At 40.7% G+C, this 288,358-nt stretch overlaps 2 long non-coding RNA genes and 1 pseudogene across 5 annotated transcripts; 1 reads left to right on the top strand and 2 right to left on the bottom strand.

Annotated features, from left to right (window-relative positions):
• The first annotated feature begins 1,976 nt into the window (after positions 1 to 1,976).
• On the top strand, positions 1,977 to 47,076 carry LOC108586943. The gene is made up of 2 exons (XR_002523462.2): positions 1,977 to 2,539; positions 46,825 to 47,076. It is a non-coding gene; the product is annotated as an uncharacterized LOC108586943 (long non-coding RNA).
• LOC110743818 lies at positions 18,796 to 121,719 on the bottom strand. Of its 3 annotated transcripts, none has more exons than XR_002523461.2 (4): positions 121,640 to 121,719; positions 96,390 to 96,517; positions 89,418 to 89,490; positions 18,796 to 19,053 (listed from the first exon to the last, which is right to left on the bottom strand). It is a non-coding gene; the product is annotated as an uncharacterized LOC110743818 (long non-coding RNA). The 3 variants fall into 3 exon arrangements; XR_002523458.2 differs by lacking the exon at positions 18,796 to 19,053 and adding an exon at positions 80,344 to 80,628; XR_004184825.1 differs by lacking the exon at positions 18,796 to 19,053 and adding an exon at positions 80,777 to 80,856.
• Positions 21,674 to 22,472, bottom strand: LOC116275696 (annotated as a pseudogene). The gene has a single exon (XR_004184824.1). The product of XR_004184824.1 is annotated as a ubiquitin-conjugating enzyme E2 variant 1 pseudogene (transcript).
• Positions 121,720 to 288,358: the final 166,639 nt, after the last annotated feature.

Here is a 288,358-nt window from a genome sequence, read left to right on the forward strand (position 1 = left end):
ATCAGATGGTTGTAGATGTGTGGTGCTATTTCTGAGGTCTCTGTTCTGTTCCATTGGTCTATATATCTGTTTTGGTACCAGTACCATGCTGTTTTGGTTACCGTAGCCTTGTAGTATAATTTGATGTCAGCTAGCCTGATGCTTCCAGCTTTGTTCTTTTTGCTTAGGATTTTCTTGGCTATACGGGGTCTTCTTTGATTTCAGACTAAATTTAAAGTAGTTTTTTCTAATTCTGTGAAAAGTGTCAATGGTAGTTTGGTGGGAATAGCATTGAATGTATAAATTACTTTGGGCAGTATGAGCATTTCACGATATTGAGTCTTCCTGTCCATGAGGATGGAATGTTTTTCCATTTGTTTGTGTCCTCTCTTATTTCCTCGAGCAGTGGTTTGTAGTTCTCCTTGAAGAGATCCTTCTCATCCCTTGTTAGCTGTATTCCTAGGTATTTTATTCTCTGTGTAGCAATTGTGAATGAGAGTTCATTCATGATTTGGCTCTCTGCCTGTCTGTTGTTGGTGTAAAGGAATGCTTGTGATTTTTGCACATTGATTTTGTATCCTGAGACTTTGCTAAAGTTGCTTATCAGCTTAAGGAGTTTTTGGGCTGAGATGATGGGTTTTCTAAATTTAGAATCATGTTATCTGCAAACAGAGACAATTAGACGTCCTCTCCTCCTATCTGAATACCCTTTATTTCTTTCTCTTGCATGATTGCCCTGGCCAGAACTTCTGATACTATGTTGAATGGGAGTGTTGAGAGAGGGTATCCTTGCCTTGGTGTCGGTTTTCAAAGGGAATGCTTCCAGCTTTTTCCCATTCAATATGATATTGGCTGTGAGTTTGTCATAAATAGCTATTCTTATTTTGAGATATGTTCCAGCAATACCTAGTTTATTGAGAGTTTTTAACATGAAGGGATGTTGAATTTTATGAAAGCCCCTTTCTGCATCTATTATCATGTGGTTTTTGTCTTTGGTTCTGTTTATGTGAGGATTATGTTTATCGATTTGCATATGTTGAACCAGCCTCGCATCCCAGGGATGAAGCCGACTTTATCGTGGTGGATAAGTTTTTTGATGTGCTGCTGGTTTCGGTTTGCCAGTATTTTATTGATGATTTTCCTGTTGATGTTCATCAGGGATATTGGCCTGAAGTTTTCTTTTTTTGTTGTGTCTCTTCCCAGTTTTTGGTATCAGGATGACGCATCATACAGTGAGTTAGGGAGGAGTCTCTCCTTTTCAATTATTTGGAATAGTTTCAGAAGGAATGATACCAGCTCCTCTTTGTACCTCTGGTAGAATTTGACTGTGAATCCATCTGGTCCTGGGCTTTTTTTGTTGGTAGGCTATTAATTAGTGCCTCAATTTCAAAACTTGTTATTGGTCTATTCAGGGATTCGACTTCCTCCTAGTTTAGTGTTGGGAGGGTATATGTGTCCAGAAATTTATCCATTTCTTCTAGATTTTCTAGTTTATTTGCCTAGAAGTGTTTATAGTATTCTGTGATGGTAGTTTGTATTTCTATGGGGTCAGTGGTGATATCCCTTTATCATTTTTTATTGTGTCTGTTTGATTCTTCCCTCTTTTCTTCTTTATTAGTCTAGCTAGTGGTCTATGTATTTTGTTAATTTTTTCAAAAAACTAGCTCCTTGATTTATTGATTTTTTGGAGGGCTTTTCGTGTATCTTCTTAAATTCTTCTCTGATCTTAGTTATTTCTTGTCTTCTGCTAGTTTTTGGATTAGTTTGCTCGTTTCTCTGGCTCCTTTAATTGTGATGTTAGGTTGTCAGTTTGAGATCTTTCTCACTTTCTGATGTGGGCATTTAGTGGTATAAATTTCCCTCTTAATACTGCTTTAGCTGTGTCCCAGAGATTCTGGTATGTTCTCTTTGTTCTCATTGGTTTCAAAGAACTTCTTGATTTCTGCCTTAATTACATTATTTACTTAGGAGTCATTCAGGAACAGGTTGTTCAATTTCCATGTAATTGTGTGGTTTTGAGTGAGTTTCTTAATCCTGAGTTCTAATTTGATTGGACTATGGTCTGAGAGACTGTTACGATTTCAGTTATTTGGCATTTGCTGAGGAGCAGTTACACCTTTTCATGTATTAAGTCTATAATTTCTCTCAGCAGTTTCTGTAGTTTTCAGCATACAGATCTTGAAGATGTTTTTTATTAAATGTATCCTTAAATATTTTATGTCTTTGATGCTATTGTAAATGGTGTTTATTATTTGTTACTCATACATAGAAACACAGCTGGTTTTTTGCATATTGACCTGCAGTCCTGCTCCCTTGCTAAATTCACTTATTAGTTTAGCTTTTTTTGGGTAAATTCTTTAGAATTTTCTACATATATAATTATGTAATCTGTGAATATAGACAATTCTGCTTTTTCCTTTTCAATATTTCTGCTGTATTTCTGATGCTTTTGTTGCCTTATTGCACTGACCAGGACTTCAAGTACAATGTTGAGAAGTGGTAAGAGCAGATGTATCAGCCTTGTTCCTCATCTTAGGAAGCGTCTCTTTCACCATTAAGTGTGAGTACTGAATTTGTTAAATGCTTTTTCTCTACATCTAACGAGATAGTTATACTGTCTTTCTTCTTTATTCTGTTAATGTGATATATCACATGGTTTGATTTTCAAATATTAAAGCAACTTTGCATTCGTGAGATATGTCATGACCAAGTGGAGTTTATTACCCTGTTTATGTACTGGTGAATTTAATCTGTCAACATTTGGCTAAAAGTGTTTGTGTCTGTGTTCCTGTGGAATATTGATCTAGTTTTATTTTCTCCTAATGTCTTTATCTGGTTTGGTGGCAGGGTGATACCTCATAAATTCAGTTTGGAAATGCTGCCTCCTTCTTTATTCTCTGAAAGTTTGTGAGGTTCTTAAACCTTAGAATTCATCAGTTATGTCAGTCAGGGTCTGATCAGGAGACAGAAACCATGCCAGGACCAATCTAATGTTAAGAATTATTAATTAGTAATGAGATTAGCCACTAAGGGGTAGAGAGAACTCCAAAGAATACAGGAAGAGCAGATGTAGAGACCAGCCACTTCCTAGGCTGGGGCAGGGTACTTTCAGGGCAACAAACTCGGAAGAGATCCTCCTTACATGACTGAGGCTCAGATCTCACTGCAGATGATATAGTGTTGATATAGTGTGACCCTGGAATGGCCTAGAGTTTGCTGAGATGCTGTGTGCTGGGGCTGGCAGTGGGAAACTGTCTTCTGGGGTATGTGTCAGACTCATTGGGAAGCTCCTCCTGGAGTGCTGCTGAAACTCACTAGGAAGCCACCCTTTGTGGTGCTGGTGAAACTTTCAGGAAACTACGTGCAGGGTTGTTGGTGAAAATCCCTGCAGAGTAAGTGCCACTGGTTGTTCCAGCTCCTACTGGAAGAGGTGCTTCACGGAGTGTCCCAAATGCTGCTTGCTAGTAGCCACATGCCACAGAAGCAAAAAGGAAAAAGCACACCGGGACAGAGAAGAGAAGCTCCTTCCTCCTGCAGTGTCCCTTTAGTAACCTCTGTTGATAAAACTTAAGTATGCCGCCTGACACAGGAGAAATGTTGAGAAGACCCAGCTCCACTATCATAAAGCAGGTCAAATGAGTGGGTTTGAGGCTGAGAAGCTTTAACAGATACAAGGCTGTTCCAATTTTTCTATTTTTTTTTTTTTTTTGAGATGGAATCTCACTCCGTCACCAGGCTGGATTGCAATGGCACAATTTCAGCTCACTGCAACCTCTGCCTCCCGGGTTCAAATGATTCTCCTGCCTCAGCCTCCCAAGTAACTGGGATTACAGGCGCACACCACCATGCCCAGCTAATTTTTGTATTTTTAGTAGAGTCGGGGTTTCACCATGTTGGCCAGGGTGGTCTTGATTTCCTGACCTCGTGATCCACCCACCTTGGGCTCCCAAAGAGCTGGGATTACAGGCGTGAGCCACTGCACCTGGCCAATTTTTCTATTTCTTATGTCCGTTTTGACAATTTGTCTTTTAAGGAATTTGTCAACTTCATCTAAATTGTCTAATTTATTGGCATAACATTGTTTAAAATATTCCCTTATTTTAATGTCTATAAGACATTCCTGATATGGCCAATTTGTGCTTTCTTTTTATCTTACTTGGTCTAATTAGAATTTTGTCAATTTTATTTATCTTTCAAAGAACCAGTTCTAAATTTCTTAGACTTTTTTCTGTTTCACTGATTGCTGCTTGTACCTTTATTATTTAGTCTACTTTTGGATTAAATTTACTCTTATTCTAGCTTCTTCAGATGCAAGCTTAGATCTTCAATTTTAGATCATCTTTTTAAAAATATGTTAGCATTTAACACTAAAATTTAAACATTTATTTAGTTACATCTCACATATTTTAATATCCACGTTCTAATTTTCATTCAGTTCAGAATATTTTCTAAATTATCTTGTACTTTTTTGAACTTTGTGCTAATTATTGTAGAAGTTCAGTGTTTAATTTCTAAGTATTTGAAGATTTTCCAGATAACTTTTTGCCATTGATATTTAAACTTAATTCTGTTGTGATTAGAAAATATGTTGTGTTTCCTTTCAGCTATCTTAAATGTATTTAGACTTGTTTTATGACCCAATTTATCTTAGTCAGTGTACCCTTAAAAATAATTTGCCTTCTGCAGTGATTGGCTGTAATGTTTTACAAATATTAATTAGGTCATGTTAGCTGATGGTGTTGATGTCTGTGACTTACTGATTTTCTCTCTACGTTTACTGTTAATTACTGAGTGAGAAGAGTTAAGATCTCCAAATACAGAAAATGTGTGTTTTCTATTTCCCTGTTCAGGTTCAGTCTGAGAGGTTGATTTTCCTGGGGCATTCTAGCTCTAGTCCAGCCCTGTTCTTAAGGCATGGAATTCCCTGGGAGCTGAATGAGTTCTCTGCACTATATTTGTTCACATCTTAAATATCTTCTAGCCCTGTGATAATTTTGATAGTTGTTCAGCTAACACTTTCCTGATTATTCTTTGGCCCAAGGGCTTTCACACTGTGAATGCTTAGTTTAGAGCTAAAGACACAAATAGACCCCCTCTGAGATTTCTGAACCTCTTTTTCTACATAGCACCCTTCTCTCAGATACTCTGCACTGCAAATTTCAGGTGCTGCAGCCTCTTTGAACTCTGATCTTTATCTCCACAGCTCCACAAGACCCATATACTCCGCATTTCCTCTCCCTGCACTGAAATCTGGTAAATGGCTCTAGACAGAAATGGGGGATCACAAAATTCACCTCATTGATTTCTCCGTTTTTCTCTGATCACAGTACTGGGCTTCCTGCTGTCTACTCTCTGAAACTGTTGTTTACAGTGGGCTGATCCAGTTGTAGTTTTTGTTCTCTCAAGGCTGGAAATGGAACTCTTCATTTACTTGAATACCTGGCCATCCTGAGCCTTTTTTGATTTTTTTTTTTTTTTTTTTGAGACAGAGTCTCACTCTGTCACCTAGGCTGGAGTGGAATGGGACCATCATAGCTCACTGCAGCCTCGAACCCCTTGGCTCAAGCAGTTATCCTGCCTCAGCCTCCTGAGTAGCTAGGAATTACATGCGTGTGCCACCACACCTGGCTAATTTTTGATATATATATATATATTTTTTTTTTTTTTTTGTAGAGATGGTGTCCTTTTCTGAAATATTTTGACACTAAGACAGTCCCCAACTTGTGATGGTTCAACTTAATGATTTTTCTGTTTCTTTTTCCTTTTTTTTTTTTTTTTCTCTTTTTTGAGATGGAGTCTCGCTCGTCCCCCAGGCTGGAGTGCAGTAGTGCGATCTCGGCTCACTGCAAGCTCCGCCTCCCGGGTTCATGCTATTCTCCTGCCTCAGCCTCACGAGTAGCTGGGACTACAAGTGCCCGCCACCATGCCTGGATATTTTTTTTTGTAATTTTAGTAGTGACGAGGTTTCGCCGTGTTAGCCAGGATGGTCTCAATCTCCTGACATCGTGATCCGCCCGCCTCGGCCTCCCAAAGTGCTGGGATTATAGGTGTGAGCCACCGCGCCCAGCCAACTTTCCAACTTCATGATGCTGCAAAAATGATACACATTCAGTAGAAACCGTACTTCAAATTTTGACCTTTTCCTGGGCTAGTGATATACGGTACAATACTTTCCTGACACTGGGCAGTGGCAGCAAGCAGTATCTCCTATCAGCCATGTCATCCTGAGGGTAAACAACAGATATTCTATAGTGTACTGTGTTGCCTGCGTTTTTTGAAATAATTTTGCCCAACTACAGGCTAATGTAACTATTCTTAGCACATTTAAGGTAGGCTAGGCTAAGCTATGATGTTCATTCAGTAGGTTAGGTGTATTAAATGCATTTCAACTTGATATTTCAACTTATAATGCATTTTTCTGGATATAGCCCCATGGTATGTCGAGGAGCATCTGTGATTTGCACCACATATTCATCATCATGATTTAGACACTGTTTCAGCTGGTAGCTTTATTTCAAGTAGCTTTGAAGTATTTGGATATAAAGCATGTCTTATGCTTCTACATTCCTTGTGTTGCTGCCCACATATTAATAGGTGGTCATCAAGGACTTGATTTTTGATCAGGTTTGATTAGATAGGCTGTACTGGTAGATGGCTACCAGTAACCATGAATTGTATTAATTAAGTAGACTCATCAGAGCCTCTAAGTAAAACCACTTTGTAAGTGGCCAAAGTTACTTTACACACTAACAACAACATCTGGAAAAGCACCATGGTAAAATTACTGAAGTTGAGTCCTAAAATCTGGGTTGAATGCCAGACCTGCTGCTTATTTATCTGACTTTGGTTGAATCACTGAAACTACTCTTTCTGTAAAACAAAGAAATTAGGCTGGATAGTCACTGAGACACCTTCCAGCTCTTACTCTGTAATGCTGATTTAAACATGTGTATTTTTAAAATTTAATTCAAATATTTAACTAGGCTCAAGTTGCTTACCAGAAGAGGTTTTTTTTTCTTAGTAAGATTTGCCATGTATTGTTTCCCACACTGAAAGATGACCAGACAGTGCCTTGTATGTTTAAACTTGGCCAAATGGCTTCATCAAATGAAATTATTTTGCAAATGGATTTAACTTCATTAAATATATATATATTTAATATATATGTAATATATATGTATATATATTTAATGAAGTTAAATATATATACACACACACACAGACACATAAGCTTTATAGCAGATTCCATTCTCTAAACATGTGACCTGCTTAAAAAGGACCATCTTTTATTATCCTCACAGGTCTACTGGTAGTATTTTAAACTATGGGGGCTGGGGGGTCCAAGCATTGTGATGTGATTTATACCACTCCAAATCATGAAAGCAGGATTTAAAAATCATAGTGTTCTACAGCCTTTGCTCATAGGTAGATTTCGTCCTTACACTTGATTTTTCTTCTGCTTTGTTAGTGCTTTACATTCACTTGAAAGAAAGCCTGGCTTTCTTTGTTTGGAATATTATAGTTGGATCATATTATACTGAAAATAGCACCTCTATTTAAGTCCACAGATAATTTGAAATTGTTCTGAAGTGTTTCCTCCCACTCTTTCTCCCACTCCTCCTCCTCTGTCTCCTCCTCCGTCTCCTTCCTTCTCCAATAAAACTGAACTTGATGCTCCATGGAATTGGTAATTGCTATTCAACTAGGAAAAATGCAAACACTTTGAGGGATTGTGATTGATTGTTGAACAAGATACTTGAAGTGATTTTTTTCCACCAGGTTATTTATAGTTTTCACATTCACTGGGGGAGAGAAATATAGAATTAAGTGATTTGAAAATTATATTGAAGAGACAGTTTATTACTTTCTGCATCTGTTTAACAGAATATACTAAGTATTGTTTTTGCATTGTATGATATATATTTAACAGGATGTGGGTAGTAGTTAAGACCATGTTAATGATTTTATATGTGAGGTGATCCCTTGTCTTTTGGAAATCAGCGTAGGCTTTGGCATCTCTGAGTTCATTACAATCCATTTACTACTCTATTTGATAAACAGGCTGTCTGCCACTCAATTAGAGACCCTACTAGACACAGGGAGAGGATACAAGTTCCTTAAATGTAGGTAAATAATAACTTACCAGTATATAGATGGCACTTCAATGTGGGGATCCCAGTGGCATCCCCCTAAGCAGCATCGCACAATATCTGGCCCTGAGGCTCACAGGGTTCTTAGCTACCTATGATACTATCTGGTGGCGGTGGGAATATGGTCAGGAACTTTGCAAATGGAAGGTCTCAAGGTGTCTCTCCTCACTTGCCTGTTTCTAATGACTCTGGAGACTAGCTATATGCTTGACTACTCCTTAGGTGGAACTAGTAACAATCCCAGAATAATTTGAAAATTTACTGCAAGACTGAGTGAGTTGAAGGTCACTTTCTCAGGTGAAGCCCCTGCTATAGTTTTGGGTATGGTTTATTTGTCCTCACCAAAGCTCATGTTGAAATTTGACCACCAGTGTGGCGGTGTTGGGAGGTGAGGCCTAGTGGGGAGGTATTTGGGTCATGAGTGGGGGACCCATCAGGAATGGCTTGGTGCTGTTCTTGCAGTAGTGAGTGAGTTATTGCTCATATGAGACTGGATTGGTTCCCAAGAAATGGATTCATTTGGGTTTTTATAAAGTCAGGATGCCCCTCAGGTTTGGTCTCTCTTCACATGTACCCACTTCCCCTTAGACCTTCTCCACCATCTTTTCACACATCATGAAAATCCTTACTAGAAGCAGAGTGGATGACCATGCCATGATTCTTGTACAGCCTGCAGAACCATGGGCCAAATCTCTTTTCTTTCTAAATTATCCAGCCTCACATATTCCTTTATAGTAACACAAAACTGACTGAGAGTCTTCTTTCCCTCTTGTAGGTTCAGGCCACAGACCCTCCAGAAGTGTCTTTCCTCTTATATAGCTTGTGATTATCTTTGCAAATAATTAAGGTTTGCAAATAAAACTAAGATGATGTGATGGTTAATCTTGTGTGTCAACTTGCCTAAGCCACAGTACTCAGATACTTGGACAAATACCATTTTGGATGTTTCTGTGAAGGTGTTTTTTTAAGATGAATATTTAAATCAGTAGACTTTGGGTAAAGGAGATTACCCTTCATATTGTGGATGGACCTCCTCCAATCAGTTGGAAGCTTTAATAGAAAAAGACTGACCTCTCTATGGAGGAATTCTACAAGCAGATGGTTTTTGGACTTGGACTGCAATTTGGTGTCCAGCCTGCTGGCCTACCCTGTAGATTTTGGATTTGCTACATGCATTAGTCTGTTTTCACACTGCTAATAAAGACATACCCGAGACCAGGTAATTTGTAAAGGAAAGGGGTTTAATTGACTCACAGTTCCACGTGGCTGGAGAGGCCTTACAATTATGGCAGAACGCAAAGGTGAAGCAAAGTCACATCTTACATGGCGGCAGGCCAGAGAGCGTATGCAGGGGAACTCCTATTTATAAAACCATCAGATCTCAAGAGACTTACTCACTATTATGAGAACAGCATGGGAAACACCCACCCCCATGATTCTATTACCTTCCACCGGGCCCCTCCCACGATGTGGGAATTATGGGAGCTACAGTTCAAGATGAGATTTGGGTGGGGACACAGCCAAACCATATCACTACACCTCTACAATTCCACGAGCCAATTTCTTAAAGTAAATCTCTCTTTCTCTCTACACACACGCACACAGACACACACAGACACACACACACACACACACATACACACACCCCCTGTTGGTTCTGTTTTCTCTGGCGAACCCTGACTACTACAGATGCTTTTCTCCTAGAACTCTACTACAGATGCATCTTGAAATTATTAAATGAAAGGTAAAATCTATTTGGAGCACTGCATTACATTTTATGATAAAAATATAACTATCTTAGAGCACAGGAATTTTTGGCTGTTTTTGTAGAGGGTAGAAGAATGCCTGGGAAATATTCAAATCATAAATACTTGTTGAATGAATGTTGAATAAAAAACTCGCGATTAGTTTAACTGTGATGACATTTTATCCCCAGCAGTGTAAAAGGTGTAAAGAGCCATTAATTTAGTTGTCTAAAGAAGATGCTTATGGCTTGCTGGGTTATAGTGATATTTAACTAAAATTTTAAAACAAATAGTGACTTTTGAAAATTTCTCTTTTTCATGTTTCAATAGCATTTTACCTTCAACATATTTCTTTTTAAAATTGCTGCTCATTAGGGGGAAAGGACTTGACCCTTCCCATTTAAGGAGACTTGCTGGGAAAGACCAATGTATATGTCATTGATCAGAACTTAGTAGAATTCTAGCCAGAAATTCACACGAGAGGCTGAGACATATGGCTTTTCAGCTGGGCACATCAACACTTCGAATAAAACTTGGGCTCAGTTACTAAGGAGGGAGTGGAAAATGGATGTCGGGGTTTTTTGTTAATGTTATTTAAAATCTCAATCAGTGGACAAGCATTTTACCTAGTTGTTGTCAGTATTAATATACTAAAGCTGGCAGACCTGAATCACCATTGTTTTTAGGGAACAAACAAAAACCACACAGTTTAAATTATTGAGAAGTGTGAGAGCTGGCAGAGATCTTAGAACACATTGGGCACAGCTACTTCATTTTGCAGAGGAGAAACTAAAGCCCAGAGAGGTAAAGTGACTGAAGGGGTAATGAAATGCCCTGGGAAGACTTCCTGAGAGCAGAAAGATAGTCTTCTGAGGCTGTCTCTACACACTTGTAGGCCCTGTTATTTCAAGTTTAATCAAAGAAAGTTATCCAGCCCTTCAGTGCTGTGTGGTTTCTGCCCGTGAAACGTCACTGTACTAATACCTGCCATTTGGGAATCAGCATGCTCAAGTAAAAGTTCATGAATTCTTGCTGTACCACTTAAACTATGTATTTTTAGCAGTGAATGGATTGTTCCCATTCTTAGCATCTGGAAATAATAACAGCGGGAATTTATTGAGAATTGGGTTTATAAGCTCCATGAATGCAGGGATCAAGTTTGATTTCACGCGCCACTGTATCTGTAGTGCCTAACACAGCCCTTGATGCGTAATGCATAATCCAACAAATAAATAGCTGTTGGTTGGGTAGATGTAGTGTTTATGAGGTGGCAGACATGGTGTTAAGCACTCTTCATGAGTCATCTCATTTCATCCTTGTAACAGCCCTCTGAGGTAGATAATATTTGAAACTAAAATTTGAAAACATGCCCATGGATAAAAACATAGTGAGTGTTGGGACTTGGGCTAGTCTGTCTGACTCCATCTTAAATTACTAGGGAAGCTGGAGGTTTTGGGGTTGAATATCATATGAAACAAATAAAACTTCTCTTAGATTAATTATGAAGAATTTAAAAAGCCTGACTAGTTGATGTGTTATCTAGCACCGAAGATAATTAGCTTAACAAAAAAATGGAAGAAAAAAATAGGAAAAGGCTGACCTGTTAGGTTAGTGAAAGATTCTTGGGTGTTTTGGGGAGGAGTGGGATAGGGTTGAGTGGAGAAGTGTTATTCAATAAAGTTTTCACCCTCTCTTGTTTGAGAGACTTTCTTTTGAGCCATGCATTAAATTTGAAAATGCTGTCCTGAAGTGTTACCAAATCTAGATCATGGATGAGAGACATTGAGTCTTACTCCCAGGATCCCAGGATCCCAGGATTTATTTCCATGGTTCTAAGTGTCTTTTTTTTTTTTAAAGGAAATGGTGACTCTGTGTAGAATAGAGGAGAGCAGTGAGCTGCAGGGATTTCCTTTCTGTGGTTTCTGGGCCCTGACCTTGCTTTTCTATGTCTACTGGGAGAGAGCTTGTCTATTTCTGTGTACATGTTTTAGTTATTTGCTGCTGTTGTTCCTAAGGTATTTCTAATGTCATAAGCCTGTCTTAGGAGGTGATGACGGTGTGACCCTGCATCTTAGACCCCTACAGAGAGATCCAAGTCCTTGTATCTGGGATAGAATCCCCAAAGCAGGCCTGTGGGTCAGGCATAGCTTAGGACCCTTGTCTGTGAATGGTGGATGTGGGCTGGAGACCATGTGGCCATATTCCTCTGAAGGCTGTTTTTCCCCCTCCTGTTGTATTTCCAGAACCTAGTTGTTCTAAACTCTGGATGTATGTTAGAATAATCTGAGGAGGCTTAAAATATGGATTCCTGGGTTCTACCAAAGAGTCTGAGTTGATTAGTTTGGTGAAGGGTCAAGGCATTCGTATTTAATTTTAGAAGAACCCCAGGTGAATTTAATTGTATAGTCAGAGTTGGGAGCCATTCTTGTAGCCTAACAAGCCCCCTGTCCCAAAACCATGATTTTTATTTGCCTTTTTCTCCTGTTCCGTATCTTGTGTCATCTAGCATTAGGGCTTCTGCTTCTGCTGGATGGCATTTCTAATGACCATTAAAGGCTGTGCATTAGATTGAAGTCAGGAGGACAGGTAAGGTAAAGTTTCTATGACGAGCACAGAGTGAGATGTATATAATAATGATTTGTCTTTTTAATTAAAAATCAATGAATAAACAAGGAAAGAAATAATAAAAATGAAACAATTATGAGCTAGAAAAGGTTTATAGATTTTCTGTAACCAGTAGATCCAAATACAGATAATCTGTCAAGAAATAGAGAAATTAGGATAAATGAATGCTTTTCCTTTAAAAGGCTTTAATAAAAAAAAAAAAGGTCTCAAAAAGAACTGAAAAAAATGAATCTGACCAATTGTTACAGAAGAAATTGAGCCAGTTATCATAAAAAATCAGGTACAAACAGTTTCCAGTTGGAGAATTTCAAATTTTTAAGGATCAGATGGCTCTTAGGCAGTTTGAAAGTGTTTCGGAACAGAGAAAGTGAACCTTCTGAATTATCTTTATGAAGCAAGCATAACATTAGTATAAAAAATGAGTGAGAATGGCACTTAAAAACAATTAGCTATGCAATGTAATCTTTTATGAGAATATTGATGTGAAAATCCCAAATAAAGTATAAGCAGAAACAACCTAGCAATGAATAGAAGGATAGCACCACAGCCAAGTGAGGTTCATTTTAACAAATCAGAGATGGATCAATTGTGGAAATCTGCTTGTGGAATTCTCTAGGTTGATGGGTAAAGGAGGGAAGAAAGTGCCACAACAGATGTGGCAAAGGCGTTTTATAAAAGTCAATACATATACTAGATAAGCAGTAAAATAGTAACACATCATATTTGGGTAATTTCTATGAATTATTTCCATTGTACCTAATGGTGAAGCACTAGAACCATTTTTTAGTGTTAGAGAAGAGGATACTCACAGCAATAACCACTATTATCTACCATATGTAACAAGAGATTTAGAGCACCAAGTGAACAGTGCTTTCCATGTGCCGTGCAAATCATTTAATCCTCCCCAAACCCTGCAAGAGAGATACTATTATTCCCATTTACTGATGAGAAAAATAATAGCACAGAGAAGTAACTTGCCCAAACTCACACTACTCAGAAGTGACAGAGCTCGGATTTGAGTCCACCTACACTGCCCCTCTAGGAAGAAAATTAATGATGATAGGATATTTGAATAAATGAAGATTTGATGATAATTTTGAAAGGATGGTATTTTTTTCTAAATTTATTTATGGATTACATTATATTGCAATTATAATTCCAATAAGATTTTCTTAACTTAAAAATAATTTTAAAGTTCCTCTAGATGAATAGACATTAAAGGATAGCCAGAAAAATTCTATAAAGAAGTATAATAAGAAAGGACTTAAAGTTGTGGCAATGCAGTGAGCATGGAAATGGCCCAGGAATAAACCAAAAATGGAGGATATAGAACAGATGTCAACAGACTAAGGTTAGCAGAGGCGAAACTAAGGCCCGCAGAGGTACAGCCCCAGTCAACATTTACATATGATCTACGGCTACTTTCACACTACAACAGCAGAGTTAAGTAGTGACAGGGATCATATGGCTGTCAAAACCAAAAATATTTACACTCTGGTCCTTCACACAAAAGGTTTGCCAATCCCTAGCATAGAATAAAGTCCCAACTTAAGTGGATTTAGAAGGCACTTAAAAATCAATCAGCGGGCTCTTGGGGCAAGATGGCTGGCTAGATGCAGCCAGGTGGAACAGCTGCCACCGAGGAAACTGGAAGACTGGTGCACTCCTACCATCTTCAGAGGGAAGGCACTGAGCGTGGATCCAGAGAAGACACAGAAACCAGCTGAAGTGGGAGGGAGCTGGGAACCCTGCATGGGTCTACTGCACAAGGGGAGGGACTGGTTCCTGGCGCTAGATGACTCAGGGAGAACGGGGTGGGTGAGTTGAACTGGTAAGGAGCAAGTTACTCTTGCCACAGGCCTCTGGAATCCCTGCATGAGGAGACCTCTCGATAGCCACGGACACTTGAGCTGGCAAGGAGAGCTACTGGGAGAAATGGTAGGGGCAGCACTCCAGCCAGTGAAGCGCCCAAAGGGTTTGGTGTGGAAGCGTCTGTAGTGGAGCGCGGCTGATGCCCATCCCCTAGGCTTCACTTGCTCCCATAGTTGACTTTAGCTCCAGGGGAACTGTCGGACCTGAACTCTGCAGGGCAGTGCTGCCCATCAGGTGTGGCTGCTCCAACCTAAGCAACCCTCGGTCTGCTGGCCGCTCCCAGGGCCCCAGCCTGGCTGCGTCTGCTGGCAGTGCAGCCTCAGGTGCCTTGAGGGCCTGCATCCTGGCTCCTGTACTGGCAGACAGCGCCTGACGAGACCTCCAGCAGGGCGGCCCCCAGCAGGGCGGCCCCGTGGACCCGCATCAGCCCGCCTGCTCCTTCCTTCACTGCAGCTCACCCGGCCCACGACCACCCGCCACACCGCTTTGCTGGTGCTGTGTGCCCCGGCGGATCTTACCTTCCCTCCCTACCCCACCAGTGCGCATGTGCGACTGCACCCTGCCCTGCCACTGCTGCCACAGTGAATGCCTCCGCTCCCCCATCGCCCCCGCCTCCGGTCTCCCGCTGTACCTCCACTGCAGTCTGAGCCTTGGCAGGCACACAACCCTCCAGCCCCGCCTCTACCAGCGTCTCATTCCTGCACCAACACTGCCCTCAGAGTGAAACTAAGGATGGAGAACAGCAGACCCTCTCCTGCCCTGTGCGGCTGCCTTCGCCTGCGTGAACACGCCCTGCGCCCAAGCCCCGTGCTACTACCATCGCCAGTGCAGCTGTGTGCACAGTCACCCGCAGAGACCCCATCCCCGGAGTCGTGCTGTCTCCATCGCTGCTGTGAATGCCCGCATAGAGGCTGGCACCCTGGCACCTGCTAGCACTCTATTGCAGTCCATGAGTGTGTGCTCTGCCGGGCTGCTGCTGCCTGCTACTGGCACATGCAAACGAGGACGGGATGGCTGCTACCGTCCTAGGAAAAGCTTTGGCTGGCACCATCCATCAGAGTGCTGGGACCAGCAGCCAGGGAGCCCTTCAGCAACTCCCTCTACCCCCCAACACACACCAGTGCAGTGGAGTCCTAACCTCCAGGAACCAGAGAACAAAGTTGAAGCCCTGTTTTGGTTTCCCAGAGTTAGAGCGTGCAGTACAGGAGTTGTGAACTGAGCCTTGGCTCCCTAAAATACTCCAGAAATGAAGCCAGTCAACTGAACACACCTATACCACAATCAAACCCTCAAGATCATCAAATAGGATAAAAGAAAAAAGAAACCCATTGAAAGGACAGCAGCTTCAAAAATGGAAGGAACATCAGCCCACAACGATGAGAAAGAACCAGTGCAAGGACTCTGACAATTCAAAAAGCTAGAGTGTCTTTTTTCCTCCAAAAGACTGCACTAGTTCTCCAGCAAGGGTTCTGAACTGAGCTGAGATGGCTGAAATGACAGAAATAGAATTCAGAATATGGATAAGACTGAAAAGCATCAAGATGCAGTACACTGAAACCCAATCCACCAAAGCTAAGAATCACAACAAAATGATACAGCAGCTGACAGACAAAATAGTCAATATAGTAAAGAACAAAGATACAGCATACCAGAATCTCTGGAACACAGCCAAGGCAGTGGTAAGAGGGACATTTACAGCACTAAATGCCTACATCAAAAACTTAGCAAAATCTCAATTTAATAACCTAACATCACAACTAAAAGAACTAGAGAACCAAGAGTAAACCAAGCCCAAAGCTAGCAGAACACAAGAAATAACCAAAACCAGAGCTGAACTGAAGGAGACTGAGACAAGAAAAATCATTTGAAAGGTCAACAATTCAAGGAGTTGGTTTTTTAAAAAAAATTAATAAAATACACCACTAACTAGACTAATAAGGAAGAAAAGAGAGAAGATCCAAATAAACACAATTAGAAACAACACAGGGGATATTACCACTGACCCCAAAGAAATACAAATAACCATCGGAATATTATGAAAACCTCTATGCACATAAACCAGAAGATCTAGAAGAAATGGATAAATTTCTGCATGCATACATCCTCACAAGACTGAACTAGGAAGAAATTGAATCCCTGAACAGACCAGTAGCAAGCTCTGAAATTGAATCAGTAATAAACAGCCTACCAACCAAAAACAGCCAAGTACCAGATAGATTCAAAGTCAAATTCTACCAGATGTACAGAGAGGAGCTGGTACCATTCCTATTGAAACTATTCCAAAAAATTAAGGAGCAGGGACTCCTCCCAAATTCATTCTGTGAGGCCAGCATCATCTTGATACAAAAACCTGGAAGAGACACAACAAAGAAAACTTCAGGCCAATATTTTTGATAAACATTGATGCAAAAATCTTCAACAAAATACTGGCAAACCAAATTCAGCAGCACATCACAAAAAGCTTATCCACCACCATCAAGTAAGCTTTAGCCTTAGGATGCAAGGTTGGTTCAACATATGCAAATCAATAAATGTGACTCATCACATAAATAGAACTAAAGACAAAAGCCACATGATTATCTTAGTAGATGCAGAAAAGGCTTTAGATAAAATTCAACACCCTTCATGTTAAAAACTTTCAATAAACTAAGTATTGAAGAAACAGTCCTGAAAATAATAAGAGCCATCTATTAAAAACCCACAGCCAACATTACAATAAATAGGCAAAAGCTGGAAGCATCCCCCTTGAAAACTGGCACAAGACAAGGATGCCCTTTCTCACCACTCCTATTCAATATAGTATTGGAAGTCCTGGCCAGAGAAATCAGGCAAGAGAAAGAAATAAAGGGCATCCAAATAGAAGGAGAGGAAGTCAAATTATTACTATTTGCAGATGACATGATTCTATCTAGAAAACCCCATAGTCCTGGCCCAAAACTCCTTAACCTGATAAACAATTTCAGCAAAGTCTCACAATACAAAATCAACATAAAAAATTGCTAGCATTTTTATACATCAACAACAGCCAAGGTGAGAGCAAAATCAGGAATGCAATCTCATTCAGAATTGCCACGAAAAGAATAAAATACCTAGGAATACAGCTAACCAGGGAGGTGAAAGATGTGTATGATGAGAATTACAGAACACTGCTCAAAGAAATCAGAAATGACACAAACAAATGGAAAAACATTCCAGACTCATGGATAGGAAGAATCAACATCATTAAAATGCCCAAAGCAATTTATTGATTCAATGCTACTCCTATCAAACCACCACTGACATTCTTCACAGGACTAGAAAAAGTATTTTAGAATTCATATGGAACCAAAAAAGAGCCTGAATAGACAAGGCGATCCTAAGAAAAAGAACAAATCATGCTACCCAACTTCAAACTGTACTACAGAGCTACAGTAACCAAAATAGCATGGTACTGGTACAAAAACAGACACATAGACCAATGGAACAGAATAGAAAGACCAGAAATAAGGCTGCACACCTACAACCATCTGATCATCAACAAACTTGACCAAAAAAAACGATGAGGAAAGGACTCCCTATTCAATAAATGGTGCTGGGATAACTGGCTAGCCATATACAGAAGATTGAAACTGGACCCCTCCCTTACACCATATACAAAAATCAGCTCAAGATGGATTAAAGACTAAAATGTAAAACCCAAAACTATAAAAACCCTGGAAGACAAACTCTGGAAGGCAATAACATTCTGGAATAGGAATAGGCAAATATTTTATGATGAAGATGCCACAGGCAATTGCAACAAAAGCAAAAATTGACAGTTGGGATCTAATAAAACTAAACAGCTTCTGCACTTTAGCAAAAGAAACTGTCAACATGGTAAACAGACAATCTGCCAGATGGAAGAAAATTTTTGCAAACTATGCATCTGACAAAGGTCTAACATCTAGCATTTTTATAAGGAGCTTAAGCAAATTTACAAGAAAAAACAACCCCATTAAAAAGTGGGTGAGGGACATGAACAGATACTTTTCAAAAGAAGACACACATGCAGCCAGGAAGTGTATGAAAAAATGCTCAAGATCACTGATCATTAGAGAAATGCAAATCAAAACCACAAAGAGCTACCATCTCACACCAGTCAGAATGGCTATTATTAAAAAGTCAAAAAATAACAGATGCTGGAGAGGTTGTAGTGAAACAGGAACACTTATACACTGTTGGTGGGAGTATAAATTGGTTCAGCCACTGTGGATGCCACAGCAGTGTGGCAATCCCTCACAGAGCTAAAAACAGAACTACTATTTGATCTAGCAATCCCATTCCTGGGTACATACCCAAAGGAATATAAATCATTCTATCATAAAGACACATGCACACGTATGTTTATTGCAGCACATGATTCCATGTCTTTGCTATTCACAAAGCGATATTCACAATAGCAAAGACATGGAATTAACCTAAATGCCCATCAATGGTAGACTGGATTAAAAATTGTGGTACATACACACCACAGAATACTATGCAGCCATAAAAAGAACAGTATCCATACCTGCTCGGGATCGACGTGCAGTGGAGGACATGCCTGGTTTTCTATCTGGCTGTGCTGGGAGAGAAGAGGAAGGCACATTTGGAAGGCGGATATTTGTCATCTTCTTATTTAATTCCTCCTGTTCCAATTCTTCAAGTTCTGCCATCAACTCATCCTGAACACAGGAGAAAGGAAGAATTACGAAGTTAACGTTTCAAGACGTGGGTTTCCTCAAACACAATAACAAGAACATCTGCTACCCAATTGATATGTGAGAACCCAGTGAAATGGAATATTTATTTTAAAACTAAGTCTTTTTTGCAACACTGAGCAATGATTAAAAAATGAATATTTAAAAAAAAAAAAGAACAGTATCATGATCTTTGCAGGAACATGAATGGAGCTGGAGACCATTATCCTTAGCAATCTAATGCAGGGACAGAAAACCAAATACCACATGTTTTCACTTATAAGTGGGAGGTAAATGATGAGAACACAGGGACATCTAGTGGAGAACAATAAACACTGGGGCCTACCTGAGGGTAGAGGGAGGGAGGAGGAAGTGGATCAGGAAAAGTAACTAATGGATACTAGGTTTAATACCTGGGTGATGAAACAAACCCCCATGACGCGAGTTTACCTATATAACAAACCTGCACATGTAACACTAAACTTAAAAGTTTAAATAAATAAATAAAAAATAAGCAGGACTGTTGATTATGGCAGTTGTCTTATTCTCCAACTCATGCAGATTGCAATTAGTAAGTAATAGTAATAAGAGAAAACATTGCTTTTGTAAACTTGGGAATTACAAGTGTTTTCAGGAATGCTATAAACCAGGAATCACAAAGAAAGAATTTCAAAATATTACTACAAACATTATTTAAATGGCAGAGAAGCAGTGAAAACAGTATTGATAGACAAATGACAAACCTGGAAAGTATTCATAAGATATGTTTAGCATGGTTTAACATTTAGTGTTCAGTGTTCAGTTATGGATTATGGAACCCACTCTGGTTCTTTATGTAGGAAATAATTTAATGTACAGAATTAGGTGATTATTAAATAATTGTAAGGGCCAAAGGAGAAAATTTTCGAACTAGCCTGCCAAGCCAACTGCTGCTCTGGTTCACCTAGGAGGCTGCTGCGGAGGCTGTGATCTCTTCTGCTGGTCATTGTCACAGGGCCACAGCTGTAAGCCACAGATCAGGAAGCTGTGGCCAGAACTGTTGGATCATGGGCCACACCAAGCCCTTTGACTCCACAGCAGCAAAAGTGAGTAACATATGTGCCTCATGGACTGACTTTCTCTCTCAAGGCTCCTGCCATTATGTCCAAGTGGTGGAATAACATCACATTTGAAGTGTTAGCTGCAAGGGAGTCTGGAAAATGTGGGTTTTACCTCTTCTGGAATGGGAGGTTAGGACAGGTGCTGAAGGAGCTAATTTTCTCTACTTCCCATAATTATGCACACTAGCATGTACATAGAGCTGTGAAAAGTGAATCAGGAAAATATGAACACCCTTATATAAAAAGCAGGCAAAGGAAAAGACAGGTAACTCAAAGAAAATCAAGATGTCAATAGAAAGGAAAGGCTGTGCAACCTTATTATGGCAAGAACTGCAACTGAAATCGGCAATGACAAATCTGGTATTGTCCAAGATGCGGCAGATGAGGCACTTTTATACCACTGTAAACAACCTTTGTAAACCTTTGTAAAGGGCAGAGAAAATCATCTGATTGAATAATCCCACTACAAGGAGTGTCTGCTAAGGAAGGAGGTAACCCAGGAGGTTGAGAGGTGGTATATGCAAGCATGTCTATGAGAGTATTGATTGTAGTTGCAAAGTTTTGCAAACAATCTAATTGCTCATCAAAAAGGGACTGAGTAAATAAATTATAGCACATGTACACCACAAAATATTATACTGCCTTTGAAGAAGAGTAGCATTGCTCAGAGATGGTATCACGGGTCAACTAAGTACATAAACTTTGGAAGCAGAGTGCAGTTGATTCTACCACTTAGTAGCTGTGTGATCTTGGGAATTAATCTTTTAATGCATCACTTTTGCTACTTGTAAACCAGAGATAGTAACGGTAAAATAGGCATAATCATAACAGATAGTAACTTACTTGGCTGGAGTATTATGATAATTAAATGAAGTTATACAATATTTTCTTTTTCATTTTCAATGAATATTAATTTTTGTTATGTTTATTGCTAAAGATTAATGACCATAGCAATTTTGAGTAATGTGGTTTCAGAAGATCAAATACAGTATGATCCCATTTGATATAGAAAGCAGTGTTGTATGAGCACGCACACGTAAATAAGTGTGTTCAAAATCCTAACAGAGGTCCTCTTTGAATGGAATTTCAGGTGATTTTACATTATTTGCACTGTCCTGTATTTGTGTATGTATAAGTACATGTGTTTACGATGTGTCATGTAGCATTTCTAAAAAGCTATTTTAAAAGTTATTTAAAAGACAAAAGGCCGGGGTTGGAATTCTCTCCTTTTATTATTTGGACTAAAGTAAGACACAGCCTCCACTGGCAGACAGGGCTCCCAGGTCCCTGAAGAGAAGCGGAGAGTGTCAGCCAAGCCTGGAAACTCACTGCACTGCAGCAGGGAGCCTGGGCTCTCCTAGCAGGAGTCAGGCACCAGCTCAGATCACCATGGCAACCATATGGAAAGTTAAGAAGTTTTGAAGAAAGAAAATGCCTCTCTTTATCATTAATCACATAAAAATAAGCTTTTAATTTTAATTTTTTTTTTTTTTTTTTTTTTTTTGTTATAGCACAACTTATATATTTCAAATGGACAAAAAATTAGTATCATTTACAGTATCTTAAGATAAATTTCCTTTGAATGGGAGCTTCCTTTCCAGTACTTTGAGGTCTACAAGACGTATCTAGAAAATTTACTACTGTGGAAAATGAAGACTGCTTAAATCGAATGGGGGGGGGGGGAAGGGGAAGGGCCTGTGGTTTTTCTTTTTGATTAATTGCTGTAACACTGTCCTTCGGGCGGCTGAGGGAGTTTCATATTTTCTTTAGACATCATTAGGCGCCGAAGCTCTTGCAGGACAACTTTGATGCTATATGAATTCTGCCATTTTGCTAGCACTGATATGGCTCTTGGGTCCACCACTCCATTAGAACTATTTACTCCATTCATATTAATTTTTGTTACAAATCTTACAAAGGGGGGTGCTTCTGGGTATTTAGGTCCACATTCTATTTTAAGGCTGTATATTCGGTTTTCATAAATTGTTCTTGGAGGCCCAATTATCATCCCTGTCCATCTTGTAAGTGTCATGTCTTCGTCATCTTCTAGACCCCAGCTAACTGTGCCATCTCCTACTCCTTTCTGGCCTTCTTCGAGTTCTTCCAACAGTCGGAAATTGCGAGGGACTTTTACTCAAGCATACTTGAACTGTTTGTTTGGAAAACACTGGCATTTTCATCTGCACAGCAGCCAACTGGATTATTCAGCTACCCGGGACTGAGTCTTCTCTAGCAAACATAAAACCGAGCCCGTGGTGGCTGCCATCTTGCGTCGCTGTTGCTTGAAGGCCGGCCCCTTCTTCACCCCCCCTAATTTTAATTTTATATTTTTTGACAGCAACCCTCTTAACTCCATCCCCAGAGTCCCAGAGCAAGAATTCCAATCCTTTGACCATAGGTCCAAACAACAAATGGATGATTTGGCATATGAGATCCTTTTATAAACAGTCCTCTTTGGCAGGCTTTTCTTGTTGTGATGACCTGTGGGCTCTACAGAGATTATTGTTTAATAAGCACGTTGGAAATGAGCAATCCATATGAGTGGTCCCTTCTTCAAAACAGAATTAGGAAACCTTTGAGTAATTTGAAAGTTGACTTGGAGGCTGGATGAAGGGAACCCGTGCTTCTGCATCTCTCATGGGTGATGATTTAGCTCCTGTCTGACTGCTGTCCTGATAGGTGTCTGTCCTCATCCAGAAGATGAAGGAGGCATCCTTCAGACAGAAGCTAAAGAGAGATAACAAATGCTTCCTAATGATTATAACTATATAGAAAGCAGGCTATATAGCTACAATCATTAGGAAGTGTTTGTTTTGAGCCCAAAATATGCTTTTCTAAAACTTTCATCAACTAATTCTGATTCCAGATCAGAATCAACTCTGAGAAGGTCTAATTTTTATCCCACTCCAAAGTCCTTTGAATAGATAAAGGCCACTTCTCAGGACTGTTTGGGAAGAAGTATGTATTCTCTCTGACAGGGGATTTTAGGAGTTCTTTGGTACTAGTGGTGTAAAAATAAATCGGACACTTCCATTTATAGTCTTGTTTGAAGAACTAATGTAGTCTCTCCTCACCTCTCCCCTAACATTGTCCTTTTGATCTAATTTGTCTTCGAAAGTCAGGACAAATGTCATGCCTATGTGTTTCCGGTTCTCTGAAGAGAGCTGCTTGCTCTGTTGCTGCTCATTCCCCCTGTGGTGTGAGGATTTGTTTCCAAATCCACCTCCTTCCTTAAACCAACAGTCACTCAAGGGGGGATGGGCACAGCATCCACCTCAGATTCTCCAGTGCCTGGCCTTCTCTGGGATGTCAAATGTACAGTGCTACTGGTACAAAAGGCAGGGAGACAAGACCCTCATATCTGGCACCTCTGCCAGTGCAGCCCAAGATGACATTCGTTTCCTGATCTGCTAGTGTCTTAGTCTGTTTTGGCTGCTATAACAAAATGCCATACACAGGTGGCTTAAACCAGAGACATTTACTTCTTACAGCACTGGAGACCGGAAAGTCCTCTATTGAGGCACGGGCAGCTCCTGTGTCTGATGTGGGCTGTCTTGCCGGCTTGTAGACAGCTGCCTTCTCACTGCATCCTCACCAGCTGAACAGAGAGCAAGCTCTCTGGTGTCTCTTCTTATAAGGGCACTAGTCCCACCATGAGGTCCTACCCACATGGCCTCAGCTAGTCCTAATCGCCTCTTAAAGGCCCTGCTTCCAAATACCATCACACTGGGGGTTAGGGCTTCAGCATAAGAATTGGGGGAGGGGGCTGGGTGTGGTGGCTCATGCCTGTAATCCCAGCACTTTGGGAGCCTGAGGCAGGTGGATCATGAGGTTAAGAGATCGAGACCATCCTGGCCAACATGGTGAAACCCCGTTTCTACTAAAAATACAAAAATTAACCAGGCATGGTGGCGGGCGCCTGTAGTCCCAGCTACTTGGGAGGCTGAGGCAGGAGAATCGCTTGAACCCAAGAGGCAGAAGTTGCAGTGAGCCAAGATTGTGCCACTGCACTCCAGCCTGGCAACAGAGTAAGACTACATCTGAAAAAAAAAAAAAAAAAAAGAATTGGAGGAGGGGGCACTTTCATTTTATCACAGTGAGAATGTGGTTCAGCTACTGACAGACCTGAGTTGTCCTCTATTATTAACCAGTGAAATGTCATGGACTTTTGAGAGCTCCAACCAGAGACACACAGGGGCCTCCTGTTGGCTTTACCCAGATTTTCAGTGCAATGTTTTTGAATTTTAATACTCCTATCCGGTTTGGTCTTAAGCTGTTAAGAACAGTGTAACAAAGCCAGGCACGGTGGCTTACGCCTGTAATCCCAACACTTTGGGAGGCCAAGGAGGGCAGATCACCTGAGGTCAGGAGTTTGAGACTTGCCTGGCCAGCATGGTGAAACCCTGTCTCTACTAAAATACAAAAATTAGCCAGGCGTGGTGGCATGCACCTGTAATCCCAGCTACTTGGGAGGCTGAGGCAGGAGAATTGTTTGAACCCGGGAGGCAGAGGTTTCAGTAAGCAGAGATCATGCCATTGCACTCCAGCCTGGAAAACTCCTTCTAAACAACAACAAAAAAAGAATAGTGTAACAGGCTGGGGTAACGTGTGAAGTGGGGCTATTTGCCCCTAGAATTGCCTGCAAAGCCCCACAGCTGAGACCCAAAGGTGCTAAGCACCCCATGTCCTGAGTTCAAAGAAGTGTCAGCAGTTGGACCTGTCCCATTTAGGCGTGTTTTTATGAGAGACACCAGTTAGAGAACTGGCCCTATCCCTGTTGCCCCAATTCTCTCCAGGTGAAAGATGGCTGATCTCCCTCATGGAGAGAAAAGTAGCCTCTAATGGGGAAGGTATTGTTGATTGTTGAATAGAGTGACTATTACTTTTCTCTCCTCCTCAAAATAAGGGTGGGAGGCTCCAAATCCACAGAGGGTGCCTGAACTATTCTCAGCTACCCTCGCTTGAGAACTAGTGGTCAACTGTTGTCTCCTCTCCCAAGCATCGAAGCTTCTGGAGTGTAGAGGCAGGGACTGGAGAGAGAAGATGGAGCCCAGACATGGCCCTGGAGAAGCTGCTCACATTGCACGCAGGCGTGGTTGGGACCTGTGAGCATCCTGTGGTTCTAGTGGATGCCCAGGAGGTAGAGCTCTCTGTCTTATAGGTCTCCCCAAAAAAAGAGTTGCCTCCTGGGAGAGGGGTCCCTGAGGTCTCTGGGGGTGCTGAGGAGGTAGGGAAAGCACAAACCCAGCAGGGTTTATGTCAGGGGTGCTCTGCAGCAAGGAGGCTCTGCAGACCCTCCTCCCTCTGAGAATCCACAAATGTGTTCCCAAGGGCCCCTTACACATAAAGTGGACTGGTGTCCAGGCAGGGGTAAACAAACAAATAGAGGCAACCAACGAAATGGAGCTGGCAGACTGACCAGAGGCAGCTCAGGAGTTGGCATCCAGGCCAACTCTCTCTATCCTTCTGCCCCAGCACCACAGCAGTGGGAACCAGAAAGAGAAAGAGAGAGAGAGAGTGAGCCAAGTCCCTCTGTCCCAAGTCTCGTCTGCCTGTGGGGAGGGATTTGAATCAAACATGAGTTTGCAAAGCTACAATGAAGACAAGTCTTTAAGAACTGGAATTACACTGTTTTAATAATTGAAAGTGACCAAGAAGTGATGGAACTGGGTTGAGATATTACTAAAATCCCCTTTCTTCCAGTAGGGAGGTGTTTGCAGAGCAGACTCTTTGCTGCAGGAAAGTTACTGGGGAAAGTAAGACCATTTTATTTTTATAACAATGAGTGAAACCACTGGAGAATCAGCCTCTTTGGGTATTGTATTATGCCATTCTTATGCTGCTATAAAGAAATACCTGAGGTTGGGTAATTTATACAGAAAAAAAGGTTTAGTTGACTCACAGTTCTGCAGGACTTATAGAAAGTATTGTGCTGGCATTTGTTCCTGGTGAGACCTCAGGAAGCTCTTAATCATAGTCAAAGGTGATGGGGGAGCCAGCATGTCACATGGCGAGAGGTAGAGCAAGAGGGGGTGGGGAGAGGTGCCAGGGTCTTTTAAATAACATGTTTCACATGAACTCAGAGCAAGAACTCACTCATTACCATCAGGGTGGCACCAAGCCATGACCCTAATACCTCCCACTAGGCCCACCTCCAACACTGGGGATCACAGTTCAACATGAGATTTGGAGGTAGCAAACATCCAAACCGTATCAGGTATGTCTATAAACAATCCAGGAGCCCACAGAACGGTGCCCTCATGGAAGGCTGCCGGGAGGCTGGTCACCTCCCCATTTTTAGAAAGTTACCTGGGAGTCATCAGTCTGGTGAATGAGGCTGAGAAGTGACAGCTCCCTCCTTACTGCAGGTATGAGGAATAGTGATGGTGTGGAAGAGGCAAGATCTGACTAAGGGAAGGAGATTCATCAAGAGTGTACGATGGAGTTACCCAGCCAAGCAGCTAGGATGAGACATATCCCTGAAACAATAACCATTTGGAAGAACTTAGGATTATAGGAAAGTTGGAAACCCTTTTCATTCATCCATCCATCCACCCATGTGCCTCCCACCCTGTGTTTCTCTTTTGCAGCATTTATCACACACGCATAAATATTTGTGTAACTCTGGTTTACTGTCTGCCTCCTGCATTAGACGATATGCTCCCAAGAACACAGCCATGTCTCTTGGGCTCCACACTAGATCTCCATCCCCAGCCCAATAATGGGTGTGTGGCAGGCACTCAATCAATATTTATTAATTGAATGGATAAATGAACACTTAATCGTGGTCATTAAAATAATGTTCTTTAAATTGCCAGCTTTATTGTAAGCTAAATGTCATAGTCTCAGTAGGCTATGATCCAAAATAAGATCACGTTTCTAAGTATCCATATTGTAAGCTCTACATTGTCTTGACTGTAGAATTCCAGTCCCCAGAGTAATTCTAAGAGTTGTCTGAAGGGCTGTCTCTCAACTGTGCTCAAGACTGGTTCTCTCCATTGTTCTCCAGCCTGCCTGTGACATGCCCACACTGCTGCCCCACTTCCTGGTGGGCCTTAGGGGGTGCCTCTCCAGGAGCAAGGCTGCCCTGTGCTCATGTCCCTCTCCAGTACCCCCATTCTGGCTTTGGGGTGAGCATGAGCTTCTTTCTCCCCTTTGCCCTTTCATCTCTAGCTTGGACCAAGTTTGTCCTCTAATTCCTGGTAGCACTTTACAGACCCCAAAACCACAGAGAACAACTTAAAGCCTCCACTAGTCACTATATACAAACTCCCAAGCTTAGGACTATCTCATACAGTCTCTCTTAGGTCCACTTCCCTGACTACCTCTAGATGAGACACCACAAGTGAAGGACAGCTCCTCCTCCAGCACTGGGAAGACCCCAGGCACCTTCCTTCCTTAGGCTCAGAACACATTTCCCTTAGCACTCAGAGAGAAGCGAGAGTTTGTGGGTGGTTTTGTTCTTATTTTTTTCCTTTCCTTAACTTAGAGCCCATCGCTCTGCTGAAAGAAACCCCCGATGTGCATTATTTACTGAAACAGTCTGGAACGTCAGCATTCCAGTTCCTCCACACAGCTCTTCCCCAGTGGTAACATGTGGAAACTGCTTATGTGGGGTAGTTTTCCTAAACCAAAATATGGTCTTCCCTGCAAATAAATTCAAACCTCCTCCCTTCGAAGGCAGAAATCATTTGCAGCATCAAAAGTGTTTAATCCATTTTCAACGAAAACCATCCTATTACCTTATTATTATTACAATCCTTGTCTTTTGCAAGACATTCACTTGGATGTCAAATTCTAACACTTCTGTAAGAAATCCAGTCACTGTTTTGTACTTTTATCTCATATTCATTTATTGTTTAACAAACATTTATTGAACATTTTCGAAGCCCCTGTTTTCAAGGAATTTACATTTGAGAACAGAGATCAATTGGCCAACTTTTTCTGTAAATACCGGACAGTAAATATTTTAGACTTTACTGGCCATACAATGTGTTGCAACTACTCAACTCTGCCATTATAGCCCTAATGTAGCCAGAGACAATCTGCAATGAGTGGTGCAAGAGAAAAATCTTGCAAGGCATGCTTGTTAAAAATGGCAAGACAGATTTTATTCAAGCTACTGTAGTAAGTAAGAGGGACTTCAGTATAGAATTGCTCAGTTCCAAACATAGCACAATGAGGGGGTTAGGGGATGGAAAATTGCTAAGAGAAACTTGATTAGATATCAGGGGAAGAAGGATTCTTGCCAAACGAACCTAACAACAGAATTCTTAGGACTTAGATATAGAGGGTGAAGGGTGAGGAATTTGATCAGGTATCAAGGATGGGAGGATTTTTGGTAAACTGACTTAGCAGGATTCTTACTAAAACTGGGCTCTGGGGGCTGAGGGCAGGAAGGCAGGCTAAGATCAAGCCCTGGTTGAGAAGTGGGCTCAGAAGAAACTGAAGTTTGGCCAGGGAGACAGTCTTTGTGAAGGGGCATGCATGCCTTCCAATAGAATTTTGTTTATAACACAGGTGGTGAGCCTAGGGGCTGCAGTGTGCTGACTCCTGTTCTGGACTATACAACAGATATATAATATGGCAGGTATGACTAAGTGCTAAGAATTAAAAAAAAAAAAAAAGAAAATGATAAATGGCAAGGGCCAGATCGTATAGCAATTTATGCTGAGTAAGATAAGAAATCCTTGGAAGGTTTGAACAGGGAAATGGCTTGATTTGACTCACAGAAGATGTGGCTATTGTGTGCAGCACACTGCAGAAGGTATGGACACTTGGAGGCCAGCTGGGAGGTGACTGCAATGATCCAGTTGCCAAGACATGGTGGTTGGTACCGAAATGGTAGTGATGAATGAGGTGGTAAAAAGTGGTTGGATTCTAGACACAATTTAGATGGTAGAACCAGCAGGCTTTGCTGATGGTCCAGATATAAGGTATATGAGAAAGAGCTAAGTTCAAGGATGACTCTAAGATTTTAGCCTGAGCAGTTGGAAAAATGGCTTTTCCATCTACTGAGATGAACAAGAGCAAGGAGGAGCATGCTTTGGGCAGAGACCAAGGGTTCTGTTTGGGACATGTGAAGTCTAAGATGCCTATCAGACATCCAAATAATATGCTGAGTAGGCAGTTGGATATCCTAATTTGAGATTAAGGTGAGGGGTCTGTTTGGTGTTACAAATTTGAGTGCTATCAGCCTATGGATGGTTCTTGGAAGTATGAATGAGATTTGATGTAGAAGAGAGCCCCAAGGATTGAGCCCTGGGATGTTCTGGTGTTTAGAGGTCAGGGAGAGGAGACAGATGGTAGGAGAGAGACAAGGGAGAAGGAATCGAGGGGAAGAGCTTCTTGGGGCATCTAATGCTGCCCATGAGGTGACCAGGATGAGGGCTGAGAATGTCTACTTCTCAGACCTTGCACCAGGCTTTCTATGAGTGGATGCTAGAGCAGCAGGAGAGCTCTGAAGATTTCCTCCAGGAATGTGCATTTCATTTCCCTCTGCAGTTTCCAGCCACTGCTTTTAGAGATCTCCCAAGCCATCACTCTTTGCAAACGCCTTGTCACTAGACAAGTTGAATTTCCTTCGTGACTTGGCAACTTGGCAGGGAAATGATACCTCCCAAATTGCTCATAATCCTTGGCTAAGCTTCTCCCTTTGTACTGAAAAAGGAAGCCGTCAGAGTCACAGAATGATTTTCAGAATGAACAGGAACATTTACTGAGAAAAACGTGGGCACATCATAAACCCGCACACCCCTTTACCCTATTCCCTGGGCAGGAGGGATGAAATCTTGAAGTCTCTGCCAATATGGCATTTTTCCTCTCACAGGGTAAAAGCACAACTACACCTGAGAGGTGTAGGAAGCCTCCTGGCTTTCATATGGAGGTAAAAGTTACAGGACTGGTCTTCCATGAGTGTGTGAGTGTGTGTCTTTATGGGCAAATGTGGGGTGACAGGAGAGTGGGCAGAGGCGAGAGAGAATGACCTGGTCAAGGAAAGCAAGGAAAGACCAAAGCAGAAGATGCTGGTGACGGAGGCAGCAGGCTTTTTTTGTGCATCACCTTGAGTGTTTTTGACCCAGAATTGGCCCCATGTTTAATATTATGGATCCAGGAAATCCATCCCCTCCTTCCTCTCTTCTCTTTTTGCAACAGCAAAGATGACATTTAACTCTTTGGGTTTGCATCTGCTGATGCCTTTGTTCTATTTTTTTCCTGCCCTATTCAATTTGGGTATTGGTGTGAGAGATGAAGGTTTGAAAGTGACACTCCAGCCGTTCCCTCCATGCCACTTCTGCTGAATTATCTTGCAGTCCCCACCACTTGGCATGGCTTTCTCCAGTTCCCGCCAAGGACAGTCTTCGGCAGGCCCCTGTTTTGACACGGACTCATGCTCTTGGCACCTCCTGTCAACAGTCTTCTTGGATTATTGAACCTCTGTCTGTCTTCTAGGCTTCAAATCTTGTGGTTGGTGGATCATCGGCTGTCCCTGAGTACAGCTGAGAGCCACAGAATTGATGGGGCCTCTAGATGGTTTGGGTTCCAAACCAAACAATATACAGGTATGCCCTGTGTGTGTTCAACACAGCTCAGGCCAGCAAAGTATTTAGATTAGGGAGATGCTCATAAAGATGGATTGTTTTTTGAATTATTTAATGATTATTTTTGTTACTGAGCTTTATCAAATCAGAGTATAGCATTTGTTGATTGTCCTGGCTACTAGATATCTAGTCGCAAAAAAGTAGGTAGGGAAGAAAGAGTTTTGTAGGTGGTAGAATAATGTATTATTTTCACATCTGCTACCAGAATTATTCTCAAGATGGAAACTATTTTAGGAAAGTATCTTGACAAGTCATTTGGGGATGTGATAGGGAGCACTGAGGGGTTGCAGGAGTTAAGACAACCAAAGGAATTTCAAAATTGTTGTGCATTAGATATTGAGGCTTAGGAACAAGGAGAAAAGAGAGAGGAGCTAGTGTGGTGGACAGAGGCCAGTGAAGTGCTCCTGTTAGTGGAAAGGAGGGCTCAGGAATGTGCCCGGAGATGATAAATGGTCAGTTTGAAGGGGCTGCATTTTAGTCATGTCACTCTTCTACCTCTTGCAGTTTTCTGAAATTCTCAGTCAAGTACATTGCTCACCCAAATGCACAGCTTCTGTAAGTGATGTGCATGTGTATGTGTGCCCATATGTGTGCATGGGTGTGTGTGAATTTAAGCATGTGTGTGTACATGTGGTGGATATGTATATGTGCGTGTGAGAGAGGGAGACACACAGAGACAGAGACAGAAACAGAGAGACAGAGAATGGTTTGTGTAGATGGAGAGACCTGAGCTGCTCCTTAGGAGGGTCGCTGCCATGCAGAACAGGGAATGGATGAGGAGATAATACAGAAATAGAGTGAATTTCACAGAAGCAGGATTCTAAATCAGAGGTGGCAGAAAGGCATGAATACACAGATATCTTGTGGTGGGGGGTTGAGATGAAATGGGAGTTAGAGCCAATCTTATCTAGATCATAAAGGGCGTGGTGATGCCGGTTACACATTCTGCAAGCTCCATTAACTCTTGGTAAAACACACATGCCTGAGGCTAATAGATTTATATCCAACCATAGCTGTCCTCCACTCTCAACAAAGCAAATAATCCAGATTGTTCCTTTGCCTTTATTCCTCTCCAGTTGCCATTTTATGGCAACTTTTCATCTCTTCCTTTATCAGAGACACTTTAATCTCATTTTAGCAGACAAAATGTTAAGAGGTAAGTGTGTGATTTTATGCAATGGCTTGGGATATCTAACCCTTTCAATAGGATTATCATTTAGGGCATTGAAAGTGTAATTTAATAAAGCAACTTGGTTTACATAGAAGTACTAGGACACTAGTTGTATACAACATACTCTATTTTCATGTAAGTTTCTGAAATGCCAAACAACAAAACACTAGTACAGTGTTTTCCTGAGTCTTAAAAGGCTCTGTAGAAGTGAATTAATCTTATCACACCCCACATTCTCTTTGGAGGGGATCGACACTATCCTTTCCCTAGTCCACTATAGTATATATCATCATTAGTATGTATCAGCTGCAGAGACTGAGCCATGAAATACAAATCAGGTAAGAAATATATTAGGGAGGAATCATATAAATTGTATTTCCAGAGTAAAAAGAAATGCAGTGCAAATTTAAAATTCACAGTGAAGCTATCACAGCTATTTAGAATGCACTAAAAGTACATTTTAATAAGTATCACAGTTTACCTGTGGCCTATTAAATGCATTTTAGAGATAGGCAAAGTGAAAAGTGTAATCTGGTTTTAAGCACTTTCCACTAATATAAATTACCCAGATGAAGTATTCGGGCATGCCTGCACTGCAAAACAAGGAAGAAAACTTTACCAAACTTTTGTGTTACTGATATTCCTTACGGGCTTGGCCGTGTTAGAAATGAGTCATGTAATATAAGGGAAAATTCCTCCATGGGCTTTGAAGGCTGAACAGGCCCTCGGCTCTGTTTCTTGTTAGCTCTCTGATCTTGGGTAAATTACTTCTCTGGGCTGCAGATTGCCTGTGTGTAAAAGTAGATAGGTTAATTAATCCTATGAGTATTATTGTTTGGGTTAAATGAGATAATGCATACAAAGTGCTTAGCTCAAGTCTGGTATCTAGTACGTTCTCAAAAAATGATAGCTATTTTGTAAGCTTGTAGTCTTCTGGTCTCACCTGGCCATCCATGACCTGTGGGAGCAGGACTTTGCATGTACAGAGGAGCTGGAAGGGCCTAGGTTCAGGTTCAGGTTTCAAGTTACCAATGTTGGCTTAATCTCACAAAATCTCCACATGGTTGTAAAATGACCATCTTGTAAGACTATAGTGAAGAGTTAATGATATGATGTACATAGAAGTGGTAGCAAGGAGTCCTGGTTATACAGAGCACATCATAGCCTATATCCAGCTATTGATCTTTCCTGGTTTATGTGTTTGCCTGTCAAATCAAGGACTTGGAATAGATGATCTCTAAATTCCCTTTTCTCTTTAAAATATATATGGCACTTAAAAAGCCTTTAGCAAGGAGAATTTAATATTCCCTTTAGTTTCTATTTTTCCTCCTTTAGCAAAAAGAAAAAAAAAAAAAGAATTATTGGAGCACATGCAGATAGATTAAGAAACCAAGTAACAGTGTTTGAAATTTACCAGTGGGAGCAAAAGGGTTAAAGGAAGCCAGAAGTGGGTCATATGAGGATGAGCAACGTGGTGCAGCTGCCTTGCTCTCCTGCTCTTCCCTGGAAAGGTTTATTTCACTATCCAATGCCTCTGGGTTTTATTTTCTCTAGACCAGTGGGCCTCAAGCTTTACTGCAAATTGCAGTCACTTGGAGAGCTTTCAGGCTACTTCAAAGTCCCAGAAGCACCTCCTACCAATTAAATCTGGGTGGATCCCAAATGTCAGTATTGTAAAAGCTCTCTAGGTGATTCCAATGTGCACCCCAAAATTAAGATCCATGCCCTCCAGTAAATGAAGGGCTCAGAATTATGAATCCCATGTGTCAGCTCCCCACTGAGTAGACAGAGGCAACCCTTCTCTCCAAGACTTTTCAGATAGCACTGAGGACCTGATACCAACAGAGGAGGGTAAAATGAGGGAAATCTTGCAATTGTATTTTGTTTGCAATCCAGGCACAGTACTTGCTTTGTTCATAGGGTGATTAGCTCACATGCAATATATCTTAATGTGCTTTTGGGCAAGGAGGTGCTTTAAGGATTGCCTAATGCCACTATTCATTGAGCAGAGGGAGAAACCGAGGTCAGAGAGAAGAAATGACTCATTCAGGCTTCACAGCTGAGAAAGAAGCCAGATTCTTTGCTTTGTCCTTCATTTCCTCTGTCGCAATTGCTGGTGAAGGAGTAAAGTAAAATGTCCCTGTCCAAATAGGAGTGTGTTTGTCACATAGCAGTGTTCATAATTGTCTCAGGAAAACAACAAAAAGAAAAAAATAAAAGTAAGTGACCTGTCAGTGTGTTTGTTTGAGGCCTCGTCCCTCAAAGATAAACACCATGGATCTAAAAAAAGGAGGCAGGTTGTTGCTCGTCTGATGGCACTTCTTTCCAGGGGGACACATTTTCTCTTGTCACACTCTTCTCATTTTTAGACAAAAGCAGAAAAACAAATTCTCTTCCAGCTCACTGAGTGTGACTGACACATTTGAAAATATCTTTCTACTAAGACGGGAGGGATAGCGTGAAAAATACTCTGATCTAAGCTAAGATAAATCTATAGAGGTATTCAAAAAATTAGTCTCTTACAGAAAAATAAATGTCAGACATGAACCTTCAAACTTCGAATTCTTTCCTGACAATTTCCAGAAGACAGAAGACCCTCAGGTCTAAGAGATGTCCACTAGATGGCAGCATGACTACGGTTAAAGTATCCGGCATTCTCTGGCACAGAAAAGAGGATTTATTATACTGAATGGAGATTGGAACTCAAAAGATTTTATGGATACAAATCTATTATTAAAGAATTCTAAACTATAGAATATATATCTCTCTCTATATAGCTGTATATAAAACTAATATAGAATTCCGAATACTATTGTGTACAGTATCATACTGTCATTCTTACTATAATTCTTACTGTCACTACTTAAATCGTATGTGATTTAAACAGGTTTGACATATAGCTAAAAGTCCTTTGTTGCCTACCATAACCTTTTCTTGGCCTATCTCAGCTTTTGCCTGGCTAAACTAAAACTACATTCTTCAAAGGGCAGGGAATGTTTACTTATTAAATGGCTCTAGTCTAAATCATCAGCCACACAGCTGTGTTCCTACTAATTCTTCTTCTATCATGATTTTCACTCAGTTATAGGCAGTGGGCAGTTTCTTCTTCTATAATTTAATATTAATGACAACTCCCAATTTTTGATATTTCATGGGTGCAATATGTTACATAATTACGTTTTTACAGAGTGCAGGTCATGTGTGAGTTGTTGGGAAGGCAGAACAAGACTTTCACGGAGGTTGCACTCTAGTGGAATATATCATGACTCATATATGAAGTGCACACCTTAGAAAAAAGTAAATTCTTTCTTCACCACTCCTTTTAAGTTGAGATATCTATCCTATTGATTATGGAAAATTCTTTTGAAAATAGCTGGGTGATCTACAAACAGCCAAAAAGTTTGGACTGGAAAGGAAGTGTTGACTTTCCAAGTTTAAGGATTATTCAAAGAAGACTGAAGCCAGCCATGTTCACAGGGGAACCAGGTCCCCACCGCAGCTGTCTACTGTTGTCACCATCTGTCATGTTTAGGACACATCCACATAGCCAAGACAGAGTAAATTAGAAATTGTAGACAGTCAATCTGGTTAATTTATTAGTTAGATAACTGAATATACACACAGACTGGTCAACCAGCAGCACAAGTTACCCTCCTAGATTTGGCAAGGTAATTCTTTCCTTTTTAAAGTACTTGGTTAATAAAGCATGTTCAGATATATCACATGTGAATTTCACAACCCTATTTTCAAAAAAGAGGCAATCTGCCCCAGCTTACATAGCTAGTCAGTAAAAAGAGAATCCAGAGGTAGAGTGGTAAAGCATATATCAAGTGCACATCAGAGGTCCAGTAAATTGCCATTTTACTGTGGCTACTGTTTACTAGAAGCCTGATTTGGTACCCAGACAGTAGTCTCGTATCATGCTGTTTCCAGTTCAGTCATTTATGACTCGAGGTTTTCAGATGCTTCTATAAGCTCCTGCTTGGACTGTTTGTGCTTGATCTTCAAATTCTGCTCCCGGAGCCTTTGTACACCGAGTATCTTCTCAACTTGTGTTTTAGCGAGTTGAGGAAGGAGGGGGCATGCCTTGTCAATCTGTGGTTGGCAAGATCATAATCGAAACCACCATTGTTAGTGCACAGAGTGTAAATTAAGCAACAGGTGTGTCCAAGGATAAAATGTGAGAAGACTATGCCTCATGCTATTTGCCTGGAAAAGGCCTTTCTTGCTGCCATGAGTGGGTTTGGAGTGTGATGCTTGTTTATAACCTGGACAACGGGTGCTCTCACTGGTGCAGTGACTGTGAAAGAACACTGAAATGTTAAAGGGAATAGCTGTTGTCCACAACCTTATAAAATGGGCTTTCTGTTTCCAACAACAACAGAAATAGACAAAGAACAACAAAAAACCGTAAAGAGTAAACACAGCACAATGATGGAAAAGTGTGAGCCAACGTGGAGGAAAGGTGCCAGGGTTTCTAGGGCCTGAATTTTCCACCAAGAAGCAAATATATTTAGAAAGACGCAGCACCTTTTGACATTTGCTAAGTGACTTTGATTATTGCCTTTTCAACTGAGTTTCTGTAGTGAGCAAAAGAGGGGTGTGAAGAAAAAGCAATTTTCCCAATGGGAGTATAAAATCCTTCAGACTAATGAAATGCTTTTTCTGGTTTAGAGATAACAACCCACTTTTGGGTTTTATGCCTAATATTGATTCTTTGTGTATTTTTTATAGAAGCCTTCATGAAATTCAGTTAATTGTATTTTATTAGACTGAGAGATTGTCTTTTTTAATATTCTCCAAACCTCCTCACTCATCGCTCCCCATCCCTTCTCCATTCTCCCTATCAATATTTTAACATTGATGGATGGTTTGTGGTCGTTTTTTTAAAAAAACAAAACTTGCTCTGCCTTTTCAATCTCCTCCTAGTTCGAATGATTGCAAAAATGCTGAAAAAGCCAAGTTCCTTTAAGGAATAAGACACTGAAATATGGTCATTAAATCCTGATGGGTTTTTTGTTCTGCATCTCATAATTTTAAGGAGAACCACTTTCCGAGATGGTTGGATAAATGCAACAAATATAATGAGGCGGAAGTGAGGTCCCAAGGCAGCTTTGCAATCTACAGGGCACTCAGTTTATTTAGTTGCAAACAGTGTAAGCTATTAGGGTCTGTCTCACTAAGCAAAGATAACCCAGGAACAAAACACAGTAGACTTGGGGGAGTCAGCAGTTTGGTGGCTGCTGGTGGGGGCTGCTGTGTCTTCTATCTTTAAATGTCCTTAGTGTTTTATTTAGGGAAAGCATTATCTTGACAGAACTGCTTTGCTGTTAGGCAGTAAGATGAGTTACTTCTTGGGATAAAAGTTCTCATAAAAGAATTTGGACAAGAAGACTTTGTGGTTTATAGAAACTGTAATCTTTACTGAATGACTGGGGTGGGCATGGCAAGAGGAATTACATTTATGATTGCTTAAAGGACAAAAAGGTTCAGTTTGATTTAAACCCAGAACACGAAAGAATCATGATCATGAAAGGAAAGGGAGAGACAAGATATTATAGTGAAGAGTGCTGTCCTGGGATTTAGAAGACTTGGGTTTTAGTCCTGGTTGTGCTTAGTAGTCGTATGTCCTTGGGCAAATCACTTAACTTCTCTGAACTTCAGTTTTTCTATCTATAAAATAGGGTCTTCTGCAGGCATACAATAGATGAGGCTAAGCACTTCACACGTGCTACCAATTTTTGTTTCTTTTTTTTGGGACAGAGTCTCGCTCTGTCACCCAGGCTGGAGTGCGTTGGCTCGATCTTGGCTCACTGCAATCTCCGCCTCCTCGGTTCAAGTGATTCTCCTGCCTCAGCCTCCCAAGTAGCTGGGATTACAGGTGTGCTTCACTACGCCTGGCGAATTTTTGTATTTTTAGTAGAGACGGGGTTTCACCATGTTGGTCAGGCTGGTCTCGAACTTCTGACCTCGTGATCCGCCCGCCTCGGCCTCCTGAAGTGCTGGGATTACAGGCATGAACCACCATACCTAGCCAATGCTATCTAATGTAACTCTCTCAATTATTAGGTAGATTAAATTATGAGGTAGGTACTATTATTATTATTACTCTTATTACACAGATGAAGAAACTGAAGAATGTAGAAGGTTGGTAACTTTCCTGAGTCACTGATGGGGGCAGAATTTGGACCTAGACAGTCTAAGACTGGTGTGTGAAACCACTATATATATATCACAGGACTACCATACCACAGGACCACTCTAGAGAGATGATCCTTGGCTTGTTTACCTGATTGTGGTATGAATAAGATAAGTTAATATTTGGGAAAAGTGTTCTATAAAATAAAAACTCACATGGATGTAAGAGAATATAATTTTTAATTTATTACTAAAAGCCTCCTGTTATGGTTTGAATGATGGCATCTCTTTCTAAACTCATATTGAAAATTAACACCCATTGTGGTGGTATTAAGCTTTTGGGATGTGATTAAATCAAATCCCTCATGAATGATTTGGTGCCTTATAAAAGGGCTGGAGGGAAGTAGCACAGGCCCTTTTTGCCCTTCCATCTGTTTGCCATGTGAGGACACAGTGTTCAAGGTGCCATCTTGGAGGCAGAGACCAGGCCCTCAACAGACACTAAATTTGCAACTTCTTGATCTTGGACTTCCCAGCCTCGAGGACTGTGAGAAATACATTTCTATTACTTATAAATTACTCAGTCTCAGGTATTTTGTTACAGTAGCAAAACGAACTAAGACATCTTAACGTTAGATGTGGAGAGTGTCCATCCAATATTGTAGACTCAAGCAGCTATAAGGCTACTTCACCGGATGGGTATATTAGTTTGCTAGGGCTTTTGCAACAAACCACCACCAACTGGGTAACTTAAAACAACTGAATTTTATTGTGTCTGTTCTGGAGGCCAGAAATTTGAAATCAAGGAGTTGGCGGGGCCGTGCTCCCTCTGAAGGCTGAGGATATAATCAGACATCTTTCCTAACTTTCTGGGAGCCTCAGGCATTCCCTGGCTGTAGATGGCCACCTTCTCCCTGTGTCTCATCACAGTGTCTTCTCGTTGTGCCAGTCTGTGTCCAAATTTCCCCCTTTTATAATGGCACCAATCACGTTGGATTAGGATGTACCTCATCTTATCTTGATAATCTGTGAAGACTCTATTTCCAAATAAGATCACATTTACAGATATTGGGGATTAAGGGGTCAATACTTAATGGTGGCACAATTCAACCCAAAACTCTGGTAAACACGGGATGCAATTTGGAGTCAGACACACCAGTGTTCAAATCCAACCTCCACCATTTACTAATGCAAAGTGACTGTTAGTTTCCTATTGCAACTGTAACAAATTATACACATATAGTGACTTAAAACATCAAGAAATTTAGTGTCTTATAGTTCTAGGTGTTCTACTGGGCTGAAATCAAGGTGTCAGAAGAGATGTATTCCTTATGGAGGTTCTAACGGAGAATCTTGTTTCCTTGCCTTTTCCAGTTTTTTGAGGCCACCTGCATTTCTTGGCTCATGGTCCCTTTCTCTATCTTCAGAGCCAGCAGTGTAATGCCTTCAAGTCTCTCTCTGAATTTGACTCTGACCTTCTTCCATCTTTTGTCTCTCGTCCTCCCTCTTCTATCTTTTAAGGATCCTTATGATTAACATTGGGCCTACCTGTATAATACAGTATAATATTCCCATGTCAAGAGGCTAAATATAATCACATCTGCAAAGTCTTTTTGCCATGTAAGAGACATATTTATAGGTTCCAGGGATTAGGACTTGGACATCTTTGGGGGGAATTATTCTTCCTACCACAGTGACTGTTCTAAGCCCCCTCTGTAAATCAGAAAACTTAGTGTTGTTATTTCAAAGTGTTGTTGAGAGGCCGGGTGCAGTGGCTTGTGCCTGTAATCCCAGCATTTTGGGAGGCCTAGGAAGGCGGATCACTTGAGGTCAGGAGTTCGAGACTAGCCTGGTCAACATGGTGAAACCCTGTCTCTCCTGAAGATACAAAAATTAGCCAGGCATGGTGGCATGTGCCTATAGTCCCAGCTATTGGGAAGGCTGAGACAGGCAAATTGCTTGAACCTGGGAGATGAAGTCTGCAGTGAGCCCAGATAGTGCCACTGCACTCCAATCTGGGCGACAGAGTCAGACTCTGTCTCAAAAAAAAAAAAAAAAAGTTGTTAAAATAAGTTATTATAGGCCGGGCGTGGTGGCTCACACTTGTAATCCCAGCACTTTGGGAGGCCAAGGTGGGTGGATCACCTGAGGTCAGGAGTTTCAGACCAGCCTGACCAACAAGGTGAAACCCTGTCTCTACTAAAAATACAAAAATTAGCTGGGCATGGTGGCAGGCAACTGTAGTCCCAGCTACTCAGGAGGTTGAGACAAGTGAATTGCTTGAACCTGGGAGGCGGAGGTTGCAGTGAGCTGAGATCGTGCCACTGCACTCCAGCCTGGGCAACGGAGTGAGACTCCATCTCAAAACAGTAAATAAATAAAATAAAATAAGTCATTCTTGTGGAGTACTCAACCCAGTGTCTGGCACAGAGTAACATTTCATTACATGTTACTTGTTAATAATATGACTGGTTTCATCCATGTTATGTTCTTATGGAAAAGTTTCTTTTTAAATCCTTGTAAGTGGTGGGGAAACGTATGCAAAAATTCCTGATGTTTGTATGACTCTAAAGCAAAACATGGATGTTCTGTTTTCTGAGCAATTGGTAAAGCTACTTGTACCTAATGAGGGTGGTGGCGGGTAGCGGGAGGGCTTGAACATCATTGCGTTGTCTACAATTCTGTCCGTTTGGTTCCCTATTCAATCAAGCAGCAATTACTAGGGATCACGCTTGGGAAAACAGCCAATTTAATTTGGTGATCTTAATACAGTTAAATATTCCATTTTTAGGTACCTTAATGTTTAAAACATTTTAATGACTACTGTAACACTTACTCTGTCACCTCCCCATCCCCAGCCTCAATTTAAATCTTTTTAGCGTGTTTAATGTATCTTATATAAGCAGCCTAAAGCCATATCAATAGAATGGAATAATAAAAATCATTGTTTTTTTTATAACTACAATAACAATATAAATAATTGAAGAATACTTTATAGTTTTACAAAAGGCTTTTTCATAGCCTATCAAATAAATGACTGATTTGATGGTTGCACAAGCATTCTGGCGTGTGGACAGAGATTCTGACACTGGCCCTAGAATCAGACTGACCTACTTTCTAATCCTACTATTGCCCCTTGTGAAGTCTGTGACCGAAGCCTAGTCAAGACCTTCCCTGAGCCTCAGTTTCCTCCTGTGTTAAATGCAAACATCAGAGTTTCCTCACAGGATTGCAGTGAGGATTCAATAAGAAAATGCCCATAAACCACTCAGTACAGTGCCCGATGCGTCTCAATGACAAACACTCGCTGCCACTATTATCATGGCTACTATTATGGTAAAGAGATATTAACGCGAAGCTCTTCCAGTTCCCTAAAGTATGTTTAGGGGACTTTGTGTGAGGGAGATGTCTTTCTGTTGTGCTATCTTTCCTAGGAAAGGGCATTAGTCATTTATTATTTTATAATTTCACAGTTTCAGCTGTGCACTCAAGTTAACAGAGCCTACAGTCCAAAGTGAGGTGCACAACCACAAATGAGACTTGCAAAAAGAGCTGAGCCCAAACTGGATATTGCCCCACACGCGAGCACTGACCTCCAGCCTCTAATGGGTTAGAAAGATGGACAAAAGGGTGGGACTTGTATGGCAAATCTCTCCAGTAAGTTGAAGGGTGAGTTCTTTCACCTCAGGTCCATGTTGAGGGGTGTGAGGAAACTACCCAGAGAACCTAGCATGTGTGTCTGGCTGTGTGGTGGGCTCCACAGACCAGCCCTTGACTCAGCTCCAGAAATCCAGAGTGAAAGAGGCTGTGTGGTTGCTAAGAGAATGGCGTGAAGAAGAGATGTTGCTGCCTTGGGATGGGCTACACTCCCAGCGTTTCTCCAGGCAAAGCAAGTGGGTCCCATGGAGAAGATGGAGGCCATGTCTGAGCCAGTGCTGGACATCTTAGATCCTGAGCAAGATGGCAGCCTCCTTGGAGGGGGCGGGGTTCCAGGTTTACAGAGGTGAAGAAGGATCCCAAAGTATCAGGCAGAAGAGAAATATTTGCCCAAGTCAGTGAAACTACAGGAAAAAAAAAAAAGGCCCAGCGACGGGGCGAGGGAGCACGTCTCAGAGACTCAAGAAGCCAGGGAGAGAACCTGAGGGCGCATGCCTCATCATCCTGAGCGGAGACCGCTTTTCTTCTCTCGTCTCCGTACTTTCTGATCCTGAAGGGTAAGAAGCCACGATTAACAAGTTTGAGGAGAAAGGACGAATGTGCAAGGTGGAGAAAGAGAGGTCAAACACCACTTTCTCCTGGGCAGGCAGCCAGCCTGCTTGGGCCAGCGGTGAACATGGAGAGGTTGTGAGTGAGAACGGAAAAACGAAAAGTTTTATTTATTCCATTGGATAGAAGATAGGAATTTCCGAATCAAGCCTTCTTTGATTACTTGAAAGTATCCAGAAGAGTTATAAAACTTGCTCTAATCGGATCCAGGGACAAGACAAAGCCAGCCCTGTGGAATGAACTGGAAGGGCCCGTGGGGGAGAGAGAGCGGAAGCAGCTCCTTGGTCCTGTTTCACAAGTTATGCTGTGCGTCCTAGTGGTTACCTCATTATTCTCACAACAGCCCCAGGAGGTAACTATTATCCTGAGGAATAATAATAATCCTTCCACAGATGAGGTCATCAAAGCTCAGAAGGGTAAAGAGTTTGTGCCAAATCCCAGACTGAAAATAAGCAGAGGCTCACTCTGAACCCTGCTTTCTTGACTCTACTTGCTCCACCGGAGCACAGAGCGCCTTCATGTGGTCGGAAGGGGTAAGTGCACCAAAATCCACCAGGAACCCAAGGCATATTCTCAGAAGTCCTGAATTTCTCGTCAAGACCCTTGTGACTGACTTGAAGAGTGTTACTCTTCATCCTAGGCCCAGATGTGTTTAACTAGGCTATTTTGCGGTAAAATACAGAGCCATAGAATGGCCTTTTCTCCCTTTTCTTTTAGTACAAATATGTTTTACGGGACTTTGTTTGAGGGGGATGACTTTCTCTTGTGCTATCTTTCCTAGGAAAGGGTGTGCCATTAGTCATTTATTGTTTTATAATAAATATATTGACTTTATTGCTTTTGTGATCAGGCCATTCTAAGTGGAATTAACTAGAGGAGAACCAAGATGGTGAAGACAGAAATGGCTACAGTGGGTCATAGATCAGATTCCTTTGGGAGGCCTGAAGGCCCTACTGAGGCTCAATAAAAATGAATGATCTTTCTTTTTTCATGGGAACAGATTGTTTAACTGAGTATGACCATTGTCTGTGTGCTTAGGGGACTCATGATGAGGTTTGTGTGCCTTTTCCTGCAGGAAGGTTATGGCAGTCCCATGCTAAGTAGCACTTGTTTGCCTGGGTACTGTGCTTGCTGGCTTCTGTGGAATTTGTGAAGATCTGCCCCTTAACCCTTTATGCCTGAAGTTGCAATTTTTTGAATTTTTGCAATCAGACCTCGGCCATGACCTTGAGCATTAGGATATAAATAACTCCCACATACTTAGCATTCGGAACACTAGACATAAATGTTAATGACTTAAATGACGTAGAAACGTTTCTGCCCCAGCGGAGGAAATAAAAGGTACTCTTCCTTACATTGAATCTGTTTCCTGGTCATGCCCACTAAATTGGCTGTGGGGTGTGACACCCCTCTGTGTCATCCCCTATGTGTAAGTGATCAGTGTCAGTTTAGGAGGCCATGACTCCCCTTCAATCCTTTGGCCAAGGGCTGGAAGCAGGGGCTGGGAGAGCTAAATATTACATTGCACTATCTTGAATAGTATAACTAAAGGAAAAATAAAGCCAAAAACAAGATCTCTGACCTGTCTCCTTCTCACTCTCTCCATGTCCTGAGGCTTTCGTCTTGCCGAGATGACACAACTAAAATCAGTTGGGGAGACATCTCTGATTTTGGCATATCCTAAAACAAACCTTGTCACATCAAGGGCAACTGAAGAACAGGAATATGTTTAGCTCAGAAACAAACATAAACTTGGGAAGACATAAAAGGCCTGTTGGATGAAAGAAGAGTACACTTGTTCTCTGTGACCCCAGAGGACAGATCCAAGGAAGGGAGTTGAGGTCACATGTAAACACACTTGGGTTCAATACAATTGGACAACATTTTATCCCAGGGTATCTCATATCTAGAAGATACCGTGTTCTTTGCACAACACCACAAAATTTAATCAAATGGTTCTCTCCTTTTGCCTCTTTATGGAGAGCCTTTCTCCATGCTCTCCATAAAATAGGTTATGTTACTTCAAAAGGGGTCATAAAGGTTGTGCATGGATGGAATGGAATATTCTGCATGATGCTTTGGTGGGGGTCGGGGGTTAAAGTTTGGGCATCCTCCTTTCAGTGGGGTGCAGAAAAGCATAGTTTTTGAAATCGGGCTGCCGTTAGTTCCAGCCCTGTCTCTGATGTTCATAAACTGGGTGACCTTAAGCAAATTATTTAAAACATTTTAAGCCTTAATTTTTTTATTTGTAAAATGCAAAAATAAAAATTACCAGTATCACAGGATAGTTGTGAAAATTAAATGCTTATCATGGCCTGGCATCTGATAATAACAGACACATATATAAGAGGCAACCTCAAAAGACACTCTATATTTAATTCTTTCAAGTTTACTACCCTTAGAAATATGAATATAACTAAATGGTATGTTCTACAAAACAATGTAACATCAGAATTACAAATCCAAATCCTGAGTGTTTTTAAAGAAGGGGTTTGATCGTAGGCATTGACAATTTTGAATTTTTCTGATAATATTGTTTGTTCTTTCTCATTCATTTCTATGGCTACTAGCCTATGCTGGCAAACAAATGATAGTAGACCCTTCCAAATATAAGAAAAACCACTGGGAGAAAACTCAAATTTTATATATTTTTATATGTTAAATTCAGTGCCATTATTTTTGGACTCAAATTGGGACTGAACCCCCGTTTGGCTACTTAGTTAGCTTTATGACTTTGGGCAAATTATTCAGCCTCTTTAAACCTGTCTGCTCAACTATCATAAGAGAATTGTTGTGAGGATTAAATTTAATGAAACAATACATGGAAAAGCATAGTGGTAATATGTTCTCAAAAACTGATAGCTACTATATTTTTTTCCTACAATAACTTTATTCATGATTCAAATTTAGCTATTGAATATCTAGGTTTTGAGGCATAAGCATTTCTAAGGTGCAAAGTTGGAGGACCACTGTGTCAACAGTAATCACAACGGAGTTTTGGTGTGTATGAATTTCCTCTTGCTGCAGTAATGCATTACCACAAACTTAGTGATTAGGTGCAGATTTATTCTCCTGAAGTCCTGGAGGCTAGAAGTTTAAAATTGGTCTCACTGTACTAAATTCAAGACGTCGATAGGGATCATTCCTTCTGGAGGCTCTAGTTTCCTTGCCCTTGCTAACTTCTGGAGCCTGCACTCCTTGGCTTGTGACCCCATTCTCTCATCACACCAGCTTGTTGCTTCCATCATCATGTCTCTTATTTCTGTAGTTAAATCTCCCTCTCCCTCCCTGTTGTGAGAACACTTGTCTATATGCTTTGGCTGTGTCCCCACCCAAATCTCATCTTGAACTGTAGTTCCCATAATCTCCACGTGTCATGGGAGGGACTAGGTGGAGATAATTGAATCATTGAGATGGTTTCCCCCATCCTGTTCTCATGATAGTGAGTTCTCATGCGATCTGATGGTTTTATAAGGAGCTTCCTCTTTCACTGGGCACTCATTTCTCTCTCTTGCCACCATGTGAAGAAGGATATGTTTGCTTCCCTTTCCATCATGATTGTTTCCTGAGTCCTCCCCAGCCCTGTGGAACTGTGAGTTAATTAAACTTCTTTCCTTTATAAATTACCCAGTCTCGGGTATGTCCTTATATCAGCGTGAAACAGACTAATACACTTGTAATTCCATTTAGGCTCACATGTGTAATCCAGGCTATTCTCTGTCTCTAAAATTCTTAATTTAATTGCATTTACAAAGTGCCTTTTGCCATATGAGCAGCATTCACAGGTTCTGGAGATTAGGACATGAACTTTAGCAGGGCCCATTATTCACCCTACCACATAGCCCGGTTGTTCAAGCAAAGGCTGGGACCTTGTGTCAGCCGTGGTAGAGCGTAATTCCTGTATCAGCTATATGCTTAATAGCAATAACCTATGGACACTTAGAATCCATGATTGTAAATGGAAGACAATAGGAATATTGTACCACCTCAAAATGAAAATGCTGTACTTCCCTTTCTCTGTGACCTGCACTGTGATGTTTCATTTCAACTAGGCAAATATTTTTATCTATAAATGCATTTTTTTTTCACAGCGTCTCACTGTGTCACCTAGGCTGGAGTGCAGTTGTGCAATCTCGGCTCACTGCAACCCCTGCCTCCCAGGTTCAAGCAATTCTCCTGCCTCAGCCTCCTGAGTAGCTGGGACTACACCATGCCTGGCTATAAATGCATTTTCTTAGGATTATGTTTCATACACTTTGTACTAGTCCAGAGGTTAATTGAACCCCTCTCTCAGTACAATTATTTTGACACCCCCTCTTCTGGCATCCCCTTTTTTGCAATCTCTTGCCCCAACCTGGCAGAGCCATCACATTTATATAATATTTTTATGCCAGCACTGTTCTAAACAGTATATATGTGTATATATTTATACTCATTTAATATTCAAATATTCTAGTATGAATGTATCTTTATTTTGCAGATGAGGAAGCCGAGGCACTGAGAGGAGAAGTAACAAGCTCAAGGTCTCAAGTGAGTGTTCAAAGTATGTCTGTCTCCAGAGCACATAGTTTTAACCACTACACTATACTGTATCTCTTCAAGAAGTCCTTAATAAGTGCTATTTATTATTATTTTTATAAAGCTCAGAAATAAATGTTTTGGAGCCCACCTCCTGCAGTTCTGCCCCTGTCTCCCCTTCATGTTTCTTAAAAAAAAAAAAAAAAAAAAAAAAGAAAAGAAAAAGAAAAATATAAGAAGAGGAAAGAAAGGACAAAGAAAGCAAGAGAAGTTCATGTCGACTTGGTACAGAAGTCATATCCCATGGGTGAGCAACACATGTGTGAATGATTCCACAAGTAAGCAATTAGCAGATTTTGTAGTCTAGCATTTAAGCCAGTGCCAAGCAGATGTTGATAGAGATATTTCAGAGAAACATCATAAAATGATGATTAAGCTAAAAGGAATTTGAATGGTAAAAATTTAGAGTCTTAAATTTATAGATTTATGACTACTCTGTGCATTTATGTAAAAATTCAGTCTTAAATCTGTAGCTTTGCAGCAAATTTGTAAAGGCAGGGAGAGGGTAGAGTGGTAAGAGGTGATTATGCCTGGGTAATTAGAGACAGTGGGCTTTCCACTGGCAGAACCTCTGCTCTGCTCAGAGAGTGTTGGAAATACAAGATGGTAGGCTACCTGGTGGTTATGAGTCCAGGTTCTGAGGCAAGACAGTCTGTGTTCAAATTCTGATGCCACAACTTACTGACTATATGACCTTGGCCTAGTTTACTTAACCTTTTTTGTGCCTTAGTTTTCTCAGGAGAAAATGGGCATAATAATATTTTCTTGGTAGGGCTGTGTTAAATGGGATCATTATGCCTCTCATGTAAGTACTCAGTATATGTTAATAGTTATAATTATCATCTTATCATATCTAATATGCTTCGGAGATTACTACATACTTGAGAAGGAGCTTTTCTTCAGATAGATATTATAGAGATGCACTCATTGTTTGAGGGAGAAAAAGAGACAGATAATGATCTGCTTACGCCAGCTCAGGCTGTTATAATAAAATACCAAAGACTGGGTGGCTTAAAAACCAGACATTTATTTCTCAAAATTCTGGAGCCTGGGAATTCCATCAAGGCACCAGCAGATTTAGCTCCTGGTGAGGTCTCTTTTTCAGGCTTGTAGATTGTAGACAGCTACCTGCTTGCTATGGTCTCACATGGCAGGTGGAGAGAGAGAAAGCTCTCACCTTTCTTCCTCTACTCTTTATAAGGACACTAATCCCATTATAAGGGCCCCACCATCATGAGCTCATAGAACCTTAATTACCTCCCAAAGGCTGTACCTCAGAATACCATCATACTGGTGGTTAGGGCTTCAACATATGAATTTGAAGGAGACATAACCATTCAGTCCATAACATTAGCAAACAGAAAAATTGAGAAAGTGTTTCAGATTGTGATACATGCTATGAAGAGAATGTTTCATAAGAATGAGGTTGTGTGTACCTGGGATTGGGGTGAGGCATCAAAATATATTCCAGTTGGGTGGTCAGGTTGGACCTCTCTGGGCTGGGATCTAAGTGAGAGCAGAGATCAGGGAGGAGTGTTTAAGCGAGTGGGAGCAGGGAGGGCAAAGACGCGGAGATGGGAAAGAGCTTGAGGTGTTGGAGAAATAACAGTATAAAAAGCCCAATGATGTTAAAGGAAATACAGGAAAAAGTGAGTGGTAGGAGAAGTGGGCAGGGGCCAGGGTGAGAATGAAGGGGAGGAGATTTTCATTCTAAGTGCAGTGGGAAGCCATTGGAGGACTTTAAGCAAGGAGAAGACATGCCCTGATTAGTGTTTAAAACTTGACATTATTATGCTTTCTTTTTTTTTTTTGAGACAGAGTCTCGCTCTGTCGCCCAGGCGCACTGCAAGCTCCGCCTCCCAGGTTCACGCCATTCTCCTGCTTCAGCCTCCCAAGTAGCTGGGACTACAGGCGCCCACCTCCACGCCCGGCTAATGTTTTGCATTTTTAGTAGAGACAGGGTTTCACCGTGTTAGCCAGGATGGTCTTGATCTCCTGACCTCGTGATCCGCCTGCCTTGGCCTCCCAAAGTGTTGGGATTACAGGCGTGAGCCACCGTGCCTGGCCTGACATTATTATGCTTTCTATGTACTGTCAGTTAGTATTGGCATTATTACTCTGGATTTATTAATACTATTTAAAAATAGTCTTTTTAAACTAAGTACTCATGGATTTACTAATATTATTTTAATAATATTTATAACTCTGGGATTTATTAGAAGCTTACTGTATGCCAGACATGTGCTAATTACTCTGTGCACATGTGATAGGAGGTAAACTGAAAATTTCAACAGCAGTACCAGAATACTGTAGATATGAAATCCTAAAGGAGATCCCAGAACAAATGGAAGATTTTCAAAGGAACAGGGGTTACAAGGCATGAAAAGCCACAAAGAGGATATAAAATAATAGAAAGAATGGATTTGTGAAAAGGATTTCTTTGTGAAGAGCCACTGCCAAATTCCTTCCCCTCCTCTCCTCCAATGAGGGACATCAGTGACACTACTTGGAGGGTGCTGTGTGCTGGCATTTTGAGGGCACATTAAGATTGGGCCTGAAAAGGAAGAGTGGGAAGGAGAGTAGTGAGGGAGGAGGAAGTGGGGAAACAGGTCAGAGTGTATTAACGTTGAGTTAGAAGTGTGTATTGTGGCTGGAATGTTGTGTCTGGGGTCATTTTGAAAGGGCTCTGCCCAAGAGGATCTTCTAGAAAAATCAGATTCCCTATGGAATGGATCCTGGCTTGGGGAAGGGAGAAGATTTGAAGTCAAGTCATATGTGATTATTTGCTGGAACTGGTCCTTTACATTTCTGAGTTGAGGCTGCATTTGAGGTGTGACTGGAGGACTTTTTATTATCTGAGGCCCTTAAGTTGTGAGCCATACAGCCATACAGCCAGACAGGACTTCTACCAAGTGCAAAGTAAAAATTTCTCCCACTGAATCGATTTTAAAGTGAAGCATTGAATTTTGGTTATAAATCCTGAGTCACTCTTGTTCCAACATTGCCACTTATATATAGTATTTTATTTAATCCTCTATGAAGTGGGTACTATTCTTAACCTCATTGTAAGGATGAAGAAGCTAAGGCTTAGAGAGTTGACACTAATCAGCATGAGGTCACAAGGCTTGTAGGGAATAGAAGTGGGTTTGGACCCAGAACTTCTCCTAGCCACTGTGTTATGCTGCTAAAGAAGCAGTGAAGGACCCCACCATTGGTCAGGCTGATGGTGGAAATAGCTCGTGGATGGTAGACTTTGATTTTTGTAAAAAAGAAGGATGTCACTCAATGTATCAAGCCCAATTCCTAATTTCTCAATATAGAACAAGTTGAAAATATCCCCAGAATGAAGTTGAACTTCAGCTTTGTGGTTCATAGCATTGTCTCTGGCATATTTCAGGAGTGGAGATCTGGGTCTTCATGGAGACAGGGCACCCATAGATGCTGATCTCTTCCTCCCTTCCTGTGACCTTCTTTCCCCCACTGGTGGAGGTAGCTTCAGAGAGGACCCAGAATCGTCAGTTCAGTTCAGTCCTGTGGGCTGTGATTTTTCTCCAAGGCCTTCATCTTATGTCCAATTTGCTGAGCTTTGTAGGGCTGGGGCAGTTCTTAAGGCTGCGGAGCTATGCTGGAGAGGTGAGGAATTATATTTTCAGAGGGCCTCTCAGGTACCCCTGAAACACAGCCTCTCAATCTCTCCTGCCTCCTGCTGTGTTACCTTTCTTGGGGAGCATCCTGAAACCAGTTTCATTTGTGTGTGCCACCATCTCAGTCTAAAGCCATTGTTAAACACCCATTGTTAGGATCACGACTATTAGATAAATAAAATACTCCTGTATATTCAAGCATGGCCTTTACAGCATTATATTAAAACAATAAATCAAGTATCACAGACTCAGCGTTTGAGCCAGCTTTTATTGCGTTATTCCATTCTCTCCATGATCCAGCTTTAAAACCCCTCCTCCTGCATTTATGATTTTGAAACATTACATCAGTTACGTCCCCACAGCACTTTAATCTAATTCAACACTTTAAGGGGTAGGTAAGTGTTTAGGACACTGGGCCAGGCTCTGATCATTTTATGAAACCGTTGTTTTATAGAAGAACATTACCTTTATTACCAGATTCTATGGTGTGTTTGGTGGGGGACAATCTGGTTACAATTACAAATACTGTTTTTTAAGAGCTGCAGTAGAAAGCTCAGTCATTTGAAGATGAGGTACGGCTTCCTCAATTGGTCGTAGCATATTGGTACAAGATGTCAAGAGGAAGCACATCTATGCCTCGGCCTGGTGCTTCCCCTTCAGAATTTTATGTTGACTATTGGTGCAGGTGGTTCCAATGGAAAAACTTGATGTGTGCTCTGAAGTGATGTTACTCATCCATTGCATAACCATCACCTATATCAAAGGAGAGCCTTTACGTACTGGCTAATACAGTGTGTTAAATTCACCCCAAACGAACTGGATGCCATTAAACCTTTAGAGCAATGGGACCGTTCTTACAAGATGGAAGGTCAGACTTCTGGAAGAGCAGTTCCCTTCTGCAGTGCTGCTTCTCTGTCTCACAAGGAAGAAATGCGTATTTGTCTCCATCAATCCTCAAGCACTTGCCAAAATCCAGGTGTGTAGTTCCTCCATATCCATTTCTTTTATTTGACTTGCATTGGGGGGATAGGACATGGCTAAAACTATTTTTAAGCAATAACTCAAACTATGTCAATAGGATACTGTTTCAAATTCAGGTGGCCTGCCTTTCATATACTGTAAGCCTCTGGGAAGCCAATACCATGTCAAAGAAGTATAAAATTATTTACTGGGTCCATCGTGCATTTTTGAGGAAGTCTGTGGCATTTGCTCATTGCATTCTTTGAAGGCATCACACAAGTAGGTGCCATAAATATATCAAACAAATTTCTGCACAATCAACCATCCAGCATTTGAGAGTGTGCAGGAAACTTCCCTCTTGGGAGGTCCTTTGCCAGATGATTATTTTGGTTATGATGTCAGAAATAGGTGGGCAGGCGTGTCTTCCCGGTAATCAGCAGAGGCTCAAGTATACATGGTCGTTAACGTTCTTAGCTCTCTTGCTGGAAGTCTTTTAGTGTTACATGGTACTGAGTTGCTAGGGCTCTTTAGCAATCCCCTGTGGAGTGAAGGAGCATCAGTTAAAGTAGAGAGGTGGGTGCCAAGAAAGAAAATTGTGAAGAACTGAGCCTTGGCTGCCAGCATTAACAGGGATCTCCAAGATCCCTCTGTCCTCTGCCTGGGAGAACATATGCATCTTTCTCCCTGCTCCTTGTGCAGAAAGCCCCCTGAGGTGCTCTGGCCTTTCTGAGTCATCATGGCTGGGGCTAAGCTAAGCAGAGCTGAATCCATGGGCATGTAGTCTAAATAGTCATTTTTCTCCTCTCTGTTAAAACTGGAAGTGCATGTGTTAAATTTCTTATGATAAAGCTGTGTCTATATGGGAAATAAATTATTTATTTTCTTTTTGATATCTAGACCTATAGTCATTGTTTCAAACTATCTCAACTCTATAGCCAACCTACTTTCTTTTTCTCATATTTAGAAGCCAGCGTTTACAGAGTGCCTACTATGTGGTGGCCACTGTGCTCAGTGACTTGTTTATATTACTTCTAGTTATGTGTTCGAGGCATGTGGAATTAGTTATCCCTATTTTACAAGTGAGGAAACTGAGGCTCCAGTTTGCTTAAGAAACCTTGTCTGGGCTGGGCATGGTAGCTCATGTCTGTAATCCCAGCATTTTGGGAGGCTGAGGTGGGTGGATCACCTGAGGTCAGGAGTTCAAGACCAGCCTGGCCAACATGGCAAAACCCCGTCTCTACTTAAAAAAAAAATTAGCCAGGTGTGGTGGCAGGCACCTGTAATCCCAGCTACTTGGGAGGCTGAGGCAGGAGAATTGCTTGAACCTGGGAGGCGGAGGTTTCAGTGAGCAGAGATCACGCCACTGCACTCCAGCCTGGGCAACAGAGCGAGACTTCATCTCAGAAAAGAAAGAAAGAAAGAAACCTGTAGTGCTAAGCGCCAAAGCAAGTGCTGGAAACCAAGCTTTCCTGGCCTCCAAACCCACTTATTAAGGCTTATTAAGGCTTCTGCTCCTCACCTCAGAGGGACCCAGGAAATACTTGCTCCTGAATTTTGGGACCTTTCTGAACACATATAAATGTCTGGTCCCTGTGTTCAAAGGTGTTCAGCTTTGATCCCTATCCAGAGGTGGAATCACCACAGAGCGTCTCAAGCCACACCCTCCGTTTTTCCACATCCTTCTCTTAGCAACTGGAATCCCAGGTTCTCGGCCAACACAAGTTATGGGGAGGATGTAAGGTGAATCATCAAATAATGTGGCTACAGGCAAAAAGGATGAAGAATGGGTACGCTGAAATTGAGATGCGCTTAATCACCTACAGAGATTATGTTACATTCTATTTATTTGGAGGTTTATTTATTTATTTATTTATTTTCGAGACAGAGTTTCATTCTGTCACCCAGACTGGAGTGCAGTGGTGTGACCTTGACTCACTGCAACCTTGACTTCCAGGGCTAAAGTGATCCTCCCACCTCAGCTTCCTGAATAGCTGAGACTACAGGCATGTGCCACCATGCCCAGCTAATTTTTGCATTTTTTGTAGACACCGGTTTCACCATGTTGCCCACCATGTCCTGGGCTGGAGTGGTCCACTCGCTTTGGCCTCCCAAAGTGCTGGGATTACAGGTGTGAGCCACCGTGCCCGGCTAATTTGAAGCTTTTTAAGAAACAGAATCTTAAGTGGAAGATGAGTGGCCGTCAAAGAGAAGCAGTAAGCATGGTGACATGTCAAAGAGAAGCAGCAGTAAGACTGGGCAGATCCCCTATGTAAAATGCACTAGAAGATTTCAAAAATTTTTTATTTGACTATCTCTCTGATGATAAAAAAGGGAGACCTCAAAACTACACATGAACAAAGTCATGTTTGTGGAAGAACTTTGGAATTTTAGTAACGAATTAGAAGGAGACTCCATCAATCTAGTTTTATTGTTGGAATAGCTCTTCACTCCCCAGTTGATAAACCTACCTAAGGTGTCCTGTCTCTCTGGGGCCCATCAGGAAACAGGACTGCACTTGAATCGACCTGCAAATTGTTCCTCAGCTTGGCCTTGTATGAGACTCAGAGTCTGATCCGGCAGGCATTTATTCAGGGCCTGTGCTAGGCATTCGCTTATGTGTTCTTCTGAAATATTCCTCCTTTCCAGGCTTCTATTGACCACACTAAAAGCAGCATCTCTCACTGTGGAAGACAAGGGACATTTTCTAACCTCTTCTCTGGAATTACATTAATGGAAAGTATTGTGTCTTAAAAAGTAAAACAAAAACAAAACCCAAAGCCTTGTGAAATTGTTAGACAAACACTGCTGTTTTGAATAACTACTTAGAAGAACCATAATAATTTGGCCATCATTAATGTAGAATCTACTCCAAGCCAGACTTGGGCTTGATAAATTACATTCATTAATAACAAACGCTAGACTGCGTGAGCCAGGCTTGACCTCCCCCAAGAACACATTATTTAAAAATTCATTTGGCGTCTATTTCCATATCAATAATCAATGTGCTATTTACTGATCATTTAAATCTGATTATTAAAGCAGATTCAGAAAGAAGGGCATTGGCTTGCTAATTGGCAGTGATTCTGTTTTAGCTAAAACATGTAACAGTACTTAAAAATCTAGTATATCTTTGAATATCTAACAATTCAGGATTCTAAAAAAATGACTGATCTTGGGCAGAAGTAATTTAGCTAATGAGATTTTTCTGTATTTTACTGTTGACAGCTTTCTTTTCAAACGCTTGAATTTTACATTTGGGAATTTTATTCTGAGAAATAAAAACAGATTAAATAGGGGCTTTTGAAAATATTAACAAATGGCTACTCTATGAGAGTTTAGTAAGGAGAGGTGAAGTTGCTTTGAGGTTCATTTCTTCACCTTGGCTGGTATCACAGGTGTGATGATTAATTTTACGTGTCCAACTTGGGTGGGCCACGGTGCCCAGCTATCTGGTTTAACATTATTCTGGGTGTTCCTATGAAGGTGTTATTGTGGGTGAGATTAACGTTTAAATTGGTGGACTTTGAGTAAAGCAGATTACCCTCCATCATGTGAGTGGACCTCATCATCCCATCAATTGAGGGGCTTGATAGAACGAATACTGAAGACTTGGCTCCGCTGTGCAGGAAGGAATTCTGCCAGTAGGCTGCTTTTGGACTCAAACTGCAACGCTTCCTGGGTCTCCAGTCTGCTAGCCTACCCTGCAGATTTTGAACTTGTACCCCTACAATTGTGTGGGTCAATTCCTTAAAACAAATTTCTCTCTCCTTCCATATATCCTGTTGGTTCTACTTGTCTGGAGAACCCTGACTAATACAACAGGCTTCTCAGAATATTAACTGTTTGAGGAAGTACCTAGCACTGTGCTTGGCACATTTTAGAAAACGATTGTTTAAAGCTTTGGAAGTGCAGTGAGTTGGCCAGCTTTCAGGTCTGATGCAGAATGATATTTAATGTAGTTTATTCATCTTTATTATCAGTTTGATGTTTCATAGAATTTAGCACTATGGTAATGGTTACTAAACATATGCAAAAATTTTGTAGAATACCTGGACAAGAGAGGGCAAAACAGACCAATGGCATAAAATCAGACAGAAAATAAACTTCTATTTTTTGGCAGGCTTCCATTCACAGAAACGGTTTTAAGCGGTTTCTAAATGTTAGGCTTAAACTAGCACATATGAAAAGTGGAAGAGAATAACCTATTGAATTTAAATAGGAGAAAATGTTAATTTCTTATGTGTTTAAAGGAACTTTGAAGTGTTTAAACAAGCACAATTGGCCCCTGCTGTATAGTTCAGATAATAAGGGAAGTGCTGGTTTCTGCAAAAAAAACTGATAAAATGTGTGATATTCATTCTATGAAATAATATTTTTTCCTGCAAAAAAGTGATGTATATATGGGAAAAGACAGACAATTTGAAGAGATCAAGAATCACTTTTAAAAGATGATTATTTTCAACTTTTGAAGTATTTTCTTTCAGTGTTTTATTCTGTGCCTTTTCTTAGCATTTGGTTTTTACATAATTGTATTACGTTGTAATACACAAAGTAATTTGTAATAATTCTTTTTTCCTCTTTATGTAAAGTGAGGATTTATTTAAAATGTATGAAATGTGACCAAATTGTCAAAGGAGAGGAGCTAACTTTCTTGGAAATCAGGGGAAAATGCTGTAAAAACTTAAAAAGAAAATCTGTTATTACTGCTAAAACATTCTTTCCTTCCTGATTGGATGCTTGTGTCTCTGTGAATGTGTCTGGATTGTGAAATCATCACAGTGTTTCAAAGGTGAGCCTTCTAGGCTAATGGTCACGTTCTGGAGCCAGACAGCCTGGTTCAAATCCCGGCTCTGCTTTCTGCTCACCCATGGAGTAAACTTGGGCAAGTTCCCTTATCTGTAAAGAGGGATTGATAAGCCTTCTTCTCTCTTAGGACTATTGTAAGGATAACCCAGAAAATGGAAAAAAAAAAAAACCACTTAGAACAGTGCTTAGCACATCATAAGCCCTCAATCAATGATAGCAATTTCTGGAGGACATGAGACTGCTTCTAAAATCACATCATTAATATAACTTGTAATGACAATAATAAGCCCCTAGTTAGTGAGTGCTATGTATTAAGTGCTTTATATACAATTTTATGAATACATTTTTCTTGCAAGAGTTCCGTGCTACTTCCACCCCCATTTTGTAGATGAGAAAAATGGGGCTTGGGAAAGTTACATAGTTTCCCGAAGTCTCCCAGTGGGTAAGTGGGAAGATAAGTTCCTAGTTGTTCAGGACCTTCTTGTGTCCTTTAAACCAAGTACAAACCATGTGCCTCCTGTCTCAGCCATGTAGGTTGTGGGAGCAGCTGCAACTGGAGAAGGATGTGGATACGAGGAGGAAAGGGGGGATTTTAAAGAAGTTTGCCGTGGTCTACAGGGGGTCTGGAAATGCACACAAAGAACAGGACTTATTCTGAAATATCTTTTAGTGGCTACACTTATTCTTTAGCCGCCCTACACTGAAACGACACTGTGAGCTACAGATTTTTGATCATTGTGTTCAACATCTTTATCGTTAAAAATAAAAAAAAAAAAAAAACAAAAAGGAGAATGTGTGTTCTCCATGAGGAATTGCAGTAAAGGATGACACATATTTTCCCTCTTCAATTTTCTCCAGGAAATAAGTCATTGTATCTGAGAATGGTAGCCCGAGAATACAAGTCTATTTTTATGTATGATTATGTCATCTGCAAACAGCTTTTGAAAGAAACACCCAGGGTAATTTATCAAGGAAACAGCTTTTGACTCTATCCTTTTCCCTGGGGTTTATGAAACTTCAGCAGGTGGCATTTTGGTATTTAGCATGACAAGCTTGTGAAATTGCAACAGCTAGCAAATGGAGGAGCAAGTTGATTTTGCTTCTTCATAGATGAAAGAAGTTATTTCTTAGGGTTTTTGAATGTCCTAGGTCCTGGGGTAGGTGCTTTCACTTACATCCAGTTTCACACACGTGTAATTTAATTGTCACAGCATTCATTTATTCATGTATTCATTCAGCTAATATTTATCACATGCCTACCAATAAGCAGACAGTAGGTAAAGTGCTGGGTTTTCAAGGTGAGCACACAGAGCTGGTGAGGAAAACAGGCACATGGGTATCTACTTAAATGTGTCATCCTGTAAATGTATTGGGTGTTTGACAACAAATAGGAGCACCTCACCTTATAGTAATGACCGCTCCCTTAAGATATTATAGTTGAAAAAATTGGGGCTTAGTGTCATTAAAATGATTGTGCTAACTAGTAATGAGTAGTGAGGGCGGGATCCACTGCCATTGGTGTGATTTCACATCATCTCTCAGAGGGTCCCCAAGGAGTCATTGAAAATGCTGTGTTTTCTAACTCTCTTCCTTGTGCTCACAAACATCGTGCCTCTTCTCCCCCTGTTTCTGAAGTGTGATCACGTCTCTTTTATCTTGTGCGTTCTCCTCTCTAGTTCTGCGATCCTACTTCTCTCTTCTCCTAATTTCATCTTTGGGTCTGAAGATACAATAATGATAATCGAAGTAGCATAAAAAACCCTAAACACAGAACAAAGAGAGAGGAACCCCTTTTGATTGATCTTCAGCTACTCTTACCTGCCTGTAAACTCCAGCAGTGGAAAAACTTGGCTTCTAAACCTCCTTCCATTAGGTTTTATGGCAGAAGCCATAGTGGTTCACTGTTAACAATATTCCCTACTCATTTAGGTGGTGTGATAAGGGGATACAGAGCAGGGGGTCTTCAGATTTTTCTGTAATGAGCCAGTAACAAATATATTAGGCTTTATGGATCTTATGGCCTCTGTCATAACTATTCTATTCTGAGGTTGCATCCCAAAAGCCACCAGAGACAATTCCTGAACAGAGGGGTGTGGCTATGTACCAATAAAACTTTATTTATGAATGTTAAAATTGGAATCTTATATAATTTTCACAAGTCATGAAATATTGTTTTGGCTTTTTTTTTTTTTTTTGGCTTTTTCAACCATTGTTCAAATAGAAAAGCCATTCTTAGCTCATGGGCCATACAAACCCAGTTGGTGGGCTGAATCTGGTCTGTGGACCATAGTTTCCCAACTGATACGGTTTGGCTCTGTCCCCACCAAATCTTATCTTTAATTGTAGCTCCCATAATTCCCACATGTCATGGGAGGGTCCTGGTGGGAGGTAATTGAATCATGCGGGCAGGTGTTTCCTGTGCTATTCTCGTGATAGTGAATAAGTCTCACGAGATCCAATGGTTTTATAAATGGGAGTTCCCCTGCACAGGCTCTCTTGCCTGCCACCAAGCAAGACGTGCCTTAACTTTTTCTTTGCTTTCTGCCATGACTGTGAGGCCTCCCCATGTGAAACTGTGTGTCCATTAAACCACTTTCCCTTATAAATTACCCAGTCTCTGGTATGTCTTTATTAACAGCATGAGGACAGACTAATATACAAACCCATCCTAAGGAGCTCTGTGAGTATTACCCCCGGGTCAGGACCTATCCCACAAATATCCCTGTATTTGAATGCAGGACCTAAACCTGCATTCACATCCCAGTTTTACAAGTTACTGGCTGAATAACCCTGGGTAACTTCTTCAGCTCCTCTGAGGCTGAGTTTTATGTTGGTCCTGGTTTGTGAGTGTGCCTGGCCCTTTCCTGCTGTAGGTCTTCACACGTGTCCTTGTGATAGCTTCTGTTTGAAATACACTTTCCTCAGGACTTTGTGTTACAGTATCTTTTCATGAATCAAATCTCTCTCTGCCTAAAGTGGCCATCCTCTACCTCAGTCACTCACTATCCTATTGCCTTCTTCTATTCCCCTCTTAGCATTAATTAACTCTGAGACTGTCTTATTCATTTACTTGTTTATTCATTTATTGTCTGGCTCTCCTGCTAGAATAATCTTCATGGAAGTGAAAAGGTTGTTTAAAAACCTTATGTACTGTTGTATCCCTAGGGCATAGAACAGTATCCAGCACATAGTAAATGCTCAATAAATTTTGTGAACAAATGAGTTAAAGTGTAAGAATGAATGGTTTCTCTATTATGGGATTTATTCATTACAGGATTTTGGTGACTATTAAATGAAATGATACATATGCTAGGTACAAAGATAAAAACTTAAGAAAGGTGATTTTTGTTACAAATACACATTAGGAAAGGTGGATGCATAAATAATAAAATAATAAATAGGATATATTAAGTTATGCCATCATGAGAATAGCAGAGTCTTAGTGATCTTAGAATTGGAAAAATATGGAGAGGTGAGTTATTAAGATAGATTCTTTTGCTTTGGTTCATACTCACTTTTTGCATATAAAAAATCTAGGGGCTGGGCACGGCAGCTCACGCCTGTAATCCCAACACTTTGGGAGGCTGAGGTGGGTGAACTGCTGGAGGCCAGGGGTTCCAGACCAGCCTGGTCAACATGGCAAAACCCCATCTCTACTAAAAATACAAAAAATAGCCAGGCTTGATGGTGCATGCCTGTTGTTCCAGCTACTTGGGAAGCTGAGGAATAAGAATCACTTGAACCCAAGAGGCAGAGATTGCGGTGAGCCAAGATTGTGCCATTTCACTCGAGCCTGGGCAACAGAGCAAGACTGTGTCTGAAAGAAGAAGAAGAAAGAAGGAAGAAGGAAGAAAGAAAAAGGAAGAAGGAAGAAGAAGAGGAGGAAGAAGAAGAAAAACAGAAGGAGAAGAAACTAGGTTCTAAGACAGGTTGAGCTATTTATTTGAGGACACAAACTTTTAAGAGCATTGTCACATGCTCAATCTCTCTCTCTCTCTATCTATTCATCCATCCTACATAACTAATTGATGTGTTTTGGGGAGGAAGGAAGAAGGAGTGTATTAATTTTCCATTCCTCTATAACAAACTACCATAAACATACTGCCCTAAAACAATACCAATTTATTGTCCCATAGTTTCTTATTAGAAGTTCAGTGTGGTTTCACTGGCTTCTCTGCCCAGGGTCTCACACTCAAGGTGACTCAAAGTGGTTGCAATCTCCCCTGAGGCTCTGGGGAAGAATCTGTATCTAAGCTCACTCAGGTTGTTGACAGAATTCAGTTTTTTTGTGGCATAGAACTGAAGTCCCAATTTTTTGGGCTGCCTGCTGGAGGCTGTTCTCAGCTAGTGGAGGCTGCTCGCAGTTCCTTGCCATGGACCTTGTCACAAGACTGCTCACATCATTGCAGTGGATGAATCTCCTTCACACCTTGAATTACTCTCTCTTCTGCTACAGACTAAGACAATTCTCTGGCCCACCTAGATAATGATTAGGTTAGGCCCACTCAGATATCTCCCTTTCAATTAACCCGGAGTCTACTGGTAACCTTAATTGCATCTGCAAGAATGCCTTTTGCCATATAATGCAACTTAGTCACAAGGAGTGATATCATATTCACAGGTTCCACCTACACTCAGGGGGAGAAGATTACACAAGAATGAGTCATCTTAGAACTCTGCCTACCGCAAAGGGTAGATGTTTTTAGCAGTCCCTTTAATGAGAACCAGTATCTTCTTTGCCTGGTTTTAGTTCTGGTTGTCCCCTGGTTTTCTGCTTGATCCTGGAACTTTTCTGTATTTTCTATTAAATCTCCATAGCAGATAGGTTTGGTGACCATCCATGATGTACTATTCAGAGTCGCTGCTGCAGAGAAACTCAATGACTAAAGCCTTCTCTCTGAATCCACCACCAGCTTCATACAGAGCCTCACTTTCCACGGACTGCTCCAGCCAATGACTGACCTCAGACAGTGATAATGATGGGTTACTTTGGCTTGAGACTCCCTGTTGGCCTGGTTGAAGCTTTTCAGAGCTGCACTGCAGTCTGATCTGAGACTTCCCTCTTAAATCCCCTTCTTTCCCTCTCTCCTTCACAGGGCAGATCAGACCTGCCCTTCAGTCTGATAACCTTCCCTGCCTTTTTTGCCTGCCCCCACCACCCCTATTTTCCTCATAGTCATTTTTCCCAATAAATCTCTTGGACATTTAATCCTGTCTTGATATCTGCTTGTTGGCAAATCTGAACTGACACAAGTGGCACCAGGAGTGATCTCAAGAAACAGGTAGTAAGATGGGGTTCTGGGACTGTCTCCCTGCCTGACGAGCAAATGGGATGTCATTCTGAGTGGATTGTAGGGCACGGCTAGTCCCTGGCACAAGAAGGTGGCCCAGTTGCTAAAAGTTTCACTAAAGTGATCTGAGAAGACCACCTGTGGGAGACAAATTCCCTTGCATGTGTGATGGCTCAGGGAGTTGAAAGACATAGGGGATAATGCCTACAAAGACAGAAGTGTTAGCTGCTGAGTTGCATTGATGCCCTGCAAGGGGATGAGAAATTGAAGGCCATTAACAGGGAGTTAAACATTAAGTGTGAGTGCTAGAATGCTTCCTTGATACTTTACAAAATAGTTCTTTATCTCCTGTGTGGTAGGAGTGGACACAGCTGAGCATCAGACTGAAGCTCTGAAAGACTCAGACATGCAGTGCTCCAGAGGTGTTTGAATGCTCAATCGAGGTAGGTCTTTTCTTGCTAAGGTCAGATCCTTGATGGGAAAACCTGAGACCCTGAAATGTGGGATGAGACCATCTCAATGGGTGCTCTTGAAAATGTTGGCTCTGCAGATATCCCTCCTGAACTCTCAGAAGTTGCAGAGGTGATCCATTCTCTGTGCTGACAGTGCCTGCTGAGGCCCTTCCTTCACAAGGCAACCAGCCTCCCCCTCCCAAAAGCTGCCTCCACACTTTTGACTGTCAGACTAAGAACTAAGGCTAAGTCTAATCATAATCTGGCTTGGGACATGCTGAGCCTAATGAGAGAGCAAAAACATTATATCCCAAAAAAGTGGCAAGAATTAGCTAGAAGTTACTATCAGCAGCCAGAGAAATATTCCTGGGGTTGAGCTTTGAAGATATTTAATCAAGGGGTCAGAATATAAGACTAGCTGAGTAGAAATTCATTGACTTTCTTGGGGCACAGGCAAGACTGGTTAGAACCGCAGGAACAAATTCATGGCTAGTATACCTAGTATAGCTCATAGAATCCTACAGAAAATAACTATCAGTGTTGAGCAAAGTCAAATGTCTGAGCTGTCCTGGTAGTAGGTTGGGGAAGAAATAAAGAGGCTGAAGGAGGTGGGTTTGCTGGAATGTGTATAGGTCTAAGTTATGTAAGGGCAGACAACATACGAAATGACTTGTTCCTTGGGAGGATAAAAAGGTCACACCTTTCACCAAAGTCATCAACAAAATGCTGGCAAGATGAGGCCAACATCACTAAGAAGTTGGGTAGTGGTTCCTATGCAGGCTGAGAATGATGGCAAGAGAGATGGCCACAGAGATGGGCTTACTAATCTCCATGGTCTTGATGGAACCCTGAAGTTCAGAGTACAGTGCTTAATCCCTGGAAGCCAGCAAGCCACAGTGACCATGGCAAGGTCCGAGGGGCAGCCACAGGGGGAGCTGGTAAATAACTTGGCATTTCTAGGGCAAAATACATGAGCAACCAGCAAGGATGCTATACCTAAGACCATCACCGTCAACAAGAACAACATGGCAGAAATGCAGAAGAAGGAGGCTAAATGTGTTCACCTGAGAAAAAGTCCCAGTCTTTTTCGAAGTTTCCAGATCTGAGTCAATTTTCAGATCTAGAACCATTTGACCATGGTAAGTATCCACCATGATGATTTATCTTGATCTTTCTGAAAGGATTCTGGGGCCATTTGCTTGAATGATTGTCGAGTGGGGAAAGTGGTAGATCTAGACATTTTGAGGACAATTAGACATATGGTCTGAGTTGACAATGCTACCCAGAGATCCTGGCCCCTTGTTAGGGAGAGGGCCTAAGGGAGCCAGTTAATAAATCATGTCCTAGATAAACTCTGGCTCACTGTGGCCCATAGGCGCCGTAGACTGCCTTAGTTGTCATTTCTCCATGCTTTCTCTGGGTTGTTCTCAGCCAATAGTCAAGCACAACGGGGACACAGATACAGTCCTATTTCTGCAAGATGTAGAACTCTTCTGGTGGGCAACTTTGGCTCAGGGATTTCCTAACAGCCTGATGGAAACTTCCGTAGACTGCAAGGCAGTTGAGGACATTTCACCTAAATTTTCTTCCTTCAGATGTATCAGACCTGCATTGTGTTATGACAGCTTTCTCAGCCTTCACCTGCTTCCTTTCCATTTTCCCTCATGGACATTTTTTCCAGTAAATCTCTTTCATGTCCAGTCCCATTCTGGCATCTACTTCTTGAAGAGCCCAAACTAACACAACAGGAGGTATATGCAGAGCCTTGTTTATGCCCATGACTGAACATGCTGTTTTGTTGGAGTCTTGCTTTAATAGCAATAGATCAAATCATTTGTTCCTTCTGTTAATATAAAGCAGCAGAGTGAAATGTGTTCATTGGCTAAGAGGGTTGTGGTCATGCCAGGAGGTGATAAAATGCCACATTTGCTTTATATCCTCTCAAATAGTTGCTTGATGGCAGCTTGCTCAAGCATTCAGGCTTGCTCGTCAGCTGTGTGAGTTCTGCCTAAGAAGGCCTTTCAATACCCAGGGATAACAACTCTTCACGTGGGCATTTCTTTTTGTGAAGATGCAGCAAATCAAATACCATTCCCAGGGACTCAGCATTGATCTGTTTCCTTCTGAAGCAATTTGAAGTCCTTCTCTCTCCTCCTGACAATGTAACACCAGGTGTGGAGTTCATAAACCAGTTTATAAAGAGACCAGTTGCATCCCTTGCCCCAAATTATTTCTCCAATGTCAGAACACAGAGCTGTTATTACTTGGGCCACTAGCTTGGCTCTTACCACCAACTACTCTGTCTTGTGGCAGCTATTGCACTGGTTTTTGGAGGTTTTCTTTTCAGTATTTAAAAGATTCACAAGGAAAGAACTGGAAGAGGACTTTTAGTTAGAGCAGCATTCTGTTATTTTGAAAAGACACAGTGATACTTGTTCAGTATTGACTAACCATATACCTTCTTGTGAGTTCTGTCATGTCTACGGGTCTTAGCTTTCTCATCTGGAAAAGGGAATGATAACGTTGCACATTCGGGGAAAATAATTTTTGTACACACTCCATTTATGAAGGAACACTGAAGTGTTAGAGCTTAGGAGCAGGACTTAACCATTTGAAACCAGGAGACCACAATGATCATGATGGCTGGCAAGGCCCAGTGGGGAGTCAAGCTTGACACACAGGGTGTCAGTAACAGTTGCTAAATATTAGCTTCTACTAAAAAAATAAAAAAGTAAAAACTAGTAAGAGCTAATGTTTAAGCTCTGCATGAGTACTGTGAGTCATCCATTTAGGATTATATTACGAACTTCTAAAGTGCAGGGCATTTCAGACCCACTATGCCAAGGCCAGGCCTTGCGTCTTGTAAGTGCTCAGTCCAACTGAAGCAGATAATCAATAGCAAGGAGGTGGAGATGAAATCTACCTAGTGACTCTGGAAGAGTTAGAGGCTACCAGTGCAAAAAGATAGCTCAGCCATTCTCCCTCTCCCTCAGAGAGAAAACGTGGCCTGAGAGGAAACCATGTCGATGCTCAATTACTCATTTGTTTGGCAAACATTTATTGAGCATCATCTAAGCACAAGCCTCTAGGCTTGGTGGACAGATGTGAAAGTGGACAAAGGCCCAATCCATGACTCCAAGGAGCTGCCAGTCTGGTAATGCAAAGAGCTTATGAAGGTCACTGGCGAGCCCTCCCCAGAGTCAGGGAGGGGCTGGTACAGAAGTGTCCTGAGAGGAAATGCCACTTGGATGTATTCTGTGAATTAGTGAGAAGACAGGTCTAAATAGGGATGATACTCCCTGTTTCACTACCTGTCTTCTCACTAATTCACAGGCTAATTCCCTATCAAAGGCTGGTGGTTGCAGAAGAGTGTTGAGGAGATCAGGGAATTATAAGTTAGGCATTGGCAAAAGTACGAAAGTAAAGAAAGGTACAGAAAGCAAGGTGTCCCCCAAACGAAGGAGAGAAACGTTGGAGGGAATGTGGCTTGAGCATGAGTATCCTTATGTTTACCAACAAAGACTTAGGTAGTGCTTAGCTTGGGGATATGTCACGTAGAGTAGGAGTTTGTACACCCATCTGCCCAAAGCAATAATGAGCCCTTGGCAGAGGGGAAGCAATGTGTTTGAGGTGACTTTCAGGGACATGGTTTATCTCTAAAGAATTTCTTCCAGATTAGTAGAAATACGTGGATGCACATGCAAAAGAAAAGCAAGCAGGCCGGGCGCGGTGGCTCAAGCCTGTAATCCCAGCACTTTGGGAGGCCGAGACGGGCGGATCACGAGGTCAGGAGATTGAGACCATCCTGGCTAACACGGTGAAACCCCGTCTCTACTAAAAAATACAAAAAACTAGCCGGGCGAGGTGGCGGGCGCCTGTAGTCCCAGCTACTCGGGAGGCTGAGGCAGGAGAATGGCGTGAACCCAGGAGGCGGAGCTTGCAGTGAGCTGAGATCCGGCCACTGCACTCCAGCCTGGGCAACAGAGCGAGACTCCGTCTCTCAAAAAAAAAAAAAAAAAAAAAGAAAAGCAAGCCCTCAGTGCTCCAAGCCATTGACAGGTAGCTGGGCTCCAGGGGGCTATTTCTCCACCTGGTTGTGGGTCACATTCCCCAGTTCCATAGCAGGCAAATAGCCTTTTAGCTTCTCAAGGTGGTCAGCCTCATATGTTTTTCTAACCCTCCGTAGATTCTGTCTTGTAAAGGCATTCATCTATTCCTGTGCTGGGCCATGCCAGGACTCTTCATTTCTGCATTTCCTGACAATGTGTGCATGAGTGGGCTCTATTTTTTTTCCTGCCTTGCCTGCCATTGTATTAAGAAAACCACTAGTGAGTTTTCACATTGTATTCAGAGCCAGCATATCCCGTCTCCTTCCTTGTCAGCTGCCTGCCCTTTCTCCACCTCCTTCTGTGTACTCTCTTGGGTTGAAACATCTTTCTTTCTTAATACATCCTCATCCCCACTTCCCTGAGTCGTTTTTATTTACCCTATAATCATTTTCTCCAGAGTTAATAAACTGTTTATTTCTTTCCCTATGCAGCAGGTAATGTGGTTTCAATGTGCTTCCTGTCATCCACCTGAAAGCTGTTATTAAGTTGTGTACTAACAGTGCCACTTTTCTGAGGGTGCTTCTTCATCCCGCTGAGAATGCTCCGACCAGGTAAAGGGCCTTGCCATTATCTGCTCAGGCCCTAGTTGTTCACACAGAATAAGTGGAGCAATTCAAGCTCTCTTAAAGTCAGACAAATACAAGCCTCCCCTTGTTGCCTTCATGCATGAATGGATCTGCCGTGTGTCTCCTGTTCTCATCTCTCTCTGATTCATCAGCAATAACTTGAGGACAGTCAAGACTGCTGAGCTCACATGGCTGCAAACTTTATTTTCCAGGCCATCTTCAGTAAGCCTTGGATAAAATGGCCAAGCCAACTGAATGATAATCAAAATATATATATATTTTTTCTGCTGCACTTTTTGCTTGGGGTTGTGCTTGAATGACAGTCATACATCAACCTGTGGCCCCCCAGGATCATATGGCGAGTCCATTGCTGTGGCTCTTAGAGTTGTTTCATCTATTATTTTCCCTGTAGAGTTTGATTTTTTGACATTTTTTAAATATCCAAAGCAATATATGTGAATCATATGCAAATTTAAAAATGCAGAAAATTAGAAAATAAAATGCACCCCTAATCCCACCATCCAGACATAACTACTCTGGTGATTTATTATGTCTACAATTAGAGATAGAAACACAAGGACATATAGTAGTGAGGTGTGTGAGGGGTGTGTGTTTGTGTTTTAAACACTTTTTTATTACAAAATTAGAATCACATCATACATGAAATTTTGTAATATGCTTAATATGTCACGAACATCTTTTCTTTTCGTTTTTTTTTTTTGAGACAGAGTCTCGCTCAGTTGCCCAGCCTGGAGCTCAATGGAATGATCTCAGCTCACTGCAACCTCCGCCTCCCAGATTCAAGTGATTCCCCTGCCTCAGTCTCCCGAGTAGCTGGGATTACAGGTATGAGTCACCACAGCCGGCTAATTTTTGTATTTTTTTAGAGACGGGGTTTCACCATGTTGGCCAGGCTGGTCTCGAACTCCTGACTTCAGGTGATCTGCCTGCCTTGGCCTCCCAAATTGCTGGGATTACAGGCGTGAGCCACTGCCTGGCTGTCATGAACATCTTTTCATGCCAATGAACATTTGCCTGTTTCAGTTTTAATAGCTAAATGGTACTTTATTATATCAATGTAGCAGAATTTTCTTTAACTGGTTTCCAGTTCTTGGGTGTTTTGGTCGCTTCCAACTTTTCATTTTATATTCAAAAATAAAGCTATATCGTCATGTACAGCCTTATATTTTCCCCAACATAAATTCTTCCGAGTAGCATATGGAGTTGAAAAAGACACATTTTTGAGGTTTTAGAAACATCCTGCCCAATGACCAACTCTCCTGCCCTCACTGCCTCCTGTAATTTTCCCAGTTCACACATTCCCTATTTGCTGGACTGTGCCCATTTCTACTCATCCTGAGATTTTTGAATCGGTAGGAATTTTGTGGTCCAGAGAAAAATCTGGACAGGTTCTTGGGCAGACAAATAGCAAGTGTCTCGGATCTGGAAATCTAAGACTAACTCTGTGTGACAGTAGATAGATAGATCTACGAATCTACAGCACAGTGTTCAGGAGCCCTCAAATAGTGCCTGGAATCCCACCAGCAGAACACTACCCATTCTTCTGAGCCTGCCCAGACTTTGCCTGGCTCATGCATGATGCTTTCCCTGTTCCCCTCCTTCTTTCCTGACCATCTTTGTTTTTATGGCACATAGGCCTTGTGTGATGTTCCAGCATTGGATTGTTTGCCCATCTCTTTCAATCTCTGTATTTATGTGTGTAGATGCTGCTTCTCCACCCTTACCTAACTTCTATAGGAAGAAAAATGTTTCAGGTTCTTCTGTAAATCCAACCTTCCCTGGCACCCGTCAATGCATACTGCAGGTGACAGATACTTGCTTACCCGACTAACTTTCAGACTAGACCACAGCCTTTTCCTTTAGGTATTGCTTAGTGGGCATTTCCAGGAAGTTACGTAAGTTCGAGTAAAATGGCATGGATGGGAAGGGTGTCTCCTTCATAATTTTTAGAACATAGAGCTGAGTGTTGTGCTCAGGAAGCCTTTTTCGAAGCCTTCAGAGAAATGCATTGCATTGTTTATTATCCCCTCGAGGAGTCATATAGCTTGCTATTTTCAAGCTGTGTTACATGGAAAATCAAAGCTTATATCAAGTTTGCTTCTTCTTTTTGCTTAGTTCCAGTCTCTTGATTTTATTTCCTGAGTTGGAATTAGAAGGTGGAAGGGAGCATGCATAAACTGAGTGAAGACAATAGGATAGACTGTTTACCAGGGTAACTGATGCCCAAGGAGGGCTTGACTTCTTTTCAGACACCTCCTCCCATCAACTTATTCTTCCCACAGCTCTCGGGCAAGCTACAGCAGAGACAGTTTCCCCTAACTTGAATGCTAATCCCCAGGTTGCTTGGAATTATGTTCAAACAGTTTCCTTAACCTTCTCTAATGCTGCATTCCTTTCAGTTTCCTTGAGTCTTGACATTATTTGGTTGGGTTAAGAGGAGAGAGTTGTGGGTGACATTAAAAGGTATTGTTAAGGTGGGGTGGTGGCTACAATTTGATAGTAATTTGATGTAGTAATAGTACTGTGGGCCATAGATGTGTGTGGATATAGAAATAGATGAGGATATTGAAGTGGGAGCTCATCCCCACCCATACTTCTCTACGGTGACAATTGTCTGAGAGGCCTAGGACTGTGCAGAAGTGGGGGGGGAGACTGGAAAAAGGGAGGAGTGCAGCTATCTCCCAGGTCAGGCTTTGGGATCAACTGATTGATTAAGGTTTGTGATTTATTAGTTGGAAACAGCCACACTCAAGCGCTTAGCAATGATGGATATTTTTTTCATTACATTTCAAACATAGAAAATGGTCCTTTCTGAATGAGGAATCTGGGGGCATTTTAGTCATTAGTCATGTGAAACTTTCTTTTTCTCCCGGTGTTACAGAGAGAAAAAGTGACAAGAACTACAATGCATTCCTTGCTCTGAATTGCTTGTATATGGAACAAAATGAAATACTCAAATTCGGTAACTTTATCGGCCTTAGGGTTTGCTTCTTTTTCTATTTTCTATTTCTATTTTAGTAGCCTTGTTGTATTCAAATCTTTAATTTTGTGGGAACTAAGGATAATTGAGTGGATGATGTGCTGGGTACGTATGTGAACACGTTACTCTCCAGTGGGTCCCTGTGGTACCTATAATAAAACTTAATTCCCTATCATGGTTCAAAGAAGGTGCTCAATTAATGTTTGATTATTGAACTGAATGGGATAAGGCAATAAAAGCTCAACTCCACATGAATGGAGGCAGATATTCCCAAAACTGAGGAATTTCAAAGCATCGATTTCTCTTTAGATATGCTGGGGTAAGACAGATACACTTAAGATTCATTCTGCTATGTGACCTGGTTGCAACCGTGGCCCAATCTGAGGCTACTCTCAGAAGCCATGTACCTACAGCTGGGTGATTTGAAGAGTCATTGTCCTCCTGCTCTGATAGGGTACATTGGATTACAGATCTCTCATGAATTTCCAGTTGATTTCCAGTTGACCTGTACAATTTCCAGTGGCACTGACTGTCAGAGAGTTGGCTGCTCCTGCAAATGAGCTCAAGCTTAAAGTTCTCAGGGCTAATTTAGTTGAACGTTTTATAAGGTTACTTGTGGATTCTGTTATGACAGTTCTAGTATTGGAGGTAGTGGTAGTAGTCATGGTAACCGTGATAGTTTGTGAAAGTGGTAGGTGCAGCAAGAGCGTCTACAGATTGCCGTTTATACAAGCTTTGCCCTGCATTATCTCATTTAGTCTTCTAAAAACCACAGGGGGTAGGAGTTATTTTTTTTCACTTCAGATAAGGCACTTGAGACACAGAGAGGTTAGGGAACATATCTAAGTCTACTTAGGACAGTATATTGTAAAGTTTGAACTTGATGTTGGAATTTTGGCCTTGCTATGGTTCGGATGATTGTCTCCTCCAAATTTCATGTTGAAATGTGATCTTCAGTGTTGGAGGTGGGGCCTAGTGGGAGGTGGTTGGGTCCTAAGGGTAGATCCCTCATGAAGGGCTTGGTGCCACCCCCACAGTAATGAGGAAGCTCTTGCTCTATTAGTTCACATGAGAGCTGGGTGTTTAAAAGAACCTGGCATTTCTCTTGCTTCCTCTTTTGTCAGCCATGTGACATGCCTGCTCCCCCTTAGCCTTCCAACATGAGTAAAAGCTTTCTGAGACCTCACCAGAAGCCAGGCAGATGCTGGTGTTATGCGCATATAGCCTGCAAAACTGTGAGCCAAATAAGCCTCTTTTCTTTATAGATTAGCCAGTCTCAGGTACTCCTTTATAGCAATTCAAAATGGACTAACACGGGCCTCATATACTCTTTATTCTGGGACAACATAGGAAGTTGGCAAATGGCATCCTTCAGGGAGCAGGTCTATTTACCAAGAGCTGGTGGGCAAATGCAGTGGTTTTTCAAGAGATGTATGTCTGTGGGTTGAATTACAGCTTGTCTGAGGTACAAACTGCTCCCTGCAAAAGGGACTTGGAATCATTCATATCTCAGAGAATACATATGAAAAATAAAATGCCTTCAAAATATAGAGGCATATGCACGTGCACACACACAAACAGACCTACCTCATCAACTTTTAAAGGCACAACACACTTATTTAAGCATCAAAGCTTATTTTAAACATTTTAAAATTATACTTTAAGCTCTGGGGTACATGTGCACAACATGCAGGTTTGTTACATAGGTATACATGTGCCATGTTGGGTTTGCTGCACCTGTCATCTCGTCATTTACATTAGGTATTTATCCTAATGCTATCCTTCCCCCAGCCCCCGACCCGCTGACAGGTCCCAGTGTGTGAAGTTCCTGTCCCTGTGTCCATGTGTTCTCATTGTTCACCTCCCATTTATGAGTGAGAATATGTGCTGTTTGGTTTTCTCTTCTTGTGTTACTTTGCTGAGAATGAAGGTTTCCAGTTTCATCCATGTCCCTGCAAAGGACATGAACTCATCCTTTTTTATGGCTGCATAGTATTCTAAGGTGTATATGTGCCACATTTTCTTTATTCAGTCTAACATTGATGGGCGTTTGGGTTGGTTCTAAGACTTTGCTATTGTAAACAGTGCTGCAATAAACATACTTGTCTATGTGTCTTTATAGTAGAATGATTTATAATCGTTTGGGCATATACACAGTAATGGGATTTCTGGGTCAAATTGTATTTCTAGTTCCAGATCTTTGAGGAGTTGCCACACTGTCTCCCACAATGGTTGAACTAATTTACACTTCTACCAACAGTGTAAAAGTGTTATTTCTCCACATCCTCTCCAGCATATGTTGTTTCCTGACTTTTTAATGATCTCCATTCTAACTGCCGTGAGATGGTATCTCATTGTGGTTTTGATTTGCATTACTTTAATGATCAGTGATGATGAGCTTTTTTTGTATGTTTGTTGGCTGCATAAATGTCTTCTTTTGAGAAGTATCTGTGCATATCCTTCACCCACTTGTTGATGGGGTTGTTTTTTTCTTTTACATTTAAGTTCTTTGTAGATTCTGGATATTAGCCCTTTGTCAGATGGATAGATTCCAAAGTTTTTCTCCCATTCTATAGGTTGCTTGTTCACTCTGCTGATAGTTTCTTTTGCTGTGCAGAAGCTCTTTGGTTTAATTAGATCCCATTTGTCAATTTTGGCTTTTGTTGTCATTGCTTTTGGTGTTTTAGTCATGAAGTCCTTGCCCATGCCTATGTCCTGACTGGTATTGCCTAGGTTTTCTTCTAGGGTTTTTATGGTTTTAGGTCTAACATTTAAGTCTTTAATCCACCTTGAGTTAAATTTTGTATAAGGTGTAAGGAAGGGATCCAGTTTCAGCTTTCTGCATATTGCTAGCCAGTTTTCCCAGCACCATTTATTAAATAGGGACTCTTTTTTCCCCATTGCTTGTTTTTATCAGGTTTGTCAAAGATCAGATGGTTGTAGATGTGTGGTGTTATTTCTGAGGCCTCTGTTCTGTTCTATTAGTCTATATATCTGTTTTTGTACCAATACCATGCTGTTTTGGTTACTGTAGCCTTGTAATATAGTTTGAAGTCAGGTAGCATGATGCCTCCAGCTTTGTTCTTTTTGCTTAGGATTGCCTTGGCAATGCAGGTTCTTTTTTGGTTCCATATGAAATTTAAAGTAGTTTTTCCTAATTCTGTGAAGAAAGTCAGTGGCAGCTTGATGGGGATAGCATTGAATCTATAAATTACTTTGGGCAGTATGGCCACTTTCATGATATTGGTTCTTCCTATCCATGAGCATGGAATGTTCTTCCATTTGTTTGTGTCCTCTTTTATTTCATTGAGCAGTGGTTTGTAGTTCTTGAAGAGGTCCTTCACATCCCTTGTAAGTTGGATTCCTAGGTATTTTATTCTCTTTGCAGCAATTGCAAATGGGAATTCACTCATGATTTGGCTCTCTGTTTGTCTGTTATTGATGTATAGGAATGCTTGTGATTTTTGCACATTGATTTTGTATCCTGAGACTTTGCTGAAGTTGCTTATCAGCTTAAGGAGATCTTGGGCTGAGACAATGGGGTTTTATAAATATACATTCATGTCATCTACAAACAATTTAACTCAAGATGGATTAAAGACTTAAATGTATGACCTAAAACCATAAAAACCCTAGAAGAAAACCTGTTTTCCTAATTGAATACCCTTTCTTTCTTTCTCTTGCCTGATTGTCCTGGCCAGAACTTCCAATACTATGTTGAATAGTAATAGCAATGTTTCAAAAATGAGTTGGAACTTATCCTGCTTTCTGAAACAGAATGTATTAAACTAGTCTTCAATTTTGTGAGGGCAGGAATAGTGTCTGTTTTATTCCTATTATATCTTCAGTACCTAGCTTTGTGTCTATTACACAGTATGTGTTCTATAAACATTTATTGAATAAATCTATGAATAAACTGAAAATCACATCTAAATAGAACATAATGAAGTGTAAAGCAGTCATTGTGTTTTTGGTGACCTCATATCAAGTCAGTGGAGAGCCTGAAGTGTTTGTGGTCCATCTCCCTCTTCACTTTGTCTTTTTTTGAAACTCATCACTCTTCCCTGGATCTTCGTGGAAGCACTTATTTAGCCATAAATCCACAGTTGCTAAGCTCAGCCAAATCCAAGTTAAGATCCATCTAAACCCCATCTGATTTGTGTGGCCTCCTGCACTTTGGATTATTTTTCTAAGTAAAAGGAAACCATTGGCTTGGTGACAATCCACTGATTTAAATATACCTTCAGGTATGGATTTCCCATAAACTCAGTAACCAGCCCAGCCTATTTGTTTGGCTTTTAATTTTGAAATTTATTAGCTCTTTCGAGCCATTCGCAGATATAAGCTTATTCTTAATTGTTTCATTTTTATGCTTACCCCAAACATAGTAAATCTTAATGGCTGTGCTTCCAACAATAAGAGGGAAGGTGGTAGCTGAAGGAAACGTATTCAAAACACATTAAATTAGCAACAATATAATAACATTTCCAAGCTGTTCATAAGAATTTTTTATTGACTTTCAAAGAGTAATTGTACTAAGACATTTATTGAAGGGACCATCCAGATGGATACATTCTCCCCACCTTAAGTTATTGTCGTAACATGTTTTCTTCGTCCATCTCTCTGAATCATTCAGAACTGTGAAAATTCTGTTTTACCACTTTAATTACAGAACTGGTTGAGAATGTATTCTTTTGTTTGGCAGTATTACCAACGCACTCTATTTGTTTACGGCTCTTTGAGAAAGCCATTTTAATAAGGTCAGATTTGCAATTTAAATGAACTTTAATATTTCTTGCAAAGTCTAGGGCTGGTTATTTATGCAAGGGGTGAACATGGTGGAAATTTATGGTTTAAAAATACATTCTCCTGTTTTCTTTTCCAAATGGTGCATCTCAGGTGATAAACGCTTTCAACTATATTTATAATTTTTTTTTCTCCAGGAAAGGGCAGAAAATCCTAATCAGGGAAATAAATCATGACTCTAAATGGGGTTTTTAATACTGTATTTTTCTGCTTCTCCCATTAAAATCTCTTCCCCGAGCCCCTATTGTATTCATGAATAAATATCAGTCAGTCACTATCAAATGGGGTGAACTCTTTGTTCTGCTTCTCTCCTTATAACACACAAACAAGCAAAACCAAAATGAAGATAATTCCCTGAACTTTAATGAGTGACCGTCTGTTGAATTTAGCTAATCACACTTGATAGAAAGCTTTAGGCAAAAAATCAAGCCCTGTACATTTACCCATCGAAAGAATCTATAACTGACAGTGTCAGGCAGGCCACTTTATATTTGAATCCCTTCAACACAGTTTTCTGTAGGAGGGGTGGATGTTAGATAAATTCTTTTGTTAATTTGCTGAGATGTTGTTTTTTGGTTGGAGTGCTATCATTTCCCTGGCTTGAACTCTGCTGTCCGCTTAGTAAGAGCTCTAAAGATGCTTGTTGGAAACACACTGAAGAATAAAACAAGAGTTAGAAGATTGGAAGGAAACTAAGTAGCGAGGTTTTCAGCCACCCACGTTGCAATATTTGACAACCTTGGAATAGGATGACTTTCTTTCTTTTTTTTTGAGACAGAGTCTAGCGCTGTTTCCCATGCTGGAGTGCAGTGGTGCAATCTCGGCTCACTGCAAGCTCCACCTCCCAGGTTCACACCATTCTCCTGCCTCAGTCTCCTGAGTAGCTGAGATTACAGGCTCCCACCACCATGCCTGGCTAAATTTTTGTATTTTTTTAAGTAGAGATGTGGTTTCACCATGTTAGCCAGGATGGTCTCAATCTCCTGACCTTGTAATCCACCTGCCTCAGCCTCCTAAAGTGCTGGGATTACAGATGTGAGCCACTGCACCTGGCCAACTTTCATGTATTTTTTAAAGCAAGGTAAGACTAAGATGAGTTATATAATTTTTCTATTGTCTTAAAAGATACAAATTTATCTGCAGAGACATAAGTCTACCAGGAGTTAAATCTCAATGAAATGATAATGACTTCCTTCCTTCCTTCCTTCCTTCTTTCCTTCCTTCCTTCCTTCCTTCCCTTCTTTTTTCTTTATCTTTTCTTTCTTTCTTTCTTTCTTTCTTTCTTTCTTTCTTTCTTTCTTTCTTTCTTCTTTTTCCTTCCTTCCTTCCCTTCCTTTTTTTTCTCTCTCTTTCCTTCTTTCTTTTTCTTTGTTTCTTTCTTTTCTTTCTTTCTCCTTCCTTCCTTCCTCTCTTTCTCCTTCCTTCCTTCTCTCTCCTTCCTTCCTTCCTTTTTTCTTTCTTTCTTTCCTTCCTTCCTTCCTTCCTTTCTTTTTCTTTCTTTCTTTCTTTCCTCTCTCCTTCCCTCCCTCCTTTCCTTTCAACAAATTACTGTATTCAGTTCTACCTATATAAAAGACTCCTTGTTCTTTAGAGCTAGGTAACCCTCAGGCTACCATCTTGTCTCTCTCCTTCCTGCACAGCCATGTCTCATAAAAGAATAGCCTCAATTTCCATTTATATTTCCTCACCTCACACTTATCCTTCAATCCAAACAACCCCCATGTCCACTTAGGATATTTTGCTGAAAGTCTTCCTGCCAAGTTTGGCCAGACTCTCACAGTTGAAAATCCAATGGACACACTCTCTTCTTGATTTGTGTAACTTCTCTTGACAATAGGCCTTGTTTTCCCCTTCCCCCTTGCTTACACTTGTTCTCCCCACCTATTATGGCTTTAGTCTTACTCATTAATCTGGCTATTTCTTCATAATTTCTTTCAAGAAGAAAGAAACATTAAATTTTGAGACCTTAAATGTTGATGTTTCCCAAGGTGCTCCAGTATCCTCTGCCCCTCTCACCCATATACTTTCCTTGGTGATCTCATTCGTGCTCAGGGCTTTCGCTTACATGCTGCAGGAGAAGTAGTACCATGTAGAATCTGAGCTGTGGTGAGACAGGATTCCCAATGGTTCCCATGGTTGCCACCTTTATGAAAGACTCACAAATCCATTTACCCAAATCAGAAACCTGAGTTCTAATCCCTTTCCCTCACTTACCCCATATCCAGTTAATAAGTCACCACTTTCTGGCTCCTCACAACGTTTCAAATACACACCCCCTTTCCCCATTCCTCCTGTGCTTGCCTTAGTCCTGATTATTTATTCTCACCTCGATTCCTCCCTACTTCCAATGAGGTCTCTAGTGCAGAGCTATCCTCCACCTATCTCTAGTGACAACTTTTGAAAACATGAAATGTGGACACTCTCCTGCTCCAAACTTCTAAGGTTCCCTACCCCCAAAGAAAACACTTTTGATATAAAGTACAAATTCCTTTCACTCTCTCTCTCTCTTTCTGTTTTTTTTTGAGACGGAGTCTTGCTCTGTTGCTCAGGCTGGAGTGCAGTGGTGTGATCTCGGCTCACTGCAACCTCTGCCACCCAGGTTCAAGAGATTCTCCTGCCTCGGCCTCCTGAGTAGCTGGGATTACAGTTGCCCACCACCCTGCTTGGCTAATTTTTGTATTTTAATAGAGATAGGTTTTCATTATGTTGGCCAGGTTGGTCTTGAACTCCTGACCTCAAGTAATCCGCCCACCTCGGCCTCCCAGAGTGCTGGGATTACAGGCATGAGCCACCACGCCCAGCCTAACTCTCTTTTTTATTGCTGTCTTGTTAAATATAATTGTCAAAAAAATGCAAAGAACTTGGTCTTTATAATACTGAGTCTATGGAATTTGTTGAGATCCCATTTTGTAAAAATTGTACTTTGACAATTTTTAAAATTAGATCAATGTATGCTTGAAAAGGATAATTTCCTGTAATTGTTTTTATTGATAAAGATTCGAAGTCACTTTAATTTTTCAATCTGGGAACTTAAACTTCTTCAATCCTAGGAAATTCATTGTTGCCTTTCCCCTGTCTTTATGTTCTCCTGTAAATTAGAGTTCTTAGATATAAATTAGATGGTTTCATTCAATTCACTACATTTTTGACCCTCTTGTTTATATTGTCCATCTCTTTATATGCCTGTGCACATCCTGCATGGTTACTTAGCAATGCCTTCTAGTTAATTAATCTGTTGTTTAATTTGCCCTCGGCATCTTTCATTTCATTGCCTGTGTTTTGCATTTTTGCAGTCTTATTAGATTCTATTAGAAATCCATTTTTTTAAAAAACCTAATGTTCTATTCTAAAGTTTGTGATTTATTTTTTCTTTTGTTCTCCTTAATGATTTTAAGCATACCAAATTATAGTTATTTAGGTATTATAGGCACTTACAGTTCTTGGAGTGCCAGTTCTACTGTTTATTGCAACTGCTGATCCTGCTTAGGATGGTATATGTCTTGGGATTTTAAAGTTTTGATTATGAACTTATTTCCAGTGGCAGTTGTTTTTCTGTGGAAGTCCTATGTATTTTATTGTGATGATCACCTCCATTTTTTCCTAGAGGACCCAGAAGTTTCACTGTTCCATGAAGAGTTTGATGTTAATTTCTCAGTTTGATATTTCTGAACCATGTACATAAAGTGAATTTGGATTCCACACTTGTCACAGTACAAGCTGGATGGTATGATTTTTCTCATAGAAGACATTATCCCCCACCCACAACTAGTGTGGCAGTAACAAGGAGGCAGAAATCCAAACTACTTAGCCTAGTGAACAAGACACTTCCTCACCTGGCTACTGTCCCCTCTGTAGTCCCAGCCTTTGTTTCTCCTACGCCCAAGCCCTTCTCTACTTCCACATCAGATTTCAAGGACATTGCTTCATCACACCACTGGGCCAACTTATACTGCTCCCAATGTCTGGAATGCCATTTTCCCTCTTCCTTCTCTACCAGGTGGCTACACTTTCTTTATAGTGCAGATTGGATGTTATCCCTCTTGGAAATCTTCAGTTGACTCTCTAGAAAACTGATGTTGACACACTCAGATTGGGATGGAGAGAAAGTATGGACTCTACAGATGTTTGAATAGTAGTATCAGTAGTATACGGGGTTAAGGGAGAAGTAGGATTCAGAAAATTTTCCATATCTTTAGTGTGAACACTGTAGTATGCAGTGATATTGTTAATTAAGATAGGGAATCATGCAGAGAACAGGGTCAGGCAGGGGTAGATTTTGGAAGGGGATGAAAATGACCTTGGCTTTGAACATATTGCTTTTGAAGTGTATATTGGTGCATGTAGTTAGGAGTCATTGGAAAATGTCAGTCGGAGGTCAGAGGAGAGGTTGATGCCAGACAGTAGTTATTGCCATGTAAGTGGTGGTTGAAGCTGTGGAAATAGAAGAGCTTCTTCAAAGGGACCATGAAGTGTAAAAGGAGAGGGAGCAAGGGTCAAGTTCTGGAGTGGACTAAGGTATAAAGGCAGGCAGAGGGACAAAAAAGGAGGAAGGAGACAGAGAAAGGTATTCAAGGACACCAGAGGAGAGCCAGAGGAGGGCCCAGGGAGAGTGTCCTGCTAGAAGGCAAGGGAGAGGGGGTTGTCAGTAAGTGAAACAGGTTCAACTGGGTTAAATTCTACATGTGCTGATCCCAGCCCTCATTGGCCGACCCTGAGTAAGGCTGAGGCAGAATGTATATGATTTGTCTTTGTATAGGCTCCCTCATGCCACCTTTCACTTAGTAAAGTGCTATAAAATTATGCATTCATGAATGAATTCATAAAGGGCATAAAGAGCAAAATTTTACACAGGATTTGGAAACATTGTTCAATAGGTCAATTCTAAAGACAGACTAAATTACACTCCTCCTCAAAGCCATTTATGCCTCTTGAATGAAACTCAAGCCCAGCCTGACCTTTGAGACCTTTCAGATCCTGGCCCCACTCATTCCCTGTAATGGCACTCATTCAAGTTCAGGCCACTTCATCCGCCTGCTCACTGTTCTCTGAGTGGATCCAGAGTTGACATGGACCAACACCCCTCTAGCTGCAAAACTTTCCTCCCCATCTCAACTTCCAGATTGTTCCTTTAAAATCTACCTCCGTCATGAAGCCTAGAAGGATTTTCCAAAACCAGTTGTGATCTCTTCATCCTCTCAATTCTCACAATCTCGTGTCTGCAATACCCATTGCATCGTATTTGGCTGTGTGTGTGTGCGTGTGTGTGTGTGTGCGCGTGTTTTATGTGTATTTGTGTCGTATGAGGTTTCCCACCTTCACTCTCACTCCTGGAGGGCAGACACAAAAACATGTTCATCTTTGGGAGCACCAAAGTGTCTAGTACCATGACTTGCATGTTGATGTTTGATACACAGCTGAAAAATAAATGAATGGGCGAATGTGAAGCTGAAGTACTTTGATCACATTATAGGATCTGGGATCAAAGCATGTGTGGAGTGTGCCAAGGTGGCCCTAGAGAGTCCAGCGGCTCAAGAAGTGGCCCCAGACCACAGACATCACCATGGGGACAACCACAGTGAGGTCAGGGGCTTGTGCCCTGGCAAGAATTAGGCTTGAAGATTTGATTTCAAGTGAAAACCATAAACTTCATGTACCAGAATGAGAGAGGCTCATGTGAGATTTTCTATGGTTCAGCCCTGGCAAAAGTTCAGTCACCATGAACACAGTCAGAGTGCATTGTAGGTAGCTAGAGGTCAAGAATACATTAACACACTCACACACATGCATAAAGATGTACCCATAATTTTTTAAAAAACATATTTGACTCATCTCAGAGTCTCCTAAGGATAGGTTGAGGCCCCACAGCTCTTCGTTATGCAGTAGAGGAAGACCAATGTGAGAGTTCATTTTATGTGTCAATTTGACTGGGTCATGGGGTATGCAGATTAAACATTATTTCCGGGTGTGCCTGTGAAGGCATTTCCAGATGAGATCAGCATTTGAATCAGTAGATTCCATAAAGTACATGGCTCTCCCCAGTGTGGGCGGGCATCATCTAATCCATTAAGGGCCTGAATGGAACAAAAAGAAGAGGGAGGGAGGATTTGTCCCCTTCCTACCTTACTTGTTGAGCCAGGACAATGTTCTCCTGCTCTGGGACTGGGACTTCCACTGTCAGCTTCTCTGGTTCTCAGGCCTTCAGACTCAACTGAAACTATACCATTGACTCTCCTGGACCTCCAGCTACCAGATGGCAGATTGTCAGACTTCTCAGCCTCCATAATTATATGATCCATTTTCTCATAACAAATCAAGAGAGCAAAATCAGAGAGAGAGAGAGAGAGAGAGAGAGAGAGAACCAGAGAAATAGAGCCAACTGGATTATATCAGTTTGTTCTCATGGTGCTAATAAAGACATAGCAGAGATTGGGTAATTTATAAAGGAAAACAGATTAATGGACTCACAGTTCCACGTGGCTGGGGATGCCTCACAATCATGGTGGAAGGCAAAGGAGAAGCAAAGGCATGTCTTACATGGTGGCAGGCAAGAGAGTGTTTGCAGGGGATCTCCCATGTATAAAACCAGCAGATCTCATGAGACTTACTCACTACCATGAGAACAATATGGGGAAACCACCCTATTATTCAATTATCTCCACCTGGCCCCACCCTTGACACTTGGGGATTATTACAATTCAAGGTGAGATTTTGGTGGGGACACAGCCAAACCATATGAAGGATATTGGAACCCTGAATAATATACCAAGTTTACTCAAAAAAGCATTTAGGGCAGCTCTTAACAAATGCCTGCTGCAGTTTGATTTCTGCAGGTGTATATGGGAAAACCTATATCTGTGTCCACCAGGCAGCCAAATGCTTGTGTAAAGTACCTGGGAGATGTAACTTGGATCATTTCAGAGTGTTTTTTTGGAAATCATTGAAGCCCTACCAAAACAAACTGAGTTTTGGTGTAATTCACAATAAGCTGTTCCTTCTCACAAGAGTGTCCAACCAATGGCTGCTTCCTTTTCTCTCTCTTCATTTGCTTTTCCCACTCTTATTTTCTCCTTTTTTGTTTTGATAAATATCAAAAGGGACATTTGGATAGAAATTGTTGATGTTCGTACTTAGATCTTATTCTCCGTCAAATGCCCTGTCAATGGCAGTGAAGGTAAGGAGTCACAGGCAGGGACAAATGAGCAAGAAGTGCAAAAACACATTATGCTAGTCAGGCATGGTGGCTCATGCCTGTAATCCCAGCACTCTGGGAGGCTGAGGCAGGTGGATCATGAGGTCAGAAGTTCAAGACCACGAGGTCAGAAGTTCAAGCCTGGCCAACATGGTGAAACCCCGTCTCTACTAAAAATACAAAAAATTAGCCAGGCATGGTGGCGGCACCTGTAATCCCAGCTACTCGGGAGGCTGTGGCAGGAGAATCGCTTGAACCTAGGAGGCGGATGTTGCAGTAAGCTGAGATTGCACCATTGCACTGCAGCCCAGGCACCAGTGTGAGACTCTGTCTCAAAACAAAAAACAATAACAACAACAACAACAAAAACCATGATGCTATATGGGCTCAGGTTCTGGATACATTATGATTTTTAAACAGCAGATTTCTAGACCTAATCACCTGCATTTGGATTCATTTATGTCCCTAAAGCAGCATTTAGAGTCACTAGCTGGCAGTGAGGTGCATTGGCTGGGGTATTTCACAGTGTACGCTATCTGCACCCAGGGATGAATTAATGAGGAAATTCCAAGATAGAGGGTGTAGATGGGCCAGAAGGAGCACCCTAAAACATGATGTTTTATCCATAAGCAGCAAGGTTGGTGGAGGCACCTACCTATCTCATAAATGCTGCCAGTCAAGGAGAAAAGGAATTGCTTTTTAAAATTACTTCATATATTTGTAGGGACCACAGAAGTCCATGCTAACAACAAATGCATTCGCCTATTTTTTCAAAAGAGGAATGATCCCTGGGATACCTCTAGTAGGTTTAAGTGTATGGAGGAAAATAGCCTGGAACATCTGAGAAGTAATGGAATCATGAGTGAAGAAGCCGCTTGGTGTTGCCACAAATAAATCATCCAGGAGCAACCTGAAAGCTATTTAAAATTCATAGTGAAGGGGAAGAAGGTCCCTGCAATACATCTTGATTTTGGTAATGCATTTGATACCACGTCACAAAATTTTACTTATGAAATTAATTGACACTGGCTTGGATGTGAACACTGTCATAGGAATTGATAATTTTCAGGGGGTCTGTAAACAAGGCATGGTGATAAATAGTGTGACATCCTGCAAGGGGTAGTTGATTAGTAGGGGTGCCAAAGAGATTGGTGTTAAGCCTGATCATATGCAACAATGCTATTAATGGTTTCCAGGAGAAAGCAAAGAGAATGTTAATGAAATTTGCAAATTATACAAACTGGGGTGGTGCTGGAATAAATCCAATAAGAATGATGGATAGAATTTATTCCAAGAGATATAGACAGGCTCAATATATGGTAATAAACAGCAAAATGAGATTCATTTTCAAAAAATGCAAACTAGGAGAGATCAGGCGACAAAATAAAAGAAAAAAGTGATTCCTATAAGGGCACTAACAACTCACTTAATTTGTAAGATGCTCCAGGGTCCTTTTTAGTTGGTACCAATGTAGCTCTATACCTCTTTTTTTCCATCATCCTTTCCTCTTTGTTGCCATCCACCTCACATCCTTTTCTGTGACCTCCTTTACTGGTCCATGCCCTTTCTCAACTCTACTTTTGCAAATACTGTTCCTTTTCCTTTTATTTCCACGTGTAAAACCTAGTGCATTCTTGAACACCCCGCACATTGTTCATCTTCCTTGTTATATGGTTCTCTCCTCCCCTGGAAAGCCACTTTCTCCACTGTAAAGCTATCTTGCTTGGTAAATGCTTTTATTGGGATTCTTTAATTGCGTTACGACCCTGGAGAGGAAGTAAGGGCAGTGGCTATGTACATGGTCTTCAGGGTCAAACAGAGTCAGGAACCAGGATAAGTCTCACATCCACTTACAGGCTGCATGACCTGAGGTGAGTTTTTAGATCCTGCCAAGCCTCAGTTGTTCTGACTATAATATGGGTACCGTTTCAGGGATTCAATGACATACTGTAAAAAGCTTGGCCCGTTGATGAGCCAGTTTTCACTGCCAATCATTGCTCTCAGTAGTAGCCTTTGCTTAAGACTTTTCATTTTTTTAATCCATGAACTCTTCAAGGGCAGAGAATTTGGTGATTTTAAAAAATATTCCTCCTAGTGCCAGGCACAGTGTCTGATGCATAGTAGGGTTTTCAGGGAGCCAGGGGGTACTACATTAGCATGGGATTTTTTTCTGAAGCTATTAGAGCAATTTCTTTTGCTGTATGGATTTGGGTTCAGTGGAAACATGGAGAAGATAGATAATTTACATATATTTTCAGTTTTACAGGTGTTTCCGAGGGAAAGCATGCGGCATTTCATCTGAGTTATGTATTGTTTCAAACATTCAGTGGAGGGTTTCTGGTATCTCTCTTGAACTCTGGTGAGCTCATGTCTGAAGCAGTATAGTGAAGTGTGAGCCAGCTGTAGCCAGATGGGTTGGGAGCTACAGAGGGGCAGGCAAAAGTGATGTGAAGAATGCTCAAAGGGCCAGCCAGTCTGATTCATAAAGAGAAGCACTGAGGGTGTAAAGGCATGTATACAAATACCTGCAGTTATCCAACACATGGGGACGCTGAGGAGGAAGCAGGATCTTGGCACTTTATAACACTTGGGATTAACAATTTGAACAACAAATAAAGAGAAAAACATGAATCCGATACTTCTGATGCCAGTGAAATCTCCTTGGCTCTGGAATAGTCATTTTCGGCGAAGTGCAGCTCTCTCACATGCACAAACTTGCAGAAAACGAAGCGATGAAGCACCAGGAAGCTTACAGCCAGTCATTTTCTGACACAATGGTATGTGTCGTCTGATATGCTGGAAATCACCCCAGCCTGCCTATATTTGTTCACTAGCCCCAGGCTCTGTCTCCCACACATTTGCCAGAAACTTAGTATTAGTCAGTTTTTGCTGAGAAACAAACATCTCAGCTGATGCTGTGTGACAAACATGGGCTAGCATGTCAGCCGCAGTTTGGCTGATCTAGGCTGAATATGGCAGGGCAGGGCCAAGTTGGACTCCAGTTGGGTTCAGGTTGACTTATGGATCCTTGGGACATGCTGTCCTCATGGGAGATCATAGGACCGTAGGCCATCAAGCCAAATCACACAAACCCATTTAAAGCCTCTGCTTGTATCACATCTGCTAATAGTCCACTGGCCAAAGCAAATCACATGGCCAAGCTCAACAACAAAGTGGCAGGGAGGTATAGTCAGCCTACATTATATTTCTTGGGAGACAATGTAAATGGTAATGCTTAAGATACCCCTTGTTCTCTCCAATATGGTGACTTCAAGGAAAGGTGATTTTCAAGCTTCATCTTGATTTTCAAGCATGGCAGTGCTTAAAATACTCCTCCTTCTCTCCAATATGGCAATGCCTGGCAATGTTTAAGACACGTGGCAATGCTTAAGACAGCCCTCCTTCTCTCCCATATAGTGATTTCAAGGAACTGTGATAGTCAAGCTTTATCTTGGCATTAGCACTGGGCATAGGCTGCAGAAGAATCAGTATCTCAGACAAATGGAATGGTATATGGAAACACACAGAAGTTTCAGGAGGTTTCTTAGGTTTTAACTGACATTAAATACATCTGTTTAGCCTACACCAGTCGAGAGGAGGAGTCAAACAACAGGGGCCAGCACTCAGTTGGTGGGAAGAAAAATGTCCCTGTTTGATTTAGGACCTGGGTAGATCGATGGTCCCTGAGAACATCTCCAAACTCATTTTGCTCTTCCACAGCCTCACCCCTGTGCTCCTGCCCTGCTGACCTCCTTTCTGTCTCTTGCCACACCGAACTCTTTTTCCTCAGCACCTTTGCACATGCAGTCACCACTGTCTCAGATGCTCTTCCCTGCCTTCTCTCGGTTGACTCCTTCCCCAGGGTCTGTCCTTCACTTACAGGTCTGCTTCCCAGAAGAACCTTTCTTGACTGCCTGTGTTGGATATTTTCTAAATGCACTTGAAATCCACTTTTCACGCTGTACTGTGTTCAGAGAGGCACTGACAGTTCTTCAGGACACCAGCTTCTTCTTAGGGGCAGAAAATCAGAGTTTGGAGAGAAGTCAGGGTGTTTATCCCCTGGGCTCCCTCTCTGAAGAGTCATGTTGGTAGCCTCTGTACCTCTACTGAAAGCTTCTGTCAAGAGGATGCTCTCTGCCACCCCAGCTTCCTCCTCTCATCCTTTGAGGTTGGAAAAGACTCTTAGCAATTGCTAGCTTTTCTTTTGCTCCCCTCCAGGGACCCTCGCTATTTCTTCCTGGTTTCCCTCAATCCTCTACACACTTTTTCACTGAACAGTCTTTCTCTAAGTTACAACGTTTGAGTCTGCCATCTCTTCCTGCAGGGTCCTAATTAACACACGACCCTATCTAAATATGTCTCTCCACTACTCTCCTTCACTGACCCTTATTTTTTTCTTCATGCACTTAGAGTTATATAATTGTAAACTTTATTTATTTACTTGTTTTCTGCATGTATATCTTGGTGATTTTGAGTACCATGAAGATAGCGACAAGGCTTGTTTTATTTACTGCTACATGCTCTTCACATGGTACTTGTATGTGACTCAAAAATATTTGTTAGGCCGGGCGCGGTGGCTCAAGCCTGTAATCCCAGCACTTTGGGAGGCCGAGACGGGCAGATCGTGACGTCAGGAGATCAAGACCATCCTGGCTAACACAGTGAAACCCCGTCTCTACTAAAAAATACAAAAAACTAGCCGGGCGAGGTGGCGGGTGCCTGTAGTCCCAGCTACTCGGGAGGCTGAGGCAGGAGAAGGGCATGAACCCAGGAGGCGGAGCTTGCAGTGAGCTGAGATGCGGCCACCGCACCCCAGCCTGGGCGACAGAGCAAGACTCCGTCTCAAAAAAAAAAAAAAAATTTGTTATATGAGCATAAAAACAAATGAATGGATAACAAGATACCAATCAGGTTCCCAGAGAAGAAATGTCTTTAGTTGAGCAATTGCTATTTTTCAGGTATTATGTCCATGCATTACTTCATTTACAATACCCTAGAGGTAGATATAATTAATGTCTCTGTGATATAAACAGACTTTGAGGAGACTGAAACTTTGAGAGCTTAAATAGCTTTCTAGAAGACATACAGCTAGCAGGTAGTTGCTCAAGGATTTAAACCAAGTTCTGTCTGACTCCAGTTGCCCTGCGTTTAATCACTGCACTGACCTAAATGGCTGGGCATCGGAAGGTAATATAGGGCCTGGTAGCCATTCCCAATCTCTCATTTGTCTGCAATGGAGAATGTAACTAATAGTTGGATCAAGACTCCTGGTCCCTCCAGGACTACCAGGTGGATGGATCAATCCGATTCAGACTGTGCAGCTAATAGAATACTCCCATCATTTATTTTTCTGTTATTAATGAATGATGGAGTTTAAGACTGAGGCAGGGTAGTTCTTACCTAGTGAATTCTGCCTCTTTGTTGTCTGTGTGGACCAAGGATCTATTTAATGATTTGCTCTTATGTATGTATACAATGTAAAAAGAGGTTAATTCCGTGCCAAGCAGAACGCCTGTCAAAAAATTAGGGTCTTAGTCTTACAAATCCCCAGCCTCCCTTTGATTACTGCTGTAACTCGCGCAGACAGAAGATAATCTTTAAATTATACAGAACTTCATGATGAAAATATTTTGCCCCTTTTTATAGTTTGGGAAGAAAGAAGATGTGGCTTTAGAGGCTTGGTGTCAAATTAAGCGATACCAGAGTCATAGAGGAACATAGCAAATATGCATAAAGGGGCTAAAAAAGCATTTCTAATAGGTCTATACCATAGGAATTTGCTATGTGTGAAACTGAAAGACTTCCTAGGGAAAAACCTTGGCCCATTTGCTTTTAAATTCACTTTTTATGCTCTTATGTTAAAAAAAATATTTTAAGCTCCATTATCCCCTTGCAAAGGAATCTGATCGAAGGAATAATCTCAGAGCTCTGGAGCTCCCAAAATGCTGGCCTGGAGAATACCTTTGCTGAGGACAGGTGCCTTCTGAACCCCCTGCCAGCCCAGGGTTAGGGCGGGAAGCAGCCTTGTTCTGATATTTTTCTCCAAAGACTAAGGCTATAGCTGCCCCTAGACATAATCAATCAATGAAAAGAACTCAGAAATATTTATTAAGACTATCTAGGCTAGGCTTAGCAGGTGAGAGAATGAAAGCAACAGGTCTGAGAAAGCTTATGAGTCAGCTGGGGAGATTGGGCACACCTGTGCTGTAATGGGCAGTACTGCAGATTGGTTCAAAGTGTAAAATCTGGGGAGTTCTGAACACACGAGTAGATTGCACATGGGGGTGACTTTTAGGGTACATGGGGATTACATCCAGTTGTAATCTGGGATCCAGAGCGGCAGAAAGGAAGTCAAAGGCTCTTCAAGTGGAAGAATGTCACTAGCAGAGGTTTGGAATTTGGTAAGCAGCAACTAAAGCTTCTAGCTGGAGTGAAGGCAGTAGAGAGGCTAGAAAGTGTTCTCAGAGTAGATTTAAATTCTGTCTTTGCTGCTTATGAGACTCATGACCTTGGTTTTTCCTTCAACTCTCAATTTTCATCTTCTCAAAATACTAAGAGGAGGAAGGAATGTTTGGAAGAAACGATGGAGAATGAAAAACAAACCTTTTATTTTTCATAACAGTCTGTCTAAATCTGTGCAAGAAAGCTTGCAAATCTGCATATGGTTCAACCTCTTTGCCCAAGATTTATAAGAATAGTGGAACTACTCCCTTGGAGAAACAAAGCTTCCATAATTTTTCTGCATATTGTATAGGTATTTTGGTAACTTCGTGTCATTTCATTAGCTTTAAAAACTTAGAAGGTGTTGTGCATTTATTTAATGTTTTTTCCATCTTAATCCAAACATTAAAGTTTTGGGAAAGTGCTTTAGATTATTCAGATAGCTCCAAAAAGTACATATAGACACTAAGAAGGGAAAAATAGACACTGGGGCCTACTTGACAGGAGAAGGAGGGAGGAAGGTGAGGACAGGAAAACTACCCATCAGATACTATGCTTATTACCTGGGTGGCGAAAAAATCTTACACCAAAACCCTATGAGATGCAATTTACCTATGAAACAAATCTTCACATATTCACCTGAACCTAAAATAAAAGTTAAGAAGATTTTCAAAAAGACATTTAAAGGGTCATTTGAGTTTTGTTGAAGTCTGAGAATTTGAGTGATGTAAAGGACAACTCAACTCAGTAAACAGACTTGACTCTCAAGATAAATACCTCTTCATTTTGTTTGAGATCTTTCATGAAGCAGGTTGATTTTTGGCTCTTGTAAATCAGATCACATTTATATAGCAACAAAGAAAACAAATGAGCTAATATAACCCCTATATTTTTCATCTCATAGACCATGAGCTGAATTTTTACCGCTAATATGTTGCTGAAGGTTGCCTATTTTATTTTTTTCTAGAGGCAAGGCAGTGAGAAAATAATGATTTATTGAGCTCCCTCTCCATGCTCTGTGCTAGGGGCTTTACAAGTGTTTTCTCATTTAGTTCTCAGTATGACAATCAAGGCAGATATCGCTTTCATCATCTACAAAATGGGATAATAATAATGCCTCTGTCTCTGAGATGCTATTAGGATACAACAAGATAATGTGTATATAGTACTTAATGTCTTTCTCATAGCTATAACCATTATCATTATTATGACCATTTTAATTCTACTTACCTCACTAAGGTTATTCCATCAGTAGCAGCTAGGATTAAAGCATTCTTATACAAAGGCCCCAAATGATGCATGTCTGTAAATAAGATGGGAAATTAGTTGACCTATTTATTACCACTTATGTGTAAGAAATAAGCATATATTCAAACACTCCATAAAAATTTGGTGGGATTTGGATAAATCGGAATTTATTTGGAGCATACCTACTGCCTAAATCTTCGTTTCTAGTACTATTCTCCAATAAAAGGAACCAGAGCTCTTTGGATAAATGGCTTATTCTAGGGCTGGAGATACAGAGAATGAACATGGATCACCTTATAGCATTAGAAAGCAAAGGAGTGATTAGAAAACAAAGTAAAAGAAAAAACCCACACCATTATGATGAGAATGTGTCAAAGGGACACAGCCAACTGCAAGAACTCCCAATGGCCAAAGCTGGAACAATATGAACAAAAATAACTAAAGTATTATTGGATCATAATGCAAAGCTTAAAATAAATATTTATGGGCCCATACTGACATAAATAAATGATGGAATAATTAAATAAATGGGTAAGAAGAGACAAATTGTCCACAGAGAAGAAATCAAAATAATTTATATAGATTCTCTGTCCTGAAGGAGGTAGATGGAATATATAGCTTCTCGTTCCCTCAGTGTGGGCCATGCATGGTGACTTCCTTCCAAAGAGAACAGTATGGAAACAGGGTGAAAAGGGAGATTTTACGTGGAGAAACTTGACAAACATTACTCCAGCCAGGTGATCAAGGCCAACATCAACAGTCATAAGTCATGCTAACAGCAATGATGTGAGATAAATGGCCCTTGACTTTTGTGGTCTTCCTTCAAAAACCTGTAACACCAGTCTAACCATCAGCCAAACATCAAACAAATTCCAGTTGAGTGACATTCTACAAAATACCTGGCCAGGACTCCACAGAATCATTAAGGTCATACAAAACAAGGGGAGTCTGAAAATTTATCACAGCCAAGAGGAACTTAAGGAGACATGGAGCAGGGTGGTGTCCCAGATGGGATCCCAAAACAGAAAAAGCACAGTAGATAAGAACTAAGGGAATCTGAATAAAGTATGGGTCTTAGTTAGTCATAGTTTACCAATATTGTCCCTTAATTTTAACAAATGCACCACATAAGATGTTAGTTTTCAAGGAAACTCGGTGTGAAGTATATGGAAACTCCATATCATTTTCATAATTTTCCTGTAAATCTAAAATTGTTCTAAAAATATGAATTATTTGCACATAAACTTTCTGTAGTCCATTGTGAGTTTTTCTGAATTCTACTTTGAAGGCGAAGCAGCAAGAGAAAAACGTGGCATGGAAGCAATAGTAATTATTTTTAGGTCATGCTTTTGTAAATAAAGAGTATCATATATAGTTAAAGCTAAGTAATTGTAAAAGAAAAGTTTATTATTCCCCCCACATTGTTGATGGGGGCTATGCTGAGAAGAACAAGAGACTTTGTAAGGCCTGGGTTTGAGGCCCTGCTTGAATTCCTTATCCTCTTAGGGCTGTTATTTGAGTGAATGAGGTCATGGCTGTGAGAGTGATTTGCAGGCTGCCCCTCGCTTAACCCAAGTCATAGTACTCCTGTATTCAAGACAGGAGTTTAGGAATTCCAGAGAGGAGCTGGGCCAGATTGTTATAGCTCTCAGCTCCCTGAGTAAGAACCCTGAACTTTGTTTCATGGACGATGGAATTTGTGGTTGGGTTTTTTGAGCAGGTGGATGTCATGGTCAAGAAATGCTTCAGTACAAGTTTGCTTGGGAATGGGAAGAGGGCAGAGGCAGTGGAGGAAGGGGAGCTCTAGGCCAGTGATATAGTTTGGGTATTTTTCCCCTCCAAATCTCATGTAAAAATGCAATCCCATGTTGGAGGTGGGATCTGGTGGGAGGTATTTGGGTAACGGGGATGGATCACTCAGGAATGACTTGGTGCCATCCCCACACTAATGAGTGAGTTCTCACTCTATTAGTTACTGTGAGGTCTGATTGTTACAAACAGCTTGGCACCTCCTCTTCCCTCTCTTGCTCCCTCTGACACCATGAGACATGCCTGCTCCCATTTTGCCTTCTGCTATGAGTAGATGCTGATGCCATGCTTCTTGTACATCCTATAGAACTGTAAGCCAAATAAACCTCTTTTCTTTATGAACGACCTAGCTGCAGGCATTCTTTTATAGTAATGCGAAACAGACTAATACAGCCAGTGTGCTAGCCTTGAAGAGAGAGAAAGGAAGGATACCTGTGTGGGAAACCTCACTAAAGAATAGTTGTAAGGGGTTAGCTGGGGACCATAGAAAAAAGAGGAGGAAAAATCATAGATAACCTTAAGGAGGGTAAATGGAAACACATTAAAAAGAGAGGAGAGTGTATTGTGGGAGAGAGTGAGTTCAGTTGTAGGCAACTTGAAAATTAAGGTGCTGTTGGGACATTCAAGTAGGAAAGTCCTGTGGACATTTGGCTGCGGGGCTGTAACTGGGGAGGGAGACTGGAAATGTGGCTAAGGGGCGGTGATTCAGAGAGATGTGCAGAAGTAATGACTCTGGTTGTATAAATAGGGAGTGCTCCCAGAAAGAGAGAGAGGACAGCAAAAGTCAAGGCAGTACCCACTGAGGGACCCTTACACTGGGAAGACAGAGGAAGTGGAGCTTCATGAAACAGTTTGTTTCATGGCTCTATAGCTCTCTCCATTTCAGAAACCTAACAGGATCACCACACATTTCTTGACGCTGCCTTACTGAGACTGTTTGGTTAAATTTGGCCCATGAATAGCTGGAAAGTATAGCCATCAGGGGGTCTTGTCTGAAGTGAGTCCCCAGTTCCCATCAGGATGGTCATTGTTTTGCTTCAGAGCCTAATTTCCACAAGGGTTCCATTAGAGGATGACAAATCATAGGGCCACCATATATTTTATCCAAAGCAGGACACCTTGAGAGTGAAATGCAACTCTATTTCATCCAAATCAGGAAACCTTGAGAGTAAAATGCAGCTCTATTAAGAATTACAAAGGGAGCACACGAGTAAACCAGGGCTGTCCAGACAACCCAGTATGCAGACACCATCTACATATCAAGACCTTCATAGGGCCAAGGAAAGTTTTGCCCAAACCACCTCATTTCTTTCAGGATCTTTTGGATGAGCTAATGGCCTGTTCAACCATCCTTTCTCTTTTTTATACCTTGATCCCTGCCTATATTTGCCTGACAATTATTTTTAATAATGTTGCATTTACCCAGGTATCTCAGTGTTGAATATACTTGTGTTGAATCTGAAAACAAAATGGGCATCTCTAACAACTGATTATTTTTCTATTTCATAAAGAAGTTTCAAAGCGTAAGTACTTGGAGGATGAAGAAAGTAGTTCAATGTGTGGGGATGGAAAACGTACATCTAGAATAGTTAATGGGAAGAAGGTAATGAGCACAGGAAAGGATGTTGGTTTTCTCTTTTCCCATTTTGTCAAAAGTCTCAGACACTTTCAACTTGTAAAGCACGGGTATAATTACTTTCTGATAATTCACAAAGTTCCTACCCAAAGCTTCCTTTATGCAGCCCCTTATATTACACTCAGCCGTGTTTCATGGACTGCAGTTGGTATAGCCATTACCATGACACATGCCAACCCTGAAGGGAGCTGACTGCCAAAAATACGTGGAATAAGCAGAGCTGACAGCGTGCTGACCAACCACAGGGACATGTGGAATGGATAACAGCTTTGCGGATTGCCCTCTTCTGCAGTGAGGCATACTTCCAGTTGCTGAATGATGACTTTAATGTAGAGTCTCCTTTCATTCCTCATAAATTGCACTATATTAGAGGAAAGAGAGTGAAGCAGGACCTTAAAAAGTGAAGTGCCTCCAAGCACTGCCCTTGCATGAGAGCTTGCCCTGCAGGTTGGGTACCTTTGATGCATCCTGATGGGGTCAGAATCAGAAATTTACAGTTACTGGCAAGCAGGATGGTTGCACTTGGAACTTTGTGTAATTTGGTAGCATAATCTATGGATCTTTCCAGGATCAGGGGTGACTCTATTTCCTATGCCGCATTTATGCATGTAGAGAGCCTGGATGGAACTTAGTTTCGATAATTTGGGCTATTAGTTGGTTAATACTCTCATTTTGTAAGATGGTGTGATGGTCAATTTTATGCATCAACTTGACTGAGCCACAGGGTGTCCAGACATTTAGTCAAACGTTATTCCAGTGTGTCTGTGAAGGTGCATCTGGATAACATTTGAATGTATGGTAAAGCAGATTACCCTACCTAATGTGGGTGGGCCTCACTCAATCAGATGAAGGCCTGCACAGAACCCAAAGCATAAGAGGAAGCCCCTCTTGCCTGTCTTTCAGCTGGGACATGGGGTTTGTTTCTGCCTTTGAACTCTAAGTGAATCATCGACTCTTCCTCTGGGTCTTAAACTTGTTGACTACAGCTCATCTTATTATATCAGTTTTTCTGGAGAACCCTGATTAACACAGATGGTATTAGTTTGCTAGGGCTGCCAGAAAAAAGCTTAAATGACAGGAACTTATTTTTTTCACAATTCTGGTGGCTAGAAGTTCAAGATCAAGATGTTGGCAGGACTGGTTCTTCCAGGCTTCTCTCCTTCGCTTACAGATGACCACTTTCTCCCTGCGTCCCCAAATCGTATTCACTTCTGTACATGTCTATGTCCTAATTTTCTCTTCTTATAAGGATACCAGTCATACTGGATTAGGGCCCGCCCCAGTGACCTCATTTTAACTTAATTATACCTCTTTAAAAGTATCTGCTATTTCCCCCAATGGAAACAGTTAAAAGGATGAGGGTGGTTGAATGGCTCTAGGGATACATAGAATGTGAGGAGGGGTTATAAAAAGATTGCCTTTAGATTCCTAAATTGTAAGAGGGAAATGGCAGCAGATTGCTCAAGGGCATCTCAACTATAAAGTAAAGGCTTTTAACTATGTAGTTTTTCTGTGAACTTCCTGTCATAAGATCCTTCTTAAATGGGACACATACATTAACCTCTTGTAATAGGACTCCTTGATCAAAGGTGACAGAAAGCAAAATCTTTCTACTTAAGGACAAAGGGGAAATTTATAGGCAGGAATCTGGGTGTTTTGTGGCAGACATGAATGGTCAAGTGACAGGAAAGACAGGGAGGCAGCTAGGCTCAGAAATGACAAGCAGCAGGAATTCAAAGGTCACCAGGGCTTTCTCTTCATCTCCAGTCTTTGCTTCTTGCTGCCTCTGGCTTCATTCTTTACTGTTTCCCTCTCCTTTTCTCTCCTTCCCTTCTCTGTCTTTCTTCATTAGCTCAGAACACAACCACCAACAATTCCAAAGCTTTATACCTTAGAGCTTTCAGTTACCCAGAGAATCAAGGACTCTCTTTGAGACTCAATCAGTAAATTTTTGGGCAGGACTTTAGTTTGCTCTGCTTGGCCCAGGCTGTATCAAGCATCTGCCTCTAGACCAATCAGTTGCGGCCATTGGACAGGCCTCCATTTAACAAAATGGCTGCTTTCACAGTAGGAGTCAGCGGGAGGAGACTGTTATAAAAGAGGGAAGAGGCAGACAAGCCTATTGGTGTCCTCTAAACCTTGTATTAGCAGTTTCTATATCTTTTAGAAAAATGACTAAATTATCTATGGCTAGAGATATGACTAGATTACATAATTAGCTTCATTTGGGGCTGATAGACTTTTAGATAAAGAGTTCAAACAACAAACAATTTGATTTCCATAAATTAGAGAATGTTCTGGGATAGTTTTGATGGGTAATCAAGACACCTGGAAAGTTCCACATTTAAAAAAAGAAAACAAACAAACACAAATCAGCTGCAGTAGAATTATCACGGGCATGTAACTTTATCACCTAGTACTCGGCATTGAGATGGACAGATGCAGATGGAGAATGAGTTGCCCTTCACACCATACAGACGGCAAAGATCTTTTTAGTAAAAAAGACTGAGGGGTTTTCTACTTTCTTCTCTATGTGTTCAGAATCACAAGTATAATCCAACATGATTTCAGAAAGCAAAACTGCATTAAATGCTTTCAGAAATAAACATCTGATATCTGTTACGGTGACATAGCAGTAGGGTGACCATATGTTTTATTACCCCATCCAGGATAGGTTTGGAAGTGAAAGGCGATAGTATTAACTATTTATGGAGATCAGTTGACCATGTATAGTCACAGTGCAGTTTTGGATATTCACATGGCCAAGAGAAACTTTTTGCCCAAACCATCCCATTTCATTCAGCTTTTAGTGAGGAACGATTCTGCAATAGGACTTTTGGGGTTACCCCAGTATGAAGACCCCAGTTTGAACATCCAAGGCAACTAGGAGGCCTGGCATAACTTGGAGAAAACACACCAGTCTCATTTGGAGAATCATAGGACATTTTATTGTTGCTTGTCATATCATAGAAGCAAGTATGTGGATGTCTCTAGGCTTGACTGCAGGGCATATACATAGAATAAGGCTCCCGATCCCTTTCACTGCACTTTGCCAAGTTTTGTCCCTTGTTCTCCAATCACCCTAAAAGCTTATGGTTCCTGATAAACTTGACACTGGCCAGAAGTGATGGAGGAATGACCTTCTCCTTCCAAATTTGGCCTTGTAAGTCCCATTGTATCATCTTTCCATGAGCCCTAATCAATTTGTGTTCTACCCATAAACACTGAAATGTGCAGGCTGTATTTGCTATCATGAGACAGCTTTTGACTTTCTCATGTCCAACATCAAATCAGACAAATATCAAAATGATGTGTTTTACATCTTGGGAAAGATGATGATGAATGAAAAAAAAAAAAGGCCACAGAGAAGTAGTCTATTACAGCATTTAATAGATAAACTGGTACAGAATCATAAAGACTTGTTTTAGTTCTGAATGCCAGAGAATAAAAGACTATGATGATCAGCCAGTCTGGCTTTGGTTTCATATCACTATCACTAAAGTACTTACAGCCTTTCTGTTCCATTCCTGCTCCTTCCACTGGATTGACCTCATGAGGTTCACTCCACATTATCTGCAAGCCCCTCACTGCTTTTGGTGAACTATCTTCCAGGATAGCCAGCTGGGTCAGACACTACCTGGAACCGACATATGGGAATCTACATGTACACGGCAGGGGTGCATTTTTGTTAATGTAAAAAGTTGAAAGAAAAAATATTTTCATAAGAGTTAATACTAATTATCTAGATTGGATTCTACCATCTAAACATTCTCTACTCATTAACACTTCAAAATACCTTAAACAATATTGAAATAACATTGTATAAGCCATAAAGAAATAATGATGGACTTGTGGAATCATGCTCCCTTTAAAAATGTCAAGTCTAGGCTTGGTAGAAAAATGAAGGGGACACAATAGGGCTGAAAGTCAGCCTTAATGGGGAGGGAGTTGGGGATAGGGTTGGCTGTGTGTAGAGGTGTCATGGCCATCTAACTCCACCACCTGGTACCCAGCATTGATGGGAACACATATTGATGGAGGGTGAGGAGTTGCACCTTACATCATATAAAAGGCAAAACTGAAAAAAGACTAAGGAGTTCTCTACTTTCTGCTGTGTCTAAGTGTCTAGAATCATGTGATTATTTTCTTGGTGCTTACTTTGTAAACCATTGTTTTGTAAACTATTGCTGACATAAGTGGGAGATACAGTTTATAGAAAAGTGCTACCTGTTCAAATTAAGTGGGAAACAGCGTGTAAAGGGTTGGTGTGTCCTATGAAACCCCTGTGTCTGCATTATATGACGTCAGTCACTCACAGAAGCCCCATTGCTGAGTTATGTCAGTGTCATAGCCTCATGCCTTTTGAAGAGGCAGCTGGGTCTAGGAACTGACAGCACAGTCTTTGAAGATTGAAAGATGCAGTTTCAAATATTACCTTAGCAATATACGAGACCTGTGGTCTTGGCAACTTAAGAGTTTCTGGCTGTCTCTTTCCTCAGTTACACAATAGAGAGATGTGATTTTTATCCATGTAGGGTGTATGGCATGATGCCTGGCACATACCAAATGTTCAAAAAATGGTAATCATCACTACTATTGTTGCTATTATTATCTTTCCTGTTGCTTATTTCCATTCACCTTAAGTCTGACATGATAAATTGCTTTTATTAATTTTTTTTAAGTTTTAATTTTTGAGACAGGGTCTCACTTTGTCACCCAGACTCACTGCAACCTCCACCTTCTGGGTTCAAGCATTTCTCCTGCCTCAGACTCCCAGGTAACTGGGATTACAGCCTCCAAGTACCTGCCACCATGCCTGGCTAATTTCTGTATTTTTTAGTAGAGATGGGATTTCACAATGTTGGCCAGGCCTCCTGGCCTCCTGACCTCAAGTGATCCGCCTGCTTCGACCTTCCAAAGTGCTGGGATTACAGGTGTGAGCCACCACATCAGAAATTACTTTTAAAACTCAGTTTTACAAAATGCGTTGTCCCCTACTTAGAACTAGTCTACAGAATTATGTAACTAGTTTGGTCTCCTATTTTCCCTAGCATCTAAGAAATTAAGTTAAATTGGAAATTGAGGCCATTAGGCTGATCTACATGCCTCACTCATTGTGCTCTATGTTCTATGACTTCTACTTTATATTTTCCTGAGTAAAAAGTTACTACTTATAGATGATCATTTTTTTATTATATAAAGTTTGAAATTTCACCTTCTATGCTGTCTCCTGTTACCAATGATTTACATCTCTTACACTAAAAGATACAACAAAGCAAGTTGAAGTTCAAGAACAACAACATAGGAGGGAAGTGAGTAGCTACTCCTGTACAGTGTTTACTCATGTATCAGAAGGTTCTAGTCCCCTTTTTCTTCCAAAGACTTCCTTGGTAATCTAGTTGGCAAAAAGAGAGTTGCTGTATATTGACCTCTCACAGGTCCACCTCATGGCTTGTTCCTCTGCTCCTCCTAATTCTCAGCTGGCTCATTTTGCTTGGACTTTTATTCTGCTCATTCTGCTGCCACTCACTTCCCAGGACTCTAAGACCATCTATGTCTCTACAACCACACTGGTCTTGGAGAAAGGGACAATGTAAGAAACACCACAGTCTCCTGTTTGACCTGGACCAAAGTGTGGGCATTACCTTGTTATTTCCCAACAAAAAGTTGACACCAGGATGCAATGATGAAAGTTAAAAGACTGTTTACACAAATAGATTTGCATAAGGCAGAGGAACATTTTGTGAGCCACCTATTTCAACAACCTACTTTTTCATTCATCAATGTAAAGGTTGATAAATAAGGACAATCTAAGATTTAAGAAAAAGAAAGATCCCCTAAAAAGAAGACAGAAATGAACAAACAAAATAGCTGATTCAGAAGAAACAAAGTAATTTAGGAAACAGAAACCAGCTTTAAAAATGTTCTAAGATGTCGAATCCATAAAACATGAACAAGCTGTCTAAAAGAGGAACAATCAGAAAATAAAAGGATTTGTTGAAAATTAAAATTGTGAGTGCAAAATATAGAAGATCAGTCTGGAATTCCAACACTCAGTGAATAGAAAGGACTTATAGAAGGAGCAAATGGAGAAAATGAAGAGGAAGAGATGATGATGATGATTATGATGACAATGATGATGAAAATCATGTTAAAAATAGTAGCAGGAGTAATAGTAATAGTAATAGTAATAGCAGAAGATGATATTAATAATAGTAGCAGCAGCAGTAGTAGTAATAGTAATAGTAATTGCAGTAGTACAATAATAATGAATCAATATTTTCCTGAACTAAAGAAGAATGCATGTTTTCAGATTGCATGTTCTCAGCACTGAACAGGGTGCATGAACAAATGTTTACTAATACATACATACTATTAAAATTTTAAAGCTTCAAGAATGAGAAAAATGTGAAATTATCTATAAAGACTTAACACATTACCTACAAAAGAACACAATTTTGATTGACGTAAGATATCTACCTGCACCATTTGTGGCTAGAATAAAATGGAACACCACTTTTAAAATTCAATGGGAAAATTATTTTGAATCTAGAATTGTTACAACACCAAACACTTCATCCCATTCTCTTCTTGCTTGCATGGATTCTTATGAGAAGCCTGCTATTAATTTTTGTCCTTGTTTGTCTATAGTCAGCATGTTTTTTTAATCTGGTTTCTTTCAAGATTTTCCCTTTGTCTTTGGTTTTCTGCAGTTCGAATATGATACGTCTATCTGTAGATTTTGGGAGTTTTTATCTTGATTTATGTCTTCTGAGCTTCCCAGAAATGTGGTTTGATATCTGTTATTAATTTTAGAAAGTGACCAGCTATTATTTCTTCAAATATATCTTCTGCTCTTTTTTTCTCTTCTTCTGCTATTCAAGTTACATGTATATTATACTTTTTGGAATTTTCCTAGGTCCTTGGATGTTCTGTTCTTTTTTATTCTTTTTTTCCTCTCTGCATTTTAATTTGGGAACTTTCTATTGACCTTTCATTAAGCTTACTGGTTCTTTACTTGACTGCATACAGTCTACTGTTAAGTACGTAAAGGATATTATCCACTTATTTTACAATGTGTAGTGAGTTAAACAGTGTTCCTCCCACAATATGTGTCCAAGTTTTAACCACCAGTACCTATTTGGAAATACAGTTGGCCCTCCACATTATGGTTTCTGCACTGGTGGATTCAACCAACTGTGGATCAAAAATATTTGGAAAAAAACAATTTCACAAGGCTCTTGAAAGCAAAACTTGAATTTACTGCAGAGTACTCCATTGAATCCACATGAATGAAGAGATGTATAGGCATTGTATTAGGTATCATAAGTAATCCAGAGATAATTTAAATTGTACTGGAGGATGTGCACAGGTTATATGCAAATATTATGACATTTTATAGAAGATACTTGAGCATCTATGAATTTTAGTATCTATGGGAGTCCTGGAACCAATTCCCCATGGATAACCAGGAACACCTGTGGCAGATGTCTTCACAGATCTAATTAAATCTTAAGATAAATGCAGTGACTTATAGTTTTAGAGGAAGAGAAAATACAGAGAGACACAGAGGAGAACATCATATGAAGATGGAGGCAAAAACTGGAGAGACACATCTAAAGACAAGGATTATTGGCAACTACCAGAAGGAGGTAGGTAAGAAAGAGATTCTCAGAACCTCCAGAAAAACACAAACCTGAAAAGACCTTGATGTCAGACTTCTAGCCTCCGGATTGTGAGAGAATAAATTTCTGTTAATTCTACAAAATTTTTGATAATTTATTATGGTAGCCCTAGAAAATGAGTACACAATGATTTTGATTTCTAGTATTTAAAAAATTATTTCTTAGCATTTCCATCTCTTTGCTTGCATTACTCATTTCTTCTTGCGAGTTGTCTATTTTTTTCCATTACAGCTCTTAATATATTAATTGCAATGATTTAAAAAAATATGTGTTTGATAATTCCAACGCCCATGTCATATATGAATCTGGTTCTGATGTTTGCTTTGTCCCTTCAAACTGTGTTTCTTCTTGCCTTTTGGACTTGTAATTTTTTGTTGAAAACTCCACATGCTGGATAAAGGAAATGAGGTAAATAGGCCTTTCATGGGAAATTTTATGCTAATTTGGCAAGGAGTTGGATTGTGCTTAATGTTTACTGTAGCTGCAGGTGCCAGACTTTGAATTCCTTTAGCGACCTTGTTTTGTCTCCTCTGTTGGCTTTGGGCTTACCTAAGTACTCCTCCTCAGGAAGAGTCTACACTTTGCTGCTCTTTCAGATGTAATCCCTTCTTTGTACAGGAGTCCTTTTGTTCTGTTGGCAAAATGTGGGGGAGGGGAAGCATTCTCTAATCTTACAATTAAATCTCTTTCTTTTAATAGAATTGTGTCTCAGCCCTGTGACCTTCACAGGTGTTTCTTAGTTTTCCTAACCTCCCTGACTGAGGTGAGATAGGATAGCTAGAGGGGACTGGAGTGGGAAAAAATGCCCTTGCCCCAAGTGGAATAACACTCTGGTAAAATCCCCTGGCCTTTGTTATGAAGAATGCTGACAATGGTTCCCCTTTTACCTTGCCCTTGCCAAAATAACTAGAGGATTTTTCTTGGCTTTTCATCATGAAAACCTGGTCGAATTCCAGGAAGTAAAACTTAGGAATGTGGCCCTTAGAAGGCTCTCATTCTCCTGCTAGTATATTCAGCACTGAACGATTTGTCAAAATTACCATTTAAGTGTTCCTACCTGTTTATGACTCCAGTGACTTGTCTTGCAAGCAAACAGATATCTGTTGGGACTTGGATTTATTCACCTCTCCAGGTTTCAAGGTGATAATTTGCCCTGAGATCTCAGTTCTCTGGTGGGTCCAAGACAAGTCACTAATTTCAGTGTTTTTCAGCCTTTTCTTATTGTAAAGATGGGCGTGATAATTTCCAAGTTCTTTACACATTAAAGCTGAAACTAAAGGTGATTCCACTTCAAAGTCTTTTTATTCTTACGACAAAATATGTATCTAGTGAGGGCAAAGTAGAGACCTTTTTTGGACATGCAAGGATTCAGATATTTTACCTCTAAGAGCTACTGTCTGAAAATAATATATATGTACTCCAGAAAAATTAAAAAGAATTTCAGACTTCATTTCTCAGAAGATGGAGCAGCATACTTTTTCCTATTTCCTCCAGTAAGTACAACAAAAAACGTTGGCCATTATATATCAAACAAACATAAGAAGACTCTGGAAGCTGGAGAAAAGAAGGTAGACCAGCTAAGGACCTCAAGAATTTTTTTGTCTCATATATCTCAGTCTTGGAATTGAAGAAGCTGGCAACCCAGTAACATAAATGGAACAGACGAAAAAGGCCCTGACCAAAGCCTGCTCTGTCTAGCCAAAGGACTGGAAAGTCAGCCAAGTGAGAGAGGAAACTTTTAGACAATAACTGCTCTGCCTAAGCCAAACACCACAGGGAAAAAACCTGAGGCCCCACCTCCACCCATGCCAGCAAAGAGCATCATGGGGAGCCCAGATTTTCACCTTTGTTGAGCTATAATGAGGTAACCCAATACTCTACCATGATGGTGTCAAAGAAGGGTAAGTAGAGAGCAGGACTTTCACCACCATTCTATGGTAATAAGACTACCTTTGTTCCCTGCACCCTACCCGTGTGCTAAGGAAGCCATGTGGTCAACAGCAATAAGGCACTCCTATTCTTCCTGGACAGGACAATATCCATGGAAACCTAGCGGGGAGATGCAGTTCCCACTCAGCCCAGCAATAATGAGGCACGCCCTTTCTTGGGTGTCACTGGAAGCCACGTGAGAAATTTCGACTTTACCCCCACTGGGCAGTAATAACATTTGGTGCTCCCCCATCCCATGCCAGAGTGATGTTGGAAGAAGCCAACTAAAATGGAATGTTTAAAAAAGAACCAGACTCTTATAATATTATAACCAAAATATCCAAATTTTAAGTGAAAATCATCTATACCAAGAGCCAAGACATTTTCAAACTGAATGAAAAAAGACTACCAATAGATGCCAACAAAATGACACAGATACTGTGTTTTGAAAAATGTGTCCGGAATTGGTGGGTTCTTCATCTCACTGACTTCAAGAATGAAGCCGTGGACCCTCACAGTGAGTATTACAGCTCTTAAAGATGATGTGTCCGGAGTTTGTTCCTTCAGACATTCAGATGTGCCTGGAGCTTCTTTCTTCTGGGGGGTTTGTGGTCTCGCTGTGAGGAGTGAAGCTGCAGACCTTCGTGGTGAGTGTTACAGCTCTTACAGGAAGCGCATCTGGAGTTGTTCGTTCTTCCTAGTGGGTGCGTGGTCTCACTGGCTTCAGGAGTGAAGCTGCAGACCTTCCCGCTGAGTGTTACAGTTCTTAAAGATGGTGTGTCCGGAGTTTGTTCCTTCAGATGTTCAGATGTGTCTGGAGCTTCTTCTTTCTGGTGGGTTCATGGTCTCGCTGTCAGGAGTGAAACTGCAGACCTTTGCGGTGAGTGTTATAGCTCATAGATGCAGTAGGGACCCAAAGAGTGATCCGCAGCAAGACTTATTGCAAAGAACAAAAGAACAAACCCTCCACACTGTGGAGGTGGACCCTGTTGCCGCTGGCAGGCGGGCAGCCTGCTTTTATTCCTTTATCTGGCCTCACCCACATCCTGCTGATTGGTCCATTTTACAGAGAGCTGATTGGTCCACTTTACTGAAAGCTGATTGGTCCGTTTTGACAGAGTGCTGATTGGTGCGTTTACAATCCTTGAGCTAGACACACTGTCACAGAGTGCTAGTTAGCTAGATACAGAGTACCAATTGGTTTATTCACAAACCCTGAGTGAGACACAGAGTGCTGATTGGTATATTTACAAACCCTGAGCTAGACACAGAATGCTGATTGGTGCACATACGATCCTCCAGCTAGATATAAAAGTTCTCCAAGTCCCCACCTAGTTCAGCAGCCCAGCTGGCTTCACCCAGTGGATCCTGCCCCGGGGCTGCGGGCTGCGGGCTGCAGGCATAGCTGCTCGCCAGTCCCAACCGGCGCCTGCACTCCTCAGCCTTTGGGCTGTTGATGGGACTGGCGCCACGGTGCAGGGGGCGGTGCCAGTTGGGGAGCCTCAGGCTGGGCGGGAGCCCACTGCAGGGGGAGGAGTTCAGACATGGCGGGCTGCAGGTCCCCAGCCCTGCCCCAAGGGGAGGCAGCTAAGGCCCAGTGAGAATTTGAGTCCAGCGCCAGCAGGCCGGCACTGCTGGGGGACCCTGCGCAACCCCTGCAGCTGCTGGCCCAGGTGCTAAGCCCCTCACACTGCCCTGGGCTGGCGACGCCAGCTAGTCGCTCCATGTGCGGAGCCCGCCGAGCCTGCGCCGGCACCTGCCGGAACTCGCACTGGTCTGCGAGCGCCCTGCGCAGCCCTGGTTTCCCACCCGCGCCTCTCCCTCCGCACCTCCCCACAAGCAGAGGGAGGCAGCTTCGGCCTCAGCCAGCCCAGAGAGGAGCTCGTCAAGTGCCGCCAGAGTGGACGCTGAGGCCGAGGAGGCGCCGAGAGTGAGGGCTGCTAGCACATGGTCACATCTCAGTATCAGACTTACCTAAATTTGAAAGGGGCCACTATAAAAGTACTTCAGTGAGCATTAACAAACATGCTTAAAGCAAATGAAAAGATAGAAAGTCTCAGCAAAGAAATAGAACATGTAAAGAAGCCAAATGGATATTTTACAAGTAAAATATATAATAATCAAGATAAAAAGCTCAGTTGGCAGACTCAGTGGCAGAATAGAAGGGACAGGGAAAAATGAAAATATTTCTATCTCCTCTATAAAGTGGGTAATTTCTATTGTTAAGATAGGATGATAGGCCGGGTGTGGTGGCTCACACCTGTAATCCCAGCACTTTGGGAGGCCAAGGCAGGTGGATCACAAGTCCAGGAGATTGAGACCATCCTGGCTAACATGGGGATACCCCATCTGTACTAAAAATACAAGAACTAGCTGGGCATGGTGGTGTGCGCCTGTAATCCCAGCTATTCGGGAGGCTGAGGCAGGAGAATCACTTGAACCTGGCAGTCGGAGGTTGCAGTGAGCCGAGATCACACCACTGCACTCCAGCCTGGAGACAGAGTGGAAAAAAAAAAAAAAAAGGGATAGAAGTGACCTTGTCTAAAAAACAGAGAAAACAGACTAAAAATAAAAATGAATAAAACTTTAGGGACCTGTGAGACTCCAACAAAAGATCTAATTTTTTGTGTCATTGGCTATCTAAAAAGAGAAAAAAAGAGAGCAGGGCAGGGCTGAAAAAGTATTCAAAGAAATAATGGTTGAAATTTTTCCAAATTTAGCAGAAGACATAAATCTGCAGCTTCAAATAGCTAAGCAAACTCAAATAGAATAAACATAATGAAATCCACATAAAGAAGAATTAACATCACTAATACACAATCTCTTCCAGGAAATACAAGAAGAGTTCACACTTCTCAATTCGTTTTATGAAGCTATTTTTCAATGATACTATAATCAGATAAAGACAATACAAAAAAAAGAAAATTAAAGGCCAATATTTGTAATAAATATATATGCAGAAATTCTTAACAAATTATTAGCAATACATATAAAAATGACCACATAGGCTAAATTCCAGGGATGCAAGGATGATTCAATATTTAAAAGTCAATCAGTATCATCCATCATTATTATCAAGCTAATGAAGAAAAAAATTACAGTCATATCAATTGATACAGAAAAAGTACTTGATAAAATTCAACATGTCTTCATGATAAAACTTTCAGAAAAGGCTGGGTGCGGTGGCTCATGCCTATAATCCCAGCACTTTGGGAGGCTGAGGCGGGCGGATCATGAGGTCAGCAGATTGAGACCATCCTGGCCAGCTTGGTGAAACCCCATCTCTACTAAAAATACAAAAATTAACTGGGCATGGTGGTGTGTGCCTGTACTCCCAGCTACTCAGGAGGCTGAGGCAGGACAATGGCTTGAACCCGGGAGTCGGAAGTTGCAGTGAGCTGAGATAGTTAAGGGAACTTAACTGGATAAAGAGCATCTACACAGAACCTACAGCTAATGTTATAAATAATGAATAATGACACAAGACTGGTACATAGATACCATGAAACACTATTCACCAACAAAAATGATGAAACTGTGGATATATACAATTAATTGGGTAAACCTTAGAGAAGTATGCTGACTGTAAAAAAATCAAATTCCCAAAGGTTACATACTGTATAACTCCATGTGGATAACATGCTTAAAATGACAACATTATAGAAATGGAGAAGAGATTTCTGGTTGCCACGGGTTAAGGTGGGAGAGAAGAGTGTGACCATAAAAGGGCGACATGAAGGATCTTTGTGATGATGAGAAATGTTGTGAATCTTAACTATGTTAATGTCAATATGCTGGTTTTGATACTGCATTCTAGTTTTGTAACATATTACCATTGGGTTAAACTTGGTAAAAGATACCTGGGAAGCTCTCTGTATTATTTCTTATAACTGCATATACATCTATAATTATCTTAAAATCAAACATTCAATTAAAAAAAATCCAAGAAAATTGCAAACATGGATATAAGAAAAAGTGGACACAACCCAGGAATATGATAAAAAGAAATACCAGGATGAAAGAAATGCAGCAGGTATGGAAATAAGTTAGTCTACACTAAAACATGGAGTGGAAAGATCCCTGGAAAATACGTCCAAGAAAAAAATGATATCCTTCAACCAACAGAGGGTGGAAGACACTGAGTGATCTTAGTACTACAGTGAAAGTATACGGTTTAATTATTATGTATATATATTTCAAATATGCTGCTCTATTTCTATTCCTCCAAGGTTTTGATAATTACTTTCTCCTTTGAGCAGAACATGTTTAGTGATTTAGTACTAGTGTTTTCTCTGCTGGTCCAATTACATACTTCATGGCTTGCAGTGAATAGTATATACATAATCATGTGTTGTTAAAGCTAGCTATTGGCTTTCAGTTTGGAATCAACTTATAAGCAAAGCATGCAGCCTTAGTATGCTTTTAACATTAATATAAATGTTATAAACCTTGACATTGACCATGTAAAGTTAATGACATGTTGGAATGAGGGGCAGATGGGAGGCAGGAGTTAGAAGACTATGAGGAGATGTTAAGTCAAATGTAGGGGCACTAATTTCCTTTTCCTAACATATTGTCTAAAGTTAAGGGGTCAAGACCTTGTGTAAAGTCAATGGTTTCAGGACTAAAAATTCATAATTTAGACATGTGAATGTAACTCACAGAATTTTAAAAAGTGGCTGGCAGAAACATAAAAGAGTATGAGAGGTGGTATAAATGAATTAATTCCTCATTTTTCAAAGTATGAAGTTAGTACCTAATGCTTCAAGTTATCAAATTAGAAGAATAAGGTATGCATACATTTTAATATTAAGGAGTAAGTCAGTAAGAGCTACACTAAAGAAGCATTTATGTGTGGTTACTTCTGAGTAGTGGGACTCTTGGTGGCAGAGGGGGAAAGAAGACTTATTGTTCATTTGGACCATTTAGTACACCCAGCTACTATATGCTACTATATGAATAATTCCTTTTTTTACACTTATAATTATTGTTATTAAAATACAAGTGAAAACATTTCCATAAAGATTTCCAAGATCTTGAAAAAAATTTATGTATAAGGGCCCAAAGTGAAAGTATTCGACAGGTAGATTTTTGGAAGAAAGTTTATCATAAGTTCATAGTTATTTTAGCCCTCAAACAATGGCAGTAGAATGGATATTCTGACTTCAGAGTTAACCTGAGGATTTGAAAATTCTTTCCTTCTTCACCGTGAAATACATCAGTATATGGAGAAGCTAATCAGATATTCATGTAGACCTCCAAATAAATCAATCCTTTGAAGATTCATACTTTAAAGCCAAAAAATCAAAATGAATTTGCTGCTAAAAATTGAGACAGGTAACAGGAAGATCTCTGTCAAGGCTCATTCCTAATTCCAAAGAAAGGAAAGGCCTGTCTTCTCTAGTGTGGTCAGCTTTAGAAGGCTAAAGTATTGCATAAGCATCATTGCATGAAGGGGAGAATCTATATACAGTCAACGTTCCAGCAGGCCCCAGGGAATGAGAGAGATGGTGAAGACTCCACCAAGTGGGCGTAAGTGATTGGTCCTAACCTGCTCAAGCAGATAAGTGACTCCTTCTCTATGGGGCAGGCTGAATAAAATGAGAGTAAAAAGGACAATCACTTTCTCCCAAGTTCTTTCAAGAGAAAAGACATTCCTGTTTTAAAAGCCTAGGCAGGAATCTAGGGAAAGAGATTGGTTCTCTCTTTGTATGCTGTGTCTTAAAGCTCACCCGGGCCGTTGTCCATAATCACTGTATATAAATCAGCCAAATTAATTGGCCAAAAACATTCATTTCTTTCCCCAGAAAAAAAAATCTTAATAAAGAAGAGCTGAATATTTTTTAAAAAATGAGAATAGCTCAGCTAGAATTGGAATTTAATATGCCATTTTAAAAAATCTTAGGCTTGAATCAACCAAACTTGAGTCAGTTAAAAAGAAGATACTCCCCCAACCTTTTTATTTTTGAGGTGGCTTTGACACCACCACCAAGAAAGAGATATAAACGTTTATTTTTATATTTTAATCTAGTAAAGGAAATGTAATTAGATAATAGTTATGTACTTAACACCACTAGATTTGGAAGGTCAACTCCCAAAATGTGTAATTCAAGACCATTACCTAAATGGAGAAGTGATGAAAAAAAGATATCTATTGGGTTGTGTATAATATTAAAGCCTTTTATATACTTTGAAATATTAATTACTTGGGTTGATATGATAAATATAAAATATGTTAACATTTAGGACGGGAAAACATTAATTTTCAAATAGGAATGGTAAATAAGTTTGTCTTACATGTCAACTTCAATCAAGTGTTAGCGTACTGGAACAGCGTGTTGAGAAGGATTCTGAGGCCACATCTGGGATTAATTACTTATGCCTACCAAGGCTGGGAATGGATAGCATAAATGTCATGTTATTTATCATCTATGCTTTGTGAGAACCACATGACATGATTGCATAAACTGTTTTCTGACATTAGATTCCAGATCAGTTTCTCATTTGTAAGATGAGAGTTAGACTAGATAAGGGGTTTTCAAAGTGTGGTATGAGGGGCTTCAGTGTGATGAGAGGGATTGGGGAAGCCCAGGGAGCAGGTTCTTGGCTTCCTATTCCTTCTGCAGCCAGAGAAGTTTCACTTTGTATGTTTTACCAACTGGCGTCCTTATCAGCTTTTGGTTGAATGAGTTTTTAGTTAAAAAGAGTTTGTAAGAAGTTGTTCTTTAAGATTCTATTAATTATTCTGTGGTCTCCTTTATTCACCCTGCCCTCCTGCAAGGTACTGGCTAAGCAGAAAAAGTTCTCAGAGGTGCAGCATTTAAGTTGGACCTTGAAGTATGAGTAGGAGTTCTCTGTGAGTGGGGTGTGTGTGTGTGTGTGTGTGTGTGTGTGTGTGTGTGGTTAATGCCGTGTATTAGTATTTCTAAATGACTTATAAACAAGAAACCAATCAAGATAAATTCAGAGAGACTTATTACTGGCTGCCCATCCACTGAGGATGGCCCTCAATGCATTACCACAGTTTGGTGGATTTGCAAAAGCCTACAGTTATTCTTAGAGAAAGACTGTTCTAACATCAGATTTATAAGCCAAAATCCAAGTTTATTCACTTGCAGAGAATATTATACCTACCAATTTCTGGATTATTTAAAACTCTTTCCCAAATCCATGAAGCTAAATTGGTAATCAGAAGACTATTTGGTGAGTATAGAATGGATGCTTTTGATAAAGCATTAGAAGGTCATTGGAAGTTATGTGAATCTCCCTGGACCAGGAGAGCATACACCTCTCTCATCTGCTAGGCACTGTCTCTCTGCCCTGACCAGTCCTGGCTAAACCATCACAATTTATCAGCTTGGACTCTCCTTCTAGATGCACAGAGCCTGTCTACTTTAGTGTCATCCTGTTTTTGGCAGTTGCCTAGATTTCAGCTTTCCTTAGGTGCATCTGAGGCCTGAGGAACCTCCCTGTTTCTCTGATTACTTTTGAGTGTTTCCAGAGCCCCTGCAGCTGGATCCTAGGCTTGGGTGGGGCTGCTGCTATCCATCCTGTGCTGATTTCACGCAGTCCCGTCTGAGAAGGTGGCTTCATCTTTGTGTTAAACAGGCACCTTTTTGTGTCTCTATATTTGACTCTCAATCTTTTATGTTGCCCTCTTCTCCTTTTCCTGTAAAAAATCAAAAGTCCGCTGTGATCAGCCAACATGTTCGCTTTCTTCTTTCAGAAACCCACACACACTTGGGCCCCATCTTCGGTTCCAGCTGAGCCGAGATTGAATATGACGGTGGCTGGAGGGCACCGCTGCCCTGATTGTTCTTGGAATTCCTGAACACTCGTCTCTCTCCCAGGAATAGAAAACCTACTCTAATCCGAGAGGTTAAGCCCATTTAAAATCAGAGATGCAAACTCTGCCTTATAAATTTTGATGGGTCTTCCTTCTTGTGGAGCTTTGTGTGCCATAGTTATAAGGTATAATTATACAAGTCTGGAGTTCAGGGTGAAAACATTGACTACAATTTAAAAGGGAATTAGAGGTGGCCTGTGTTTGGCAAAACTTTCCCCTGACTGGGAGACAGCAGATCTGGATGTCCACTCTGAATAAGGACTACTTCCATTTGGAATCATACTCGGCCCCCAGTTCCTGTGGGATGTTGACACGTGCATTCACTGAACATTAATGTATTAAATATTCATGGTATTTCAGGTATTGTGCTGGTGCTATGGATATACAGATGAACAAGATGGGATTTCTACCCTCCTGTTGTTCGAAGTCTAATGAAGAAGGTAATTAGAATAGAATAATAACAACAATTATAATCAGCACATTGAACTAACATACACCGCGGGATGTAATCAGAAAACAATTCTCTTCCTTCCCTCCAACACCCATTTATACCTACTGTGTAGGGCTAGATGAATCCAGGAAACAAATCTTGAATGAAATCCAGGAAAAAAAAGTCATATCTTTTGTGATCATGAAAAGACTTTCCAAGACCTTCCATATGTCAGTGTGACATCAGCATATACCTTGATTAGTCATTCCCTACCTGATTCTCCCTTGATGTGTGTGAATGTGTCTTGGTTCTAACTGGCCACTTATAGCTCCTTCCTCAGCCCTTAGGCATTTCCAACTTATTTTCTTGAGGTCTTTGTTGACAGTGACATTCATGGGTCCTCTTGCTGGCTCCTTCTTGCATTTAGCCTAGATGTGGCCAACAGGAAACACTCAGGCCTTTTTTTTAAATGCCAATAAACCCTTGGGACCCAGGTCAATGAGGTGCTGCATCCCCTCTCCACTAGCAGAGGGGAAGAGTCTGTGTTTTTAGTCAGACACCAGGCCCATCCAAGCAGTCCTTATGAAGCCCCTTTCCCCAGCTGGAGGTGCCCCTCACTCTTACCCTTAGGAGGGTAGACCAAAAGCACACCCACAGCCTCTTAAAACAAACCTTTTTCCCCAAGGAATGGTGTACTTATGATCCTTTTCTTCCCTCGGGATGAGTGAGGGCCAGGAGTTGCAAAGTGTCCATTTATACCTTGTTGGCCAGTCCTTCTTGGTGGCCTCCACGTTCACTTTGGCATGTGGAAATAGTTGTTCTTTTAATATTCTAGCATACAATAATAGCAAAACAAAAAAAAAATATTGGTCATCCTTACAGGATGCTTTTATATGACCCAAGCACTGTGGTAAGAACATCATAAGAATTATGTCAGTACAGCCTTACAGACAGGTACCAATATGATCTCGCTGCAGTTAGGGAAAAGAAGGCGTACAGAGGTTAAGTAATTTGCCAAAGGCCACGCAGTCAGTAAGTGATGAAGTCAGACCAGGGTGCAGAGAAATCACATAAAAGCTTCTCCCCTCATGGGTGGGAAATGCTTGTTCTTCCCCCTCACTTCCCCAATCCTCTCTGTCCTTCAAGGCCTCCTCCAAGTACATCCTTTTTAGAAACTTCCCTGATGACTCTGACCACTGCTGCATTTTCTCTTCTGAACTTCTGTCTCTACTTGTCATGGACAGTTTGCTAATTGCTTTATGCGGTTTAGTCGGCCTCCTGATGTAGAATCAAATTTAAGTAAGAATACAATAGTCCCCCCTCAGCCAGGGTTTCATTTTCTGTGGTTTTAGTTACCTGCCATCAACTGCAGTCTGAAAATATTGAATGGAAAATTCCAGAAATAAACAATTCTGGAGTTTAAAATGGCACATCATTCTGAGTAGGCTGATGAGATATCAAGCCTTCCCACGGGGAAGTGAATCCTTCCTTTGTCCAGTGCTGTTTACGCTCCCTGCCTGTTAGACACTTAGTCATCTCGGTGATCAGATCGACGGCTGCAGTATAGCAGTGTTTGTGTTCAAATCACCCTTGTTTTACTTAATAATGGCTCCAAAGTGCAAGAGTAGGAATGGTGCCAGCTTGAATATGCCAACAAGTGCTTCCTTTAAGTGAAGAGGTGAAAATTCTCTACTTAAGGAAATAAAAAAAGTCATATGCTGAAGTTGCTAAGATCTATGCTAAGAATGAATCTTCTATTTGTGAAATTTTGAAGAAGAAAATAGAAGTTCACACATAGTATATATAGGGTTTGGTAGTATCTAGGGTTTCCAGCATCCACTGGGGGTCTTGGAATGTATCCGCTGTGGATAAGGGGGACCATTGTACAGACATCTCCTGAAGAACAAGTGACAGCTCAGCCCCCATGACATCTGAATCCAAACAGACCAAACCGATGCCACAGACCCAGTGAGGCATTGTTCTGGCTCAAATGCATATATAAGTTTACATCACCAGGCAGAACACTTAGCAAGGCCTCTAAAATGTCTGTTCCAATTTGTGTGGCTTTATTTTTTTTTTAGTATTTTTATTATTTAAATTTATAGATACCATTGTATGATTTATCATGTACATAATATGATGCAGTATATGTGTGTGTGTATATATATATGCACACACATCTTGGAGAATATATAGTACATATATATACGTATATATACACACTGATATATACACATTGTGGAATAGTTACATATAGCTGATTAGCAAATGCATTACCTCACATAGTTATTTTGTGGCAGGAGCACGTAACATCCTCTCTCTTTACATTTTTCAAGAATAAAATATATGTGTATTAACTACAGTCACCTTGCTGTACAATAAATCCCTTGAAATATATTCCTCCTATCTAACTGTAATTATGTATCCTTTGACCAACAAGTCCCCATTTCTCCCTCTACAATGACTTTACAATTTTCCTCAAAAAAAAAAAAAAAAAAAAAGAAAAGAAAACCCTCATGGTTTTCTTGGAAGAGAGAAATGGTTTGCCTCAAAGAGGTAGTCAAATCTCCAAATCTGCTAAGGCAGACAATTGCCTGGAGATGGGAAATGAAGTCCTCTTGCCTGGACCTCTGTTCACTTCAAAGACCTCCTGTGATGCTGGTACAAATCCTTTCATACAAGCCAAGAGCACCTTGGGAAGGGATGAGGCCCAGAGATCTGTGCCAAGACTGGGTAATTTATAAAGAAAAAGAGGTTTAATAGACTTACAGTTCCACATGGTTGGGGAAGCCTCATAATCATGGCAGAAGGCAGAAAGCAAAAGGCAAAAGGCACGTCCTTACATGGCGGCAGACAAGAGAGAATGAGAGCCAAGTGAAAGCAGAAAACCCCTTATAAAACCATCAGATCTCGTGAAACTTATTCACTGCTACGAGAACAGTATGGGGGAAACCACTCCTGTGATTCAATTATCTTCCACCAGGTCCCTCCCACAATGCATGGGAATTATGGGAGCTACAATTCAAGAAGAGATTTGAATGGGGACACAGCCAAACCATATCTATCACCTGGTGTCTGCAGAACTAACTTCTTGCTGAAATCTTTCAGATCCCTTCTTTCACTCTCTACAAACCGCTGCCTCTTCTTCCTGCTGCGCCCTCACTCTCAGCGGGAAACAAAGCCATCAAAAGACACCTTCTTCCCATGCAACCCACTGCCTCCACCTCTCCCACCTCTGTTCCTGATACAACAGAGGAATGTCTCTCCTCTTGCCTTGGGCCGATGCCACCACCCGCAAACTGAATTCCATCCCCTCCTCCCTTCTCTCAGACCTGATGCCAATGATGATCCCCTTCCCTCTCATCTAATCAAACTGCTCCTGCAAATACATTCTCCCACTGGCTTATGAAAACAACTGTTTTGTTTGTTTGTTCATTTTTTTGGCATTAGAAATAAAAAACAAGCCAAAGCAACAACATAATCAGAAACAAACACACTCAACAATCTCTCCTCAACCCCACATCCTTGCAGCACCGCACTCTATCTTCCCTCCCCATGGAGCCCACTCCAATCTTGCTCCTGCCCTCGTTAACCACTTCCCCTGAGGAGCTCAGTCACAGCACCTTCAGGCCACTAAACCCGATGATGTCCAGACCCCAACTTCCTTGCCTTCTCAGCTCTGTTCACTCACCACATGCTTCCTGTCAACACACTTCTTTGGACTGTTCTGACCCCACATTCTCATGGTTGTCCTCTTGCTGCTGCTCCTTCTCTCCCTCCTTTGTAGTTAGATCCTTCTTTACCCAGCCAGATGATGCTTCTCTGGGCTTGGTTTGGGGCCCATCTCTTTTCTTCCACTGTCTTCTTTCCCTACATGGTTTCATCCACACCCAATACTTCAGTTACCACTTATTCAGTCCCAGATTGATGTCTTCATTTCAGAATCCTGTTGTCCAACCTCTCTCTTGACATATTCATTTGGATGCTTCAAGGTCATTGTGGATTCAGTAAGTCCTAGAAGAGACTGAAATTCATTAACCCTCCCCTCCCAATCCAAACAAATGGATTTTCTTCCAGAGTTCTCCATCCCAGTTAACACATCACTATTCATTGGTGCAACCCAAATGATCCAGTAGTTTTCTGTCTTAGTCAATTTGGGCTGATATAACAAATTACCACAGACTAGGTAGCGTTTAAACAACAAAAATTTGTTTCTCATAGTTCTTGAGGCTGGGAAGTCCAAGATCAGGGTGCTGGCAGGTCTGGTGTTTTGTGAGGGCCTGCTTACTGGTTCATAGACAAGTTTCTTCTTGCTATGTTCTTATGTGGTGGACGAGGCAAAGCAGTACACTAGGGCCTCTTTTATAAGGGCACCAGTCTTATTCCAGAGGGATGCATCCTCATGACCTAATGACCCCCACAAAGACCTCATTTTTTTTTTTTTTTTTTTTTTTTTTTTTTTTGAGACAGGGTCTCACTCTATCGCCCAGGCTGGAGTACAGTGGCACAATCACAGCTCATGGCAACCTCCATCTTTCAGGCTCAAGCGATCCTCCCACCTTAGTCTCTTGAGTAGCTGGGGCTACAGGCATGCATTATCCCACCAGGCTAATTTTTTTTTATTTATTTTTGGTAGAGACAGGGTTTTGTCATGTTGCCCAGGCTGGCCTCAAACTCCTGGGCTCAAACGATCCACCCACTTTGGCCTCCCAAAGTGCTGGAATTACAGGCATGTGCCACCATACTGTGCTGGCCCCACCTCTTAATACCATCATCCTAGGGGTTAGGATTTTCATGTATGAATTTGGGGAGACATAAATATACAGTCTCTAACATTATCCTTGACAACTCTTTCACCATTACTCCCCATGGCCAATCCTGCAACAAGTATGAGGATTTTACTCTTGATGTCTCTCCATCTCTGCAATTCTTTTCATTTATTTCCCACTGCTCCCACCACCCACCACGCCACAGTCACCTCTTTCCTGGTCTTCCCCAATAGCTTGCTACTTGCATCTTCTTACACACCCCTGCCTTGCCCCTGCTGATTTCCATAGTGCAGCCATAGTGCAGTGACCACACATCTGGTCATGTCATTACTCTTATCTGTGCTCCCCACACTGCCCAACACTCAGACTAACTTGCTGTTGTTCTTATAATAAAGGCTGACCATCTTCGTAGGGCTCAAGGGGTCCTGCATGGTTGGTTTGCCTTCCCAGTCTCATTTTATACCAAGGTCCTCCTCTCACTGTCTGTGCAGCAGCTAATTTGCCTTCTCTCAGTTCCTTGGACATATGATGTTGTTTCTCTCTATAGCACTTCTATCCTCTCAACCTGGAACATTCTTTTTTTTCTTTCTTTTTTTTTTTTTGAGACAGAGTTTCATTCTTTTTGCCCAGGCTGGAGTGCAATGGCGCGATCTCGGCTCACCGCAACCTCCGCCTCCCGGGTTCAAGCGATTCTCCTGCCTCAGCCTCACGAGTAGCTGGGATTACAGGCATGTGCCACCACCCCGGCTAATTTTGTATTTTTAGTAGAGACGGGGTTTCTCCATGTTGGTCAGGCTGGTCTTGAACTCCCGACCTCAAGTGATCCACCTGCCTCAGCCTCCCAAAGTGCTGGGATTACAAGCGTGAGCCACTGCGCCTGGCAATAGCTGTTATATTAGTTTGACTAATATATGTTGAGCCCCTATTACGTACCCTGTAAATTATTACTGCCATTGGATATACTAAGAAAGATGTGGTGGATCCAAGTTTTCAGGCCTGAAACATCTAGAATTTTGGGAGCCTCTTTAAGAAAAATAATAACAGATTATGGATATGAAATGCCTGTAGCCCCCTTGAGAGAGTCCCTGCTATTCAGGGCCCTGACGCTTAAGCTCATTAGCTTTATGACGCATATGCTTCTGCACAGAAATAAACTATTTTTGCAAGAGTAACTCTTGGCTGAGTTGGGCTGGGTTCAGCTGCTGAGAAAAGAGGGTTTGGCTTTAGAGCCAGAAAAGGTCTGGAGAAAGCAGAATCAGGGGACAAAATGCAGATCGGTTATTTCAAAGTTACTTTCCTTTTCAGGTGAAAACAGAGAGGACTTTTAAATTAAACTGACACTCAGGTTGACTGGGATCTCCTGGGTTTTTTGTTTTGTTTTGTTTTTTTGTTTTTGAAAGCTGACCCATTTCAAAGTTCAGTTTCATTATGTAGCACTTAGCACAAGTGACTCCATTCTCCTTGGGTCTGATGCTGGGGCCTCAGGCAGGTGGTTAATCCAAACTAATGGCCTCCCATAAAATTTGTTGAACACAGGTGTTTTTATGAGAGGCACTCAAAAGAGAGACACAGAGAGAAGATGAGAAGACTGAGGCAGAGATTGGAATGATGCAACCAGGAGCCAAGGAATGCCTGGACCCATGGGAAGCGGAAGAGGCAGGGTCCAGATTCCCCCCTAGGGCTTTCAGAAGGAGCTTGGCCCTGCCACACTTTGATTTTGAATACCTCACCTCCAGAATTGCAAGAAAATCAATTTCTGTTGTTTTAAGCTACCAAAGTGTGATAATTTGTTATGGTAGTCCTAAGAAACAAATACAGAAAGTATTGAAATCGGAGAGTTCCCTGATCCCCCTCGCAGGACGTGAGACAGGGGTGTAGCTCATATGGTTGGTTGCTGCTGCTGCTCAAACCTCTCAGAAGAGGGAGAGCGCAAAGATGGGACGGTGCAGGAGCCGGGGTGAGGGCACTGGGCTCCGGCCCCACAGTAGTGTCTAAGGATGGATGTCTGCTGCTCCAGTATTATAATGCTATTTTAGCTTTGCTGTCTGCAGATTGCTCAATGGACCCTCTTCCTTTTTGCAAGGGCAGGGGGTCAGTGTAACAGCTTTCTGTATTCTGAGCTCTTTCCTAGCATCCTGGAAGACTCAGTTCACACAGGGGCCTGAAGGATGAATGTGGAGGTGTCTATTGAGTGGTGGAGGTGACTCTCAGTGGGATGGATGAAGAGCCAGAAGGAAGGGTAGAGTGGGAAGACGATCTTCCCCTGGAGCCTGGCCGTCCAGTGGCTGAACCCCTCTCCAGCTGCCCCCAGCCAAACTCCTCTTGGTGTTCAGATGTTCCTCCTCTCTCTTTCTCTGCCGCGTTCTTCCGTTCTGTTCGTTTGTTTTTCTCCTCGTCTTCTCACCTGCCTGTCTGCTTCTGGAGGCTGGGGTTTGGAGTTTATATGGGTACAGGATAGCGGGGCATGGTGGGCCAAAAGGCAACTTCTTGGGTGCAAAACCAGAAATGCCTATTCCCACTTAGGCCCACGGGTCTCCAGACTTGAGCGTGGGGCCTTTGCTAGGGAACCGCCCTCTTCTACCCGGTATTTCCCTCTCCTGTCCGAATCAGGGTCTCAAACTCCAACTTACACATAATATTTTCGACTCCCTTTTTGGGTCATTATTTTTGCCAGCTTACAGAGTGAATGTGTGTGTGTATTAACTCATACAAAGAATAACAACATATACTTCATGATTTTCATTTGCATCAATCTCTACTCACAGAGTTCTTTTCTCAGCATTCCTGAATCTGAGGGAGAGACATCACAGCATGCTGAGTAGAAAGCAGACATTCCCAGAAACTGGGTGTTATGTTTGCTGAATCTCTACAACAAATATGCTGCTATTCAGGAAACACACGAATCCATATTAATAATTACTATTTGGTGACTGATAAATTTCATTCTTTTCATGTAGCGTACCTGGCAATTACTTACATAAACAGTAGTTTAATCATTATCTGATGCGTCTTGGGGAGGTTTTGGTTTAGCTGGACCAGGGATTATAGCTCTTATGATGTGAGATTGGAAGATACAAGCTGCTTTTTCTGGGGAATGTGTCTATCGAAGTCGGGATGTAAGATGGCAAACCCCTTCCTTTGCCTGTCACCATCCGCGTGGAAAGAGTAGTGATAAATCATTGTAATAACAGTGGCAGTGGACTGTCAGCTTGGTGAGGGAATCCAGATGAATTTCCCTTTTCAAGCCATCAGTTTTAAGCAAATGAGAGTCCTAAAGCAAAGAGTAAAAATAACTGCTGTAAACCAAGAGAATGACTCTAGATACAGGAGATATCAACTGACAGAATTTCCTTTTTTCTGCTTGCTCTTCAAGGATGACTGGACACTGTAAAACCTCATTAAATCAAAGGTTTTACATCTGCGATTTCTTTTCAGTTCCAACAAGGGCTACGCTTGAAGCTTCTGATTTACCTCTGCATCCCCAGTGCCTGGCACGTGGTGGTAATAACGATAATGACAACAATCATAAACATTTGTGGCCCATTTACCTTTTAGTCTGGCCGTATTCTAAGTGCATTGCATATAATTTATCCTTAGAACACCCTAAGAGGCAGGTGATCTTCTTATTTCCATTTGCACATTGAAGAAACAGGTGCAGAGGGGTAAAGTCGGTTGCCCAAACCACACTGTTAACGTGAGTGAAGGTGGCATTTGAACCTAGGTGGTCAAGCTCCAGAGCGCTTGACCTTTCTAGCTTAAGAAAGATCAGAAATACTCAGTGAATAACAACAATGAACTCACTCTTACTGAGCACTTACAACATGTCTGGCACTGTTCTGTCTTTTGCACGTGTCTACATATTTAATATCTATAAGTACTTATTTATAGGTACTCTTTTATATCTGATTTACATATAAGAAAACTGAGGCACAGGGCAGTTTAGAAAATTGTTCAGACTTTATATTAATAGCTATTATGTGGCAGTAGCAGGTTTCCAAGCCAGAATAGCTCACCTAGTCTCTATGCTCCTAATTACTAAGCACCACCACCTCTCCTGTGAACACATTATGAAATGCATCTTCATCATAGCTGTGGGGGAAAAAGCCCTCCTGAAAATAACAATTGCAGTATCGTAAAGGCGGTTCAGAGGCAACCAGAAAGTTTTTAGAAATGCAGACTCTTGGGCCCACTCAAGACTCATTGAGTCAGAATCTGCATTTTAACAAGTTCTCCAGCTGTTTTAGTTCAAACTGAAAGCTGAAAAGTGCGTCCTTAGACCAGAGCTCCCCAATTTTGGCGCGTATTAGAATCATGTGAGGAGCAGAGACGTTAATTTACTTGGCCTGGGGGTGTCGCCTGAAGACTGGGAGTTTAAAAGCCCTCCCAGGTGATGTTAATGCACAGCCAAGGTTGAGAACAACAGGTATAGAGACCACAGTTTTGGAGTCCTTTGTCCCTGTAATTATTCAACAAATAACACTCTTCAATATAGCACTCTTCAATAATACAGGCAGTGCTGTGAGTACTACGACTAGGTAACAGCAACCAGACACAGTCCCTGAACCTGGGGAGTGAGCTGGGCAAGTTGCTTAACTTCTCTGAGCCTCAGTTTCCTTATCTGTGAAATGCAACATACAGCTTTCTGCTGCACGATGACGTTTCTGTCAGTGACGGGCCGCGTATGTGAGAGTGGTCCCATGAGATCATAGCGGAGCTGAAACATTCCCATCCTCTAGTGATGCAGCCAAAGTGTTTGTAGTGATGCTGGTGTAAACAAACCTACTATATTGCCAGTTGTGTGAAAGCATAGCACGTACAATTATGTACAGTCCATAATACTTGATAATGATGATAAACTGTGTTACTGGTTTATGTACACAATTTTTAATAGTTATTTTAGAGTATATGCCTTCCACTTATTAAAATATTAACTGTAAAACGGCCTCAGGCAGGTCCTTCAGGAGGTATTCAGAGGAAGGCATTGTTATCATAGATGACATCTCCATGTGTGTTACTTTTCCTGAAGACCTTCCAGTGGAACCAGATGCGGTGACGGAAGACAGTGATACTGATCCTGAGCCCTTGTTGGCCTAGGCTAATGCGTGTGTTTGTGTCTTAGGTTTTCACAAAAATTTCAAAAAGTAAAAAACAAAACAAAAATTCTTAAAAAGAGAAAAAAACTTAATAGGGATATAAAGTAAGAAAATATTTTTGTACAGCTCTGCAATGTATTTTTTTTTTTTTTTTGAGACGGAGTTTTGCTCTTGACGCCCAGGCTGGAGTGCAGTGGTGCAATCTCGGCTCACTGCAACCTCTGCCTCCCAGGTTCAAGTGATGCTCCTGCCTCAGCCTCCCCAGTAGGTGGGATTATAGGCATGTGCCACCAAGCCCAGCTAATTTTGTATTTTTAGTAGAGATGGGGTTTCGCCATGTTGACCAGGCTGGTCTCGAACTCTTGACCTCGGGTGATCCGCCCACTTTGGCCTCCCAAAGTGCTGGGGTTTCAGGAGTGCGCCACCATGCCCAGCTGTGTTTGTGTTTTAAGTTGTATTGTGATAAGAGTTGAAAAGTTGTAAAACATTTAGAAGTTTACAACGTAAAAAAGTTATTGTAAGCTAAGATTAATTTATTATTGAAGAAAAAGGTTTTAAAAATTTTAGTGTAGCCTAAGTGTATGATGTTTAGTCTACAGTAGTATACAGCAATGTTCTAGGTCTTCACATTCAGTCACTGCTAGTCACTCACTGACTCACCCAGAGCAACTTCCAGTCCTGCAAGCTCTATTCATGGTAACTGCCTTATACAGGTGTACCCTTTTTAAATTTTTTATACTGTTACTATACCTTTTCTGTTTCAATATATTTATTTGCACAAAAATACCACTGTGTTACAATTGCCTATAGTGTTCACTACAGTAACATGCCATACAGTTTTGTAGCCCAGGAGCAATAGGCTATAACAATAGCCTAGGTGTGTTGAAGGCGATGCCATCTAGGCTTGTGTAAGTATACTCCATGATGTTTGAAAGATGACAAAATCACCTAATGACACATTGCACAGAATGTATCGCTGTCATTAAATGACACATAACTGTACTAACCATAGTTCAGAGGACCGTCTGTCCACATCACTTTCAGGATGAATTTCTGGCCCACACATCCTGCGGAGCAGGTAGCTGACTTCCAAATGCCACCTTCAGCAAGGCCACAGCCGATTGGATGAGGGGTGGACACCTGACTAAACCCACAGCTGATTGGATGAGGGGTGGACACTTAACTAAGGCCACAGCTGATTGGATGAGGGGTGGACACCTGACTAAGGCCACAGCTGATTGGATGAGGGGTGGACACTTGACTAAGTAGTAGTCAATCCGTGGACTACATTGCTATAACTTGTGTTATTAGCAAACTAATGATTTGTTGGCTGTGTTCTGCTGATAGGAGCATAGCCCTGGGAGGTGACAGAAACATGGAAAAACCTAAACAACAGCTAAAATAAGAACTAGGCAAATAAACTACAAGATAACAGAAAACTCAAAATAAGAAAAATGGCCAAAACGCCGGTCAGAGTGACATGTCCATGATTTTTCTAGGCAAAGCCAAATAATAAGAGAGATAAGAGAGAAATAAATAAGAGAGAAAGTTTGGGTTAGTAACCAGGGGTCCCTGAAATGCTCTCCTTTTCCAGGATATTTAATGATTATTTCACCCCCTAATTTAAGAAAACGCCTATAAAATAGGAATGCTGGGTCGTTACAGGAGAAGCAGGAAAATATCAAGCACCAATATCACCAACAGCAAGAAAGGAGGTGTTAAAATTAGCTACAAGGACAAAGATGAGCCTGGGCTGATAAGACTCTAGCTAACAGGATGGGGGCTAAGATGATTGAAACCAGCTAAGTCTGACACTGGATTTGACCCATGTCCTACCCCAGACCTATTTATACACTCATTATTCTCCTAAATCACTCACCCACCAGTGCCATGACAGATCCGATCATGCTCATATTTATCAGAAAAATGAGTGACACTCAAATTCTAAGAGATTTCCACCTTTTCCTAGAAGCCCTCATGGTTCCATCTTTTAATTAGAAGAGCTCATTAAATTAGAAACCCAAACTCCACTGTGTACGAGTCACTCTCCCAAGTTCACTCACGCTCCTACTCGAGTGGGTACTTTCACTTTGCAATAAGAGCTTCTTGCCTTTCACTTCATTCTGACTCATCTCTGAGTTCTTTCTTGTGATGATATCAAGAACCTGTAACACTGGCTGGACTGGGGTCTCACTGGCATCTGGAGACCCACCTAAGCACTCCAGCGATATTGTAACCGGTAAATACCGTTTCCTAGAACTGGGTTTATGACTGAGAAGATACTCATAGTTCGTGAGAGCTTGTTTGCTCCCGAGTGAGCTGACCTTTCTGAAGCTGACTTTCCCAGGATGCCTTGCAGAAAGATGTGTGCCTGCAATGTACAGCAACTGGCTGGACAGGTGCCTGGAGGACAGCGTTTTGGCTTTAATGGGCAGACAATGCACTATGGCTTACTTGTCTCATTCTTGAGGTTTTCACAGACCAATTCAGCAGCTATTTATATCAGAAAGATTATTGATGTTCACTCTAAAACAATATGGAGGTAAATACATATTGTCTACTCAGGGTCCCATATAGTATCAGGCACATTTAAATCCCTGTAATGTTTCAAGTGAAATGGCATTCCCCACAATTCCTCCTAATTCCCCTTGGAATCTGGTACCAAGGAGGCATCTGCTCAAGTTCACAGCATAAATCCAAGCCCGTCTGATTCCAGAATCTGTGCTCTTTTCACAACCATATGATATCTTTGTATGGCTCACACTGTGAATTCAGGTCTGTCTGATTCTGGAATCCATGCTCTTTTCACAACCATATGACACCTTCCATACTTTTCAGTTTGACTTCTTTAATTTATGCTTTTAACAGCTGATTACCATTTTGCTCTGGAGAATTTCCTAATGATTTTTTTTTTTCCCTGCTAAGATAAGTTTTCAGAAAAGTGAGAATGTACATCATTGTGATGACCCAGAAAGGTTGTCATCCTTTTTTCTCAGGGATGTATTTACCTATTGCTCTAAAAATTCTCCTAGAAATGGAAATTACCTTAACTTTAAGCCAAATTAGGATCAGTTCTCTGCTCTGTAGTGTTTTTTTTTTCCTCAGGTTTTTTATTTTTACCTTCACAATGATATCATCTGAAGGCATAGGAGGCTGTCTGTGTGATTCGAACAATGCTGGAGGCATTTGATGGATTGCCATACTTCTGGAAATTTTTATCAAGGCATTCTATATCCCTGTTAATGCCAATATATTGCATTGAAGGTGAATCTATTTCATTGTTGGATTAATTCAATGGACAGAGTACCTAATCATTCAAGAAACGGAAGACTAGATAGAGAAGTTACAATTAAGTAGACAGGTGCTGTCCAAAATGGTAGTCATGGTTACATATGGCAACTGAAGACTTGGCATGTGTCATAGTTTGAATTGAGATGTGCTGTATGTGGGTGTAAAACACACATTGGATTCTATAACAACAACCCAAAATATGTGACATATTTTATTAAATATTTTTATATTGATTAGATGTTGAAGTGATAAAATTTTGGACATAGTTATATAAACAGTATTTGCATAAGTCCGTTTCCACACTGCTAATAAAGACATACCCTAGACTGGGCAAATTACAAAAGAAAGAGGTTTAATGGACTTACAGTTCCACATGGCTGGGGAGGCCTCGTAATCATGGTGGAAGGTGAAAAGCATGTCTCACATGGTGGCAGACAAGAGAAGAGGGCTTGTGCAGGGAAACTCTCATTTTTAAAACCATCAGACCTCATGAAATCCATTCACTTTCATGAGAACAGCATGGGAAAGATCTGCCCGCTGATTCAATCATCTTCCACCAGGTCCCTCCCACAACTTGTGGGAATTATGGGAGCTACAAGATGAGATTTGGGTGGGGACACAGAGCCAAACCATATCAGTGTTCAAATGAATTATGTCTGTCGTTTTTAGTTTAATTTGGCTACTAGAAGATCTAAAATTCTATATTCTGCTTGTATGCATTATTTTTCTACTGGACTAGGCTAAACTAGAGCATGTAGGCAAAGCCTTTGCTCTCTCTCTCGCCACCATGGGAGCAAGCCTTTGTAGAGCTAATGCTGTGAAGGAGTTGGTGGTAGAGAACAGAAAGGATGAAGGGAAACAAAGAAATGGCAAATAAAAGTGTTAGAAATGTGTCCTATTTCATATTTTTGCTATTATATAACTTAGTTTGTCCAAAGGGCAAAAGCTCTTGTTGTAAATAAAATGTACTATTGAGAAATATACTTGTGTTTCTTTTTCCATTATTTCTGCTGCAACAGAACTCAGCTATCCCCAGAATGTAACCAATGCTCCAGCTGATGGTTTACTAGAGACCCCATGGCTCTCTGTTGGCTGCTATGGTGGGCTGGTGCTGAAATTAAAGACTATTGAGGACACAGTCCCTTCTGAGGTCCTAGGAAGAGTTTCTCAAGTAGGATGGGGTGGCTGTTCTGATGTGATTGGTGTGCTCTGACCTGAATCAAGCCCACTGGACACTGACACATCCAGGCCAGAGCTGGAGGTCAGGCTCAGCTCTGGGGAAGGCCCAGTCCTAACAGGCCTGCTTGAAATGGTTCTAAATATTGGCTCCAGTTTCTTGCATGTTCTCTAGAAGTCTTCAGAACTTCCTCCTACGGTTGATCTGGACTGAATCAGAGTACCCCACAGCAACCCTGGCGATAACCTAGGCTCGAGAGTTTGGGATGTGTGTGGGTGATTTCAGACAGCTTGCTAGGAGCATTTTTGGCTTGGCTTTATCACAGTGATGTACTATACATCTTCAGAGGTATAAAGTTAGGTTATTAATATAAGGATATACTCTTCCTGAGACATATAATGTACTGACATTTGCTCTTATGGTATAAAGATGAGGGCACGATTATTTGCATTAACCTGTGATGAATATTTTCATAATTTTAAATGATGATTGCAGTGTCCAACACTTTAGTTTTGAGTTAAGCAAGGCCTATCTTACCAGCTGTGATGGTAAATTTTATGTGTCAACTTGACTGGATCACAAGGTGCTCAGATAAAAATTATTTCTGGGTTTTTGAGAATGTTTCTAGAAGAGATTAGCATCTGACTTGGTGGACCCAGTAAAGCAGATTACCTTCCCCAAGGAGGGCTGGTGTCATCCAATCTGTTGAGACCCTGAATAGAACAAAAGGCAGAGGAAGGAGGAAACTGCCTCACTCCTTTTTTTTTCTGGTTTCATTTCTTGAGCTGGTGCATCTCATCGTATATCCTGCCCTTAGACTTGGATTTATACAATTGGCCCCCTGGTTCTCAGGCCTGTGGACACAGATGAATCACACCAACTTTCCTAAGTCTTCAGCTTAGACAGGGTAGATTGTGGGACTTCTGAGCCTCCATAGTCGGTGAGCCAATTCTTTACAATAAATCCCTTCACTATAAGTTTGTGTGTGTGTTTGTGTATATTCTATTAGTTTTGTTTCTCTGAAGATTCTTGAGTAATACACCAGCACGATGGAAATGATTAGGCTCTATGTCCCCACCCAAATCTCATCTCAAATTATAATCCCCAGGTATCACGGGAGGGACCTTGTGGGAGGTGATTGGATCATGGTGGCTCTTTCCCCCATGCTGTTCTCATGATAGTGAGTGAGTTCTCATGAGATCTAATAGTTTTATAAGTGTTTGGCAGTTCCTCCTTCACACTCTCTCTTGCCACTGTGGGGAGACATGTCTTGCTTACCCATTGCCTTCTGCCATGATTGTAAGTTTCCTGAGGCCTCCCCAGCCATCTGGAACTGTGAGACAATGAAACCTCTTTCATTCATAAATTACCCCGTCTCAGGTATTCTTTATAGCAGTGTAAAACCAGGCTAATACAATGATATAAAATTACTTGCTACTTGTTTCAGCTATCTATTGCTGTAGAATAATTTACCCCCAAAGAATAGTGGTCATAAACAATAGCCATTTTATTTCTCAGGATTCTGTGGACCAGGAATTTCATTAAGCCATAGCAAGGAGAGCTTGTTTCTCTCTGCTCCGTGATATCTAAATTCTCAGCTGAGATAGCTCAAAAGGGGGATGCTGGGATGGCTTGACTACAGCCATTTGATTGGCAACTTTGTTTTTGTTTTCAGGTGGGATTCATGGTTTTCTTTGGCATGATTTATCCATATAGCTAGTGTGAGCTTCTTCCTAGCATGGTGGTCTCAAAATAGTTGGACTTTTTACACTGTGGCTGGCTTATCCCAAATGAAATTGGAAGTTGTCAGGCCTCTTAAAATTTATGCTCTTACGAAAGCGAAACAATCTTGACATGGAATGCTGGCTGGGCAGTGTCAGCTAAACGGTGGTGTTACTTGGAGCTGTCCTTGTACTCACTACTAGACCATGTTTTTTCTAGTAAATGTAAACATTTCTACTGAAGAATGACATCAGACAAAGTTATTCTGTGACCAAGATGGAACAAAGATCACTCCATAATCATGTCCAAATACAGATAAAAATGAAAACATTATGACTAATGTGAATGACTACTGCCTCTTTACCAATTATAATGTGTCTCATTCCATTTTTTCTGCCTTCTAGATAAAAATTAAGATATCCAATCACAGAATTACCCCCACTGCCTGACAGCATCCATTCCAGAAAAAAAGAGACACTTCCTTGAGCTCTCCAAATCGCCTACCACAAGCCCAAACTCTGCAAGTCTAACACCCTCTCACCAAGACACTGCACAGCACCTCCTGGTGTGCATTCCCCCTCACTACAGCTAGTCAATAACCCAATGTTGTCTGACTACAGGTTTGCTCCTGGTAGTCTTTGTCTGGGGGTAGTATGCGCCCAAATTGCCACAATATTGCTTCCACTGCATTCTATTGGTCAAGACAAGTCACAAAGCCACTCAGGTTTAAGGGGAGAGGAAAAAGACTCTGCCTTCTGATCCATGGCGCAGTATGAGCTTACAGGGAGTGAAAGGATTGATGGTGGCCGTCTTTGTAAACAATGTACCACAGTACTGTAGAACAGTTACTTACATTTTCAGAAAGCAGTTGAATTATAAGTTAAAAATGTATGTGAAACACTGGTACTGGCCACCTAGTTAGGCCATAGTCTGTGGCTAGGTTTTATTCAGACAATAAAAGGATTTAGCTTCTCTTTACATCTTTACAATATGACTTTCCTTCTGTGTTTTTCTTTTCAAAAAACGGGGATGCTTTATCACATCTTTCCCTTCATCCAACATGCTGCACACGGCACCTCTGCTCTTTCCTGGCCACTGGTGGCTGCTTTCTGCTCTGCCGTGGGTCTCTTTGCTGGTCAGCTTTTGGAGCTCTGGGAAAAACACCTTTTCTAGTTGTGCTACTCTTACTACCATTGTTCCTTGGAGGAGAATTGGTGGAACCAAAGCTTTTCTCCTTTCATGGCTCCCCTTATTCCTCCAAGGCACCACTTACTGCAAGGCTGTTATATACAAGAGACTGTAACCATTGTGAGCTGTCACAGAGAGACTGCAGTGCAGAAAAGAAATCTGAAAAAGCAGAGCCTGATAGCTCAAGTCCTCTACATCCATCCAACCTAGGGAAAGGTACTTGTTCGTCTCTTTCTTGACATTTTCCCCTAATGGGAAAATGGCCACGTTGGATAGTACTCGTTAATGCCCCCTTTATCTTGATAAATACAGTACTCCTAAACACACACACACACGACTGCTGCCTCACTTCTTGAGCTGGTACATGTCATGTCATCTCCTGCTCTTAGACTTGGATTTACACCACTGGCTCCCTGGTGCTCAGGCATTTGGGCACAGATGAATTATACCACCAACTTTCCTAGGTCTCCAGCTTGGAGAGGGCAGATTGTGGGACTTCTCAGTCTTCATAATCCTATGAGCCAGTTCTTTATAATAACCCCCCCTGCTATAACTTTATGTGTGTGTATGTGTGCATGTGCATGTGTGTGTGTGTGTATCCTATTGGTTCAGTTCCTCAGTAGATTCTTGACTAAAACACCAACATAATAGAAACTTGCTTACTACTTGTTCCAGCTATCTATTGCTGTGGAGCAACTTACCCCAAAGCAGAGTGGCCATAAATTTAAACATGTATTTTATATATAAATCACCCCTAAGGTTAATCACGGATTCCTATGGATTCCCAACTTGTGTGTAAAATTGTTGGTGTTTTTTCCTTCATTCGCCTTATCTGCATTTAGTTTTCTACAGTAAACATGTATTGTTTCTGTAACATGACAAAAAAAGGTCTAATTTTTATTACAAACAAAAGATGGGACTTTAAACAGAGTATCCTCATGATTCAGGTTTTTTGAAAGCATTTTTCCCTGAATTTTAGATTTCGCATTACTTTCTCTTTAACCCTGACAGCAAATGTTTAGAATGTAGTATGGAAAAAGACAATGTGGTTTCCAATGTCAACGTCTTATGACTTTTTCAATACTTTTAAGACATGTGATCGAGAGCAGGTCCTAATAAAGACATGGGGTGGTGACCAAATTAGTAGAATCATCAATTTGGTTATTGAGCAACATGAAGGAGGAAAGAGCTGAATTTCTTGGCAGGCAGAAAATGCATAGATTATACTCTGGAGCCTCAGAAAACAGCATTGTAGGAGTTGTCTGTGGAAGCAAGATAAAGATGATGTCATCTTATAATAAGATCCTCAAGAGCTCTATAAAGGCCCAACAGTCACAGAATTCTACTTGAAGCAAGAGATGTCCTGATTCCAAGGTCAAATGCATTTTCCTAACACGAAGTTTTTAAACTTGGAGATGACAATAAAGGGGGCATCCTGGCTGTGTCCTCTCAAACACCTTGTTTTTTAAATTCACTTCATTACTCATTAGCTTTTTCACCTGTACGTTAAAAGGATGAATGAAGCATGTGAAGGCAAACAGCAAAGATTTCATAGTTTAGGAACATACATAGGCACTGTCTATATATCTCATACTGTACTATGCACTTTCTCACGTTAGAAAAGACTTATGGTAACGATAATGACATAACCACTGATTGAGTACCCCCGGTGTCCTAGATGTAGTGTTATGTCCACGTGTCAGTCAATCCTTAAAATAATAGGCCAATCCGATTGCCTTTTATTTTACAGATGAAGTAACTGACACTCAGAAAGGTTAAGTAGTTTGCCTAAGGCCACGTAGTGAATACAAAGCCATTCTAGGATATTGAACACAGTATTAAAGTCTTTTTTCCCTCAGTCCTGAGATATTGCCATTGACTTTATTGTGAAACCTCCTTGATGTTGATTATTAAATGTGTCTTTTGCTCTGAGCAAGTGATGTTTGCTGTTTTTCATTTTGATTTTATAGTTGAGAACCAATCTTGGTGCAAATGTGGTAAAAAGATTACACTGGAATCCACCTACAGTATTCTTGAGTTTTTCTTCATCTGACATTTATCTATTAAACATCTGGCTTAATGCAAACATATGTAGTGATTTCCACTTATAGTGTTTTACTACTTATTGAATTTTCTCTTCTTGACCTTTGGGGCAAAATTGTAAAAGATCATTTATGGCAATCCATTAATAAGAGCAAGGCCACTTGAAGATGTGAAGGATCAAGTGAGTCTTCAGTGTTGACCTGGCATGTTTTTCCCTAGAATTGTCTTCCGTGAGGGATGCAATTTGAAATATATTCCCCTATGGTAAGATACCCAGGGAAGCACAGTGGAAAGTGACAAAATGATGAAATATTTCAAAAACAAGACCCTTGAGGAAGAGGGAAGTGAATTTAACATGTTCAGTCTTGGGTTAATAGGACTTAGGGGATAAATAACTCTATAAATACGTGTGTGGATGTAGTGGACAAGGTAAAAGGCAATTATTCTCATTATAAAGGAAGTGACAGAAATAAAACAGGGGTTAAATTATAGTAAGGAAAATTTTAAATATGGTATTAATACATACCAAAGTACCTTACTAAAAATTCGATTTCTACCCATTATCCCTAAGGCAGCTGCCTGAGCAAAGTATTTACCCAATTTGAATCCCAATTTTCTTATTTTTAAAATGAGTAATAAAACTACCTTATTAACTGATTATAGTTTTAAAAAATGAGATGGTTACACAGGAATAGAAAACCAAACACTACATGTTCTCACTCATAAGTGGGAGTTGAACAATGAGAACACATGGACACAGGGAAGGGAACATCATACACAGAGGCCTGTTGGGGGTTGGGGGGCCAGGGTAGGGAAAGCAAGAAAAAAAAAGAATAAAATAAAACGATACAAAAAAATGAGATGATAAGTGGATTCCTTCCTATGAGCCAGACAGTGAGAACGCTCTGGCTACATTCTTCTTCACTTTACAAGAATGTTAAGAAGCTGGTTGTCTTACCACCTTGTTACAGAGGTGAGAACTGAAGCTCAAAATACTGAATGGCTTGTCACAGTTGTAATCGATGTGTGTGGTCTTCAGTAATTCAGTGCTGGTTCTTATTCATACATAGTCTCCTTCCTACTCCCGCCCATTGCTTTGGGGGAATCTTCTCCTACACTCATTTCCCTTTGTGAGTGAAGTCAAATCAGAAAACCTCTCTGAGCCTCCAATTTTTGTATCTTTAGGTTCAGGACGACGAAGATAATGGCTAAATCACTTGTTCCCGGGGAGGCAAAAATGTAAGTTGTTTGACTCCCACCCTAAGAATAATTTGAGAGGGGTTTGGCTGTTTGTTTGGGATGGTTGGTTATGGGTGTCAGTATTCCTAGAGGTGAGTAGATTATATTGAGAGTATCTTGATTCTAAGATACCCCTTCCTGCCTAGACACAGGTGAATAGAATGGGTGGCCGTTCAGAATGAGCATGTAGACTTGTCTGGAGGCCCTAAATTAAGGGAAACTAAGAGGAAAGCAAAAGCTAAATAACTTTCTAGGTAATATGAACAATATGAAGTGGTAATATGTGTTGGAAAAAAACATCTTAAAAGGGAGAAAATGGGTTTTATTCTTCTCAATGGACTGACTATAGCAGATGTCTTTGCAACACACACACACACACACATACACACATGATTTTAGAATTTTCACCTCTTTGAAAATTGATTGTATTTCTGGATTAATAACAATAGTAATAATAGTTTACATTTATTGAATATTTCTTAGTGCATTGTGGTAATAAGTGCCTTACATGCATTTGTTCATTTAATTCTCACAATAAATAATAATTATATTATATTATAATTATGAATAATAATTTTAATTAACATTGATTTATAAGTTAATTATAATATATTATAAAGTAATTATAATTATAATTAATTATATATTATAAATTAATTATTTTATATATTATAAATAATTATAATTATAATTATAATTAATTATAAATAATTATAAGTAATAATTATTTACTTTATTTTTAACAAATGATATCCTACTTAAATCCTGTAAGTAGGAATTATTTATTTTTATCCATTCCCTCACAGTGAGCTGGGCATTAGTTTCCTCATATTTGAAGTCTGTCTAATAGCCACAGTGAATCTGGGGATATTACAGATATTTAGCAAATAGAGGCCAGGGATGCTCTATGCCCTGCAATGCGTGAGGTAGTTTCCTAAAAGGTGAAGCTGGCCAGCTGGAAATGCCAATAGAATCCCTCCTGATAAACGTTTTAGCTCCAAATAAACCCTTAAGTTTCTGAGAGGCACCTCATCCACCTCCCATGTGACGTATTGTTTCCTATAAGATAGACCATTTGGATCCTTCCGACATGTGTTAGCTGCTGTAAATACAAATGTGTAACAGGATCCTTAATGATGGAAGTAACTAGAAGGTAATTTTAATGGAAGGTGATTATTGAAGCTAAGGTGGCCTGGGTTTTATCTATAGAGTCCAGTGGTTCTCAGACCTGACTGATCTTAAGAATCTCCTGGAAAGCTTTGAAAAAACAGATTCCTGGGCCCCAGCCCTGGAAATTCTGATTCAATAGGCCTGAGGTGGATATAGATGGCCCAGGAAACTTTGTTGTTATTCTATAAGTGATTCTGATGGTTAGCCAGAGTTGAAACCAATACTCACCACAATCTATACATTTACAAATGGAGAGTGTGAGTGCCAAGATGGTACCATTCTCTTCTTCTGCTTCTTCATTTCCCAACATGACACTGTGCTGCTCATTGCGAAAAGAAAGAGGAAGAGACAGAAAAAGGAAATGAAGAATATTCTGAATTTCTGAGATGAGTTAATGATCTCATGCCATTTTCCCCAGGGACCTTTGCTGGGCATTTGCTGTGCATTTAGAATACAGACTGTTAGGTTTTATGATGCTAATGCAGGCCCAGGACTGATCAGGGCACAGGTGGAGTTTGCAACCACCCAGATAATTAGGAAAGCTCAGTAAATAAAAGCTATAGCTTTAGTACTTGATTTCTAGGTGGGCTTGTGACTGTCCAGGAGTAAAAAGAGTTTATTCTTCTTTAAGGGGATGACTTGATGTTGGAAAAGAGGAGGAGTCAAAGGAACCACTTTCAGCTGGGGAGCCAAACCCGTCTCGTTGAGGGAGCCTAGAGCAAGTTGTTTTAATTTTACCCAGCATTTGTGGAGCTTCTGAGTCGCTGAAGAGAAAGCCCTGGTTGCACAGGTGACTGATTCATGCGTATTGTGTGTGTGTGTGCGCGAGTGGAGGTGTGTGACAACTTTAAAAACTTGGAGTTGGGAGAAAGTTTACCACATTTGAGAAATAAGAAAACAGATGCACAGCAAGAGATTAAGTAATTTGTTAAGGTCAAGAGCAGACCAGGGATTTAACCCATAGTTGTCTGATCTCGGAAGGGCAGCTCTAACCTCAGAAGGGCAGCTCCTTCTGTCCGCGCGAGGAAGGCTGGGTCAAGCTAGGGCAGCACAAAGAAAGAGCTCATTTAGGGTCAGCAGCCACATGTGAATCTGAAGATCATCTTTCCAGCCTCAGGCTCAGAACTCCGTATCTTGTTCCCATTTTTCTGGCTTACATGCTGGCCCAAGGGTCTGTGCTATTAGAGTCTGCCTCTGTCTCACCACCTTCCCCATCCCTCTGCCCCCAACTTAGCGTGGGATCTGGAGGCTGCCCCCAGCCTGCAGTGTGGGAAGCATAGCCTTATCTGTAGCTTCCAGTCTGGCTTCAGCCTTATTGTCAGAATTCCTGATTAGTCCCCATCCTATATTAACCTCCAGCTTTCCAGTCATTCTTTAGCTGCACAATTTCTGAAATGCCCCATCTTGTGGGGAAAACAAAATGAGGCCTAAGCCAGAGGAGACTCAATGGGAGGTTGTTTGGGGGCTGACTTGTGCCCTCGCCAGGACTGGTTGGAGCTGCTGGGGAGAGTTTCTACGCGGATCTCCGTGCAGACTTGCCCTGCATTTTCTTGTACTCTTGCAGGTGCAGGCCGCTCCCCTGCAAAGCATCACTCATGGCTCTGAAGAGAGTGACATGATAGAAGACATAATGAAGCAGTCAAATTTTTGGCTTCTGAGTCTCAAAGACCTTGGGCCTGAGGGAACTCAGGAGTAAAACAGAGATTACCAGCTTCACGGTACCAGAGTGCTGGGCCGAGGAGAAAAATGGAAGAGAAGGAAAAGACTTACACTGGGGCCTGAGCCTTGCAGTGGGGGAGTAGGCGGGGAGCTTTACATAAACCCCAATTAGGTTTGGAGGATCTGAGAATGGAGAAAAAGCCTGCAGTCTAATGCTTCAATCTTAGGTAGAGACTTGGGAGATTTTAGACCCCTGTAACAGAGATGGTCTCACCAATGTCCAGTAAGTGGTCCTGAGACAGCCTCACTCACCCAGCCTACCAAGCCCTTGCAGGGCTCAGCACCAGTAGAGTCATCCTTTTATTCCAGAGACTAGGTGTCAGAGGCAGTGGATCCTAGCCTCATCATTTCCCCCGCCCCCAGCATGATGTGAGAGCAGTGAGATGTCCCACTACTGGAGAGGAAGGCAGGGAAAATGAGAAAGAGCAGGACCCAAAGAGGAGTCTTGCTCTGTTACCCAGGTTGGAGTGGTGCAGTTCTGCGATCTTGGCTCACTGCAGCCTCTGCCTCCCAGGTTCAAGCGATTCTTCTGCCTCAGCCTCCCGAGTAGCTGGGGCTACAGGCGCATGCCACCATGCTTTTGTATTTTTACTAGAGATGGGCTTTCGCCATGTTGGCCAGGCTGTTCTCGAACTCTTGACCTCAAGTTACCTGCCTGCCTTGTCCTCCCAAAGTGTTGGGATTACACGGGGTGAGCCACTGAGCCCAGCCAAGATGATTTTTTTTTGAAAGTTACTTTATTTTCGTTTTTTGCAAACATAAAATTCCAAATGGAGAAGCCTTGTCCTCTTGCTGTTGCAGGACTTTCTTCACCACAGGTCTTACTCCCATGAGCCTTCCTCTGACTTCTGGCCCAGGGAAACAGACAGGTTCTCCTAGAGTCTGGATCCGCATCCAGCATCCTCCTTTCCTCCCACTTCTCCTCTGAGTGCTTCGGTAGTAGGTGGCTGCCTCTGACATCCGCAGCATCCTCCTTTTGTGAGCTGCTATGATTTAATCTCTGCAAGATTAGCCTTATTGTTATCGCTCTCGTTTATCTGGTGTGATCACAGCATGCGGCAGCTTGCTGAAAGGTACGGTCTATTAGGAGATGCTTGTTATAACAGTGGGAGGAGAGCAATAACACGTACAGCTGAGCAGCTTAGCATTTGACTGATAGGTACATAAACAAGAAAACACAGCGGCTGGATTCTCATGCTTCCGAGGAGACCAGTAACAAAAGGTGCTATGCTGTCAGTGTCACAGATTCAGTTAAATTAACTGATATCAATTAAATTAATTAATGTATTGTTTGAGACTTGTGGAGGACTCACGATGTGCTGGATTCTGGATCAGATGCAAGGGATACGGAAATGAACCCGACCATCCGTGCATGCTAGGTGCTCATGTTCTGATGGGAATATAGGCCAATAGGGCCAGAACAATTTAATTAACAATGGATTAAAAATTACTAAGTAGTTACTGTGTGCCAGGCTCTGTGATAAGTATGCAAAGAGAAAGCCTATATTTTCTGGACTTAAGAATCTCTCACTTTTTCATTCAAGGTGATAGGTGCTTTACTAGAAGAATTGACAAGGTTCACCTAATTCAGTTTGTTAAAGCAAACTAAATATGGTCTGGGAAGGACTCTGTACTTCTATATTTGAGTCCTTGTGGACGAACTGCAACCTAACTTAATAGATAGACAGGATTGAAAACCTAACTTAGGAGTATGCACCTGTAACAATAGCTGAGTCTTGGCCAATTTCAGAAGCTGTACTTCAACCACTCATACATTGCCGAGTGTTCAAGCAGTGTTCAAGTGAGGCAAACGCCAACCTGTAACCAATCCATCCATTCCTGTGTCTCACTTCTGATTTCTGTACATCACTTTACTTTTTTTTTTTTTTTTTGAGACGGAGTCTCGCTCTGTGGCCCAGGCTGGAGTGCAGTGACGGGATCTCCGCTCACTGCAAGCTCCGCCTCCCGGGTTCACGCCATTCTCCTGCCTCAGCCTCCCGAGTAGCTGGGACTACAGGCGCCCGCCACCTCGCCCGGCTAGTTTTTTGTATTTCTTAATAGAGACGGGGTTTCACCGTGTTAGCCAGGATGGTCTCGATCTCCTGACCTTGTGATCCGCCCGTCTCGGCCTCCCAAAGTGCCGGGATTACAGGCTTGAGCCACCGCGCCCGGCCACTTTACTTTTTTTGTCCATAAATTTGTTCTGACCACGAAGCACCCCTGGAACCTCTCTGACTCTGTTGTGCTTCTGGCTCTTCTATTTGCAAATCATTCATTGCTCAGTTAAATTCCTTTAAATTTAATTCAGCTGAAGTTTTTATTTTAGCAAATTCAACAATTATTCTAGGACACTATGTCTTGTCTTCTTCTTCCTCTTTTTTTTTTTTTTTTTTTTTTGTGTGTGTGTGTGACAGAGTCTCATTCTGTGAGACTCTGGAGTGCCCTGGTGCAATTATAGCTCATTGCAGTCTCAAACTCCTGGGCTCAGTTGATCCTCCCACCACAACCACCTGAGTAGCTGGGACTACAGGCATGCACCACCATGTTTGGCTAATTTTCTGTATTTTTTGTAGAGATGGGGTCTTGCCATGTTGCCCAGGCTGGTCTCAAAATGCAGGACTGAAGCTATCCACCTGCCTTGGCCTCCCAAAGTACTGGGATTGCAGGCGTGAGCCACTGAGCCTGGTCCTTATATTGTCTTAATGTGTGTGTATGTGTGTGTGTATATATATATGTCTGTGTGTGTGTGTATTTTATGTATATTGCTATTTGTTGGGGTCGGGGGAAAGGAAGGGGAGGGAGAAAGAGAGAGAGAGGAGAATCCATCAGTTTTCTGAAACAGCTCTCTAGTTTACTTCCATATTATTATTTTTGGATTCTGAGTGTTACCTGTTTCTCTCCAATTTAGCCATATACATCTGTAATAGAAGATCTAATAATGTTCTTCCCCTGGCGGCTTTCAATTTCTTCTTTCAAGGTATTAATAATTGTTATTGTTTATTAACACTTAATATGTGCCAGACTCTAGATGTGGCACTTTCCCTACACTGCTTTATATAAACCTCATGAAAAAATGATAAAGTAGAAATTATTAATTTAAGAATACAAAAAAAATGATTCTTGGAGAGGTTCCTTTGCCCAAGTTAACATAGCTGGGAAGTGACAGAGTCAGGATATGAAACGTGAACTACTTTGCTCCATGTACTCAGCTATTGTTAAACTTATTGATTTCTTTCTGTGTGTCAGGCCCTATTCCACGTTTAGTCCTCATCACAACACTTTGAGTAGGTAACTGTTTTGCAAATGGAGAAACTGAGGCTTAGAGACAGTGAGTAACTTGTCCAAGGAGGGCAAAGCAAGTAGCAGAATTTAAACCTTGGTCTTTCTGATTTCAAGAGTCCTCATGCCATACCTTCTACTGTACATTTAGCTAATTGTATCCAAGTGGGAAGAAAGAAACTAACATTTATTGAATATCTCATTAGCATCAGAACCTAATTTTTTCCCCCAGAAACAGCATTGTAAATTAGGCATTATTTCTCTTTACTATGAGAGTAGGCTCTCTGGGCAGATTAATTTTTTTCCCACTGTCATAGAGAAAGTTGAGTGTGAACTTGATATTTTAACTGGTGTATTTCTTCCCATGACTTCCCAACGAAATGAAAATTCATGTACAAAAAATTATTTTATGCATTAAATAGTTTTTAATTCCTGGAGCACTAGCAAGGAAAAACACTCATGACCAGTGTGCATTTAACCACTGATTCATCCTTCCCCTTGTGTTTCTAAGCATGTTTTAATTCACACAGATGAATGAGTTGTCATACTTCTAATCCTCATTGGGTTTATTTAAAATTAAAAAAGTGGTTTTTATGGTGTGAGGGAGGCATGGAGTGATCTCCTGTGTCCAAGACATAGCTGAATGCCCATGACTTGAAAATGTCATATATGAGTTGATCATGTGCCTACATAGAGGGTGAGAGTGACTTTACAACAGGAACATTGTTTTAACCTATCAAGAAAAAAAAAGAAGGGACTGCACCACATGAGTAAAAAAAAAAGTCATAGATAAAAGTGAAAGAGAATTCAGACAATGTGACGAGAAAGGATTGAAAGTGCTGAAAATGTGCGGTGGGACTGATAGGTATACGAAATAACACAGCGGTTGGCAACCCCAGAACCCACATGCATGAGTAGGGACAACAAGTTTCCGTGATCCTTCCACAGGCGTCGTTCCTCCAACTAAAATTTCCATTATTATAGTATTCAGGGTTACAATGCCTACTTAGAATGTAAGGACCATGAATAAACCCCCGAGACTTTAAGAGCCCAGAGAAAGTTGGGAAACGTACAACTGTTTTCTGAACCTTCCAAGAGCCTATTAAAAAAATGTCTGTGATTCAGAGAAATTAAAGCCTAATCAAAGTAGGCTGTTTTATTCATTTTCCTTTTTCTGTTGTTTTGAAGGAAAAGCCCGTATTTAGTGACTTTAGTCAAATGTATTCTATTTGCTGCTTCCTTTTATTGGATTCTGGAACAAGCTGATACAACCTGTGTGTGTGTGTGTGTGTGTGTGTGTGTGTGGGTGAGGAGACTATGATATTGCTACGATAAATATTACAGTGCAAAATCCTGCCAGACCATTTCCCCTAGTGATAGCTGTTTGAGAGTGTACTGAGGCTTGGTTACTGTGCATTCATGCCTTGTGTATGTTACTGTAAAACGAACATTGTGATAATCCATTGACTTAACGGGTCTGGAATTGGCAGTAAGTGAGAGAAGCAGGCTAAGTGAGGGGGCCAGGCACAGCAGTCATTGAGGGACTAAGAGCTGCAGCCAATTTGTCAGGAGGCCATCTTGAGTCTTCAGACTGTTCTTTGCCTGAGCCAAAGGCATCCCTGTCCTGGGTCTCTATGCTTCACAGGGTCCTTTTCTGCAACTTTTCCAGCTGTGTCAGAGCCCAAAGGGCAATGGGAGGTGTTCAGGCACAGTCCATTCCCATTTTTTTAAATAGGACATCCTCTAGCAACCTGGTAACTAGACTTCCTTGCAAAACTAGCCTGACCCCACTTCCAGGGTCTCTTGTTGGAGTCCATTCTTCTGAGGGGAAGTTACTCTGCAGGTGGGAATCCTCAGGCCCCTGAGGCAGCCGGGGGAAGGCTGTTAGTAGAGGTGTGGACAAAGCTTAGATGCTGGATGGAGTGGGCACACGTGAGCCTCCTTATGGTGCAACAGGGACCTGGGGATAGAAACAGAAGTGGGGTGGGCTCTAGGCTGAGGACCCAGCCCACTTTCTCTACACTGTCACCTTATTTCTGCATGAAATGCCAAAGAGTCTGAGACTGGTAAATTTGAACTGGCCTTACAGGTTAGTACGAAGGCATACTTGTCAAGGTAGAAAGATACAACATGTTTTACACAGAATTTGCTAGCTCAGTTGATAACATCAGTATATGGGTCTTCATTTGTATTCATGCCACAAGTCCTGTGAATATTAGATCTAAGACTGACAGGGACTGGCTGCAGTTTGGCGGTGGGGGGGATGTATGAGGCTTGTAGAGAGAATGTGGTCTACTGTTAGTTTTGAGATGTTGGATGTCACCAAAGATGACTTACCTGTTCTCTGAGAAGGACAGAATAATAGTAGTCCATGTGGGCAGAAGTGAAACAGAGTCCAGTTCATTTCTCTTTTTCTAAGGATGTGGGCTGTCTGTATTTCTTGGAGATATATTCTGTTTGGGCAGGAACTAGATGTAGTGGAAAGGGTATTTGGAGTCAGACTGATAAAGAAACTTTCAGTGGTACCAATTATTAACCTCAATTTCCGTATTTAAAATGGGGATAATAGTAGTGGCTCTTGGGATTGTTTTGAGGATAAGATGAATTAATGTAAATGACTTACTGATTCTTAAACTTCAATAAATTTTCAACCAGGAGCCCCTCTCTCCCCTTTCTGTTTTGATGAAAAAAACACACCTCTGTATTTCATTTCCTTGGATACTTGAAAAAAGTCTTGTTGGCTATTTAATGTAATTCTTGCTAATAATATGAACAGTCTCAGAAATCATTTTGAAATGTGAAAACAGTGTGCCTTAAGGCAATTAAACTACTTCAGGGTAGGAGGGTCCCTTTATTCCTACCCAGTGAGGGACCAACACCCATACCCAAAGGCTTAATTGTCTTGAGATGCTGGTCTCATTGCTCTAGTGTTGCCTTTGACAGATCAACACTGGCTTCATCTCAGTTATTGCATTTTGTTTTACTTCCAGAATTACCTGGACTGAGTTCAATGGCAGAGCAGTACTTGGAATGGTGGACTATCATATGGACTTCATTTTCTTGAAATGTCACAGGTTCTAATGTTCCAATTTTTCTGAGCAGACAATAGCATGATATTTAATTGTATGGGTCAACTTGGTTAGGTTCTAGTACTCACTTATTCAATTAAACACTCATATAAGTGTTGCTGTGAATATATTTTGCAAATGTGATTAACACCTACAATCAGGTGACATTCAATAACGGATAATATCCTTAATAATCTGGGTGGGCCTTATCCAATCAGTTAGAAGGATTTAAGAGCAAAACAGTTTTCTCTGGACCAAAAAAAAAAAGAAGAAATTATGCCTTTGGAGAGAAGCATCAGCTCCTGGCTGATAATTTCTAGCCTGATGGTCTGCTCTATGGATTTCAGACGTGCCAGCCCCTACAACAACAATCATATAACTGGTTTTACTTCTCTAGTAGAACTCTGAGTGAATTTGATACCAAGAGTGGTTCTAGAGACACTGAAGGGTATAAATTGGTTCTCCAATCTGATTAGATGTAAAGGCACTAATGACTCTATTTCCATTGTAAAAGTAGACACTGGTAGTCCGTGGAATGGTGTAGCAATAGAAATACGTATAATACTGTCATCAGATACTCCTGATCAAATGCAGATAAAAGGCAAAATCCTGGTTGATCACATATTTGATATCTTAGAATGTTTTAGTCAATGTAAGGAGTGTAATGAGATTGACTGGTTTGCTGCTAACTGCTGGGGAAAGAGGAAAAAGAAGAATGAACTAGGAGCTTGAAATTCCTAGTTCAAGCTTGAAATAAATGATCTAAATATGTTTATGTCTTCCCTAAAAGAAACTGTCTTAATTCATAGAGGCTGCTATTACAAAATTCCATAAACTGGTATTTTATAAGCAATAGAAATTTATTTCTCACAGTTATGGAGGCTGAGAAGCCAAGATCAAGGCAATAGCATATTTAGTGTCCAGGGAGGGCTCACTTGATTCGTAGATGGCCATCTTCTCCATATCCTCACATGGTGGAAAACGTGAGAGTGGTCTCTGGGGCTTCTTTTATAAGAGCACTAATCTCATTCAGGAGGGCTCTGACCATGACCTGTCACCTTCCAAAGAACCTACCTCCTAATACCTAATACCATCACCTTGAGGGTCAGCATTTAAACATATGCCTTTTGGGGGGTTACATAAACATTCATCTATAGCAGAAACTCTTACCTCCTACAGTCCCAGGGCTGAAATTTCGGAAAGCCAAACCCTGAATCTTATCCTGGGAATGGCTTTAATACAAGAACAATTGTGTTATCAACCTCACAAAGTTTCTTATGTTAAAGTGAGGGCATTGACTGGGGAGAAATGGAATTCAGAAAACTATAATGGAGATGTATAGAAAGATCCCAATAAACCTGAGAATACTGAACCCTTAAATTCACCAGGACTTCTTTGCCAATAAGAAAGTCCTGGTGAATGGAAGCAGCCCTTCCATCCCTGTCGAAGGAAGTTAACTCTGCTTTGTCTGAAGAATCTGTAAAGACCTCTCCTGATGTAGTTGCCTGGCAAGACACCACTGATTCTTCTTAGAACACATCCTCCACCCACTTTGCTTTTAAAAGTATAACTAGACATAAGTCTCAAAGGGTAAAGCACAAGGTGTGACCCAGAAGGAAGGGCACTACACACCAAACAACTACATAATTTAAAAATTTATACAGACAATAATCTGTGAGGGAATGGATATCAAAAGTGTGGGATAATATTTATTGACATGGGCCCACTAAGCAGAGATTCTAGATTCAATTTTTCAGCTTAAGAATTTAGAAAGGGCTCTTACAGTATGTTGTTAGCTGAAACGTGGACTGAAAAGTTGCCTAAATTAAATGCAGTCAGAACTGCTGGGTGTACTGCAGAGGAAGGTATCTCAAGGCGTAGGGAGATTGGAATGTTAGTGTAGACTTAACATGTAAGATCTGCCCATCCTCCCCGGGAGAGTTTAGAGGACTCTCCTTCCACCTTCTACCACAACGATGAAAAATACGTTTGTGAGGACAGCCCCGTGCCCTTGAAGAGCTCTGTGGTGTACTGACTCCTTTGGAGGCCAGCAATTACAGTGGGAACTGCAGCTACCAAAGCAATGATCAGAATACTCTGATTTGTAGTGGTCTCTAGTGTTGGCTAGTTGATCATGGTGTCTGTAGAAAAGAAATAGAAGGACTTTCTATCAAATTCTTACTTGATCTGTAAAAGTGGAGGAGCTCTAGGTCAAGGGAACTGAAGTCTACCTTGAATTACCAAAATAGAGTGTTATGGAGTAAATTGTGTCCTCCCAAAAATTTATATGTTGAAGCCTGATATGATTAGGCTTTGTGTCCCCACTCAAATCTCATCTTAAATTGTAATCCCTAGGTGTTGAGGGAGAGACATGGTGGGAGGTGACTGGATCATGGGGGAAGATCCCCCCATGCTGTTCTCGTGATAGTGAGTTCTAAGGTGATATGATGGTTTATAAGTGTTTAGTAGTTCCTCTCTTACTTTGTCTCTCTCCTGCCACCTGTGAAGAAGGTGCCTGCTTCCCCTCTCACCATGATTGTAAGTTTCCTGAGGCCTCTCCCAGCCATGTGGAACTGTGAGTCAATTAAATCTCCTTTTTAAACAAACTTCCCAGTCTCAGGTAGTATCTTTGTAGCAGTGTGAAAATGATTAATAAGAAGCCCTAGCCTCCCCACCATCCACATGACTGTATTTGGAGATGGGCCCCTTAATGAGGTAATTAAAGTTAAACAAGCCCTTACACATTGAGGCCTAATCCAATATGTCTGGTGTCCTTATAAGAAGAGGAAGAAACACCAGGGATGGGTGAGCACACAAAAAAGGCTGCGTGGAGACAAAGGGAAATGGCTGTCTACAAACCATGGAAAGAGGCCTTAGGAGAAACCAGACATCCCAACACTTTGATCTTGAACTTCCAGCCTTCAGAACTGTGAGAAAATAAATTTCTGTTGCTTAAGTGATCAGTCTGTAGTATTTTGTTATGGCAGCTCTGGTGAACTAAGATAGAGTCATGGGTCCTCAATTAATTCCCAGACTTAAACAAGTTTACAAGCCCAGAACCCCTAGAATGAAGGCGGGCGGGCAGGTGCCCTTGAAAAAGGATCCTGCTTTACTGCCAAAGATTTATATTATTAATCTTGATTCCAGCCTTCCTCAAAGGGACCTATGGCCTTTTACCATGGTGACTGTGCACTGAGGAACAGGAAGTAACTTTTTAAAGATTACTGTACAGTGGTTTTGGACTTCCACTAATTCTAGAAGACCCAAAACATCACTGTGGTCTACAAGTCAGAGCAGGGTGTTATGGAGGTCAGGTGATCAATGGAGTTTGAGCTCAGATTCATATCACCATTAATCCCACTGAACCCATCCTTTAGTTATTTCCTCAGTTCTGGTAGAATAGGCAAACTCAGTAAAGGGCAGAATCCATACATTGGTTCCTTGACCAGTGGAGTGAGGGTATTATGGTATGAAAATTTAAGTAGGAACTGCTAGAACTCCCTCTACCTAGGAAAATAGTGAACCCCAAACAACAATGCATTCTTAGAGGGATTTCAGAGATTAATGCCACCCTCCAGGACTCAAAAGAGGCAGGGGTGGTGATTCCCTTCATATCCCCATTTACCTCTCTTATTTGGCCATGCAAAAGACAGATGAATCTTGGAGAATGACAGTGGACTGTTGTAAACTTAACCATATGGTGACTCCAATTACAGCTGCTGTTCCAGATGTGCTTTCATTGCTTGAGTAAATCAACAAATCTCCTGGAACCTGTTATGCATCTATTGAACTGGTGAATACTTTTAAAAAGTGCTTGTTAGTAAAGACTCTCAGAAGACTTTTGATTTCAGCTGGTAGGGTCAGCAATACACTTTTACTCTCAAGAGTATATCAAATCTCATCCCTAAGTCATAATTTAGTCCACGGAGACCTTGATTGTCTTTTGCTTCCATAAGACATCACGTTGGTCCATTACATTGATAATATTATGCTGATTAGACAGTACAAATCCCTAGGACTTTGAAGCAAAATGCTGCCATCCTCTGTAAATAACCACTCTCCTTTCGATAAACAGCTTTTTTGGCTTGCTACTGGGCCTTAGTAGAGAAAACTGAACCAAAGGCCACCAATTTCCATGTGACCTGAGCTATGCATCATGAACTTGCTGTTGACTGACTCACCTAGCCAAGTTGGATGTGTACACTGTCATTCCATTATGAAATGGAAGTGGTATATGTAATATTGAATTTGAACAGGCCCTGTACATACAATAAGTTACTTGAGAAAGTGACCAAAATACACATGGTCCCTTCTCTTGCCATATTATTTTCTCTCTCCAAACCTATACCTCTGGCTTCATGGGGGAGTTTCCTATGACCAGTTGGGCTAAAGAAGAAAAAACTCAGTATTGGTTTACAGATGGCTCTACATGCTAAAGTGGACAGCTGCAGTGCTACAGTCATTTTCTGGGACACCCCAAAGGACAGTGGTAAAGGAAAATCCTCTCAGTGATTGCTCCTTTTGCTTGGAGAGAGGAATTGCCAGAGGTGTGAGTCTATACTGATTCATGGACTGTGGCCAATGGCTTGACTGAATGATGAGAGGCTTGGAAAGAACGTCATTGGAAAATTGGTAACAAGGAAGTCTGGGGAAGAGGTATGTGGATGAGCTCCAAATGGGCAAAATCATGAAGGTATTTGTGTCCTATGGGAGTGGTCACTAAGAGTAATCACAGCAGAGGGGGATATTAATAATTAAGTGAACAGATCTGTTCTGTGGATACCAGTACATTTCTTTCCCCAGGCACCCTGTCATTACCCAGTGGGCTCATGAACACAGTGGCCATAATTGCAGGGATGGAGGTTACGCATGGGCTCAGCAACATCGACTTTTACTCACCAAGGCTAACTTGGCTATGGCTACTGCTGAGTACCCAACATGCTAAGAGCTAACACTAAGTTCTGATGCAGCACTATTCCAAGTTGATAAGCCAACTACTTGGTGGCAGATTGATTACACTGGACCACTTTTGCCATGGAAGGGGCAGTGCTTTGTTATTAGTGGAACACACATTTCTTCCAGTTATGAATTTTCCTTCCCTGCATGCAATGTTTCTGCCAAAACTATCATCTGTGGACTTACAGGATGCCTATCTCCCATAAAAATATTCCACATAGCATTGCTTCTGATCAAGGGGCTCGCTTCATAATAGATAAACGTGGCAATGGGCCCATGCTCATGGAATTCATAAGCCTTACTATGTTCCCCATCATCCTGAAGCAGCTGGCTTGATGAAACATGCAATAGCCTTTTGAAGACTCACTTACAATGCCAGCCAGGGAGTAATAACTTGTAGTGCTGGAGTGAAGTCATTTAGCAGACTTTATATGCTTTAAATAAGCATTTAATATATGGTTCTGTTTCTTCCATAGCCAGGATTCATAAGCCCAACAAACAAGGAGTGGGAATGGACATGGTACTTTTAACTATTACCCCTAATGATTCATTAGCAAAAATGTTTACTTCCTGTCCCCAGTCCTTATTCTCTGTTGTTCTAGAAGTCTTAGTTCCAAAGGGAGAAATGCTACCACTAGGAGACACAGCAATGATTCCAGTAAACTGGAAGTAAATACTGCCTTGTAGTATTTACTTTGGGCTCTTCATACCTCTAAATCAATAGGCAAAGAAGGGAGTTACTGTGCTAGCTGGGATGGTTGATCATGATTACCAAGGAAATTTTGGGCTGCTACTACACAATGGAGGTAAGGAAGAATATTTCTGAAATATATGAGATTCCCTCATAGCATCTCTTAGTACTGCCATGACCTGTGGTTAAAGTCAGGAAGAACTACAATGAGCTAATTCAGGCAGGACTACTAATGGCCTAGACCCTTAAGGAATGAATGTTTGGGTTACTCCACCAGGCAAAACAAAACAAAACAAAAAAGACATGACTAAATGAAGTGCTTGCTGAGGGCAAAGAAAATATGGAATCGGTAGTGGAAGAAAGTAGTTATAAATATTCGCTATGACCACTTGAGCAGTTACAGAAATGACAGCTGTAATTGTTATTAGTATTTTTTCCTAATTTTTTATAAATTTGTGTATGATTATGTTTGTGTGTATATATAAAGTATTTTTGTTTTCTTCCCTTTCTTATTTGCTTATCATCTAACATCAGATATATTAATAATAGTTAAGTTGATATTACAGTATTTATGTTATGAGATATTAAGAAGGAGTGTGAATACCACCCAAGGACTTTACGTTTCCACGGAAAGAGTTAACACATTCTTGTTGGTACATGGGATAGTTGTATTCTGTGGTGTGGAAGTATTACTTTATTTGGAGATTAAGTATAGTTTAAGGAGATGTGTAGAAGTTCCAAGTTGACCTAGGGTGGACTGTGATGGATAATGTTATGTGTCAGCTTGCCTGGGCTGTGGTACCCAGTTATTCACTCAAACATGAATTTAGATGTTGTCGTGAAGATATTTTTCATTGTGGTTAACGTCTACAGTCAATTGACTCTAAATAAAGGAGACTGTCCTTAATAATATGGATGGGCTTAGCCAATCAGTTGAAAGGCCTTAAGAACAAAAGAACAACATTTAAGAAAAAAACTTAAGAACTAAATGGAGTTTTCCCTGAGGAAGAAAAAGAAACTCCACCTCTGGATGGAAATATCAGGTTCTGAGAGTTTCTAGTCTGCTGGCCTGTGCTAGGAGTTTCAGACTTGCAATTATGTAAGCCAAATCCTTGAAATATATATATCATATATGTATATATAAATATATACACACACACACTATGGATATATTGTGTATCTCATAAATATATATATACATACTATGGATATCATATATATGTGTGTGTGTGTATATAATATATGTATCCACTATGGATATCTCATATACATATTGTATATATCATATATATTATAAATATGTAGTGTGTGTGTATGTATATATATTTCAAGGATTTGGCTTACATAATTGTGGGGTAGCAAGTCTGAAACTCTTTGTACAGGCTAGCAGGTTGGAAACTTTCAGATAGAACCCCATGTTTCTATATGGAGGTGGAGTTTCTTCTTCTTCCTCAGGGAAAACTCTGTTTTGTTCTTAAATTTTGTCCTTAAATATTCTTTTGTTCTTAAGGCCTTTCACCCAATTGGCTACACCCACCCAGATTATTAAGGATAATGTCATTTAGTTAGAGTCAACTAATTGTAGATGTTGGTCACAATGAAAAATACCCTTTTATATATACACATACTACGGATATCTCATATATTATATATATATGTATATCAAATATGCATGTGTGTGTGTATGTGTTTGTGTATTTGCTAGAATGACTCACAGAACTCAGGAAAAATGCTATACTTTACTGTTGTTAGGTTTAGCCTAAAGCTGCTCCCTTACATATTTTAAATTTGGCCTAAAGGTTTCTCCATATATAGTGAACTGTAACCTAACTGGATGTGTAAACAGACTGTAACATACTCTTGTGCCAAGCACCTAGTTTCGGCCAGTCAAGAATGGCCAACTGTTCAGTGTTCAAATTAAACACCGAACTGTAACCAATCTGGCTGTTTCCATACCTCACTTTCATTTTCTGTACGTCACTTTCCTTTTTCTGTTCATAAATCTTCTTCGACCACACAGTAGTGCTAAAGTCTCTCTGAACCTTTTCTAGTTCAAGGCTGCTCGATTCTGCGTGAATCATTCTTTGTTCAGTGAAACTCTGTGAAGATTAATTTGTGTCAAGTTTCCTTTTTAACACTATTATAGTTTATTATAAAGGATACCAATGGATGGCCAGATGAAGAGGTACACGGGGTGGGGTCTGAAAGGGTCCTAAGCCCAGGAGCCTCTTTCCCTTGGAGTCGGGGTGTGCCACCCTTCTGTCATGTTTATGTGTTCACCAACTTGAAAGCCCTCCAAGCCTCCCATTCAAGAGTTTTTATAATCCAACCTCCAGCACTCCTCCCTTCCCTAGGGCTGGGCGGCGGGGTGGGACTGAGAGTGCCTCCCTCTAATCTTTTGTTTGGTCTTTCCAAGGACCAGTCCCAATTCTGAAGCTGTCTAGGAGCCCCACCAGGAGTCATATCATCAGCGTTAACATAGACTCAGGTGTGTTCCAAAGGGGTTCATTACGGACAACAAAGACACTCCTATTACTCAGGAAATCCCAAGGGTTTTAGGAACTCTGTGCCAGGAACCTGAGATCAGGACCAAGTATATATTTTTATTCTACCACTGAGAGCTGTTGCTGTGTTTTGTGCTGCTAGCCTTAGGTCCCTTTGTAGCTCCCTGGTTCCCTACTCACTCCCAAGCCTGATTCTTCGCCTTCTCCCTGATGGTTAACAGCAGCACCTTCCCTCCGACATCTTTCCAAAGATATCCTCCTTTGATTAAATCAGTTGGAGTTGAATTTTATTGCTTGCCATCAGGACCCTGGCTGACACGTGTGTCAAGAGCTGATGCGAAAGAACCAGTAGAATGGGGCGCATAGTATTGTTTGCATATTTCATTAGGTTTGGTGAGTTTGCAATAGTTGATGTGGGCGTAAATTTCCAATTTACTTCTCTAATGATCTCTTCAACAATGGACCTGCTCCATTTAGCTGTACATGATTATAGCTAAATGTTAGTTGTTACGAAAAGACCTTGTTTTGACCCCATATAAAAACAACATTCAAAATCAACCAGAGGAAAGCAGAACATGTGGCCTAAAGTCAGGAAGAAAAATCAGCGTGTAGGTTTTGGAGCTGGCTGCGTCCTTGCCATCATCTCTTTTCCACTGCCCTAACATTTCTCATACATTTGGCCACCGTTTAACATGATCAGACAAATATTATTTTAAAAGGACACGTTTTGAGTTAAAAATGACTCTCCTTCTTGGGTGTGTTTTGTGGTTTCTGCAGCTGGAGGTTACAATAGGCTATTTGATTAATGAGCTGTTTTATTGGGATGCAAATAATGCATAATGTCATAAGATCCATATGTTGTACATTACAGAGGCATAAAACTTACCTTGGCACAAAATGAAAAATTTAAAGCATCTCTCCTGAAAACATATATCATGCTGAACAAAACGCATGTGGGTATTTTGGTATTTATGAAGCTGATGAATGCGGTGCCAGATTTGTTTAGTTTTGATGCTACCTCTGATTGTGTGTGTGTTTGTGTGTGTGTGTTCCGTGTTCATCAGAAATACCTCTATGCTTCTATTCCTATTCAGTGTGTTCAGAACAGTCACAAACAGCCAAACAGCTGGTTCTGATAACACACAGTAGCTATAACCTGCATGATTTAAAACTAAAATGCTGGATACTGGAAAGAAAATGTGCTTATTATAAAAACAGTACTGGGAGATTAAACAGTGGTTGTTCATGTATCACTGGAGAGGAGGGGCATGAGAGTGCTCTATGTAAATACTGTTAATTGGACAAAAATCTCAGAGCAACATAGCCCTTTGGGGTATAGAGACAAACAATGCAGGGGGTGTGGGTTGTGATGGAGCACCAAAGATTTGGGCAGTGTGGGAGATTTTATATATCCAATGCAAACAGTCGTGAGGCCAAGCCAGGCTGATCAACCATCTTCCCACAACCTACACATGAGTAACTGCTCAAATATCAGCTCCTGCTCCTATTGTTTCTCGAAGAACTCTTCTCTTGTCCCCGCCTCCACCCCCAATGAGGTAATGTGAAAGAGAATAGTCACTCTCATTCACATTACCTCATTGTATTTTCTTTATGGAATTTTTCACCGCCTGAAATGATCTTGTTTACCTATTGGTTTACTTATTTAGTGTGTATTTCACATGACAAAACAGGCTTTATATCAGACTTGTAAACTGTAAACAGCTGTAAACTCAGATCCGCACCTGGAACACATTAAGAACTCAATAAATATATACTGAATGTTGAATTTGAAAAGTGGAGTTGATAGTAGTCCCTGCATCCTTCAAAGGAGTCTCTAAGGCTTAACTGAGCATCAGACTTGTAAGCTTGACATGAAAGCGGCTGGCACAGAGTAAGTATTTGGGAGCTCTTAGCTGGTATTATTTTTTATTTTTCATATTACTTATATCGGTAATGAAGATGATGATGATATTACATTTGCCACAAAGGAAGTATAATTGACGCCCATAGAAAGTGATTTGAATTGGCTACGTTAATCCATAACTTCATTTAAAAATGTTTGAAAATATAGTTTCTTGGACCTAGCTCAAGCGTTAGTTACACAGATTATTAAAATAGTCTGTTTGCTATGGAAGTAGTAACATGCACACTGTATGAAAATTATGACTCCATCAAGAACTGGGATGTCATAACCCAGACTTAGCAATAAAATTCTATGGGAAACAACATAGCCTTAGTTGAGCCAGAAACCTCCTGGGGATTATGGGGTGTCTCTTGGTCATCATCAGGCACATTATCTCTGAGCTTTATGTAAGAGCTTTCTCAGGCATTTCTGGCTCAACAGAATTGTGCATATCCTTGCTCATTTGACAGCATTTTACTCTGCATCTTTAATAAAGCTGGTCTTTAGGAAAAAGAGATAACACATTTCTTTTATTTACAAAGCACGTATGTAGGCTTTATTCTTAAGCTTCCTGCAGACAGTGATGAGATATACAGTCCTTCCTGATTTAAGTCCCACTCTCTACACAAAGTTGTGAATTTATAGCTATTTATTTTCTCCTTGATAGAATTGGGATGCAAATAATGCATACTTCTCTGAAAACAATGACCACTTTCCAACCAGGTCTGTCTCGTCTACTAAAAGGTTGGAGCATCAGGCAGTCCCAGCTGGTAATGGGTTATTACTGTCATGAAACATTCCCTCACTCGTTTACTGCATGTCAGAACTCCCGTTCACAGATATTGATTTTTGCACAGTAAAATTCTGATGACTTCCTCAAAAGGGCCACTTTTTTTCAGATTAACAGCTACTCTGTTAATGTCAGAAGACCTGTGTAGTTTTAAAAAGGTCTTCATTTATAGACGTCAAAAAGCATGTCTTGGCCGGGCGCGGTGGCTCATGCCTGTACTCCCAGCACTTTGGGAGGCCGAGGTGGGCAGATCACGTCAGGAGTTTGAGACCAGCCTGGCCAATATGGTGAAACCCCATCTCTACTAAAAATACAAAAATTAGCCAGGCGTGGTGCCACACGCCTGTAGTCCCAGCTCTTCAGGAGGCTGAGGCAGGAGAATTGCTTGAACCTGGAGGGCAGAGGTTACAGTGAGCCAAGATCATGCCATTGCACTCCAGCCTGGGTGACAGAAGGAGACTGCATCTCAAAAAAAAAAAAAAAAAAAAAAAAGCACGTCTCAAACAGGCCTCTCAAATTCAAAATAAAAGTAGTATAACAAAAGAAAAATTATATTTTAAATTAACTATCCAGTTTCACTATAGCACACTTTAGGTAATAAAACCCCAGGAATATGAAAACAGGTGATGTTCTTGTTATTGATGTGGTATGTTTATTTTGTGCCATTTTTACATGAGCAGTAAAAATCCAATGTTTAGTGTTCTTATAAGTTTTATTTATTTAATTTTGTTAGTGAACCAAGCTATGAGTTTTTTTCCATTGCAGTAACAAAGAGACAGGCACTGGTCATCATTTGCATATCATTAGGCTGTGTCCAGCAAGAGTCACGATGGAGAATGAATCTGAACAGAGCTAGATATCAGAGCTGGACAGAGACTACCTATTTGTCAAAGAACTATCTACTTCTCAAGCAAACGGGGGAGGGGGCTTTTGGGCCTGTGAGCTTCATCAGGTTTATCAATTTCGAATGAAGACAAGAGGTAAAAAGTACCCCAAGCAAGAAGACAAAGGACCCACCTGGATTAGGGAAGAGCTGGACGACATGGGCCACCAACCTGGGCCACCTGTGTTTCTGGGCTGATGGGCTTGTGTGTAATGTGTGATGCTGCGTTGGTCCTCACAAACCTGATTAGACTCCAGCAGTTTCAAGATCCTAAGGGTAACATTTCAGTTCCCAGGTAGCCAGCTACCTGTCGCCTCCTTCTCCGATCTCCTCCCTGTAGCCCATTAATTTCTAAAATTTAATTTTTATCAAAGTAATACAACAGTTTAAGAGTCGAATATTAAAGGGCTTGTAATGAAAAGCAGCTGCTTACACAAATGCAGCTTGAAAACATGGAGGGACTAGGGAAGAAATCCCGATCTCTCTCTTCGCTTACCTTGTGATCTTATACCATTGCCTCCCATTGGAAACAGGGGCCTTTGGATTCCACAGGGCAGCAAATGAATGCTTAGAATAACGGAAGCTGGGAAATGAAGAACAACCAGTTCAGGAGCTAATATCCATTTATAAGGGCTATTGTGAGAATTAAATGAGATAAATGTAAAAAGAACTCAGGCAAAGTAATTGGCTTATAATGGGTCCTCAGAATATGTTTCTTCCCCTTTCTCACCTCTTTCCCCTTTCTCATTTATCAAAATCTGCTCTCCAAAAGTTGTGATTCCTTTATTGCATTAGCTATAAATATCTAAAACAGAATTTTAGCAAGAGATAAGACTCTTTCAAAGCCTTTTGGGTATTTTAGATGTCAGTAACTCAGTGGATGGTGTTTTGGTGGTGGGTGGTTTAAAAACCTTTCACCAATTTATGCTTAGTGGAGCTTATCTGAGCAATTAAAAACAAAGCAAAGCAAACCAAAGCAAAAATAAAAAACAATTCATGAATCAGGTAGCTGTCAGAACCAAAACAGGATTTTAGAACTCCAGCTAATACCACGATCTGACAACATTTATAGAAAACCAAAGTGAGGTATAGAGACAACTTAGTTATAGCTTAATTGGTTCATTGGTTACAGAGCCTCCTGAAATCCGCTAAATCTCCGCTACTGTGAGTAAGCTCTATATTGGTTTGGCCTGTTGGACCCAGTGCAGGAGCCCATTCCAAAGCATTGGCCTTCTATAAATTGTATTCAACAGTAGGTAGGAAAAGGCCCTTCTCCATTTCTTAGAGTTCATGCCAAGGGGCAGTTGCCAATTTTGATTGCTTTGCTTTAGGGGTAAGGTCCTTCCTGCACTGCTCAGGGGCTCCATTCACTTTGCAGTAGGACTTAGTGTGGCTGTTCCCACAGGAAGGTACTGAGATCAGCAAACACAGTACATAAGTCTCTCTGGAAGCTGGGAAGTCTGGTTGCCCCAAACTGCTGTCCCACTGGAATGCAAATGGTCCCATTGCAAAGTACAAGCCTTTGCCCTCACCGGTGTGTTTGCAGCAGCCTCATACCACTCTGTCAGTGCCAAAGACATGACTCTCTCCCTTTCAAATGTTCTTGTTTCCCACCAGTACTACCCCTGATGCTGTGGGTTCTGATGGGCCTCCAGGCTCTCTTCCATTGCCTGTTAACCCTTCAGTGGATAAAAGCAAAGTTCCAGGGATTCTTTGGAGCAATTGCCTGAACCAAGGAGTCATGATGTTTCTCTAGCAGAGGGAGAAGCTTTCTTCTAGTGCAGCACCTGCCTTCATGTCTGGAGGCTGCCGTCAGAGATTTCCACCCCTCTGAGACTTTCCTGGCCTCTCTAAGTGACTGACTAGCAGAGAGTGCACCTGAGATCTGGGGCTGGGCTTGCTATTGGGATCTGGGCCAGAGTGGGAGAAGGTGGGGAGGTGTGTGCAGCCCTCACAGACCCTCGCCACATGAGTCCCTTGGAATATAGTTTTCTCTCAGGGGCTCCCCTCTACCCATTCATAATTCACTCCTCTCAGGTTCCTCGTTAAAGTAAAAATCATCAGCATTCTTTTAATGTGGCTTTTTGTGTTTCATTTCCTTTGTTGGTTAAAAAAAAAGTTTCCACTGAAACATTGTATAAGATTTCTATACAGTGCATACTTTTAAACATTTTGTTCCTATTAACATAAAATATTATTCTCATTTCCTCTTATATTGGGAAGAAAGCAGGGAAAAAAGCATTATAAAAATTAAAAAATAATTCTTTATTATGAAGGAGATATGAATGATTTATGAGCATAATAAAAGCAAGTCTCTTTGGTCAACATTATGAATTTAAAAATAAGACTTCTTTTCAGATTTTTGAAATGACTTGGATGACAGTAGGCACTAAAATAACAAAGAAGGCCAGGTTATAATGGGACATTTTTCCCCCTTTATTTTTCTTCCCAAGGAGAGATGGTTTGCTCACTTACCCTTGGGAAACAAAGTAGAGTCATCCCAGGTTAGGATCCAGGGAGCTCACATCAAATAGCTTGTTTCAAAATATGTCTGTGGGCCATCTGCACCCCTGACAGAGATGCATTTAAATCCCTCTGTCATTTTAATGTGTCCTTAAAGATCGTATCTCATTGAATCTTACCGGGAGAGAGGAAACAGGGGAATTGTCATCCCCACCCCCACTCACCTCTACTAGGATCTTCCTCCCAATGACACGGGAGCCCTGGCTCCTCCTGCATGCCCACTGCGCAGCAGGACTGTGATTCTGCTCTTGGGCTGTGTGTGTTCTCCTAGTAAATCCCCTCCAACTCCACCAGGTCCTGCCTATTAAATCCCACACTCTGAGTTGTTTTTCGGTTCTGGGTCTCGTGGTTCCTATCCCAGGGCTCTAGTTCTATACACACTAGGTCATATAGTCATCCCTCATCCTCAAGGGATATGTTTCAAACCCCAGTGGATGCCTGAAACCTTGGATAGTAGCAAACCCAATTGCCATCAATAGGAACACGTTTCTGTTCATGTCTTGCCCCGACAAACTTCGTGCCTTTTCCATCTGAGCTAAGCACTTACTGTGCACTGTGGCTGTAATTTTGCAGTTTGAGGTGAAACTGCAAAACTAGTACAGATTTCTTTTTCCTTGTTTACAATTTCACCAATAGAAGATTCGTTCTTTCTGTAGATCTTAGCAACCTCAACCCTGATTTTTTTTCTTTACTAAGTTGAGAATGTTCACTTTTTACTTAAAGGAAGCACTTCATGGTCTGTCTTTGGTGTATTCGAATGGCGAACATCACTACTTTTCTGTTTTGAGGCCATTATAAAGTAAAATAAGGGTGACTTGAACACCAGCACTGCCATACCTCAACAATTAATCTGATAACAGAGATGGCTACTGAGTGACTAAGGGGCAGGAAGCATAGACAGTATGGACACACTGAACAAAGGAAGGACTCGCATCCTGGACAGGACAGTGCCAGGTTTCATCATGCTACTCAGAAAGTATGCAATTCAAAACTGATGAATTGTTTGTTTCTAGAAATTTCCATCTAATATTTTAGGACTACAGTTGACCATAGGTAACTGAAACTGAGGAAGGTGAAACTGCAGATAAGGGGGGCTACTGTGTTGTGACTGAGGGTTTCACGAAGGGCATATTAAGCTGGGGGTATCACCAGAGGAGGCTGGCAGGCTGCAAGGGGCCTCTGGAATGACATTTCCTCGATGAATTCACCCTGGTTTGAGATCAGACATCCACAGCAGTGTAGGCTCAGAAACCAGATTCTGTTAGCATGCTGAGAACGCAGTAGTCAATGTCAATGTCAACCAGCTCTGGAGCCTGAGGCAGACTCTATTGGTCTGACTTTTTTTTAATTCACAAGAGAAACACCACCCTCAAAACACTTAGGATGATCGGATGATCGGGTGCGGTGGTTCATGTCTGTAATATCAGCACCTTGGGTGGCCGAGGTGGGAGGATCACTTGAGGCCAGGAGTTCAAGACTGGTCTGGGCAATAAAGTGAGACCACTGTTTCTATAAAAAAGTAAAATATTAGCCAGGCATGGTGCCACATGCCTGTGGTCCTAGCTGCGAGGGAGTCTGAGATGGGATGATTGCTTGAGCCCAGGAGTTCAAGGCTGCAGTGAGCTCTGATCGTGCCACTGCACTCTATCCTTGGAAAAAAAAGTGGGGGCTGTGGGGCAAAAAGGAAACTTGGGTTGTAGAGTAGCTCATTGCTTGCTTGGCTGATGTCTGACACTCACTAGGAGGCTAGCAGCCAGAAGTTCAAGTTTTCGACAATTTATTGAGCACCTACTTCAGGGCAGGACCTGTTCTAGGGTCACAGCAGTGAGCAAAGCAGACAAAAATCCCAGCCCTCAAGAAGCTTATACTCCATTAACTTTTTGAGCCCAGAGGCTGTGTCTTTTACCCCTGGGTACAGCCAATGTTTGGCTTTCCATTTTCTCTGCTCAGAGCTCTGGAAAGTTACCCGACAAGTGAAAGCATACTGCTGTAATTCTTGGAGGAATAACATAAAGAAAGAGCAACATGGTGATTTGACCCAGATTTTAAGCTCAAAAATCTCATGCATTGGAATAAAGACAGGACTTAGGATCTTGTTATGGTTTCTGCTCTTCCTTAATTCTGCTAACTTAGTGAATATAACTGCAACACTTAGTGAACATAAGATTGAAGGAATATGTGGAGAGGGACAGGCTACAGAAGTGAAAAAAGGGAGGGCACTGGAGAACAAGAGTCAGGTGGGTGGTGCAGAGAGTGGAGGGTTTGACTTTTGAGATCCATTATGAGAAGCAAGAGAAGTGAAGACAAGAGGAAGGGTTTGAAAAATGGTTGCGATGGCTTATGAACTGAGTTTCCTTTCATGCTTTTTGAATGGAGTTATTTTTGAATTACTTCTGATTATTAGTCTGCAAAGATTAAGCCATAAAGGACTCTGGGATATATTAAAGTTCATGACTTTTGGCTTAGGCTTCCACCTCAATATTCTTGAGCTTTCAGTCTTCTCTCCTCATTTTTCTCCCTGTAATTTACAGTTAAATAACATGAGCCCCATTTCCACAGAGCTTCAGGAAGTTCACTACTTGCTCCAATATTTATAAGATTCCAAAGGTGCTTCGATTCCCAGGTAGCTGCCTGTCACCTCTCACTTCAATCTCCTTCTAGCCCAATTCTATGCTTCTTAAATTTAATTTTTAATAAAGTAATGTATGCTCTAGTTTAAAACTCAAATATTAAATAACTTATAATTAAAAACAAATGTCCACTAAGCATCCCCTACTCTACAGTACAACTCCCCATAGGCAATGACTTTCAGCTCTTTTAGCCCTTGCTTTCTTGTACCTTCCTCTATATTTCTAAATAAATGGCCACATTGCTATTTGTTAATGTATCAATTTTAGACATTATATATTGACATTCTGTTATGGCAGATGGGAATTTAGCTCTTTCATTCTTCTCCCACCTTCATCCCACTTACTTTCTCTTTCTAAACTCTTGTTAAAATTACATTAAAAATGTTGGTTCAATCAATAGTTAAGATTGACATTACTAGGGCTATGAAGTAGAATTCCTAGCCAAGAACTATATAATTATTGTTTTGTCTCTTGTATATCATTTTGCTTTTCTTTCTAGAGTTAATATTTTCCTCATTTTTTTCATTTGCTTACTTTTCTTATGTGCTTATACATATTTTTTTCTGTGCTAAATTCATCAATACTGTTTTCCAAATGGTCAAATAAATAATCTATACATTGATTATTTTTTCATGAGTTCTTCTTTAGCTTCTTATGCTTCCTTCTCCACAGTTGCTCTCATCTGTCCTCTTATCTGTAAATTTTCTTTTTATGTTCTTGTAATGGATCCACTGGAAACCTGGTGATGTGGTTTGGCTCTGTGTCCCCACCCAAATCTTACTTTGAATTGTAATAATCCCCATGTGTGAAGGGCAGGACTAAGTGGAGGTAATTGGATCATAGGGTCTGATTCCCCTATGCTGTACTTGTGATAATGAGTGGAGTCTCACAAGATCTGATGGTTTTATAAGCAGTTTTCCCCTTCCCTGGGTACTCTTTCTCTCTCCTGCTGCCTTGTGAAGAGGTGCCTTCCACCATATTGTAAGTTTCCTGAGGCCTTCCCAGCATGCGGAACTGTGGGACAATTGAAACTATTTTCTATATAAATTACCCAGTATTGGGTATTTCTTCATAGTAGTGTGAGAATGGAATAATATACCTGTGAAATTCTTTCTTTAGTCCCTTACTTTGCTGGAGCATATGTTCTAAATCCTAAAAAGTTGCTCATGGTGATAATTGTTTGTTTGAAATCTTACTTTTTGGAAAGTGGCTTTAATCTGTCTTTATACTTGTTGGATAATATAGCTCAGTCTATAATGCTGGGCTGCAAATCACTTTGCCTCTGAATATTGAAGTTATTTTTCCATTGCTTTCTAACATTCAGGGTTGTTGTTGAGAAGTCTGATTCTATTTCATTTCATATCCTTTGTGAGGGATGTTTCCTCCCATCCCTAAGAAAATGAGAGGATTTTTAAATTACTTCCTACTGCTCCGAAGTTTTATAAAGAAGACCCCTTAAGTTTGCCTTTTATCATTCTCTGTGCGGGACACAGTGAGCTATTCTTTTACTTTGAGGATTCTAATATCCTTTTGGTTTGTAGAAATATTCCATTATAAATTTTAAAATTACTTCTTTTCTATTTATTTTCTATTCCATTAATCTATTTTGAGGTTTTCTAGTTCAACACCCTAAGATTTTAACATCTTTTTTCCTCGAAATTTTATCTTTTTGCTTTATTTCTTCTACTTTCTGAGATGTCTTTTTCATTTTTGTCATCGGACCTGTTTTACGTTTTAAATTTTTGACTAATAGATCGTGCACCGTGGCTCATGCCTATAATCTCAGCACTTTGGAATGCTGAGGCGGGCAGATCACCTGAGGTCACGAGTTTGAGACTAGCCTCCCCAACGTGGTGAAACCCTATCTCTACCAAAAATACAAAAATTAGCTGGGTGTGGTGGCAGGCACCTGTATTCCCAGCTACTCAGGAGGCTGAGGCAGGATAATTGCTTGAACATGGGAGACAGAGGTTGCAGTGAGCCGAGATCATGCCACTGTACTCCAGCCTGGGCAACGGAGCAAGACTCTGTTTCAAGAATAAATAAAAATAAATAAATAAATAAATAAATTTTTACTAATAATATTCCAGTTTTCTTCTAAGTGTTTCTTCTTCAATCTTAGCTATGAAGCATCTTGTCTTTTAAAAACATATATCCACAATGGTTTTTTAAAATCTCTCCAGTTTTATTATTCTCTCTTATTCACGAAAGCTTATAGATTTATTTCCTTCTTTTTATTTTTTTCAGTTGCTTTATTGTGGGGTTTTCCCAAATGTTGAAAGCTTTTGCTGTGTTTTGGGTTCTTCTCATGGTGGAGTGTGATGAGACTCAATGGGAAGCCTCACTTCTCATATCTGGCTGTCCATTAACAGGTAGCAGCTGATGAGAAGCACTGAAGGTGTGGATGGAACACAATAATAAATAATATTCAAGCTACTGGGATTCACAGCTATCTCCATGTCTAATATCAGTGTGTGGAGGCCTTTACTTTGGGCCTCTTAGGTTTGTCAAAAGAGGACTTATCTAATCTCCTGGCTGGAAGGGCTATTTCTAGAGATAGAAATATCACATAAACTCCTGTTTTCAACTTCTGACCTCTCTGTTGATAAATGTCTTGAGCTTTCTTCATATGACTTCTTCTGAGAATACATCACTGGGTCTCGTGTGTGTGTGTGTGTGTGTGTGTGCGCGTGCACACGTAGGTAGGTGGATGTGGAGGGTTCTTCCTTAGGTTGCTCTCCTTTGGGTGCTCTGTCTCTGCCCTAGAGGAAGTCATTGTTTCCTATTTGCTATTATTGCTATTATTCCTATCTGCTATTTCTGTATTCTTTAGAGCAAGGGTCAGCAAAATTTTTCTATAAAGTGTCACAGAGTAGCTATTTTAGACTTTGCAGGTCATTCTGCCTCTGTCACAATCATTCAACTGCATACTGCAGTGTAAAAGCAGCTATGGGCAACATACAAACGAATGGGCAAGGCCAGATTCGGCCTGCACGCTGACCCCTGCTTTAACCTGCTCTTTACCTCTTACTTGACAATTCCCATTTCTAGTTAATAATTCTTTATATTCAGTTTTCCCTGTCTGAATTACCAGTGTGATTTCTGTCTCCTGATTGGACTCTCACTGATAAATGATACATCATATTGACATTCTAGGCAAGGACTTGGCTTGGATGCCTTGGGCCATTGGAGAGGATCTGGATCTGACAATTCTGGCCAGCAGTTATGAGGGAGAGAGGAAGAAGGAGAGAGAGAGAGAGAGAGAGAGAGAGAAAGACAAAGAGAGAGAATGAGAATGAACAAATTAATGACAGCCCTAAATAATCAAACTAATATTTTTAAGCAAGACTTTCTTTTCTGTAGAAGGAAATTGTGACAGCAGTGAAAAAAAATTCTTTTTCTTGTCAATTATAAGCCAAAAGGTTCACAGAATTTTTCTCTAGTTATCCGCTCTATAATATATTCACGTTTATTTTAATTTCCCCAAGACCTTCAGGTAAAATCAAGAAAGATGTGGGGTATTTTTCCCGGGGCTCTCTCTTCTCCTCAGCTCAGGATGGTAATAGCCCTGGAGATCCTGTGTTGAATGCTCCCTGGAGTGGCCGTCTCACCCCCTCCCTACACTTTCCTTAGGCAGAGTACAATGCAATTGATTAGTTTCCCACTTCCTAAATTGCTGTCAAGTTCCAGACTCATCTCCCTGAGATTATTCCCATCATCTTTATTGGAGGTTTGGGTGTCTGCAAATTCTTCAGTGACACATTTACAGGCTGTCTTTTGCTTTATGCTCACAGATGGCTAATCACAATCATACTGTATATTTTACTAGTTTAATTCTCAGAGGGTAACCTCTTTTCCAGGATTTTTGTCTCCCCATATATTGCCAATACCAAGAACATGCTCTCTGATTAAAAAAAAAAAAGTGACAGAGAATGCTTGGCCCAAGGCTATCCCAAAGACGTGGCTCTGAGATCTCCTGAAATGCAGAACCTTGCTTGAGATGTTTTAGCCAGGCTCCCTATGGCTTTTAATTCATGTGATGAGTTAGGGAGAGACGCGAAAGGAAGAAACATGCTCACAGGCAAGCCTGATGTAAAAGCAACAGCAGTTGGCAAAGCCTTTGCCCTAACTGCCCATCAATTTTTCTCTTCATTATGATACAAGCAGGGAAGGTTGTAAGATCAAGTGTTTTAAGTGATGAATTAAGACAGATTGATAAGCAGAAGGTGCCTTATTGCTGGTGTCAGATTTAAACCTCTGAAGAGAAAAAGGTTTAGGGGAAACATTATTTTTCCCTTGCTTAGTTAAGTTGTGGAGTTGAGCGTTGGAACGGACCTGGATCACCAGCTGAGTGCTTTCTACTGCTCCCCCTCCCAGTCTAGACCAACAAATCCTCTTTTGTAGATAGAATGGAGGGACCAAAAAATGTCCCACAAGAATTTGAAATAGGTAAGATTGTTCTCTGAGAGTGAAGCTATAACACTGACTTAGATCAGTGTGAAAAAGTACAAAGTCACCTTAGAAATAAAATGTTTTCTAGTCTAAGACACAAAGATGAATTGACTGTAGATTTTGAAACAGGAAAATAAATAAAATACTTACCAGAAAGAAACTGAAGGTATGTAATGCCTGGCTAGGCTCCTTTATTTTGTGGGGAGGGACTTCCACCTGTGAAGTCCTCCCTCCGTCCCTCTCCCCACCAAAATGGGGCTACGAGCATCAATCTTTAGCATCTTTGCACTCACCTTGTGTTTTTATTCCATCCTTACCAAGTAAATGTCTGCTCATAACCTTGTTTACTGTGTGGATTTGCCTACAGAGAGTGGCTTGATTCTCAAACATCCCTATCATATCTGCTTGATGGCTATTTAATTACGGGAAATAAACAAATTAGCAAAGTGGTATCTGTGAACTTGGTTGATTGCTATCGGAAACTGGAGGTGATGACAATCCAGTTGTCTGCCTTGTTAGATTAAGGAACCCCCATAAGGACCAGCTGGACTCTTATGACACTTTTACGTAATCCTCACACATTTCTGAACCTTTTTCAGATTATGACATATGTTCATTACTTTTATTGCCTAGAAACTTAATTTTAGGGGAAAAAGTTTATTAAACTAGAACTATTAGGAGAAGAACACTATAATAATTAAGAGCTTAAACTTTGTGTTTAGACAACATGGACTGAAGCCCTGGTTCTCTCACCTTTCTTCATAATGCCCAGAGATACCTTCCCTTCCTCTTGCTCCTGCTTTGGCCATGTGATGTGCTTTCTCCTTCACTTTCACCTTCTGCAATGATTGTAAGCTTCCTGAGGACTCCACAGAAGCCACAGGTCTCTTTGTGTTCAAGTTGTTTCATCTATAAAGTGAGAATAATGCAAGTACTTATGTAATAGAGTTGTTGTGAGGATTAAATGAGATATGGTCATAAAATATTTATCACAATGGCTGGCACTTGGTAAGGGCTCAAAAAATTTTAGCTGTCTTCATAATACTTATCATTATCAACCAGTTTTTCTCCTTTTTAAACATCATAAGCATGTTACTGTCATCAGAGTTTAGATCAGTCCAAGAGAATCAGTGTTAGTAACTGAGTTGAAAATACCTCTGACCAAAAACAATAAAATTCTACAACTTTGTATTGAGTACCTACTATATGCCAGTCATTGTTCTAGTATGAATTAAAAGTAAACAAAACAGTAAAATGAAAATAATCTAATTAAACTTTAAAATTTAATTTTGAATAGTAATAAATGAAAAGAGGATAATAATTGTGAGATAAAGACTATGGTGGTCAATGTTAATTAATAGAGTCCCTCTATCAGTTTAGATAGAGCAGTATCAGATAGATGACAGTGAAATACTTTTAAAGAAAGTGACTTCTGGGCTGACACCCAAATGGTAAAGAGTCAGCCATTAAATATCTGGATGAAGGATTCCTGTAAGTACAGCCTAGAGGAGGTGCTATGGTTTAAATGTTTCCCCCAAAGGTCATGTGTTAGAAACCTAATCCCCAATGCCACAGTGCTGAGAGGTAAGATGATTCGTGCCCTTATGAATGAATGCTGATATTAAGGGATGAATTAGTTATCTTGGGAGTGGGTTCCTGATACAAGGATAAGTTTGGTTCCCTTCTTCCATCTCTTTCTCTCTCTGTCAGGCTTTCTCACCATGAGATGCTTTCTGTTATGTTATGACACAGCAAGAAGGTCCTCACAAGATGTGACCTCCTGTTCTTGGACTTCTCAGCCTCCAGAATCATGAGGTAATTAAACTGCTATTGTTTATAAATTACCCAGTCTGTGGTATTGTGTTACAGCAACACAAAATGGACTAAGACAGGAGAGAAGGAGCTTGACTTTTTTCTTGGACTAGAGAGAAGGACAGTGAGAATGGAAAACTATAATTGAGTTGGAAGGTGATATATATTGGATATGTGTCCCCACCCAAATCTCAGGTTGAATTGCAATCCCCACTGTTGAAGGTGGGGCCTGGTAAAATGTGATTGGATCATGTGGGTGGTTTTCTCATGAATGGTTTAGCACCATCCCCTTGGTGCTCTTCTTGTGATAGTGAGTTCTCATGGGATCTGGTTGTTTAAAAGAGTGTGGCACCTGCCCCACCTCTTGCTTCTGCTCTGGTCATGTGATTTGCTTGCTCCTCCTTCAACTTCTGGCATGATTGTAAGCTTCCTGAGGCCTCCACAGAAGCCAAGCAGATGCCAGTATTATGCTTCCTGTGCAGCCTGTGAACTGTGAGCCAATTAAATTTCTTTTCAAATTATCCAGACTCAGGTTTTTTTTAATAACAGTGCAAGAATGGCCTAGTACAGACAATTGGTACTGAGGAGTGGGGTATTGGTATAAAGATACCTGAAAATATGGAAACAACTTTGGAATTGGGTAATGGCAAAAATCAGAAGAGTGTGGGTGGCTCAGAAGCAGGAAGATGAAGGAACATTTGGAATGTTTTAGAGACTGGTTAAATGGTTGTGACCAAAATGCTGATAGTGATATGAACAATGAAGTCCAGGATGCTGAGGTCTCAGATGGAAATGATGAACTTATTAGGAACTGGAGTAAAGATAACTTTTGTTACACCTTAGCAAAACACATGGCTGCATTACATCCATTAGCTAGGGGTCTGTGAAAGTTTGAACTTGAAAATGATGATGTAGGGTATCTGGTGGAAGAAATTTCTAAGCAGCAAAGTGTTCAAGGTGTGGCCTAGCTGCTTCTAACAGCCCATGTTCAGATGTGAGAATGAAGGAATGACTTAAAGTTGGAACTTATATTTAAAAGAGAAGCAGAGCAAAGAGTTTGGAAAATTTGCTGTCTGGCCATGTGACAGAGAAAGAAAAAGCTTTTTTGGGAGAGGAATCTAAGCAGGAGGCTGCATAACAACTACTTACTAGAAAGATTTGCATAACTAAAAAGAAGCCAACTGCTGATAGCCAAGACAATGGGAAAAAAGCCTTGGAGGCATTTCAGAGACCTTTGCAGCAGCCCTTCCCATCACAGGTTGGAGGTCTAGCTGAGAAGAATGGTTTTGTGGGTTTATTAATCCATGCTCACACTGCTCTAAAGAACTGCCCAAAACTGGGTAATTTATAAAGAAAAGGTATTTAATTGACTTACAGTTCCACATGGCTGGGGAGGCCTCAGGAAACCTACAATGCCAGAAGCTAAAGGAGAAATGTCTTACATGGCAGCAGGCAAGAGAGAGAGTGTGTGAGTGTGAAGGAGGAACTGTCAAATGCTTATAAAACCATCAGATCTTGTGAGAACTCACTCACTACCACAAGGACAGCATGGGGGAAACTGCCCCCATGATCCAGTCACCTCCCTCCCTTGACACATGGGGATTACAGGTCCCTCCTTTGACACCTGGACACATGGGGATTACAATTCGAAATGAGATTTGGGTGGGGACACAGAGCCAAACCATATTACTCTACCCCTGGCTTCTCCCAAATCTCTCTTTTCTCAAATCTCTTCACAATTCAAAACTGATAAAATTTTACTTTTCAAAACCATGCCTTCCCAACAGTCCCCCAAAACCTTAACTCATATCAGCATTGACTCAGAAGTCCACAGTCCAAATTCTTATCTGAGACAAGGCAAGTCCCTTCTGCCTATGAGCCTGTAAAATCAAAAGCAAGTTAGTTACTTCCTAGACACAATGGAGGCATAGGCATGGGTAAATGTTTCCACTCCAAATGGGAGAAATTGGCTAAAACAAATGAGCTACAGGACCTGTGAAAATCTGCAACCCAGTGGAGCACTAATTAAATCTTAAAGCTTGGAAATTATCTCCTTTGGCTCCATGTCTCACATCTGGGGCATGCTGATGCAAGGGGTGGGCTCTGATGGTCTTGGGCAGCTTTCTCATGAACTGTTATTGAGTGCCTGTGACTTTTCCAGGTGCATGATGCAAGCTGTTGGTTGGTCTGCCATTCTGGGATATAGAGGACAGTGGCCCTCTTCTCACAGGTCCACTAGACAGTGCCCCAGTGGGGACTCTGGGGGCTCCAACTCCACATTTCCCTTCTGCATTGCCCTAGTATAGGTTCTCCATGAAGGCTCACTTTGCAGCAGACTTCTGCCTAGACATCTAGACATTAACAAACATCCTCTGAAATCTAGATGAAGATTCTCAAACTTCATTGTTTGACTTCTGTGCACCCACAGGCCCAACACCACATGGAAGTGACCAACGCTTGTGGCTTGCACCCTTTGAAGTAATGGCCCAAGCTATACTTTGACCCCTTTTAGCCATGGTTGGACCTAGAGTGTCTGGAATGCAGGGCACCAAGTCCCAAGTCTGCACAAGGACCACATCCTGCAAAGCCATAGGGGTGGAGCTGCCTAAGGCTTTAGTAACTTACTCTTTGCACCAGTGTGGTCTGGATGTGGGACATGGAGTAAAAGGAGATTATATTGGAGTTTTAAGACTTAGTCATGGCCCTGCTGGGTTTTGGACTTGCATTGGGCCTGTAGCCCCTTTCATTTATCATTTTTCTCTCTTTTGGAATGGGAATATTTACTAAATGCTTGTATCTCCATTGTAACTTGGAAGTAACTAACTTGTTTAGGATTTTACAGGCTCATAGGTGAAGGGATTTGCCTTGTCTCAAATGAGACATTGGACTTTAGGTTTTTGAGTTAATGTTGGAATGAGTTAAGAATTTGGGGGATTATTGGGAAGACATGGTTATATTTTGAAGTGTGAGAAGAACATGAGATTTGGGAGGCATCAAGGTTAGAATAATGTAGTTTGGATGTGTGTCTCATCCAAATCTCATATTGGAATGTAATTCCCAATGTTGGAGGTGGGGCCTGGTGGGAGGTGATTAAATCATGGGGGCAGATTTCTCACAAATGGTCTAGACCATCTCCCTTGGGACTGTTCTCATGATAATGAGTGAGCTCTCATGAGATCTGGTCATTTAGAAGCATGTGGCACCTCTCCCCTCTTTCTTGCTCCTGCACTAGCCACGATTGTAAGTTTCTTGAGGCCTCCACAGAAGCTGAGCAGATGCCAGCAGCATGCTTCTTGTACAGCCTGCAGCACTGTGATCCAACTAAACTGCTTTTCTTTATAAATTATGCAGTCTCAGGTATTTCTTTATAGCAGTAAGAGAATGAGTAATACATAAGGAAATGGAAGGAGGTGGAGTTGGGACAGAATTGTGGGCAGTAAACAAGATTTTAGAAAACAAGACTTTATGCTAAGGGGAAAGGAAACTATTGCAAGGTTTGAGGTAATGGAGTCACAGGTTGAGGAGTATGGAGGATGGATTGCCATGGGTTAAACCATTGCGTGGAAATAGGGAGACTGTGTGGCGGTTAATGAATTAGGCCATGTGAGAGAGCATAGTGGTTTAGGTGGGGTTAGAAACAATGGGAATGGAGAAAAATAGTTGAATCTGGGATGTATTTGGAAGTAAAGCCAATAGGACTTCCTGATGGATTGGAAGTGAAGTATAAGGGTCAGACGGAAACCCAAGATGTGTGCTAAATTTTTGGCTTGAACAACTACTTGAATGATCGATCATTCCATTGAATAAGGGTGGGTGGACCAAGATAAAGTAGATTTGGGGGGGAAATTAGGAATTTTATTTCAAATATGCTTAGAATATTTTATGTTGATTGAAAATATGGTTTAGGTATTTAGGTAGCTTTTGCAGGCAAATTTTGTGTTTCTACAGTTTCAAAAACCAAAATAATATTTTGAGGAGTTCTACCATTCTAGAATTCTTATGCTGGAAACTGCAACTTTTGTTCAATCCTTTGTTATTTACAAATATGACCTCCTCAATGAGTTGGTGATGGAGCTGGCCCCGGAGCTTGAGCCTATTACTTGTATCTGAAGAGCTATAATCCTCATTCGACCTTTTCTGCATTCCCAAGATTTTCTCCATAATTAAAACCTCTTAGGAAATCTGAAGCCTAAGAATCCCTCTTGGATAACAGGAGGATCGTGTTTTCATGCAAATGAAATAAAGAATGCAAAAATGAATGAGGGGTGAAAATAGATAAAGTGCCAAGCTGTGGAAGAATAGATTTTCCTAAACTCTAACAGCTTAAGGGATTGTTTGCCCATCTGTGTTTATTAGGATTGCCAGGGAAAAACAGATCATGTGATCATGTCCAAAGAGCAGACTTTGTCAGATATGAAATAATTATTTAAATGTGTATTATTGAGACCCTGTCTGAATCCCTGTTTTGCAGCCTGAGGGGTGAGGAGTGACCAGGGAAGCCGTTAGTGATTACTCAGAAACCAATACTACAAATCCTAAACAAAACTGTTCCATAAAAATCTCATTACTTACCCATGTTTTCTCTGAATCAGCATTCTGGGCACTGCCGTAGATATCTTGTAAATTACACACTTGTAAATTACCCATTTATAACATCTGTCAGTGGCAGCTACAGAAGCAGATAATTTTTTTCCCTTTTGCCTCAGCTCTGTAGCAGCTAGCTTTTAGATTTTGTTTTGATTTTTCTGAGCACCCTTGAAGACCTAAGACATATTATTGACTGGCTTGAAAGTATCTGGGACTCTGTTGCGATTAATCCAGACTGCCTGTTTGACCCAATTATGGGAGACATTGGAAACCAACCGTGTGCCAAGAATTGTGCTAGGCTTTGGGAATGGAGACGCGAAAGAGTCAATCCTTGACAAGGGTGCCTGCAGAGAGCTAGGAACATCAGTGAAGACAGTATGGCAAAATAAGAACTAAGGCTATGCAAAGGGTGTTGGTGAGAATGGAGGAAGTATTGAACTCAGCTTGGGTAATATGTAAGGAAGGAGAGGTCAAGAAATGCTTTAGGCTGGGCCCGGTGGCTCATGCCTGTAATCACAGCACTTTGGGAGGCCAAGGCGGGTGGATCACTTGAGGTCAGGAGTTTGAGACCAGCCTGGCCAACATGGCAAAACCCTGTCTCTACTAAAAATATAAAAATCAGCCGGGTGTGGTGGCAGGCACCTGTAATCGCAGCTACTTTGGAGGCTGAGGCATGATAATCTCTTGAACCTGGGAGGTGGAGGTTGCAGTGAACCAAGACTGTGCCACTGCATTCCAGCCTGGGTGACAGAGTGAAACTCTGCCTCAAAAAAAAAAAAAAAAGCTTCAAAGGCGACACCTGAGCACCCTTCTATGCCTCTGGTTGGAACAAAATGATGCAGCCACTTTGGAAAATACTCTGTCAATTCCCTAAATGATTAAACATAGAGTTACCATATGACCCAGCAATTCTACTCCTTGGTATCCGAGAGACATGAAAACATAGGTCCACACAAAAACTTGTACACAAATGTTTATAAAAACTGACTCATAGTTGCCCCAAGGTAGAAACAACTCCAATGTCCACCAAGTGATGTATGAATAAATAAAATGTGGTATCCATATAATGAAATATTATTTGAACCTAAAAAGAAATGCAGTACTGATCCATGCTACAATGTGGATGAATTTTGAAAACATTATGCTAAGTGAGAGAAGCCAGACACAATAGGTCACCTATTATATGATTCCATTATTATAAAATGTCCAGAATAGGCAAATCTATAAAGACAGAAAGTAAATTATTGTTTGCCTCATGCTGAGGAAATGGGAGGATTGAGGAAATGCAGCTAAGTATGCAGGGCTTCTTTTTTAGATTGTGTTCTAAAATGGATTGCGCTGATGGATGCACAACTCTGAATATACTAAAAGCTCTTGAATTATATAGCTAACTGGGTGAATTGCACAGTATGTGAAATAAATCTCAATGAATTTTTTTCAAAAAAACAATTACCCCTTAGAATGAGTAGGAGAGAGGACATTACTGGAAGTGACAATAATTAGTGAATTTACCCCATCAGCAAGTCCTCTTGGCTTTATTTCCAAAATGCATCTTGGGGCCAAGTGTGGTGGCTTGTGTCCACGGTCCTACTTACTTGGGAGGCTGAGGCAAGAGGATGATTTGAGCTCATGAGTTCAAGGCTGCAGTGAACTATGATTGCACCATCGCACCCCAGCTTGGGCGGCAGAGCGATACCCTGTCTCTAGACAAAGAAACAAACAAAACCAAAATTCATCTCGCCTCTATCTAACCCTCTCCATTTCTACTGCCACTGTCCTCTTCCAAGCCACCGTTTCTCATCTTGACCACTGTGGTAGCCTCCTAGCTATTTCCATTCCTGTCCCCTGTGCTGGAGAGTCTAGTGGCAACACAGGACTGCTTCCCCAAGGGGCTGAGAGTGTGGGAACCTGATTGTTCAGAATTCCTGCTGGGGGGTTCTGGTTGGCTTTGTGGGAGGCTGTAGGGAGGTGGTGTCGAACCTGCTCCTGTGTCCCTCAGAGATGGCATCAGGGAGGTTCTACCAGGGACTGCCCATTGTCCTTCTGTGAATCAAACTTCTAGGTGGCATCCCAGGCCACTGGGACCCCTACGGATGGTCTTCAGGGTTTCCTGCACTTACTGGTTTCCTGAAAACTGATGAAGCTTCTCTGACCTCAAACCCCTAGACCTTCTAAGAGTCCTTTCATTTCTCACTTCACTTCCATTTCTGCTTGAGGTACGCAGTGTGGTTCCACTCTTACTGATTCATGCTGCTACCCTCTATTCTCCAGACAGTAACCAGTATCATATTTTGAAAATGTCAGTCAAGACATTTTACTCCGTTGCTCAAAACTCTCTAACAGTTCCCATGACTTAGACTCAAATCCACACTCCATGCAAGACTCTTTGTGATCTGAACTCTGCCTCCTTTTCTTCCTCATCTACTAGCTCATGCCTGTCCATATCGCCCCTTTTCCTTTATCTCCCGTGTGTTCAGTCCATTGCCATTTGAGAGGCTTTGCGCATGGTGTCCCTTCTGCCTGGATCCTTCTGCTCAGTTTTTTGCAGGGCAGTTCCTTCTGTTACTAGGTCTCGGCTCAGGTGTCTGTCCTCAGAGAACCTTTTCTAGATCACCATACTCAGTACCACTGCTCTTCTCCATCTCATCCTCTCATGACTCTGAGTTGTTTTGTTCATGAATTTCCTTTCTTGTTTATTTCCTGTCCCTTTCCTAGAGTGTAAGCTCCATACAACAGAGGCCTTTGATTCATCATGGCATGCCAGACTTGAGCACAGTCTCTGGCACCCGGAAACCACACACTCTCATGCAGAGACAAGGAGGCATGACAGAAAGGAGAGCACTGAGAGCACATCATAGTTCGTGGTTGGAATTCCACAGGGTGGATGTGGTAGTGGTGGCAGAAGGTGAACAGTGAGGTTACAGAAGAAGACAGGTCACAAGGGGCCTTGTTATTTCTTAATTATGTAATCTTAGAAAAGCCATTTAATTTCTCCAAACCTTCAGTTCTCCACTTCTAAACTGGAATTTCTAAAACCTAACTTATGGGGTTTATATGGGTGGATTAAATGTACTCATAGACATGAAAACCTTATGAAAACTACAAAGTGACTTATTCATATATTTAGTGTTTAATATTACCATGAATCTACAGAGTCTAGGTCCAGAAAAGTCAGAGATTAAAAAAGATATGGTCTCTGCCCTTGAGGAGGCCACTGTCTGGTAAGAAGGAGAGACCCACAGAAAGTCATAAAACATGTCTTATGTGATGATGACCTCAAGCCCTCTCCGCCTGGGGTGCGACCTGTAGCTGTTTCTTATTACACAGTGCCAGTTTGCTTTGTGTCTTTGTCAGTGCTGGAACCTCCTCCAGGACAGTGAGGGGTCTTCATGTCTTTTCCAAAGAGTCCATGGGGTCTCCTCTGGATCCACATCCCCAGGAGGCCCCTCAGGCTCAACTTCAAAACTGTGGGATTCAAACACCAGGGCCTCCTGACCTTGTGACTTGAATTTCTTTCTACAACGGGTGGGTTCTTTATTCTCACATCATCTCCCCTGATGCTTACTCAATCAATGGCCATTTTGATATGATTCAGCTTTTTTTTCCTGTATTTTAAAAATTGCTATATCATAGTTGTACATATTTGGGGTGTACATGTGATTTTCTGACACATGTGTAGAATGTTTGTAAAGGCAATACAGGTAGAGCAAAATTTGACAAGTAGAAGAGAGTTTGGAAGAAGAGACATACATGCGTTGGTGAAAGGAGAACATAGAATTAAACCTGTGTGTAAAAAGTTAACCAATTACCGTTATTTGATGAGTACAAACTACTGTGACCCTCCATGACTGGGTACTCTGTTTTAGACCCCTTTAGGTTCCCAAAGCCTACTCATGTGCACAGATATCTCCTCTATAACTCTTCCAGAATTTTATTCCTACCCAGTAACTGTTTTGGGCTCAGTGTATGACAGCATGCCTATTTCTAAGCTTGTTTTGCCACTGGATCCTGCACTTTTAGGGCTGGGACTTTGTCTTGGTCACCTTTTACCCTTTATCACTGTGTATGTGCGTGGTGCAGAGTGAGAAATCATTGTTTACGGGATGGCTGCTGTGTGGATGGACTGTGGGGATGAGAGTAACTGCAAATCCATCCTCTGCACTGCTTTGGATTGAAGTAAAAAGGTCAAGTAAACAGGCTCTTTCTCTGTCTCTCCAAAACCAGCCAGGATAATACAGCTGCCTTCAGGACCCTTGGGTAAAGAGGAGGAGACGCTATGCTTCACTGTCAGGTTTATAGTTTCAGGATTGCTCAATGGCTTTTGTTCTCTCTTTTTACTGGGGAGTTGAGGGTTTAAGTGGGGTTGATTATTTTCCCTGCTTCTGACTCGGCCCAGGATTGGAACAGCAGTTGTGTCTGAGTGAGAGAGGAGATGATGCTGGTGGGGATGAAAGGAGAACAAGGGGATGGGTTTTGATTAGAAATAAAGAAAAAAAATACCAGGGAAGTGTTTTCTTCAAAGATTTATAACATGTTCACTCAATAATCCTTTATTTACTGCCTAAAGCTGATTTCTCTTGAAAAATTACTTTGGCATATAGTCTATAAGTAAAGGCAACTTAACAGATTGGAAAATTTTAAATAAAGAATTTAGAGAGTAGTTGTCTCCTATCCAGCCTGTGTGATTTTTTTTTTTTTTAGTGGGGGTTGGGGTGATGCCTGGGAGAATCAATCCTTTTGAAAGCCAGCGGGAATGTGATTGTGCTGACTTGGATCTGAGGCTGCTGTTGTAAAATCTTCATCTTTTACCTAATGATGCCTCCTTCTGATCGGCTCTTCTTTGGAAAGATTTTTTTGCCCCCTCCTAAGTACACATTTGATTGTGCATTTGTCAACGTGTTGATCAAGGGCTCTTTCTTCTTTTAATAAATGTGGCACATCCATTCCAAAGCATTCCTCCTATAATTAATAACAATAAAATCTGGTTACCCTGTGGAGAGCTGACACATTGAAAAAGACCCAGGGAAAATACAAGATGGTACCAGCAGGTTAACCACAGGGCTCTCTGCCTTCTCTTCTCCCCGCCCAGACTGCACCTGCTACCCAGAGACCCTGTCTGCCTTTGGGGGCTGCTTTTCCCCTCAGGGCTCCTCTTGATGATGTATTTGAATAGGAGAGAAAGCTGGATTGCAGTAAGATGATGTATCTCATTTAGGAGGAGAAGAAGTCATTTTGTTCAAAGCAATTCCTTGTTTGGTGTGGACAGATTGTTGTTGTTTTCACTATTTGTCTAATATGTTAACAGAGGACACTCTCCTATGGTGCTGTGTCCAGAGGTTGGCTCAAAGGGACTCTTCTTTCTAGATGTGAACTGGGAATTGCCCAGCTGATGACTGGTACATAATAGGTGTTTAATAAACAGCGAACAAACAGATGCATCCATTCATCCTTGTCTGGAGTAGAATCCCTTGTGTGTTCATTGTAATGTGTGTGGGAGAAGTTCTTTTGGCAAATATTGTCAGTAGAATCATCATTTGAATGTGGCAAGTTAGTCTAGCTTCCTCGATATCTCAAGTCTCCTCCTCCTCCTCCTTCTTCCTTCTTCCCTCTCCCTTTTTCCTCTTCCTCCTCTTCCTCCTCTCCTTCTTCCCCTCCCCCTCCCCCTCTTCCTCCTCCTCCTCCTCCTCCTTCCCCTTCTCCTTTTCCTTCTCCTTCTCCTTCTCCTTCTCCTTCTTCTCTCACTCTGTTCTTCAAGGCTGGAGTGCAGTGGCACTATCTTAACTCACTGCCACCTCCACCTCCCAGGTTCAAGTGATTCTCCTGCCTCAGCCTCCCAAGTTGCTGGGATTACAAGTGCCTACCACCACGCCCAGCTAATTTTTCTGTATTTTTTAGTAGAGACAGGGTTTCGCTATGTTGGCCAGGCTGGTCATGAACTCCTCACCTCAGGTGATCCACCTGCCTCGGCCTCCCAAAGTGCTGGGATTACAGGCATGAGCCACCACGCCTGGCCTCAAGTTTTCGTAAACATCAATATGTGTCATGTATTATGGATTGATATATAGAAAGACTCTGAAACTTGGTTTATGTTTATGCAGACAGAATGTGTCTGGAAGAACACCTGAGGCATTGGTAACAAATGGTAGTTGTTGCCAGGGAAATAAATTGAGAAACTGTAGAGATGGGAAGCAGACCACGTTTCACTGTATAATCATCTTGCATTACTGGGATAATTTCCATGTGACTATGATGCCTATACCAAAAAAAAAAAAAAAAACAAAAAAAACTTAACATAGAGATGTATAAAAGAAAGACTCTAATGGAAATGTCTATACACAGACACTCATATTCATTCTTTCTTTCCCCTCTTCTTTGGACTTTCCTATACTCTTCCCCATGTGAAGTAGAAAGTGACACTCAATGGGTTTACCTGAAAACTTGAGACATAAGGAAGGCTCAGAGAAGGAAGCCCAGGATATGGACTTGATTTTGGACAGTCCCACAAAATGAGGAAGAAACCTGGAAGTCACAGTCTGCCTGGCTCCAGACAGCCTGAGAAGACGCAGTGTCCAGTATAAAGGCTTATGAAGATTATCAGTAGAACTACACCATCAGCTCTCCCTGTTCTCAGGCTGTCAGACTCCAACTGGAAATACATTAGGCACCATTGGTTCTCCTGGTTGTCTAGCCTACTGATTGCAGGTCTTGGGACTTATCAGTCTTCATAACCATGTGAACCAATTCTTTAGAATGAATCTCTTTTATATGACCCTCTGTGAGACCAGACCTTGAAGAACAAAGGCTTATTGGTATTGTTTCCAAGAAAATGGAAAACAAATTTGTTTGTTTGCTTGTTGCTTGGTTTGGTTTTTGTCTGAAATAAGAAGAGCAATTGCCTTTTTCTAGGAAGAGCCTGGTTTTCAAGAAGCAAGACCCTTAGGCCAAGAAGGGAAAATGATTTATTTCACTCTGCTTAGTAAAATCCATGAGAGTAGGAAAAATAATCCTACTTGTTCAATGCTTACCCAGATACTCACACAGTTTGTCTTTAATTCTCATGGGAGCTCTGGGGAAGGGATTAATGTTACAATCATTTTCTTTTTCAGATGAGGAAACTGAGGCCATAGGGAAGTTATGTAACTTCCCCAAACTAGGTCCTAGAGTTAGCACCCAGTAAGAATAGGATTTAAACCCAGGCAGGTTGACTCCAAACCCATGGACTGGACCTCTGAGGATGTTGTTTTGTGTTTTGTGTAAGGGTGGACCACCCAGGAGCTTCTGTGACAGTTTTGGGTGACACGTCTGTCTTTGCCACTTTCTAACTGTATTACTTTGAATGAGTTGTGTAACCTCACCTTCCCACTTCCCACTGCCTCCTAAGCGCACTGGCTTTCTTTCTGCATCTTCTTCTGCTTTCATCTCAGGCCCTTTGCACTTTCTCTTCCTTCCACATGAAAAGCCCTTCTTCACCTTCCTTTCATGGCTGGTCTCTCATTATTGAGCACTCTGCTTAAATGTCACCAGCTCTGTCCCACAGCATCCTGGCTGAAGCGGTAATAAATCACACTACTTCATCTCTTTCATAGTGCTTATCGATACTTAAAATCACCTTCTTTATTTGTTTAAATGCTTATTTTTGATTTCTCCTACTAGAATGTCAATTCCTTGTGGTGATAGACTATGCCATTCATATTCACCACCGTTTACTTGGCACATAGAACCATGCCTGGTCCATAATAGATGCTCAGTAAACATCTATAAACTTCCTGACTTCCTGGCCCTCAATTTATTTACAGTTATAACATCGAGATGATATTACTAACTTCCAACATCGTTGTTAGGAATTGTGGGAATCCAGGCATCTAGCTCAAAGCTCTGTATTCAATAAGCAGTAGCTTCTCTGCTGGTCACTGGTTGCTTTTCTTCCCACTCCCCAAGATCTTGAAAAACTTTTTCACCAAATACAATCTTAGCAGCAAATCGGGTCCCCAAAGCATTACCTTGCCTGTCCTCAGTCTTGGGGAAAATAAATCACATTTTCTATTTAAGGATGATGTAACATCACCAGAAAAGAAACTTTATCTGTGTAGACTTATCCATCACTTCTCTCTTCACCCCTTCTTGCATCTCCCTCCCTGGGAAGGTGCTCGAGTTTACCATGTGTGTTATAATCTCCACTGTATTTCTGTCTGCCATGATGATTGATCTTCGGCTAACAAATCAGCTTGGATGGCAGCGCTGCTGCTGTCCTACTCTGCCTTTGATCCGAGGTGTGGCTCCTCTGTAAATCAACACGGGGAGATGACGCAGGCTGAGCTTCAGGAGACTTCTGTTTCCATAAAGCTATGCTCTGTGAAAGAGGTTGCAGCTGCCCCACTACCGCTCTCTTCTCCAGGGGAGGTGGCAGCATTTTCCTTTGCCCTAGTATTAGGGCCAGAGTGAATTTGTGCTTTAATGTCTGGTTCCTCTGCCTCCTTGAACTCTCATAAATCAGAACCTAGCGCAGCACATAGGTCAGGAAGGGAGGGCTTCCTGTGGTCTCAGTTTGGCCTTACTATGACTAATTATAATAATAAAAGGCTTGAAAAGGGTCTTTGAACATATTTTTGGTGGTTAAAATAGTGACACTTTGTTATGGACTTCCTCCTTCCTCCCCACCATTCATGCCGTAATAACGAATCTGTGGGGTCAGGGTCATTCGTATGATCTCTGGTAGCACCACAGAGAGAACCAGCAACCTCTCATAATAATGATGATGGTGATGAGCCCTAACAGTTATGAAACCTTACAGGTGCCCTGCACCATTCATCACTTTACATACTGATGTATTTAATCGTCTAGGAATTAAGAGGGAAGGAAATAGGTCAAAGACCCATTTGGTGGGCAAGTATGAGACTGTAGAAACAGAATTCTGATTTTAAAATTCAGAAAGGGCAGGGACCAGCATTTATCTAGTACATACACAAGATTTAGCATTTTTTCTAGAAGATATTCTGCCCACCAACCTTGCAACTTAGGACACCTCTTATCTAAATGTTCACAGGTAAAAATGGAATCTCAAGAAGATTTAGTAGCATGTCCAAAGTTTTACACTGTTGCTAAGTGGTAGAGCTAGGATTTAAATCAGGTTTGTCTGACTCTACACTTTAGTTACAGATAGAAATGGTCTGAACAGGGTCAACCTTGCATGTAGGTGATTGGATAAGAAGTTCACCTACCAGACAAGTTTCTCTTCTGAGCCTTAAAGTTTTCTTCTCTTATTAACAAAGAGTCAAACCAATCTCCACGCACCTAAATCTAAGAGTAAAATTAGACAAGCTTTGGCAAAGCCCCATGAAGCTGGAAAGATTGAACTATTCAAAGCTTTCACTTTGTCATTATTTGAGCTTCTAAACTTGTCATCTTAATAGTCTATTGAATTAATAAAAGAAGCGAATACTCGTTGACATTGACAGAGCGGTACACTGCATATTATATAAACTGCTCTGTGTAACCCCATCTGCTTGCTATAGAGACACAAATTCATACTTTTTTGCCATTCTAACCCATAATCGTAACCTAACATCCATTCAAATTAAAGCATTGTAACTCTTTTTAGGAGTAGGGGGGAAGAAAACGCTGCTGCTTTTTACTGGCTGATTTATTGTTACATGACAATATTGGGTATATAAAATTTTATATTGGTGCTGTCTTTTTCACCATAAGTCTTGTGCTGAGGAGCTGAGAAATTATTTCATTTTAAAAAGGACATTTATTGCACTGTGTAGGCAGATATGTAATTCCTTCCCCTAAGAGATCTGTGGAATATTTTCCTTCTGAGGTGTGAGAACTTTTGATTTGCACTTGTGTCATTTGGGTGCCAAAGAAGGGTGATTTACTGTTTCCATTGGCATAAATAATATTCTGTTTGTTTCTGCATCATTTTCTAACACCCACTATTGACAGTGCCTCACAGTTTACTAGGCAGAGAATTCAACCTTTTATTGTAAATGTCAGGGAGAAAGAATGGAAAAAGAGCTTTGAATTTCAGTCTAATGTTCAAATGGGTCCCCAGTCACACTGGAAAGAGATAATCCAGTTATGGTGGGATAGTGCTACAATGCAGCTGTTCTTTCTAGCTCATTTCTTGGAACCACTGAAACTCTTTGGAGGAACCTGGCAACCTTCTGATCCTTGCAATGGGATAATTCCCAGGATAATGTATGCTTTCATCAAACACCAGGCATCTTCTTCCATTGCTACTTCCCAGCCACCTATTTTCTCCTTTCTTCTCTACTCTGACCTTTGATCATCAATTTTAAAAAGTATAGTCAGTGTTTGAAAATACAATGTGGAGGTTTAGACATACACTTTCTGGAGAACTCTATAACACAGATGTGAAAGAGACTATTGGTTGCTGATCCAATGTTAATTTTATTTTTCTTCTTCCTTAGTTACAAAAATGATTTCACTTGGAGTAGCAATATGCTTGCCTGAGATATGTATTTCCCAGACTCCATTACAACTAGATTTGGCCATTCTGGCTAAGGAGATGGTGTAAGGGAAGTGGCTGTGCTTTAGTCAGGAGTAGGCCAGACTGGCCTTCTGGCACAGCATGATTCAATGGGTTTGGAGGGCAGGCACACAACCCCGCACATTATTTAACCATGCCGTGTGAGGTGCGGTAGGTGATCACCCACATGAGCTTGTGCTTGGCTCAGAGCCACTATTGACTGTAAAAGGTAGAATTACTCTGCTAACCCTGTACATACAGCTTGCTCATGCCCAGAGAGAGAGAGAGAGAGAGAAAGAGAGAGAGTAAAGCAGGTTGAAACCATCAACGATTCCTCGAGTGTTTTTCCAGCCACCTGACACTCGCCCACCAACTTCCCTCAGACCTCAGTTAGAGCCTGACAGGTGGAAATAGAAATTACTGGGTAGATCCTCTGGAAAACAGAACAGTGAGGCAGATCATTGGTGAGGGCCATATTTGCCTTTCCCTTCTCACTTCTACTTTCTGCCGGATTGTGGACAGATGGCTGGGTCTCTGGTAGCCATGTTGAACAAGGAGGCAACCTTTAGATATTTTAATAAGGGTAGTAGAACAGAATTACAGAAGAAATCTGAATGCCTGATGAGTTAGTGAAGCTACTAATTTATTTAAGCAATTATAGTCATGTGCTATTACTGACATCTGGGGGAAGCTGATCACCATGTTCTAAAGACATTCAAGTAGCCCTGAACGACGTCTGCATGGTGAGGAAATGCAATGCCTTACTAACAGCTAGCATTGACTTGCCACTTTGGAAGTAAAGTCTATCATCTCAGTCATGGCTTTGGTGACTGAAACCCTGTCTCGTAGCTTGTCTACAGCCTTATGGGAGACCCAAGCCAGCTAAGCTGCTCCTGAATTTCTGACCCTTAGAAACTGTGTGAGAGAAGAGGTTTTTATTCTTATTTTAAGCTGCTATAACACTATATAAACAATATACACTTGAATATTAGGTTTGCGTTCTTATGTGTGTATTTAAAAACTGATAAATCACATAATGCAAAAACCTTGACACTCAGAAACCTTATACACGAAAATATTCACCATGGCATTTAAAGTCTTCCCTCTTAAAGGCATCATAGGTAAATATGATTATTGTCTTAATAGCTTTTTAGCTATTCTTACAAATATAGCTGATAATAATCCTCAGGAATTTCACAGTCTACTAAATAGGCATTTTTCTTAACTACCATATGGCATTTCAGAATCAGACTAAAAAACCCATATTCTCTTCTCCTCCATTACTATTATGCACACTTCCCAGCTCTGGAAGGCTGGTGGCCCATTGGACACCAGATCACAGAGGACTAAAGAGCTCTTCCCTCTCCTTAATGACACTTGGTGCTTTGCAGGGAAAACCAGGCTTTGGAAAGGAGCAGGCCTTCCTAATATCACATTCAATTTAATTTGAGGGAATGAACTTGCCTTCCCAATTTAAAGTGAAGTCTGCGTGGTTAGCCGCCTGAGTTCCTGCAAGGTGCAAGCAGTCATTACTTCTCCAGATCCCTAGCCCTTTTCCTGCTTTTCATAAACACTTATTTAAGTTTCCAGACACCTGACTTAGCTTCACGATGGCCAGCAACTTCCTCATAGATCATGAAACTCAACTTCAGCTCACTGCCTTCTGAAGCTTCTGTAATCTTCCATTCATTACATTCCATGTTGACCCCCGTGCATTGTAAAAGTCGCCAGCCCAGCTGGAGAACAGGACACATAGCTCTCTAGGTTCCTTGCGTTGCAGCGTCTTTTAGGTTGGGTGTTAAGTTTTGAGATCCAGGTTTTATTGGTCATTTGATTAATTAACTGCCTATTGTTTGCCCCACCTACAGTCTGTCTGTCTGATATATAAAGTGAAGCTGCAGGAAAAGAGCTATTCAGTTTTCACCAAGGCAGGAAAGCGATGCTAGTGGCAGGGTGAAGGGGATAGCAGAACATTTCTGGGACAGTCCCACCCTTGTCGTAAGACCTGACGCAGGCCAAGACTATTATAGCCAAAGTGCGGTTCATTAACATGCATTTAAAACCTGTCTATTTACTCCAAGAATCCAATTCTGACTACATTCAGTTGGTAAATATCAGAGCTTTCAGCAGAGTAATGGCAAATCATCCAGCTGAATTTACTCAAATTCCCCTGATTAATCCATCTGACTGCCCAACCAAAGCTATCATTATCACTTACTCAGTGCCTTTTAATTTGGATTTTGTCATCCTCCTCCTTCTCTTTCCATTTGTAAGCACATGCTTGCAGGTTAAAAAGTTGAGGCTTCTGACCCAATTCTCATTTGATTGGATTTGCCTTTTTCTTTCTTTCTTCTTCTGCTTCTTTTTTTTTTTAATTAAAAGAGGGGTGTCTAATTATGCAATATGCAAACTTCTGAAGACAGAGAGGGAATCATCATTAGTTTAACTCTGGGCTAGAAACGTTCAGAGGCTGTGTAGATATTCCTGTTCTTATCTCTTTCAAAGCTACCTAGTCATATGCATTGATAATAGTACTTAATAACTATGTTATGAGGCAGACACAGTTGGATGAGAAATTAGGAGTTGGGGTTGAGCAATCAGAGCTCCATCTGCTGGATGGAGGGAGCAGGGCACTTGTGGCCGGGTTTATTGGCTGTCATCCTCAAAGTTAAGCAATCTGGTGGCAAGTCTGATTGGAAAGGCTTTTTTCTTCCCCCTCCCCACTTTTTTGGGAGTGGGATAGGTATAGCAGAACAAGGAAAGCCTTGCTTTGTTAAGATGCTGTTCTGCTCTTACTAAACAGATAACATAAAGAGAATCATGTACAAGCTATTCTGTTCATTGACATTAAAGGACAACTGCTCATTTTTCTTTTACAAATGGGAATCTTATTTCCTGTTCTCATCCTACGTCCAAGGTAGCAATCTCAAAGCAAAATGAAGTAAATGAGTGAGCAATTCAGATGTGATTCATTCTCAAACTCAGTTTATGTACCTGTATCAACTTCAACAAAGCCACTATCAAAAAAATATATAAACACACGTATGCACTCACTGACACACACAAATCAACATATAAATGCATATGCTTTCTTATTCTTTGATCTCATCTCACCTGCACCTTCCATTCACTGTTAAGGGAAATGAACTCTAACACACTGATGGTTTTTGACTGAGATGATGTTGAGTTAGGACTAGTACCTAACTCATAATTCGTGAAAAGTTTAAATTCAATCATTTATCAGTTAAATGAAAAAAAGAAAGTTGCTGATTGGATGCCAAGCTCTAGGCACTGGGAACACAGAGGTTGATGTGTTCTGCCACCAATTATGGAGATGACTGACTAGAGTTGGATGGAGATGACATATGAAGGAATCGACAATAAGATAATTATAAGAGTGTAAGAAGTGCTATGCAGAAATGAAACTCATGGATATATAGAGAATAATTGTGCAGGAAGTGGAGAGAGGGAATGATATGGAAGGATTCTCGAAGGAGGTGATACTTGAGCTAAAAAATATAAATTGTATAGCCCAGTACCTGGTAGTTGAAAGAGATCCAGTAATCCAGTTATACTTAGAATTATAAATATAATCATCATTTCTTCTACAGTCAGTAGAGTTCACAACCTGAAAGTGATCGTAATTACCCCCCTAGCCACTTTTCTGTGGCCTCCAACCAATGGAGCAAACAGTAAAGCAAAGTGCCCAGAGAAATTGCCTTTGTCATCCTTCACCTACAAATAAGACATTGGTGTTGCTAGAAAGCAGAGAACTGAACCGCCCATGCATTCAATGTAAACACCAAATTATCCTTGACAGGAGGCTTCAGATGAAGATATTTCCTCCCAAGATCCTGTGATATGCTGAAATTCCCTGGATATTAATAGAGTTGAAATTGACTCATTTCTCAGTAATAGCGAAATGAGACCTTCATTGTGGCCACAAAATGCATTTACGGTATCATCCCCAGTTGTGAGCAGGGCTCATTCTGGAGAGCTCAGAAAGAGAAATGTCCAGGGAGTCACGTAGATTGACGCTGCCTGTGGCCTTGTTTTGGTGAAGGACCGTACCATTTAGATAACAGTAGAGCCTGGGACATCTCATTGAGGCCCTCGCTCTACCTCACACCCACAGCTGGGGCAGTCACCAACTCCTCCAATCGTTCTTCCTTATCATCTCTCCCATTCTGTTGGCTTTCTCTCCATCCCCTCTGCCATGGCTTCCACTAGTCTTCCATCGGGTCTCTCTCTTTAGTCTTCCCTGACTGCAGTCATTTTAGAAATAAGATCATAAAGGCACAAACCATAACAAAAGGAAGTATTCCCTTTTGTATACTCTATAGTAGTGATTCCTAAATTACAGACTGAGGACTCCTGGAGCAATGGCTAAGGAAATATTGCAAAAGAACCCTGGATCTGCGGTCCATGGAATAGATAAATAATTTTATTAAGGCATATATATATTTTCAAATAGATGTAAATGTTTGATTATAAGATGCAAATTTAAAGTGTTGTTAAACTCATGATTGATTATTTCAATGTCTATTTATTAAATCAATAAATGCTAAAAATAGGTCTTTTTTTAATCCCACAGGGATCCATAATATTTCCATGTATAAGTGGGTCTTCAAACTTAAAAAAGGAGCTTGGAACACCATCATGGGGCACAAGAGCCATGATTCCATTAGCACCTGGCACAGACCCCACAGGGCTCAATAAATGCACAAGCCAATTGAGACCAGGGCCTTGTTTCCAGATTTTAGTGGGACCAGGGATTCTGCCCTTACTAAACAGTACTATGATCCTTGAACTAGGTCAGACAATGTAGAAGCAAGCTACCGGGGCTTCTGCTAGCTTCAGGTGCTGACGGATAATCTAATCTGTGCCCCATTTAGGTACTGTTTAGTCTTGGATGTTTGGTGGAACAAAGTATGCTCAGTTAATGGAACGAACACAAGCGGATTTTAAATGGCAGTTTTACAAATTTGTATTCCTGTGAAGGGTTGTGTCAGAGCTGTTACCATCTCTGCTTGTTCTGTTTATTCAGCATGAATGTCTGGAACATGCAGTTGTTCTGCTGGTTTTTATCAGATACGCCGTCCCAAGGTACCACAGGGAATATCTTCATTATTAACATAATAAGAGGGAAGCCGGCTGCTTGCAGAAACTGCATATTTCTAGAACTTGTGTTATGTTACATCCTGGCTGCTAATTAGGACCCAGCTTACAGTGGCAGGATATCAAAGAAAGAAATGATCCACATGGACACCGTAGAATGTTCTGACAGCATCCAGGGTGCCTGCTCAGTTCAGACTTTGCCTGCAGAAGAAAAAAGTTCAGAGGAATGGGACGTAACAAGGGGCCTCCTACCTGTGGATTACAGCAGTTTTTTTTGTTTTTTGTTTTTTTTTTATAGCCCAAGAGCTGAGCAAACATGTGCTTACCTCTGGCAAGAGACCACTCACCTGTGCCTGTCCATCCTCTTCTGTCCTGTCCCAGCATGATAGGATCATTTCTTTGCTCACTAATGCACTTAGCTTCTTAGAGGGGCCAGAAAAGGATTGTTATAAGAGGAAGGGAAGGGATTTTTGTCCCTTCTGGTTTGTCCTTAACATTTTCATTACCGTGATTAAAAAACTATTATATGCAATGTAAAATACAATATTATAAATATTCAAATAGTTCCCAAGTACGTAAATACAAAGTGGAAGTTCCCCTTCATGCCCCTACTTGATCCCACCTTCCCCTCCAGAGATAAGCACACATCATAGCAGTTTGTGGTACACCGTGAATCCATTTAGTCACAATGTATACTATTCTTTTTTCAATGTACACAAATGTAGTAACACTGTTCATAGTGCTTCTGTTATTTACAGTATCTTAAAAATTTTTCTCTGCCATGAAATGTATTGTCAATATACAACAACACAAACCACTTGTTATAACTGCTCTTAATATTTCAGTTATAGATGTATGTATTATAATTTATTTGATAATTCCTTTATTTGCAATTTAAAAAAAAGCCTTAGATGAAGAGCCCTACAAAAAGTTTTTGTGTTTTCTCAGCCTTTTAATTTTCTAGTTCCTGCTTTTCCTACTTTTCCTTGATATGCTAGCCTAAAAAATGGGCTCCCAAATATGTCCATGTCCCTAGAACCTGTGAATGTTACCTTATATGGCAGAAGGTACTTTGTGGATGTGATTTAGTTGAGATTCTTGAAATGGGGAGATTATCCTAGGTGATTTGGGTGGACTCTATGTAATCACAGCAGTCATTGTAAAAGGCAGGCAGGAGGAGTCAGAGTGAGAGGTGAAAACACCGTGATGATGAAAGCAGAGACTGGAGTGATGAGGCCCCAAGCCAAGGAATGGGGCTCTCCTGGAGCTTCCAGAAGGCCTCAGTTGTGCAGACACCTTGATTCCAGCCCCCTGAGACTCATGTTGGTCTTCTGCTGTGTTAAGTCACTAAGTTTGTGGTGATTTGTTATGGGCTGCATAGAACACTAACACACTTGGCTTAAATGGTTCTGTCTTTGAATAACTGGTCCTACCTTCTTACCAATGCTAAAAGATACTTTTGGAAAAATAATCTTGACTGTCATACAGATGTAGAAATGAACACATGCTACAGATTTTTTTCATGAAGGATCAGGCAGAGATAATTACTGGTTCAAATAAAGAAGGCCAAGCAGCACAAATTTACATGGAGTAAGAAATGTTGAAACAAAACTTTTTTTTTTTTTTTTTTTTCTTCACATAGGGAGCGAAAGAAGTCAAACCTCTACCAGACTGGACAGAATTTGCATGTGTATCTCTTACCTGCAAGTTACAGAGTTATCAAATATCTCAAAGATAATGAAAATCGAGAATCAGATAACTGCTTGGGTTATCTAGACAATAACTGATTTTCCATTGAAACACAATTTTTTCTATACCATTATCCTTTTAAATCGGGGATTGGTCAACTACAACCTATCGACCTGTGGGCCAAGTCTGGCCTGCTGCTTATTTTGCACAGCAAATAAGAAAAATAGTCTTTATTGATGAACATTTGCAATTGATCTGATCATAAGGAACACAAACTTTGAGTCCCAAGTTAAGTGAAAGGTTATCCCCAAAACAAAGAATCCCATTTTTCTCATTAGTAGACCTGTATTACAAAAATTTATACTTATCAATTATTATCATACTTTGAGTTTTGTTAATAAAAATCTAATGAAAATGTGTTCTCTCTTTTTATGTATGTATGTATTTTGGATTTTGCTTCGTTACCTGAAGAGCCCAAACTATTTGTTATCAGGTAATTTATGAAAAAGCTTGCCAACCTCTAATCTACTTTTTTTTTTTTTTTTTTTTGAGATGGAGTCTTGCTCTGTCGCCAGGCTGGAGTGCAGTGGCATGATCTTGACTCACTGCAACCTCTGCCTCCTGGGTTCAAGTGTTTCCTCTGCCTCAGCCTCCCAAGTAGCTGGGACTACAGGCGCATGCCATCACACCCGGCTTTTTTTTTTTTTTTTTTTTTTTAGTAGAGACAGGGTTTCACCATATTGGTCAGGATGGTCTCGATCTCCTGACTTCGTGATCCGCCCACCTTGGTCTCCCAAAGTGCTGGGATTACAGTGGACGGGAGCCACCGTACCCGGCCTACATCCTTATTTTGTTAGTTTTTCCTATTTATCTTATATTCACATCTCAGTATATTGATTTGCTGCTTAATTATGAAGCACACTTATTTACCCAAACTGTTGGATTATTTCTATCTATTGTCTCTTGTTGTCCCATGAGTCTCCAACAGGCTGTCTGATGACAGGTGCCCATCACCTGGGGTGTCGGGGGGCAAGGGGACGGTTACAGTGAACCCACAGAACAAAAGGGTCAGATTTTTAGCTTTTCAAATTGAGGTGGAAAGATACATCATGAAGAGCAATTGGTTCTCATCCCCTGGGTTAAAGTTCTCGGCTTGGAGAGGGAGAAGGGTAAAGAGGTGATACAGAGAATGTGATAAAGATGCGGGGCTGGTGGCTCCTGCGATGACGGAATGAACCCCATTTGGAGGGACTGTGTGGACAGGAGTAAAGTCCCTGGCCAGGAACCCCCTAGTCTCCCTTCCCAGCCTGTTTCTAGTGCTGGGGAACCCAGAGGAGAAAAGTCACCTGGTTTTCACTGTATTTCATGTCTCGCCCCACCAAGTTGAGAACTGCTTCAGTTGATCTTCTAGTCTACCTCCTTATCCTGTCATCAGCATTCACTCACGAGCCATAACCATTAAATCTGACTATTCTGACTATTATGTGTGGCTCTTCCAGCCCCTTTTGTTGTTTTTCCTCACAAAGTCATTCTCCAAAACTAGGGTAGGACTCTCCATATTTTCAGGAGGTTGTGGGAAAGAAAATGTCCATCATGCCCATGAGCTTGTCTGAATCAACTCGAGCTCCTTCCTGATTTCTCATGGGGCTGGCCCTCCACCAAGCCTTTCCTATTTTTAATATCTCTATTTGTCAGGGCTCTCCAGAGAGACAGAGCCAATGGGATATGGATAGAGATAGATAGATAGAGAGATAGATAGATAGATAGAGAGATAGATAATAGATAAGAGACTTATTAGGGGAATCAGCTCATGCAATTATGGAGGCCGAGAAGCCGTACTGTATTCATCTGTTTTTACGCTGCTGATAAAGACATACCTGAGACTTGGCAATTTACAAAAGAAAGAGGCTTAATTGGACTCTGAGTTCCATGTGGCTGGAAAGGCCTCACAATCATGGTGGAAGTCTAGGAGGGGCAAGTCCCATTTTATGTGTATGGCAGCAGGCAAAGAGAGAGCTTGTGCAGAGAAACGTCTGTTTTTAAAATCATCAGATCTCATGAGACTCATTCACTATCATGAGAACAGCTCCGGAATGATCCACCCCCGTAATTCAATCACTTCCCACCAGGTTCTTCCCACGACAGGTGAGAATTGTGGGAGTTACAATTCAAGATGAGATTTGGGTGGAGACACAGCCAAATCATATCAGCTACGATAGCCATCTGCAAGCTGGAGAGTCTGGAATGCCTGCAGCATGGCTCGGTCTAAGTCTGAAAGCCTCAGAACCAGGGAGGCTGATGATGTAACCCTTAGTCTGAGGCTGAAGGCCTGAGAACATGGGGAGGCCCTTGGCGCAAGTTCTAGAGGCAAAAGGCCAGAGAGCCTGGAGTTTTGATGTCCAAGGGCAAGAGAAGAAGGATTTTCCAGCTTTAGGAGAGAGAAAGAAGGAACTCACCATTCCTCTGCCTGTTTGTTCGAACCGGGCCCCCAGATGATTGGATGCCTGTCCACACTGAGGGCAGATCTTCCCCACTCAGTCTACCAGCTCACACGCCAGTCTCCTCTAGAAATATCCTCACAGGCACACTCAGAAATAATGCTTGGCCAGCTCTCTAGGTTTTGCTTAATCCAGTCAAGTTGACACCTAAAATTGCACTATCTCTATTCATAAGTCTGAGAGGGATCCATTTTACCTGTGGCCCATTGATTTAAACAGAAGGTGAGGGGCAGTTTAATGGATGCTCGAGTTGTAAAGGCCAAGACTTGCCTTTTAACTCGTGTCTCCAAACTGCCAAACAATTTTCTAGTCATTATTTTCCCAAAGACTCATCTTCGTACTACATGAAGTGAACGCTTCGTGTTTTGGAATTTCTTCTTCTGTTTACTTATATTTAGCATATCCATCAGGGTACAGTAAGAAGGCAGAAACCACACCAGTAATTTGAACAGGGAAAAGCTCATGTAAAAATTATTAACTACTAAGACGTGGTTATCTAACACAAGAGGTAAAAGAAGGCACTGCGGAATTAGGAATACCAAATTCAGCAAAAGGAGCCATTATCTCTGGAGTTGAGGGAGAGAACACATACACAAAAACTTAGGAGATCCAGTCTCCACCCCCACATATATACATGAAGTTAAGCTTCAGAACTTGATGAAGAGGTATTTGTTACCACAGGACCATGCAACCTGGTGGCAGTGAAGAAATCGTCCAGCGGGCTCAGGCTAGGGCTAGTTTTTAGGAATAGCTTACTAAAGGGTGGGGTTGTCTGGAGCTGGTCTACAGGGCCAGTCTAATGGTAGCCAAGAACTTCACAGTAGAGTGCCAGTGGGTCAGAGCTGGTTTCCATGAAGCAGCCTATGAAGTGGCAGAAAAACTTCTCAGAGAGTGAGCACTTTTGGCCTCTGATGTACTGGTCCTCTGGAAGCTGTTCTGGTAGGAACAAAATCACAAGAGAATTGGAAATAGAAGCTCCTTCCCTTGTGATGGCCAGGCAGCAGGCATAGGAGAAATGTTTACAGGGTCCAGTGCCAGTATCACCAAGCAGGGTAAAGACAGCTGGATTGGTAGCTAAAAGACAATATGTTGATAACTGTTGCATTCACCCAAAATAAATAATGAAAAATGAGGCATCATGATTAATGAGATAAGAAGAATGTGCAGTGGGCTGAAGGCACAGGCAAATGCTTAAGATTTGGAATGCAATTTATTGCTCTACAACTTGCTTTTCTCATTTAAAAATATACTGTGCACATCTTTCATTGTCAGTGCATATAGATCTCTTGCTTTCTTTTAGTAGCTGCAAGGTATTCCACTGTATGGATGTCCTAGAATTTAATTTACTATTTTCTTACTGATGGACATTGAGGTGCTTTCAACGTTTTCATTAAAATAAATAAATGTGTCAAACACATTCTTGCTATTTTACTTAAAACCAATATATATGCATACAAACATTCTCAAGGGATTTACACCTAAATATTTACAGTGGTTGTCTTCAGAGGTGGGAGAGTTTGGAGAATATCTTTCTACTTTATTCATAGCTGTACTGATTAAATTTTTTATAAGCATATATCTTTTTTTTGTAATTAGAAATTTAAAAAAGATGTTTCAATGTTGAAAAGAAGTGCAATTTAATTAAAAGTTGTAAACTGCCACTGACATTCTGTTTAAAGGCTCAGGTATTCATATGACAAACATTATTTTGGTTCTTTTGGAAGGAGCAACAGTTGTTAGCTGCTGTTTCAGGGTCTGATCAAAGCAGCACAAATGTGTTTTCAGTGGCTCATTATCAGATATTGTGTCTGGATAGCAGGGAAAATGTTTCCTCTTATTTAGACATCTTTCCAGGTGTTCAGAATGATGGAATCTGGGGAGAAAGGCTGACTTCATTCACATTTTCTCAATTGCAAGTTCTCTTTTTCTTTTAGAAAAAAGGCTCAGCGCTGTGAAGACTGATTGCCACCTCCCCCTTCCCGAGCAATCTTGTGGAGATCTGGTCAGAGAAGCTGTTCCATCTCCCACAAACCTGGTGGCTCAGAAGCAAAGGTGGAGGCTGCAGGCCTCATGTCAGGACCAGATCCACGAAAATAAAAACACTCCCCCTAGTCTGGATGCCCTGGGTGCCTTGCAATTGAGAAAATGTGAATGAAACCATGGAATACTATGCAGCCATAAAAAGGAATGAAATTATGTCTTTTGTAGGAACATGAATGGAGCTAGAAGCCATTATCCTCAGCAAACTAACACACGAACAGAAAACCAAACACCACATGTTCTCACTTATAAGTGGGAACTGAAGAATGAGAACACATGGACACAGGGAGGGGAAAAACACACATGGGGGGCCTGTTGGGGGGTGGGGGAAGGGAGAGCATTGGAAAAATAGCTAATGCATGCTGGGCTTAAATTCTAGGGGATGGGTTGATAGGTGCAGGAAACCACCATGGCACACATTTACCTATGTAACAAACCTGCACATCCTGCATATGTACCTCAGAACTTAAAATAAAAATTCAAATAAAAAAATGAGTATTAGATTTGAAAGGGTTTCATCATCTAACAAGAGCTCTTTGAAGCTTACAGATAAACTCATTTTCCTGACAATCTGCAATGAAAATTCTGCATCAGGGTAGAGCCTGTGTGACTAGCTTTGTTTTGATGAAGGGTTTACTCCCTGCCCCAAAGGGTGACTGGAACAGTAAGGCTGGACCTTTGTGTGTCTGTGTGTGAAAAATCCTAAAGGAACCTGGATAAGTGTAAATGGAGATTGCGCAGGAGTTGAGGCCTTGTGCCAGGGCACTCACCTTTGCTGAGTGTGCACTGAAGCTGCAACACCTTTGGGATTTGGGTGTTGTAGGTGAGGTAATGCTTTATTTCTTCCTTTAACAGACTTCTAGTGACATTCAGGGAAGGGGCAGATGTCCCTCCTCCAGCTGGTAGGGCAACAGACATTAGGAAGCAGGACCACAATGGGAAGACAATAAATACCACAATGACAGGGTTTCCTTGGGATAAAAAAATATCAGCTGTAGCTAACATAGGCAAATAATAACCATCATTTTGAGATAGCAAGATTTGGCCTTCAGACCCTTTGCTTTCTCCTTGGCACTGAAAATAGTCCTTTCTGTTGGACTTGTCAGATGTTTTCGAGCATCCTGCAGCTACAAATAGCGGGGCAGTCTGCCTGGTGAGATGGACCTTTAGCCTGACCATCACCTTGTTTTGTAAGCATTAAAAATATAAAGAAAGAAAAAGGATGAGAAGCACTTGAAGAGACAACCACTTTCCTTTCTGGCATTTCTTTATTTTGCCCCACATTTCTTTTCAGTGGAATCATACTAAAAACTTTTTACTGTCAGAAGCATGAGGAAAGCACAACAATGAATATGAATTAAATGTTTATTTGGGAGCAAAACCTTGGGGAGTCAGATGATTTCAGAGATTTTCTGTCTTTTTTACTCCTCTGCCATTCTCAAAAGGGACGCCACTGATCATCTTTACAGGAACACTGGGGAACACAGTGTAATTATTGTTTGTGCACTAGCTAGACCTGGCATTTGGAGCAGAATGTAAAGACAGCATTATTCAAGAAGTAGAACGAATCAACCAAGGATGGAAAGGTGTGTGAGGCTAATGAAATAGCCATGGATGTTTATTTGGGAGCGAGTGCAGATCAACACTCTCCAACTGTGCCTCTGGCCGCAGGGTCCCCTCCTCGCCAAGCAGGTTGGGCGCTGACATTTGGGCATTTGAAGGAGGCCGCAGAGAACTCACCTGTGGAGCTTGAGAAAACAGGGTTGCTGGGTCAGGGGAAGCACTTGGGATCTGTGCTGCGTTGTAATTCCTGGCAGCAGCCTCAGGTTAGGAGTGAGCTTCCCATCACAAACAGGTAGCCTCTCTAGCCACCTCTCCTCTTCCAAATTCTGTAAGTCCTGGGTTCCCATCAGACCTTGGGTTGAAAAATGACTTCTGCTGTTTTGGCATTTCCCCTGCTTTTTCTGGCTTCATTTACTTCACTTTTCTGTTCTACCTTGTTGGGTTATGGGCTACACAGCTGCCCAAAGAAATGCTCTAATTGTGATGAATCACAGCCTCAAATAACCACCACAGCTTTTGTTTTAAAGTTCAAAGCTCTTTGGTATTCTTTTTTTTTTTTTTTGAGATGGAGTCTCACTCTGTAGCCCAGACTGGAGCTCAGTGGCAGGATCTCGGCTCACTGCTGCAACCTCTGCCTCTCAGGTTCAAGCAATTCTCCTGGCTCAGCCTCCTGAGTAGCTGGGATTGCAGGCACGAGTCATTATGCCCAGCTAATTTTTTTGTATTTTTAGTAGAGACGGGGTTTTACTGTGTCAGCCAGGATGGTCTCCATCTCCTGACCTCGTGATCCGCCCGCCTCAGCCTCCCAAAGTGTTGGGATTACAGGCGTGAGCCACCGCGCCCAGCCGTTATTCATTTTTTTTTCAGGTTTGAGACTTAGCAGCCCTGTAACCTCAGCAGAGCAGCTATTATTGCCTGCATTTTAGAGGTACGAAGAAAGAGATTCACCAGAGAAGTTATGTGACTCACCCAAAGCAACACAGCCAGTGAGTGGCAGAGTAGGAAAGCAAACCAGAGTCTGTTTGATTTCAATACCACTGTCTTTCTATGTCATCCAAACAATAATGCCACCCTAAATTTCATTTGTACGGAGTTCCTTACAAACCGCTTCATCTTACAGACCTTACAACAGTGGTCAGTAAGAAAAGTCATTCAGAAAAAAATTGTGATGGTCAAGGTACAGAGCTGGCCAGCACCAGAATCAGAACTCCACCTCTTCTGGCTAAGCCCAATGCTGCTTCCTTTGTACTCAGCTTCCCATTAAGGAAAGCAAAAGTATCTGCACCTCTGTGTGTGCATTAATTATATTTCCCCAAGTCAAATGTGTGACTATCCTAACAGAGAATCCTCCCATTTGAGTCTGATGTCCTCAGACAAGTGGGGTGTCCTAATTGCAGAAGGGTCAGGATTTTTTTGCTGAAGATGATATTTGATGTGATAGTCAGGGTATGCCTCCCCCATGCAATTTATGGGTGCCTGAAAGAAGGAAGTGGGTATTCTGTAAAAAATGCATAAAAGCTGGGAAGAAGGGCCCTTCTGTATGACTTGATAATAATGATAACTAATATTTATGGAGTTCTTATTATGTGACAGGTAGTGGTGTGTGTGTGTGTGTGTGTGTGTGTGTGTGTAATTCCTCATTTAATTCTATCTTCAGCATGAACCTGTGCAATGGGTACTATAATTATTTCCATTTTATAGGTGAGGACCTGATGATACTGAGGCTCAGGGAAGTTAAGTAACTGCCCAAAGACACACAACACTAGAGACGATATTTGACTGCAGGTTTGTCTACCTCTCTCTTTTACTTATTAATACAAAGGCCATTTTTACGTCTTTCTCTAGGCCCAAGATGAAACTATTCTATGCTTGATGTGATGTATTTGTGGCTGATCCATTCTTGACAATGTTCCCTGGTAATCTGACTACAGCCTATGTTAACCTTATCAGAACTTTCTAACAGCTCCTCTTCTCCGCTCATGAGATGAGGGGTAGAGAGGACTTAGGCTAAGTGGCAGGTGCACAACCTACACAATCACATATAATCCTTCAACAACTGTGTTGGGTCCAAGATTTGGAATTCTGTGTCATCCCAATCCTCAAGAAGTTAATTGGCATGACCTGGACTCCTGAATCCAACCATTATGTCAGTGCCTGAAACACACAGTAGGCACTCAATTGATATTTGTCATGTGAATACAACAAATTCATTGTAATTTTTGACTTCTAACGAAGGGTTTGGGGGAGTAGGCATGGATGAGGGTCCCAGATTTTTCCCATGTCTCTGATCACATCTTCACATGCTCCACCCTCCAGAAACACAACTAACCCCACCCCACCCCTACCCCTTGTCTCAGTGGACAAGTTCTGTCCAGATCGCTGATCTGTGAGGTCTTCCAAGTGCAATCTCTTTTCACACATAGACCTATTCCTCTGTAAGGAACTCTGCAGTAGCTGCAAAGAAGGAACATGTTTCTTCATATTGTCACCTATCTGTTGGTGTTATCTGCAGTGCAGGGGCAGAGTTTTCTGAAATTGAGGAGAGAGAAGGACACTGAACTCACCTTTTCCCCTGGGTTTGCCAGGGAATGTTTTCAGAGTAAACAGGAAGGAAGAGTAATGATAAATATTTCAAAGCTGGGATGCAAGTTTTGCAGCACCGTGGCCTTCCAAATGTACTAACACTGCTGCAAATCTCCTGCAGGAGTGCATTAAGGTGATTCATAAGAATAGAAAGTTCATCCTTGTCAGCCAGGCTCGAGCAGGACAGATGACCAGTAGACACACTATTACACCTGTTCTTAGTACATTCAAAATTACAGCTGGCATTTATTTCTAAAAAGTAATGGTGAAATGGGTTAGATAGTCTGCCTGTGCTATAAGATAGAAAAGTCCTTTGATTTTTTTAAAACTACATAATTTTCTGTGGGTTTATAATAGACCATCCAGGAAAGGGAATGTTCAATTAAAGGGTGTAAGAAGACATTTGTTCTGGAGAATCAACACGATTTGCTAACAGGCCATTGCTAGGGAGGCTTTTTGTATTAGGCTGCTTGTAGCTAGTACCCAAGGGATGAAAACAGATAATGCTATTTGCAACTCTCAATGCCAGGATCAATTAATTTCATAGCTTCTAAAATATGTGAGAGAAGGCTGTTAGTCATGTAACTACCTAATGTAACGTCCATGAATGTTTTATGCATGTGTGTGTATGTGTGTGAGTTTCTTCTTTCCTTCTTGACCTTCTTTCATAGACTCTTCTTCTTTTTTTTTTTTTTTTTTTTGGTGAGAGTTTCACTCTTGTTGCCCAGGCTGGAGTGCAATCGGTGGCGCAATCTCGGCTCACTGCAACCTCCACCCCCCAGGTTCAAGTGATTCTCCTGCCTCAGCCTCCTGAGTAGTTGGGATTACAGACATGTGCCACCATGCCCGGGTAATTTTGTATTTTTAGTAGAGATGGTGTTTCTCCATGTTGATCAGACTGGTCTCAAACTCCCGACCTCAGGTGATCCACCTGCCTTGGCCTCCCAAAGTGCTGGGATCACAGACTTGAGCCACCACACCTGATTCTTTTTGCAATCTGTTCCTTTCTTTCTTTCCTTTTTTTTGAGACAGAGTCTTGCATTGTCGCCCAGGCTGGAGTATAGTGGCGTCATATTGGCTCACTGCAACCTCCGACTGCCAGGTTCAAGCAGTTATCATGCCTCAGCCTCTGGAGTAGCTGGGATTACAGGCATGAACTACCATATTTGGCTAATTTTTGTATTTTTAGTAGAGATGGGGTTCCACCATGTTGGCCAGGCTGGTCTTGAACTCCTGACCTCAAGTGAGCCACCCACCTCGGCCTCCCAAAGTGCTGGGATTACAAGCATGAGCCACCGTGCCCGGCCTCCTTTCTTTAATCTTGTTGGAACTTGGCTCAGTATCATACCTGCTTATCTGGGTTAATGTATACTGTCCTACATCCTAAACTGGCTTGCTAGGAAGGTCAAATGAAAGGAAGGTACAAACCCAAAGACTGGCAGTACAAAGGGTCAGTGAAGGTGAGGGAAATAGACCCACACCTACCCTGCTTGGGGGATGTCTATATAGAATGTAGCTGTTCACCTAGTTTATTCTCCAAGTTTACTTGAACATATGGGTAAAGACTGAGGTATAATATTGCTTGTCCCAAAGACTGAGAAGAAACTAAATGACCAACAAGACATAACTGGCTAAATAAATTATGGTTTATTCATACAGTAGAAAGCTGTACAATGGGGCCAGGCATGGTGGCTCATGCCTGTAATTCCAGCACTTTGTGACGCCAAGGCAGGTGGATCACTTGAGGTTAGGAGTTCGAGACCAACCTGGCCAACATGGCGAAACCCCATATCTACTAAAACAAAATACAAAAATTAGACAGGCATGATGGTGCACATATGTAATCCCAGGTACTTGGGAGGCTGAGGCAGAAGAATTGCTTGAACCCAGAAGGCGGAAGTTGCAGTGAGCCGAGATGATGCTACTGCACCGCAGCCTGGGCAACACAGCAAGCTTCTGTCCAAAAAAAAAAAAAAAAAAAAAAAAGAGAAAAAGAAAACTGTACAGTGGTCAAACAGAATGACATACGTCTGTATATACTGATTTGAAACAATTTTCAAAATATACTGTAAAGTAAAAATAGTAAGCTGTAGAACACTGTATATTGTTGGTTAACTTTTTGTGTTAGAAAAAAGTAAACATAAATCTCTTTCTCTACCTCTTTCTCTCTCCATCTGTCCACCATCTCTGTATATTGAATACGTGTAGAAGAGTTCTTGAAGGAAAGCTGTAGTAATTTGCTAGGGGTGCCATTAACAAAATACCACTGACTGGGTAGTTTAGAAAACAGAAATTTCTTACAGTTCTGGAGGCTGGAAGTCCAAGGTCAAGACATTAGCCAAGTTGATTTCATTCTGAGGCCCCTCTCTGTGGCTTGCCGATGTGGCTACTTTCTCTCTGCATCCCCACATGGTTTTTCCTGTGGGAGCATGCATCAGATGTCTCTTTATATGTCTTAATCCTCTCTTTTATAAGGACACCATTCATATTAGATTAGGGCTCATTCCAATGTCTCCATTTTTACCTAATCATCCCTTTAAAGGCTCTGTCTTCAAATACTGTCATATTCTGAGGAACTGGAGGCTAGGGTATTAGCATATAAATTTTTGGGGGAACTCAATTTGGCTCACAACAAGGGCCTAAATACCATTTGCAGCAGTTATCTTTGAGGAAGGCAATTGTGAACCCTGGATAGGAGGGAAATACACTTTTCATTGAGCATCTTTTTTTTGGTTTTTCTTTGGAGATGGAGTCTTGCTCTGTCTCCCCGGCTGGAGTGTAGCTGTGTGATCTTGGCTCACTGCAACCTCCGCTTCCTGAGTTCAAGCATTTCTCCTGCCTCAGCCTCCCGAGTAACTGGGATTACAGGCGTCCACAACCAAGCCTGGCTAATTTTGTGTTTTTATTAGAGATGGAGTTTCACCATGTTGGCCTGGCTGGTCTCAAACTCCTGACCTCACGTGATCTGCCCACCTCAGCTTCCCAAAGTGCTGGGGTTACAGGTGTGTCACCATGCCCGGCCTCATTGTGCATCTTTTTAATGGGTCTGACTAGGTCCCATTACTAATTTCACATTAATAATGAGTGATTTCAACACAATATATTTCCAAATATTTCTCAGATCTCTTTCTACTTACCAATCCTGAGTGAACCCTCTGCATTATTGGCACTGTTGTACTATAATTAGTGGTATCTTCCCATTTTACAGAGGTACATGGTAAGTGATATACTCAGTGCTTAAATTTCTGGCAAATCATATTTGTTCCTATTAAGAAAGTGAGTGCCCAAATCATATATGTGCCATTTTTCCCTTCTTAAATTCTTTCTTTTCTTATTACATTTATTTCTATTTATAAAATAACTATTTCAATACATGCATCTTTGTATACACTTAATAATATTAGTTTAAATTCACTAGCTCCAGGTAGCATTCTCATGGTTACCTGGTGGCAATATACTTGTTTTCAAGTAAAATTGGGATGCTGCCAGAATATAGACGATATAAGTGTATGAAAAATTATTCCTTTTGCTTTCCTAAAGAATAACACACAAATGCAAAAATTGTACTATAGTCTTCTTGACTCCCACCTGCTGCCTTATAGTTGACAATTTGCTCATTTTATTAGTCTATTATTATTTCAGACACCTTCATCTTTTTTAATTTGGTGTATGGGCTACTGAGTAATACACATTTCATCATCATGACCATTTGCCGTAGTGTATATGTATGTGTGTGTGCATGTGTATAATGTGTATTACATGTGCTTCCATAGTTGTCTGGTAGAATTTTATAATGTCAAATAAATAAAGTCACCCTGGGGCAAAAATATCTATATGTGCCAAAAATCCCCATGGGTGACCTGTCCACTTTTAGTGGTAGTGTTCGTGCCCTCTTATTCCTTAGCATTCATGGCCATGTGCTGAAGCTGGCTGGCTACCAGCACCTGCCAACCTTCAGCTGTGGGCTTTCATCTGGGCACTGGGGTAAGCCCAGCCAGCAGGCAGAGGAAGCTGAGAGTGGTGTGTTGATGCTCTAGAGACAGTTCTTGAGCAAAGATAGGCAGGAAGTATTCATACCTTAGCTTTTCAACTGCGAAAATTCTGAAGTGCATGATGTCCACCAACCCCCAGGGGTTTCTGGTAGGAATGAGCTTCAGCTGCTTATGGTGGTAACTTGCTCAATGACACCCACTTCATTGATTCCCTTCCCTTCCCTGTCTCACTTCCTTACCCCTTCCCTTAACAGTATCCTGGGATCACCTTTCAAACTAACTACAGTTAACCTTTGCTCAACACAGATTTGAACTGCATGGGTTCACTTTTTTATATGCAGATGTTTTTCAATAACAATTAAATTGAATGTGCCTCTCTCTCCTGCCTCTCCTTCTACCTCCTTCACCTCTTCTGCCTGTGCCACTCTTAGACAGCAAGACCAACCCCTCCTCTTCCTCTTCTTCCTCAGTCTACTCAACATAAGGACCATGAGGATAAAAATCTTTATGAGGATCCACTTCCACTTCATGAATAGTAAGCCTATTTTCTCTTTCTTATGATTTTCTAATAACCTTTTCTCTAGCTTACTTTACTATAAGAATACAGTATATAATACATATAACATACCAAGTATGTGTTAATCAATTGTTTAGATTATCAGTAAGGCTTCTGGTCAATAGTAAGCTATCAGTAGTTAAGTTTTTGGAGAGTCAAAAATTATTTGCAGATTTTCCAGTGCGTGGATGGTTGGTGCCTCCACAAGCATCATTCAAAAGTCAACTATATTTCCATTCCCATCCTTGTTATAGAATCTTTTTCTGGGGTACCAAAACCCTACTATCCATACTTTAAGATGCCCTCCCCACCACCAGCAAACAAATAACAGTGATAACAAATACAGTTCATTCCACTCTCTTGGCTTTTGCTTCATGCAAATGTTCATTTTTTATTTTCCTGAAACAAAAAGCCGTCATATCCAAAAAGAAAAATTTTTAAAGAAGTGTCCTCGGTGATTTATGCTAGAAACCAAAGCAGGGGCATTTTTCATTTGTAAACATTAATACCATAGTAGGTCCACGGGCCACCCTGGAAGACACTGAGCCATCTGCTAGGAGTCCCAGCTTGAGTGGTGTCACATGCTGTTGTATTAAGAACTAACCTGGACCTTTGCAGAGAAGATCCTACCCAAAGTTAGGTTCTTATTCCAGCTTTTTGTGGCTTAATCCTTAACTGTAAATTTTTTCTTCTCTTTGAATCTGGCCTCCAAGTTAATGCTTTCTAAATGCGCCTTTTGTGATGTGAACTTTCTTCTACACCTCTGAAGGGATATTCAAGTAAAAAAGAAAAAGGCCAAATCAGGTTTCCAAGTTTATCTTTTCACAGTGATTTATTTCCCTGGGAAAGGCTTAAGCTCAAATGTCATTTCTGGTTCTCATTGCAGCCCCTCTTTGAGCCGAAGGACTAGGGGAACAAAAGACTTAGCCCCAAGGTTATCCAGTGGGTCCAGGTCTTATGCCAGATTCAATTTCTCTTGCATGCTGCATTCTGCAAATGCTAGAGGCTGGTATTTGGTGCAAAGATTAAGCCATGGGACAGGCTAACAAAGGACACTTCCTCAGGGATTGTTGACTCAGGGGAGAGTGGGAGGGGAAAGCACCTGGGTTCCCACAGGACGCTGCCCAGGTGACCTGAGAAAGCTCCTGGCTACCTGAGTACCAGCTGCGAGGAAGCAGCTAGAGGCTCCCGTGAATTTTTAAACTCTCCTTTCAATTATTGGATATTCTCCTTTACAAGTGGATTCAGCGGCCATGCATTTGTCTGCCAAGCTTCTTATGTGATTATTAGAGGCATGTTTCTCCAGAGAGCCTCACTCAATGGAGAGTTTTTGTTGGGAAAGACAGCATTTAGTGTGGAACTGGGGGGTGGGGTCTGGAGGGGTTCCTTAGATGATATCCTGCCAGGAGCTGGCTAGGCTTACGCGACCCAGGAGCTGGCTAGGCTTACGCAACCCAAGAGCTGGCTAACGTTACTCATAACCTTCCTAACCTTGTGGCTACACCTGGGGAAGAGTCCTCTTTTCTCTCTTTGCCTTTATCTTCAGATATTAGAATCTTTGTGCCCTAAGGGTTCTTTTTGGCTGAAAATGAACTGGACCTAAAAATGCTTGCTGCATTGTAATGGCTGAAACACACACAAATGTAGCTATTGCCTCATGAGGTGGGGGTGTGAGGGCGTGGTGGGTTTTGAGAAAGAATCAGAAATGCTTTGCTGTTTGAGGATTCTAAATCCAGATGCCTCACCTGCTCTTTCTACCCTAACTCTTGAGAACGTCTAAGTGTGAGTGAGTCTTGCTGTGAAAGAAGGAAGGATGGGAGGGAAGTCTCATGCTGACAAGGATGAATGGCCTCTGTCACCCCTCATATCCTCTTGGTCTCTCTCCTGTTGTTTAGAAGCATGGGAAGGAGAGTACAGTGTTCTCCCTCTGGAGTCCTGGGTCTTTGTTAATTTGCATCCAAGAGCTTCAAGACATGCTGTCACAGGAGACACCCGGGTGGTTTTCCAGGACCTTACAGATTTGTGCCTTCATGGTGGTGGCCTATACTCTCCCACTTTCATGTTCTTATACTCTCTGTTGTTTTTTGCTTTTCTATTTCTTTAATATGTATGTTTTGCTATAAAAATGAACCAGCAGAAGCTGGATGCTGTGGTTTGATGTGTCCCCTAAAGTTCATGCATTGGAAACTTAACCCCCAGTATAACAGTGTTGGGGCCTATTGAGAGGTGATGGATTGGGTTATGAGACCTCTGCCTTCATGGATGGATAAATATCATTATTGCAGAAGTGTGTTCGTTATCTTGAGCGTGGGCTTGTTATAAAAGCAAGCCTGGCCCTCTTTTGCTGTCTTACACACTGTCTTGTCCTTCCACCTTCCACCATGGAATGATGTACAAGAAAGTCCCCAACAGATACGGACCCCTGTATCTTGGATTTCTTTGTATAAAGAACTGTAAGAAATAAGTCTCAGTTCTTTGTAAATGACCCAGTCTCAGGTATTCTATTGTAGCAACACAAAATGGACTAAGACAGCACATTAGCTCCAGCTTTGTCTCTGCAGATGGCTGGAAACCGTACTGGGCTCCCTGTTCCATGAAAATACAGATGCCACAAAGGACAGTATGAACCATCAATCAAAAGGACCTGAGTAGAGAATTAACCTGCAGACAGCACAGGTTTTCTGTTTTGACATTTTACCACAATGACCTTGGCATATTTCATGTTATCCAGAAAAAAGAGGAGAGTCTAGTGTGAAGGCCGTGGGCCTTGTCAGCTTCCTGATAGCTTTGGGCAAATTTAACTTGTTTTCATATCAATAAGATTAGGTCAAAAATATTTCTAACTGGATTGTTGTGAGGAGTAAATGAGATGGCACGGATAAAGTACTTAGAGCAGTACTTGATACAGCTAACAGTCAATAAGTGTTAGTTAATGTTAGTGTCTTGTGATTCGATTAATTCCTTTTTTATTTTATTTTTTTTGAGATGGAGTCTTGCTCTGTTACCCAGGGTGGAGTACAGCACCGTCATCTTGGCTCATTGCAACCTCCACCTCCCAAGTTCAAGCAATTCTCCCTGCCTCAGCCTCCTGAGTAGCCGGGACTTACAGGCACCTGCCACCATGCCCGGCTAGGTTTTGTATTTTTTAGTAGAGATAGGGTTTCGCCATGTTGGCCAGGCTGGCCTTGAACTCCTGACCCCAGGTGGTCTGCCCACCTCAGCCTCCCAAAGTACTGGCATTACAGGTGTGAGTCACCACATCCAGCCTGACTTAATTAATTCTTATAACAACTACACAAAGGGGATGTTGTGTCTCTTCCACTTCTCCACTGGGATGTCTAGTGGGGCACCTCAGATTACCTAACTCCTTATCCTCTCTCTATTCTTCCCTGTCTCAGAAAAAATGATGACTCCATTTTCCCCCATTTTTTCTTTCACTTTTCTTCTTGTGTTCTATTTGGTCTTTGTCTGTCATACTCTCACACCCAATCAATCAGCAAAATCTTGTTGACTTTACCTTCAAAATACATCCAGAACCAACCACCTCCACCTCCACTCTCTAGTCCTAGACTGTCAGAATGGCTTCTTGACTGTTCTTCCCACTTCTACCTTGTCACATTCTCTCCCAAGTTTATTCTCAATAAAGTCAAGTCAGTTAAAACCCTTCCATCCCATTTCAGAATTAAATGTATCGTTCTTAATATGAGCTAAGAGTCCTGTACATATGCTCCCCACTTCATAAAACATACCCGTGATTTGCCTCTCTGATGTCATGTCCTGTTACTCTGCCTGGCCCACTCGTCTCCAGCCACTGTACTGCCTTCTAGCTCCTCCTGAAATACACCAAAGACTCAGTTCCAATTGTCCCCTTGCCTCCATGACTTACCATGTGATACTCTCTCATCTCTAAGAAGCCTTTGCTCTAATGCCTCCTTCCCAGTGAGACCCCCTTTGATCACCTTATTTAAAATTTACCCCTTCCTGCTCTTCAACTCCTTTAGTTCACTTCTCTACATAGCATTTAGCACCATCCAACATACTTTGTCTGTTTATTTCTGTCTCCCCAGCTGGGACAAAAGGTCAAGGAGGTGCTGTGGGGTGGAAAGGGAGTATAGAGAGGGAAGAATTTCTGTGTGTTTTGGTCACTGCTATATCCCCAGCACCTGGAATAGTGCCTGCTAAATAGTAGGAGCTCAATAAAGATGTATTGAATAAATGACTTAATTGATTCTCTTTTTATAAGAGAGAATACTGGATCTCAGTGAACTAATGCAACTTGTACTGCTGAGCATCACTGGACATCACTAGGCATTATAAGGAATTAAGGCATGGCCGGGCAAGTGAGGGGTAAATCCGAAGGCTCCTCTGTTTAAATTCTGGTCTTTTCACAGGATTTAATGCCATTTATCACTGTGAGATATGTGTGTGTGTGTGTATACTATGTATATATCTTGTAGGTATATATGTTACATACATGTATCTTATATGTATATATCTTATATACATATATCTTGTATGTGTATATCTTATATACATATATGTTGTGTGTGTATCTTATATACATATATGTTGTATGTGTATGCCTTACATACATATATCTTGTATGTGTATATCTTATATACATATATGTATATAATACTGATCTATATATCAGTATTTTTTCACGGTATTATATACATAATATATATACATATTATATACATATATAACCTATATTATATAATACTGATATATTTCCTTATTTTTTCCACTGCCTCTGTAGTGAAAGAAAGGAGTATGAGGGACAGAATTGTATTGCTGCCGAATTCATATGTTCAAATGTTAACCCTCAATGTGATTGTACGTAGAGACAGGGCCTTTAAGGAGGTGATTAAGGTTAAATGAGGTCATAAGTTGGGCCCCCAATCCAATAGGGCTGGTGTCCTTATAAGAAGAGGGAGATATACCAGGAAGGTGCTTGCACAGGGAAAGGTCATGTGAGAACGCAAGGAAGAGGCTGCCATCTTCTAGACAAAGAAAGAAGCCCCAGGAGAAACAAATTCTGCAAGTACCTTGATTTTGGACTTCCAGCCTCCAGAACTGTGAGAAAATAATTTTTTGTTGTTTAAGCCACCCAGTCTGTGGTACTTTGTTATGGCAGTCTGAGCTAAGACAGAGAGGCAGTGAATTTGAGTGTCCAGTATGTGCTTAAAAGAAAAGGGTGAACCTGGAAAACAGCATTGGAAATCAATGATCAAGGAGAACCACATGCTAGTAGCTCGAGTCAGTAGGAAGGGTGTTGGGCTAATGCATCATAAATGCATATTTGTTGGATCTATATACAAGTGAGATAGAAAGGCTGAGAAGGTAATCTGCAAGCTGTCACTCCCAAGATGTCACATATATCTTCTCTAAAGTATGGTTTGGGAAATTGGCAACATCTGACGAAAATCCAGTTCTTTTTCTATCACGTCCATGTGTCCTGTGTCTGTGATTCAAGACCCCTGTCCTTTCCAATGCAAGGTGAAAGGCTGTGGGCTCTTTCCCAGGGCACTTATAATGCAGTCACTGTGGTATTTTCTGAAAGAGAATATTTATTGTTTTAACAGCTGTACTTCTACTTTCCTGAATAACAATAATAAAAATACCTGCATCCGTGAATGACTTGCAGAGATTGGAAACTGTAGGTTTGAAATTCCCAATTTAAAAAATCCTGTAGGTTTTACAAAACTGCCCTCAAACCACAGGATTTTTCCATTATTCTAACTTTCTCTTTTTGTTCCTGGAAGGATTGAGAAACCAATAGCAGTTTTCAGCAGCCAGAGTTTGGCTGGGATTTTAGTTCAAATTGTGCTTGTTTATGGCAATTCCAGCAAGAGCCAGCCTTCTTTGGATGCCTGCTTATCTAGAGAGAGCCAGTACCCGTGGGATTCAGGACTCTGCAAATTCTCACTTAATTTTCTTTAAGGTATTTGTCTTCAAAGAAAGATTTGCTTTCGACGGGCTGCTGATGATACTGTGGTGCTAAGCTCCACGGGTTATTTGTTTCTGAGATTGTACATAAAGTACTAACATTATTATGACACAATTACCAGTAAGTAATCATCCCATTGCCATAAACATGTCCTTTTCAAAATATTACAAATTAATATTCATGCCTTTCTTGAATCCACCATCCTGAGCTAATGTGTGCCTACATAGTTTATCAAAACGCACATTTTTTCCAATGAAGAAGAATTATTGTTCACATCTCCATCTTTAAGTATGGAGAGTCTCTTTTGACTGTAGCACTCATTGATTTGAAAGATAATTTCTCTGTGACGATGCAGTCACCAGCAATGAACTGTGTGATACCAGGTAAAGCATCTTTGCTTTATTTGAATAGTTTTGCTCAAAAAGCCATTTAATCATCTTGGCCAATCCCATCTTGGCAGTAGTTGAGAAATCATACCGACCACATGATCACATGTAATAGTAATATATAATGGCAAGTGTATATATACTTCTATGAGCTGATGGCTTAGTCAATGTTAAGTGGAGATCTTGGAATCTCACTGTGAAAAAGTAACTACAGACTCATCTCCCCCAACTTCGTAAATCTCCTGAAAGAAAAGTAGCCCCCAAACATGCTATGATTTAGAAACTTGAAATTTACAAAAGTGATTGTATAGAGAAATATGGACTAAAAATAATTCTGGGATAAGTCAATAGATTTTAAAATTGAATGTAAGTGGGTTTAATTTTATTGTGTATAAAGCATCTGATGATGACAATACTGTTTTCTATTCACCCAACAGGTTACACCAAAGGTGATAAAAATATTTTATATTAAGCCAAACCTCAATTCACTCACATTAAGAAAGTGATTTTGAAGTCGCCACATGACTTTTATGTAACAAATGCATGTCTAAAAATATGTAAACATCACTGATATTCTGGTAAATGTTTAACAACCCGCTTTTCCAAGACAAACTCATAGAAGCCCTAATTTATAGCTTATCTAAATTTCTGTGGTGCAGATATTCACACCATGGCTGATTTCAAGCTACCAGCTTGCCAGCCCTGAATGCAGAGCTGGGAATGAAGTGTACTCAGTTGGCTCTGTGAGCAAGTACTAGGTGTACAGCACTGGTTATACAACAAAATTTTGGAGAGGGAAATATTTTCAATGGATCACATGCCTTTAAAATTAATAGAACTAAACTAAAACGTAACACAGGTTACTATGATGTTATATTGAGGGCCAGCTAAAAAAGGGAGATGAAATGAAGTTCTGGTTCAAACACTGTTACTTATTATAGAACCTTGAGGTGCCAACTCATTGTCTTTGGAGGCAGTAAGACTTTGCGAGAACTTTGTGAGAAGTTCATGGTATTTGGGGTCAGGCAGGTCTGGGTTTGAATCTGACCTCTGTCACTTAATAGCATGAGTCTGTGGATAAGACATTTAATCCCTCTCAGCTCCAGTTTCTTCATTTGTGGGGGATGCTGAAAGTCATGGTCCTGAGGATTAGTTATAAAGCATATAGTGCTTGGCACATGGTAGTTGTTCAATGTTATAATTATTTGAGCCTACTTTTTCATAATTTATTTGGAATGGTTGGATTACACTTTGTTTTATGTTCCTTTTCAATGTCTAAATCTCTGAAAAATGTTCACTTCAATTATGTAGATTCAATTAGACAAAATATGCTAAAATCATTTTTTAAGAAGACATTTAAGAAGTGCCTAATAAATATTTGTCAAGTGGATGGATTCCTGAGATTTATATTATCCCTTGTTGTTTTCTTCAAGCTAGAAATTTGTGAAAGACGCATTTTACTCTTTTTATAACATCATCTTCCATATCCAATATATTACCAAGTATTGATGGTTAGCATCTCCTAAGTATATATTTTACAATATCTCCCTCCCTCTTTATCTATCTGTACTCTGTTGGTTTACTCTATCATCATATCCTAATCAGTTCTCTGCTTCCTGTCTTGAACAGCTCAAAACCATCATCAACAAAATTGTTAGTCACCACTCCAACATTCTAAGTTTTTTAAGGACAAAGATTTTCTTTTGCTTATTTTCATACTCTTAAAGTTCCATATAGCTCCTGGCACAAAATAGATGCTCCATAAATGTTTATTTGAATGTATAAAGGAATGAGCCAACTTTTTGGAAAGTAATTGACACAGTTTTCTGTGTTGGAAATTACTTTCCGAAGTGATATCAACCATATTTCCTTATGTTTCCTCACATGCCATCATCCTTGGTGACTTCACCAAGACAATCCATGCTGCAGACTGTCTTATGCCGAAGGCCTCATGTTTCAGGGCTACATACCGTTCTAGACATTTCATGGCACTGCTCTTCCTATGTGAGGCAGAGCATGGTATGGCCCAACCTGTTCTCGCTCTATCTGTTTCTTTCCTGCATTAATCTACCTGAGATGCCCTTTCTCTCCCTTGGGCCTTCTTCCACCGAGGTTAGACTCTTTCCAACCTGAGGTTACCAATAGAGTAATTAGAATTGAGTTCTCTGAGTTATTGAATGTTGGGCTAAGCTTCACAGAATCAAGGTTGAACACACTGAGACTTTACATGACTCCAACTGTCAGGTGTGGATTTGCATGGGCCTGAATGAAAGCCCTTATGCAAAGATATCAGTGAAATACGTGCTCCATTGCTTATCCTTAGATGGTACCTTCCAGCATGTTGAAATCATGCCGTAAGAAGGTGAACATCCCAGTAGAACTGGAGTAAGAAATAAGCCTAAGTGAAAAATTGACAGCACGTTTAACAATTGTTCATTTCTTCCAAATTCTGACCATCCAGAATTGTTACAATCAAGTTTTTTTCAGTTGATTTTCTTCACACACACATACACACAGTCACATACATTAACATTCTTCCTTCGATTTTTAAAATTTCATCTAGTACAAGAATTTGGCCATTTTTAATACCAAGCTCGTCAGCGTGCTGTATCAGACTTATGTACTTGATCTTCAGGGTCAGACACCTATGGTTTGAGTTTGGGCTCTGCCACTCAGTTGAGTCATCTTGAGTAAATCAGGTAACTTCTCTGAGCCTCAGTTACCTTACTTACTATCTACCTTGTTGATACTTGTAGGTCTTGACATAACATATATATCTTCCATCACAGGCTCTGTATCCAATTTATGCTCAATAAATATTAGCTTGTTCGATCTTCTCAGTGAAATGTGGGCACTCCATTTTTATTGCCTGAGACTTGCCTTCATTTTTCCCCACTTTCAGCCCTCAGAAAAATTTTCCTTCCTGTCATTCCATAGCCCTTATGTGATTCATAACCTTAAGACCGTTATATGCACCACGGGGTATATTTCCCTGTTGTGGACTGTGCATTTGTGTCTGTGTCAGTGTGTTTGTGCTTACGTGCCTTCTCTTCTCAATCAGACTTTGGAAATCCTATTTTATTTATTTCAATATTGCCCTTACAATGATTCATCAAAAAACCCAATGATTTTCTTATACAAAGTACAAGCTAAAGTGATTTTTGATTGACTTTAAACTTCAGGGTGAACTGGTAGGTGAGGAATTAACATTTTAACTCTGGCATATCTTCAAATAAAACTGTCTACACTAGATCATGCTCACCTGATAGGAAAGAAAGACTAGATCAACTATGCATAGGAGTCTTTTCCAACTCTTTTATTCTGTTTCTAGAAATTATACTCTATCAAACTGAGAATACTCTATTTTAATTTAGTTCTTCATTTCACATCCCCATGCCAAGCACCATCCAATTATAGTACAAGTTGTATATGGTAAAAGAACGTAAGCACAATGACTAAGGCCAATGGCACACCCCTTATATCTTTTGCCACCCCTTTATACCCCATATATGCGTTTTGTATTTAGAAATAAATTACTGCTATCAGAAAAATCACTAAAAAGACCCACAAAACATGATGCTATAATCAGCTGATGTACCTATATTTCAGAATAAATATTTGCTAATACAGGATACCATAATAATCTTCAGGAGCTGTGGAGAAAGATACAGTCATCTTCCTTTGTTTCAATTTGACATTTTTTTGATCAGATCGGACATTGCAGAATCTCAGATCCAATATATTGTAGGAAGGGTTTGGCACCCTCAACTAGAATAGGCAGAAGAAGGGAGCTGGCATCTGAAATGTCTGCCTGTGATTATTCAAGGTATGGCAGGGTCTGAGCTTCTGTATGCAAGCCAAATGAAATTATTAAGGCTAACCTTCTCACTCAGCACTTAATAGGTAATCAATTTTCACTACCAACAGTGGAGGGTAGAAATCAAGAAGGGAATGATAATGCTGCTTCCTTACATTTGCAAAGGGCTTTAGAGTGTGCAAAATGATTTTACGTGAAATAATTCATTTCTTTTTCATAACAGCATAAAATTGGCCAGAACACATATGCATGCATACTGTATATCAACCTGTGTGATAAGCACTGGGGACAGAGTGGTAGAAAAGGCAGAAAAGGTTTTGCTGACTTATTTTTAGCAGTGAGGAAGCAGATGCATTAGGAGGTCCTGGGAGATACCCAAGGTCACATGAGAAAATATGAATTTGGAACCTAGTACAGTGGGCTGAACCATGGTCCATAAACATGGATGCCTGGTAAATGGAGATGACTTTACTTTCTACTACTACTCAACTTTGAGATGAAGCTTCCATCTCAGTGGGCTGGGAGGAGATACTTAATATCAGACATTTTGCTCTGTTTCTCTTTCTGATTCACGCAAAAGTTCTGGAGATCTTAGGTAGTTCCACTGCATTGTGGAGGGACCTCTACATCTGTTCATTTGTCATCTTTTCACAGACGTTTCTGTGTGGTAATACCACCAGTGCTCTTGTCTGCATAGAGACATCAGGAAGGCAATGTTATTCTGGGACCTCTAGCTTTTATCCTTTGGTGTGAGCAAGCAGCATGCAAACTTTTTCATCCCCACTCAACATCCTGTTTTCAGGGAAAGCATTATCTCATTATATTTCTTCAGCATACCTTTTCTATGTTTTCACTCATATTTTCACTCTCAGGCTTGAGGATTTGAACACAAAAGTCAGGGTGTCCATGGTGTACCTTGCTTCATTCTTCTGCTGGGACCAAGAACATAGAGCCAAGCACGTCTCTGAATGAGAGGAAGGGGAAGGAAAAAAATGATTGGAGAAATAGCCACACATTATTATATCAAAGTAATTTAATGACACAAGATAGAAAGAGTGGAAGCAGATGTGGTGGAAATAGTACCTGGTGGAAATAGATCAACCTGCGATTACCCTATCTGCCTACAATTAGGACTACAAATGAAAAGAAGCCTGAAAATGGCCCTGAAAGGCCACTGACCCTCTTCATGCAGTGGCAAAGATAGAACACCTAAAACTCCAAACTCAGTTCCCCTAAAGGCAACTCAAGATTAGGAAAAGGTTAGCATTAGAGAAAGGATTCATAGTGATTAATGAGACGGAAGCCCTGCCTAACAGTTTGAAATTGAAATAATAAAATGTGCATAGGTTCTCCAACCAGTTATTAACTGGGAAAGATGAGAAGTATCAGCAATTCAGAGCGAAGGGTGAAATGAAATAAGTAAAGGGAAACTTTATATGGGAACATAACTGGAAACCTTTCTCACAAGTGAAAACTTCTAGCTTTTGGAATGATTTTCTTTTAGAGGGAAGGAAGGTCAGTTGGGCAAAAGTTTTATTAAGATCGATAATTAGCATGATGTGCACATCCCTAGATTTCACCAGCCCGAGGGGATACCTGGAGATATATTAATAGTAATGTACTAATCGTAGTGTCTCTTAACCCCCAGCTGTTCGACTGGAAGGGCTCAGCCTCTTTCTCTGACTTTCTCTTAGTTAGTTATGAGAATTTACAGGGAGAGAATTTTTTGTATAAATAACTGAAAGGTTGACTATGCACTTGCCTTCAGTTCCTTTTTGTTCCATTTTCTCCTGAATCTACTTCACTCAAGAGTTGTCCTGACAACTTGTGGATGGTGACCAACTGCATTTGCATGGCTCCATTAAGGGGTTAATTCTCAGAGCTCAAGATTCCTTGACATGTCAGCAGCACTTGTTATAGTACATCGTCCCTCCCCTTGAAAGGTCTTCTTGGGGCCTCCAGGATATGGCACCTCTTGGTTTTCCTCCTATCCCACTGGTTGCTCCTTCTCAGACTTTACTGGTTTCTCTTCATCTCCTTGAGATCCTCACAGGGCAGTGTTTTATTATTCTGCCCAAAGACCAGTTCTCTATTTGTGCTCACTCCCATGTCCATTGCATTAAAATCCCATGGCTTTGAATACCATCTGTAAGCTGGTGATTCTCCAGATTTAGAACTTCGGCTGAGACTTGCATACCTGAGTCTCTTTCAAATCACAACCTGGGTATCTAATAGACACCAGAAGCTTTAGATGTTAAAAAATGAATTTCTGAGCCCTGCACACCCTGCCTCCTGCTTGCCTGAGAGACACATACGTGCACACACACACACACAAACACACACCCATGCTCCTCCTGTGACATTTCCTAACACTATAAACAGCTACTCCACCTTTTTAGTTGTTCAGATGAGATTCCATGGAGTCATCCTTTATTCTTTCTTCTTCTTCTTTTTTTTTTTTACACTCCATACCCAATGTGATCAGCAAATCTTCTTGGCTGTATCCTCAAAATACATCTGAAACTTGACCATTACTTGTTCCTTGGGAGTATCTCAACCACTTTCCTCTGCTGACTGGGATATTGCAACAGCCTCCTCACCGTGTCCTTACTTCAACATTTCTCTGTATATTGTCTAGTCTCAACCCAACAACTAAAATGTCTCTTTAAAACATAAGTCAGAACAACCTTTGCTTCAAATGTACTAATACCTTCCCATCTCACTCAGAGGCAAAGCCAATGTTCTATAGGACTCAGTGGGATCTGACCCCAACTTCCTCTTCTAATTCTTTCCCCTCACTCTCTCTGTTCCCATCATGATGGCTGCTTTATTTTTCCAAGAATCAACAGGCATGCTCCACCTTCCAGGCCTCTGTATCTGCTGTTCCCTCTACTTGGGTGGCTCTCCCTGAGACATTGGGATGGCTTCCTCCTTCACATCTTTCAGAGTTCTGCTCCAACCTCACTATCTCAGTGAATCCTTCCAACACTAACTTGTTTAAATTCCTTTCAGCTTCTGCCACCACCCATTTTCTTCCCTTGCTTTATTTTTCTTCACATACATATCACAATATGGCATATGATCTATTTTTTTAGTTGTTTGATGCTTCTGTTAGACTAGAAGCTCTATGAGGGCAAGTGGGTGTGTGTGGTGTGTGTGTGTGTCTCTCTCTCTCTCTGTGTGTGTGTGTGCATGTGTCCTTTGCTCACTGCTTGGTTCATAGTAGGGCTTCAATGAATATTTGCTAACGAGTGAAATGGTGAATATGTCTTGGAACATGTCTCTTTGTATTCCTCTGCTCCTGACTTCTCATTGACACCGTGCAACCCCAGCTTCCCCATTAATTTCAGTCGGGCAGAGCAGTCTTTCTGACTGCTCACACTGATGCTGAGAGATCAACTCTGCTGGCAGCTCTGTGGTAGAATGGGCTAGATTGTGGGGTTGGTGGGGACAAGGTCTCTGAGACAAACTATTCCACCCACAGCCCTGCTTATCCGCTGTTCTTCAGAGGCTTTTGTGAAGAGTTGCTCCAATGGCAGGCTTCAACTTCTTCCACTTTTCAATGGATTCAAAACCAGCGCAGAGCCGAATTCATCCCTTTCACTGTTTGGAGCACCTGAGCCCAAAATGCCTTTTTCTCTACCAACAAGAAGGAAGTGAAGCTTTCATGCCTACCGAATCAAATTACAAACCTCCTGGAGAGGTCGACATGAATCAGTGGCACAGGGTCTAAATCTGAATTCTGTTGCGTCACTCCTAAGAGTTGTATCTGGACCAGCCAGATGGAATGGAAAAGGATGGATGGGATGGCACAGGTGAGGTGGGGGCTGAACTAGAAATTCATCTCTATTACTTGCAAGGAGGCAGTGCCTCCAGTGCAAGCCTTTCCCTCAGGGCATCTGAGTTTATTAGAGAAAAAGGGCTTGTGCATCTGCTTTCCTTTTACTCCCTCTGTCTGTTCCTTGCTCCTATCATCAGAAGATGGCAGCAGAGATTGCTCTTGCCACCACTGCTCCTGTCTCCTTATCTGCCCAGCAGGACACAAATGCTTACCAGTGAATGCAGGGCAAAGTCCTTTCCAAAAACATATTGATTTCATTCCAGGAAGATAAATTCATAAACTGTACAACTGTATTCATCAGTTCATTTTGGGGGAATGTGATATAGGAGTTGTGCAAAAATAAAATTGCCAGTAGCAGGCATCATCCGTATCTCTTCCATATGCATAGGCTGTGATGCTCACAAGATGGGGAATTGCTACTGAATCTGACAGCTGCCTTCCAAGTATCCTTGCTTAACCCATAACCACTGTGTGGAACCAGTCCAGGGCTCTTAGTGAGCCTTTTTTTTCATGTAAACCACGTAGTCTAAATCTCTGATTGGCCTGAAAAGCCCACATCTCTCAGTTCACCTTTTTTTTTTTTTTCATTCTGGCCCTCAGCCTTGTCATGTATCTTGGTCCTGAAGCTAAAGGAACCCATTCTGCTAGATTCTACCTTGAGACATACAGGTGAATGTGGATGTCTGTGTGTGTGTGTACTTGTGTTTGTGTGTGTGTGTGTGTGTGTGTGTGTGTATTTGGGAATATGAAGTGGTGACCTCCTATTCTTTTTAATTCCTGGAAAAAAAGATATACTCTGAATTTTTGTCTGTTTCATTTTCCCTCTACTCTTTCATTCCCACACTTATTATCCAAAAGGCATTCAAATTTTGCAAAGCTGCTACTCACATGTTTACAAAAAGTCCTCATGACAAGGTAATAGGAGATGTAAAATATTATTTTAAAACTGGTATCAGTTCAAGTGCAACCTGGCTAAATTTACTTAAAATTTGGATGTTATTATGCCATATATAAAGAAGGAAGGCAGTTGTAGGCTTGGTAATGCATCAGCTTCCTGATATTTAGGCTCTGGTTAGCTTTCTTCTACACTTTTGTCTTTCCCCTCCTGGCTACAAGATGGCTGCCATAATTCCAAGTATTGTCACTTTACATTGTAATGTCCAAAAAGAAATATAAAGTCTCACAATGTTGTCGTGTTTTTCTATTTATCGGGAAATGAGGATCTTTACTAAAAGTCCTACATTTCCTTCCAGGTCCCATTGGCCAGAACTGGGTCACCAGACCATCCCTAAATCTATCACTAGAATAAAGGAATAACTTACATGGATAGAATTATATCCATGTTCATTAAGGTCCTTACCCTCACGTTGGATCCCTTGAACATACTGGTGTTCATATCTAAACAATATTAGGTTTGGTTTTAGCAAGAAAAGAGTATAAAATAGCTGTGGGATAAGCAAACAGCATGATGCAAAAAACTAGCACTAACTCAAAAGAACATGGCTGCAGCATGGGAGCCCTATTCAACAGTGTCCCTAAAGAATAGTACAAAAAGAAATCCCCCCACGGGCAGGACTTTGAGCCATGCATGTCTTTTACTCACTTTGCCTCTAAGCAGAGATGACCATTGGTATTATACAAATACAGAGATTCCTGAGCAGTGGGTGATGGTTTGACTAGTGGTCAAGAACTTGGAAGGAACAAGGTTGGAACTTCAGTAACAAGGAGGTCTGGGGAAGAGATATCTGAATGGACCTCTCAGAATAGGCACAGAGTGTGATTGTTTCTTTACCCAAGTGAATACTAAAGCAAAGGATAACTGTTGAACAGGAGACTTTCAACAATCACAACATGAGTGCTGAAGCTGCCGGCCAAAGAGACTAACACTGAGCTCCTGATGTATCTCTGCTTCTTGGAAGACTATCATGGAAGAGGCAGCAATTTATCTGCCTTACAATGCTTCTGCCAGCATGACCATGTGTGGATTCTTGAAATGCCTCATTTAACATAATGATATTCCATATAGCACCTCTTCTGATTAGGAACTCACATTAGAATGAAAGAAGTATGGCAATGGGCTTGTAGTCATGGAATTCATTAGTCATATACATACTTCATCACTCCAAAGAATTTGACCTAATATAACAATAGAATGGGCAGTCGAACACTTGCTTATAACATTGGTGGATAAAAGCACATCTCAGGATGGAGGTCACATCTTCCAAGACACAGAATATGCTCTAAGCCAATATGTAATACCCTTTTTTTTTTAATTATTAACAGGCAGACTAATGAGTCTGGGAGCCAAAAGGAATAAGTGATAGTGGCTTCTATCACTGCCCCCAACCCATGATCCAATAACAAAGCTTTGCCTTCATTTGTGCAACTTGGGCTCTGCTACTTTGGAGGTCTTAGTTCCCAAAAGAAGATCCCCTTCTCCAGAGATAGAATAATAATTTCATTGAGTTGGAACCGGTGACTGCCTCTTGGCCCTCTGAGCTACTCATACCAGTGAACCAAGAGGCAAAGAGGAGATTACTACCCTGCACTGTCTGAAATGATGATCCTGATTATGAGTTGGAATTAGGATTGCCACTATATAATTACTTAGGTATTAGGATTGCCACTGTATGATGGAAACAGGAAGGAGTGTGCCTGAGGATGCTCTGGAGTACATCTTAATGCTCCCATTCCCAGTGTAAAGCATTATCTTCACAGGGCAAATGATCTTAATCTTTAAAGAGATCTTCTGTATTCAGTTTGGTAGATGCCTGCAACCCATGCACTGATATGATATTTATTGAAAGCAGGGCTTCTTAAACTCAGCACTGTTGACAATTTGGACTGGATAATCCTTTGCTGTGGCAGGCGGGGGGCATCCTGTATACTATAAAATGTTTAGTGGCATGCCAGCCCTCTAGTCACTAGAACTAGAAACCATAGCATTTCCCCCACATGTGACAATGAAAAATATCTCCAGACATTGCTCCCATTTGAGGACCACTGATTTAAAGTAGAGATTAGTCAGGAGAGAGAAAAAAAGAGAGAACCCCCTCTCCTACAAAACAGAAGTAAAATCTATAAAGAATTGTCACCAGGTTCCTAGTATCCAGTGCATATGTCTAAACAGATTGGGGAGTAAGGGGAGCATTTTCAGCATGAAATGCAGAAAAAATAGGCTTACATTGATTTGTTGAGCATAAATAGAAAAGATGTATGTGCAGTTAGTGAAAATGTAAAAGTGTTATCCTTATGGGACCTCTGGGTAGGTGTAATAACTTCAGCTTTTTCAAGCCTGAATCACAATCTCTCAGAGAAGTAAAATTAAGGAAGCAATTTTAATTTCTAATTATTGGGCTATTTCAAATACTCTGACAACGTGGTGGCACAAACTTAAAGTTAGATGTGTGTTTCTCTCTCCTTGTAATTATGCTACGTGATCCCTTGGCTCAATCACAGGAGTTTTTAATTATTTCATGCCAGGCCTATGGGGGAAGGGGGGACACAGATAAATATGGTCCTTTGTGATTGGTGGCTTTTAGGGAGGTAGCATAGTGGAGTGGAAAGAGCATTGGATTGGAAGTCCAGAGATCTGACTTCTGGCCTGCAACTGTTCCTACCAAATTCTATGTCTGGGGCATGTCACTTTAACTATCTGGGGTCAAATTATGTAGGAAATTAAAAAAAATAAAAGCCAAAACTGACCACGCCCTCTTCTGCCTAAGCCAAGGCATGGTAGATTGATTGCATTAATCGGCCCAATCCCCTTGCTCCCACCGACACATTTTTCTTTGCTATTTTGTAGGCACCTCTCTCTCTGATTCTTTGCTCAGAGCTGTGGCTTGCTTTGCCTGGTGGAATGTTACCAGGCTTGATGCAAGCAGAGGTTTGAGAAAGTGCTTATGTGCTTCTTCTTACACTTGCTCCCTGCCATCACCGTGAAAAGGATATATCTGCTCATCCACATAAGAGATGTGGGGAGCCAAGTGGCCTTGCAGGAGAGGCCATTCTAGAAACCCCCAAGATATGAGAGCAGGTTCAGCTGAGATGGGCACAGTGGCCTAGCTCAACACCCCAGGTGTGTGAGCAATGGACATTTGTTGTTTGCCACTGATATTTTGTGCTTGGTTGCTCTGCAGCATCAGGGTGACTGAGGATAACTTTGATGAGGCTTGTGAGATGGTCATCTCAGGAGAAACGGGTCTTTATTCAGAAAAATACCTTTGTGGGCTCCCCTGAGTGTGGAAATTGAGTCTACCTCCATCCCAAGGCAGGTTCTAAAAGGAGCAAGGGAGAGGTTTGAATTCCTTTGCATTAAAGTGAAAATTAAAAGTAAAACACTCTGAGGTTCAGAGGCAAGCCTGAGAGAAAGGAGATGGAGGATAAAGAAGAGAGAGGGGAGGATTTGAGAGAAGGAAAGAAGACAACCAAATTGGAGGTTGACCTGGGGAATGCTCAGCTGGAAATGGGAGTGGTGTGTTCCTCAGGGAGATCAAGGAACTTTCAACTGTGTGGCATAAGAATCCACTTTCAATAGTTTGTTGTTCTTTGGGGTGATGACATCATCCTATGAGAAGCCAAACCTCATGTAAAAGTCAGTGACACACACAGTTTTCACTGCATCCCACCCACTCCAATTCATGATCTTCTAAGTCACCAGATGGATCTTAAAAATAACATCAGCTCAAGTTCTGCCCAGCTTGCAGTCCTTCCTGACCACACCCTCCACCTTCTTTCTCATCATGCTTCAGTTACTTGGGCCATTCTCCAATTCTCACACTCTTCCTATCCCAGTATCCTCCTCCCACATCCCCCAGACACTGTCCCACTCTTCTTCCCCTCCACACACTTTGCTGGGGTGGTTCCTGCTTAGTCTTCACATCTCAACCTAAATGTCAGATCTCCAGGGAGGCTCTCCTTTAGCTACTCGACTTAAGAGAGGTCTCCGGTGTTATGCTGTCTTGCCTTTTCTTCCTTATCTCTCAACATCATTTGTAATGACATGACTATCTTACTGTGCATACTTGCTTCATGGCTACCTCCTGCCATTCCACTGTGCCCTTTGTGAGAGTATAGGCTACGGCTATGCCACTTGCCCTTGTATCCTCATGCCTAGCACAGAGTCAGGAACCTGGTAGGTAACCTGATTTGTATTCAGTGAGTGAATGAATACATGAGCAATTTTGCATTTGTGGTTCTTTGGCAATCAGGACAGAAGCCACGATCCACAACGAGCTTGATATAAGGAAGGCAAGACATCTTTAGGAGGAGAAACCCAAATAAGACTGATTTCTCTGAGGACCGAAACTCAGAGCGAGCATTTCCAGGGAACCAGCAGAATCAATGGGAGGACATACAGCAGATTGCCCAGTGACATCGGAGCTTGTCATTTTTATCTAAATGTTACAGGATCAGATAACCCTAGAAGGCTGAAAGAAGCAGGGGTAGCCCGGTGGCCGACACAATGATCCCATAAGGCTTTTCATTGGAAAAGCGAAGGCCCTGGGATTTATCAGGGGATTGCCAACATCTCTTGTAACCACAGGTTCTCTGTGGCCACCTCAACAGCAGGTGGGGAAAGGCAGAGGGGTGATCACAGAGGAGAGAGAGTTGTATAGATTGAGGGAAAGCATACAAAGGGCTGAGTGGTGAAATCATTCCTCCATTTCTCATGATGATGAATGCTTCCTGGGGCAGATGTTTGGTGGCCGCACAAGAATCTTTCCTTCCAGAGGACGCTTCCTCGTGGATAAACTGGCTCCTTTATTTGTCTGGCATTTGGTGATTTCTTTTGTAAATTAAAGGAAATTCAATGCATGCTAAATGGTGGGAATGCATTTGTAGCTTAAATGATATTTAACTATGATGAATTGCCCAGGCTAACGAAAGGTTGACAAACCTTCGCCATGCGTCACACGCTCTGAAATGAAGTAGAAATCAATGAAGCAGCTAAACGCCCCCTTAAATGCCAATCCCCCTTTCAGTCTAAACCCCCTTCTAATACTTTCATGAAAATAAATGGAAGGATTCTTCATTATATATTCATTTTCTCAATCCATTTTGCTCATTAGGCTGAAATAAGGGGTAGGTAAGGGTTTATTAGGGAGTAAGCGTATCTGATAAGCATTAAATTACTTCTGATGGCTTTATGTATTTAATAGTGTTAGCAAATTAGCTTGGTCTTTGATCTAATGGCGCTGATGTTGATGAAGATTGTGGATTTAACCCTGCATTAAACAGAACACTGACCTAGGTATCAAGGCGGGTGACTGAAGAGTTGATCCCTGTTCTTCACTCCTGTCCTTGGAAACATGCCTTCACTAATTCCCTCCATCTGGGTGAGTCCCCAGTCCTTACCTCTAGTCCTGTCCCTCTGAATATCAGTCTGTGGGCTCTGGATTCCTCCTGCACAGTTACACCTGCCCCATGTTGCTCACAATTGACCAAGTGCACGTCCCCTTTCTTATTATCTGCTGTCTTCCAGACATCTTGATTTCTATTACCTATCCCACTATTCTTCTCATGGCTTAGATTCCAAATCTTATTGTTGTTCAATTCAGCAAACATTCTTAAAGATGGCTCTTTCAGGGTGGTGATTGTTTTTTTAGTTCACTTTTCCAAGTCACCATGACACTGCTTCTTTATGTTCCCAGAGGAGGATGTAAGAGTGTGGGTTAGCATTGCGGACAGAGGACTGAAAGGTAGGGTTCCTGCCTCTCAGAATCACATAGAGGCAGGAACTAAATATGTCAATAGATAATTATAATATAATATACATAAACTATTTATAAGGCACAGAATAGGCCACTTAAGGGTGGGAATGGGTAGTGAACAAGGCTTCAGAGATGAGGTGACATTGGACTTGGCCTGGAAGAATGAATAAAGCATGCCAGGTGTTACTGTGGGGGAAAGCAAGATGGGCACAGGCTTGTACTAATTCATTGTGCACAGAGGAGTCTTGCTTCCATTTCCAATGATCTCTACAGTTTGCAGCATTCCTTGAGCATGATGAATGTAGGAGATGCAATCTCAAGTTTTGTTATCTTCCTGCCTAATGATCACAAGTCAGTTGCAAGATGTATCAGAGTTAGCATTCTGGCAGAAAATGAACAGTTCTGAAGACACTTGCTAATAAAGATAATGTTTGTAGTGGGGCGGGCAGGGTTTACGAACCAACAAGAGATATCGAGGCATCATCCAGTGCCCAGAAATAGCAGGAAGCCCTCATCACCCCAGGTCTAAAGGAGCATCAGAAGACATAAGGTCTAAGGAAGCTGACTGCTCACAGAAACTGATGTCATAGAGACAGCTACCACTAGAACCTCACTTGAGCAGGGAAGGTGCGGACAAGCAGTATCTATGTCTGACTTCTCTTGGTCTCCAGTCTTCTGCTTGTGTGTTCCCTCGGCCAAACCCAGTCAGAGTCCATTGAACAAAGGCTAGGTCATGCAATGCATGAAAGTTGCTTTTCAGGGCATAGAGCAGACAGACGGGTCAAAGAATGAATCTCATAAGGGAAGTGTGGAGAATGGGGAATGAAGACTCAAAGAAGACTTTTCTCAAACGTAAATGAGCTCTACCTTCAACTCTGACTTGTTCATCATCCTCTGGGTGGGAGTTTTCACTTGTAATTTGTAAGAGAGGAAAAGAGTATGAAAAGGCAGAAATAGAGTTGTGTGTAACAATACTAAGAAGAAAGAGGAGTTTCATATTATTCAATTGACTTTACCTTCTGAGAATAAGTAGAACAAGAACAAAGAAGAAGAAAAGAAGTCATCTTCATTTGAAACTTAGGTGGCAGAAATGGCTGGTTGCCTCTCCCCGGACTATGCTCTACCCTCTGTTAGAACATTCTTTTAATTTTATTTGACACTGTAGTGTGCACATCTCAAGGATAGCATTCCCATATCATTCACTTAAAGGGAGACTATGAATTGTAAGTAGAAGTCATTGTGTGGACTTCAAGTCATTGTGTGGACCTTTAGCTCAATCAGCTAAGAGTGAATCTCTTGTCACTCCTTGTTTTTCCTTTCCTTTCAACCTGGAATCATGGCTTGTGTTCATCTTGTGTTCTTGATGATGAAATCCATGCCCAATAGGCAGTGGCACTCGATTTACTCAATTGATTATCTTCCTATTAGCCAAACACAAATTCTAATGGATACACCATGTTTATGTAAGTCCAATATTCTTATAACTTCTTGGCAGGATACGAGACTTGGCAGCAAAGTAACCAAGTAGGATCTTTTGTAGCCACTGTACATAGCAGAAGCTCTTTTTGGGATAGAGTGCATGTTCTAGCAACAATTTCTTCTATGTCATATCACTTACTGATGGTGTGACAAATTCACTTTCTGAACTATAAAATGGGACTCTTTTTCTGACAATCATGACCACAAAGAAAAAAAAGGATATAATATTGAAAGTCAGGATTGTACCAGAAAAAAATAAAGGAACATCCTAACACCATTCATAAGCTAATTCTCAAAATTAAAGATTGCATGATATTAGTGCCTTAACAGAACTCTAGTGAATCTCGTGTTCAGCAATCTACAAACTGCTGGCCTAGGGGCCAAATCTGATCTGATGTCTCTTTTTTTGTAGACAAGTTTTATTAGGATATGGTTATGCCCAATCATTTTACGGTTTTGTATGCTACTTTCGTGCTACAATGGCAGAGTTGAGCACTTGCTACTGAGACCGCATGGCCTGTGAGGCCTGAAATACATGCCCTCTGGCTTTTTACTGAAAAAGTTTGCTGACTCCTGCTCTTGTCTCTTATGACTACTGCTCTTGTCTATTATGATTACATCTTGTGTCTGCAAATTTGTGTTCCTTTGAGGTTTGGATATGATTCAGTAGTTTAGATTTTAGAAAACAACAGTATGACTATTTTTGGAATGTATTTAGTACTTGGTTTCCTTAACTCCTCCCTCATAAGAGGTGTATTAGAACATTTCAAGTCAATCAATTACAGTGGGAACAAAGTCTTAGGGAATTATAGTAGTCATAATTGATAATCATTGATGACTGTATTGAGGGGTTTTTGAGATATGGATTATTTGTATAAGATTAGAGTTTGTAGGTGACTTGACGCAATATATTTAAAGATTATCATTTTGTACAGAGGTGCAGTTTTAGGAAAGATGTATTCGAACTAGTGAGGAAGGGTGAGCACAGGGGACTCACCAAGGCTAGGAGATTCTTCGCAGTAACTAGCACATAGAGGCCTCAAAATACCTAATTACCCTTAATCATTCTGATTTACTACCCCTAGAAATAACTAAGCATACAATTCTGAAAAAAATTACAGATTCTAATTGGCGGATTGTAAAGCATTCAAGATCTCTTGATTAATGGGTTAGATCTGAAGCCTGGGCTCATCACTTAATAGATGTATTACCTTCGGCAAGTTTCTTACCCTCTCTGTGGCTCTTTTATTTTTTAAAATTTGTGTATGAGAAAAACAACAGCACCTCACTATTAAGAGTATTGGGAGGGTCAACTGAGTTTTAAAACATATATATGTGTGTGTATACAGATATATACACACACATACACACACATGTACATACACACATATATACATACACACACATATATATGTATGAACACACACACATATATGTGTGTGTGTATATATATGTATGAACAGAAACCGGCAGCTTTTAAGTGCTGGTCAACCTATTAACATTTAATAATCCTACTGGTATAGCTTGGCTGTGTTCCCACTCAAATCCCATTTTGAATTGTAGTTCCCTTATTTCCCACATGTTGTGGGAGGGACCAGGTGGAGGTAATTGACTCATGGGGGTGGTTTCTCCCATCCTGTTCTCGTGATAGTGAGTGAATTCTCATGAAATTAGATGGTTTTATAAGGAGCTTCCCCCTCTTCTGGGCACTGATTCTTCTCTCTCCCGCTGCCATGTGAAGAAGGACTTTGCTTCCCCTTCTACCATGATTGTAAGTTTCATGAGGCCTCCCTAGCCATGCTGAACTGTGAGTCAATTAAACCCCTTCCTTTATAAATTACCCAGTCTCAGGTATGTCTTTATTAGCAGTGTAAGAACAGAGTAATACACCTATTAACATTTAATAAATGTTAACTATTATTATTATCAATTGATTCAATTTCTTTTTAATCTCCTCAGATTCCAGTTTTCATGCTAGCTGATAAAGCCAGTCTACTAACAGACAATATAAGATATTTCATTAGGCAATGTGAAATATGTTATTTATTTCATTATTAGAAACTCAATCAAGAAAGAGTATCCTACAAGGTAAAGTTCTGTTCTGGGTACCCCTCCCCATTTTTTTTATTATGGCTGTGTGTTTCTAAAGTTGCATGTATATCTATTCATTAAAAGAATGTGCAGTTTCAGTTAACTTGGGGAATAGAATATTGATTTAAACCATACTTTAGGAGGCTTATCTATCACTCTGAACAAATAAAAACTTCTATGAGATTGGATTTCATTGCATGAGACAGGAAAAAACATACTCTGCTGAATACAGCTTGTGGTTGTAAGGCCAACTTCTAGAGGTGTCATCAATATATCGGGTTCCTGCTTTCACTTTTTAATGATCTCTGTCAACTCTGATAAAGATAAGCTCACTTTCATTGAAGCAGAATTTACCCTGTCTCTCTCAGGGTTGTTTTTTTTTTTTTTTTTTAACATACTGACTATACCTTCAGCCTGTCATTATCCCAGAATTGACATTTCTACCTTCAAGATTTGTTAGTGTTAGAGAATCAATGTGTTGATAAGAAATTTTGTCCTACTTTGACTGTGGATTTTGAGCTTTCTCTTTGTGGAGTTTGACTCATTTCCAAACCACTTGCATAGGGGAAAAAGACTGTAAATTACAAATACTGAATTTACCAACTCCATCTTGTTCTGCCCTCTTTTCTCAGCTCTCATGCTCTCATATCTCAGCTGGAGAGTTGAATGAAAAGCTTTTTAAAACATTCCCCAGTTCAGTTTTGAAGTCAATTGATCCTCTGAAGACCACAGATCGTCCCTAGTATTCTTTTTCCCATTTGCTTTTTTGTAATAGAATTCCAGAGTCTATCTTTATCTAGCTGAAGACTCCTTATTTTCTAGAATTCCTCAAACCTGCAGGTGACTATATGGCTTACTTCTGGCTTAATGGGGAGTGAGTAGAAGTGAAGCATGCCAATTGCATGTTATACACCCAAATGAAGGTCACATCCCCTCCATGACTTTCCCCCTTTCTGGTGATTAGAATGCATTAGCAAATAAAGCAGCAACATTAGACCACAACATGGGAGTGACTCATTGAGGAGGCGCAGCAACGGGGCAGAAGGAGTCTGGGTCCCTAATGGCAGAGGGCTGCTATAACAGCCCTGGTCTACATAAGCCCAGAATGTCTCAGAAAGAGAATTAGCTATTTTGTTTAACCCACTATTATTGTAGCTTTTTCTAGAGCAACTAATACGGAATTTGGGATTTAGACAGGGGGGTGCTACCACACTAAGACATAAAATTCAACATATTTATCTCACAGTTGGCAATGTGGTAGGAGGGCACAATAGGGCAAAACCTTTAGTAAAACCATCATCTGCAGCATCTCAGAAGACCACATTATGCCACCAGAGTATATGACTGTAGCAGAACTGGTTGGAAAAACAGGGTAGTAGTCGGTGTTGGATGATTGTTCCTGTTATTTGTAGGACTGCCAAAGAGATGAACTCAAGTGATAAGGAAGTAGCAACAGCAGGAGCTGTTTCAGTGGCCCCAAGCCTTTCTCAGGCACCTTCTTCAGCGCTTCTGGCTAGATAATGGGAGTCGTTCCAGCTGCAAAATCAGATTATAAACATTGTGTTCCCATCCAGGGCTTTTGTTTCACATAGTCTCAAGAAAATCTCCATAAAGAGGATGGTAGAGGGAGTTGGGTAGAGCACGAAGGTCAATAAATAAAGTACATAGACATAAGAAATTTCATTTACCACGATAAGTCTAAAGGATAATTTTGGTTGTGGTTGCTTAAACTGGGAAGTGTTTGGAAGCAAATAAAACTTTACGTTTTTGAGAAAATAGTTTTTCCAAAGAAATTGCAAGCCCAGCCAGCAAAAGTCTGATTTTTCAACCCCTAAAGTAACCCCAGAATTCCTATGTGCACCACTAAGGATACAGACAACAAATCTGTGCAACCCTGAAAAAGACACACTGTCCAGTTTTCATTTTAAGTAAGTCCATGAAAGATAACAGACAAGGGTGTTTCTCCTAGAAAATCCAGAGCTGCCAGATAGGTTACCCAAAGAACTTGTTTCACTGCCAAGCATGATGTGCAAATGGCCATGAGCAAGGAACTGCCATCCTTTCCATCCATTCATCTGTTTTCTGAATGGAGGTTTTCACTGCAGTTGCCCTGACTCTACTCAACCATGTTGCTCTAGAGCAATGGCTTGTAAATGGCTTAGACTCTGGACATCCATATCAGACCTAATGGAGAGAACTGTGCAACTCCCAGGGTTCCTAAATTTGAGCTGCCTGCAGAAATTGGGCACAACCTTAAGTTATCTCTTTTGGGGATGATGGGAAGGTATTCCATGCCTAGGAGGAAGGGTATGTATCAATATTTTATCAGTAAAAATGGGAAGCACGTGCTCTAATATCCATTTTTCCTTTCTTTAAGTCATATGACTTACTCAACTGTTGGTTTCCCAGCTAGAGACTACATTTTCTAGCCTCCCATGACACTTGCTTGCTTGACCGAATTCTGCCCAACGGTGTGTGAGTGGGAGGTCTGACTGCTAATTGTTTGTTGAAGTCTTTTTTTAAAAAATTTTTTATTTTTTTATTATTTTTTATTTATTTATTTTTTATTATTATTATACTTTAAGTTCTAGGGTACATGTGCATAACGTGCAGGTTTGTTACATATGTATACTTGTGCCATGTTGGTGTGCTGCACCCATCAACTCGTCAGCACCCATCAACTCATCATTTACATCAGGTATAACTCCCAATGCAATCCCTCCTGCCTCCCCCCTCCCACCTCCCCCTCCCCATGATAGGCCCTGGTGTGTGATGTTCCCCTTCCCGAGTCCAAGTGATCTCATTGTTCAGTTCCCACCTATGAGAGAGAACATGTGGTGTTTGGTTTTCTGTTCTTGTGATAGTTTGCTAAGAATGATGGTTTCCAGCTGCATCCATGTCCCTACAAAGGACACAAACTCATCCTTTTTTATGGCTGCATAGTATTCCATGGTGTATATGTGCCACATTTTCTTAATCCAGTCTGTCACTGATGGACATTTGGGTTGATTCCAAGTCTTTGCTATTGTGAATAGTGCCGCAATAAACATACTGTTGAAGTCTTAAAAGGAAGAAACACGTCCTCCTCTTCAACTTCCCTTCCCCTCCATTTCTGCTGGCTAGAATATAAACATGATGGAAGGCACTGGAGCAGCCACTATGGACCACGAGTTAGAATCTGCATGCTGGAGGCATCAAAGTACCAGATGGAGGTGCCTGGTTTCCTGACACTGCCGGGCACTCTGCAGTCCTGACTGCTCTGTATGAACTCTTACCTTGGAGAAAAATAAGCTCTCCTATTCAAGTCACTCTTCCCTTAGCTTCTGTTTCAGCAGCTGAAATGGTCCCCTAACTAGTACAACAGAATACTATTTCTTCTGAAATGGAGATCGGAATTGCTGACAGCTCCTTCTTCAGATGGGAACTGTGGGGGCATGAATCATGGTCAGAGATTCTGTTGTCCGCCTCTGAGTGCTATGGAGTGGGGACCACAGTGACTGTATAGGGACTTGTTCTCGGCCCTGCTGAGGTAACAGGTGGTTATTCTCTGGCCTCACCATGGGGAGGGTGATAGGAGTGCCTGGTGTGGCTGCCCTAAGCCTCCTGTCTGCAAACAGTCACAGTCTGTCTAAAGTACAGTGGTACACAGAGCTGGCAGGCCTGGGATAACCTAACTGAAGAGGGCTGTGACATCTGACTCCTCCTCAGGAATCACTGCAGCTGCCGCTGTGTACCTGCCCACTGAAGAGATTGCCCATGCTTGCATGCTCTGCCTGGGAACCATCCCAGTCCCAAGGTTTTCAACACAGCTTGAAAACAAGCTCTCAGCTGTTTTACAGGCACTTTCTATGTCCACTCACTTTGTGAAGAGACAAAATGCCTTTGGTTTCAGAGCCAGGGAAATCGTGTTAAATTCTGCAGTCTCAACCCATGGATTTAGAGCATAACGTATTTTTCAAGGGGACGTCTTGGAAAGAACAAAGGATTTGGTATAAAAGATTTATATTCTCATTCTACTGTGCCGAGCTCTGTAGTTTAATGGTCAAAATGGAGTCTAGAATCAATTAGCTTTGGTTGTAATTCCTGGTTCTTCTCTGTGTGACCCCAGACAAATCATTTATGCTCTCTCATTCTAAGCCTGAATTGTACCACTTGTAAAATGGGGATTTTTTTTTGTGGTGAGCATTACCTATTTAGCTATTTACACAATGCCTGGTTTGGCACAAGCTGTCAGTAAGTTTTGGATATTATGGGTATTTTTATAATTATAAACATGCATTTCACAGGATACATAACTACTCATGAAAGTCTTTCTGTTGTGAAAACTCTGAAAACCCTAGAAACTCTTGATGGGGATCATAATAATGACGGTGTCTGATTGGTGGTGGGATGGGCGCAATGCAGAGCAGGGAAGCAAACATATTTGACGTAATTACCTTAAGAGAAAACTGGCAGAAAAGAAGTCTGCATTCAGACAGTGAATATTTATCAAATACCAACTCTGGGCTACACTTTGGTCTGGACAGGAAAAAACAACAAAGTGCCTGTTTAATAGGCATTTTTATTCTGGTGGGGAGAGCCACTCAATAAATAAACAGTTACTTTTGGGTAACCAACCTCCCCAAACCCACATGGCTCACCCACAGGTGGCACAAATCCCAGATTTGATTGCTAGATGTCTGAGTCCTAAGGATTTATGCTTCACTCTGACCTTTGACTCCTGTCCCTAGGAAACATATTTGAATGGAAAGATCATGGAATCTCTTTGTTACAGCTCCTAAAGGCAACCAACTTGTACTGAGTCTCTTTGTTCTAAGTTCTTTTCTTAAAAACATTTTGTGGTTTATATATTTGGTAGGTTCATATAGTTATGGGGTAGACAGTATACAATGTGTAATAGTTACACCAGGGTAAATGAGGTATGCATCACCTCAAAGATGTATCCTTGTGTTATAAACAATCCAATTATACTCTTATAGTTATTTTTAAATGTTTATTTAAAAATAACATATTATTTATTTAAAATAATAGATTAAATTATTATTCACTATAGGCACCCTGTTTTGCTGTCAAGTACTAGGTAGGTCTTATTTATTCTTTCTACCTATTTTTTTTGTACTCATTAACTATCCCTAGCTCCCTCCTAACTCACCACTACCCTTCCCAGTCTCTGGTAACCGTCATTCTACTATCTCCATGAGTTCAATTATTTTAATTTTTAGCTCCCACAAACAAGTAAGAACATGCCAAGTTTGTCTTTCTGGGACTGGCTTATTTCACTAAACATAATGACTTCCAGTTTTATCCATGTTGTTGCAAATGGCATGATCTCAATCATCTTTATGGCTAAATTGTACTCCATTGTGTATAAGTACCACATTTTCTTTATTCATCTGCTGATGAATACCTAGGTTGTTTCCAAATCTTGGCCATTGTGAGAGTTTTGCAGTCACTCCAAGTGATTGACAGACGTTGTTTCCCTACTCACGGAACACAGCACAGTCAGAAGACCTTGGCTATCAAGTCATACAGATCCTAGCTTAGTCCCCAGTTCAGACTCTATGAGCTGCTGTGTGACATTGGACAAGCTATGCAGCCTCTCAAATATCCATTTTCTCATCAGTGCAAAATGGGGTAATGGTACTGTCTTTAGAAGGTGTTGGGTGCATTTTTCTGCTGGCTCCACATGGTAAACAACAGCCTAAATACACTTTAAAAAGTGGGGAAGAATTTGATTCTAAATAGAGGCACTTAGCTAGTGGAGAAATTCTGCCAGACAATGTTTGCTGGGCTTTGGAGCAGGGGAAGGGCACAAGTTGTAATGGTTGTGGAGCAAGCAGCGTCTAGAGATAGCTAAGAGACTGAAAGGAGTGACAGAGGAAAGCAGGATAGCATGCATGTAAAAAGGCTCTTGAAGGGGCCAGGGATTAAAAAAGAATTAAATGGATGGAAGGTTAATAAAAATAGTCTTTTGAAACAAATGGAAGATTATTCAGACAGTGAAGGAGAGAGTTAGAATAGGATGTGATATAATAGCAGGTAGAGTTGGGGAAGAGCAAACTAATGGAAGTGCATTCCGATTCCGAGTCTCCACCTGCCCTCAATCTCACCCATGGATAAGCAGGGCTGGGAAAGGAGACCTGATGATTAGAACCAGAGCCTGAGAGTTAGGCCTATACTTTTTTTTTTTTTTTTTTTTTGAGACAGAGTCTTGCTCTGTCACCAGGCTGGAGTGCAGTGGCACAATCTCGGCTCACTACAACCTCCACCTCCCGGGTTCAAGTGATTCTCCTGCCTCAGCCTCCCAAGTAGCTGGGACTATAGGCAGGTGCCACCACGCTTAGCTAATTTTTGTATTTTTAGCAAAGACGGGGTTTCACCATGTTGGCTAGGATGATCTCAATCTCCCGACCTTGTGATCTGCCTGCCTCTGCCTCCCAAAGTGCTGGGATTACAGGTGTGAGCCACCGCGCCTGGCCAGGCCTACACATTCTTATTCAGATTTGCAAGTACATGGTTTGAGTCTGCAGCTTAATTTCTCTGGATTCAGATGTAAGCATCCGAGTGCATTTGGTCATGCTAGCCTGTGAGCTTGAGTGAAGGTTTGCTAAGATCTCTCTTCATCTAACATTGTAGTGTTTTGTTTTGCATTAGGTATGGGCCTGCATGCTATTAAAATTCTACTCCAGTTCTGTAAAATGTCTTGAATGATTGTTCCTTAAGGTACAGAAAGGTAGCAGAAATGGAGAGAGAAGGAATGGATTCAGGGTATGATAGACCTGGATTTAAAGCTTGGCTGTGTCACTGAGCAGCTAGATTGCTTTGAGAAAGTCATAAACCTCTCTGAGTTTCTCCAGCTCATAGACAACATACTACCTACTTTGTAGGGTTATGTGAGGATTTGAGATTATAAGTAAACGCCTAGCACAGCCCAGCTTATAATAGGCACTCAATAAATAGCAAGTATCCTTAATTTTAATTGATTATATAATACAAGGCAAAATGAGTAGTATTCTTTTTAGCATCTTTCTATTTTATTCTTTTCAGCTTTAAATACCCCTCATTTAATACATTAAAAATGAAAACATCAGTAGTCATTCTGTGAGTCCAGCTGAGGGCATAATTTGTTCAGTTTCTCTACTACCCCTCTACTTTTATTTTTAAATGTCAACCTAAATAACTAACAGAGAGGCTCGCTAAAAGAACAAGATATGTATTTGGGAGTAGAGCATTGCAATGGAAATATATGTACTGTAGTAAATTATGTTCATATTCAGGGAGATAAAGGAAGACAGAGGTTTTTAAAGGAAAAAATGAGAATTACATAATTGTTTTGAACTAATTATCTGTGGCTGCAAAGATCAATAACAAAGGTGACACCAGTCTGAGTCTGGACAGGCAGTTGCTGGGCAGATGTCCTTGCAGAAGTATTGTATGTGTAAGGTTGTGATGGACTTTGTGCAAAGTTGTGATTTTTGCAGACTCTATTTTGATAGTTTTGCTATCTAGCATATAAGTATGAGAACTTTCTCTTGATGGCCTTCTCCATCTCTATTTGTCTTTTTTTGAATAGTGACCCCATTTGGATTTTGCCAACATTCACATAAGCAAATATTGATTTCTTAGAAATAAAAAAAAATCATAGCCATAAGAAAAAGGGTACAATTAGGCTCAAAAAGTATTTTTCCATATAATTTCAGATAAAAAGTTATTTCAACATTTGTGGCAACCTCAAAGCTTTGGTCATCCATAGTATGACCCATTAAGTCTGCAGTAATTTACTCTACTCAGCCTTCACTTCCCCTTTTGTCCCTTTCACTCTTATCCAAAGATATCATAAAAGTAAGTTTCAACATCTAAAACATGACATTCTCAGAGACAGGAACAAATTGGCACCAAGTGACCCCCAAGTTTTAAATGTATTGCTTTGGTGGCTGGAAATAGTTTCCATAAGCAACTCTAAGGATTGTCATATTCCATCTCTTTCCCCCTCTAATACTTATTACATCATGTTCTAAGTGCTGGGGTAAGCGCTGACATGTAAAGTTCACTTAATCCAAACAGCGACGCTGAATGATCTCAGAGGCTGAAGAGACTCCGAGATTTCCCCAAGGTCACAGAGCTGGTAAGTGGAAGAGCAGGTTTGCTCCTGGACACCCCGGCTTGTAACCCTGTTGAATAAGGCATTGGGGAGGACACACCAAAATTCAGATTTCCCTGTTCACGAGAACCATGGCTTGTCCAGGTGACTTTCCTCCATATTTTAATAGGTTTTGAAAGTATCTTTTCCAGCAATACCCTTGTTCTCCATAGAGCAAGAAGCCATGGGCATCACATTCAAAATGAGGCAATATGGGGAGGCGAGAATAACACCAACTCCCATTCCTATTCTGAACTGTGGAAAAGAGGATACCTCTTCTTCCCACAGTGCTGATTGCCATGCACACTATCTGTGCACAATAATGGACCCATCCTGGCTATCCATTTCTGTGACAGCCAGCCAATCATTTCAGGCTAATCACGCCCCGCAGCCCATCTGTCCACATATCTTGGCCTCCCTTCCCTTCAGCTGTGGGAGAGAGAAGACCAGGAGAGAAAGCCTCTGGCCTTTAAGTGTTTGCACAAGATGCCTGAGTGGAGTGAGGTGGTGAGATAAGGGGTATTTCAGGCTATTTCTTCTGCTTGTGTGAATAGCACATGATTGATTTCAGAAAAAGAAATTTATTTCCCTGCAGACATATTTTTATCATTTGCTTGAATTCCTTGATGCCTTACTCACTATGTGTACAGAGGAGCCAGGTCTCCTTGAGAGGGGGAGGGAAGGGAAAATGGATAACACTTTAAACTTGAAAAAAAAAAAAATATATATATATATATATATAAAAGTCACTGCCAGATAAAATGTTCTGTGACCTATAAGCTTTGGAATGGGTCAGAAGGATTATACTAAAGCTGACATTTAGAAATGATGAGATCTGTTGGCTGCTGCGTTTGCATGTAGCACGCCAAAATACCTCCCAGAACTCCCCTTCCGGGTGAAGCCTCCACTGAAGCCCGGATTGAATAGCAGGCTCTTCAACCCTAGGGGTGAGAGCCGGACTTAGAGGGTCAGAGCCAGACGTAGAGGGTCACTTTGTGCTGACTTTTACAGGGTGAGATGAGTTTATTTAAAGGGACATATTCAATTTAGTTAAGCTTCCAAATTTATGTACTCCTAAAAAAGAAGGCTTAGGGGAGGCTAATATAAATGGAAATTATTTCAGAGGGAAAGATGGGGAGGAGGGAGGGTGGTGATGGTGGTCAGGGTAGGAGGAGTGGGTAGGAAGTAGGAATTTGAATGCAACGAATTTCTGGGACACGAGCTTTTTGGTTTTTGGTTTTTTTTTTTTTGTAGCCCAGTGTTTAACATTTAGGTGGGTGTAAAAATACCCAGGCAGGATGGGTTAGTTTTGAGCTTTGAAAATTTGGGCAATTTTCAGGACTGCTTTGTTCCCTGGTGTAATGTTAGTGCTTTGGTAAAACATCCACTGGGATGTAAGCACCTTGGCCTCAGCCCTTTGAACAGGAGAATGAGATAAGGCAGCTTTCAGACGACAGCGGTCTCATGATGATTTGCACACGTGGAGGCCGAGCAGCGGGGCAGAAAATCCAAACATCAAGGCTAGTTTGGGAAGGTGTTTTTGCACTTATGTCTGAATACCAGGGAGTCTGACATTTTGGGAATGCCATTTACTCAAAGCAAATATCTAGACGGGCAGATGTGTCTCTGGAATGGCTGGAGGCTACATCATTTCCCCAGCTGGCTCCTTCCTCTACACTTGTCTGCTTCTCCCGTCCTGCTGGGAATTAACCATTTAGGACTGATCTCTGGCTCCTCCCCTTTCAGACCACATCAGGAAGGCAACTAGGAAGTTGTTACAAGAGTTTATCTGCCCATGAGGTAAATAGAGAGAGCTAGGGTAGAAACTGCAACCCAATGATCAATGAAGGTGAATGCAATATTATACCTCTAAGATTGTGCTTGTAGAGCAAGTTGTAATTTAAAAATCTTTGAGAGTAAAATGTACACAGTCCAGTTCAGCTGTCTGAAGCGCTGTTGAACCTGTCCTCTGACTTTTTAATTCCAAAGTAATTAATTTTCGGTCTTTGACTTCATTCAAAATTCATGTCCTTATGATTCAATTCTTGGTTACTTCAACTCCTTCTTTATCTTTTTAATCATTTTAAACATATTTGCTTTGTTTTGTCCTCAGATTGCTCTGTTTTCTCAAGTTTTAGAGAATCGACTCTTCATTCTCTTCATCTGATGACCTCTCCTCCATTTCTATTTACTTTTTCCCTTTGAGATTTTAGTCTATATTCTTCCACTGTAGTAAACTGTAACTGTAAGTATAACAGCTATTCAGAGTTCTGTTTTTATAGCCAGCCATCCACATGATGGTGGTCTTGGGCACCTCTGTTACATGAGGGTACTCAGCTTTAACTTCACAGTGTACACAGGTCTCCCAGTGGGTGTTACAACCTCAGCATTTAATTGAAGGAGTCAGTTTTCCCTGGTTCATTTGTTGATCAGTCTGTTTCTTCCTCATTGACTTGTAGTACTTTTAACTTTGATTCCTATATATAGTGATCTCTTTCAAGGAGAACTTACTACTTCTCCAGGGCATTTACAGTGTCACACTTATGTTGGTTTGGAGGAAGCAAGCAATGAGCCCAGGAATTACATGGCTTTAGTGCATATATATATATATAAATATATATATATAAACATATATTTATATATAAATTTATATATTATTTATATTTATATATAATATATAATGATATATAATATATGACATAGAATATATATCATATATTATATGTATATATAAATTTATATTTATATAAATATATAATATAATATAAATATATATTATATATTTATATATAAATATGTATAAATATAATATATTATATATTTATATATGTTTATAATTTTTAAAAATATATATGTATTTAAAAATATATATACATATATATATACACACACACTTTTTTTTTCCTGAGGCAGCAACAGGCTGTTGCCAGATGCATATGCACCCCTATTGACCTGTTTGTGGGCCCTCTGATTTCTTGCTTTGCAGCTCCTGTGTCTACTTCAGGTTAATCTAAATTTCTTAGAAATGATCCTTTTTGGTCAATGTTTACATTTTTTTTTGACAACTCTGAGCCTGGCAGATAGTAGGCTTCCAGTAGATTCTTGTTTTTTCGTTATGTAAAAGTCATTCATCTCTTCAGTCTTTCTTTCAAATTATCTTTCTTGTCTTTCTTCATCATGAATATAATTTTCTGATTACTTTTATGGCTCCAAGCTTCAAGGCCCTAGGCTTGGAAGCCCAAGGGCAGGAACCATGTTCGTCTCTGTGTGTACCAGTACCTAGCACAGGATCTGGCACAGAGCTAGATAGTCACTGAATTCAGATGATGATTGAACTGATCTGAAGACATGCTTTAGACAACCCTGCTCCCTGCAGGTTTATCTGTAAAAATAGAAGAATATTTAGCTCTTAAAATCTTGCTCCCTCTAAACATTTATAATGAAGAAAGCAATATTTCAGCATCTTTGAAGTCATATGAAAATTACCTTGTATCTTTCAGTTCTCTATTTTACAAATCAAAGGATGTCATGGCCTTACAGCCTGACTGTCCATCTGCATGTTCCTGTTCACGATCCCTTTCTGAGCCCTCTCCATTGTTCCCTATTTTATAATAGATGCAACACTGACATTCAGATACTTCAACAAAGGGCTCGCTAGAGTTGAATGTAGCAAGGGTGTTATTTTCAGGGTCAGCTGTCTTTTGGAAGCACGTAACAAAGTCAACTTTAGACTGACTTAGACAAAACAGATCATTAGAAGATTTGTTAGAAAGATATTAAAGAAATTTGGCCGGGTGCGGTGGCTCACGCCTGTAATCCCAGCACTTTGGCAGGCCGAGGTGGGCAGATCACGAGGTCAGGAGATCAAGACCATCCTGGCTAACACGGTGAAACACCGTCTCTACTAAAAAAAAAAAAAAAAAAAAGTACAAAACAAAACAATTAGCTGGGCGTGGTGGCAGGCGCCTGTAGTCCCAGCTACTCGGGAAGCTGAGGCAGGAGAATGGCGTGAACCAAGGAGGTGGAGCTTGCAGTGAGCTGAGGTCTGGCCACTGCACTCCAGCCTGGGAGACAGAGGGAGACTCTGTCTCAGGGAGAAAAAAAAAAAAACAGAAAAGAAAGAAAGAAAGAAAGATATTAAAGAAATTCATAGAATCAAAGGAAGACTGTGGCAAATTGTTGTTAAGTTTTGCCCACATGAAAAATTTGCCAATGACTCCAGGTCTCTTTGTTTCTAGCTCTAAAGAGTTGAGGAGTCTTTCTCATTAGATTTAATTTAAATAACTTGCAGGAAGAACTCTGATTGGCTGAGCTTGAGTCATGTGTTCATACTTGAACCAATCACTCTAGCTAAGGATATGGCCAGGGTTGTATCACAGGGTCCTCCATTTGGAAAGTGTTTCTTATCAGAAGAGGAGGGAGAAGAAAGTGATAAGTAGTAAGGACAGCTTGTTACTGCACTTGTAACACAGTAGTGGATGACTATATTCCTAATTATTTAGAAGAAGATCATAGTAGATGTTTTTCTTCTTCACAGTGCTCTGTTGCTGACTTAGTGATCTGTCTTTCACAATAAATCTTATCTCCTTTTAGGTTATAATTTGTTCTAGCCAGTTCTTCTACATATTATATTGACCAAGCTTGCTTTGAGTCACTATTGAATTGTGTCCCATTTTATAAATGGGTTTCTTTTAGCCCACTAAATACTCCTCCAAGAATGAAAAAGAAAAAAAAATCTAAAATTCCTCCAGGATGAGAATTTGATGGTCATTTGACGTTCCCAAATTCTATGTGTTGGTGGTAAATCCATTCTTACCGCACTCACCCTATTGTCTACATTGGAGAAACCTGCCTGCCATTTTTCATAAGGACATTTGTGGGCTGGAGACTAAGTTAACACTCCGTTTGCTTATCACATCACTTGATTTATCTGGGGGTAAAGGGAGTGAGGTAGGAGGTTTGACAGGCAGTGATAGCTCAGCCAGGCAGGCTCAAATACCACTGCATGAGGATAAAACCGTTAGCCAAACAGACCTTCTAAATACCACTGGAAAGCAGGAATAAACCATGCAGACAGGAACAAGGCTCCTGTCCAAGCATTACAGAACCTCTGTCACACTTCAGCAAACTCAAAACATGCACACGTATATGCATAGATCCTTTCCCATTATTAATGGTAACCGGAGAGCTAACAGTGTAAGTTTAGCATCACACAAACTCAAGTGCTGACAAGTTTATTTTTATAGGGCAGTCTTGACAAATCTAACAAGGTAAACCAAAGGCAAGGAAAAAAAATCATAAAGGAGGTGATGACACATAATTTAATCCTTGCTATTGGCATTCATTGTCTTTTAAAAGTCAACTTTTTGTTCCCAACAATAAGTTATTTTGATAAAATGAGAAGTCAAAAAGAGAGTTGGATATGAGGACTAAAAGGAATACTGCAGTCTGGTTATGGAGGGGTGGGGATGGAAGGAAAAATTTCAATTAAAGTATGAGGCTATGATCTCTCGGAGTGGTGGGGAAAGCAGCCGTTCCCTTAAGTCACTTATTTTTGATCTGGTCACCTTTTTCCAATGAAGGAAGTGATCAGACTTCATTGCTAGTGTCCTAGAGCATGGGCTTCCTGGCTTTCTGTCAAGACCAATTCAGTGAGCTGACTTAGGGTTTTCTTTGCCTACTACAAAAATAACCCACATTGGGCTCTCATGACAGCTCAGCATTGTGGAAAGTGCACTGAACTTGGAGTCAAAGATCGGAATCAAGTGCTTGTTTTGTTTCTTGTCTGCCACATGATTTAAAATTGGGGGTAGACTTACTCTCCTCCACAGTAAAATGGGAACATAATAGCCTCTTTCATAAGATTACACTTGACCCTTGAACAATGGTGGGGTTAGAGACGCCAAGCCCAGCTCAGTCAAAAATCTGCTTATAACTTTTAAGTCCCCCAAAACTTAACTACTAATAGCCTACTGTTGACAGGAAACCTTATTGATAACATCAATTAACATAAATTTTGTATATTACGTGTACTACATACATACATTACTTTATTTTTATGATGAAGTAAGCTAGAGAAAAAATATTGTTAAGAACATCATAGGGAAAATAAAATATATTTACTATTCATTAAGTGAGAGTGGACCATGATAAAGGTCTTCATTCTTGTCATCTTTGTGTTGAGTAGGCAGGGGAGGAGGAGTAAGAGGAGGGGTTGGTCTTTCAGTCTTGGGGTGGAAGAGGTGAAAGAAAATCCAAGTATAAGTGAACCCACGCAGTTCAAGACCCATGTTGTTCAAGAGTCAATGATACTAAGGTGATTCAAGGCAGCAGTGTAGAAGAAATGACTTTTAAAGATGTCTAATGCTTTGCAAACACAGGTAGGTATTATTATTATTTATGGCATTTTTGTTATCTCACAGTTTGACCTCTCATAAAAAGACACTATTAGCAGTAACTTCAGCTGAAACTCTGCCAGAATCTCCTACTTTTTCTTTCTCTGTGTTAAATGATTTTTCTACATTACATCCAAAATATTCTAGAAACACACAAGAGAGCATTTCAGAATGTGAGAATGCACAAACCACCTAGGGAGGGTGAGGTGGGGAGAGGGTTACTTCCCACACATTGGACAAAAATGTGTTGGTTTATTCCCATGGTTCTTACCCTGGGATGGTTTTGACCCCTCCAAATCCTAAACATTTGCAATGTGTAGAGATATTTTTGATGGTCATTGCTGAAGGGGTGCTACTGGCATGTAATAGGTAAAGGCCAGGGATGCTGCCACACATTCTACGATGCATGAGACAGGACCCCACAACAAAGAATTATCCAGTCCAAAATGTCAGCGGTGCTGAGGCTAAGAAACCTTTGCTTTATTTGGAGGAGATATCTTCCTTCCTAGGGTTCCCAAATGGATTTTGTCCATTGGCAAACTCTGGAAAGGAGAGGCTGAAACCATGTCCCTAGAGCATTTCCTATTTTCCCACCACCTCTGGTATAAAATGCTTAGTTTTTTGAAAGATATCCTAGATCGGGTGATATAATTCACATGATTTTTTTCTCAATTGTCACACTTAAAAATATTATAGATGGCTAGAAAGAAATGACCATTTTAATACACTAATATCTCTTGCATTGTCTTTTAGAATATTTTTTCTAACACACACATGCCTTTAAATAAAGAAACCTTAAAAGGAAATACGCTGTTTGCCTTTCTTTTTATTTTGTGTTATTGTAATAATGTATTTGCTTGAGATAGTCTAAACCTTTTATATAATTCAGATGGAAATGTGATGCCTGTAGTAAGAATCATGAAGTCTTTCATTGAGTAGCCTTATCTCAGAAAAAAATATCTCAGAAAAGCCACCATCTTAGATTTAGTACTAACTTCAAAGTTTCAAAACTTTGAAATAGGCCCGGCATGGTGATTCATGCCTGTAATTCCTGTGCTTTGAGAGGCTGCGGTGGGCAGATCACTGGGGCCCAAGAGTTCCAGATGAGCCTGGGCAACATGTTGAAACCCTGTCTCTACAAAAATGCAAAAATTAGCCTGGTGTGGTGACGCATGCCTGTGGTCCCAGCTACCAGGGAGGCTGAGGTGGGAGGATCACCTGAGCCTGGAAAGTTGAGGCTGCAGTGAGCCATGATTGCGCCACTGCACTTCAGCCCGAGCAACAGAGTGAGACGCCGTCTCTAATGAATGAATGAGTGATTTGAAATAGTTAAAACTTTGTAAAAAGTTTGCAATATTAATCCTGTATAAACTGTATTCAGATTGCCCAATTATCATTAACCTTTCATAACGCTTGCTTTGTCAATCTCTCTCTCATTTTCTCTAAACACACAGACAACTTCTTTCTTTCTGAACCACAGGAGAATAAGTTACATGCATGATTCCTCATTAATCCTAAACACTTCCATGCATATTTCCTAAAAATTAAGACACCACTTCCCAGCCATAATACAGACAACAAATTCCAAAAATTAATACCTATACATTACAATCTTCTTATCTAAAAACCTCATTCAAATTTTACTGATTGTCCTGACACTATCCTTTATAACAAAATTTAGTTTGGAGACTTTGGTCTTCTTTAGGCTGGAGTTTCTTAGTCTTATAGTCTTCCTGACCTCTTTTTTTCAGAGTATACGCTTGATACTTTGTAGAATGACCCTCAACTTGGGATTATGTGATATTTCCTCATGATTAAATTTATGTTTACATTTTTGGCAAAAATCTCATAGAAGTAACACTGTGTTTTTCTCAGAGTACCTAATCAAGTAACACACAATATTGTTTTGTTCCTTTACTGGTGATATAAACTATGATTAATGTGGTGAAGGTGGCTTCTGTGAGGTCTCCCCTCTGTAATGTTCTTATTTTCCTCTTTACGTCTAATAAGGATTTTTTGGGGCTGTTCTTTAAGATGGTGTAGCTATCCTGTGATAGTTAATTTTACGTGTCAACTTGGCTGGGCTACAGGATGCTCCCACAGCTGGTAACATTGTTTCTGGGAGGGTCTGTTGAAAAGAGATTAGCATTTGAATCAGTAGACTGAGTACAGAAGATCCACCTTCCCCAATGTGGGCAGGTGTCTTCCAATCCACGGAAGGTTAGAACAGGACAAAAAGTCAAAGGAAGCGTGATTCTCTCTCCTCTTGAGCTGAGACATCCATCCCCTACTGCCCTTGCTCCTGGTTCTTAGGCCTTTAGCACTCTGGGATGGCTTGTAGATACATATTGTGGGATTTCTTGGGTTCCATATCTTGTTATATAGATCTATATGTATATGTATATCTGCATCCTCTTGGTTCTGTTTCTCTTGAGAACTATGGCTAATACATATTCTTTTTCTTATTAGTTTATTTGCTAGTTTTAACATGTATTGAATAATTCTTGTCTGAATCAATGATTGTTATAATGGCAGTCAAAAGGTGTTTTGTGTAATTTATTTATATTTATTAGTAGGCTGTAAGAAAGGGCTTTGCCTTCTACTTATGTATTTACTCATGTATTTATATCTAAGGGAACTCATGGTGTCCTATTAAATTCAATGAGGAGTATACAGTTTCTTCAATGTTTAATTTTTAGTCTAAAATGTCTCAGATTAGCAATGGGAGACTTTTCAAGATAACTTTTGTGTTCCTTTGACATCATTATTTGAGCCCCTCCTTACTTTCTGGTACAGATAGATACTCCACGCTCTTCTTGTACTTTTCCAGGTCCAGCCCTGGAATCAGTTATTTCTCTGGGAAACCCTTAGTTGTTTTAGTGGAGAATGGTATTTAGGGACCACAATCTGGGAACACGGTGTGTTCATTGCCACGAAGAGGTCATTGTTTCAAGATCTAGCAGCAGGTACAGTGGAAAATACACACACACACACACACACATACACACACCAAAATTTTGATATTTATCTATTATACCTATCAATCTACCTGGAGCCATGAACAATTCACTTCAACACCTTCAATTTGAAACTAGTCCCAAAGATCCTAAATAATTCATTGTTTTTCTTCCTTTCCATATTTCTACCCCTTTCTCTGACAGTAAAAACCTAGTTCCATTGTTTTCAGTATTCACTTGTCTGTTTAACCCCCCTGAATGTCCTCAGTTTCCCAACTATCCTAACTACTACCTCAGTAGACTGCCTCATCACTTGGCCACCCCCTCATTCAGTGGAAGACACAAGTAAAAAGCAGAGAGCCCCTGCATTTAAGGGAGGCTATAGATTTTCCCTCACTTCAGAAAAGGAAAGATAGAGCATGTTGAGAGTGTGAGGTTTTGGCTACAGCTAGAGATTAGCTACTCTATCACTTAGCAGCTTGATAATCACGGAAAGATTAATCAACTTTCCTGTTTTCAATTTCTTCATTTGTACAGTAGAGATGTTAATAATATTTAACTCTGTGTTTATCTTAGGAGTTAATGAAAATGTGTATAAAGGCCAGGTGTGGTGGCTCCCGTGTGTAATCCCAACACTTTAGGAGGCTGAGGCAGGTGAATCACCTGAGGTCAGGAGTTCTGGACCAGCCTGACCAACATGGCGAATCCCCGTCTCTACTAAATACAAAAAAATTAGCTGGGTGTGGTGGCATATGCCTGTAATCCCAGCTACTTGGGAGGCTGAGGTGGAAGAAATGCTTGAACCCAGGATGCAGAGGTTGCAGTGAGCCGATATTGTAAATGCACTCTAGCTTGGGCAACAAGAGCGAAACTCCATCTAAAAAAAAAAATAATAATAAAGAAAATGTGTATAAAATACATGACAGTGCCACAATGCCAGACAATGAGTTGGTGCTCAAGGAATATCTGCTAAGTGCATAAAGGTGTGAATGCTATTGTTCTGTATTCCATGAGCAGTTCTAATAATAATGTCCATTTTTGGAGCCCTTGATGATAGTGCTGAGAAATGTCTTGACAGCTACAAAATGTGCAGTTTCACTTCTGGTTTGAAAGTCCTAGGACCAGGCTTGGGTTATGTTTTCATCCCTGGTCTAAAGATAATGGCCAGTGAGCCTGGTAAAGAGACACAAGAGTGAGAGCTTCCACTTGTACAAGCAAGGAAACTTGTACATGGAAGGGAGGAGTCATTCTTCAAAAGAAACAAGGAACTGAGCACACAAAACAATAAACGATCACCGTAATTCTCAGAGCAATCATTAAGGAAGGTATAATTACTCCCATTGACATGCAAGGAGAGAACACCCTAGAGGGGATAGATAACATGCCCACAGTCAGTCACATGCTTACTAAGTAGGCGTTCAGAGTGAGGTTCAAATCTTGCTCAGAATTATTTCACATCTGATGCTGCAATGGCTGTGCTATTCTTAAACTGATTAATACAGTTTTAGCCTTTATTACCTTTTATGGGTAGGAAATACTGTCAGTTTACTACATGCTCAGCTAATTGCCTCTTTTGGGCTTCCAGAACAATCCCTTATCCTAGAGTCCTGTGGTTGAGGTATATCCGTTTGTTTTCAGTTCAACACAATTGTATTGATTACTTTCTACGTGTAAAATTAAATATTCCTGGTCATCACATAAAATGTAAGGACAGAGTGTATCCACTTTTAATGGTATCCACTAGCTTGTGATTTTGTAGATTAAAATGATGTCTGGGCTGCAGACCAGCTGCAGAGGATTATGCAGCCAAAGTTAAACATGCAGGCTCCCTCTCTCTTACCCACTTTTGCCTACTCACTTCTCTACTATTTAAATAGATCTCCTGGACAACTTTCTTGATGTTTATTAGAAATAAAATATTTCTTAGGTATCAGTTTGTATTTAGGTGCCAAAGATAAATGCCATACAGTATCTACTTTGATGAAAACACAGTCTGATTAGACTATTGTCCCCCTGTGTCATCACAGTTAGACTTGGCTTTTGGTTCCCTGAGCATGTCTCTTTCTCCCTCTGCATTTTACTTCTTTCTTTGAAAGAAGCAGTCATGACACTAGTTTTTTTAATCATCTAGCAAGGATTGTCTGATGATGTCCTAACTTCACTTTCAGTTGATTTAGGTATAAATGTCTCTCAGCCTTCTAAATTATTTACTTATTCATTCATTTATTCCTTTGCACATTTACTTTCTATTTATTGAGAATTTACAAAATGTCTTACATTACCATTTACACTGAAAACTAGAAGAGGGACTGAGCAATATATATCTCACTCTATAGTAATATAGATTAGTGGCTCTCAACGGGGTACAATTTTGTCCCCAGGGGACATCTGGATATGTCTGGAGACATTTGATTGTCATGACCAAGGAGATGCACCAGGCCAGAGAGTATAGGACAGGGTTGATGCTAAAAATCTTACAATGCTCAGGAAATCCCCTTCCTCCAACAAAGAATTACTCAGCCTAAAATGTCAATAGTGGTGAGATAGAGAAACCCCAATATGGATTCTTATAACTCATAGATTTGCACCAAGTTCCACACTTTAATCTCAAAAATCATCTTAACTCCCTAGAAACTGATAATATAGAATCAGGGATTCTTCGCACTTGGAATCTGTGAAGCTTTGATTATTTTAGTTTCTCCTCACAACACCTCTGAGAGACAGAGGACATTCCTGTTTTACTGATGAGGCAACTCTGGCTTGAAGAGGTTAAGTAACTGTCAGAAAAAAGTGTTCACTTTTCCTCTTTCATAAAGTGTAGCAAAGAGGTTATTGAGTTTTTACTGAAAGGCTTACTCTGGGCAGCTGGATGTCAGCACTAGCATTTTTGGAGGAAATTCAAGTCTTCTCTCTATAGAGCTGTCAAGTCATGACTCGTCCTTAAAGGTGGGCCAGAAGTTCCCCTATAGTTTTTCAATTATGTGAGAACAACAGTTAAGGAGTTATTGATCTCCAGGGTGCCTGCTGGCACAAGGATATAAGCATTTGCCAAGAAACAAGACAACTGTGGTCATTGGTAATTTTTCCCACTTCGACGAGACTTTGTACAAATCTGGCTGCTTCTAAATCTCTCCTGAATGTGGCTTTTTCAGACTCTCCTTTACAGGCTCCAAGCTCTCCTCCCTTGCTGGTCTCCTGGGCACTTTGATAACTTGTTCGTCCCTTGTGACCTAAGCTGATTTCTGTATTGCTTTATAAGGGTTTTTACGGTTCTATTTGTGCATATTTCATATTTACAAGCTGATTGTAAGCTTCTTTCTGAGTTGAAGATTGCTAAATGCTATCGACCAACAAATATTCTATCGCAAAACAGACATCCTCCACTCACTTCATTATTTTACTTATCCTAATCCAAATTATTTATAATGTAGTAGGCCGGGCGCGGTCGCTCACACCTGTAATCCCAGCACTTTGGGAGGCTGAGGCAGGCGGATCACGAGGTCAGGAGATCGAGACCATCCTGGCTAACACGGAGAAACCCAGTCTCTACTAAAAATACAAAAAATTAGCCGGGCGTGGTGGCGGGTGCCTGTAGTCCCAGCTACTAGGAGGCTGAGACAGGAGAATGGCGTGAACCCGGGAGGCGGAGCTTGCAGTGAGCCGAGATCCTGCCACCGCACTCCAGCCTGGGCGACAAAGCGAGACTCCGTCTCAAAAAAAAAAAAAAAAAAAAAAATAGTATATACCAGATAAAAAGGAAAGTATAAATAAGACTATTAAACACTAGAAAGCAAAAGATACCAAAATATATCGTGCATATTAAAACAAATAATGCAAGTAAGTCACATGGCACAGTTGTCGGCACCCAGAAGCATATGCTCAGTAAATACTAGAGGTTAATAATAGGATTCTTCCCAACACATAGAAGTGTGCTATGAAAGTTGAAGTTGTTTTATACAAGTTTGTTGTGTGATTGAAGCAGTCTATCCTGAGACACTAAATGTGCAGTAAGATACTGACAAGTGTATTTGTAGCCCTCAGCAAAGGGTTTGGGTGGGCAAACATTTACCCTGATGCATCATCTACCAGCTGAGTTGGTTCTGGGTTTATCTGACAGGGAATGACGTTTTACAAGTGAAATAAACCACTAGGTTGGCTTGTTGAGGAGGAGTCAGCCTCAAACTACTTCTCAGCTCACAGTATAAGTGGCATTTGATTTTGTTGGGAGCCTGTCAGTTGCTCTTTAGCAGGCTCAGATTCCATTGCAGGAATCTGGCGAGCAAGATGTACATTGTATTTTATCGCAGAATGCCCTTGTAATAGTAATAGCTCTAGACATATAGAGAAGGACCAGAGTAGCCCAGTAAACAAGTCTACAATGTCAAAACCTGTAGTAGAAGCAATAAATGGTTAAATTTGGAAGAAAAAGTGATTTTACATGTACCTCCATTTGAAATTTATTTACTTCTGGGCTTATGAACGTGGAGGGTAAAAGGAGGATAAATCATGACATTCTAGCTCTCCCTGATGGGAGGATCCCTATAGGAACATCGCCCCATGCTGAACAATGTGGATCCTGCCTTTGCAAGAAGCATGTCAATTGCCAAGATGGCACATTGCCATGAGAGGTCTGCATGCCCTGAAAAATGGAGATAACAAGTTACAGCTGAATCCAAATTATTGAAAGTATGTTGAAGTCACATGATATACTCGGTGAAAATTTTTTGACTCTTGAATTCACATTGTTGGATTTAAGCTATTTTCCAAGGTTTAGACTAACATTCCCAGTCTTGACTCAACCTGATATGTCAAATGGGTTTCAAAACAAGATCTTCCATTCCAAGCTTTGCTTCCCTTCACTTTTACATTATCAGTTAAAGGCTTTTGTGCAATCTCACTTGCCGGATGCCTGGGTTATTTTCTCCATCACCCAGTACATTCAACATTGGTTTCTATTCTGTTCCTTGGTCAACCTAGAGTAGCTAGCACTTAAAAGGTTCTCATCTATATGACTGTTGAGTAAATGAATAGATGTGTCCAATTTGTTAGTAACTACTTCCAATTCTACCTTGACAAAGTCTCCTGACTCCATTGCTTCTTTCAAATACACAGGCTTGTTTCATCTATTGAAAACATTATAACATTCCACTTTGGTTGTTGCAACAATCTCCTAACTGGTCTTCCTGTCACTGCTAGTGTCTTATCTCTACCTGTCGTTCCCCTTCTTATTAATTATCCATCTAATGCCAATGTATTTATGTCCCTCCTTTGCTCAAAGACTCCAGGGGCCATTCATTGCCTACAGGATGATGCCAGGACTCTCACTGTGTGAGAATCTCATCTAGTTTGTGTATGTAAAATAAGACTGACGGGGGCTCAAACCCTCATTCTCTATAGTTCTTCCTCCCTACACCAGTCTCTGTAACTCAGCCTTGGTGGTCTTCTTTCTTCCCATCTGCATCTCCATTTCAGGCTATTTTGCCACTCTCAACCTCTGTAAATGCTCCTGTCTCTATTTAAAATGTTCTTTCTCTTCATTTCCGTTTGGCAAACCCCTACTCATTCCTATTCCAAGACCTGGCTGGAATGTTATGTCTGTCCTAAATCAGCTAGTATATTAGTAACCCTTTACTTTGGTTTAACTACAAAATTTTGTTGCATCTCTATGAAAGAACTTACTATTCATTCAATTATTTTTTTTTGTACTACATTAAATCGTTAATATATACAGTTGTATAATTTACCAAACTGACCTTCTACAAATTACCTACCAACCTCTTTGTCCCTCAGTTTCCTCATCTGTAAAAGAAGGAGGCTAATAGTAATAAATATATCTTAGGATATAATGAGATTTATATGCATTACAGGTATGTATCATGCATAGAGAAGTGCCTAGTAAACACTCAATAAATGTTAGTTATTTTTCTTATTTTATTAAGTCCTCATGATAATTCTATAAAGTAAGTATTGTTATCCTTATTTCACAATGCAGATGCTGAGGTCCAAAAAGTTTAAAAGACTTGATCAAAGATGCAGAACTGATAAGTGGAAGAGCAGAGGTTTGAAGCTGAGTCACTAGGCTCTGGAAACCCAAGCTCCCACCAGCATACGGTGCTGCTACTGCAGTTCGATTTGTTTGCATATCTGCCTTCCCTGGACACTTAGGGAGCACTTGCTAGTGTAACATCAGTATCTAGCAGAGCATTCAGCACACAGGAGGTACATAATGAGTGAATATGTGAATAAACATGATTAGTATGTATTTTAGCATTGGGATTGGCCATCAAAAGTCGGTCCTGAAAGCACATTCCCAACAAGAGTACAGTTAAGTTTTTCAGCTCTGCCATGCACATCCTAAGAGGTGGGCCACAGGGGAGCAATACAGGATGGTGGATCTGTGAATGAGTCTTGACTCCTCTTCCCCTTCTTCTGTTTCCCTGGAAGCAGCTTCCAGTGTTAGTGATGAGTAAGTCACCTATATGATTTTTAGTCTGTATCTCTAGAGTCCAAGAAATGTCACATTCTCTTATTTCTCTAAATCAATTTTATTCTGATTTTGGTCCTTTATTACCTGGCTGGTGAGAAATTCAATCTCATTCATTACTGAGATTTCCTTTCATTCTCTGTGTGATCTAAAATAATCTCAGGAATACAAGATGATGCTGAGAATGGGGGAAGCTTAGATCCTTTGTTTAGGTTGTTCATCTTTGCTGTTGCTCCTTATATTTCTGGCTATTATTGTTGAGAGTTAAGCCTATTCAGAGACACCCTGCTTTAGTGGCCAACTCTTGTCTACACACTTGCATGAGGAGACATCTGATTTTACCCATCTGGACCAGCCTCTGCAAGCGTTTCAATACGTCTGCCATAAGAAAAGGTAATGTCACAGAAATCCTCATTCCCATCTCTACTGTTAAATACTCCAACCTTCCCTCTGGTCTGGAAACTTCTTCCCTTTTTTCCTTACCTTCTATCAGAGCACCTCCTTTATCCATCCCCTCCTAGCTGGTCCAAGATCACTCAGCACAACCCCCCTCTGATGGATTTTTAAAACTCACTTTCCTTTGGAATATGGTGGCAGAAAGAGACGCTAATTCTTGTTAGTATTTACCTTATACTACACCTACTTATATAGATGCATGTGTTGCAATGGCAGAGCAGGTAGTATACAATAGTAGAAATAGGAGTGGAAGTGTGGGGAAGGAAACAACCCTAAAATATCTCTTTGTATTTTCCTGTCTCTCTATGTCTTCACTGCCTTCTCAGTTTCTCCATTCTTACATGATTATTTTTCTCATTTTGCAGACCTATAGTGGGAGTTTTCTTAGACTGTGTAACAAAGCAGGACTGAATCCTATTTTCTCATCTCCAAGGGGCTTATTGAAAAGAATAAATCATTTTTGGTCTACATGTTACCTTTGAGTTTTCTTTTGAAAGCCCCTGTGTAAATTTGCAGACTTCACCTGAGCAAAGAAAGCCTCTGGCATTTCTTATTTGGCAGCCTTCTTGCAGTTACTTCTGTGTTGAAATACAGCAAATAATTTAATTTTATCTCTTCCTGTACATTGCTTTTAAGTTTTCTGCTAAAGGCACATCCCACTTTAGGTGAATTTTGTAGGGCTTAGCAGTCCTGTTCATTTTTCATTTTATTCACCTTAGACACTAGGTGGTATATACACACTCGTTAATATTTGGTACTTAACTAATGAGGCTGTGGTTGTACCTATGAAGCCTTAGTCTTCTAATTTTATCCCTTATAAAGGTGATGGATGATATTAATGAGGAGGTTTGCTCTAGATCAATGGAAACACCTTCACTATTCAACAAAAGTTTCATGGTGAGAGGAAGGTTTCTGTCTCATAGTATTTCTGGATGTTGAGCATCTAATATAAAACATTTTCTTCAAAAAGCCTCAAGGAAAATGTCCTTTAGAAATAAAAGTCTTGAAGAAGATGAAGAAGTCATCTATCTGAGTCTAGCCTACTTCTCAGACATTCTATTGCCACATGCTCATGGGCTCCAGGATGAGCTCACGGTCAAACATAAAATTCTTATTAAGGACCAAAGCTTCAAGGTTGCCAAGGTTAGTTGCTCTGGTGCTTGGACGATGCTGACTACACCAATAATGACATCTAACCTAATGAAACTGTCAATGAGAGGGCAAAGCCTCTGAGTACAGGCTTAATAATCAGAAAGAGTGAGGGACCTGGATTTCTATATTCTCTGTCATTTACAGTTTGCCATCTGGAATGAACCACCAGTGAGCAGACCTCTATGTACTAGGTCAGAAATTACCTGGATGAAATTCTGGGTCACGCCTGATGAAAAATTACATTTTTTGAACATGTGTAAACTGTCAGACACTGTGTTAGGCACTTTATAGACACTGGATCTTTCATATGAGTTAATGTTGTTAAGTGCTTAGCATAGTGCCTGGCACATCATAAGTACACATGGGATGGAGTTATTATTATTGCTGTTACTGTTTTTGTTATTCTTCATGACAGTATTATAAGATTAGCTTTACCGTTTCTCTTCTGCTGATGAGAAACCTGAGATCCAGAGGGGTTAAAACCTTGCAGCACTCAAAACAAAAGGTGGGAGCATGTCAAAGGGAGGCAGGGACCAACCTGAAAGAACTCCCAGTGGCCAAAGCTGGGACGATTTGAGTAATAAAATAAGTGATACCATATTGAATTTAATCCAAAGTGCAAAATAAATATCCATGAGTCCATGCTGATATAAATAAATGATCAAATAAGTAAATAAATGGGGGAAAGGAAACAAATCTTCTGTACAGAAGAATTCCAAATAATTTATGAGCTGCTGTTCCCTGTAGGGAGTGCAGCTCAATCTTTCCTCTACCACCTGAAGCGGACTGTGTTTAATGACTAGTTCCCAAAGATAAGTCACGTTGATAGCATGCACTGTTGATATGATGTGATATGAATAAAATTTAACTTCTCTAAAGACCTATAACTCTAGTATAACCATAAGAAAAACATCAAACAAAATCAAATGAAGAGATATTCTGCAAAATACTTCACTGGTACTCCTCAAAACTGCTCAAGTTGTCAAAAACAAGGGAAGTTAGGAAGGGATGAATACACAAAAGATTTTTAGGGTAGGAAAAGGCTCTCTGTGATACAATAATGTGGATACATGTCGTTATACATTTGTCTAAACCCACAGAAGTTACAACATTAAGAGTAGACCCTAGTGTAAACTACGGGCTTTGGGTGATGATGATGTAGGTTCATCAATTACAACAAATGTAGGACTCTTGTGGGGCATGTTGATACTGTGGGAGGTTGTGATTGTGGGGCCAGGGGGCACATGGGAACTCTTTGCATCTTCCTCTAAATTTTGCTGTCAACATAAAACTGCTTTTTTTTTTTTTTTTTTTTTTTTTTTGAGACTGAGTCTGGCTCTGTCGCCCAGGCTGGAGTGCGGTGGCCGGATCTCAGCTCACTGCAAGCTCCGCCTCCCGGGTTCACGCCATTCTCCTGCCTCAGCCTCCCGAGTAGCTGGGACCACAGGCGCCCGCCAGTTCGCCCGGCTAGTTTTTTGTATTTTTTAGTAGAGACGGGGTTTCACCTTGTTAGCCAGGATGGTCTCGATCTCCTGACCTCGTGATCCGCCCGTCTCGGCCTCCCAAAGTGCTGGGATTACAGGCTTGAGCCACCGCGCCCGGCCAAAACTGCTTTTTAAGAAAAGTCTTGAAAAAAAAACAACCAACCAACCAGCCAACCAGCCACCCAACCAAGCAATCAACAATCAAACAAACAACAACAAAACCAAGGAAATCATGAGAAAGTGTCATAACCAGTTGAGCCTAAGGAGACATAAGAATAAATCAAATGTAGTGTACTGAATGGGACCCCAGTACAGAAAAAGGTCAACACACACACACACACACACACACACACACACACACACACACACACCCCAAAACCAAAAACAAAAAACTAGTGACATTTAAATAAAGTGTGGTGTTCTGTTTATGGTAATGTACCAGTGTTAGTTCTGTAGTTGTAACAAATGCTCTGTGGTTATACAAGGAACTAACTACAGGAGGAAGTTGAGTATGGAATATATGGGAAATCTCTGGACTATCTTTGCGACTTTTCTGTAAATCTAAAGCTCTTCCGAAATAAAAAGGATTAAAAAAATAAAAGTTGTGCAGATTACCAGGATTCAAGTCTAAGTCTTCATATATATAGCCCAGATTCTTTCTATACTTTACAGACTCATATTTAATGAAATTCAACTTTTTAAATGTATTTAGGTTTGAAATATAATTTTCAAAAAGACAAAAGCATGTGTCTCATACAAATACAAAATGAACATGTGCCAACAATTTTATTCTTCATTTTATTAATGAGAGAACCAAGTAACATTTGAGAAGCTAAGCATATATATCTTTTTAAAAAAAGATAAGATTACTGGGTTAGTGAGAAAACTAATTAATATCTCACACGGCAATAAACAGAACCACTGGAGTTTTTGTTTCACTGACCAGAAATTATTTGTATCTTTACCTGCAAAAATCTACAAATTAATCTCTGCCCCTAAAAAGATGTAAAATAACCCAGTCAATAGGAAGTTAAGCCCAGGATTGCACAGAAATAAAGCTCAGTAATCCCTTTTGTTTACAGTTTAGGGTATTTTTGTCATAAGTCTCTTTCTCATCCTCAGTGATTATAATCTTCAAATATTTTTCTTGTTTTCTTTTTAATGTAGACTTTAAACAATTATTAATTTTTAATTTTTGTGGGGACACAGTAGGTGTATATATTTATGGGGTACATGAGTCATTTTGATATAGGCAGGCAATGCATAATAATCACATCATGGAACATAGGGTATCCATTCCTTCAAGCATTTATCCTTTGTGTTATAAACAATCCAGTTACGCTGCTAGAGTTAACTTAAAATGTACAGTTGAATTATTGACTATAGTCACCCTATTGTGCTACCAAATACTACATCTTATTCATTCATTCTATTTTTTTTTTTTTTTTTGAGACGGAGTCTGGCTCTGTCGCCCAGGCTGGAGTGCAGTGGCTGGATCTCAGCTCACTGCAAGCTCCGCCCCCCGGGTTTACGCCATTCTCCTGCCTCAGCCTCCCGAGTAGCTGGGACTACAGGCGCCCGCCGCCTCGCCCGGCTAGTTTTTTGTATTTTTTTTTTTTTTTTTTTTTTTTTTTGAGACGGAGTCTCGCTCTGTTGCCCAGGCTGGAGTGCTGTGGCCGGATCTCAGCTCACTGCAAGCTCCGCCTCCCGAGTTCCCGCCATTCTCCTGTCTCAGCCTCCCGAGTAGCTGGGACTACAGGCGCCCGCCACCTCGCCCGGCTAGTTTTTTGTATTTTTTAGTAGAGACGGGGTTTCACCGTGTTCGCCAGGATGGTCTGGATCTCCTGACCTCGTGATCCGCCCGTCTCGGCCTCCCAAAGTGCTGGGATTACAGGCTTAAGCCACCGCGCCCGGCCATTCATTCTATTTTTTTTGTACCCATTAACCATCCCACCTCCCCCTCACCCACCCCCTCCACTACCAGTACCCTTCCTAGTGTCTAGTGACTGTCCTTCTACTCTCTATCTTCATGGGTTCAATTGTCTTGATTTTTAGCTCCCACAAATAAGTGAGAATATATGAAGTTTGTCTTTCTGTGCCTCACTTATTTCACTTAATGACCTTCAGTTTCATCCACGTTGTTGCAAATGACTGAAACTTGTTCTTTTTTTATTGCTGACTAGTACTCCATTGTGTGTACATACTAAATTTTGTCTATCCATTCATCTGTTGATGGACACTTAAGTTGCTTCTAAATCTTGGCTATTGTGAACAGAGCTGGAACTACCATGTGAGTGAAGATATCTCTTTGATATACTGATTTCCTTTCTTTTGTGTATATACCCAGCAGTGGAATTGCTGGATCCTATGGTAGCTCTATATTTAGATTTTTGAGGAACCTCCAAACTGTTTTCATAGTGGTTGTACTAATTTTCATTCCTACCAACAGTGTATGAGGGTTGTATTTTCTCCACATCCTTGTAAGCATTTGTTACTACCTGACTTTTGGGTAACAGCTATTTTAACTGAGTGAGAAGATATTATAGTTTTGATTTGCATTTCTCTGATGATCAATGCTGTTGAGCAACTTTTCATATGTCAAATATTTTTCTTGGTCACACAAAGAGTCTGGTTTCCTTATGCTTGGCCTGATTACTTGCAAAGGTACAGCAAGAGTGCTAATTAACCACACAGTCCTCCTTCAACTGGCTTTGCAGATCCAGAGTTGTCCAGAGCATTGACATCTACTAATGCCTGAGAATTAGCTTTGATGAAAATTTTCATAAGGAGTCTCACATTGGACTTTCAAAGATGCATATTATTTAGTCTCGTTTCTAAAGGCTAGAAAACCAAGGCTAAGATACTCCATCATATTTGATCTACAGTTACTGTAAAGTTGGATAATTTTTTCTCTTTGGGGCCTTTCAAGTTTGCTAAGGTTTCTGGTTTGCCTGGGAATGACCTTCCTCTCCACCTTTGGGGTTGGGTCCCTCTAAGCAGATTCTGAGCCAGTGCTTTTTAGAGGGACTGTATAGGCATTGGCTCCACATGTGAAGTCAATCCTTATTTTTAATAGAAATTTATTATATGTGATTTTTTTCCCTCTTTTTGTTCAATGTTTATTTCAGGTTCAGATAGTACATGTGCAGGTAAGTGAGGCACATGAATGAATAAACTGCATGTTGCAGGGGTTTGGTGTGCAGATGATTTCATCATCCAGGTAGGGAGTGTAGTACCCAGTAGGTAGTTTTTTGACTCTCACCTTCCTCCCATCCTTTTCCCTCAAATAGGCTCTGGTTTCCATCATTCCCATCTTTATGTCCACGTGTATTAAACATTCAGCTACCTCTTATAAGTGAGAACATGAAGTCTTTGGTTTTCTGTCCTGCATTAATTCGCTTAAGATAATGGCCTGCAGCCACATCCATGTTGTTGCAAAGGACATAATTTTATCTTTTTAATGGCTGCGTAGTATTCCATGTTGATATATGTACCACGGTTTCTTTATCCAGTTCACCATTGATGGACATCAAGGTTGATTCCATGTCTTTGCTATTGTGAATAGAACTGCAATGAACATGAAGATGCATGTGTATTTTTGGTAGAACAATTTCTATTCCTTTGAGTATACAGTGAAGTGAAGACATATATCCAGTAATGGAATTGTTGGGTTAAACGGTAGTTCCGTTTTAAGTTCCTTGAGAAATCTCCAAATTACTTTCCACAGTGGCTGAACTAATTTGCATTCTCACCAGCAGGGTGTAAGTGTTCTTCTTTCTCTTCAACCTACCAACATCTATTATTTTTTGACTTTTTAATAATAGTCATTTGGACTGGTGTGAGATGGAATCTCATTGTGGTTTTGATGGGCAATTCTCTAATGATTACTGATGCTGAGCATTTTTTTATATACTTGTTGGCCATGTGTATGACTACTTTTGAGAAATGTCTGTTCATGTTCTTTTCCCTTTTTGTTGTTGTTGTTGTTGTTTGTTTAACGAGGTCGTTTGTTTTTTGCTTATTTAAGTTTCTCATATATTCTGGATATTGGACCTTTGTCAGATGCATAGTTTTTGAATATTTTCTCCTATTCTCTAGGTTGTCTGTTTTTAATTTTTAAATATGACACTCTAAGTAAGGCCTAGTTACACAATTGACTTGTCCAATTATATTCTGGTAAGAATGAGATGGATTCTTATTCAACTTATTTAAACAATTATATTTCTACAAAAAGCCTGGAGACTTGGCAAAGGTCTTGCTTTTTGAATTTCTAGGGGCCAGGGTGAATAAACTACCACTTAAAAATGTTTCCTTTTAGTTCACAAAAGTAGAGTCTGTTAAATTGAAGGTCAGAGATGGTTTCAGAAAAAAGAGAAGGAGCTTCTTCAATATGTCTACAGAAATTCAAACTAGGCAAAATAAGGCTAACCAGCACTGCTGTATTGCCACTTGGGTTTTCCAAAAGCCCTTTGATGTCCAGTGGTAGCTCCCTGCCACACCACTCTAGGGACATCATTCACATAGATGCCACCTGGGGCTGTGCTCTGTGACAGCCAAATGCTAAACAGATTCACAAATTAACAGGAGTTCTTTGGGGCCTTTGTAGAAAAGTTAGGAGAGAGGTGGGGAGAGGGAGAGACAAAACACATTTCTCAAAACAATTAAGTATATTGCAGGACATAGAGCAAGAGGCATTATATACTTCATATTTGTGCCTGTGTGATAAAGAGATAGACAATAAGAAATTTGTGATAAATTCAAATTTGTGCCTGTGTGATAAAAAGAGACAATTAGAAGCATTTTTCTCTTTCTTTTTTTTTTTTTTTTTTTGGTCTTTCTGTAAGAGCTTCATGTCCTGCTGCTGGCAAGGCTGCTATAGAATCTTACGGAAAATTAGCCCAGAAAAATCCACGCCGCTTACTCCAAATGACTCAGTGTCAATGGTGAATCCCTGTAAGTCTGAGGTGCGAGTCTGTATGAAACTGTTAGAGACCAAGTCATGTTTTTGTATTTGTCTGCATTGAAAGCATTTCTCCTCCCCAAGAGTACATGGGAAAACCAAAATGGTAGATGGAAGGCTGAGTGCTGGAGGACAACAGTGGACTGCTAAGAGGTCAGTGGTAACCTTCAGGGACAGCAATCCAATGTGCTCCAGAACTGTGCAAAAATAATGTTACTAATAAAACAGAACGCTGAAAGAGACAATGATCACATACCTAACGGAAGAAGGATATTTGTGTCCTTTCATTTCATTTCCATGGAATTTCCAGGAATCAAAATTCATACCAGATTTATTTCCTAAGTTATTTAAATACTCTTCTCATTCTAGAACACATTTAGATTTTATCTAAATTTAAAAGCGTATTTGGAGAAAAGAAATAAGGACGTGCTAGGGGAAAATCAGGTGACAAGTGGAATTTACTACACCGGAGGACAGTATTGATGTCATATTCTCTGGTGGCAAACTGTGGCCACCTCAGTGTCACATCCACAATTGGCAATTTGTGAGTACTGTGGCTGCCTTTGCAGCCTTTGCAGGAATTCATTCAAATTTGCTGGATTTTGCAATTTCCTTTGTAACTTTTTTTTTCTTTTCTTTTCTTTTTTTTTTTTGGTGCATGATCTATTTACTTCATCTGCATTTACTATATGGAATTAGTTCAGCCTACTTTATATCATAGGCTGCTTTTTAGTTCGTGGTATTCACTGAAATACAGGGCTGACATTAGTTTTTACAGAACCACTATACCGTCTAGGGCTTCATTTATTAATACATTTGTTGTTTTTGTGGCCTATTCCATATCAGTGATCAAAATACCAATGTATTTCTTTTTAGCTATGTAATTTTATACTTTTTATTTTAAAGTAGGTAAGAAATCCTTTTGGATTCTAACACATGGTATTCTTCATTTAAATAAACAAAGCTCTGTGTGCCCATAAAAAACCCACATTGCCATCACTTTCAATACAACTGCAATGAAAAGTTCAGTGCTTCTATTTGCCCCTCCCAAAAAAAGTCTTATAAACTTGGAATAAATCTGATATACCTGTGTCTTATAAAATGTTGATATATAAAATATTTACAGATTAGGCTTCCTACTTGTTTGTCACCACAAAAGAAAGCAAAATAAACACTAATTACTCTTACCCTGTCTTTTCTTAAGTGCCTCTAGCATGGCGAATAGCAAGAACAGACTTCTCTGAACCATAGTCTACTCCACTCCAGAAGGAGCTGTACCATTAGCCTTTCCTTGGAAACCTCTCTGTACACAGTTTTCACCTCTTGCATCTGAGAAGGACAGATGATAAAGCCTTCCACGCCACTGACAAGCTGGCTAGGCATTCAATTTCTCTCCTGGTTCCACTCTAATTAAATGTGGATTTTGTGTAAACCGCAACCCAGACTTTTTATGAATTCAGAATATGCAGCCTTCATTATTCTTGTCAGGCGGCAAAACTAGACCATGACAGATGAGTTTCTGAGCATTTGCTGATCATTCATCTACAAAACATAATAGTTTGATTCTTTCACTTAGGGCTATTTACAGAAACAGAAGTTGATTAATTGAAGTGCCGGCACTGGGTAAATTCTCATTCTCTTTCTTTTGAATCCACTCTTAATGTATCTCAAGGAAATCATCATTAATAATACATTACCAAAGGAGGAATACCATGACTCATTTCCTCTAGAGAAATTATATGATTTCATTAGCCTCAAATAAGTACGTAAGCATTTCTTTAACTCTATTTTATCTTTGTTAAACATATACTTTCATATTATTAGAGTTCCAAATATATGGATATGTCCATGCTTAAAAGTATCATAAAACATGGTAGAAATAATAATAATAATAATAATATAATGCTCAACATTTATTTAAGACTGAGTATAGAATAGGTACTTTAGATTTGTTATTTCAAATCCTGAACAACAACTTTGATAAATGAGTCATTTACCAACCATTTCACAGAAGAGAAAATAGAGACATGGAGATTAAATAGTGTGTCCATGGCGAAAGCACTAGTAAGGACCAGAATCAGGATTTAAAACTAAGTATAATTGACCCTGAAGCTTGTGCCTTTTAATCACGGTGCTATATTATACTGTGGATGAATAAAATTAGACCTCAAATGTATGGCCTGATTAACTGATGGTACATAGGTAGACCTATTATGTTAAATGTGTTCAGATTCCTTACTATTTTCAAAGAAGTTTTTCCTAGGCAACATAATTCCCTGTGACAACATTTATAGGAAATGAAAAATGTCCCCATTCTTGAGCCATGTTCGCTTCACCCCAGTGAGCTCCAGGGTCCAGAATATGAAAGTGCCAACTTGGGAGTCATAAGCATGGGAACTTTAGCCAGTGTCCCAGATCACTGCTCTGTAAAATGAGAGAGGGGACTTTCCTCATTCTCGCTTATTCTTCTACCTACGATCATTGGCTCTTATTAACCAATGTAAACGCCTAATTCAACACAGGTTGTTTAGGGAGGCCTACCAGTAGGCCCTGTGGCTCACAAAACACCACATTTACATAGACCCAGGTCTTCAGTAAAATCCTCTGAAAAATTCTACTTATGGCAATACAGTCCTCCAGACTTTTAAAAGGTTACTCACAGGACTGGGGACCATAAGTTGGTTGCAGATTTTCTTTTCCGTTCTTAATTCATTAACATAATACACAGCAAGGGGTAGTGGACCCTTTAGAGCAAGGCAGAAATAAAACAAGAGAGTTCTTTAGGAATTTATTGCTCAAGGATTTAATATTTCTTTCTATGGGGCTGCTAAGGGTCTACTGCAGACCTTGTCCTGACATCTCTTCCAGGGGGACAACATGATAGGAAAGAAAACACACCACAGTGAGGCAGAAAATCAGATGCTGCCTCTTACTAGCCTTGTGACCTTGCGTTCATCATCTTACCCTCTGAGCCTCACTTTCCTCATGTACCAAGTGGGGTTCCTGTCTCACCACCCAGCTGTGGCCCACTTATGTCATGTGTGATATGTGTTCTGCTGTGTGATGATGGTGGTATTCTGCTAGTGACCAGCTCATAGGGCCAGAGGTTTTTTACTTAGAAAACTGTAAAGTTACCTGGCATGTTTTTCAGAACTTTTGACATTTCAGATTCTGAGCTTTCTCATATTTATGCATAAGTTCTATGAAAACTACATTGCAGCATCTGCCTGTTCTGCCTATCTTCTGGTGAAGAGATCGGGCCAAATTTTTATCCTCTGCAGCTCACTGTTAAATTTAACAATGGGAGAAGTGTGGCTTTATCAAGCTTTCAGGAACAAAGCAATGCCACCATTTAATTTAGCATTTAATTACAATATCCTGGCTCACTGACAAGTTGCTGGGCTCTGGCTAAGTAACCTGAGTGGAAAATGTATGTTCTCGTTTTTACTTTGAGTTTCAAAGTTTATTTCTTCTGAGTTGTTCCATTTGGCTTCAATGTCACCACTTGAGTTTGGAGGGGGATGCAGTATGAGAAACAGCAGTGTGGTGAGATAATAAAGGTCTTGATATGCACAAAAGTCAAATCCTGGGCCTCATGCTTCCCTGGCTAAAATCTATGCCACTGGCTCTTCTGCTGAGTCAACCCCTTAGGTTTCCACCTGTATTAGTTTCCTATTACTGCTGTAACAAACTTATAAACTTAGTAGTTTAAAACATCACAAATGTATTCTCTTGTGGTTCTGGAGGTTAGACATCCAAAATGAATCTTCTGAGGCAAAAATCAAGGGATCAGCCAGGTTCCACTCCCTCTGGTGACTTCAGAGGAGAATTTGTTTGTCTTTCAGCTTCATGAGGCCACTTGCATTCCTGGACTCATGGCCCCTTTCTCCATCTTCAAGGAGCATCATTCCAATTTCTGCTTCTTACGTCACATCTCCTCTGCCTCTGACCCACCTGGCTCCCTCTTATAAAAACCCTTGTGATTACATTGTGTCCACTTCGATAATCCGGGATAATCTGTCTGCATCTGGTTTCTTAGTTTAATCACATCTACAACGTCCCTTTTGCTATTAAGGTAACATATTTACAGATTCTGAAAATTAGGTTGTGGATATCTTGCCAGGGTTAGGGGGAACACGATTCTGTCTACCACATCATCTTCCCAGGAGCACTAAGATGCATTTAGGACTCACTGCTGTGTCTCTCTAGTTAACCACTCTCATTTGGGATTGCCTGACCTCTGCCTTCCAGCAGACCCTTCTCTCTCTGCAACTCTGACCCCCACCTCAACAACGTGCCTATTTTCTTCTTTGACTTGTTTATCTTGGAAATTCAGTTTATTTTGGCAGAGGAAAGAGTAGTTGCTACGTCATTTGCCATGACAACCCATGTGATCCAGCAATCCCACTCCTGGGTATATACCCAAAGGAAAGAAAATCAGAGCCAAGTGCGGTGGCTGACGCCTGTAATTCCAGCACTTTGGAGGCCGAGGCGGGTGGATCACAGGGTCAGGAGATGGAGACCATCCTGGCTAATTCGGTGAAACCCCGTCTCTACTAAAAAAATTCAAAAAATTAGCCGGGCATGGTGACGGGCACCTGTAGTCCCAGATACTAGGGAGGCTAAGGCAGGAGAATGGTGTGAACCCGGGAGGCGGAGCTTGTATTGAGTCGAGATCATGTCACTGCACTCCAGCCTGGGAGACAGGGCAAGACTCCGTCTTAAAAGAAAGAAAGAAAGAAAGAAAGAAAGAAAATCAATATATTGAAAGAATATGTGCACTTCCATGTTTGTTGCAGCACTATTCAAAATAGCCAAGATTTGGAAGCAACCTAATGAGGTTATATGACAAAAGCAACACACAAAGACATATACGTGGATATGATGAAAGTTACACACAAAGATGCTTACTCAGAACCTGACAGCTGGTTTTGAAGACGGCAGAACTAGGATTTGAAGACGAGTCTATTTAACGGCTGAGCGTACTGCCTCTCAATCAAGTAGGCTTACTTTCTTCCATCTCAAAAAATTTTGCAGCCTCTGTTTCAGAATAAGAGCTATCCCACCTCTTTCCAACATTAACCTTAATATCTGGATTTCATCTCTTTCTACCTCCTCTGGAAGATTGGACCATTAATTGTTTCTTCTGCCTTCTTGATCGCTCCATCATCTTGCTTTTTAAATTTTAATTGTTGTGGTTACCTAGTATGTATATATATTTATGGAGTACATGAGATATTTTGATACAGGCATGCAACGTCTAATTACCCCAGTTAGGACTTCCAGTACTGTGTTGAACGACAGTGGTGAAAGTGGGTATCCTTGTTGTGTTCCAGACCTTAGAAGAAAGGCTTTCAGTTTTTCCCCATTCAGTATGATACTAGTTGTGGGCCTGTCATATACGGCTTTTATTATGTTGAGGTATGTTCTTCTTATACTTGGTTTTTTTGAGGGCTTTTATCTTGAAGGGATGTTGAATTTTATCAAATGTTTTTCAGCGTCAATTGAAATGATCATATGGCTTTTATTCTTCATTCTGTTGATATGATGTATCAGATTGGTTGATTTATGTAAGCTGAAACATCCTATATCCCTGGGTTAAATCCCACTTGGTCATGATAAATGATCTTTCTAATGTATTATTGAATTTGGTTTGCTGGTATTTTGTTGAGAGTTTTTGCATCAATATTCTTCAGATACATTGACCTGTAGTTTTCTTTTTTCGATGTGTCTTTGGCTGGTTTTGGTATCAGGATAATACTGGCCTTGTAGAATAAGTTTGGATGTCGTCCCCTGTCCTCTATTTTTCAGAATAGTTTTTGTAGGTTTGGTATTAGTTCTTCTTTATATTTGTGGTAGAATTTGGCAGTGAAGACATTGGGTCCTATGCTTTTCTTTACTGGAAGACTTTTGATTAGGCTTCGATCTCATTACTTTTATTGTTCTGTTCAGATTTTGAGTTTCTTTATGGTATAATCTTTTTAGGTTGTCTGTGTCTAGGAATTTATCCATTTTCTCCTAATTTTCCAGCTTTGGGCATATAGTTGCTCCTAGTAGCTGCTAATGAACCTTTGAATATCTGTGGTGTTAGAAATGTCTCCTTCTTCATCTCTGATTTTATTTACTTGGGTCTTCTCTTTTTTTTCTTAGTCTGGCTAAAGTTTGTCAATTTTGTTTACCTTTTCAAGAAACCAAATTTTCATTTCATTGGCCTTTTATATTGTTTTCTTCATTTCAATTTCCTATATTTCTACTCTGATTTTTATTGCTTATTTTCTTCTACTAATTTTGGGTTTGGTTTGCACTTGCTTTTCTAGTTCTCTCTAAGATATATCATTAGGTTATTTACTTGACATTTTTCTTTTCATTTTTTGATATAGGCACTTATACCTATATATTTTCTTCTTAGTACTAGTTTCACTGTATCTCATAGGTTTTGATATATTGTGCTTCAATTATCATTTGTTTCAAGAAATCTGTAAGTTTCCTTCTTAATTTCTTCATTTAACCACTGATCTTTCAGGCATATATCATTTAGTTTCCATCTGTTTGTATAGTTTCCAAAATTCCTCATTATTAATTTCTAGTTTTATTCCATTGCAGTCAGAGAGATTCTTGATATTATTTTTTGAACGTTTTAAGACTTGTTTTATGAACTTGCATGGTTTATCTCTGAGAATTAACCATGTTCTGAGGAGAGAAAAAATGTGTATTCTGCAGCTGTTTGATGAAATGTCCTGTAAATATCTATTAGGTCCACTTGGTCTATAGTGCAGATTAAGTCCTATGTTTCTTTGTTGATTTTCTGTGTTGAAGATCTGTCCAATGCTGAAGTGGGTTGTTGAAGTCTGTAGCTATTATTTTATTAGGATATATCTTTCTATAGCTCTAATAACATTTGCTTTGTGTATCAGGGTGCTCTCATATTGGGTACAAATATATTTATAATTGTTATGTCCTCTTGGTGACTTGACCCCTTTATTATTATCTAATGACCTTCTTTGTCTCTTTTCATAGTTTTTGTCTTGAAATCTATTTTGTCTGATATCAGTATAGCTACTCCTGCTTGTTTTTGTTTCCACTGGCATAAAATGTCTTTTTCCATACCTTAATTTTCAGTCTATATGCATCTTCATAGGGGAAGTGTGTTTCTTGTGGACAATAGATCATTGGGTCTTTTTAAAAAATCCGTTCAGGCACTCTGTCTTTCAACTGGAGAATTTAGTTCATTTACATTCAATGTAAATGAATTATTAGTAAGTAAGGACTTAACTCCTGCAATTTTAAAATTTGTTTCCTGGTTATTTTGTAGTCTTCCCTTCCTTCTTTTTTACTTTCCTGTCTTCATTTAGTGAAGGTCATTTTTTCTGGTGATACAATTTAATTTCTAGCTTTTTTTGTGTGTGTATGCGTTGCATGTTTTTTTATTTGAAGTTACCATGAGGCTTGCAAATACTATCTTACAACCAAATCTTTTAAACTAATGACAACTTAACACTGATTTCATAAACACGCAACCAAGGAAAAAGAATACTAATAAAAACTCTACCCTTTAACTTAATCCCCCTGCTTTTTAACTTTTTGTTGTTTCTTTTTATGTCTTATTATATTGCCTTGGTCTTTAAAAGTTATTGTAGTTACTGGGAATGTATAAGATACACTGGTAAGTACAAAACTCAGATGATTTCTTCTTGCTCATTGACATCCTTTTCTTTCAGATTGAGGAACTCCCTTTAGAATTTTTTATTTTTTTATTATTATTATTTTTTTAGGACAGTTCTGGTGTTGATGAAATCCATTAGCTTTTGTTTGTCTGGGGAAGTTTTTATTTCTACTTCATGCTTGAAGGATATGTTCAATGGATATTTTATTCTAAGGTAAAAGATTTTTTCCTTTAGCACTTTAAATATGCCATGCCATTCTCTCCTGGCCTGTAAGGTTTCCACTGAAAAATCTACCGCCAGACATATTGGAACTCCGTTGTACATTATTTTCTTTTCTATTTGTTTTAGGATTCTTTCCTTACCCTTGACCTTTGGGAATTTGATTATTAAATGTCTTCAGGTAGTCTTCTTTAGGTAAAGTCTGCTTGATATTCTATAACCTTCTTGTACTTGAATGTTGATATCTTTTTCTAGGTTTGGGAAATTCTCTGATATTATCCCTTTGAATAAACTTTCTGCCCCCGTCTCTTTCTCTGAATCTCTTTAAGACAAATACCTCTTAGATTTGCCCCTTTTAGGCTATTTTCTATATTTCATAGGTGTGCTTCATTTTTAAAAAATTCTTTTTCCTTTTGTCTCCTCTCACTGTGTATTTGCAAATAGCTTGTCATCAAGTCACTAATTCTTTGTTCTGCTAGATCAATTCTGCTATTAAGAGAGTCTGATGCATTCTTCAGTATGTCAATTGCATTCTTCAACTCCAGAATTTCTGCTTGGCTCTTTTTAATTTTTTTAATCTCTTTGCTAACTTCCCTGATAGAATTCTGAATTCCTTATCTGTGTTATATTGAATTTCTATGAGTTTCTTTAAAACAGCTATTTTGAACTCTCTGTTTGAAAAGTCACATATCTTTGTTTCTCCAGGATTGGTCCCTGTTGCATTACTTATTTCATTTGGTGAAGTAATGTTTTCCTGCATGGTCTTGATGCTTATGGTTGTTCATTGGTGTCTGGGCATTGAAGAGTTAGGTATTTGTTATACTCTTCTCAGTCTGGGCTTTTTTTGCACCCATCTTTCTTGGGAAGGCTTTCTAGGTATTTGAAGGGACTTGATCCATAAGACCATTAATGCTGTAGTTCTTGCAAACTCATAGAGGTACCACCTTGGCAGTCTTGGATAAGATTTGGAAGAATTCTCGAGACTCTTTTTCTCTTCCCTGACTTTCTCATAAACAAACAGAATCTCTCGCTCTCTCTTTCTCTCCCCCGCTCTCTCTCTCTCTCTCTCCCGCTCTCTCTCTCTCTCTCTCTGTGCTGAGCCACCTAGAGCTACAAGTAGGATGATGACAGCACTTCTGTGGCCACCACCACTGGGACTGCATTGGGTCAGAACTGAGGCCAGCACAGCAATGAGTCTCATCAAGGGCCCTCTGTAACCACTACCTGGCTACTGCCTATGTTCACTCTAGGGCTTTGGCCTGTACAATCAACAAGTGGGAAAGCCAGCCAGGTCTGTGTCCTTCCCTTAAAGGTGGTGAGTTCCCCTAGGGCCTGGGCAGGTCCAAACATGCTATCTGGGAGTAGAGACTGGCATTCTGTTCTTCTGTGGTTAAGCTGGTCCTAAAACACCAGGACAAAGTCCTTCCTTCTCTGCTTTCTCCTTTCCACAGGCAGAGAGCAGTTTTCCCTTGTGACCACCACCACTACAGGCCCATGGGGAGTATTGCCAGGCCACCACTGATATTCACTTAAAGCCCAGGGGATCTTCAGTCAGCTTATGGTGAATGCTGCCAGGCCTGGGACTCACCCTTCAAGGCAGTGGGCTCCCTCTGGCCCAGGGCAGGTCCAGAAATGCTGTCCAAGATCCTAGGCCTGGACTCAGGGACCCCAAGCAGTAGTCTGCTTGGTGCTGTATCCCCACTGGCCTAGCTGATACCTAGGGTGCAACACTTTTCCTTCTGCTTTTCTCAATCAGGAGTCTCTCACTGTAGCCCCCAAAGCTGGGAATCTCACTTGAAGCCAGCACGTCTCAGAGTCTCACCCAAGGCTCGTGGTGTATTACCTGGATATCACTATGGGTTATTCAGGGCCCAAGGGCTCTTCAGTCAGTAGGCAGTGAATCTTGCCAGGACTAGGTCCTTCCCTTCAAGGCAGTGTGTTCCCTTCTGGCCCAGGGTCGGTCTAGAAATGTCCAGGAGCTGGTGCCTGGAAAGGTGGCTTCATGACTTTGCCCAGTTCCCTATCTTATTATGGCAGAACTGGTATCCCAGATGCATGACAAAGTCCTCCTTGCTCTTTACTGTCCTTGCCTCAAGCAGAGGGAAGGAGACACTCTTGTTGCTGTGAGCTGTGCTAACTGGGGCAGGGGGAGGGGTAGTGCAAGCACATCCTTATTTGCCTTGTCTTGTATCTCATGACATCATATGCTGCACTAGTCCACTGGCTTTAAGCCCAGCCCAGCACTAGGAGTTGCCTCAGGGTGAACCTTGTGTCCTAGACTGTCTTTCAAGTTTACCTTGGACTCCAGAGCTCTTTAGCCCATGGGGGCAAGCTTGCCAAGAAACTGAATTCTGACAACTGGGATTGGTGATTCTTCTTTGGCTATGGCTGGTCTAAATGCTTCCTTCATGGGCAGCCATTGGCTGAACCCAACGCTGTTCTGCTCTGTGTGGTGACAAGGCAGCATTGAGTCTAATGCCAAGTCCCCCCAGTGACTGTGCTCTCCCTCCCCCAAGCACACGCTTTCTCTCTCCACATCATATGGCCACTTCCAGGGGATGAAGGAGAGGTGGTGATGGCAATTCACGACTGTCTTTCCTACCCTCTTCAATGCTTCTTTCAGCAATATGAAGTTAAAACCAGGTACTGTGGTTGCTCCCCTGATTTTTGGTTCTTATGATGGTGCTTTTAATGTATAGTTAGTTGTTAAAATTTGGTGTTCCTGCCGGGGAGACAATTGATGGAGCCTTCCATTCAGCCATCTTGCCTCTTCATCTTTATCTCATCCTCTTCAATTTACCAATGTGCATGTCTAAAAATTATCTTTTTCAAAATTGTCCCTACTCTTTCATTGTTTCACCTAATATCTATCCTTCACTTTACCATATTCTTTGAAAGAATAGTGCACAACCACCAATTCTCTATTTTGTTCCTTGGTCCCTATAGTCTTTCTTATGTTAAAAAAGTTTCTGCCTTACCCAACCTATTTGCAAAAAGTCACCATGTCAGCCGCACATTTCATCTTGGAAGCTTTTCCTCCTTGTCTTTCCAAAACACTTCAATCTTTTGATTCTTTTTCTTCTGGTTAGTTGATTCTGTGGTTGTCTTCCTCTCCTGTTATGGATCTTTTCTATCTTCCTTCATAATTGCACCACCCTCCATGAATACACTTCAATATTCAACTACTCAAACTAAATTTCTAGCCCCAAACTTGAGTTCTGCATGCCACCTGCTGATTGCATATTTTCCCCTGAATTTCTGCCAACTCTTCAAATGTAGTGCGCAAATGTGAGCTCAGTTATTCAGTAGGATTGTGTATATGTTTACCATGTGCCAAGTTCTTTGCTGTGAATGAGATGCAGGCTTCAGGGAGTCTAATAAGAGAGAGAGATATAGTTACATCATTGTAATGCAATTCAGAGGATCTATGGTAGAGAGATGTGCTTAGGGGTACAATGAAAGCATAGAGGAAGGTCCTCATGCAACCTGAACAGAGCATTAGAACAGAGGTATTATTAACAGGACAACAAAGGAGAGTAAGTGGTGGAGAAGCAGAAAAGAATGGCCCATTCAGAGGGGATTGTATAGAGTAGAACACACAACTGAGTGAAGGAAAGATCTGGTTTCTATCCAGTGATAAGCTCTGGGTCAGTGAGACTTCCCTTTTCTTCAAGCAGTGGCTTAATGCATGTGAAAATATTTGGAGTAGTTCCTGGCTTAACTTAAGTGTCCAATGAGTATTTGTTGAAGAGCAGGAGGGGTGAAATTTAGCTCTTACCATTTCACAGATCATGTTTGCCACTCAGGTCATAGATTGAGGGTTTCTTGTCTGTGTTAGCTGAGGTTTCTACATGGTTCTCTGGCAGGGGTACTTCTCCTGAAGTCCCTTCCTCCTGGCTTTAGGTGGTTGTGACCTCATCTACATGCTTTGTGCTTATGTCTGGCTTCATTTCTTACCTAGAACCCTCCTTGCTAATGTCTTTACTATTCAAACAGTCTCCAAGAAAAGATCTGAGCACATTCGTTGGCACTGTGTATCCTCACCTAGTGGCTTTGACCCCTAAAAGTCCCCTGGCAGTATTTAATGGAAACATTATGACTTACTTCATAATTGCATCAGGATTTCAGACTTTTGAAGGTGAATAAAGTGGTATTTTTTTTTAAAGAGACAGTGACCCTTCACCCCTTCATGAAGTCAGACCTGCCTATCTTAGGGCTTACTCAGACTGCCCAGATGCCATCTGCCTTTTCTCAAATTCCTGGATTTTGGAGAAAGACTATAGGGGATGCTGAGTGTTTTGGTAAACTGGAACTTGCACACATTGTCTAAAGTGTGCTCTTTCTAAGGCTCTGGCTGGTGAAAGCATGTGAGAATGCTTTAATGCAAACCCAGTATTGCCAAATCCACTAGTGATTACAGAAATCAGATATCTATGTGAAATATTCCCAATGTAAAAACAATGGAATCTAAGTTACATTCTTTTTTTTAGATGGAATCTCACTCTGTCACCCAGGCTGAAGTGCAATGGTACGATCTCAGCTCACTGCAACCTCTGCCTCCTGGGTTCAAGCGATTCTCCTGCCTCAGCCTCCCGAATAGCTGGGACTACAGGCGTGCACCACCACGCCCTGCTAATTTTTGTATTTTTAGTAGAGACGGGGTTTCACCATATTGGTCAGGCTGGTCTTGAACTCCTGATCTTGTGATCCAACTGCCTCAGCCTCCCCAAGTGCCGGGATTACAGGCATGAACCACTGCGCCTGGCCTCTAAGTTACATTCTTAAGAAAACATTGCATAGAACAAGTGAATAACCTCTCTAGACTACCTCCTACCTGTAGGCCTGCAGCTAATAATCCCTGACACTTAGCAAATGAGAGTGAGTGCAAAGGCTAGTAGCCCCACTAGAAGAGAAATGTTCTAAAAATCTCTTATATTAAAAGCATCAAGAAATGACTCAGTAGAGTTAAATATGGGACAACAACATGAACACAGCTCTTGAGAAATCTCTTTACTCAGATATGAAAATCAGCCAATGTGCCTTTGCTATCATCCAAGTCCTGTAAGACATACCAGTGTGTGCTTCTAGAATCCAGATGATCATTTCTTGCTGGATTTTCTACCCACTGAACTGGAGATCCAGAGAAAGAGGTTGGTCAGCACCAGATTGTGGAGCAGAGAAAGAAAGAAATACCTAGAATTCTTGGACTTTGTCTGAAAGCAGCATTATTTTCAGAGAGGTCTGAGGAGTGCTAAAAAAAGGCAGACAACCCAGTCTATGTGCACCTCTACAAAGAGCGGGGCTGTAGATGGCAAACTGTGCATGAAATAAAATAAAACAAAACATCACTGGGGCTCACCAGGGCTGCTGACATAATACGGTAGCTGAGTCTCCCCTCATTCTGGAAAACTTTCTTCTTGTTAAACCACTGCCCCTTTATACTCCAGGTTACCGTTACCATTCTGGGAGAATTTACACTAAAATATTATATATATATATACACATATATATATATATACACACATATATATATATATCTGATTCAAGGCTTTTTTTTTTTTTTTTTTTTGGTAAGACTATGAATGTCCCTCTGGTAAAGAATGTCACTAAGCATAAATTATGCAAAAACCTTGATTTGGATAAAATGATTTGCCTTTCAGATATTTTCTCCTATTTGTGCATGTCAAAGCGACTTACACCTTTTAGCATAATCAATGCAATTGATTTGTTCAGTGAGACGCATGAATGATTGAGGTACTGTAGAACTCATCTTATTTCAAGGTAAAGAATCGTCCATGACCTATCGAACTGACTTTGTTCAAATGGCAGTTCTGAATCAAAGTAAGTGAGTCATAATATGTTTATTTAAAGAATCTTCCTAGCTAGATACCATTCTCTCCATCCTCTCTCTTTCTCCCTACCTACCTCCCACTTCTTCTGTATTAGCTTTAGGATTTTTAAAAATTCCTAACAAAGAACTTAATCCTGGCTAACTTAAGTGGAAGAGTATTTATTGGAAGGTTTTTGAGGGCTCAAAATTAAGAAAACAGAGAAGGTGAGTTAGGAATGAGACAGGAATCAATCCTGATTCAAAGGCTCTGTTGCGGGAGCTCCAGCATGAACACTCAAAGTGGTAAGATTCCTGCTGGGAAGTCATAGAACTATCACTCCTTTTCATGCTTGCATTACTTGGTCAACATAAACTGGTAGCAAATGCAGCAATGGGTTTAGTGAGGATGGATGACTGCCAACTTCTTTCCATTTTCTTACTAGACATTCAGTCCGACTATGCCCCAGTTTCCCTTGCAAATAGATGCAACCATGTAACAGAGTTCTGGCCAATGGAATAGGCAGAAGTAACATGGGCCCTGCCAGGTGGGTAATAGAAAACCATCTCATGGACATTCTCTTTCTCTGATCTGCCAGTGAAATGATGAAGACTCCGAGGATATAGAGTGTAGCTTTATCTAGTTGTCAATCTTTTATTTATGTTTTCTTAAATTTCCAATCCACTAGGAAGCCACATGTGCTGGGTAAGTCTGACCACAACCAAAATGGTCTATACTGTGTTGAGTGAGAAAAATCCACTCACCATGAACTTGAATATTGCAGCAATACCCAGTTTCTAAAGTTTCCTTATGCTCTCCCTCAATTTCTGTACTTCCCTCATTGAGACCATTCACAAGTGGCTCCTGGGCTAGTCCAAGCCATGGATTGGCACTGGCCTGTGAGTGAAAGTTTGCATGGCGCTAATCTGGAGAAGAAGTGGTGCCATGTTGGAAGGAACCTTGTCCTTGAGCCACTGCTTTGAGTAGAGCTGCCCAGGAAAACCAGCAAACTGGAGACACCTGAGTTATCAGTTTCATAAACAACAACAAAAAATCTAGGTACAATGCTTACCCGCTCCCTGCCGGAAAGCAGTCTCTCTCCTGCATGGGCATTAACAGGAAGCAGGAAACACATTGGATAAAAATAAGAGGAAAATCCCAAATCAGACCTTGAAAACAGAGGTAAAAATGACATACTATTTTTTCATAGCATGTTTTTTCCTAATTACCAGAATGATGCACATAGTCACCCTCACTTTTGGCAATGTCTCTAATGCCTCCAGAATGGATAGCTTAAGATGCAAAGTGGCCTTTGACTCTAGTGATGCCTCTGGGTCATAATTATAGTCAATTGCACATCTCTCTCTCTCTGTGTCTCTCTCTCTTTCTCTCTCTCTCTCTCTCTCTCACACACACACACACACACACACAGAGACAGAGAGAGAGAGAGGTAGAAAACTATTTGAGGGTAGGAATAAAAAGGTGCTTTTGTCTTCTTTCCAGTGTGAAGGGCATGAGCATAGAGCTGAAGCTCCAGATGGTTTTACTGAATCACTTCATAAATATGAACATCCTCATTCTGGTAGCCATGCGGCTATATTATCTCAATTTTGCCATCCTTTTAGCCCCTACCTGCACAGCTGCAGGACCTCAAGGACCTCCTCCCCAGCTTCCCTCTTCCACCCACCCACCAACTGCCAAGTTTCCCAGGAGTTCCTTGTCACGCAGGTCTCTGGATGGCCTTGGATTGATCCTGTTCCCTCTTCAATCTCGCTTGTAGTTCTCAGGAATAACCGTAGAATGTGCTGAGAATGAAATAGCCTGAGATAGGCAGGAACTAACCAGAACAGCTCAGGGTCTGCTCCAATTCTCCCTAGAAATAGGATGTTCTTTGGTGCTTTAGCCCAGCCTGTCATGTTGTCCCTGGGACATATAACAAGGGCAGGCTACATTCTGAGGTCCTTCAGCTGCCGTGTAAGTGAAGTACATGCAGATGAGGAGATTCCATTCACCTCAAGCAGCTTTCCTGATCCTTGAGGGACCAACTTGCACTGAGTTCTAGGCTTCTGTTGTCCTTTGTCTATTGTTCTCATCTGTAAATCATATATCCATTTCATGTAACTGTAAATCATATATCCATTTCATGTAACTTAAGTGGGGCCTGTCTCAGCAGACTGACACAAACTGGGAACCAGTGCACAGTGAACCTGCTTCACACTTCTCATGTATGCTCAGGAAATATTCACTTAGTCTTTTCATCCCTAATCTGCTTTTGAGGTTTACATGGGCATTGGAGCCAGCCATGTCTCTCAAATAATCCTACTCACTGGGATGCCAGCATATCGCCACTGTCCAGCAGGTATTGCATTTACCCTCTGGTCACCAGCCTGGGCATCAGGGAAGCTCCACTGGAAGATAATGGCCTTCTCTCCACCACTTTATTGTGACAAGCCCATAGGCATTGGAGACAAGCAGAATTACGTCCAAAACTCAAATCTGCCACTTTGTGATTTTGGATAAGTCACCATATGTCTAAACCTATATTTAACCAGCTATTAAAAAATGGGTTAATAGTAGCCCTGAGGTGATAGTATATGTTTCAGGATTAAATGAGAAAACATATGTAAAGCCCCAGGAAGGATAATTATCCATTTAGTAAGCACTCAATAAATATTAGCCACCAGAATTATTATCAGAACAACTATTGATGTCAACAGAGTTACTATAAACAGTTATTGATGTCATCAGAGATTACTATTTCCTCTTCTGTTCTATAATACTGAGTTCTCAGTCCTAGACCCAGGTTTCTCTTAATCCTATGATAGCAAGATTTTAAATAAGCACTTCAGTCTCTTTCTATAGTCACTGACTCTTTATGGTGGCATTTTTCCCACTTGCACATGGGACTCTGTGTTTACTGAGGTATGGGCATAGGAGAGGAAACTTGTTACTCCTTTTTCTTTTGTATATTTATTTGTCTGACTACCTAAACTCTGGCATTTATTTTGATTTTTTTTTAATGTAAAGGTACAAACCATGCTCCTGCTACTACTTAAGACATATGCATGAAGAAAATATTTATTTTTTCTGAATATCTAAGCCAGCCAAACACACTTTCTGGTGATAAATTGTGCCCCAATGGCTTTTTCTGATGAAGAGGCTCATGGCTTATACTGGAAGGCTGTAGCTGCCCATATTGCAGTTATTACCATATAAATGCTTATCTCTGTCATGGATATGCATAATCATGAAATATGCTACCTTCCAAGTAGGAATGTGCAACAGATTGTTTTGCAGAACATTATAGCATCTTATAGCATTGCAATATTTATGGTGGAATTTTCCTTTTCAGTATAAGCAGGTATAATAATTTCCTCCTAATATGTCAGTATGAACTTTCTTAGACTTGACTGAAGGCCAGAAATAGATTATTTTGCTGGCACATGTGGACAACCTTAGCAATCCTCCCAGTATTGGTATAATTTATGTATTACACTAAATATTCTATCTATTCTGAGACATAAAATAGTTAGAATATTTTTGACTGAATTAACTAATCAACTGATCATGTTGTTTCATTACATTTCAAGTAATGAAATGATCATTTCATTACATTTCAAGTAATGAAATCATCATTTCATTACTTTTGAAATCTAGATTTTTGAAAGCTAAAGAGGCACTAACATGTATCTTGCTTTCAAATTCAATAACCTAAATGGCATCAGCCTGGAAATTGTGGATGGTGTGGTGTCTTATCTCTGATGTAGGCAAAATTATCATGGATCTTTATAATTTACTTTGTATCCTCAGGGCCTGGGACTTATTGATTAATTGTTTATTGAAAGGATTCACAGCTTAGTAAATATTTGTGAATTGCACTCTATTTATATTTTTGTGATCACCACCATGAGCCTGTGAGCTTGAATGTCCTTGCCAAGGACCACTGTGCCTTTTCCCCCATCTTGTACTCATCTGTTCTCACCTACTTGTTTGTAGCAAGCACACTCGCAGTAGTACCTGTGCCATGGATGTTTGCAATTAACAAGGAGCAGAAACCTTAAAATGAAAGGATAGCAATCTAACTGGTAAACTTTCAGGCAGGATGATGATTTTGGGCATCTGCTTCTTCTTAGAGCCCCAGTATCACACTCGCTTGTGGTCACCAAGTCTCATCTGCCTAATATTGCCCTGTTGTACTTACAAAACAGCTGGATTAAATTGTACAAATGCACTACTGTTTTTAAATAACTATTTTCAGTTACAAACAAAATTGGGTGTTTTAATATTTTGAATGCAAGGGCCAACCTGTGTACTTTCATGTACAACTTCTTTTACATATTTGACTCTTGATTGCTTCTTAATGTGGTATCTCATTTCCACCAGCAATATTAATCAATGTTAATATTTAGACCAGCATGCTGCGTAACCTAGTTCTTTGAAAGATGCTGCTAATAATTGAACCCAAACAAACAAACCATGTCACTTTATTTAATACTTATATTAATTTATTTCAAAATAGGTATATGTTTTTAAGTAAAATATACCAGATTTAGATTTTGCCAAGAGTAACATAGATTCCAAGAACAACGGCTTAAACAGAAATTTGTTTCTCTATTACATAAAAGAAGTCTATAGGTGGTATTCCAGCGCTGCTATAGTAGTGCTATGAAATCACCTATGATCTAGCTTACTGTTCCACGTAGCATGGAGATTCAATACTCAAGGTCCCAGATGGCCACTGAATATCCAGCCCTCAGAATCTTATTTCATACTGCAGAATGAAGGGAAGAAGAAGGGTATCGTATTAGTCCATTTTCACACTGCTATAAAGAACTACCTGAGAATGGGTAATTTATAAAGAAAAGAGGTTTAACTGACTCACAGTTATGCAAGGCTGGAGAGGCCTCAGGAAATTTACAATCACAGCAGGAGGCAAAGGGGAAGCAAGGCACATCTTATATGGTGGCAGGAGAGACAGCAGAGAAGTGCCACACTTTTAAATCATCACATCTCATGAGAACTAACTCATTATCATGAGAACAGCAAGAGGAAAGTCTGCCCCCATGATCTAATCACCTCCCATCAGGTCCCTCCCCTGACAGAAGAGAATTACAACTCCACATGAGATTTGAGTGGAGACACAGAGGCAAACCATATCATTTAACCCCTGGTCCCTCCCAAATCTCATGGTCTTCCCACATTTCAAAACCTGATCATACCTTCCCAACAGTACCCCAAAGTCTTAACTCATTCCAGCATTAACCCCAAAGTCCAAGTCCAGAGTTGCATCTGAGACAAGGCAGCTCCCTACCACCTATGAGCCTGTAAAACTAAAAGCAAGTAAATTACTTTAAAGATAAAATGGAGCTACAGGCATTGGATAAATGCTTCCATTCCAAATGGAAGAAATTGGAAAAAACAAAGGGGATATAGGCCCTATGCAAGTCTGAAAGCCAGCAGGACAGTTGTTAAATCTTAAGACTCCAAAATAATCTCTTTTGATTTCATGTCTCAAATCCAGGACACGCTGATGCAAGAGTTGGGCTCCCAAGGCCTTTGAAATCTCCACTCTTGTGGCTCTGCAGGGTTCAGCCCCTGTGGCTGCTTTCACAGGCTGGCATTGAATGACTGTGACTTTACAGGCACACAGTGCAATCTGTCAGTGGATCTATCATTTTGGGGTCTAGAGGACAGTGGCTCTCTTCTCACAGCTCCAATAAGCAGTGCCCCAGTGTGAACTCTGTGTGGCAGCTCCAACCCCACATTTCCCCTTTGCACTGACTTCATAGAGGTTCTCCATGAGGGCTCCGCTCATGCAACAGACTTCTGCCTGGACATCCAGGTGTTCCCATACATCCTCTGAAATCTAGGCAAAGGCTCCAAACTCTTGCCTCTGTGCACCTGCAGGCTTAACACCATGTAGAAGCCACCAAGGCTTGGGGCTTGTACCCTTTGAAGCAATGGCCTGAACTGTACCTTGGCCCCTTTTAGCCAGAGCTAGAACAGAGCTTCTGGGACACAGGGCACCATTTCAGGAGGCTGTACAGAGCAGAGGGGCCCTGGACCTGGCCCAGGAAACCAATTTTCCCTCCTAGGTCTCTGGGCCTGTTATGAGAGGGGCTGCTGCTAAGGTGTCTGACATGCCCTAGAGGCATTTTTCCATTGTTATGGCTATTAACATTTGGCTCCTCTTATGCAAATTTACGCAGCCTTGAATTTCTCCCCAGAAAATGGCTTCTTCTTTTCTACCACATGGTCAGACTGTAAATTTTCCAAACTTTTATGCTCTGCTACCCTTTTAAACATAAGTTCTAATTTTGGACCATCTCTCTGTGAACTTATATGACTGTAAACTTTTGGAAACAGCCAGGTCACATCTTGAATGCTTTGCTGCTTAGAAATTTCTTCTGCTAGATACCCTAAATCATCTCTGTCATGTTCACAGCTCCACAGATCTCTAGGGTGGGGCAAAATGTCACTAGTCTCTTTGCTAAAGCATAGCAAGAGTGACTTTTACTCCTATTCCCAGTAAGTTCCTCATCTCCATCTGAGACCACCTCAGCCTGGACTTCATTGTCCATATCACTATCAGCATTCTGGTCACAGCCATTCAACAGGTCTCTAAGAAGTTCAAAACATTCCCTCATCTTCCTCTCTTATTCTGAGGTCTCCAAACTGTCCCAACTTCTGCCCATTACCCAGTTCCAAATTTGTTTCCACATTTTCAGGTATAGCAGTTCCCCACTCTCCTGGTACCAATTTCATGTATTAGTTCATTTTCACATTGCTATAAATAACTACATGAGACTGGGTAATTTATAAAAAGAGAGGTTTAATTGATTTACAGTTCTTCATGGCTGGGGAAGCCTCAAGAAACTTACAATCATGGTAGAAGGCAATGGGGAAACAAGGCATGTTTTACAGGGTGGCAGGAGAGAGAGAAGGGGGAAGTGCCGCATTTTAAACTATTGAATCTCATGAGAACTCACTCACTATCATAAGAATAGGATGGGGGAATCTCCCCGTGATCCAGTCACCTCCCACCAGGTCACTCCTCAGACGTATGGGGATTAAAATTCCACATGAGATTTAGATGGGGACACAGAGCCAAATCATATCAGGTATATACTGTCACTAAAAAGTGCTTCTAGAATATCTCAACATTATTTACACTTAAGTTTCACTGGTCAGAACTTAGTCACATAGCCACATTTTACTTCAGATAAGTCTGGTGAAAGCAGTTCAGTTTTTAGCTGTGCAGTAATGTTCTCAACTACAAATACAGATTGCACCACAAAAAGGGAATCACTATCAGATAATGTGTTCATTTTCTCTTGCTCTACAACATATCATCACCAATTTGGTGGCCTAAACCAATTATCCATTTATTATCTCATGGCTTCTATGAGTCAGAAGTCTGGGAATACTTGAGTTCGGTTTTCTGCCCAGTTTCTCCACAAGGCTGAAATCAAGGTGTCAACTGGGTTTCAAACTCATCTGAAGTCTCAACTAGGAAAGGACCTACTTCCAAGATCTTTCAGGTTGCTGGCAAAATGTATTTGCCTGGGGTTATAGGGTTCATAACATCTTGCTTCTTCAAGCTAGCAACAGAGAACGTGTCTCTGCTACTTCGAATCTTTAACTTCAGGGAAGGTGTGGACCTGCTTTTAAAGGGATCACCTAATTATATCAGGTCCATCCAGAATAATATCGTTTTTTTATTGGCTCAAAATTGACTGATTGTGCACCTAATGGCTTCTTCAATGTCCCTTCACTCTTGCCGTATTGGTTAGAAGCAAGTCACAGGTTCCATCAACACTCAAGGGCATGGGATTATACATAGAGTGACTCATTGGGGACCACCCTGGGGTGTTTACGTTAGGGATATGATTGGCAATATTTGCCCCACACAGTATATGACAGTTCTTTTTAAGCTACGATCATGCATTGAACAATGATGTGTCAGATCCAAAAAAAAGAGTTGCCTGAGAAATTATCTGATGGATTTATGCAAGATAGTTAAGCTACTCAATGCTGCATAAGCAAAATTTAGCTGCTACTAGTTAAGCTGATGAATGCCGTCTATTCAAGGTAGTTGTTTGTCTTATAATTTCAACATATGCTTTTGATATGGCTTGGCTGTGTCTCCACCCAAATTTCATCTTGAATTGTAGCTCCCGTAATTCCCATGTCATGGGAGGGACCCAGTGCGAGGTAATTGAATCATGGGGGCTGATTTTTTCTGTGCTGCTCTCATGATAATGAATAAGTCTCATGAGCTTTGATGGATTTATAAAGGGGAGTTCCCCTGCACATGCTCTTTTGCCTGCTGCCACATAAGACATGACTTTGCTCCTCCTTTGCTTTCTGCCATGATTGTGAGGGCTCTTTGGCCATCTGGAACTGAGTCGATTAAACCTCTTTCCTAATCCCAGCACTTTGGGAGGCCGAGGCAGACAGATCACGAGGTCAGGAGTTCGAGACCAGCCTGGACAACATGGTGAAACCTCGTCTCTACTAAAATACAAAAATTAGCTGGGTGAGGTGGTGCGTGCCTGTGGTCCCAGCTACTCAGGAGGCTGAGGCAGGAGAATCACCTGAACCCAGGAGGTGCAGGTTGCAGTGAGTGAGCCAAGATTGCACCACTGCACTCCAGCCTGGCAGTAGAGTGAGACTCCATCTCAAAACAAAACAAAACATCTTACCTTTATAAATTGCCCAGTTTTGGGTGTGTCTTTATTAGCAGTGTGAGAAAAGAATAATACAGTTTGTATTATTTCACAAAATAATTTAATTTTTAATTTCACACTATCAGAAATTAAAAATTATTTTTGCTATTCACTGTAAATGCACGTTGTAGTTGATAAGCACCAGTTCGACATTGTATCAAAAATTGTAACTAAAAATTCTCAATGTCAAAAGAATTTGAGAAATGCTAACCTTGACAATACCAATGAGTTTTTTTTAATAGAGGTGAGAGTGGCTAGGAGTTTAACTCTTCCCATCAAATGCAGTCTCTTAATAGTGCTTTCACTTAAAAATGATTATTTAATAAGATTGCCAAGTCTGCAGCAATAAGACTGTCATCAAAAAGAAGCAGTGATATACTGGAGAAAATACTTAACACTTATGTATCCACAGGTCTCCTGGCTCGTGTCTATATCCAATAAGAAGAGTAATAAAGAAGAAAAAAGTACCTGGTCTGTGAATAGATATTAAAAAGTTTGGATATTAACGTTCATGCATTTGCTTGATTTAGGGACTGTCTTGGAAGCCTTCCCATTTGCTTTGTAATTCTATTAGTCTTAGTTATCTGGCTCCTTAGTCCTTATATGAGAAAAGAAAGAAATGAACAAGCAGAGATTGAGACCCCAGGAGTGCCAAGAAGTGGCCTCCTTAGGGAAAGACTGAACAAACACAAAACAGAACTAGTTCAAAATTTTGTGTGTGGAATGGTGAGACCATTTATTTCAGGGACATATGACACCATGTGTGACTACATCATCTTCATAAACTGCACCATTCACAGGTAATTATAATCATAAGCTCTGCTTATAAAATGTATTGAATGCCTTTTACAAAGTTTCCAAAGATGAATGATTCTTATTTTTTCAATTTTTTTCTCACAACATTACAATGAATTGATGGCACTAAATGTGTGAGAAAGGAGCTGAAATGTAGTAAGTCCTCAGTGATGTTAGTTGTTATTATCTATAACTATTTGTCACCTATAATTAGTTATTATTTGTAACTATAACAAATGTTGTGATTGTCATTTGTCTTAGTCTGTTTTGTGTGGCTATCACAGAATACCATAGCCTGGGTCATTTGTAAAAGAACAGAAATTTATTTCTCACAGCTCTGGAGGCTGGAAAGTCCAAGATCAAGGCACTGGCATCTGGAGTCCTCACATGGCAGCAGGCAGGGGGGCAAAAAGGCAATGAATGCTGTTGTTTCACCTGACAGAAGAGCAGAAGAGAGTGAATCCACTCCCTCAAGACCTTTTATAATGCCATTAATCTATTCATAATGGCAGAGCCCTGATGACCTAAACACCTCCAGAAAATCTCAATCTCCCAACACTGTCTCACTGGGGATTAAGTTTCCAACACATGAATGTTAAGGGACATATTCAGACCACAGCATCGTTACTTCTTGGCTAGCCTCAACCCTGATAATTATCAATCTTAATGTCTCCCATTTCGTATCAGCATATCCTGATTCCCTTCCTATGACACAATTAACCCAGGAGTTTTCTAACAATTTGGGGTCCATATTGGCCCAACTAGGCTCTCATTCTTATTTTTGTAGATGAGAGTCAGGAAAACAGTATGAGGATTCCTCAAAAAATTTAAAATACAACTCCCTTGTGATTCAGCAATTACACGTCTGAGTATATGTGCACAAAAAATAAAATGAACATTTTGAAGAGATACCTGCACCCTCATCTTCATTGCAGTATTATTCACAGTAGAGAAGATACAGAAACCAACGGTTCATTGACAGATGGGTGGACTAAAAAATGTGGTATATGTATGTGTGTGTGTAAAGAGAGAGATAGATATATATATACACATATATATATGAATATTATTCTCATAAGAAGAAGGAGATCTTACCATTTGTGACAACATGGATGAGCCTGCAGGACATTATACAAGTGAAATAAGCTAGACACAGAGAGAAAAATACAGTATGATATCACTTATATGTGGAATCTAAAAACATCAAACTTTAGAAGCAGAGAAGAGAGTGGTGTCTTCCAGGGACTGGAATGTGGGGAAAAATAGGGAGATACTGGAAGATAAATAAGTTCTGGGGATCTAAAGTACACCATGATGACTCTAGTTAATAATACTGCATTGTTTACTTGAAATTCTATAGCAAATTTTAAGTGTCCTCACCACACACACATACACACAGAGAGAGTATAACTATGAAGGGTGGTGGATATTAATTAATTTGACTGTGATAATCAAGATACAATGCATATGTAATCAAATCATCACATTGTTCACCTGTGATATGTACGATTTTATTTATCAATTAAACTTTTTTAAAAGAAATACATTAAAAATGTCTTATAGGTGTCTGTACATAGTATAAAACCACTCCAACTTTAAGAGCCTTATGCAATCTGATCACTGAAGTTGCTTGGTGACTGAGCACTTACTTTTCTAGTTATGGCACAGTTCCATGCGCCAACAAACAATTCAACAAATAAGTGTGCAAGGACAACAGGTTGCCATGGAAGCCAATATTACAATGCCCAAAGTCATCTAGCTCTATGACAGTGATGCATTAATGAGATATTTCAGCAGTTAGTGTGCTCTGGAAAAGTGTGTACCTGCAAGGCTATGTATGTTCCCCTCTTAACACTTAACATAAGAATCTCATTTTGAGGTAGTTACTTTGTTCATCATGATGTGAGATAAAATATAGATGGATATTTTCATAATGCATCTTTTTTTTTTAAAAAAGCAGATATTGCAAATGCATCACTTTATTGTTCTTGTTATATATCCTGTAGGTGTAAGAATAATGGTTCCATTAGAGTTTTATGTATCTCCTGAACCAGGGAATGGTCAACTATTGGCAACAATCACATTCCCCACACCTCCCTAATGGCTAGTGGCCCACACTGTAAATTAAGTACAAGACATAGAGCAAGCAGAAAATGTGGACCCCTGCTTTGGCTAATTTAAAAGGTGTTTCATAACATTAACCCTGCATGGAGAAATTTCTGCCAATTGCCACAGTACCGTAGGAATATGTGGAGTATGGATGTCAGATTTGGGTGCTGCATTTTGAGACTGTCATTAACCATCTGGATGGTTACCAGGATAATGAAGGATGTGGAAACCACACTGAATGGTTGAGTGATTGGTTGGAGGAAATGGGATGATTTCGCTCAGGTAAAGGAAAATTTGGGGAAGTCATCACAGCTGCCTTAAAATATTTGAAAGTCTGTGTAGGAAAGCTGACAAATTCTGTTTTAAGGGGTCATAATTTGAACCATGGTTAGAAATTATGGGTTAGAAATCAGGCTCCATATAAGAAGGAGTTTTAAAATAATTAGAGCTATCCAACAAAGAAATGGTCTACTCTGCAAAGAAGTACATGTGTACTCTTTAACATATCATTTCTTTGGAAATGTTCAAACAAACCCAGATGAATGTGATTGTGGATAGGTTTATTATATAGCAGGGGAGTTAGACTAGATGATATTTTGGGTTCCTTTTATCTTAGGATTTACCTGACTTTCCATCTTTCCCTCATGCCTCTGCTGTTTTGCTTTTGCAAATTATCCTCAAATAGAAAGAATCATCAGCAAAGAAACAGAGATAATGACAATAATATTTCATTCATTCCACAGCCATACCTGTGTGCTTCACATGTGTGAACCACCCCTATGTGGGAGAAATTCAGGGAGACTGTGGGTGCTTGTTTTAATAGGTTGGTTCTGCACCATTATCCTGTAATATCAATAAAAGAATAAATTAAGATGGTACTAAATGGTCTCTAGGAGTTGATCAGACCGAGGAGACTTTTGCTTCCTGTCATATACTACAGACTGACTGCTAGATGTGGCCTCATGTCACCTGTTCTGTTTTTTGACCCTCACTTAGCTTCAGCTTAGTCCACCTGGTCGATAGCATAGTCTACACAATCTTAAAAAAATTGCAGTTGCAAAGCATTTCAGAATGCATCCTTTTAGTTATGGTAGCCTAGTTTCAAACTTTTCAGAGTTTTAAGGTGAAATTTATTTCCTCTAGAAAAGTTGATTGCAGAGTGCTGGTGAGCTCCCATAATTGAAAGTGTCAGGGGTCACTTGTGAAAGGAGGTAGAGCCGGCAGCTTTGCTCTGACTACTGAATAGATTTGCTGTTTAGTAACTGCATCTTCACATTTGGTGAAATCTCCATCTCTGGCCTTCGGCCAAGTGCTCTGTGAGTACTCACTGAATGTGAGTTGGCAGAAATGATTTGTTCAGAGGCTATTTCCACGTAGCCCGTTCAGATTCACTCACACTTAATTGGCTTGGCAATTTTTCTATTTAGGCTTAATAGAGGCTTTCTCTAGGACGGCATGGCAATGAGGGGTTGGGATTGTATTATGTCAAACTGTGTGTTCCAGCTTTTGACTAACTATTGGAAATTGCAAGAAATTCTGGGAACATAAAAAATGTGTTCTACAGAGGTTTCTTAAATTCATTTCAACTTTGAAAAGGCAATGTAAGTTACATAAAACATTTTTGAAGTTTCAGGAACTACAAAATATTAGGAGAACTGCACAATATCTGCTTAGGTTGTGGGAAAAAGTGGATATTAATTGAGAAGTTATGAAGACAAATATATTGGACAAAATAATGCTTTGATAAAAACTATAGCAGTGCCATACTTTCACTACTCCTTTTGAATTGAAGAAAAAAAATAGAAGAAACAGGCTGATGTCTCCTGTGTTTGGTGATTCTGCTGGCAGAGGTAGTGAGGAAAAAGACTGAATTTGCTTTTAACCAACTACATATCCCAGGAATGTAGAGATATGGCATGGAGATAACATGCTGAAAGTGTTCTTAGTATTTGTCAAAAAGAAGGGAGTGTGGAAGAGGAAAAGCTCTCCAGCCCTGGGTTATTAGGACCTAGGTTGCATTTCTGACCCCAGTAGGGTGTTCTTTGTCACTTAGACCTGCCAGACTCTCTTTGTGGGTTGACTACAGGCAGCTCATTGCTCTTGTTCTCCAAACCAATGTCAGCCTATGTCAATCTCATTTCATTTTCAGCTTTGTGTGAAGCTATTCTCTTCAATATTTTTGACACACATTCTTAGATCAGATCCATATGCTTATTAATTCCAAGAGAAATCCAGTGGAAATCTGATCCAGGCAATTTATGACTCCTCAGACCCTGGAAAGATTATGAAAATCTTTTAATAATAAAATACAATATGCAGTTATTCCAGAAATTTTTGCTCACTTATCTTCATAACCATAAATTATTTCATACCTAATTACAAACAGGCAGACTGAATAATTGTCTTCATTGAGGGATGTTTGACACTGAGAAAATATAGCCTTATTTTATAAACCTTTTAATGTTCAGACTATAAATATGTCACAGCTAAGGAGTACTGCATCTTTAAGTGTATTAAAGCCACTCTTGTGTAACCAAACATAATGGGATTTTTAAATGAATTATAACTGAAGTACTTAACAAACAACTTTTTAAACTTTCAACATGTGTAAAGCTATTTGAAACTGTCCATTTCATATTAAATGTCCAAAGTGTATTTTATTCTTAGCCATTTGGCAAAAAATTTTTATTGGTGGAGGCTTTGTCAAGATATAGATTTAATAGAAATTAAATTATTTGATAGAAAATTTAATAGCTATTCTCCCTTCATATGCATAAGCTATCACATCAATGAGGTGTCAGAGCTCTGTGTTTGGGAGTTTGGGAACAAAAGTAATGCATATGCATTTAATGTAATAAGAGGATTGTCCATCTGTATTCTGGTGCCTAAGAATGAAGTAATGAAGTTGTAAAAACACAAGCCCTTTCCTTCTCAATTCACACAACAAAATGTCTATCTGAACCTTGGAAAGCAAGAGTCTGCATCTTTATCTAGTCATTCATTCATTCATTGCCCTGTGTATCTTATTTCAGAATTCTTATGACAGATTGTAATAGCCAGTTTATATAAATCTTCAGTTGACATCAAGATTGGTTCTTAAACTCCAGAAGAGCAAGGACTCTGTTTTGATCAGCACTGTATTCTGGAAAATAATAGTTAAGTGAACATGCTCTGAATGAATGAATGAACAAATACACATGTATTGAAGTGTTGCTTGTTGGAATTTGGAAATGTAAGGACAAGCAAAAAGCCCCTGCTATCAAGGACCCTACTCTTCAAAAGAGAGAATGATTCCATCAGCTTGTGAATCTGGAGAGCTTTAAAGAGAAATGTAGTGAATCCAAGCACCATCTGCTGTTTTGCTTTGGTGTTTAACAGGCAGTGACTTTGTGCAAGATGTACGGCCAGATCATCTGGACACAGCATTCTAGGCCTGACGGTTCTAAAGGTGTGTTGACCTGCTTTGGACCTAATTTAATCATGGTTAGAAGGACCCTATACTCCTAAAGTCTTTTTGGTAGCAGAAAAAGGGGTGCCACCTTCATCTGAAAGAGATGTGTTGACCGTGTCCATGAAAACCCATTGAGGTGACACAGCCTGTGCAGTGGCCCGAGGAATAATGTGACTGACCCTACTAGGGAATCACTTCACAGAATTTGAGCCCTCCTCTCAGAATAGGATGTTTTCTATTGAATTCATTGCAACACCAGTAGCCCAAGGTCCCAGGTGTATATATTCCAGACCTAGACGGGGGCCTTTGTTATAATCTCCATGGATTCTGGGTCAGGGAGGAACAAGTTATTGAGCTTGGGCAGTGCACAAATCTCAGCTGTGATTCCAGCGAGCTAAGAAAAATTCAAGCCTAAAATAAATTATTGAATCTTATATCCTTAAGCACAATTCTATTCCAACAATAAGAAATAACCTACTACATGAAGCAAAACCTTCTTTACCACTAGGAACTGATTACAACAATTTGAAAAGACAAAAAAAAATCTTCCATTCTTTCTGCACCTTCTGTGATGATATATTCTAAATTCAGAGTATAAGTGTGGGGACCTAGTTAATATTTTTATTTGATAAATAACAAACATCTCAGGCAATGGGGGAAATTCTAACCAAAGGAAGAGCAAAGGATTTAAGTGGTCTTCCCTTGTTCCCCCACTGCTGGTTGTTTAAAAAAACAGAGTCAGATCTTTCTCCTTGTCCAATGGTGTTTTCTTCTTATCAGAACATCAGGAAATATAAAACTGAGGTAGACTGGGGTTCATGCTTTTCACTTCATCTTTCTGATATCACTTCTGTGAATGCAGTTATTCTGGGAATAAAATTCATCCTTTGGCCTACATGATGGTGAGAGAGAATGCCCCCGCTCCAGCTATTTGAGATTGTGGGTTGTTATCATGGATTAAAGAAAGATTACAAAACAGAACAGAGCAAAACAAGCAGGGCAGGTGGTACTGGATGGGATGGTCATCTGCTGGGTTATTTCAAAGAAGGGCTCCATAGGGATATTTCATAATACAGGGGAGTTTTGCTTAAAAATATGTACTTTCTTTTTTCCTCCCATCAACTTTGCCCTCTTGTCTCATCAACTCATTTCCAATAAAGTTGATTGTCTGATGCTGCTATGCTTCAGAAAAGTGAGAGACCTCTGTGGACTTCTCTTTTTGCCTTATTTATGATAGCAAGAGCCAAAGCACACAGGGCCTGTTGAGTGTATCAATGAGAGAAGTCAAAGAGAGTTTGTTTTATGCCAGGAAGAATCTGAAAGTCTTTATTGATTTTACTTTTTAAATTTAAGAACTGAATATTTTCCTCTTTCTAAAACTCAGTGGATAAAGAGTGATGTGAATAAAGTCCAATGGGTCAGCAAAGGAAGTCACACCTAAAGAATGTTTCACATCAGCTGTTATCATTTCTGTATGCGTGTATGCACATACCACTCAGAGGATGGAGCACACAAGTCATAACAGCAGAGGTCCCATAATAATTCTGAAGTCTTGGGGAGGCCACAGAAAGCTCCTATTGGGTTGCATATTGGACTTGATCTCTGATAATTTAATGTCTGGTCTGGCAAGGTTAGGTGGAGATGACCTTGTGGAGCTGAACTCCTCGGATGGTCTCCATTGCTCTATCAGAGCCCTGGGACAAAAGTCCTTTTTCTATGTGTGTGGCGTGGAGGGCAAGTTACATGATCTTCTCTTTAAAATCTTTATCCTTATGAAATGGGAATCTCCTGCTTCTGTCTCTGGACCATAGAGCTGAACACTGAGTCAGCCAAGCAAGCTTCCTTGATGTTAGACAGGATAGTATAGGGTTCAGAGCATGGAGTCTAGATCCAGAGTGCTAGCTGCAAATACTGGCTTTGCCATTGACCAGCAGCCAGCTGGGAGTACGTTCTACTAACCTAGGAGCAGGGTAGATTCTTCACTTAAAAGATAGGGGGATAATAGCAGGCTGTGCCTGAAACAAAGTAAGTGCTGCAGGACTTATTGTTATTATTGATACTATTATTCACTCATTCATCCATTTCTGAATCCAATACATATTTGCTCAGTGCCCACTCTATACAAGACACTGTGTGCTAGGATCTAAGCTGTAGTGGTAAAAATCAGTAAACTTTTCCTTTCTTAGAGATTCCAATTTGGCATGAGGAGACAACATGTAAAAAATGTAGATATATTACTAAGATAATTTCAGATTTAGTAAGTGCTAGTGACAAGTGTGATAAGAAGGAGATAAAGCAGGGTGGCTAGAGAATACATGACAGGGACTTCTTTGGATCAAAGTACTCAAAGATGCCCCCTCCCAGGATCAGAAGCAATTTTACCACAAAGAGAATGAACCATGGGCTTCAGAGACCTTCTTGTGCCCGGGCCCCTTCCAAGGCTGCAGATGTGTTTTTATGTGTAGTTGTGTGCTCTTTTTCATAAAAGATTCCAGAAGGTGTATAAGTTTCAGACCCCATAAAACGTGGAAGTGCCTCTGCTGACGCAGTAATAAGTGAGGAGCCACTTGATGATAAGTGGGGGCAGCACGTCCCAGAGGAAGTACCTTCCAGGTAGCGGCAGCCAAGAGCTTCAAGCTGGAGGAATGTCAAGAGGCCAGTGTGGGGAGGGCCGAGTGAGCTTAGAGAGACAGGCAGGTAGGACCTTGCTAACTGAGTAAGCGAGCTCTTCAGGTTTGCTCTAGGTTGATGTTGTGGGTTGCATGTGTCTCCCCCCAAAAAGATATGTTGAAGTCCTAAGACTGAGAATCAGAATGTGATCATACTTGGAAATAGCATCTTTATTGATATAATAGAGTTATAATGACATCATTAGGGTGGGCCTAATAAAAAGGCCTGGTGTCCTTATGAAAAGGGGAGATTTGGGCACAGAGACAGACAACCATAGATAGAAGAGGAATGAAGACACAGACACAATGCCATATGAAGCTAGAGAATTAGAAAGATTCCTCTATGAGCTGACGAATGCCAAAAATTGCTAGCACACCACAGAAACTAGAGGAGGCAGAGAGGGATTGCCCTTTGAGTTTCAGAGGGGCTGTGGCCCTGCCAACACCTTGATTTCAGACTTCTAGCCTCCAGAATTGTAAGACAATAAATTTCAATCCTTTAAAACCACCCAGTTTGTGGTACTTTATGATAGTCCCTAGAAAACAAATACAGATGAAAAGACATTGGAGGATTTTAAGCCTATGAGTGACAGGGTTTACCTTTACATAAGATGACATCTGCTTTGTAAAGAGTACATTGAAAGGAAGTGGAAGAAAATAAGCCAGTCTAGGATTTGCAGGGATCCAAGTCTAAGGTGATGCTGGCAGGGACTGTGGTCATGGCTGTAGAAACAGAAAAAAGTAGATGGGCCTTGTTAAGGCAGGGGTGAAAAAAAAAAGAAAAAGAAAAATGTCGATGATTCCCAGATGAATTTTTGACAATTGACGTGATGAGATTTGCCAGTGAGTTGGATATGGGGAGTAAGGATGACCAAATCCTTGAGATTTTCCATCCATCTTACCTAGTACGTGGTCTGTCTTCTAGCTGAGAAACATTCAAAGTGCCTCTGAAATCCTCACTCACCAATTTCATGGCACCATTTCACTTAATAATCTCTCTTGTTTATTAACTTTAATGGCATTGTATCATTTAGTTCCCATGCTGCGAGGAAATCTATTATGCCAGATGGTTCCACAAATAATGATCGTCATACTTACATGAGTTGTACATGAGTGCACTATTTATTTTTGCTGATTACTGGTGCAGTTTTGAACCCATTAAAGCTCTAAAGCTCTGCCAATAGACACCTAAATAAGGCCCTATAATCTTGAAGAAGAAGAATTTAGTATGTGGTTGTTGAGCTACTAAACTCTCCCCAGCTACATTACTGTTTCAGTCATTGAGAGTTTAACGGAGGAGAAAATCAGAATGTATTGATTTTCTCTTCTGCCCCTTGGAAGAGGCATTCCAAGTTGTTTTTATGATGTTTTGAAGCACACGTGACAGTGCCTTTTAAGGATTAGAGAAAATCCAAATCTGCTACATGAACGTAGAGCCAGCTTTCACTTGGGGTTTGGCTTGGAGCTAATGTAAAGCAGTGTGTCAGGAACACGAGGCAGAGGGAAATTGGGACAGACTTTCTCTCCTTAGAAGCACGTGTGTGTGTGTGTGTGTGTGTGTGTGTTTGTGTGTGTGTGTGTATGTTCATGTGCCAAGCATTCTGACCACAGGTCAGATTCAAGCACTGAATTTTCCATGCTGATTTCAAGGATTGTACTTCAGCTCTGTGAAACTTTTGTACATTTGCTCACAGCTCCTTTTTACAATTTTGTATGTAAAAAATATCACTAGAAATAACCCCTTATAGTTTTAAATTCCCCTAAAGCTACTACCAGACACCTCTTCCCTTGTCCCT

Source organism: Papio anubis, chromosome 7 (genome assembly GCF_008728515.1).
Source record: "Papio anubis isolate 15944 chromosome 7, Panubis1.0, whole genome shotgun sequence".
In the NCBI taxonomy this organism is placed as follows: domain Eukaryota; kingdom Metazoa; phylum Chordata; class Mammalia; order Primates; family Cercopithecidae; genus Papio; species Papio anubis.